The sequence below is a fragment of the Diplodia corticola genome (assembly GCF_001883845.1).
Source record: "Diplodia corticola strain CBS 112549 chromosome Unknown scaffold61, whole genome shotgun sequence".
Classification (NCBI taxonomy): Eukaryota; Fungi; Ascomycota; class Dothideomycetes; order Botryosphaeriales; family Botryosphaeriaceae; genus Diplodia; species Diplodia corticola.
The window spans coordinates 1-213826 of NW_017971540.1; the positions used below are offsets into that span (position 1 = coordinate 1).

The 213826-nt window shown below is 56.8% G+C and overlaps 70 protein-coding genes across 70 annotated transcripts; 35 read left to right on the forward strand and 35 right to left on the reverse strand.

Annotated features, from left to right (window-relative positions):
- Nucleotides 1–4573: 4573 nt before the first annotated feature.
- Nucleotides 4574–5176, forward strand: BKCO1_610001 (multicopper oxidase; the record flags this gene model as incomplete). The annotated part of the gene is made up of 2 exons (XM_020277974.1): nt 4574–4822; nt 4895–5176. The coding sequence occupies 2 exons, from the start codon at nt 4574–4576 to the stop codon at nt 5174–5176; spliced, it is 531 nt and encodes a 176-aa protein (XP_020126672.1).
- A 258-nt stretch (nt 5177–5434) lies between these two features.
- On the reverse strand, nt 5435–7213 carry BKCO1_610002 (het-s domain-containing protein; the record flags this gene model as incomplete). Its single annotated transcript, XM_020277985.1, has 1 exon — nt 5435–7213. The coding sequence occupies one exon, from the start codon at nt 7211–7213 to the stop codon at nt 5435–5437; it is 1779 nt and encodes a 592-aa protein (XP_020126674.1).
- A 3841-nt stretch (nt 7214–11054) lies between these two features.
- On the reverse strand, nt 11055–12360 carry BKCO1_610003 (3-deoxy-d-manno-octulosonic acid transferase; the record flags this gene model as incomplete). Its single annotated transcript, XM_020277996.1, has 3 exons — nt 11055–11133; nt 11222–11747; nt 11799–12360. 3 exons carry the CDS (start codon nt 12358–12360, stop codon nt 11055–11057), a joined length of 1167 nt encoding a protein of 388 aa, XP_020126673.1.
- A 1060-nt stretch (nt 12361–13420) lies between these two features.
- Nucleotides 13421–14709, forward strand: BKCO1_610004 (uncharacterized protein; the record flags this gene model as incomplete). The annotated part of the gene is made up of 4 exons (XM_020278007.1): nt 13421–13809; nt 13848–14058; nt 14196–14239; nt 14295–14709. 4 exons carry the CDS (start codon nt 13421–13423, stop codon nt 14707–14709), a joined length of 1059 nt encoding a protein of 352 aa, XP_020126669.1.
- Nucleotides 14710–14712: 3 nt separating this feature from the next.
- On the reverse strand, nt 14713–15759 carry BKCO1_610005 (uncharacterized protein; the record flags this gene model as incomplete). Its single annotated transcript, XM_020278018.1, has 1 exon — nt 14713–15759. The coding sequence occupies one exon, from the start codon at nt 15757–15759 to the stop codon at nt 14713–14715; it is 1047 nt and encodes a 348-aa protein (XP_020126668.1).
- A 971-nt stretch (nt 15760–16730) lies between these two features.
- On the forward strand, nt 16731–18017 carry BKCO1_610006 (exodeoxyribonuclease iii xth; the record flags this gene model as incomplete). The annotated part of the gene is made up of 1 exon (XM_020278029.1): nt 16731–18017. The coding sequence occupies one exon, from the start codon at nt 16731–16733 to the stop codon at nt 18015–18017; it is 1287 nt and encodes a 428-aa protein (XP_020126671.1).
- Nucleotides 18018–20143: 2126 nt separating this feature from the next.
- BKCO1_610007 (vegetative incompatibility protein 3a) lies at nt 20144–21417 on the forward strand (the record flags this gene model as incomplete). Its single annotated transcript, XM_020278040.1, has 2 exons — nt 20144–21352; nt 21397–21417. The coding sequence occupies 2 exons, from the start codon at nt 20144–20146 to the stop codon at nt 21415–21417; spliced, it is 1230 nt and encodes a 409-aa protein (XP_020126670.1).
- A 1852-nt stretch (nt 21418–23269) lies between these two features.
- Nucleotides 23270–23669, reverse strand: BKCO1_610008 (polyketide synthase; the record flags this gene model as incomplete). The annotated part of the gene is made up of 2 exons (XM_020278042.1): nt 23270–23543; nt 23590–23669. 2 exons carry the CDS (start codon nt 23667–23669, stop codon nt 23270–23272), a joined length of 354 nt encoding a protein of 117 aa, XP_020126667.1.
- A 3544-nt stretch (nt 23670–27213) lies between these two features.
- BKCO1_610009 (uncharacterized protein) lies at nt 27214–27651 on the forward strand (the record flags this gene model as incomplete). The annotated part of the gene is made up of 3 exons (XM_020278043.1): nt 27214–27304; nt 27364–27527; nt 27580–27651. 3 exons carry the CDS (start codon nt 27214–27216, stop codon nt 27649–27651), a joined length of 327 nt encoding a protein of 108 aa, XP_020126666.1.
- A 1621-nt stretch (nt 27652–29272) lies between these two features.
- BKCO1_6100010 (hemolysin) lies at nt 29273–30019 on the forward strand (the record flags this gene model as incomplete). Its single annotated transcript, XM_020277975.1, has 3 exons — nt 29273–29287; nt 29428–29633; nt 29689–30019. The coding sequence occupies 3 exons, from the start codon at nt 29273–29275 to the stop codon at nt 30017–30019; spliced, it is 552 nt and encodes a 183-aa protein (XP_020126635.1).
- A 2036-nt stretch (nt 30020–32055) lies between these two features.
- BKCO1_6100011 (uncharacterized protein) lies at nt 32056–32397 on the forward strand (the record flags this gene model as incomplete). The annotated part of the gene is made up of 1 exon (XM_020277976.1): nt 32056–32397. One exon carries the CDS (start codon nt 32056–32058, stop codon nt 32395–32397), a length of 342 nt encoding a protein of 113 aa, XP_020126634.1.
- An 812-nt stretch (nt 32398–33209) lies between these two features.
- BKCO1_6100012 (transcription factor c6) lies at nt 33210–34735 on the forward strand (the record flags this gene model as incomplete). The annotated part of the gene is made up of 2 exons (XM_020277977.1): nt 33210–33261; nt 33312–34735. The coding sequence occupies 2 exons, from the start codon at nt 33210–33212 to the stop codon at nt 34733–34735; spliced, it is 1476 nt and encodes a 491-aa protein (XP_020126686.1).
- A 124-nt stretch (nt 34736–34859) lies between these two features.
- On the reverse strand, nt 34860–37058 carry BKCO1_6100013 (uncharacterized protein; the record flags this gene model as incomplete). Its single annotated transcript, XM_020277978.1, has 1 exon — nt 34860–37058. The coding sequence occupies one exon, from the start codon at nt 37056–37058 to the stop codon at nt 34860–34862; it is 2199 nt and encodes a 732-aa protein (XP_020126685.1).
- Nucleotides 37059–37789: 731 nt separating this feature from the next.
- Nucleotides 37790–40323, reverse strand: BKCO1_6100014 (ankyrin repeat-containing; the record flags this gene model as incomplete). The annotated part of the gene is made up of 2 exons (XM_020277979.1): nt 37790–39917; nt 40004–40323. 2 exons carry the CDS (start codon nt 40321–40323, stop codon nt 37790–37792), a joined length of 2448 nt encoding a protein of 815 aa, XP_020126688.1.
- A 285-nt stretch (nt 40324–40608) lies between these two features.
- On the reverse strand, nt 40609–41680 carry BKCO1_6100015 (l-xylulose reductase; the record flags this gene model as incomplete). Its single annotated transcript, XM_020277980.1, has 5 exons — nt 40609–41009; nt 41062–41130; nt 41205–41288; nt 41345–41421; nt 41481–41680. The coding sequence occupies 5 exons, from the start codon at nt 41678–41680 to the stop codon at nt 40609–40611; spliced, it is 831 nt and encodes a 276-aa protein (XP_020126687.1).
- A 643-nt stretch (nt 41681–42323) lies between these two features.
- BKCO1_6100016 (beta-lactamase family protein) lies at nt 42324–43636 on the reverse strand (the record flags this gene model as incomplete). The annotated part of the gene is made up of 2 exons (XM_020277981.1): nt 42324–43474; nt 43531–43636. The coding sequence occupies 2 exons, from the start codon at nt 43634–43636 to the stop codon at nt 42324–42326; spliced, it is 1257 nt and encodes a 418-aa protein (XP_020126690.1).
- Nucleotides 43637–44155: 519 nt separating this feature from the next.
- On the reverse strand, nt 44156–46280 carry BKCO1_6100017 (mfs transporter; the record flags this gene model as incomplete). The annotated part of the gene is made up of 10 exons (XM_020277982.1): nt 44156–44235; nt 44288–44393; nt 44479–44821; nt 44904–45034; nt 45087–45477; nt 45527–45627; nt 45678–45798; nt 45850–45932; nt 45981–46117; nt 46172–46280. 10 exons carry the CDS (start codon nt 46278–46280, stop codon nt 44156–44158), a joined length of 1602 nt encoding a protein of 533 aa, XP_020126689.1.
- Nucleotides 46281–47147: 867 nt separating this feature from the next.
- On the forward strand, nt 47148–48089 carry BKCO1_6100018 (2og-fe oxygenase family; the record flags this gene model as incomplete). The annotated part of the gene is made up of 3 exons (XM_020277983.1): nt 47148–47437; nt 47487–47520; nt 47580–48089. The coding sequence occupies 3 exons, from the start codon at nt 47148–47150 to the stop codon at nt 48087–48089; spliced, it is 834 nt and encodes a 277-aa protein (XP_020126633.1).
- A 172-nt stretch (nt 48090–48261) lies between these two features.
- On the reverse strand, nt 48262–49114 carry BKCO1_6100019 (flavin-nucleotide-binding protein; the record flags this gene model as incomplete). The annotated part of the gene is made up of 2 exons (XM_020277984.1): nt 48262–48986; nt 49051–49114. 2 exons carry the CDS (start codon nt 49112–49114, stop codon nt 48262–48264), a joined length of 789 nt encoding a protein of 262 aa, XP_020126632.1.
- A 434-nt stretch (nt 49115–49548) lies between these two features.
- BKCO1_6100020 (tyrosyl-trna synthetase) lies at nt 49549–50923 on the forward strand (the record flags this gene model as incomplete). Its single annotated transcript, XM_020277986.1, has 5 exons — nt 49549–49669; nt 49730–49750; nt 49806–49867; nt 49919–50269; nt 50324–50923. 5 exons carry the CDS (start codon nt 49549–49551, stop codon nt 50921–50923), a joined length of 1155 nt encoding a protein of 384 aa, XP_020126646.1.
- A 568-nt stretch (nt 50924–51491) lies between these two features.
- On the reverse strand, nt 51492–53471 carry BKCO1_6100021 (atpase-like protein; the record flags this gene model as incomplete). The annotated part of the gene is made up of 1 exon (XM_020277987.1): nt 51492–53471. One exon carries the CDS (start codon nt 53469–53471, stop codon nt 51492–51494), a length of 1980 nt encoding a protein of 659 aa, XP_020126647.1.
- A 2102-nt stretch (nt 53472–55573) lies between these two features.
- BKCO1_6100022 (cytochrome p450) lies at nt 55574–57275 on the reverse strand (the record flags this gene model as incomplete). The annotated part of the gene is made up of 5 exons (XM_020277988.1): nt 55574–55727; nt 55778–55953; nt 56017–56912; nt 56968–57187; nt 57243–57275. The coding sequence occupies 5 exons, from the start codon at nt 57273–57275 to the stop codon at nt 55574–55576; spliced, it is 1479 nt and encodes a 492-aa protein (XP_020126648.1).
- Nucleotides 57276–58821: 1546 nt separating this feature from the next.
- BKCO1_6100023 (fad-type 2) lies at nt 58822–59979 on the reverse strand (the record flags this gene model as incomplete). Its single annotated transcript, XM_020277989.1, has 1 exon — nt 58822–59979. The coding sequence occupies one exon, from the start codon at nt 59977–59979 to the stop codon at nt 58822–58824; it is 1158 nt and encodes a 385-aa protein (XP_020126649.1).
- Nucleotides 59980–60380: 401 nt separating this feature from the next.
- BKCO1_6100024 (pngase family) lies at nt 60381–62931 on the forward strand (the record flags this gene model as incomplete). Its single annotated transcript, XM_020277990.1, has 2 exons — nt 60381–62502; nt 62552–62931. 2 exons carry the CDS (start codon nt 60381–60383, stop codon nt 62929–62931), a joined length of 2502 nt encoding a protein of 833 aa, XP_020126650.1.
- Nucleotides 62932–63166: 235 nt separating this feature from the next.
- BKCO1_6100025 (dihydrodipicolinate synthase) lies at nt 63167–64385 on the reverse strand (the record flags this gene model as incomplete). Its single annotated transcript, XM_020277991.1, has 3 exons — nt 63167–63718; nt 63865–64212; nt 64272–64385. The coding sequence occupies 3 exons, from the start codon at nt 64383–64385 to the stop codon at nt 63167–63169; spliced, it is 1014 nt and encodes a 337-aa protein (XP_020126691.1).
- Nucleotides 64386–64858: 473 nt separating this feature from the next.
- Nucleotides 64859–65971, reverse strand: BKCO1_6100026 (alcohol dehydrogenase; the record flags this gene model as incomplete). Its single annotated transcript, XM_020277992.1, has 2 exons — nt 64859–65774; nt 65826–65971. The coding sequence occupies 2 exons, from the start codon at nt 65969–65971 to the stop codon at nt 64859–64861; spliced, it is 1062 nt and encodes a 353-aa protein (XP_020126651.1).
- Nucleotides 65972–67100: 1129 nt separating this feature from the next.
- BKCO1_6100027 (uncharacterized protein) lies at nt 67101–68574 on the forward strand (the record flags this gene model as incomplete). Its single annotated transcript, XM_020277993.1, has 5 exons — nt 67101–67235; nt 67386–67428; nt 67477–67538; nt 67588–67985; nt 68043–68574. The coding sequence occupies 5 exons, from the start codon at nt 67101–67103 to the stop codon at nt 68572–68574; spliced, it is 1170 nt and encodes a 389-aa protein (XP_020126652.1).
- A 116-nt stretch (nt 68575–68690) lies between these two features.
- BKCO1_6100028 (benzaldehyde lyase) lies at nt 68691–70684 on the reverse strand (the record flags this gene model as incomplete). Its single annotated transcript, XM_020277994.1, has 3 exons — nt 68691–70078; nt 70145–70377; nt 70428–70684. The coding sequence occupies 3 exons, from the start codon at nt 70682–70684 to the stop codon at nt 68691–68693; spliced, it is 1878 nt and encodes a 625-aa protein (XP_020126653.1).
- Nucleotides 70685–71049: 365 nt separating this feature from the next.
- BKCO1_6100029 (short-chain dehydrogenase reductase sdr protein) lies at nt 71050–72342 on the reverse strand (the record flags this gene model as incomplete). The annotated part of the gene is made up of 5 exons (XM_020277995.1): nt 71050–71597; nt 71665–71694; nt 71758–71943; nt 71996–72214; nt 72276–72342. The coding sequence occupies 5 exons, from the start codon at nt 72340–72342 to the stop codon at nt 71050–71052; spliced, it is 1050 nt and encodes a 349-aa protein (XP_020126654.1).
- Nucleotides 72343–73681: 1339 nt separating this feature from the next.
- On the forward strand, nt 73682–74577 carry BKCO1_6100030 (glycoside hydrolase family 16 protein; the record flags this gene model as incomplete). The annotated part of the gene is made up of 3 exons (XM_020277997.1): nt 73682–74367; nt 74423–74475; nt 74528–74577. The coding sequence occupies 3 exons, from the start codon at nt 73682–73684 to the stop codon at nt 74575–74577; spliced, it is 789 nt and encodes a 262-aa protein (XP_020126678.1).
- Nucleotides 74578–74819: 242 nt separating this feature from the next.
- Nucleotides 74820–77220, forward strand: BKCO1_6100031 (fungal specific transcription factor domain-containing protein; the record flags this gene model as incomplete). Its single annotated transcript, XM_020277998.1, has 5 exons — nt 74820–74878; nt 74930–75063; nt 75117–75294; nt 75377–76615; nt 76668–77220. The coding sequence occupies 5 exons, from the start codon at nt 74820–74822 to the stop codon at nt 77218–77220; spliced, it is 2163 nt and encodes a 720-aa protein (XP_020126677.1).
- A 206-nt stretch (nt 77221–77426) lies between these two features.
- On the reverse strand, nt 77427–79403 carry BKCO1_6100032 (caib baif family enzyme; the record flags this gene model as incomplete). Its single annotated transcript, XM_020277999.1, has 3 exons — nt 77427–77848; nt 77974–78938; nt 79105–79403. The coding sequence occupies 3 exons, from the start codon at nt 79401–79403 to the stop codon at nt 77427–77429; spliced, it is 1686 nt and encodes a 561-aa protein (XP_020126676.1).
- Nucleotides 79404–80221: 818 nt separating this feature from the next.
- On the forward strand, nt 80222–82544 carry BKCO1_6100033 (uncharacterized protein; the record flags this gene model as incomplete). Its single annotated transcript, XM_020278000.1, has 4 exons — nt 80222–80297; nt 80453–81386; nt 81451–81794; nt 81853–82544. 4 exons carry the CDS (start codon nt 80222–80224, stop codon nt 82542–82544), a joined length of 2046 nt encoding a protein of 681 aa, XP_020126675.1.
- Nucleotides 82545–82746: 202 nt separating this feature from the next.
- On the reverse strand, nt 82747–83865 carry BKCO1_6100034 (glutamine-serine-proline rich protein; the record flags this gene model as incomplete). Its single annotated transcript, XM_020278001.1, has 1 exon — nt 82747–83865. One exon carries the CDS (start codon nt 83863–83865, stop codon nt 82747–82749), a length of 1119 nt encoding a protein of 372 aa, XP_020126682.1.
- A 1257-nt stretch (nt 83866–85122) lies between these two features.
- On the forward strand, nt 85123–86711 carry BKCO1_6100035 (mfs multidrug transporter; the record flags this gene model as incomplete). The annotated part of the gene is made up of 2 exons (XM_020278002.1): nt 85123–85168; nt 85219–86711. 2 exons carry the CDS (start codon nt 85123–85125, stop codon nt 86709–86711), a joined length of 1539 nt encoding a protein of 512 aa, XP_020126681.1.
- A 589-nt stretch (nt 86712–87300) lies between these two features.
- On the forward strand, nt 87301–88130 carry BKCO1_6100036 (uncharacterized protein; the record flags this gene model as incomplete). Its single annotated transcript, XM_020278003.1, has 3 exons — nt 87301–87443; nt 87493–87720; nt 87785–88130. 3 exons carry the CDS (start codon nt 87301–87303, stop codon nt 88128–88130), a joined length of 717 nt encoding a protein of 238 aa, XP_020126680.1.
- A 677-nt stretch (nt 88131–88807) lies between these two features.
- Nucleotides 88808–89734, reverse strand: BKCO1_6100037 (trans-aconitate 2-methyltransferase; the record flags this gene model as incomplete). Its single annotated transcript, XM_020278004.1, has 1 exon — nt 88808–89734. The coding sequence occupies one exon, from the start codon at nt 89732–89734 to the stop codon at nt 88808–88810; it is 927 nt and encodes a 308-aa protein (XP_020126679.1).
- A 584-nt stretch (nt 89735–90318) lies between these two features.
- On the reverse strand, nt 90319–94405 carry BKCO1_6100038 (rna binding effector protein; the record flags this gene model as incomplete). Its single annotated transcript, XM_020278005.1, has 4 exons — nt 90319–91304; nt 91360–92342; nt 92398–93680; nt 93731–94405. 4 exons carry the CDS (start codon nt 94403–94405, stop codon nt 90319–90321), a joined length of 3927 nt encoding a protein of 1308 aa, XP_020126684.1.
- A 1666-nt stretch (nt 94406–96071) lies between these two features.
- Nucleotides 96072–96509, forward strand: BKCO1_6100039 (uncharacterized protein; the record flags this gene model as incomplete). The annotated part of the gene is made up of 1 exon (XM_020278006.1): nt 96072–96509. The coding sequence occupies one exon, from the start codon at nt 96072–96074 to the stop codon at nt 96507–96509; it is 438 nt and encodes a 145-aa protein (XP_020126683.1).
- A 1523-nt stretch (nt 96510–98032) lies between these two features.
- On the reverse strand, nt 98033–99567 carry BKCO1_6100040 (zf-dhhc-domain-containing protein; the record flags this gene model as incomplete). The annotated part of the gene is made up of 3 exons (XM_020278008.1): nt 98033–99211; nt 99260–99413; nt 99473–99567. 3 exons carry the CDS (start codon nt 99565–99567, stop codon nt 98033–98035), a joined length of 1428 nt encoding a protein of 475 aa, XP_020126640.1.
- Nucleotides 99568–99983: 416 nt separating this feature from the next.
- On the forward strand, nt 99984–102560 carry BKCO1_6100041 (brct domain-containing protein; the record flags this gene model as incomplete). The annotated part of the gene is made up of 2 exons (XM_020278009.1): nt 99984–100436; nt 100491–102560. The coding sequence occupies 2 exons, from the start codon at nt 99984–99986 to the stop codon at nt 102558–102560; spliced, it is 2523 nt and encodes an 840-aa protein (XP_020126641.1).
- A 1984-nt stretch (nt 102561–104544) lies between these two features.
- Nucleotides 104545–105962, forward strand: BKCO1_6100042 (chromosomal organization and dna repair protein; the record flags this gene model as incomplete). The annotated part of the gene is made up of 2 exons (XM_020278010.1): nt 104545–105585; nt 105639–105962. The coding sequence occupies 2 exons, from the start codon at nt 104545–104547 to the stop codon at nt 105960–105962; spliced, it is 1365 nt and encodes a 454-aa protein (XP_020126638.1).
- A 359-nt stretch (nt 105963–106321) lies between these two features.
- Nucleotides 106322–106721, reverse strand: BKCO1_6100043 (uncharacterized protein; the record flags this gene model as incomplete). The annotated part of the gene is made up of 3 exons (XM_020278011.1): nt 106322–106498; nt 106565–106615; nt 106713–106721. The coding sequence occupies 3 exons, from the start codon at nt 106719–106721 to the stop codon at nt 106322–106324; spliced, it is 237 nt and encodes a 78-aa protein (XP_020126639.1).
- A 1439-nt stretch (nt 106722–108160) lies between these two features.
- BKCO1_6100044 (uncharacterized protein) lies at nt 108161–109547 on the forward strand (the record flags this gene model as incomplete). The annotated part of the gene is made up of 2 exons (XM_020278012.1): nt 108161–109454; nt 109513–109547. 2 exons carry the CDS (start codon nt 108161–108163, stop codon nt 109545–109547), a joined length of 1329 nt encoding a protein of 442 aa, XP_020126644.1.
- Nucleotides 109548–118137: 8590 nt separating this feature from the next.
- On the reverse strand, nt 118138–118854 carry BKCO1_6100045 (macro domain containing protein 1; the record flags this gene model as incomplete). The annotated part of the gene is made up of 1 exon (XM_020278013.1): nt 118138–118854. The coding sequence occupies one exon, from the start codon at nt 118852–118854 to the stop codon at nt 118138–118140; it is 717 nt and encodes a 238-aa protein (XP_020126645.1).
- Nucleotides 118855–126689: 7835 nt separating this feature from the next.
- Nucleotides 126690–129165, reverse strand: BKCO1_6100046 (glycoside hydrolase family 29 protein; the record flags this gene model as incomplete). The annotated part of the gene is made up of 3 exons (XM_020278014.1): nt 126690–127557; nt 127637–129018; nt 129067–129165. The coding sequence occupies 3 exons, from the start codon at nt 129163–129165 to the stop codon at nt 126690–126692; spliced, it is 2349 nt and encodes a 782-aa protein (XP_020126642.1).
- A 1711-nt stretch (nt 129166–130876) lies between these two features.
- On the forward strand, nt 130877–131870 carry BKCO1_6100047 (pectate lyase; the record flags this gene model as incomplete). Its single annotated transcript, XM_020278015.1, has 3 exons — nt 130877–131335; nt 131395–131668; nt 131722–131870. 3 exons carry the CDS (start codon nt 130877–130879, stop codon nt 131868–131870), a joined length of 882 nt encoding a protein of 293 aa, XP_020126643.1.
- A 3511-nt stretch (nt 131871–135381) lies between these two features.
- On the forward strand, nt 135382–136087 carry BKCO1_6100048 (transcription factor cmr1 protein; the record flags this gene model as incomplete). The annotated part of the gene is made up of 2 exons (XM_020278016.1): nt 135382–135684; nt 135917–136087. 2 exons carry the CDS (start codon nt 135382–135384, stop codon nt 136085–136087), a joined length of 474 nt encoding a protein of 157 aa, XP_020126636.1.
- A 363-nt stretch (nt 136088–136450) lies between these two features.
- Nucleotides 136451–141576, reverse strand: BKCO1_6100049 (heterokaryon incompatibility protein; the record flags this gene model as incomplete). Its single annotated transcript, XM_020278017.1, has 6 exons — nt 136451–138063; nt 138173–139060; nt 139181–139522; nt 139754–140562; nt 140623–141224; nt 141289–141576. 6 exons carry the CDS (start codon nt 141574–141576, stop codon nt 136451–136453), a joined length of 4542 nt encoding a protein of 1513 aa, XP_020126637.1.
- Nucleotides 141577–142162: 586 nt separating this feature from the next.
- On the forward strand, nt 142163–144980 carry BKCO1_6100050 (peptidase s41 family protein; the record flags this gene model as incomplete). The annotated part of the gene is made up of 3 exons (XM_020278019.1): nt 142163–142322; nt 142375–142767; nt 142816–144980. The coding sequence occupies 3 exons, from the start codon at nt 142163–142165 to the stop codon at nt 144978–144980; spliced, it is 2718 nt and encodes a 905-aa protein (XP_020126661.1).
- Nucleotides 144981–147388: 2408 nt separating this feature from the next.
- Nucleotides 147389–148543, reverse strand: BKCO1_6100051 (mitochondrial 2-oxoglutarate malate carrier protein; the record flags this gene model as incomplete). The annotated part of the gene is made up of 2 exons (XM_020278020.1): nt 147389–147437; nt 147558–148543. The coding sequence occupies 2 exons, from the start codon at nt 148541–148543 to the stop codon at nt 147389–147391; spliced, it is 1035 nt and encodes a 344-aa protein (XP_020126660.1).
- A 2040-nt stretch (nt 148544–150583) lies between these two features.
- Nucleotides 150584–152239, reverse strand: BKCO1_6100052 (uncharacterized protein; the record flags this gene model as incomplete). Its single annotated transcript, XM_020278021.1, has 4 exons — nt 150584–150783; nt 150837–151126; nt 151289–151802; nt 151852–152239. 4 exons carry the CDS (start codon nt 152237–152239, stop codon nt 150584–150586), a joined length of 1392 nt encoding a protein of 463 aa, XP_020126663.1.
- Nucleotides 152240–153274: 1035 nt separating this feature from the next.
- BKCO1_6100053 (protein kinase domain-containing protein) lies at nt 153275–155811 on the forward strand (the record flags this gene model as incomplete). The annotated part of the gene is made up of 6 exons (XM_020278022.1): nt 153275–153439; nt 153488–153675; nt 153725–153919; nt 153975–154463; nt 154533–154556; nt 154611–155811. 6 exons carry the CDS (start codon nt 153275–153277, stop codon nt 155809–155811), a joined length of 2262 nt encoding a protein of 753 aa, XP_020126662.1.
- Nucleotides 155812–159977: 4166 nt separating this feature from the next.
- Nucleotides 159978–161387, forward strand: BKCO1_6100054 (uncharacterized protein; the record flags this gene model as incomplete). Its single annotated transcript, XM_020278023.1, has 1 exon — nt 159978–161387. One exon carries the CDS (start codon nt 159978–159980, stop codon nt 161385–161387), a length of 1410 nt encoding a protein of 469 aa, XP_020126657.1.
- Nucleotides 161388–168958: 7571 nt separating this feature from the next.
- BKCO1_6100055 (myosin ii heavy chain) lies at nt 168959–174081 on the reverse strand (the record flags this gene model as incomplete). The annotated part of the gene is made up of 6 exons (XM_020278024.1): nt 168959–171040; nt 171093–171161; nt 171236–171695; nt 171746–173380; nt 173478–173619; nt 173691–174081. The coding sequence occupies 6 exons, from the start codon at nt 174079–174081 to the stop codon at nt 168959–168961; spliced, it is 4779 nt and encodes a 1592-aa protein (XP_020126656.1).
- An 836-nt stretch (nt 174082–174917) lies between these two features.
- On the reverse strand, nt 174918–176006 carry BKCO1_6100056 (alpha beta hydrolase; the record flags this gene model as incomplete). The annotated part of the gene is made up of 1 exon (XM_020278025.1): nt 174918–176006. One exon carries the CDS (start codon nt 176004–176006, stop codon nt 174918–174920), a length of 1089 nt encoding a protein of 362 aa, XP_020126659.1.
- Nucleotides 176007–176982: 976 nt separating this feature from the next.
- Nucleotides 176983–178953, forward strand: BKCO1_6100057 (snorna binding protein; the record flags this gene model as incomplete). The annotated part of the gene is made up of 2 exons (XM_020278026.1): nt 176983–178746; nt 178804–178953. 2 exons carry the CDS (start codon nt 176983–176985, stop codon nt 178951–178953), a joined length of 1914 nt encoding a protein of 637 aa, XP_020126658.1.
- Nucleotides 178954–180746: 1793 nt separating this feature from the next.
- BKCO1_6100058 (ubiquitin binding protein) lies at nt 180747–183059 on the reverse strand (the record flags this gene model as incomplete). The annotated part of the gene is made up of 4 exons (XM_020278027.1): nt 180747–182399; nt 182457–182741; nt 182807–182939; nt 182989–183059. The coding sequence occupies 4 exons, from the start codon at nt 183057–183059 to the stop codon at nt 180747–180749; spliced, it is 2142 nt and encodes a 713-aa protein (XP_020126665.1).
- An 829-nt stretch (nt 183060–183888) lies between these two features.
- Nucleotides 183889–187469, forward strand: BKCO1_6100059 (ubiquitin c-terminal hydrolase; the record flags this gene model as incomplete). Its single annotated transcript, XM_020278028.1, has 4 exons — nt 183889–184047; nt 184095–184295; nt 184364–186484; nt 186549–187469. The coding sequence occupies 4 exons, from the start codon at nt 183889–183891 to the stop codon at nt 187467–187469; spliced, it is 3402 nt and encodes a 1133-aa protein (XP_020126664.1).
- Nucleotides 187470–188792: 1323 nt separating this feature from the next.
- On the forward strand, nt 188793–189191 carry BKCO1_6100060 (uncharacterized protein; the record flags this gene model as incomplete). Its single annotated transcript, XM_020278030.1, has 1 exon — nt 188793–189191. One exon carries the CDS (start codon nt 188793–188795, stop codon nt 189189–189191), a length of 399 nt encoding a protein of 132 aa, XP_020126628.1.
- A 386-nt stretch (nt 189192–189577) lies between these two features.
- Nucleotides 189578–190262, reverse strand: BKCO1_6100061 (uncharacterized protein; the record flags this gene model as incomplete). Its single annotated transcript, XM_020278031.1, has 2 exons — nt 189578–189966; nt 190034–190262. The coding sequence occupies 2 exons, from the start codon at nt 190260–190262 to the stop codon at nt 189578–189580; spliced, it is 618 nt and encodes a 205-aa protein (XP_020126629.1).
- Nucleotides 190263–192664: 2402 nt separating this feature from the next.
- On the forward strand, nt 192665–193111 carry BKCO1_6100062 (4-carboxymuconolactone decarboxylase; the record flags this gene model as incomplete). Its single annotated transcript, XM_020278032.1, has 1 exon — nt 192665–193111. One exon carries the CDS (start codon nt 192665–192667, stop codon nt 193109–193111), a length of 447 nt encoding a protein of 148 aa, XP_020126630.1.
- Nucleotides 193112–193406: 295 nt separating this feature from the next.
- Nucleotides 193407–196049, forward strand: BKCO1_6100063 (regulatory protein; the record flags this gene model as incomplete). The annotated part of the gene is made up of 2 exons (XM_020278033.1): nt 193407–193468; nt 193631–196049. The coding sequence occupies 2 exons, from the start codon at nt 193407–193409 to the stop codon at nt 196047–196049; spliced, it is 2481 nt and encodes an 826-aa protein (XP_020126631.1).
- A 712-nt stretch (nt 196050–196761) lies between these two features.
- Nucleotides 196762–197355, forward strand: BKCO1_6100064 (uncharacterized protein; the record flags this gene model as incomplete). The annotated part of the gene is made up of 1 exon (XM_020278034.1): nt 196762–197355. One exon carries the CDS (start codon nt 196762–196764, stop codon nt 197353–197355), a length of 594 nt encoding a protein of 197 aa, XP_020126624.1.
- A 1577-nt stretch (nt 197356–198932) lies between these two features.
- On the forward strand, nt 198933–200830 carry BKCO1_6100065 (carboxypeptidase s1; the record flags this gene model as incomplete). The annotated part of the gene is made up of 5 exons (XM_020278035.1): nt 198933–199186; nt 199238–199282; nt 199336–199739; nt 199797–200213; nt 200289–200830. 5 exons carry the CDS (start codon nt 198933–198935, stop codon nt 200828–200830), a joined length of 1662 nt encoding a protein of 553 aa, XP_020126625.1.
- A 498-nt stretch (nt 200831–201328) lies between these two features.
- BKCO1_6100066 (cytidine and deoxycytidylate deaminase zinc-binding region) lies at nt 201329–202083 on the forward strand (the record flags this gene model as incomplete). The annotated part of the gene is made up of 2 exons (XM_020278036.1): nt 201329–201633; nt 201681–202083. The coding sequence occupies 2 exons, from the start codon at nt 201329–201331 to the stop codon at nt 202081–202083; spliced, it is 708 nt and encodes a 235-aa protein (XP_020126626.1).
- Nucleotides 202084–202169: 86 nt separating this feature from the next.
- On the reverse strand, nt 202170–203318 carry BKCO1_6100067 (short-chain dehydrogenases protein; the record flags this gene model as incomplete). The annotated part of the gene is made up of 2 exons (XM_020278037.1): nt 202170–202351; nt 202463–203318. The coding sequence occupies 2 exons, from the start codon at nt 203316–203318 to the stop codon at nt 202170–202172; spliced, it is 1038 nt and encodes a 345-aa protein (XP_020126627.1).
- Nucleotides 203319–204627: 1309 nt separating this feature from the next.
- Nucleotides 204628–208937, forward strand: BKCO1_6100068 (assimilatory sulfite reductase; the record flags this gene model as incomplete). Its single annotated transcript, XM_020278038.1, has 2 exons — nt 204628–207827; nt 208484–208937. The coding sequence occupies 2 exons, from the start codon at nt 204628–204630 to the stop codon at nt 208935–208937; spliced, it is 3654 nt and encodes a 1217-aa protein (XP_020126622.1).
- A 603-nt stretch (nt 208938–209540) lies between these two features.
- BKCO1_6100069 (uncharacterized protein) lies at nt 209541–209873 on the reverse strand (the record flags this gene model as incomplete). The annotated part of the gene is made up of 1 exon (XM_020278039.1): nt 209541–209873. One exon carries the CDS (start codon nt 209871–209873, stop codon nt 209541–209543), a length of 333 nt encoding a protein of 110 aa, XP_020126623.1.
- A 234-nt stretch (nt 209874–210107) lies between these two features.
- Nucleotides 210108–211454, reverse strand: BKCO1_6100070 (uncharacterized protein; the record flags this gene model as incomplete). The annotated part of the gene is made up of 2 exons (XM_020278041.1): nt 210108–210318; nt 210664–211454. 2 exons carry the CDS (start codon nt 211452–211454, stop codon nt 210108–210110), a joined length of 1002 nt encoding a protein of 333 aa, XP_020126655.1.
- Nucleotides 211455–213826: the final 2372 nt, after the last annotated feature.

The window sequence follows — 213826 nt, forward strand, 5'->3', positions numbered from 1 at the left end:
ACCCTACCCTAACCCTAACCCTACCCTAACCCTAACCCTACCCTAACCCTACCCTACCTACTAATAGACGCGGGTATAGGTATTACTTTATAATAATCTTTACAGCCGATAATCTTAATATTAAGTAGCTTAAGGGCGAAGTAGCGCTCTTCGGAAATAACGCGGACGTTAATATAGGCGTTTAACCGTCTATATTTACTATAGAAGAATCGGCTATAAATTCTACTACGGTAGTAGTAGTATATATAGGCTATCTACCTAGGCGGATAGTAAGTTTTATTAAATTATATAGTCTCGTAACCCCCTTCTTACTCGGGAACGTAGTAGGCGTAGTTTTCGGGGCGCCTATCCGCTAGTAGGAAGTTACGAACGGGCTTACTATCGAAATCGAGGTCGAGAGATAGGGGGTAACTACTATAGCCGTTAGAGGAAAGAAGGGACTCTACGGGTATAAACGCCCGCCGAGGGTAACGGTCTATTTAAATACGTATATCGTTTCGGCTAACGTATAGGTTATATTAATCTAGATCGGGCCCTTCGTGCGTTTAAAGCGGTAACGACGAGAGTTTATTAGTAGTATTAAATACGTTAGAATTTACGCCGCTTAGGTCGACGTCTATATCGTTAGCGAATAGACTAGTTTCTATAGGCGATAGTAGGCTCTACGTTAATATTTCTAGTACTAGCGACGGCGATTGGCGTTAAGAGTATAGATATATACTAGGCGAAAACCTATACGAAAAGCGAATAAGTCGAACCTCTAGCTCGTAACGATAGTAATAGGCGCGGATAGTACTATTTAAAAGTAGAAAAGAAGAAAGGTTAGGAGGAGCGAGTTTTATTAATCGATAGATATTAGAGGGGGGGTAAGAGAACGGGTAGGTTTAAGAAAGGTAGTAAGAAAGAGAGCCGACGCGACGAAAGGATACTAGAACGTAGATTTTATTAGGAAAGTAGAAAGGGATAGTAGTATAAGAAGGTAGGTTTTATTTATTAATAAGATAACGGCTTTAGAGAGCCTTTATTCTATTATCTTTCTAGTAATACGCCGGCGGCTAGTAGTAGAAAAGGCGCGGCTTAGCCTAGTAGTCGCATAACGTAAGCGTAGTATAGTAAGATATAGATAATAATATACCGATAACTTTAAAGTCTATTTCTTAGGCGAATAGGGCGGGCTGCGGTCGATCGAAGTAGAGTAGGGTATAAGATTAATAGTTTTAAATAGCGATAGAAACCGACTAGGTATAATACCGTATTTAGATAACGGAAGAACTATTATTCCGGTTATACGTAGGTCGGCGCCGGCCGGCCTAAATCGCCGACGTATTAATTAATAAAACTTATACCGGAAAGCTATATATATAATAGAATAGAGAAGAGGGTGGGATGGTAATAGACGCGTTCTCTACGCTAGAGCTAGAGGTAAGAAGAGTTCTCTCGTATCTAGATTTTATCGTCTTCTAATAAAAGAATTTTTTAGTATTATTCTTTTCGGATCTTATTATTTCTTCGGGAGGGCGGGTTAGGGCCGGCGGCGGAGCCGAGGGTAGGAGTAGAATCTATTAATTAATAATATCTATACGTATTAACCCGTAATCTTAAGCCCGTTTCGGTAAGCGTATACGCGTCTACGGTAATATATAACCGAGAGAAATTTAGTGCGCCCTTAATAGTAAGTAGTATTTAGAAATAGGAAAACTACGGGTACCTAAAAAACCGTTAACCCGTACGGTCGACCCTAAGTTTAGCGGGGATTAGAGATCTAAATACCTATTCTATAGTATTAGAATTATAATCTCCGTCTTTCTACGTTAGTAGAGGCTAGTTCTAGTTAGAGGTCTTATATTCTAGATCGATTTAGTAGACGAAATCGTTTAAGGCTAGTTAACTAGTAAACTATACTATAAAGATAAGCTTGATACGATCTTAATAAAGATTACTTTATTTAAGAGTATTTATACTAAAGCGGACGACTAGATCGGCCGCTTTTAGCTAGTCTAGACTAAGAATTAGATTATAACCGTTAAAGAACGCGCTCTAGAATAAACGTAGTTTAATAGTCCGCTTAACGCCTATTCCGTTCTTAGCCTAAAGAATAAGTTTATAGAAGTTTTATATTATTATAGAATAGCTATCTAAGAACTATACGCGGAGTATACGCTTAATATACGAGAAGAGTACGTAATAAATACTTATTAGATCTTATCTAATAAGATTTATATTACTTTCTAAATCTAAGAGAGTTTTTAAGACTACTAGCCCTTCTAGCGACTCTAAGAGAACGTTTATAACGATTCGTCTAGTTAAGTCTTAGTCGACTAGTTCTAGAGATAGACGACTTAAAGCCGCTACTAGAACTATATTTTTTCTAAAATCTTATTATCCTTCGAGCCGTCGGCTCTAGAAGAGATTTAACTACTAGCTAAGTTCTTATTAAATCGATAGAAGACCGAGTTACGCTTCGCGTACGAAGCGCCTACGTCTTATCTACGAGTCGACTTCTAGAAGTTCTTATAGCGAGGCGGCTTATATCGGCTCGAGTTCCTCGAGCGACCCCGCCTACTATTAATAGAGTAGGCCGGACGCGGGCGCTTATTATCCGCGTTCTAGCGCTATTATTCTTTCGTCTACGCTATTTTAACTAGGCCGAGCGTTTACTTAAGGCTAATAATTAAGTTATAGAGTTTCTTAACCCCCTAGATAGTCTTTATTATAGAATATTTAAGAAGTTTTTTACGATAGATCTCCGGAAGATTCGTAAAGAAGAGATTAATAAGAAGATTCTTATCGGCTATCGCGTATAAAAGCTATTTATATAGGCTTTTTATACGGGCGCGATACTTTTAATACGATATACTAGACTTTATTAAAAAGCGGTAGAATATAATAGTATTCTTATACCGCCGTAAGATAGAGTTTCTTACTTAATCTTAAACGATTACTTTAAACTTCTTAAAGAGAAGCTTCTTTTAGGTTACGAATTTATCTAGGCGTTAATAGATATATTAGACGATTACTTTATACTTCGCGAGGCTTTAGAGAGTCTAATAGATTCGCTTCTTAGTATTCTAGTCTTATAGATTAAGTATATTAAACTTATTATTTAACTCGTTAATCTACTTATTAAAGTAGTACTAGATCGCGGTTTATAGTTCGAAAATATTTTTTTCTCGCTAGATCGCCTTCCGCGCTTCGAAGTCGAGATATATACGAGAAGTATACGTTTTAAATACGCTTAGCTAAGAGAGTATATTAATACGTTTTTATAGACCCTTAATTAAAGCGTTTAATTCGATAATTTAAGCCGAGAAGGTCGAAATTACTATAAAGAGCCTATAGATTTTAGTCTTTAGATTTATAATAACGTCTTTAGACGTAATTATTATAAAAAAGAGTTCTTCTATAGCGGTAAATATTAGGGATATTTTATTAGCGTTATTATCTAATTCGCTAGAAGTTAGATAGTTTAATCTAGTTAAAAAGTCTTATACGACTATAGCGTTTTTAGTACGCGACGTATACGCGTCGCGTATAGAAAAAAGAGTCCGCTTAGAAGGTATTTTAAACCGGCTATTTAAAGCGAAGAATTCGAATATAAGATATAAGATATAAATAGAAAGCTTAAGATAGATATAAAAAGAGGGCTTATAATTAATAAACGAATTCTTAAGAGATTCGGCCTTCGCTCGTAGGCCGAAGAACTTTTATATATAGCTAAGCGAGAGTTACGTAACTAGTATATAACTTTTATAAATCTCGTATACGAAGCGTATATAAGACGCGGCTATAAATTCTTATACTTTCTATATTTTAATACTAGAATTATTTTTTTATATTTTAATTCTAGTATCTAGTTTTAGATATCTAGTTTCTAGAATTAGTTTTCTAGTATAAAGTTCTCTTTAGATAGCTATACTAGAGTAGATACGAGTTCTTAATCCTCGCGAATCGAGACTTAATTATTATTATTTATATTTTTTCTTACTCGAGACCCCGTCTATCGTAATTTTACTATAGATAGTATTACCCTTAATAGTAAGTAGTATTTAGAAATAGAAAAAATACGGGTATCTAAAAAATAGTTAACCCGTATAGTCGACTCTAAGTTTAGCGGGGATTAGGAATTTAAATATCTATTCTATAGTGTTTGAAAATATAGATGGTGGCTCTAAAGGTAAAGCAAAGCGGCCCGAGGTAAAAGGCGGTGGACTGGCCGATTAGTTCTATATTTCCCGATAGTAGGACGGTCTAAACCTTAGCGTGGCGGCCATCGAGTACAAGCCACCGCACAAGCTAAGCCAGGAGAACATTGTGGTGGGACTGTGCGGCGAGGTCATGCCAGCCCGGGACGTCCAAGCCGCCTCCGACTACGCCATCCGGTTCCACGCCCTGAGCAAGTAGCAGTCCCTCCAAGGTTACGCCGTGCTGCGCTATCCGGTACGTACCTACTTATCTTCCTCTCCGTCCATCTACCACTGTTTCCCCAGAGAGCTGACACCCGCTTCCTCAGCACCGCCGCACGGGGCAGCGCCTCGGCACGCCCATAGCGCGGCCAGACCAATCCCTCTCCCTCATGCACTACGGCGCAACCCCGCTCCCCGGCGCCGTCGTCCTCTCCGAGTGCGCGTTGCACCCCTACCCACCCATCTCACCTCCCGCAAAGGCAGACATCACGCTCAATGGGGCGCCGTGGCAGCTGTGGCGGGTGCTCCGCGAGCCGCTCGTGCCGGGCCCTTCGACCGAGTTTAAGGGACCCAACCCGGTCGTCAAGAACCTGCCGGTGGGCAGCGTGGTCGACATCGTGGTGCAGAACGAGCTGGACGTGGGCTTAGTGATGTACAAGCACAACGACGCGACGTTCCATCTGGGACACGGCGAGGGTCCATCTCACTAGGGAGATGTGGAAGAAGCGAAGAGGGATGGAGTGGTAAACATGGTGGATCCGCCGATGGGCTTCTTCCACGAGCTGCCGCCCAAGGGCTCGCTGGCGATACGCTGGCGCATCGAGCAGCCGGCGATGACCATGTTCCATGTCTTCAACGCGAAGCAGTTTGTGATGGGCATGCAGGTGCCCATGTTCGAGGGGGACGATCGCTGGCCCGAGGTGCCGGAGAGCGTGCGGGCGAGGCCGCACGTCGAGTTTAAGATGCCGGAGAGGATGGGAATCTTTGACTAGCCTTGTTCTTAGAAGTACTTCTTGTTCGAGACATATATATAGAATTTTTAATTCGATACTCTCGTCCGGACGATAGCTTTAACTACCTATGACATAAGCAAAACCGGATCCACGCTAGCCATCGGCTACGCGAAGGAGCTGTACGCCTCCACGCCTGTCCAATCTCCGCTCATGAAAAGAAAACCCCACATAGGCAACCCTCCACGCCTGTCTGATCTCCGCTCAGGAAAAGGAAAACCCACACAGGCAACCCTCCACCTACTTCATCTCCTTCGGCTCCACGACCTTCTTGCCCGTAACTTCCTCCACGTCCCGCAAGATGATGTCAACTGGCGTGATGTAGGCATACTCCTCATACAAGGGGCCCCCAAACAGCACACCAATCCAGGCCCCAGTCTCCGTATCGAAGACCCACGACCCCGAGTCCCCTCCTTCGGAGAATGTCGTCTGGCCCATCTCCGTCTTGACTTCCGCGTCATTGTGAACCATTAACGCGCTCACCACGCTGCCATAGCTACTCTTCCAAGGCTCTTTCTCCCCAAGCTGGATCCAGGACTTGGTCGTCGAGAGCTTCCCCGTCGTCCATCCTGTCGAGCGACCGCACTTCATTACGTTGCAGTCTGATCCTATCTTCGCGACGGACCAGCCGGGCACATCTTTCAGTTGCCAATGGGAGCCATCGAAGAGCCCAGGGGTGCCGGCATAGGCTGAAGGAAACTCGTTCTCTAGGAGGCGCGGTGCCGCGAGGGTCATAAGAGCCCAGTCGAGAGGGGCGTTGTTGGGACCTGCGATGCGGCAGCAGCCCGAGTGCGCGAAGACGTGGCCGAAGAGGCGGGGCGCAGCGGCAACACGGGCGCGGTCGGCGAGTATGGCGTCGAGCTGGATCTTAGTTTCCTCGAAGTAGGCAATGGTCTTGCCTAATTCGACCTTCAGGGCGCGGCTGGGGTTCCCGCCGTAAAGCCATTCGTTCAAGGCTTCGATTCTAGCGTCGTAAAGTTCAAGCTTGGCGGAGGTGTCGCGGTCGCTGGGAGAGTGGACGGGAAAGGCAGTGGTGGTTTGGTCGAGACAGAGGGGCGGTGGTGCTGAGGCTGCGGCGAGGGCGTTCGTCTCGACGACGTGGTAGCACGTCATGATAGCCGTGGTCTCATCCCCATCGTTGTCCTGTAGGGTTAGTTTTCCTCCCACCGAACCGGTGCCTCGAACCTCGGGCGGAACGGTTACAGGTCCCATGGACTGTCCGATCCTGACTGGCGGAGCCCAGAAGAGACTGCCCATATTTTCTACGGCTCGGCTGCCTCTGCGTCTTCCAGCTCCACACCATGGTTGGGCCTGGCGAACGATGATGGCGAGATTGAAGGACTGGGTGACCTGGGAAATATTGGCCTTGAGAACCGTCCAGTAGGGGGAAGAGGCATCCCAAGCCGTGATCAAAACCGTTTGACGACATTGCGCCATGTCGGGCACCAAGGCCCTTCCCTGCAGGCCCAGGGTTTGCCATTCCATATCCGACATACACTCCATGATAGTTTGTCCCATCCAGTGCTCCCACGCCTTGATGAGCTCATCGTCGCTTGCCGGGATGGGGTAAGTGAATGGATTAACCGCTCTATAGTCGATAATCTCGACGACGATGGTGGGACCGGGGTTGCGTAGTTGAGCCACCTTCTTGGCTACCTGTACTACGGCTTCTTCCCACTCGAACCTGTCGAAGTCCGTTGATTTGATGACGAGCGTGACCTCAGTACCGTCAGTGGGGACCACTCCTGGCGGGACCCGATGGGCAAACTCATATCCCCAAATCTGAATGCCGTGAGCGCGGATGATGTCGTGGAGCTGCTGCATGACCACGTCATAGTCATTCAAGAGGTGACGGAGGTCGATATCAGATGTGCCCGTCTGGAGGGGGAGAGGCCGGAGGATAGGGTGAGCGATTCGGTGCTCAGCCTCATCGATGACGATCTCGTCGCGAATCTCCTCCTCGCTCCTGGTTTCCGGTCCACGATGCCGGTAGTGATGTGCGGGGCCTGGAGAAGCCATGGTGAGGTTGTTCCCGAAGGACGGTGAGGATGCTGGCTGAAGGGCAAGAAGTTGAAGGTGAGGTGCAACAACGGTTGCCGGTGAGGTGCAACAACGCGAAGAGGGTGGATGGCAGTGGCAGCCCACGAAGACAAAAGGCGAGGGTCGAAGACGAGGGTCGTGTAGAAGAAGAGCTGTACCCACGGGGAGGGTGTGGACGGCAGGGCAAGAAGTTGAAGGTGAGGTGCAACAACGGTTGCCGGTGAGGTGCAACAACGCGAAGAGGGTGGATGGCAGTGGCAGCCCACGAAGCCAAAAGGCAAGGGTCGAAGACGAGGGTGGTGTAGAAGAAGAGCTGTACCCACGGAGAGGGTGTGGACGGCAGGGCAAGAAGCCGAAGGGTGATGGTTGGAGGCGAAGAGTGTGTCGAAGAGGTTTATGAAAGAAGTCAGAAATGAAAGACTACGGCTGCTGGCTACGCCAAGCCAAAGATGGCGCTAGCGCGGGCTTTTCTCAACGGGAAAGCTTCGCTGCGGTGGGATATGACGTCAGAATCGCAGAATAGGTCGCAGACATGGAAAGCGCCCGAACGCGCGAAGCAGCTCCCTTCATTGCTCTTCCACGGTCCAGCACGGCCAGCGCCCACGGTCGGCTCCACGAATTCCTTACGAATCCGCACATGACGCCAGCTTGCAATAAGTCAAGAAAGTCCTTCAGCATTGTTTGCGACAAAGGCCCGCTGTCTACCGCCCATGTCGGATATCCCCCGGCTCAGCAACAACATTCTCTGCAACCGCCTCAGCAAGCAGCGTGACCGAATGCCGCAGATTCTCGGCCGGCGGATTCATCGCAGCACGAGGGCTTGGAACAGCCAGCGCGAAGCCAGCACGCGGAGAGCAGAAACACGTGGCAAGCCGCCTCGGAACCAAAGCCCACCCCCCGCCTTGATCCGTGTATATAGATGGCGGAGACCGGGGAAAGATCTGTCGCGCGGCATAACAGGGGCCTGCAACATTCTGCACCGGGTACAGCCATCTTTATCGGCATCATTTTCGATGTGTTGGACGCTCAACACTATTCCCGCCTCGCCCATGGCCAAGACCAAAGCCACAGCCGATGGAAGACGAGCTACGGCGGGCGCAGCGGCCACTTGCGTTGAACCTCCGACGGCCGGAAGAACCAGAACCTTGACATCATCTATCACGGCTCGGGAGGCAAAGGCTTAATTTGACATAAAGGTCGGGCTAGTTAAAAGCTCCGCCCTTACGTTCTCTTGCTCGTTTGGGAATGCATCCCACGGGATGATGCGTTGAGGGTAAAGGCGACCGGCGGGCTTGGTGACGTCGCCTCAAGTGGTCAGGGCGAGGTCCTTCGTGGTTTTCATCGAAAGGGAAATGCTGTGGCAAGCTTCCAGGTATTCGACGAGCGTCCTTGGGGCTACGAGAGCCTCTCATGATCCTGCGACCTGGCGGGCAAAAGACGGGTGTCGTAGATGAGTGGTTCGGTGTAGTCAACTTGAGCCTGCTTGAGCCTGCTTCAGGCGACGCCGTCTTCTGCTCTCGTTCGGCCGCACCCAACCCCTCCACTCTCTCAACACACATGCCCATCAACCACGATTCCCAACCACGACGACGCGACACGATTCCCGACCACGACGCGACACGATTCCCCAGAGACGGGAAGGAAACGCGGCCGCTTCCTCGCCCTCGTTACATCGTCACCATATCTCCTGCGTGCCAGGCCGGTCACAGCACCAAGAAACCGTTCGGTCCCGCTTCCGCGGTCGCAGAGCAGGCCGACTGTCCAGCTTCTACCCAGCGAACGGCTTCATGTGCGCGGTGCCCCCTTCGCTGGAAGAACTGGGGTCTGCAGAGCTCATATCCTACATTCTTGAAGAAGTAGCTGTGTGTTTCGTTCTGCGCTGCCATTGCCCCGTCGCGTTGAGCCTTGGTCACCTGGCCGTGTGGAATCTGATGGACTGGATCGGGAGCGTGTGCAGCGGGGGAGGAATCATATAGATTTCTTTTGTCCCGCAATTCCATCATAACGGCGAGCTAATGCGTCTTTGCGATGGAAGGGATCGCGGGTAGATATCTGATTCATATCTTGCGTTGCAAATGGCGTCGTCATCCACGGAAAAATTGGCTGTGCCTTCAAACACGCCCGTCACCATCAGAAGCGACTCGGTCATGAGCTCTAGCGTTTGTCGAAGATGTTGTTGGAGTCCATGAGTTGTGCGCCTGACGAAGGGTGGAAGAGTTTGCTCTTGAGTTGAGTTAGGCTGCTGGATTAGGAAACGCATACAAAGGGTGGAGAGTGAAGATGGGGGCGGAGCGGGGTGGGAGAGAGATCCTTGTGCCGATCTTTTGAGGCGCACCTAAGCGCATGCGGCCCGACGCCACGCCTACCACCTGGTACACCGGCGCGCCCATCTGCCCGCCTCCATCGCCCGCTGCCACATCGCCACCCTGAATCCAGCCAGATAGCTGGAGGGAGACCGTCGTTTGCTTGTCGCTCTGCGCACGGCCCTTTCAACCTTATTGGGAGATTCCGCCCGCCTATCCAACCACGCCCGTCGGAGCCCTTTGGCTTCTGCACTGCTATCTCCTCCATCGACACCCCCGCACGATTCTTGCACACCGCAGCAAACTGCTGCCGACCAGAAAGATCACCGCCATCCTTCACCCTGCAGTGTTCCGACAACCAACAGGTAAGCTGAGCTTGTCCTACCCCGTCATCAAGACTGGCAAGCTGACAGGGGCAGAACAATGGGAAAGCACAGCCGACCCGCCGAAAGGCGCCCCCTCAGTGCGGCTTCGATGCGTTGAGCGCCGCGCTGCCCAGGCGCGTACCGCCCGACATGCTACTGCTAAAACGGCACAGCGGCTCCCGCCCGACACTTAGCCGCTTGCACCCTCTTAGTAAACTTTCAAGACAGATTCGCAATCCCCCAACCCGAGCCAAATTAGCTCTCAGATCACTCGAGACCCGTTCGGGGCAGAAAGCCGTCCTTCCTTAGAGACGTAGGTCCAAGAGGACACGATGCCCACGCAACCGATAGAGAACGACGACTTCTACACGACTACACTCAGCAGTCACTAGCAGTAAGAAGCGTCTCTGTTGTCGGCCATTCGACATAGATCCTCGAAGACACGACTGTCACGCAAACGAGCGGCGACGAGGACTTCTACACTCCACGGACACAGCGTACAAGGAGTGTCTCCGTATTAGGAAATAATTATTTCCTAATCGGGTAAAATATCTCTACCGATAGAAAAATACAGATCTCGGACGCGGGAACAACTTGCACACCAACCTCCTCCGCCAAACTCTCAGCCGACGTCACTGCAATAGATCAAACACGAGGTTGTGCTGGCCTTCGTGAAGGCGAGAAAGGCGCTTAGTCTCTGCGAAGGCGAGCCCGTGCGGTTGGGCGTCCCCCACGACCGAGCAAGGCGGCTGCGCCGTGTGTGACCGTGAAAGGATCAGTGCACGCATGGAGGCATGTTACCAGCTAAGTATAATCAGTAATCCTGACCCATGCCAATCATCATGTCGAGGTTTTCTTTGACGGCAGAAAAGTGGTACATTACTTGCTACGAATTGCACTTGCGATACATACCGTAGGTTCAACTGGAGTATCCGTCGCACCAGCACGTGTGGCCACAACCATGTCGCGTGCGCATGTGAGAAAGTTGAGCAATTACCGCCATTATATACAGAGACAGCATTTGCTGAAGACGAAAGGCAACCGCCGGAAGAATGATCTGTGGTACAGATCGACACCAGCAAACCCGCATTGAGGTATCAAAAGGTACATGGTCGCCATGATCAGCTAAGGAGAAAACAAGAACTTCGACATTCACGAGCCGACGTGAATGGAGTTATGCCCATACAACACTCCCGCTTCGTAAATCTCCTGCTTGCACTCAAGATCTTGCCTGCTTGCCGCTTTCAGCGTTTAGCTGCATGCACTGAAGGCGTGCGGTTGCTTCTGCGCATGAATGAGCACAGTCACCCCACTTATACCTAGTAAGGTACGATTTCTTTTCCTTCTCGTTCCACTCGCGTGCGATCTGATATCCCATCATGGCTTGACACAAATAGCAGGGCTGGTTACCATGCCAGTTTGGCGTTCGGAACGCGAGACCCATCTCAGATGTACCTCCGAGGAAGTTTTCCTCATCTCTCATCGCAGGGATGGCGCGGCGACGAGCCTCCCATAGAAGCACTGATGGTTTAATGCTGTCGTTGTTCAGGAGAAGCTCACGTTCAATCTCGAGCTCAATCTCCTTGAGCTTCTGGAATGCAGCATCCGCGAGTGGAATATACGCAGACAGTTGAGTGTCACGAGAGGCGCGGGCAACAGACATGATCTCTGGAAAGCCGGACCATTTGGGTTCATTCGCCCCAAATACCAGCCCGCGTTGGCCCGGGTGGGTGCACGCGAACACCATGAACGGTCTTCCGTCAGCCACGTCTTTGACAGCCTCGTACTGGTATGGAACGTTCGGGGGCGCGGGTAGGTTGAATAGTGTCTGCCTTTGCAGATGTACTACGATTGGTTAGCCGGAAGTCAGCGTTTAAAAGTTTGGTCTGGCATTACGCAAAGTCTCCTTGGCGCCTTCTTTGTGTAGACTCAGCTGGATGTTTTCTTGACGGCATAGCAGCCGGTAGAGCAACTCGTAAGGACAGGCAGTAGGGACGGACGAGGTGGGGATCTCTGCCCAATGCTTGGTCTTCGCCCGCAGCGTCTTGATGTATCGTCTCAAAAAAAGAATTGATTCATTAGTTGCCTCGATGATGTATCCGATGTTCCGAGTGTCGTGATGTGCCTGTTTGTCAATCCATACAGCTATGTGGGCGGGTTCCTGCCGATGGCTTCCGAGGACTGCTGTGATTTGAACGAACGATTCCCAGATCAGCGTCATCCAGTGATATGCAGCACGCCTGAAAGCTACAGCTTCCGGGCATTCAACCTTTGGTAGTCCCGTTTCCATGAAGATGCTGACATCATCGATAAGCGATCGGCTAGCCTGCAGGAGAATGGCCAGGGGTGTTGCCCATTTCCGTGACAACTCAGCCGGAGATGCAGTCGTGTCGATATCAATGACAGGCCGTAGTGGGGCCATCTCTTCTACAAGTTGCAGAAGAGAACCCGTCTCCATTGTGACTTAACGCGCGCCGAGAGAAGGGAGCGACACGATCTGTAGGTTGAGTGTGGGAAGGCTCAAATTGAGCCGCCGAGGGGGCCGTGGTGCGCGATGAATGCGAAGTTAAAGGAGTCAGTGGGAACCGCCGAGGGTACCGAGCGAGGAGTACGATGGGGAAGGACTGGAGTTTGAGCCGCGACGGGACGAGAAAAAGAGTCGAAGCGTGAGTCGAGGTCTGGGCGACGCGGCGAGTTCGGTTTGGAGCCGCGGGTGAGCGGGCTGTTGCGAAGGAGGATCAACGGTTGCGGCGGAGTGACGGGCGAACACAGCCGGGGCGGAAGTGAAAGGCGCTGGCACGGATGTATCACGCGGGCGCAGATGGAAGCCGTCTTCGATGGGGCCACTGCGGCCTTGACGTCATGCCAGCACCTACTAAGAATGACAAGCTGGCTGAATGGGAAGGCGGAGCTCCCGCGCCGCGGTTGAGACTTGAGTCTCGCGAGATGAGCGATGCAACCACAAAGTCAGACGACACGCTCATGAATAGGTCGTCATCGCGGAGGACTGGAGGAGAGTCAACCTCAGCAGTTTCAGCAGTTTCAGCGGTCGCAGTTGCAAATCCAAATTCAGGATCAGTAGCCGGCTGCCTGCCGTTTCTGTCGCGGTGGCTCGTGCGCGCGGCCACACACTTTTGCCGCTCCTCTACTCTGCCTCCCACCGTCTTCAGCCCCATCACGCACCGGGAACTGTGTTGCCGTCAACTCCGCCATCGAAACCGACGTCCGCAAAGTGAGTGTGCCGATGTCACTTTCTTGCTCCTGGAAGCCGACTAACCTCAGTAGGCTCGACCTGCTACGTCTGACCATATAGAAATGGCGACGTCAACCGCCAGTGGTATGACCGTCCATTTCTGCATGATGAAAATACCAGAGCTGACCGCCGGCAGGCCAACCCAGGGTTGCTGAAGCAGAACGATGGTTTGAGAACGCCGAGCTCTCCCAGGACAGGCCTCCTGGTATCAAGAACCTCCCAGATTCCGGGCTCCACTTCTACCGAACTTCACATCAATGGCAACATGTTGGCGCCGGATCCAACAAACAACAACATGTGTGTCCCCGCCATTGGCTACAAGTCTGCAGCATCCTCCGCAGACGCGAACGCAAAACGCCCTGCAGTCCAAAACCAGCTTCCGACCGGAGACTTCGTGCTCATCCATGTGGACCTGGTTGACGATAAGGCCCCGGCGATATTCGGAAAGCTGGCAAGTGAGTACAGCTCATATGCCCTTCGCTCAATCATCTCCACTGTCGTCGAAGCCAAGGCCATCGACGTCGTCATGCGCGTTGACAAGAGCATGATGACGAGTTTGGACTGGTGGCAAGGTCTGTTTGCTTTGAGACATAGTCCTAGCATCGCATGGCATAAGACCGACCTCGACAAAGGCCAAGGCTCGGCCTTTTGGTGGTACGCAAAATGGCGACAGTATCGGTATCAGGAGATAGTATCTCCGAGATACAAGTACCGGACGATGAGAAGACGCTGTGGCGCACGGCGGATAGCGTTGCTCATGGCCTTCTAACCGCCGACGTCAAGCTTCCTCTTCCACCCTGGCTTGTCGGGTCAGAAGAGCACGAGAGTTTCTCAAAGACCCAGGTTCAACCATTCGGCGAGCAGGTTATGCCGCGTTTCGTGGACCGTGTCGGGTTCGAAACTGTAAGGTTATTGGATCAAGATAGACAATATGAATCGTATCAGAGTCAGAACAGAGACGAATCGTTATCGATTCATCCTTACGTTCCTCTGGCATTCTTATAGCTAGCTAGTTCTATGTCATGTGCGTGATTGACTAGCCTTGTTTTCCTATGCTTGGCATTGAGCTTCAATGGGTCCCAAGGTCTGTCAGTGAGGCTAGCAGTCCGTCTCTTGACAGAAACGGTCACGATGGTCAGTCTCCTACGTGAGCGAGATGTGCAGAGAACGATGCTTCTCAAGACCATCCCCCCCGTCTCCACCCACACGGCAACCTTCCATCGCATTGGGTCCACTCAAGTCTTCATAATCCAGCTACGACTCAGCAGACTTTCAAATGAGACAACCAAACCGGCAGAAGTATGCCGCCTCCAACTCAAGCGTCCAAACTCGGAGACGAAATACGAAGCTTTCGTTGTGGCAGACATCCCCCAGGCTTGGGGCCTTGCCCTGATGTCAATCACGCCGGACACTCTGGCAGTATCTTCAATTGAACCTGAGAAGGTTCAAGTCACCCTCGAGGATCCGGAATGGCTGGTCGACAATCTCGCTTCGGGTGTGGCCGCAGCCACGCTGCTCATGGATGCTGGATCAAAGCAGACCTCTCGTATTTGACACCTAACGGGCTACTTCATCAACGCTAACGCGCTTCAGCCGGCCGTCGCCCATGCGCACCACGCGTACAAGCTCAACCGGATGCCGGACCCTTTCGGTCCACAAAAGCTCCTTGCCGAAGCGCATTTCGCCCAGGCGATTTCCGATGCGTGCGCAGGTGAATTGCTCGTCCGAAGGCTCCATGTAGCCCCATTCATCCCCGGTAATCTGAGAGCGTATGCCCGTGTACTCGTCTTCCACGGGGAACATGTCAAACAAGACGTAGAGGCCGTCAATGCAGCCAGTCGGTGCAATGCGTGCAACAACGTAGTAGCCAGTAGGCTCCCACAAGCCTTCGGCGGCATCTTCAATTGTGTCTGGAAGGGCCGCGACGTAGTACTGCAGCTCCCCTAGCTGTTGGAACTCGAATCCTGGTGGATTGTCGTCGGACTCGGCGGTGCGGGTGGACTCCTCGGAGAGGTTGGCCTCGCGGCGGTTGGCGGGGCGTGACGGCTCGCGTGGCTGAACGGTAAGATTGACGCCAAGGAAGCAGGGCGGGAGAAGCTCGTAGGGAGTAGACTCTGCGTTGAAGAGTTGATCGTGGGGCAGCAGGCCGTAGGCTTTGGGGAGGAGGCGATAGCCGGTGCCGTCGCTGGTGCGGCCGAGCGGCAGCCAGGGTCGCACGTCGCGGATTTGCCAGTCGATGAGCAAGTCGGCATCCTGCATATTGTGGAAATTCATGCCATCGACGTGGGCAACGAATTCTTGGGGAGAAGCGGGGGTTTCGCATTGCTTCTTCGTCCGCTCGTGGCGGCCGTACATCCACCTGTAGAAATCGTCTTTACCTTGGGTATCGGGAAACCACGCGTGCAGCTGTTCGTCGAAAGTTTCACCCATGTCTAGCTTTATAGAATGGGAGACGAGAGCCTGGCATTTTTCCGCAAGTTCCACGGGCATAGGTGATGTGCGAGCTCTTGCCTCTTGGGGTAGGGGAGGCTCATAGCTCGAAGCTGAGGTAGCAGAAATTTTCTGCGCAGGTGAGGTGGCAGAAACTTTCTGCGGTGAGGACATGTTTGCGACGCGGATATTGTCTGAACGCGAGCTTGAGGTGGGCTGACTGTGAGAAGGTTGGAGGCGGGCTGATGATGGAGAAGGTTGAGGGTGCGGGCGCGGGACATAGAAGTACTTGCAAGTGCCGCTCTCTGCGTCATCATGCGCCGGGTTGGGCAGGCGCCCCCAGCGGCTGCGGCTTTGCACTGTGAACCGTGGCTACGCGCCCGCGACAATTCGGAGCTTATCCGCGGGCGCATCCCCAATCTTCCAGTTTCATCCAAGTACTGTCGCTACCTTGGTCCGCACTTCTGCCTGCCGGGGAGAAAACTCCGACCCACCCTCTCTGTTCTATGAGGAGGATGCACATGCTGTTCGTCGAATCGGAGCCTGGGCGCAGCGTCGCCGGAAGGCTTCCTTTGCCGTGGGTGCTCTGCGGGTGAGCGCGCCGCTACTGGGTGCTTGCGGCGGGTCCATGGTCGTGATTGTTGGGTCGAGCTGTAGGTCTCAGGGTCTCATCTATTCCGGTCGGCTGAATGCGCTACCAGACCCCAGCCTCCAAACCGTCGCATAAGAACGTGACTACGACATTGACTCATTCACGCTCGCTGCTCGCGCCCGTCACCTCCAACAGCGCGGATGCTCAAGGACGCGCTTGATTTCGTCGCCTCGAAAGACCAGGCCGCCCTGCTGCAGCCCACGGCTTCGCCGCCACGGTCCTACAAAGTTACCTGGAATTTCGCGACATGACCCGACCCTTGGATTGGGTGCTGCAACTTTCCGTGGTTGCGGGCCACGAATGTTTGCGAATAGGCGTTAGGTCGATGACGTCTAAGTGCCACTAATGTGGCAGCCGCGCTGGAACAAAGACTGCTACCAAGCTACCAGTCAGAACTCCAACTCAGCCCTGCAAAAACAAACACGTCGCCGCAATTACTCGCAGCTTGCATCACAGTTTCTCTTCCCTTCCGATCAACCGGATCATCAAAACTATGACTTCCCGCCGCCGGGACTTCCTATCCGAAGCCAGTACCGTCGGCGCTACCGCGTCCTCACTCCGAGCTGATATAGCCGACAATCTGCTCCTTGTTGACCTACTGAACAACGAAAATGCCCGCGAATCGGACTTCGAAAACGCCTTCACACTTGAACAACAGCTCGGTCGGCTCCTTTCCGCGCGTTGCATGATCTCCACGTCCTCAAGCTTCGCCGAGCAGCAGCATGCTGCCATGGATGGCCAGGCAACATACCGTCTCATCGGCTGGGGAGCATGTGGGGCCGTCTATGCCCAGCATGGCTCCTCCTGGGTGCTCAAGTTGGCCAAGACAGACGACCACCAGCTGTGGACAGATTACCTGATGAATACTCGGGCTTGGGAGGCCCTCGCGAGGATACCCGAGGTTTCCGAAGAGATCCACATACCGCAACCAAGCTTCTACGTACCGAAAAGCGAACGGGGTTGGTGGGAAAGAAACCAAGACATGTTCCCGACCGCAGATTCTCCAGTCCACCTTCCAACCGCTGTCCTTTGTACCGAAAGGATTCTTCCCCTCCCTTCCGAGATTCGGAATAAACTCATCGAAAAGTTCTGCGCTCCGCGCAACCGAAGCAAAGCGCTTCAGTCTCCCGGAAACAAGGACTGTCTGGTCCGCACATATCTGGGAAGCCGCCAAGGCAAGACTGGCGGACTGTTCTTCTCTCTGCGCAACTTCAAGTTGCACCTCAATCAGATGTTGGAGCTCGAAATGCCGACATTTCAGCTGGCAGAGTACATGGCTGGAGCGTTGGCTACAATGCATTGGGAGGCGCGAATTGACGCCAGGGATGTCGAATTCGTCCTTGGCAGCGCGCCAACCTACCCCCTCATCAAACCTCTTACAACAGCAGAGCTTCAAGAAACGGAACCCGATACGTACACGGAGATGAAGGTTTGTCGTAAGACAGACTTCAGGCAGCGCACTGTGCACCTTTGGATGCTCGATTTCAACCAGTGCAGAACAATCTCCATGGATGAGTCTGGAGTCTACCAGGCGGTCGAAGCATACATCATCAACGACCCATACTATCCTCGACCACCCAAGAACGATGAGAACGATCAAGATCTCGCGCTCTGGAATGTCTTCGCCACCAGATACCTTCGTATCTCCGATCGCATTCTCCGCGAAACCCCGGGGCTCCGTGCTCTGCCGCGCAAATTCCTTCACGGAGTTATCAAAGTGCACGAAGAGAAACTCAAGATGCAGGAGGAAGCGGCGGCGGCCTCGGCTCAAGCTCCTTGAGAGGTTTTTTTTTCGGTTTCTTGTTTTACCCCTACTGTACTATGGCGTTTGGTTGAGTTTGTGACGCTGGTAGTCCTTTCCAGTATCGCTTGTTGCACGTAGTACGTAGGCTCTACTATGGCGTTTGGTTGAGTTTGTGACGCTGGTAGAACCTTTGCCTCCGATATAGAACATTGACTTCGGCTTGTGTCCATGGTGCCGTCTTGCAGCAGTCATGAAGGAGGATGCTCGTGCTGATTGTTGGCTGCAGATCCTTGTGCTCCTCCTCTGGGGCTTGGCCGCGAGTAGAAGCCGACATGTTGACGCCGGCCGAGTCTGCGGGACCGGGCAAGGGTGGCGATGGAATTATCTGTTCCGATATAGTGCTGTTTGCCACATCTAAGAACAGGTCGTGAGGCAGCCCGACTTTAATGAGGTTGGTTTTAGCAATACGCCCGCGCCTCTGCTAGCCGAGACAGCCTATCCTTGACAGGAAAGTTTTTTCGTGCCGGCGCTCGATTACTAATCGTGCCGGAGTGAGTTCCGGGCCTACCTACTATGACACATGAAGTTGATCGATAAGGCTTGCATTATTCATCGCCAACGCAAACGGGCTCAATCTCCTTACGACCCTTATTGACTTTGAGGTACTCGCGGCGCCAAGTACACTAAGAGATGTTTATTTTCAGGCTTCTTATTCTTTCCTACGATCTATAATTATGTCCATCATTTAGCTCAAAACACCATTCCTCTGTGCCAGTTGAAGTCGAAAGTGCTTCAGGGGTGTTCAGAAAATCCACAGTGGCCACTGATCTTTCTGGACGGGACAGGTCAATAGCGAGAGACCTGACGTTGGCTTGCACCAAAAGTGCATCTTGGATCCGAGTACGGGTTTTCTCGACTGACCAACTGGAGGGTATGCCGCAAACTCTGTACGTCGTGTAATTGGCCATCAGGCCATCCAGACCGGCGCATCTGCAGCTCGGCTTGTTTTGGCTGCTTGAGAGAGAGCGGCGAGTGGGTTGGTGACTGATGTGGATTATAGCAGGTGAGGAAAAACGAAAGCGCTGCGAGGCTGGAAGGCTCGGTGGGGCAAGGCAGTATGTAAGAGAAACTCACCACGTTGCGTGAGGCTGTGAACGCATCCAGGCGGGGATGCGCTTCCAGCAGCCTTGGACGTCCACTGATGGCCAATGCAACTGCTACTGCTGGTAATGCTCGACACCACTTGGCTCTCTTAGCAAGTAGCTGAGAGCCTTTACTGCTGCCTTACGAATCAAGTTGCTAAAGTGCATCGTGGCTGAGGTTGTTTGGTTGGATAAGGCTGTAAATTAAGCTGCGCCACCATCAACCTAAGTAAAAAGTGAGGCTCACTTTGCCATAGGGGGCCGCCTCCGGGATGGTGCTGGCGTAGCTGTCTGGTTGGCTATTAGGGTGCTGGGGCCAAGGTGGCCAATCAGCTGCTGATTGTAGGGCGCGTAATTGGGTTGCTGATGTTTTTTTTTTTCAATACTAGCAATGGAAGTCATTCAGGAGCCGGAGAGACCGATATATGCAGGCTAGGTATTGTTCCGGATGTTTTGGGGCAATTGTTGGGCGACATAGGTCATGGGTCACGCATACAGCGTACGAAGCAAGGCAGCATAGTAGTGGCGAAGCAGCTGTCGCAATGATGATGGGAATGCGACAGAGATACGAAAAGGCTCAGCTTTTAACGTAAGTGCAGCACGCCATCAATAGAGTAGATGCAGGTGGCTGACAGAGAGGCTGAAGGGTAGAAGCGGAAACGATGTTAGCCGCTTCCAGGTGGCAAGGTTGATTTTTGTGACCAATTATAAGAACAGCTTCGCCTCACTGTCTCAGCCCCGCACTGGTCATCGACACCTTCAAGGCAGCCAATAGCTGTAGTTGATGGCTTTGATAATTCCCATGTACAGGGTGTCGACATGACTGTGGCTTCAGCATATGGGGCGGTCAGAAATGGTTCATGTCAGCCAGCCTTCTCGTATTTCGCTCAGGATCCCACCCCCTCAAGCCTCGCTCGGGCTTTCAGCCGCTCAAAACGTCGCCTTATTTCCACTCCGTCTTTCTACCGCTCAAGCTTGTCGTCACCTCTGCTTCAAAATTACTTTTCCGATGCAACGATCATGGCAAAGTTCAAGCCCGATTGCACGTTACCACCGCCGAACACGAGATTTGTCTCTTCACCCACAGTCCGTGGCACTTTGGACATTCTCTGGTCTTGCCTCAGCATCTTCGTTCTTTGTACCTGGTCGATATACCACCCAAACTTGCCCGTTCAGGCTTGTCCCAAGAATTGGAAGCAAAGGCTCCGGAAGCAATCACATCTTTTCTATCGCAAAATACGTTTCTTCGTAGTGATGCTTTTCATGCCAGAGGCAATCATTGCGTTCGCGGCTATCGAGCTTCACTCGGCAGTGATCACGCTCAAAAAAGCAAGGACAGAGAACAAAGACTGGACTCTGGCCGACAGTTTCCTTCTCGATATGGGTGGATTTGCAATCTGTTTTCCAGAAGACGACGAAGCCGCAGTGAGAGGGTCCAGTGATGAACCGGAACCTTCTAATCTACCTACATCCCATCTCCATAGCCCCCGCGATCCTGGCGGCTCCATTGGTTCTGCTGGCTCCGTCCTCTCCGAATCAGGTTCAAGTCACAACTCAATGACTGGGACTGAGTTCTCGGAACACGTACAAACCTCGTCCGACTCATTTCGGGAACTTGGATCCCCTCTCCCCTCCGGGGATGCACAAGCGAAGCGTGCTCAGTGGTTTTCGCAATATGTTCCACTTGACCGGCTTGAAAGGAATACTCAAATAGAAAGCCTCAGAATGGGTCAAACAGGCTGGTACCGGAGCGATCGAAATCTGCATACACTTATGGAGGTAGAGTACGACTGGCCAGAAAAGCTTCACTCGAGACACCAAGACGAAGCTCGCAATCTGGCCTCCCTACAGGCAGACACTTGGATCTTGAATGCGGCCCAGATCCAGTATGCAAAAGACCGGGACATTATAGCTCAGCATCCACAGCTCACGACATCCGATCTCGAAGACAGGAACAAAGGGAGCTATCTGGTCAAAGGCTTAGCCGTCCTCCAAGTCAGCTGGTTGATTGCTCAAGTATCCGCAAGAGTCGATTACGGACTTCCATCAACCCAACTGGAAATCGCTACGCTTGCCTACGCCGCATGTGCCTTGGTAATATACGTCCTCTTCTGGGAGAAACCACAGGACATCAAGAACATGTCGAAGGTTAAAGCACAACGCTTTGCCACTGCTAAAGAAATGATGGAAATTGCGAAAATCGGACCAAGGACTGTGGGATATAGGCAAGTATCACCATGGACACCCTGGAATGCTTTGCATCCCGTAACCAGCCGATCCGAGATGCTACATGACTTTACTGTGTGGAGTATATATGCTTCCGTTGGGGCAGCCGCCTTTGGTGCAATACATCTTCTCGCATGGAATTTTGTGTTTCCAACCCCCATCGAGAAACTACTATGGAGAGTAAGCTCTCTACTTACCTGTACTCTTCCTCTATCGCTTTTCCTGATTGGAATTTTCATCAATCGTATACTGGGTGGGACTGCGTGGCATTTCATCTCACGTTCCTCTACTACGTTGTATATATTGGCCCGGTTTTTCATCATGGTAGAGGTTTTTAGATCTTTATTCTTCCTTCCCACAGAGGCATTTCGGTCGACCTGGGATGGAATAGTACTACATATCAGTTAGAACCGGATATACAAGAGGCCTCCTACAAGGCATAAATTGTTTACATATCCTTTAACCCCGCTCTAGCCTCATCGCCCACGCGGCACCGCCTACACTCTTACCTATAAGTTTTTCATATTCCCACAAGTCTCCTGCGTCGAGGATCCTCTCTTATCCTCGAGTCCGTAGCCGGCTGTGTCGGCGAAGACGGATCCGAAGGTACGGAGAAACGATCATCAACAACCTGCGCATACTGAACCTGCGTGCCGCAGCAGCTGCCCTCCTCCACCTGCGTGGAGGCGGCTGATCGGACATTTCCGCTAGTCTGCACGTCCGGCCTTGACGGAGAAGAGTCCCGTTCGGGGCTTCTCGGCCGACGAGCAGTGCTGGGCCCGAATGCCGAAGCCGCAGCGTGCAGTTCTCGGCGATAAGCTTCTACCAGACCGCTGTTGTCGCTGGACTCCTGAGTCGGACTGCAGTCGGGTTCCATTTGCTCGCCCGTGTCACCGTCGCCCTGGCTCGCAGTAACGGACACGCGCTCTACCCTAACGGCACTCTGCAAGCTAATAAAGAAGAGGAAACCAGCCTTACCGCATGACGGCCTGCCACGTCACTTACCCTTCCCGTAAAGGGGGCCTTATGAAGCTACAAGGATGGCAATCCCGTGGCAAAGGCGGTACACACGATAAGGTGGCAGCCAACACCTCGAGTAGAAACTAGCCTTTCCGCATGAGAGCCTGCGACGTAACTTGCCCCTCCGGTCAAGGAGGCCTTGTGAAGCCACAAGGATGGCAGCCCGGGGCATGTAGCACACGTGATGAGACGGTAGTTAACACCCCCGCAAGCTGGTAGAGTAGCAGAATCCCAGCCATGTCGTATACGAGCCGGCATCCTAGCTTACCGCTCCCGAAGAAGGCCTTATGAAACCACAAGAATGGCAAGCCGGAGCTAGGTGGCATACACGATAAGGCTGGTTTTCACTACTCCATCAAGATTTCAAAACCATGTCCACCAGCTGATAAAAGAGCCTGCCTCTTATTAAAGCTTTGTAAAGCGGCAAGAAGAGTAGGCACGGAGCTAGGTGTGTATGGAGCGGTGGAAATCGTTGGTCGTCGGAAGTCAGAGGACGTCGGATCGAACGCGTTCAAGAGGAAACAGAAGGCCTAGAGGCAAAAGTAATACCCCTCCAAAAGCGGTATTCCCACCCACCCGGGCTTTTTTCAATAACGCGGGCAGCCCTGACTCGCAAGTCAGCCTCTCGCTCAACACCATGGCTGGACGGTGGGCATCCCGAGCCGATGAATAGATACACCCTTGTCACCCAAGATCCGGCCGATAGCCGGCACCTCCTACGGATCCCCGATGGCGGTACCTGTGCCATGGAATTCGGCGAATCCCGTGGCGGGAAACTGGGGAATATTGGCAACTCAATGTGCCCTACTGATCAGGACCTCGTGGATCTCGGAGCTTGAGTATGCTGTCGCGGTCGTCCTTCCGTCCACTTGGCCACAGGGGCCTGGATAAAGACATGAATTAGATCGCCATCTTTGCGGGCATACTTAGTCTTTCAACAAGGATCGCGTTCACGGCCTCTCCGCGCACGTAACCGTTAGTTTTGGTGTCAAAGGACTTGCATGATCCAGTGGATGACAGGTCGTCCTGCTCGGCCAAAGCAACGGTCATAGTAGGCGTGAGGATGAGGTTGGTGCCTGAAACCACGGCCGAGTCGCAATCTCCCGAGTAAATGACCTGGCAGGCTTCTTGCAACCAGCCAGCGATGAGGAGCACTCCGGTACGGACCATCATGCTGCGAACAGTCAGCAAGGGACGCGCGGCGGGATCCATCTCGCAACAGATCTCGGTTCTTCCAGTCGAACTCGTACGACACGTGGTTCGCAATGGCGAAGTCGCCGTTGCCGGTGACGCGGTACATTCACAGGAGTTGCGGGTCTTTGGGTGAAGGATCCAGCCAGTGCTCGCCGAATACGCCGACGTAGCAGCCGACGTTTCCACCATGCCAGTTCCGTTGCCCCCCGCTCTCCATGCATTCCCAAACCACTTCCAGCAGCAATCTCTGCTGATGATCCAGCCTTTCCACCTCTGCCTTGCTCATCTAAAGGAAGGATACGTCGAACTGGCCGAGCTTGCCGTCTAAAGAGTAGCCACGCTGCTCCTTTACGGTTCCCGATCTTTCCCAGGCGCTATATGAAGCATCCGTGTTGAATCCCCCTCGGGCACCCGGCACTGGGCTGGTTTCTCGCTAAGTTTCCAGAAGTCGCCGAGGGAGCTAATTTTGCCGGGTATTCTCGGACCAACCAACAATGGCGATAGGCTCGCGAGACCCCGAGCCCGCTACACAGCTGTGGCCATTGAATTCGTATTCAAAACTTGCTTCACAATTCACATGGCTTAGTCGGCTAGCTCTATTCGATTCGCTCGACCTCAGCCCATCTTGAAATTTGCTTTGGCTCTTTAGCGCCTCCCGAATTGCCATTGGAGCCATTTTGATGATCGAAGAACAAGTGGAGGCTAAAGGTGTGTTGTCGGGGGTAACAATAAGATGACCAAATGGTACCAGGTGGCAACACTGTCTGGAGTGGATCCTTAACCAGGCTGCGGTCGCCCAAATTGGCCATAAACGACTCCAGATGCTTCGTCGAGGTCATAAATATCACGTCAGTCATAGAATTGATAGGCTCCTTCCACTCAAACTGGCTGCCGACAATGATAAAAGGTATTTTGGGCGCGGCTTTGCTCCCCCTGACGTCTAGAGTCATCGCGCTGCGTTCCTTGGTCCTTTCCGATGATATGCACGATTCTTCTTTGCCACCACGACCGTATTGAGTGACAGCCTACTAGACCGCTCTGATCATCCTTGCAAGTAAGAGTGGGGCTGTTGGCTGAAAAAAGTCAACAGTGCCACCAGCTGAACCAGCATAGGGCATGCCCAAAGAGCCAATCGTCACCATTCGTTTGGATCAGCAGTCGCTGTTGGTCCTGTTCTCTGTCACAGGCCGTCAAACTCTATACCCTGCAATTCTTTCGTTGTAACACACACAATGGCATAATTCGATACAGTCACAGAAGTGAGCTCTCGTAACGTGTCTTGAAAACTAGATTCTGGGACGAGGAAAGGTGGTTGATAGCAAAAGGCCCAACAGGTTGATGTCGCTCCGCCCCGATACTTGCAGACCCGTGACACCACTTGGTGGCAGCACAGAAGTGGCCAGTGGAGGTAGGGATTGATTGGTCAAATGGGCAGCCGCAGCTGTCGATCAAGCCGCCAAGGTTCGTGTTGAAAAAGATCGTCGCTTGTGCACGTTGTCTCCAGCTTGGCGGGACACCCACTTCCCTGGACACCACTTTTGAGTAGATCCTGGTCCTTCCTTGGATGCACAGGCGGGATCATGATCCGTCGTTGGGGCCTTTTCGAACTAACCTCTCCTAGGCGATTCCAGCTCGAGGGACCCAACATCGGAAACCTGGAGAGTCCCACCGATCGGTGTACCTCTAATCAGTCAACAAACCATCTTGGTGGCCAAGTGTCGAAATGTCGGTATGGTCAACAGTAGAACAAATCCCACGTCCGGATCACTTTGAAGACCCCAATGCCCGGCATGATTACATCATCCTCGACATGGTGGCTGGGAGCTTAAGAGTCACACAGGATGTGTTGAAGGCTGCTGAAAAGTGTTTGAAGCGGGTAACCGGCACATCGCGAACAAAAAGATTTTCATGCAGGAGACAAATCACGTGGTGGTGGCCGCAGTCTTTCTTAAGAAGGCTGCATGATGGTGATTTCTGCAGTTATCCTAGCAATCTTCAGCAGGGATCGGCACTTATTCCCTGGATTAAGAGAATATAAGACATGGATGCGTGCCATGATCGCCCGAGCCGCTCACACATGTTCTCTTCCAATAAACCGCAACGGGAACTGCATGAACCGCAAAAAGAACTGCATCCACAAAATGAAGTTGTGTGCAAGGGATTGGGAGGGGTAGTCTCTCGCAAGCTCAACTTCTGCTGAACCAGGGCTGCTGTTCGCTTATGACTCGCAACGGATCTTCGTGGGGCTGAGAACTATGTGAACCAATAGCAGACGCTCCGCCTCTTCTGCCAAGCAACCCAGTACGGAGGCGGAGTCAAGCTTCGCACAAGACGTCAAGAGTCTTCTGGGTCGACAGTCACACCTGCGATACGGTTGCATATCCTTACTGTATCTGAACTGCTTATCGATCATTCGCCTTGGGCAACCGAGCAACCACAGCTTGAGATTCCTTGATAGAACCTGGTCCTTGCAAGTGCCGTCTTGAATGATGAGCTTCGCAGTATGAGCCCGTTGGAGTGACGGCTTGATAATCAATTGCTTGAACCATAAGCGGCAAAGCTCTTCGTGGGTCTTCTCCAAATCTCATCGCCAGCATCATCCACGTTATTTGAACACCAAGCTGTGGAGCCACAGGGTCACTCATAGCTGTCTTGGTCTTCGTATTGCCCCAACAGTCAGCTACAATCATCCGCAATGGATCAAGAGAGAACTATCGTAACAGCGGGTACTGAGTCCAGACCCATCCGATACTGGGGATCGGCACGCAGTGGGGGCCGAATTCCATTTGAAGTCAGTCTATGGGACTACAGAGGCAGGTGTTCGTGACTGGCTTTTTGGAGTCAGGGCTGGGGCCCGTTGCGAAACACCCCCGCGGCTAACCATGTGTACGGAGCGTCAGGGCTGCTCCATCGTATCTATGGGATGATATTGGAACTAGAGACAGAGTGGTCTGCCTCTTTTTCTTGGGAATGAGACGCAGAGCCCGGCTGGAAGGCACCGACACATAGGACACTACGGGAGTCACTTGCCACGAAGCCTTTGATTGGCACTCTCTGACACAATTAAGCAGTCACCCCCGGTCAAGTCCTTGCGTAGAGCTTAGCCCCGTTCAAGTACGGATGGGCCATACGTGAAGAGACTCATCTTGGCGGAACCGTGTGGCTTCTTCACCTTTATCAAAGGCTGCAAGAGTGAAGCGCGGCGTAGAAAACAATACTACCACGAGTTGTTGTCTCAGATTTGCACCGTGAGCACATAGTAAGTGGCAAAGTGACTGATCAACTTCACCGTCCAAGTTTCTGAATGGTAGATCTTGGTAGTCACCCTCACCTCCTGCCAGTAGACCTAAGGTGATGAGCAACCTTGTCTATACCGAAGCGATGATGCAGTCAGCTTATATCAATAGTGTAACATGCATGTGTGTGGGCGAAAACTCCCTCCTCACACCATCAAACCGGATCCAGAGTCGGCTTCCGACTGCGGACTCTGCACGAGACCAACCGATGAAGGGGAAGGCCGGCCTTCAGCTCATCTATAAAAGGCGGACAGATGCCCACCAAGCTGTTCAGCATCCAGCAGCCGTTCACTCCAGCTTAGGACGCCAAAGCAATCCACGAATCCACCTTTGCAGCCCCTCACTCCAGCAAACATGCACTTGACTGGTATTATTGCCTCCGTCCTCGCCGTCACGGCTGCAGCTGCGCCGAACGGCCTCGTCAAGAAGTCGGCCAATACCACTAGTACGTCGTAGCCACTTACTTGCCCACGTCCCCAAGAATCCTCATACTGACTCGCCAAGTGGTCAATGCCACCCATGAACAGCTTGCCTTCGCCATCCAACAGGCTGAGTGCGACGTATGGGGCTGCCTTGGTGTGGTTGGAGCCGCTGCTTGCATCGCTCCTAAGATCGTCGATGTCGACGTTCAGGGGGTCCTTGACTGCGTCTCTGGAAACAAGGAAAAGGTAAATAGGTTCTCTACCCCAGCTTATACGATGTCATACTAAATTGTAACAGCTTTGCGGCTGCGCTAGTTGCATCGCGCCTCTCGGAGACTTCCTTGTTAAGTACCACATTTGCGACGCTTGAGGGGCAGACATGCAGACCATTCCAGTACCTCTCGTTTTGTTGATCTTGTCGGTACCACTATCGTCACTCGTTTAACTTGATTACGGATGAGGTTCGGAAGGAAAGAACTGGGTTTGGATTCGTTCTACATTGGTCACAAAGCTGGTCTCGCAATCCTATCGTAGCAACGAATGCAGATTCTACAACCCCATGACTCTTTTCAAGTTACGTGAGCACAAACAGAACAGGGGAAAGTCGCTTCTTTCTCGAGACAACCCACTACACCAATAGACAGCCGTGGCGTGCTGGAGGAAATGGACTAGACGAGAGCGTTGACAGTCAAGCTCAAAACACTTCCGAGGACTTTGGACTCGCAGAGCACAGTGCATGCCGGATACACGCTCCATAGAGTCGGAAGCAGCGGGATGAAGTCAACGGTCCAGGGTTGGAAGAGGTGTTCATAGAGAAGCAGGTGTTGCAGAGTTGAAATACGGGGTGGTATTTGAAGGCCGCAGTCTCCAGTCACTATTATACTCATAATCATATCGAAGTCGGCCTGGGTCTTCGTCGCGATCCTGGCCATTAGACCGGCGCGGCGTGGGTGCTCCTGGACCCGTCGCGCCCGAAGAGCAGGCACCGCGCAGTTGTAGCCCCAGTCGGTGCCTGCGCCACCTTGGCGTCGCCGGCCACGCAGACCACGCGGCAAGGCTGCTCCCCAGTGTGGGCGGCTGGTGCAGGAAAGCTTCCGGGCATAGTTGGCGGCCCTGCCCGGCGACGGCGCGGCTCTGGAGGTGTGGGGGACGCGACGATCTGTCCTTGGGACGGGCCTTTTTGCTACTCGCGGCTTCATGTTGACTGCCATGGACCGGCACGCACCAGCCAGGAACATCTCATCCAGGCACTACTGCTGCGCTGAGCAGTGTCAACACCGTCACCAAGCCCGCGGAGCTATGGAATGGGCCTACGGCTGCCATTAGCTATCAAGTGCATTTCTGCCGTGGTGCTGTGCGGCGCGGTGGGACAGGCCTGCATCCTCAATTCGTGCAGCATGTCGCTCCCCTTGCCCGGCTGCTCCGTTCTGAACCGATGGTAGGACCCGCTCGTGCAGGGGCGATGCAGTGTATCCCCCAGGGCATATTCTCAACCGTCGGCATCGGTGGGCACAGGCACACGGCCACACGCTGATCGGCGGCTTCGGGCCCGCCACACGACGATCCAGACTGACGCTAGACGACGTCCTGGGCGAAGTGGAAGTCGTGCTCGCCAACGCCACCGTGACGCGCGCCTTGCCCTCACTCCACTCGGACCTCTTCTGGGCGATGCGCGGCGACGGGTATAGTATGTATCCAGGCTACCCGGATAGTCGTCTTAAGAAGCCGCAGCGGAGGTGCTGGGGGCTAATCCGCCGGGTTTGGAGAGGTTGAAGACGATGTTACTGCACATGGGGTCAAGACGGTGCGGGGGTCGAGCTCTGTTCGACGGGTATGTATGTACATGTTTTCTTGGTGGTTCAGGGATGTCCGAGTTCCTGAGTCGCGTGGTTCGTGACCATGCGTAAAAACGCGAATATGTCAGTAGGTAGTCCTTTGGTTAGTGACGTCAGAGACAGAAAAAACAATTGGTGAAGAAACACAGAGGAGCCATGATTTCGAGGGTGGTACGTTATCACTTCCCTATCTAATCCGCTACAGCACGCGTAGCTGCAGATCTTTGCCTTTGTTGCTTTCAGCTGTGAAAGCTAAGACTTACCTCTACTTGGAAAGGAACGAAGGGAGAGCTGACGTAGCCGCAATTTAGTCCAGCGCGTATATAAACATCCCGTCTGAACCACTTCTCTACGCCATCATCCGCATTCCCTTCAGAAATCTCCAACTTCTCCTTCTCCCGCTTCAACTCGTCTCTACCACAGCTGTCGCCAAGCCTGCCGAAGAGTGGGTTTCGTTTGAAATCATCAACAGCACCCCTGATACCACTATTACCGTGAAGAATGCCATAGTCACGACGTAGGTCTCTGTACTTGTCAGTCTCTGAGACGGATGCTGATACATTAGCTACTAGGGGACAATTCTACAGCAGCGGCAACCAGAGTGAAGAAGTCTCTGCCGACGACATTAGCTCAATGACCATCTCGGCTAATTCCACGGGCCATGTAAATGCTTGTGGTCTGGATGGTCAGATGGATGGCACCGAAGGCCAGTTCGACCTGTACGCAGGCAACACCAAACTCCGTACTGTTTCTTGGAATAACGGTCCTGGGGGCAAGCATAACAACGTCGAGGCCAGCCACGAGACGCAACAAGAGTTTTTCTGTGATGTCATGGAACCTGACGGGCAATGGAGTGCTCTCGGAAACGTCCAGATCGAAATTGAGAAGCGCGGGAGAAAGTAGCTCGAGAAGCGAACCGTTGTACACAGAAAGTCCCTGTTTCATGTATAATAATACAAATGCACCTTTTGCTGTTATTGTTCTTCCTTTTCGATTTTCGAGCCCTGCAATTATGGCTGACATGCAGTTCCGTGTAGCTCGGTATACCGGACCCCCGGATATTTGCGGTCAGTCGAAGGACGCATAGGCTGGCTAAAATCCCATACCTTTCAGCTAGCTCATGCAAATTACCACATCAATACGTCACGACTAATGATAGTGGGCTAGCGTCCGCCATAAGGGGATTCGCTTACCTACGTCACTATGGCTCCACGTGGCGCATCTTGCGCTGCGGTTCGATCCGTCGATCTCAAAGTAAGCGCCACGGAGAGATTTTATAGGGACTTTATGTTTACTACTATTATTCTGTACTTACCATTCACCCAATCATCAAGCTGTCTTCCGATGAAATGCTGAGCGCCATCCGCCAGCTTACGCCCGAGGGTCATCTGTCAGCAGGCGAATTCGTGGCCGGCGAGGCGGCGGCGAAATTGGCGCCGACAACGCCTTCTGGGTGGACCGCGACAGCACGCACGGCTTCGTTAGCAGCGCAGACTTCACTCCTCGGATCTAGACTGTCCAGCCTCTCGATGTCTCGGGCGGCTGGCGCCTCGAGGCCGTCATCGACCACTCCATCATCGAGTCTTCCTCGACGGCGTCACTGCCTCGGCTACCACCGTCGTTTCTCTGACGAGCCCGTTCACGAAGCTAGAGACCTTCACGACGCATTTGCCCGAGGGCGCGGCCGTGTTAATGAAGGTGTGGGGACTGGACAGCGTGCGGGAGAGATAGCGTGAAGGAAATGCAAGCCAGAAAGAGGGGAGTCACGACTGCATTTAAATGTGTGATTGGCCATACCTATAGGAACCGACCGTCCTAGGCAGTCGAAAGGGCGCTGAATACTGGTATATATGCAAAGACGTGCCACCTTCGGCACCGTCGGCTAGCAAGACGGCTCCGATGGCTCGTGCGACAGCTTTGTCGACACCCGCGCCGACCTGCCCGTGCCCGACTTCTGGGACTCGGAGATGGCCGTCGATGCGCTGCTGCCGGCACACGGCCTGGTAAGCTTGCCATGGGAGGATTAGAGCAGGGCGGCGTGGTCCGACGCCGAGGACGGGGGCGAAAGGAATCCCTTGTGGCCGGTGCTACACTTCTTGGGTGGCCGACCTTAACGAGCATCACATACAGGAACCTTAGTACCACTACAACCGACGTGTATCGAACTCAAGATATGGCGGATAGGATTCACTAACGGCATGGGGATGAGCAGCTGACAAGTAGTAGTCATAGCCCGGGCTAGGTAGATCAAAGTCCGAACAGACTAAAAAAAACTAGATAGGAGGCACAATAGATCTACCAAACGCAAGGGACGGGTTGTCACTTACGTACCAGCTTCCGCTCAAGTGCTGTACTACGTTCCGCTTGTTCCTTGGACCAAAACATGGTACCTGTTTCAAGAGACAGCGCAACCTTCACACAGGCATTATTGCCACCTTCGAAAGGTAGCACGGATGGAATGCGAGCTGAAACTGGACCAAATTGTTTCATCTCGCAGCTGAGCTTCAACTTCATCTGAGACACGCGCAACTGTTGGTTCAATGAACTGCAACCTACTTACAAATTTGTGTCAGCGAGCAGTGTGAGATGTATTGCTACCTGTATTGCATACTATGGAGGTTGCTTTTTAGTCTGCATATCCAGCGATCTTAACCTTCTCAGCTGTCAATGGCGCCAGCATGGCGCAATCTTTCAATATACACAAAGATCTTGCACGGCCGTCCTCGCCGTTGTGTTCCCTAATAGACGGTAGGCCGTCGGCAGATGGCGTTAAAGGATGAGACAGCCACACACACAGTCGACGCCACTGCTTCAAGCCTATAGCCTATCGATCAGGGCCTCAGTACGCTCTCTCCAAAGTTCATGAACGAATATAAAAAACAGCCATCCCGCCCTGTTCTTCCCAACAACACCCCATGCCAATCTCTCCACCTTTCACCATGCGCTTTCCAACCCTGCTCGTCGCCTTCCCCTTCCTCGGCCTCGCGGTCGCAGACACGCTCCAAGTCCGTGTCTGGCCCGACGGCCAAAAGACGTGCTCCGGCGCGTCTAGGCAGACCATCACCGTCGGTACCGTCGGCCACTGCTACGACACAGCCGAACAGTTCAACTCGCTGAAGACGCAAAACGTCGCGTCTAGCTTCTTCAACCGCGGCCTGCACGTCTATGTCTACCAGAACAAAGGGTGCTCCGGCAACGTCGGCGGGCCTATCGACCTTACGAATGACGATGTTTGTCGAAGGTGGGAGGGGAGGAGCTTCAAGGTTGATACGAAAGCTTAGGGAGGCGGGTTGGGCTGGGGTAGGAAGTTGGTGTGAGGGATGCGGCTATCTGTGTGGGATGGATAAAGATGGGGTGCGTGGCAAGCTGAGCGCTGCGCCGTTCTGTCGTTTCCTATGACTGTGTGCTGGCCCGGGCCTACTTTTACGCAACCCTTCACACGTGCAGAAAGCAGAACTCAAACTCTTAAAATAATCTTATTCCTATTTAATACGTGCTAAGACATATCTATCGGTAGGCATCTTTTACTAAGCTTTAAAAGTCGTTACTACGTATCCCTTACATCGAGTATAAGCCTTTATGGGGACTATTATAGCGGCAGCAGGCTGACAGTAAAGCACATGCAAAGAATGTTAATTCTTCGAGGTAATAAATTCCAAACTAATAACAGTTTTCCTAAGCCTTGTGCACGCTTGATCATTCAGCTGGCTCATCCCTTACCTGACGTATGAAGTCATTTATAGTACAAACCCCCACTTTGCCTCGCTCTTACATCGCGTGCGACATTTTCTTGCAAGGCAGCAGTGTTACTTTATAATGTTCTTACAAGGCAACAGTCGTCCTTCATTCTATCCTGGCAAGGCAACAGTGTTGCTCCATAGCGGCCCCCATAGCTGACCACTTGGAATGCAAGGTCTAACGTAGTTTGCCATCTCTGGATCAAAGAAGCGCGGTCGAAACGCCTATATAAGATAGTTTCTTTAGGATGGAAAAGGCATCATCCACTCCTCGTCAGGTACCAACATCGCTGAAATTCTCTACAAACTCACGCGTCTTCGCATCCAGGGGCGAGCACAACCCAAAAACTTTGATCATGAAGCTTTTCTCGCAATTTCTTACCCTCGCTGCAGCATTGCTAGTTACTGGTTCGTGTAGCGCTCCACATCCAGCATACAATGTTGACTTTTCGAAACAGGTGACCAATCGCAGAGCACTAGGACGAGTAGCGCAGAGTACCCAATTGCACCGAGCCCTTACCCAGCTGTATGGGATTTGTCCTCGTCGGTTCCCAGGAAAAGCCCATTGCACACCTCGTCTCTAGTGACCCCATCAAGCTTCGGTCACAGGAATCACTTGGCGACTAAGACTCCTACCCTCAAAAAAGTGGCAAGTATAGACCCCGTAGACTCGACTGTCACTATTTCACTGGACGCTCCTTCGATTCCGTGGTTTCCAACCGACGTCTCCACGGAATTATTTCTTTCACTGAGCAGATGCGACCTAGTACGAGACGGTTACAATACGTACACGACTTCTTCAGTTTCCTGGACATCATGGCTGACAAGCACGACTCGAGCTACCAATGACACGCCGGTGATCACGCTCTGCGATGGAATCCCTCGCGGCGGCCTTTTGACCGAACATGGCTGGGAAAGCTCAGAGACCACGTTTGTTGTCACCAAATCATCTTACAATTGCAATGCCACTGTGGCTCCATCATGCTCGCTCAACTCCAAAGACTGTACCAAGCTCTGGTCTCTATGGAGTCGGAAATCGAGCTGGTCTAGGACGCAGACGGCGACAGATGATGTCAACTTCCACGCAGATCCCGACTACTGGCAACCCAGCTGTGCGAGACCCGACACTTGCGCTGAGGCGTGCTTCATCTGGGGGACTGATTATGTGGACCTGTACTATTGGCCTGAGTCGTGGTCAACGGACGTAATCTGCAGCGGCTCCAACGGTACTCGCTCCGATCCCACTGAACGGCGGTCAACGGCAGTCCAAGTAACTACAACGGTCGGCACCTTCACCATGACGTCACCGACTGCGTACCTCTACTTCTCCACCATGTACGCACGCGACTCGAACGCTTCGGATGCGCAGACATGTGGACACGACATGTCCTCGGTCTGGGTACCTGTCCCCCCAGGCGAGCTTTCTAGCCTTCCACACGACCGCTTATCCGGCCAAGCCCAGTCCTTCAACTTTGCACATCTAGCCAAATCAACCGTCTCTGGTTACGAGATCCCGTTGGTTCCTAGCAGCGCGTACTGGTGGCCTAATTCGTGCTCTGGGGATAGTAATGGCTCCTGCGCGCCCGCGACGATCCGCGACGATTACAAGCCAAATCTACTATACCAGACCTCGCTGCAGAATTTGCAACCAAACTGGGGCTCTTGCAAACCAGTATGGCAGATGCGCGGATTCTGTGGCATGCGGGATCCGCCTGTCGTGCTGAAGACTGCCGACCATCTTGTCCGCCGCTCACTTACAACCACAACGAAGGCCGTTAGCTACCCAAGCACATTTCCTAACACAAGCACGATTGCTCAACCACTACAAATCGCGTCGAATCTCTTACCTACAAACAAAGGAAAGAACTGTTGCAATGCGTGATGGAGGCGGAGAGTGTTGTCTGCATTCAATAAGTGGCTTAAGGACTGAGAGGGTGGCTCACCGGCGGCGCATTTATAAGCAGGAGGGTAAGCCACAAATGACGGGCCGCAGGTGTAGCATTACTCTAGACAATCTCTACTTCTTTCTCATCTTTGGAACCCAGAAACATGAAACTGGAAAGCGGATCCCGGTAAGATCGCTCCTCGGTATAGATGCCCACTCTGCGATATTGAGTTCTCTTCGCACCAGTGGGCTGCACAACGAGGCCAACATCCCGAACAGTAACAGGTTGATCGTATGGCTTGTAGCGGATGCGTTGAATCAAGACGCACATGAGGTCGTCTGTCGGCTTGGTAACGGGAAGATCTGGCTGGAAAACACAGTTGAACCTTCCTCGTTGGACGACGTTGTTGAAGTGCTTTGCGAAGCTGTGCGTCTGTAAATTTTCACGCTTGTATGGCGCGTAATGTTTGGGACGCTCGGCTTCGGAGATTGGTCTGTCGGGCTGGAGGTCGAAGCCGCAGAGACCAAATCTGGCCTGGTATGGGGTCGCGCGGCACTTTGAAAGATGACCTCGAATTCGTACTGCCGGCGGCGTGGAATGCTGCGACACAAGCGTGTCAAGCCCAATGAACATTGTTGGCGGGGGAGACGCCGTAACCGTCGCCACATATAGCTTCTCAACATCACCAATCGGTCTTCCAGTTTTGGGCCCTGGCTCATGGATGAACGAGATGTTGGCGTTTGTGCTTGCCCATGACCAGCTGGGGATTCCAGTCAAAGAGACAGCGACCCAGTTGCGGTTCTCAGTCGGCTCTTCTTTCCAGTCCTTCTGCTCTGGTTGCTGTGGTTCGACCTCCCAAAGCAGGTCATCCAGAATAAATGGGAGCCAGAGCCCGAATGACGCTTCAATGGCCAGTTTCTGCTGAGCTATGGACGCGAGTCCGGCGATTGCTGCGAGCTTGTCTTGAGCAAAGCTGAGATTGGTCCGGGAGTAGGCTTCGATCACGCTGACCCACAAGCGTTGAAACTGCTTTATCGCATCCGCCGAGTGCGGTTTCGTCTCCAGTGAGCGAATCCTGATATAGTTATGCTTGACCGGGGTGTAGTTGAGCCAAGGCGGGAAGTGTGGCTTCTGAAAATCGGGTTCATAAGCGCAAATGACGCCTTTTCTGCACTCCCAGTGGATCTCATCCTTGCCAAAAAACAAGGTGCGAGGAGACAGCATGCGCTCCTGATAGACCCAGCCACGGGAATCCAGCGGGCAATAGCCCGGGATGTTGTCAAAAGCCGTGCAGGACACCCGCGCCTTGAGCAATACAGTGTACTTGAGCAATACAGTGTACTTGCTGTCCTGTGAAACGAGGCAGTCGCTCCGCTGTAATGGCGAAACACTGCGGAAACAGCCTCCTTCACTGTTGTTGGAGAACGCGGCTGCCACGGTAAATGCCGAATCAGCGTAGACAGCCTCCATCCGCGGTGCTTCGGTGCTGAAATCACCATCAGCGCCCTGAATGATGCAAAGCGCGTCGATCCAGAGGTACCGCACGGCGAGATTCCGGCATACAGTCACGGCATCCTTCATCGTTTGAGGAAGCGTGCTCCATGGAATGCGAACACGGAAATCGTTGATGTTCGTTGTTCGCAGCGTGACGGGGTTGACTCCACCCCAGCAGTAGCTCAGCGTGACGTACTGGCTGGTACCAGTATCGGTTCCATTGACCAATTTGATGTCCGCTGACTTCCTGAACGCGTCGAGATCTAAGAGGCGAGTTGGTCTTCCGCTCTTGTTACTCTGGGCCATTTTGCAATCGTCATGGCCTGATTGGCACGTCTGCAACCATTTCTTGATTGTTGCGTATGCCGGGCGGGCTCCAGTCATCAGTGCCATTGCAAGCTCGTTCTCCTCCTGGTAGACATCTTTCTTCTCGATGATGCTTGCGCATCTCAGCTTGCTTGATGTCGCAGTCCTCTGGTGGCGGTGCAACGAAATGGGGTATGTGTCCCAAGCGGACTTGCCCAACGTTAAATCGAGTTGCATGCACTCGGGACTCCGCTCTTCCTGACCCTGCCTCACAACTGCGCGCAACGGCTGAGGGTCGTTTTTCCAATCTTCTCGCGTTCGGTCCGATATGTTGTCGACGAACATGGAGCAAAGGTGGCAGCCTTTGCGCGCCGACTCGGAAAGAGCATTGATGTCTGGCCAATGCTTGCACTCGAACCGGGACGAGTCGTCGAAAATCGTCTGAGCTTTTTGAAGAAGCTCATTGCAGCGCTGACAGAACTGATTTGGCTTTGCCGATCGGCCTCCGCGAGTAGCCATTCTGTAATGAAACGGGGCGTGCTTGGGCAAGAAAATAATGTGATGTGTTGAATTGGGACAAAGACTCAAGATATTCAAGATATTGCAGACAGCTTCTCAACGAGGAGAGCTTCTGTCAGAGCTTTGCATTATATCTTCGAAGCCCTAAGCGCCGGCTGGGAAAATGTTTGCCGGTGGCTGCGGCACAGCAGAACACAGCCCCTCGCTCGGCCCACTCAACTCTCAAGCGGCTACGATTCGGACCGTGACGGCCATTCCGAGCCTATTGATTTTCGAGGCTGGCGGTAAGGTAAGCGCCCGGCTATCACAATCAACGAGGAGAGTATCTGATTGATCGCCAATATGCCTGGTCATCAGCAGGAATGCATCCTGAGACCTCCACGGAACCATCTTCAGCCATCTGCATCGATGCCCTGCAAATGACCAAGCTCATTGCGGCAGTTCACTAACATATGGGAGTACGGACCAACAGCCGACTAAAGTTGCTACGACGTGTGCTTGCGTCTTGTTCAAGAGAGGGAAAAGCAGGGTTCTGACGAACCAACATTGCGGCACAGCTGCAAGCCTAAGATCTGCACAAAGCTCCGAATCTGACTTCGATCGGCTCCATCGAGGAAGCCATACTGTGAGACTTTTCGAAGCTCATGACTCGTGAGACTACGGACCACTGGTCAACCAACATGAAAGGCAAATCTCAACATTATCCCATCTTCGCACCTCGTCAAGCGCCTCTAGTCTGATTGTCGACCCAGAAATATTTCACGCGGCATCCGAGCCTCTGCCCCGTAATACTGCTCAAGTGCCGTAGCCGCGGGCATCACCTGTGTGGAGTCTGTGCCAATCCTGGCATCGACCTCATGCTGGACCCTTCCCTGCGTATGATCGAAGACACATCCGACATAACTGCTTTCGATCCATACATCCATGACTGCTCCATATTTCTCGATTGTCCCAACATCTGCTACAAGAACCAAAATGGCAGGGACAGTGAAGGTGTTCTTCAGGTACCGGTGCAGCAATAGGCAGTGGTCCCACCACTGAAATGCATCGCGGATCCGCAGCTCGACCGACGGGTGATGGCTGTGTAGCCGCAGCCACTCCGTGTCCTCCACGGTGAGCGTGCGATACCACCAGGATCCGCAGACCTGGCCACTTGGGGTCAAGCTCAGGAGCTCCTCGTCACGGTCCGCTATCAAGGCCAACTCGCTGTGAAGAAAGTTTGACGGGCACCACGAAAATCCACCGGCTTCGGCCAGCGTCACATGGCCGTGAAGTAGAAAAGACCGGGGAATTTCGACATAGCTCTTGACAACCTTAAGCGTCGTCTCCTTCTGTGAATCACTGTAGTCCATATCCTCAGCGCGGGCGAGTAGTCCGGCTATAGCGAGGCGGTCTCGTGGCCAGGATGTAGCGCGCGTGTTGAGAATTTTGAGTAGATCAGCTAGCGTTGGTTTCTGTCCGCGTAGCCGCCAGAGGAGTGCCGACGCGACGTAGTGCCCGCGGCTGGAGAAGCCGGTTGTGTGGGCGAGCACGTCATGATCGAGGTCTTTGATCACCTGCTTGTTATGATCGTGTGGGTCGCGGAAGAGGACCTTGACCGATGTTGATATGGAGAGCTCGAGCGCAGTCCAGCCGCGGGTAAACCAGGGCGAAAGAACGATTGCCAAGGCGGGGCTGCCATCATCGGACCAGTCCATCTGAAGCAGATACTCGTCGTGGATGACTGTGTGTTGTGCGTTGGCGTAATATGAATTCATTCTGCCAATAGCTCTTCTCCGGGCCTCACGATCGGATGGAATGCAGATAGTGTCCCACCAGATGCCATTGCAGTCCAATTCTTCGGCAAGGTGAATGAAGTAGGAAAGCAAACACCTGTTGACTTTACCGACCTGTTGCACGCCAACTCCAGTGCCATCGGACCACACGTGGGAGATGGCGATGTATTTCTCGGGGGATGGCGAAAGCGAGATCTGTTTCACTTCCTGTTCCGCTGCGGTTGAAGCTGCCTTTGCTGACTTTCCGGTGCGAGATGCCTCGATCCTCCATGCCGTTGACATGTCATTCATGGCTGCATTGTTGAGCTCATGAAGAGGGAACGGCACTAGCTGGCAACGTTCGCTTTCTGTACACTTGTGTAGCTGCTTCTTGAGTGTAGTGTTCTCGTCGGCAAGCTGGCAATAGTCGCTCGTGCACTGACTGTGGCCTTCCTGGGAGAATTGCGCCGGGACTGGGCTCCTCTCAACCACCTCAATGAGGGCTGGGAACTCTTCTTCTCCTCTTTCAGCGCTGGGTGCGAGGCTCCACAGGCGCTTTTGACACACGCTCAGCTGTCTCGCCTTTTGCACCGCTGCCTTTACGGCCGGCACGGTAACTCTCTTTGGGATCCGAGAGTCCACCCAGCCGCCGTAGCCGGAGTTGACGTACGGATCTTCCTTGGAACGGAAATATCTTCTGCCTTCAATGTGAACGCCCCAGAAGTAGATGACTTCGCATGTCTGAAATAGAATGTCCGAGTCGCCCGTAAAACTTCTCCGACACTTTTCCTCAACAAGATGCTGGAAGGACGAAGCTGAAAAGTTGGCGAGCCATTGGAAACCAGCTTTCTCCGCACCAAACGGGCAAGATGCTGCAACGAGAACCCAGTCACGGAAGCTGGGCCACCGGTCGCACTTGGGAATGACGCGGTCGAGGCGTTTCCACTCTTCCGTGCAAAACCTCCACTTGCAAGGTCTGAGACGGGCCAGCTTGCACTTGTGTTGCACAAGCTCCGGAAGGTCTGTGGTTCCGTCACGGAGATGGAAGGATTCGGCAGCGATCCATGCGGCATTTCCGGGATGCTCGGTGATCACGTTCTCCTGACTGTCGGTCGTGTCAGTCTTTTCTGTGGATAGCATGTCGGCTTCTGTAGATTTGAAGAATCCAGATCATACAGTCTCATCACATACAATCTTGGTGTTCTCTTTTGATAAGGCTCGAGGCCAAAGGCGTACATGTGAATGTTTGAGCACAGCTGCGGTCGATCTTCTGAATGTGTGGGCTCAGCTTCGAACAATAACGAATCGTCCGCACGAAATTCTGGGACATCGCCAGGCTGAGCCGGTGGGCTTGGTTTCTGCAGCCGGGCCCGTGCGACGATCCCTGCATTGTAAGTTTCCAGAGCACCCTTTTCCTCCGTCGTGAGGACTTCAGTATTGTTCAAGAGATCTGCATTGATCTCAGGTGCAGCCGTGCAAGGCTTTGAACGCTCCAGCAATCGGTTGTCCATCTCTGTTGCTTCTCCCGGCGAAGAGTTGAGGGTAGGGCTGATGAAAGGAAAGCCCCGCAGCTCGATTCAAGTAATCGAAGGCTGACTCATTCATTTAAGCGAGACCTGTCATGTCGTGGCCGCAGAGCCGGAGAGTATGGTGGGAACACTCGCCCGCTTATATTTGATTATTCCTCGTGCAAGAAAAGCAGAAACCTCCATCGTAGCCTTTAGCTCTCCACTCTGATTCTATTGTGGCTCTGGTGGACGCCAATACTGTTCGTCCAATCCAGGGATTCCAGTTGATCATGGAAGAACATAGCCGCCGTCGATCAAGACATCACTCCCCGTCATATACGAGGAAGCATCACTGGCCAAGTACAGATACAATCCCTTGATCTCCTTGGTGTGTCCCTGTCTTCCAAGCGGCGTCATGCGGTACGCCTCATTGACGACACTCGGAGCTGCACCCATTTTCGTGTCGAAGAATCCCGGGGAAACGATATTGACCCTGGCGAAGTCCTTCCATTCATGGGCCAAGGACTTTCCAAACTGGGTGACGAATGCCTTTGTGCCGTTGTACACGGGTTGGTCTACTGGCACATTGACGATGCGGGCGCTCATGCTGGAGGTGATGATGAGGTTCCCTTTTCCCTGGCGCTTGAAGACCTCGCCAACATATTTGGCGCAATACACCACGCCGTTGACTGGAAGAACATGTCAGTGGATATTGACGGAAGAGGACTGCAATGTACATACCGTTGACGGACATCTGTTTGTCGTACTCATCGAGAGTCTGCTCTAGAATGGGTTTCGAGATGGCCATTCCTAAAATCATTTCGAGTCGGCATGTCGGGTTCTGGTGAAGGGAGAGCTACTGTATTGCTGAGATCGTGACTGACCGGCGTTGGCGACAAAGACATCTATTTGTCCAAAGTCCTTGACAACTTGGGCGATGGCCTGTTGCACTTTCTCCGGGTCGGAAACTGGACACAAGGCGTCAGAAAGGTGAGGCTTGAGAGCAATTGCTCGAACGGCATACCCTCCACCTTGTAAGCTCGTGTCTTCACACCGTGGGTTTGAGCCAGCGCCTCCGCATTTGCAATTGCTGCGTTGTTGCTTGAATACGCCAAAGGATTAGTGAAGACCAAAAACCACCATTACGGCCAAACACGTACGAATTGTACCACAGCGCAACGTTTCCGTGAGCCTCGGCCATGGCCGTTGCTACAGCAAGACCGATGCCATCCGCAGCCCCGTTGACGACAATGACCTTGCCACGCAGCTGAAGCTGCTCCAAGACATTGCTGGGCGTATCTGGGAAAGGGCGAGGGAACCCCTCTCGTACCCTTCCGGCCTCTTCCAAGGACATGGACATTTTGGAGTTTGCCTGTATCAAGCGTTGGGGCGAAGGGGGAGAGATGGACAACAAAAGATACGGAGTGTAGTCTAGCAAAACGAAGGCTAGCTCTCGCGTCGAGTGCAAATTGGATTATTATATGAGTGGCGCAAACAAATGCGGAGTGGGACAGACAGAAGACGATGACAACATCAGTCGGTCCACAAAAGCCCGGTCTCCACTCAAGCCGTCCGAGGCAGGACGCTCATTGGTTGATCGGCCCACAGATGTCCGGCGATAAGAAAAGCGAGCCGCCACTCGGGCTGTTGCAGTCCGACGCCCAGCTTACATAGGTATATACCTTGATGTCTTTGCTCTGTCCAGGAATGAGCTGCGGCTACCCTGTTTTCATAAGTGCAGCCTGCACCACCTGCTGCATCCGATGCTGATCAGGGGCCGCCGTCCTTTACGCGCCTCATCGGGCCGGAACCGAGGCCGGGCATCGTCACCATTGACCCAACTGCATTTGGCCTGATCGCGTAAGGCAAAAATCAATTTTACTGCCATGAGTTCTACGAGGAAAATGGGTGAGTCCCCTGTGAACGGATAAGACGTATATCACACCTCTAAATATTCCATGGACGCAAACTCATCGGAGAAATGACGTCCACTTGGTAGCCTCTCACACCCTGCCCCACACCTCCTTCAAGAAGCCACGCAGGATCTGCTGAACCCTCTCGTCCGCATCCGGCATGACCTGCGTAGCAAACAGAGCCGCGACCCCGTCGCCGCCCTTCGCCTCTCTGTTCAAAAACCACAGCAAATTTCCCGAGCCCGCCCAAGAAATCGTGTTCCTGACCCTCCCCAGCTCGGCATGGTCACTGCACAGTAGCATCCCCGCAAGCCCCATGTTGATCTCCACCCTCTCATCGACAAGCCCGCCGACCATGAGTCCAAAGGACGGCGCCTTCTCTTCGACGGCTCGGAACGCCGCACTCCCCGGCCGGAGCTGGGGAGCGAACAGCATGTCGACGGTATCTTTCCTGAGCACCTTCGGCCGAGGCTGGAGGAGATCGTGCAGGACCGCCGTGTAGTCTCTGACGGTGGAGTACACGCCGCGGCCGCCCATGCAGTCGACGGGGGGGTCGGCGTGCCAGGGCTCGGCGGGGACGAAGTTCTCGCGGGGGAAGTCGGGGCTGCGTTGGGCGGTTTGTACGAGGCGGGCGCGCAGGTCCGGGCGGCGCGCGAGGAGGAAGGTGGAGGATTTCATCTCCAAGGGGGCGAAGATGTTGGCGACGAAGTAGTCTTCGAGGACGCCGTGGGTTGGCGAAGCTTCCTTCTGCTGCTGCTGCTTGAGGGTCAATCGCTCGACCAGCTTGCCGGTCCAGTCGGTGCCTCCGCCGTATGCCCAGCCTTCGCCCGGTTCGAACAGAAGTGGTAGTGAGAAGCTCTTGACGACGTCGGCTGTGTAGTAGAGCGGTTCCTCACCGCGGCTCTTGCGCCACCGGGCGTGGATCGGGAATGCTCTGTCGCTCCCCACGCCCGCTGTGTGGGTGAGCAGCTGGCGTAGGGTTATGGCTACCTTTCTCTCGCGGTAGGAGAACTGGCCCTCCTCTGGTCCTTCGGATATGATGGGCTGAGAGCAGAGCTCCGGCAGATGCTGGTCCAGCGGCTCGTCGAGGGTGATGAGGCCACGCTCGACGCACTGCAAGGCCGCAATCGAGGTGAGTAGCTTTGTGCAGGACGCGATGAGGAAGACGCTGTCGAGAGTGACTGGGTCTGAAGCACCCTCGAACGAGGCCACGCCGGATGCTTTGGCGAAGATGGTGTTCCCTGAGCGAAGCGTGAGTCTCCAGCACCGACGACATGAAGTGGAATGTTGTGCTGACCTTTGCCATCAATGGCCTGCATTGCAGCCCCATGCAAGGCACGTGTATCTTTTCCGCCATTGCCCAGGCTAGTGGCATCTTCAAGAACACGTTCAAAATCTCCCATCTTGTCCGGTAAGTGATGCGAAGCGTTTCGTCAGAAATGTCAGGCCAAAGTTCACGATACTGTCAAGCAATGGATTATGTACACCTGAAAACATTCGATTTATAACCACCACCGTCCGTCCGGACTTATATCTCAATGAAGTAACTGCGGTCACTGAGTCACCGCATGACGTGAGATTTGATTTGCAAGCAGCCAACGGATAAAAGTGGGATAAGCATCCACTCGTCGGTGAAACCTGGGGCCGGTTGGGGGCTCGCCGGGTAGAATATGGGTGGGGCGGTGATGCGTGGTGAAGTCACTTGTCGTCCACGGTCCAACACTTTCAGCTCGCGATAGTCATGCCCAAACAGCTCGTTGATGACTTGGTAAAACAGGCGCCAAAGCTTCAGCTAAGTATGCCAACTTTTTCCGTCCCCAAGAAAAGGCCCTCGTGGCTCCGAAACTCTTCTCAAACTGTAACTTTTAGTCCCAGCTCCAATGATTCAATCTTTTGTTAGCCCTGGTAGTTTTGACCCAATCTCATGTATCATCGGTGTCCCCAGTCTCGGGCACAAGAAACATCAATCCGGTGGCTACAATATTCGCACCGATAGAGAGGACTGCCTTTAGATTAGCAACACATTCCAGACCCATAAAGTCAGAACAACTCACGCGGAATGGACTTGAAGGCGGAGAGGTATTCTCGTCGCACCACAGCTCTCGTGCTCTCTGGAAGCCACTGGTAGAACCTTGAATCCTTAATGATGTCCTCAATCATCTATGCATCGGCGCGATATCGTCTGTCAGCATTCTTTGCCCATCGCGAACCTTCCCCCTCCAGTTCATAGAGTACGTGGACTTACCGCATCCCTATCTAAGTTTTCCTCCTGCGGCAACGCCGCGCGGAGACCGCGTCGAAACAAGTTCCTCAGCAGCTTCGTTGACAAGTTGGTGCCGAGGATACTGCCGAGTTGCTGGGAAAGATAGTACGCCGTGATGCCCTCGGCTGCGTAGCGTTTTGGTGTGAACATGGACATGCCGACAAACTGGGCCGATAGGGTCCAGCCGAAGCAAACGCCGACGATGAAGATGTATGAAAGCTCCAGGGGACTCTGCAGACCGTCACTCCAGCGGATGGCAATGACGGAGTAGCTGGCAATGGCCACGAGAGTGCAGATTAAGCTGGGGAGTCTGTAGCGATAGAACCTGCAGGGGGGCAGTTGGAGCAAAAGTCCAAAGAATTAGAGTGCTGGAGTCTCCAATGGGGCCTTGCTGAGGGTAACGCTACCTTGTGAAAACGATACCAGAGGCCAAACCTCCACTGGCAGCTCCGACACTGGAAGGCACCATGTACAATGCTGCCATTGTGTTGCTGGCGCCTAGTGTGTAGATGTAGAATGGAGTCAGGTTTGTTATAGTCTGTCTCGGCGTCAGTCGGAGTTGGGGAGCGTGTGAACGGTCATCTTTTTACCGCAAGCCTTCCCAGGAATACAAAAATTTGGATGGTGCAGAAGCCACCACCGCTCGTTGGCATCAGCAGCGACAGGGGAGTGAGGGGGTTCGTTGCCCAGAACTTTTCGACGAGTACGAAGGTGATGGAAAAGGAGACGAATATCGCAGCTAAGCCGATCATAGCTGGATGCGTCCAGGCCAACCGATCACCGCCCAGGTCTATGAAGATAACGAAGGCCGACACAGCAACGATGAAGGTGAGGACTCCTGCAAAATCTATCTGGCGAATGGCTTCGAAACCCGATTTACGCTCTTGGCCAGGCCTCTCGGATTGGGCCAAGTCGGACGGTAAGCTGAATGCAATGAGAAGAGCGCAGACAATGCTGACTGGACACTGCGAGAGGAAAGACCTGCGCAAACCGGTCAGCTTCAAGAGATGGAGACGATTGGGCTGCCTACCATCGCCAACCGATGAGGTCGGACAACCAGGCTCCCAGTGCAGGTCCACCACTTCGGCCGACCGTCGTAATGACGGTCACGAAGCTCCGGAAAAGGGCTATCTGGCGTCGATGAGCAACATCTGGCCAGCAAAAGTCAGCTCCAAAGTGACGCCGGGGTGGCTGTCAAACTTGCCGGTAATGATGACGGAGACCAGTCCGATGAGTCCAGCGCCCCCAAGGCCGGTAACAAGTCTACCAGCGATGGCATACCAGAGCGATCCGGCAAGCCCACTTCACTGTGTCGTCAGCAGACTGATCAGTTGGTGATGTGATGAGACGTACACCCATAAGTTGCCAATAATGAAGAGGGCGTAGCAGAATAGTAGCGGACGCTTACGGCCATAAATTTGAGCCAACTTTCCGCACTAGTGTCGTGTGTTAGTCCAGTGACACAGAGAGCTGATTGAGCTTACGATTGGAAGGGCAATCGAGTAGCCCAGATTGTAGCTGATTAGCAGCCATGGTGCCTCCTGTAGCTGACGCAAGTCAGAGCCAACGATGGTATACATGGTGATCATGAGCGACTCGTCGGCAGAAGCGATGAGGGCTCCTGTGATGTTCTGTCAGCGCAGCTTGTCTCGCTGGATTGCGAGTGACACCTTACCCAGAAGTGTTGCAATGACACATAGAATGCCTCTGCTGTTTGAGAATATCGACTGCCTTGTCTCATTGCTCCCCGAATGTAACAAGCTTTCCGTTTCCCTATTAGACATATTCGGATCGCTGCAAGGCAGATGGCCAATGAGTTGCAGTCGTAGTTGTTGTTTCTTCGGGCGAGTCTGCTTCCTTGGATTTGCGTGTAGGTTTTGAATCCGTTGCAAATGGCTCGCAATTAATACCACGACATTACGACATAGAAACGTCTCATTGATTGTTTACAAAATACTAGCGGTCTGTTTTGCAGCCACTACGCTCAAACACCGTCGCATCAGGAAGACACGGCTCGACCGTGATGCTACCAGTGTCACGTATACAGCAGCATGCTAAGCCCGAACAAGCAGTAGCGGATGGGGTGTCACACGATGGCGCCATGGCCGCATTTGCCAGATTTGCTCAGCGCCTGCATCTGACATGGCACACGGGCAACAAGAAAAGACTCTGTGAGAGCCTGGACCCACAGAATGACATGCGAATTCCCACCCGTGTCCAGAGGCCAATGCTTTCATGCAATTCTCAATCGACGAGGTCCGAAGCCATGCTGTTTGGAGTCGAGCTATCCCAGATGACGGCATGGCCTAGAGAATGGAAAGCGAGGGTGGCTGATATTGAACGCCTGAGCTGCCCCGCAGTTACGGAGGCCGCGCAAGGGCCTCCCCGGTAAGCGTTTTCCAAGAAATGTGGCGGCTGCAGCCGCATGCACAGGATCATGCATTGTGATCTGTCGATGGAGGCGGGGTAGCTGCCGGGTGAGGTGCGTCGAAGCGCTTGACGGCTGATCGGGACACGGGCGGCTGGGCCCCACGCGGTACGGTCATTAAAGCCGGGCGTCTACTGGACACCCCTTTGAGATCCATTGCCCTTTTGTGCGTTCACTCGCTGCCATCAACCACCGCCAGCTGTCATCCGTCCAGAAACCCGTCATGTCTTCCATTCTCAAGGCCAAGCAGAACGGAGCCGCCACCATCCACGAGCTTGAGGTCGTGGATTATGGTCGCCTCCGGAGTCGCGACGCTGCAGAGATGGAGAAGCTTCTATCCAACGCCCGCGCCCCGGGTGCCTTCTACCTCGATCTACAAGACCAGGGGCGCGGCTCGTCAATTCTCCAGGAGAAAGACTCGGTGTACCAGCTTGCCGAGCGATACTTTGACCAGCTCCCCGCGTGGAAGGTCCAAGACGCGCGGGAGGACCAAAAGCCTTCGCAGGATCGAGGGTAAGAACGGCTCGAACGTGGGGGCAAGACAAGTCTGACACCACGGCAGGTACAAGCAGTGCGATGGTGATGAGTCCTACGAGGTGATTCGGCGCCACGTTTGTGCAGAGAGTCATGGATGCTGACCCTAACCCTTCTGCAGATATCTCGCGACGAACGGCTCAGCGGCCAGGTGGTCCTGCCCGCCGCGTTCCGTGAAAAAGAAGCCATGCTCGACACCTTCTCGGAAGGCTGCCACGAAGCATGCCTGACGATGCTGTCGTGCCTCTCAGAGTCTCTCGGCAACGGCCAAGGCTTCCAGGAGCATCATCGATCGGGCCAGGCCAGCGACTCGGGCCTGAAGCTCATCTACGAGCCATGGCGGCACCGTGCAGCCGATGTCGTCGACAACACGCATACGGACAGCGGCACGCTGACGTTCTTATTCTACGAGGAGCTGGGGGTGGAGGCGGAGATGAAGGGAGGGGGATCCGACGACGCCTGGGCCTTCATCCCGGCCAAGGAAGGCTGCGCCATCATCAACGTGGCTGATTCTCTGGAGCGCATGTCGGGCGGGGCTCTGCACTCGCTGCTGCACCGAGTGACGCAGCCGGCTGATGGGTTCAAGAAACGGTACTACATCTCGTACTTCCTACGCCCAGAGCAGGCCTAGAAGGACGCCCAGGCCGCTTGAGACGGCTCTCCAATTGCTCACACATGCACCGTGTAAGACGTGGGATGAAGCGGTGAGAGATGGCTATTCATCAGAATACACGATACGTACGGCGCAGACGCTCAAATGAGAAGTGGAGAACCGAAAGGGTGAATGCGTGCGTGATCATGAGTTAGGAGGCCCCGCTCTTCGAGGGCTCGGCGGCAGAGGCAGCCTCGGTGGCAAACTCCATCGCATTGAGATTCTCGTTCTTGACAAAGTCGGCGATGTGGGCCGGGGTCTCCTTGACTCTGTTGTACGGGCTGGGGACGGGCTCGCCAAACGTCTCCCACACGGGGATGATGCCGGTCCAGACGTCGTCGACGACGTCGTCGCGCCTCAGGTCCTTCTTCTCGTCGCTCGGGACGTGGCCCTTGACCTTTGCGCTAGCCCGCTCGATACGAACCTTCATGATGCGAGTCGACTGCATCTCGCCGGCGTCGGGTGGCACCCTCGTGTGGGCCCACCGGTCGGGGACGACGGCGTTGGTGATGAGCTGCATGGCCCAGATCTTCTCGTCGGGGTCCTCGACGACGGCGGCGTCGCCCTGGATCATGGCGGAGCGGTAGTTGTAGCTGTGGTTGAAGGGGGTCAGGGCCATGGTGAAGCCGTCGACCTTGGTGGCCTCGATGCACACGGGCAGCCCGTCGCCGCCCAGCCTCATCAGCCGGCTCGAGACGTAGCCGTGCAGGTAGCAGGCGGGGGCCACGTCGTCGCCGGCGTCGGGGGGATAGACGGCAATCTGGGCGATCATGGGCAGCACGACGGGATACGGATCGTCGGGCGACGGCTGGAAGCCGACATGGCAGACGCTCGATGTGTTGACAATGTTGTGGATCGTCTCGGCGTCGTACGTGCCTGGTGTGCGGGGTTAGGGGTAGACGCGCGCTGCGGTGCGAGGGCGGGTTGGCTGCTCGCTCACCTCGGTGCTTCCGGCGGTTGAAGGTGGTGGCTGGCGTTTGTCGGTAGGAGGCCTCGTGCTGCATCGTGGCTGCACGTCGCTCGGGGAGGGAAAAAGTGGAGGCGCGTCTCGGCGGGCACCACTGCGCGTTTAAATGCAAGCCCGTCATACTCTGTGCAACCCCACGCTTTGCGCCGGCTGAGCCGCCCGCAGTGATGGATTCTCGCAGTGCATATGCACCCTCGGCGCGGGCCGGACTCCCGGTTTTGTCCCGCCGTGCATGCACTTGCATCTCCCCGTATCCATTACGTACATGAGATCTGCACCTGCATGCACTGCACGGCAGCAACCTCGCCAAGAAGATTGCTCTGTGTAGCATTCTCCCAGATGGACCGAGGGACCCCCAGCGCCATCGGGAGGTCCGATGTGGAAAGCCAGATATATACTTAAGATGACTGCTTGACACAGCTAGTTGCCACTGAATGTCAATTGACGAGCCCCGTGCCGTACTCTTGCACCATGCTGCCAACCGAGGAAAAGCTGCGGCTGGTGATGCGCCGGCAGACGTTGTCAGAAGGCGAGACGCCGGCAGACTTTGAGAAGTTGCTCTCAGAAAAGGAAAAACCAAACATCACATGGCGTACGTCAGACCGACACGGCCTCACACCTGCTTCGTCTTGATGCTGACAAGCGCACGCAGTCACCACGCCAACCGGAAAACGTTTGTCGTCCCGCCGGCAATGTGGTGGGCCGGCCAGTGCTAACAACAGCTGCAGCTCATGTGTGCTACATCGTCCCTCTTGCCAAGCTGGTCGATTTCCTCAGGGCGGGACTTGACGTGCGTGCACCTCTCACAATGAAGCTCTGCAGCTGTTGCTGACGGCGCCAGGTAAAAATCCTCATCCTCGACGTGTACGGCTTCCTGGTGAACTACAAGCACCCCATGGAGCTGGTCGCGCATCGGGCGGAGTACTACCGCCGGCTCGTGACCGCCGTCCTCCAGAGTCTTGGAGTGCCGCCGGGCCAAGTCGAGTTCATCGACGAGTCCAGCTACGTGTACAGCAAGAAGTTCATGGTGGACATGCAGAAGCTTGCGGCGTTAATGACGCAGCAGGATGCGCGCGATACGTGCGAGGAGATCTCCGAGACGACGATGCTCAGTCCCATGCTCTGCTGCATCCACCAGTCGCTTTCGGAAGAGTACGTGGGCATGGACATCCAGTTCGGGGGCTTGGATCAAGTACGCAGCCCCCGCTCCTCATGGCTGTTTTGCACGCTAAACGTCTCACTCCAGACCGGCCTTTTCGAGCACGCCAGGAAGTTCATACCGCAGCTCGACTACAGGCAGAGGCTGCACGCCATGAATCCCATCGTGGCGGGCCTCGATGGCCTCAAGATGTCTTCCTCCAAGCCTGCAGACACGAAGATCATGTTCCTCGATGATCCAGACACTGTACGCCGCAAGGTGCAGAATGCCGCCTGCCAGCCTCGTGAGGTGGCCGGAAATGGCGTTATGGAGCTGCTCAAGCACGTTCTCATGCCGATTGGCGAGATGCAGCTCGAGCGGGAACGCGGACAGACGGGCTTCAACGACGTGGAGAGGACACAGGGCAGCGGGCGCCAGTTCGTCTCGGACGGTGCTCCGGACGATGCCGTCTTTTCCGTCGTCGGCCCGGAGGAGAAAGTGATGCACTTTACATCTTATGAGGAAGTCGAAAAGGCCTACGTCGGCGGCACTGTCGATCCTCAGCCACTGAAGCGTGCAGTGGCTGAGGCTTTCAATAGCGTGCTGGCACCGATCCTCAAGATTTATCAGGAGAGCAAGGAGTGGCAAGAGGTCGATCGTCTGGCTTACCCGGATGAGTGGCAGGAGGTCAAGGGTGCGGCTTTATGAGCGACAGCGCTTCCTTCCACTTCCAGAGTTTTGGATCAATGTCAGTGCATAGTTGTATTCCATCAGAACAGCATCTCGTTCCGTGTAGTGCCATGTCTGCCCGTGCATACACGAATCAGAAGAAACTTCTCGCGTGCCGTGCAGGAAGCGACATCTCTACAACCTTTGCATTGGAGATCTTGCAATAATTTGAACCCACACTAATGCAGTGATATGGCAGCGCTACCGTTAGCGTGGGTACAGAAGTGGAAGCATTACATCACATCCCACGCCAAGGACTCAGCTGCATAGTGCACAACAGTCATGGAGGGGTACACGATCACATCGCCGGCAAAATGAATGAGGGGGGTTGTCTCCCGCAGAGACGGCAACGAAGAAGCTTTGACATCTATGTGCATCTACTGCTGGGGATAGAAAAGACGTGTGTCGTAACAGCACAACTGAAAGTGAAACGCAACATGTCGAAGGGAAATAACATTTACCGAGATTAGAAGGAGGGCAAAAAAGACCGCATGCATGTAGCCGCGCTGCTTGGTGTAACGAGAGATGTAACTCAAGAGCTCGCTTCTCACAGCAACTCCCCGTTCTCGATGCAACTGTCAATAAAGAATGTACCGAGACGAAAACCCTCGCAGACGTCTGCGTTGGCGCTGCCCATGGCTCCTGACAGTGCGATGCACTCAGCGAGACTGCTGGCCTCGCGAGACGCGATATCCCTCAACATTGCCTGCCCCCCGGCATCCAACAAAGCCGAGTTTGCCACTGCCTGATGGAGGCCGACAAAAGCCCACGACAGGCCAAGCAAGACGGGAAAGTGACGCTTGGGGCTGCTGGCTAGCTTCAGCAGGACGGCGTAGTCTGCGTCTGCTTCAACCACGTCCGCCAAGCAGCCGGGAGCGGCGCCTCGCACAGCTGTGGCCATCCGCAAGCCCAGCTCCACCAGGCCTGCAGCCTCCAAGCGCTTGACCTCATCCATTCCCGCAACCCCGCTCCCCTCTTTGCCCAGCCCGTTCTGGGCGCGAATCAGCTTCAGCAGACACGCCATGTGGAGGTTGGCCGCCCTCGACGGAACCGCAATCGCCGTCTCCAAAAGGCAGGGATGCATGAACCAGATCCCAAAGAACCGGGAGACGCGCAGGTCCTGCACCGCGCGGATCGCCGGTCGTCTGATGGGCGGCAGCGCCGCGGGCAGGTCCGACGGGACACAAAGTGTGGGGAAGGCGGCGTCTGAGGCGGCTGAGACGCACGAGTGCAGTGCGAGCTGATCAGGCTCACGGTTGACGAAGGCCCAGTACGCCGTCGAGTCCGGCCGGGGGCCACCCAGTCCGTCGATCCAGCGCCTGACCACCTCGACCTCCTGCTCGGTGAAGGAGCCAAACATCTTGCCGCCCCACATCAGCTCCTTCATCAACCGGCTCTGTGCGCTATTGCCTCTCCTGACCCACACGCGCGATCTCCCCAGCGCGCCCAGGAAGGACATGTGCCACTCGCGATTGCTGAACTCTTTCGGATCCAGCCACTCTTCCAGGGTGCGGCCCTCGATCTTGGCTCTGCAGGAGCAATGCATGTTCTGTGAGACGTTGACCTTCTGCAGGAAGACGCTCGCCACTTCGGCCTCGGATGGCGAAGGCGACGCGTCCTCGCCCAGGTATTCCGAGAGCACGTATCCGGCTTGCACTCTGCGCCATGCGGCCTGGACTGCCGCCTCCCCGGCCGAGGCGCCAAGGTGCTGCATGTAGCTATCCACCGCCGCGACGGCCATGGCTGTGTGTCCGGAAGCCGCGTTGTCGATGGTGATGTGGAGTCGGAAATAAGACGGGTCCATCTTCAACTCCTCGAGCTCCTTGGCCAGCACCATTGTCTCCAGCGTAAGCCCTTCGAAATGGAGGTTGAAGCCGAGGATCTCGGGCAAGAAGTCGTCGGGAAACAAGGAGATGAGAAGCTGGGACACGCCCGACTTCCAGGATCGCACATCTGTCATGCCATGGTGGGGCTCGAGAAAGGCGCTGCTATGCGACTCGGGCATGTCGATCCCGCTGCTGCCGAGCAATCGGCGATACAGGTAGACGTGGTTCTTAGCGTTGTCGCCGTCGCCCAGCTCTTCGGAGAAGATTTGCCACGCAATCTTGGTTGTCGGACGCAACGCGTACGGCGTGGTGACCCTGTGAACGTAGCCCAACCAGGCCCCGTCCACCAACTTGGATGGGGCATTCTGCCTCAGCCATCTCGTGGCATCCGAAACAGTGCGCACCAGCTCTCGTGGCCCTGTCTCCCTCCTCGTGACGTATTCTTGCCAGCGCCCCAAGGTTTCGATGTTGCGCCTTTGGGTAAATGCGGACGCTGCCTCTCGTGTGTATTTGTCGACCGACCGTATGTCCAGGCCCGTCGATTGCTGCGTCCGCTCGAGGCTCTCGGACAAGAGCAGGATCAGCGTTTCCTTGGCCTGTGGAAAGACTGCGGGGAAATCCTCAAGGTTGTGAAGTTTGTGGTAGAGCTCCCGAAACCGCTGAAGTTCGGCGTCATCCTCACGATCTCTGCATCGATCCATTATATTTGACTTTGGCGTCGGAAACGTCTCCCCTGATGTGGCCCCCTGATTCCAAAAACGAAAGAGCCTCAGCATCCCGAGAAGACCCAGGAGAACAAAAGACAAAACAATTGAAAGAGTCATGGTCGTATTCGCAGGTTGATGAGAGAGATGCTGTAACTCCCTCTCCGTGCTCTCTCTTTATAAGCCATCGTACATCTCAATAAAGAAAATGATGCTCTCCTGCCCTCTCGGCACGGCCGGGTACATGATAGTGCCTACTGTACTGCTAAGAAAAACAACGGAACTATGACCTGCAAGATTGCACCAGTAAAACGCCAGCGGGACAGGCAACGAGGCAATCTTATCTCCAATCGATGCTTGTAAATCCCGAGCTGGATCAACATGCATCTGAGGTGATGCAAACATGGGACCACCCGGTCACTTTACCCTGGTGTCTGCTTGACCCTAGCATATACGAGTAGTAGGAGCGCTGACTAGTCCAATACTAGAATGTAATCGTGTCGGATATACGACGGTACGTTACGGAAAGAAATATTTCAGAAGTGGCGGGGTAAAGGATTAGATCCGCTTCTACCAGCCTCATCATGTGTCACAGGAGCCTCCGCAGAGGTTTACTGGACGACACATCCCATGGGGATTAATCGAGTCCGTATCGACTGGGTCCTCCCTCTCAATCTGAGCTTGTTTCTTCGGCATCTGCTTAGAGGATATCTCTTCTTTCGAAACAGTTTCACACAGTTTTGGGAATTGACCTTTCAACATCTCCAATGCTCGAAATTATCCCCAAGAAATATCTTTCTTGTCAATACAAAGTACGTAACAGCACTACACATGATCGGCAGTAACGTAATGCGATAGTATACTGTCCCACTTGGCTCTAAAAATGTTTCTGGTCGACCGCAGGTCTGGGCTGCGAAAATTCATCCAATGAAATACTGATTTGAGATGCCGGCTTGAAGCTATATATAGGCTCGATGGTATCTGCCAACTCGAGTATTACTTTATGATCTCCCAACACTATATGTCCTTTTGCGGTCTGGTTTCGGAACCGACTGTGCGTGGGGAAGGAGAGGAGAGCGAAGATATACTTGAGCAGCCCCTCTGCACTTTTATCAAGCGCCGCAGCAGCAACAAACTCCCCGCCGGCCGATACCTCCTACACTTGCACCACTTACGGCCCATCCTCCAGTGCTCCAGAGCCTTCGTCTCAGAATTTAGGAGCTCGAGGAAGAGCAAAATCATGCCAAGCAGCAACTCGACCGGAACATGTATGTCTTTGATCGGTGTTTCCTGTTCCAATCCAAGCCTTGGGGCATTCCATGGGGCCCGGAAGTTTGATGCCGCCGTCAAGTTCGTCGTGTAATCGCTCGTGATGTAACACGGGACGCCTTCAGCCTTCTTCCTCGCACAAATCAATCAGTGGCTTCTGGCCGTCCATCCTTGCCCGAGTTTCGGCGAATCACCAGCATGTGATGACATCTGCACCTGTGACGAGACCACGCAGTGCATTTGTGTCACATGGACCCTTCTGGCCCACTAGTATGCGGGGATTCTTTCCGCGAGACAAGGGAAGCTCATTAACATCACGGCCTTAGCGCGAATATTGACGTCAGTCCCTCGTAAAAGGGTGGAAATGCTTTCATCAGCAAGTTTTCAGCTTACGCCGGCGATGGCAACGGTGATTTTCGTAGACATTAGTCAATGGATTGTGAGGGGATTGGTTTCTGACCAGATAGTTGAGTGACACATGCTGTCTTGGTCATGTATTGTTACTGGGTCTCAGACCTTCGAAACTGAGTCATACCAACATGAAGTACTGGCATAGGTTCTGCAAGCACTTCAAGCCACATGCGGATAATTTGCTGTTTGAGGGACATGTCGGACCAAAATCACCTTGACTCGAGACAACTTATGACGCTTACTGTCTCACAATCTCTCTGATTGAGCGATTTACTAAAACCTCCCATACTGGCTAACTGCATCGGAAGTTTGCAGCAGAGTAGAATGAGCGGAATCTAGGTTCCGCTCGGCTGGCGGCACTATCTCTGGATGCGGTGGTTCATCCGCATGTTCCACACGCTGCGTCCATGTGATCCCATTTAGACAACACTCTTCACTTTCATGATGAGTGGAGGTTTATCCCACACAATGAAACATTTCTGCTGCATCCAGTTGCTGTTTCCCTCGGTGGCGAAGAAATCGAACTGGCGTAGGATGCTGGCCAGTGCCAAACGCATCTCATATAGTGCGAGACTGAGTGGGTCAACAAAAGCCGGTCCGCTGTAGCGCGCATGAAGACTTACTTCTTGCCGATGCAGCTTCTCGAACCGCTAGAGAATGGCTGAACGATCCGCTTATTATCGTGGGCAAACTCACCCTCGGTAGCTCCAGGTAGCCACCGTTCGGGAATGAACTCGTCTGGCCGTGCAAAATTGCGAGCCGAATGGTACGCCGGCCACTGATGGATTCCCACAACAGCCTGTGGGCAGATTAGGCTACGTCAGCTCATGCCTTGCAGCGGATCGCAAAGGCCTTGACTCACCCCGGCCGGCACGTGTTTACCGCCAACCACCGTACCTCCCTCTGGTACAAGCCTGTACAGCATGTCCGGAATCGGAGGATACAGCCTCATGCTCTCGTCGATGACGGCGTTTAGATAAGGCAGCGCTGCCAGCGTCTCCATGTTGAGCTCGTCTGGCGCCAGGTCCCGCACTTCTCTGGTGACTCTATCCATCTTGTCCCTATTCTCCGTGAGATACCACATGGCTCCGCAAAGCGCCGTTGCGGTTGTTTCGGTTCCGGCCGCCATGAAGACGGCGGCGTTGACATGCATTTCCGGACGGCTCAGGATATCTTGTTTCTTCTCCACGAGGGACCAGATGTCCGGTCGTTCCGTGTGGGCTTCTTGGTCCAGGCGCTCGTCGACCAGCCCAGCTGCATAGTCGATATACGCGTTGCGTCTCTCCACCGTGGCCTTCGTCGACAGCAGCCACACCATGAGCTGCGTCAGCTGCGGCAGGTAGAACAGGATGACGACGCGCACGGACAGCAGGCGAAAGACGGCGAAAACGCCGCGCACCCAAGGCGAATACTCGCCGGTATCCAGCAGGCCCAGCGGTCTTCCGAATGCGAGGTCGGCCATGACGTCAAAGGCCATGAAGTTGAAGAGGTCAGCCACGTTGGCTTCTGCTTCCCCGTCGCTGCGGCTGGCGCAGGCACGCTGTAAGTTGGCAATGAGCTTCTGCACGTGGCCCAGGATCAGGGATTCCTGTTTCTTGAGCGACGTGTTGGAGAAGGCTGGAGCGAAGATGCGCCGCTGACGCGCGTGTTGCGGGCCGTCGATCGCTTGTATGAGGCCACGGGGAAGATCGGGGGGCGCGGAGTTGAAGATGGGCTCTTTTGGGAGGGCGGCGTGTCCGCCTTGCCGGGCGTATATGTCTGCTTGATGATCAGAATCTTGTGGAGCCGAGGTTGGAGAGAAGGCGAGGTTTACCGTCCCAAGCATCACCAGAGATGTAGCTGAGCTCCGCGGGGCTGAGGCGTACGACCGGCCCGTAAGTCTCGTGGGCGCGATGAGCGTGCGAGATGTTCGTTCCGACGATACGGTGCCAGATGCGCGGAAGGGAAGAAGCACGACAAAGCCATGGCCCCGGATAAGAACGCAGCGGGTGCAGGTAGAGGTTGTATAAGCATTTTCCCGTGAACCACAGGCACTTGCATCTGCATCAGCACTGCAAGTGTAAGTAGACTTCGAATCATCCAACTTACCACGGCTGATATCAGAATCTCAAGGAGGAACATTTCGAGTGGGAGAACTTGGTCAAGCACTTCACCTGCGACGACGTTGATGATAGTTAGTGTGGCCTTGTTGCGGGTGAAAGATGGGCCGGCGTCAGGCGTTTTTAAGTGAAGGGTGGGATCCTGCAGGCTTGCCCAGGATAAGCTGACAAGGCGGGGCTCTGGGCGGTAGCGTATATACCCTGTCGTGGCGCGGGTTTCTGTTCGGCCATTCACGGAACAGCTGTAAAGGATTTCCAACCTTGGCGTACCCTTGACGGATGGTGGTCAGAAACAAAACCCTGGGTATACCCTCGGAAAGTTATGTTTATGAATGCGACATCAGGTACAACACAAGTTATCGATTACAAGGCGGCAGAGGCAACGACTCTATAGACCCTGGGAATACCGCCGGGTATGCGGAACGCCAACGACTACATGAAGAGCGTCAGGACGCCGATTGTAAACTCAAATTGCCGGTAGGTCCCTCATAGACGCCTTCACAGCAATCCAGAAGATGCACTGAGTTTCCATGTCGATATTTAATGTTTAAAGTCAACATGTGTCTGTTTGAAAATCAAGTACATCGATTCTCTGTTCTCTTGAGCCGTACTCGCTGCAAACGGCGGCGGTAGACGCTGCTCGCCGGGTTCTTTCGGCGTGCGGAGGTTGTGATTGGTCGAAGTCGACACCCAATGCCATACGCATGTATGGAGCGCACTTTCCGACTCTAGAACACTAGATTTAAGACTGGGAGAAGTCTGCAGGAGCTGGGGACCAGCGCATCGTTTGGGTAATTAGCGTAGAGCACAAAACTGGTTTATCCAACCTCGTATCTCGCCACGTCACCTCGCATTCATGGTCCACCACATTTGAGGGACAACGATATTCGCGTACTTTTCACCATCACGTACGACCCCATTTTGGCTTTTGCGGGCGAAGCCTGTCCACCTTTTTGAATCCTTTCCGCCGACCTAGCCGATGGCCGAATGAACTCGGTGATCACACACCCTACGCAGCTTTGACAACGGTATCACGCCACTACAAATTCTGGTTGAGTATAGAAATCGAAGGCAGCGGCGGCCGCAGAGGCACTATACATGGCTTGCCGCGCTTGAGTCTAATTCTATGTGGCTGAGGGTCCCGCACGATCCTTGCGCCATGCACTCTACTATGCGTAATTACTTGAGGCCAATGCTTGTATACCTCTGTAGGGGTTGCAAGCCCAGGGATAGGCCTTCATGTAAGCATATCGTGCCGACCATGTGCTCATGCCGCTTCATTCCCGTTTTTCGCGGCCGCTGGTTTGTAGTGCACCATGATGGGTGGCACTGCGGTCCTTCACCCCAGAAATTTGGTGTGAAGCAGCGCCACGTCGACCCCCTTTGCGGGTCCCAGAGCTCCGACTCTGTGATAGAAAATTTCTGTTTCGCAGATGGGCGTGGAGGGAACAACAGCGATGGTCCCGCTGCCGGACGAACGACGAAGCGTTTGGCGGACGGAAAGTCGCTGGGTCGGAACCAAGTGGATGAATTTGAGTCGAGATGAACTCGGCGCGCAGAAGCGCTGCTCAGTGCTCTTCGGGGCCGCCGGGGTGGTAAGCGCGATAGACCTGCATGGCGCCCTCGACGGACTGGACGATGCCGAAGAACACAGTCAGAGCGAGGACGGCGACGGCGACCCAAAAGGTGTACCACTGCGGGCCTTTTCTCCTGTCGTGCCACCACTGCGACAAGGTGCTCGGCTCTGCTTCGTCAAAGACTTGCTTGAGGATGACCAGGCGCTCCCTCCAGAAATGGAAGTTTTCGATCTGGCGGTCGTCGGTGCGAAGCTGTGGTAACTTGGTCGCTCTGCCGTCGAGGTTTTCCAGCGAGCGTTGCCTCTTGTACCATTTGGCCGTGGCCTTATCGGACGATGGGAGGAGCAGAGAAAGTGTGCGTAACGTCTCCTTGCAGAAGCCCGGGGGGAACATGTCACTGTGCGATACGATGAGCTTTTGGGTCGAATGGTTGGGTAGGTGATGGGTGTGGTACGTGCGGCCATGCTCGAGAAAGGTTGCATGGTGGAAGATGAGAACCTCCTTGTCATCATCCCTCAGCCTGAGATGGTCGGAGAGGTTATTGGTCCAAGCCACTTTGATGCCGGCGAGGAGTTCGAGATTGCGGGCGTTGAATATTTTGGGCAGTCGCACAATGCCCGCGCTCTGCCTTGGGGGCTCGAAGTGACTGGATACGAAGCCACGCAGCGAACCCTTGTCCCAAAGGAGCGGGCGCTGGGCGGAATAAGCGCAGTGTGGCTGGCCAATGTCCATCATGGTCAGCAGCCTCGCCGCCCAGTCGATTGCGTTGTTGATGACGCGGTTGTTGGGGGCCGAATCCTGACGGCCAGTCGATCCTTTCTCGTCCACCCGAGGTGGTCGTAATGCTGGGAGGTTTTGCACCACATCCGGCCTGTCTCGTGACTCTGCTGCAAGGCTTTGTATTACGCATAAGATGTCTCTATGGGCAACGATTTCAAACTCGGGCGATCCATCGGCTGGTAAGCAGTCGCTTTGCTCCAGGCCGAAGATATGACATTGCTGCGCGTAGTATTCCAGGTAAGGGTCGATGTCGAGAGAATTCGCTTTTGGAGACTTCAGGTCCCAGATGATGTTCAACAGGATCGACTTCTCATCCGCCGTGGGGTGGCAGGTGGTGATGGGTAGTTTCAAGCAGTCGGCGTCCAGCATCTTGTGGTTATGGTTGAAGAGAAGAACCACGGCATTGGTTTTTTGGAGGACCCTTGGATTCTTCACTGGCGCTGTCTTGGCCACCTTGTGCTGCGCCCATGGTGTTGCGCGTCGCGGGACGCGCGGACAAGTAAGCGGCGGCGGCGCGAGGCAGACATGCAGCTCTATGCAGCTCAGCCTCGGCGGACTACGTCGACCGTCCTTTCCGCACCACACCAATTGCTTTTACCCTTCTTCTCTTCCTTGTTACTCCAATCTGGTCCCATCTCCGGCTTGTTGGGCACAAACTGTACCTCTTGCTTCCGCAGCTGCTTCGTGACCGTCTATAGGCTTCCGCAAGTCACCTTGTCCGAATAACGCCATTGGTTGTACTGGATGCAGCCACGGTGGTCAAAGAAACGATGACGACGACGCCTACGAACGTTTTTACGCGTTTCCTGCATCGACTGGAGGAGCCAAAAGACAGCAAATCGTCGGTGGAAATCCCAAACTTTGAGGATTCGATTGGAGTCGAGTACCGCAAGATTGGGAAGTTGCATTGCTGGGAGGCCAAAGGCTCGGTTCGAAGGCGATTCCTCGTCTTGAAAGACCACATCAAGCAGTATCTGGAAGACCATGGAGCCGCGGTTTCGGCACCCGTCATCTGGCAGGTCTACCTGATCGGAAAATCCAGAAAGAAGGCACGTCCGGCGGTCTTCTTCTGTAGCAGGGAGGCTCATGCACGGAAGATGATTCGGAAACAGATCGAGGACAGCAACATCCTGGCCAACTTTGCAGACTTCAAGACTGGAGATTGCGCCCAGCCACTTGAGTTTGATCAACTCAAGCCGCTGGGAGCCGATGACGCAAACGTATCTCGTCCTTCGGCCAACAGAAACACCAATTGCGAAAATCCCACCGGTCGGCTGATTTCAACTCAGCAATGGAGGCCACCAGGCTTGATTCAGCGGAAATGCGCCACCGTTGGAGCTGTATTCAGCTGGGATGGCCTTTTGCTTTTCACGACGGCTGCACATGCCTTTTTCGAGCACAGCTGCATGGTTGATTTCGAAACCAATGGCCATCTTGGTCTGGAGTTGAGCTTTGACGAAGAAGGAGGCATGGATTCCGACAGCAGCGAAGACGAAGACGATACCATCGACTTTCAAAGGCCACCGCATGACGCAGCCATCTTCCGTGAATCGAAACCATGCAGAAGAAACACAGAAGATTCAGCTTCTGACGTGCCTGGAGCGTCGCATACTTTTGACGCGAATGATGTTGTGCTCTCGTCAAAAGATGGGCCGCATCCTGGGCTGGACTATTGCTTGGTCATGTTGAGAGGGCAAAAGTCCGGGTATCATGAGAAATTACCGCTCACACACTCTTTCTGCAACTACCATGTCATTCAGCCGCGCATGCGTGCTAGCGACAGCCCTCGAGACGTTTCAGTTGTAGCCTACACCGGGTCTGGAAATGCAAGAGACGGTATGCTGTCGGGGACGCCTTCTTTCATGACACTGCCCGGAGGCCAGAAGACACAGGAGCTGTGGTTAGTGAGGCTAGACGGAAGCGTCGAGGAGGGAGACTGTGGCTCTATCGTGGTCAACAAGAAGACGGGCGACCTCGAGGGCCACATTGTTGCTGGGTCGCCGGGTTCGGGAAATGCGTACATCATCCCCGCCCATGGAATGCTCCAGGACATTCGAAGACGACTGTCCTCGCGGCTCCAAATTTGGAATCAATTCTCCAACTGTGCGCCCAAAGTTCCGACCCCGGCCATCAACTCCGAAGAGGCTGTGGATCTGGCGGGACGATATCGCGAGATCTTGAGCGAGGCGCGAAAGGCGAGACTATCTGCAGCACCTCGACTTCCCATCCACAACATACCTATCAGTCCACAAAGACCTCTGGATAGAAAGTCCCTTCGGTTCAGGAAGTTCATGAGATCTCTCTCAGAAAATCCGTTGCGGTGGAACAACCCAGATCTGCTCGACAAAGCTCTCGCATACGTACCGTTAGACGTGCTGCACAGACAGGCAGAGAGCGAATGTGAAGCCCTCCGCATAGACGCCAAATCCTACTCTCCAGCCAGGCGGCCGATTCTGGGGTTCCAAGATTGCGTCATCCGAGCACTCCTGAGATGGTTCAAGCGATCATTCTTCGCATGGGTAGACAACCCGACCTGCTCATGCTGCGGCAGCAAGACGACCCCGCTCGGCATGGCAGCACCACGCTTGGACGAAATGACGGGCGGTGCGAGACAAGTCGAGGCCTACCGGTGCGAGAACGATTGCTGCGGCAATCACGAACGATTCCCGCGCTACACCGACCCTTTCATCCTCCTGCGCACCAGAAAGGGCCGGTCGGGGGAGTGGGCTCAGTGTTTCTCCATGCTCTGTCACGCCATCGGGGCGAGGGTGAGGTGGGTGTGGAACGCCGAAGACCACGCTTGGACAGAGGTCTACTCGCAACACCTGAAGAGATGGATCCACGTGGATGCTCATGCCGAGTCGTGGGATGAGCCGTTGACCTACTGCGAAGGTAAGTCGAGTCCCCAGATAACTTCGTGCCAGTGCTAACGCCGCGACAGGATGGGGCAAGAAGCTGTCTTACTGCATCGCCTTCTCCAAAGACGGCGCCACAGATGTCACCAGACGCTACGTGCGTAGCCAGCGGTCCGCGCACGAGCGCAGACTAGCCACTGAGCCCGAGCTCTTGCACATTCTGGACGAAATATGCACCGAACGGAGGAAAGACATGCCTGATGAGCAGAAGAAGCGCTTGAGGCGGGAAGACGAGTGCGAGCAAGACGAGCTGCAAAAGTTCGTGTCCAGACAGATTACGCAGGAACTCTGCAAGCTTGACGTGACCAAGGTCAGCTCAGCCTGCGTTAATGAGCCAGACGCGGATGGGGGAAGAAGGGCGTCTACGAAAAGGTGGATGCTGACGGACAACGTGGTGATGGGATGATGGGTTGATATGGGACTCGAGCAGAGGCAGGTCCTGGATGCTATCGTGAGGTCCTTGAAATCCTGTAGAAAAATAAAGAGTGAACCCTGATGACTTTCCTTATGGCTTCAGTAATGCGTGCACCTACAATTCGAGAGCAGGTTTTGATTAAAAGCCATGGGTGTTTGGCAGGCCTACAGTTTCTGCTGATGGTAAATACAACAGCAAAGCCAGAACCACTCCAGCGGAGCCACGTTCACGAAGCACCACCGACTTTCGCAGGGCTTTTGATCCCCTCCGGAATGGCAACCTCATCCCCCTGCAGCACCCCCATCGTCTCCACCGTCCACCCCCGCATCGCCTCACCAATCTCGACATACGGCTTCCGCGGAGCAAACGTCATCCTATCCTCCAACCCCAGCCCCCTCCCAACAAACCACCAAGCGCCATACTTGGTCGCCGCCAAGCTCTTCTTGCACGCCCACTCGGCATTCGCGACGACCTGCTGCAGCCGGCGCGCCTCGTCCTTCCTCCCCTCCATCCACAGGTCGAAGACGCGCGCGGTGGCGCGGGGAAAGACGTTGGCGAGGCCGGTGACGCAGCCGACGCCGCCGGCCTCGAGGGTGGGCACGAGGTAGTCGGAGGAGCCGCCGAAGACGGCGAACTGGCCGGGGGCGAAGGCGCTGGCGAGCCGGACGACCTTGCCGACGTTGCCGCACGTGAGCTTGACCGCGACGATGTTGGGGTGCGCCGCGAGCGCCGCGAGCTGGTCCGAGTCGAGGTCGATGGCGGACGTCACGCCGGGGAACTGTTTTGGTTTTTGATCGGTTTTGCCTCCCGGTCAGTCCGGCTAGCTCCTCTTGCCACACATACACAAGCGTGCACACGCAACTTTGGGTGAAGGAAAGAAGGAGGGAGCAGGGGCTGGGGGCTGGGGAGAGTGGTGGGACAAACGTTATACACCACCACCGGCAGCGGACTGCGATCCGCCACGTCGCGATAGTATCCCAACAGCGCATCGTTCGTCATGGATTTCGCCCAGTAGCTCGGGGGCAGCAGCAGCGCCCAGCCGGCGCCGGCTTCGTGCGCGTCTTGCGCCAGCTGGATCGTTTCTTTCGTCCCTTGGGCGGAGATGCCCGCGACCAGCGGGTAGTCGGGGACGCCGAGGTCGGTGACGGCTCGGACGGCGGTGGCGAGGATCTGCTTGCGCTCGGCGCGGTCGAGAAGGGCGAGTTCGCCGTTGGTGCCGAGGTACACGAGGCCGTGTTGGCCGCCGCGGACGAGGTGTTGGCAGTGTTTGTACTGTTTTGTAGAGGAAAGGGTCAGCCGGGTTTGCAGGTCAATGAAATAGTGCACGCCACCATTGCGTCCAGGTCTATTTCCTGCAGGGGCGTGTTCTTGTAGAGTGTCACTACGGGGCAGTAGACGCCAGCGGGCAGCGGGCGCGCCTTGGCGGGGATGCTTGAGGGCGGCATTTCTGGAGGATTCCGAATGCTTGGTGTTGACTGTCAGGACCCGAAACGTGAGTGGAGCTGGAACTGGCTTGGCCGAACACCAGGTCTAAGTAGACACTTTCAAAGCAGGTCGCTCGGCAATTGAACTGGCTTGCCGCCGATACGGCAAAGCTATACCGATGGCGAGCAAGGTCTTGTTGCATGAATTCACGCTGTAATGGTCAGTAGCACACCATTCTTCCGGACCCCGCATCGAATTGTCCTATGAATGACGCAATTCAAACCCCTGCGCTTTGGCATCGGATTAAAATCCGACATGGTACGTGGGGGGTATCCTGGCTAGAAAATGCCCTTCATAGCTACCTGGCGCACATCCCCGCCATCCCCGCCATGCTTCACCTGTATCAGTGCCACAGCAGCGAACATAACGTACCCAACGTGTCTTCATTACTTCTGAAAAATCGAAAGAATTTCTATATTTGCGAGCTCTGGGCCTACTGTGACGCTGCCTCAAAAGCACGAGTGTTGACCGGCGTCAGAGGCTTTCCAGCAAACTCCCCATCCGGACCTACCACAGTGACAATATTTTTCATAGCCAGCAGCTCGAAGTTGATTCGAGTGTCTAGCGCTCCTCCGCCAATGTGCGTTGTCAACGTGACGTTTTCCATCTCAATGAACTCTTGCGGAATGTTCGGCTCGTTGTAGAAAACATCCAATCCAGCCGCCGAAAGATGGCCCTTCTTCAACGCATCGATCAATGCCTTCTCCTCCACGATGGGCCCTCTGGCAGTGTTGATCAGTCTCCCACCCTTCTTGATGTGGAAGATGTTGCTGGCATTTATCAGGTCCTGGGTATGGGGGTTCAGCGGTGTGTGCAGCGAGACGCAGTCGGAGATGCTCAGAAGCTCGTCCAACGACGAGTGGTAAGTAGCCCCAAGCCTCTCTTCCTCTTCAGGGCTGGCGCGGACGATGTCGTAATAGTGAATGTCCATGCCCAGCGCCAACCGAGCCTTCGCAGCGAGCTTCTTGCTGATGTTGCCCAGCCCGACGATGCCGAGCACGTATCCTCGCGGGTTGGCCGAGATGTCAGCAATGAGTCGGTGCGTGTAAGAGAACCTGTCCGGGTCTCCAGATCGCGCTGCCAGCTGGGCGCGGGTGAAGTTGCGGAAGACCGACAGGATCATGTAGAGAGCCGTGTCCGAAACCGCCTCGTCCGAGGCGCCCGCCCCGTTGGCGTACCAGATCTTACGCTTGCCGAGGACGTCGGTGTCTGCCCAGTTGAACCCAGCGCCCGCAGATGCGAATATGCGCACTGAAGGCGGCAGCAAAGAGATCAACTCTTGGTCCCACTGGCCCATCTCGCCGCCAGTCTGGAAATGTGGGCGGAAGATGGCCGAAAAATCCCCATACCTTGCTGCTTATCAGCGCCAGCAACTGTACGTATGTGCTCAGTGGACTTACTTCCTCTCTTTCAAGGCTTTCTTGAACGACTCTCTGTCCAAGTCCTCATTCCTCACCACATTGAAGCGAGGCAGGAACTCCTTCTCGTAGTATTCGGTGCTGTACTTGACAGCGTTTCCAAGATGCAGAACGGTAGGCTTCGACATTTCTCGCCTAGTGACCAGATGCGCAAAGTGACGATGATTGAAGTGATGCTCCAGCCGCAGCGAACACCCCGCATTATGGTCGTTGATTCCGACACCAGCTGCGGGGCAAACGCCGATAGCTAGCCGAATGCTCCACTATTCCTTCACTTTTCCCCTCTATTGCACAATCATTCCGCCGATCTTGCTCCGCGTAGACCGTCTTTTCCGACGGCAAAGTGGGAGGAGCTCCGAAGTCTTTGGTTGCTGCCGCAGTGGTACCAGTAGCCCAGGTCGGTCTCAAACTGGGATCTGGAACTTTGCACCTTCTACATGAGCTCGTGGTCAGCGTGAATGAAACCCTTTTTTGACATTTCTCTTCCTATGGTTCATCCACTGCAGTCTCCTATGATTTTGTCGTTCTTGCGTCGCGAGAAATCGCCATGGCAGTCCCCCACAACCGACTGATTTAGACCGAGGCTGGCACATCTGTCGGATTGTCATCTGAATCAAAGAAAGAGATGGATTCTGTATGGCCCAACACACAGCCACCCGACCATACTTTATATTTGACCTGGCCTTGCCATCTCGTTCTTGGTTGGTTCCACAAGCTAATAGTACAAGTCCCGAAACCTCGATTCGATGCACGATGCACCATACCATGTTCGACGAGGCCCTCCCAACGGACTGGATTAACAGGATTCTTGCGTCTTCTAGCGTGCCTCCAGCACGAAAGTTGGCCGGAAAACGGCGCCAGAGCCTATGAAGATTATTCTACCGGCCCTTACTTGTTGACCGAAGGGACTCATCCACCATCGCCCGTGTCCGCATGCGGAAGTCTTCGTACCACGCGTCCCCACTAAGGAGGACTTGTCGATGCGCGGCGCCTCTTTGTGCCGAACTTCGTCAGCCCTACCAAACCGAGGCCACTCAAGGGATGGAAGACTAAGCCCGGAACGGACTTTTGATCTCTTTGTTGGCTGTCGAGCCCGTCGATCTCGAGATGAATTCTGGACGCAAGGGATGGTGTTATCAGGGAACAGGGTCGGAGCGGAGCTTGCCACGGACGCGCCAGTGCGTGTCACATTCTTAAAGAAACCTGCCGCCCAAACCACACAAGCACGCATAGTGCGGAACAACACTTGACCCTACCATGTATCCTCTTTTGCACTGGGCAAGAAGTACGCCTCCGCAGGCTCAGAAGGGTCAAAGCAATGAGGACCAAGTAACGGCAATCCCACCAAGCCGCGCCCACGAAGTCATCGCCACAACTGTTGGTGTCACTGCCGTATGTCTGGTCGTTGTTGGCGTACGGCTTTTTACCCGGATGCACTACATGCGAAGTTTCGCTTTGGATGACAGTGTGATCATAATAGCCACAGTACTTTCAAGAAATGCCTCCTTTGACTTGGACATTCAGCGCTGACGATTGACAAAGCTATGTGCAATTTCTCTGATGGGACTTCTCATCCACGCTACCGGTAAGCCTGAGTCCTGCATTATATCAGAACAGATCTGACCCGTAGCAGAGACCGGCCTGGGGATGCACATCTACGGCCTTACGATACTGGAGCTCTCGAGCATGTCGTTGGTTTGTATGCTGCATCCATTACATCGTGCCGGGCGCTAACGTGGTCCAGCACTTGTGGATCGCCTACATCTTCTTCAACTTCAGCGTCGGGATCACCAAGATATCCATCGTTCTCTCCTACCTACGCCTCTTTGCCTCATCGAAAGGGACGAGAACAGCGTGTCTCGTCTTTCTGTGCATCCTCATACTCAACACGGTGGTGTCGGTGACGTGCTGCATCCTGACTTGCCACCCAATCTCATTTTTCTGGCACCCCGAGCTGTTTACCACGCCCGAAGTGGTCAACGAGCACTGCGTCAACGTCAAAGCCATGTGGTTCTTCCAGGGATACACCTACATCTTCTTCGACCTCGTTCTCATTGTTCTTCCGATCCCGGTTGTCAAGTCTCTGAACATCTCTCGACGCGAAAGATGGGCCCTGGGCGGCATCTTTGCGCTTGGCGGATTGTAAGTGTGCCAGACCACTTTCTTCAAACCGGCAAGAGCTCACAACGGTCGATGCAGTGGATGCATCTGCTCCTTTCTCCGGATACACTCACTCACCAGAGCCATTGGCTCCCAGGATCCGGGATGGGACAATGTCGACTCGGCACGCTGGGCCGTCATCGAAGTGGCGGTCGGCATCATCTGCGCTTCGCTGCCGCAATGCAAGACGCTTCTCACCAGGCTTTTCCCACGCTTCCTCAGTCCGAATCGCCGCAGCAGGGACGTGACTTTCGCCGTCTCTGGGTTCGACAAAGGCCACGGGTGGAACTCGCTTCTGGAAAAGGGGATCCGGATGGACGCGGCCCAGAAGAACCAGATGAGTCGGAAGGGAGGGCTGGTTCAGTCCATGGTGGAAAGGGGCGCTCCGGACGACGAGGTCGACAGATTCTGGGGCGAGGCCACAGGGGCTTCTGCCATCCTGGTCACCACCACCATGACGCAGCGGAGGGAGTCGCACTGCCCCAGCGTGGAAAGCATAGAAGAGGTTTCGAGAAGGAACAGCATCACGCCCAGCGAGGTGTCTCTGCCTCCCTTCCTCACCGAGGACTGAGGGCGTGTACCGTTTCATCTTCCGGTCCCCCAAACGTAAATTTTAGTACATATATTGCAGTATGACTTGACGCCCGCCACGACCCAGCCACTCCACCTGTCCCTCCATACCCACGCTCAGAGCTTATAATGCGGCCTCGGCACGTTATCGTAATACGGCACAACAATCACGTTCGGATCATCCGTCATGCTCACCATGGCCTCAGTCCCCGGATGCGTCGGCTTCGCACTCACCCTCAAATCCAAACACCCCGGCAACCCACGGCCACGGCCACCATCCTTACCGCCACCCAGCAGCCTCTCCACCTTCGGCCGCACCTCGTCCAGCGTCTCCGCCCTCTCCCCCAGACACCCCAACCCCCTCGCCACGACCGCAAAGTCCAGCCGCGCGCTCAGCCCGCTCGCCGGCCGCGCCGCCGTCTTCCCGCCAAACACCAGATCCTGCCCGTTCCGACTCATCCCCCAACACGCATTGTTCACCACGACCGTCAGCACCCGCAGCCCGTGCCGCGCGAACGAGTCCAGCTCCATGAAATGGAACCCCGCCGCGCCATCCCCCGTCACCAGCACCACGAGCGGCGCCTCCTCTTCTTTCTCTCTCTCTCCCTCCATCCCAACCGCAACCCCACACCCCAACGCATACCCGAACCCGTTGCCCAGAAACCCCAGATACCCTGTCGATGACATCAGCGCGCGGGGCCGGCACTGTTCGGCGATCGCCCCCGCCCACAGCGCGGCCTCGCCGCCGTCGAGGACCACGACGGGCCGGGACTCGGCGGGCAGCGCGGCGAAGAGGGCGGATAGCGCGTGGTGCGGGTGCAGAGCATTGGTTTGTGGGACGGTTGACGGGGCGGCGGCGAAGGGGGAGGGCGCGGCGTGGAGGGAGCGGAGGGTGGGGAGCCAGGTGGGGTCGGGGGCGGGGGCGTCCTTGGTGGTGGAGTCGCTTTTCAGGGCGGCGGCCAGCGCGGACAGTGCGGCGGCGGCGTCGGACACGATGGCCACGGCGACGGGGGCGGTGCGGCCGAGCTCGGTGGCGTCGGTGTCGATGTGGATGAGCGGGCAGTTATCGTTGGGCACGATGGCGCCGGTGCGGCCGCCGAGGTACATGCCGGTGCGGGCGCCGGCGAGGACGACGCAGTCCGGGCCCGGGCGGCCGGTGTGGCGGAGGGCGGCGAGGGCGGAGGCGGGGCCGGCGAAGGTGGGGAGAGGGTGGAGCGGGGCGAGGTGGGCGAACTTGCCCGTGGTGAGGATGGGGGTCGAGGGGGCGGCCGAGGCGAAGGCGGAGAGGGCGGAGGCGGTCGAGGAGGGGCCGGCGGCGAAGGCGCCCGTGCCGAGGATGAGGGCGGGGCGTTTGGCGGAGCGGAGGATGGCGGCGGCGGAGGCGATGGCGGCGGGGTGCGGGCCCGGGAGGTGCGGGAGGGGGCTGCTGATGGAGCCCCAGGAGATGAGGGGGATGGTGATGGGGGTGAAGAGGACGTCGATGGGGACGTCGAGGAGGACGGGGCCTGTGTGTGTGTCAGTCTTCTTCCTTTTTTTCTTTGTCCGGTAGAAAGCGTGGAAGATGTATGTACCTGGTGCTCCTGACGCGGAGATGTGGACGGCGTGGGCGACGAGGCGGGGCAAGTCTTCGGCGCTCGTCACGCGGTGGGCGAACTTGGTCATGGTCCTGGCTACGACGACTTGGTCGATTTGGCCCTGCAACGAGTTGTTTTCCTGGTCCCGAAGCGGCACGGACGAAGTGATGCACAGGATGGGGCTTCTGTCCGCAAAAGCCGTGGCTAGGCCGGGGAGACCATTCGAAAATCTACAAACACTCAGTCGCCGCGTCGGATGCAGGTGTTGATGGGAGCTCACCCGCTGTTTGCAGTGACGAAACAGATGCCCGTCTTGCCCGTCATTTTGGAGTAGCTCTCGGCCGCCTGCACCGCCACCGTCTCGTGCCGCGTGTCGACGAGGCGGATGCCAATGCTTTCGCACCCGAGAAGGAAGGCATCGAGATGACCGCCGTGCAACCCGAACGCCACCTCAGTTCCAAGCTTCTTCAATGACTGAGCAAGGAGATCCCCGCCCGTCAACTCTCTGTTCTCCGGCATGGTCAACGGGAACGCCATGGTTCAAAACGGAGCGCGCAGCCTTTCAACGCGGTAACTGGACCGAAAACACTTCAGTGAAAAAGCTTTGTAGATATAGGACCAAGTAAAGCATCACCACGTAAGCAGCAGCCCGCCGTCCGCGGGGCAATCGGCTACCGGTAAACGCTTACATGCACGCAACCCCGCAGTCCCCTCCTCAGCCAAGCATGCCCCCCCACACACAAACAGCTCATCATTGCCGAGCCCAACCCACCGGATACGTACCTACCTACCGCGCTCATCTAACTAGTCCCCGCGCACGACCACCTCCCCCCTCCTCCGATCTCCCGCCCGCCCTTCCCCCCTCCCCCCTGCCACACGCCCATCAAGCTCCCCCCCCCCGGTCACAATTTCCTGACACTCGGCGGCACCGCCGCATCCGGCCCTGCAGAGGCAGAGGCAGAGGCACCCCCCTGCTGCTGCTGCGCCTCCGCCTCCGCACTCGCCCTCATCGCCCTCGCCTCCAACATCCTCACCAACACCTCGCCCAAATCCGGGCCCGGCACGCCGCACAGCGCCGCCGCCTCCCTGCACATGCCGTCGTCAATCTCCTTGTACTCGACCACCACGTCGTCATCATCGTCGTCCAGATCCCCAGCAGTACCGCTGCTGCCATCCCTTCGCGGCACCGCCTGCGAAAACACCAACGCCCCGTTTCGCGCGTGGGCGCCATCGCCACTCGCCATCAGATACAGGGCGGAGCGGGCGGGGTCGGCGGGCTGCATGCAGTAGGCGCCGGCGGCGCGGATGGCGGCGCCGGGGACGATGCCGGTGGCGGTCCATTGCGGGGCGATGGCGTTGATGCGGATGGGCAGTGAGGAAGCGGCGGGGGAGAGCCGGAGGGTGGGGGCGAGGGAGCGGAGGAGGCCGAGGACGCCGTGTTTGGCGGTGGCTGTGGGGGGTTGTGAGTGTGGGTTGTAGGTCTTTTTGTTGTTGGTTTTTTTGGGAGGAAGACTTACTGTAGTCGACGGTGGGGAAGCGCTGGAAGCCTAGGGGGGATTGAGTTAGTAAGGGAGGGAGAGAGAGAGAGAGAGAGAGAGAAGGCGACGCACTGGATGCGGATGCGGTGAGGACGATGCTTCCGCCGGCGGGTTGCTGCTTCTTCATGTAGTGTAGGGCTAGGGCGGTGGTGTTGAGCACGCTCTTGAGGTTGATGTCGATGACGGAATAGTCGGGCTCGACGGGCTTGCCGTTGCTGTCGACCTTGTCCTCCAGCAGGTTTGTGCGGGGGCCGACGCCTAGAGACAATGGTGAGCAGGAGGGTTAGTGGGTAGGTATGGGTTGACGTACCAGCGTTGGCAAATACGTGATCGATTCGGCCGTGCAACTCGAATGCCTTCTCGAATATTTCGGATAGCGCGGCCCACGATGTTACGTCGAGCGGAACATAGGTGCAGTTTGCGTGCTCGTTGACATGTGGCGGGGCAGGGTTGAGATCGCCTATGACGACTTTTGCTCCAGCTTCCAAAGCCAACGAGACGGTGGCAAGTCCAATGCCCGAGGAACCGCCTTGTTGTTTGATGTTTTAGCATGACTGGGTTCGTGCATATGGTGCCAGGGGCATGCTCACCCGTGATTATTATGACTTTGCCCCTCAGATTCTGGAAATCCTGGTCGCGAATCTTGATCTCGGCCATGTTGATTAAGCGTGTAACGGATGTCAAGAAGATGTAAACTCGATGCCGCCTGTGGGAAGCGCTCTCCTTATAAACACCCCTGAGATGCGATGACGACGGGCAGACTTCCCCGCATTGAAGATCCCTCGGCCACGGAAGGCGATCTCAACTCCAGCGCGGGGCGCGACCACATTGTTGTCATCCATATAGTCTGTGGATCTAACACGAAAACCCAAGGGAACCCAGGGATGCGACCCGCTAAAGACACAATCGTCCCTGCCATTCCACCCAACCGCGCGGGTCCCCCTTACGAACACCACCATCCGCATGGCGCATACTTCAACTCTAAGAACCGACGACTAAGACGACGACGATGGCGAGAGCGGGGGAGATGGTGGTGTGCTTCATTTCGGCATGAGCTTGCCACGGGTGGATTGAGAGATGGGAACGGACATGAATTTCCTCTGCTTGTTCGACTCTGCCTAGACTTCCTACGGCGGTTGGGATTTAAGCTTCAGAGTTACAAGCTGTCAAAAATAGAATCATCCTTTACCACGTCGTCTGCCAAGCCCGGATGCTCTCCGCCGGGCATTTTGGCAAAAGCTTCTTGGTCTCCGGAAAGACGCAGCTCCGAGAAGTTCGGTTGGCCGTACCCTGACGTTCTTAGATCAAGAGGACTTGGGTAGATGGATTTTTGCAGGGTGAGGGACCAAAGGGAGTGATGGCAGAGATGGTGGGAAAGTGCAAGAGTGTCTTGATGGACAAGTGGAGAGAGGTGAAGGAAGAAAGCGAGTGAAACAAGACGGGCGGGCCGCTGTTGCTCCGGCCCGCCCGGCCCAACGCCCCCGTAACACATGTACGTCACGCTGCAAACAACATGACCTTCTCCACACTCGCATGCTCCGGTGGATGCTGGCTGGGTCGACCGCGTCAGCCGAGAATCACACCTTCTTGTTTCTTTCGTATTCTCAGTTCTATTCCCGGCGGCTATAGACATGGGGTTCTGGCAGAAAGCGGCATGATCTGCAGGGCAGATGGTCCCTAAATACAGATCGACTCTGAGGCGAGGGCCGCGGCCCTGTAGCAAAGTTCCTGAAACTCGGACGGTCTCCGCTTTTCGGGATAGGAGAAACACCAAACCACCAATCCCCCTTCGTTTGGAACCCGCGCTCCGGCGGGCCACCGGGCTTGCAAAACACGGCTTGAAACAGGGTGCCGGACGGGTACGAGCAAGAGCGAGGCGGCGATGCGTGATGCGGGATGGGTGATGGGTGATGCGAGGCCGCCCGCCGTCTGGCTATAAATGGCCAGCGCCGCTGTCCGGCCAACTCAATCAAGCAGTTCATTTTTTACTACAACCATGAAGTCGACCATCTTTTCGGCATTGCTCATCGCCAGCGCGTCGGCGGCGGCGGTGAAGAAGACGGCGGGCAAGCGGCAGTCGTCGGGCACGACGCTGATCCCCAACACGTGCTTCGACGACTACTCGAGCCTGGAGGAGTACTTCGACTACCTGTACCCGTGGGGCAGCGACCACAACGGATCGGCGCGCATGGTGGGCAACAGCACCGACCACGACTACGTGGCCATCTCGCCGGCGGGCCAGCTCACCATCACGGCACAGCCGGTGACGGGCCAGCCGGCGACCAGCGGCGGCACCGCCATCAACTACCTGTCCGGGGCGGTGCACGCCAAGCAGAGCTTCGCGGTCGAGGCGGGCGGCGGGCTCGACTTCTCGGCCTCGTTCCTGGCGTCGACCGACGTGGGCACATGGCCGGCCTTCTGGCTGACGGCGACCGAGGGCTGGCCACCGGAGATCGACATTGCCGAGTGGAAGGGGTCGGGCGACATCTCGTTCAACACGTTCAACACCAGCTCCGAAGTCGAGGCCAAGGACGTCGAGTACCCCAGCCCCACCGAGTTCCACGACATCAAGGCCGAGCTGCGCGACGAGAACGGCAGCGACGTGTCCATCAACTTTTACATGGACGGCGAGCTCATCACCACCCAGGTCGGCGCCGGCTACACGGGCGCTGGCTTCTACCTGTAAGTTGTAGCCTGCCGTCTCTGGAGAAGAGAGCTGACGCGTGTGCCTCGACAGCATCATCAACCTGCAGATGGAGGGTTCTTCGGGAACGCCGGGCCCGACGACCAGTAAGTTGCCCAGCTGTAAGCGTCGAAGACTGCGGATGCTGACGAGATGCAGACACGACGTACGCGGTGAAGAACCTGGAAGTCATCAGCTACAACCCTTAGACGAAGGTGTGGGACGAGTGTATATATCTTGCCGCTTCTGGTATTTAGTTTATCATGACTCTTTTGGAACCGATGCTCTGCTCCGTGGGCTTACCCGACGATGCTGCCGCTGTGATGCCCGACGATCTTGTAACCGTAGTGATGTCATGTCGCGCGCTCTCAGCTGACTTCGTACCGACGGGAGTCCGGCTTCATCCTCGCCGGCAGCTGCACCATGACAGGAATGCAGCAATCACGCCAACATGATCCCGCCTCGTCGTCCTCGCCCCGGCCCCGCGGTTGGAAGCGTCGTATCGCAAAAGTCGGTCCCGCCCCATTGCTACACTAGTAGGCCACCGCTGACCCCGTCAAGGCCTGCGACTCCTGTCGCCAAAGGCGAACAAAGTGCAGCGGCGCGCGTCCCACCTGCTCCCAATGCGTACGGCTCGGAGCCAGCTGCCACTACTCGGACGCCGTCGCCAGACAGACGCGTCCTCGGCCGGAAAGGTAGATCGGAAGCCCTCCGTGAGACGTAGCTGCTGGACTGACGGCAACACCAGACCAAGCAGTACCCGACACCTTGAGGCACGCCTTCACGAGCTCGAAGCAACTCTCCACCGGCATCATCAGCCGAGCTCTGTGCCCGAAGCATCGCAGCAAGGGCCGCGCCAGAGCCCCGGAGATGGCACTGAACCGCCGCCACCGGCCTCCGACGGGAACGGAGGCCGCGGCACAATCGTTCTCGAAAACACAGGCGAGATGAGATACTTTGGTGTGCAATTTGCGACCAGGGACAAGACCGCCGCGCTGACTGGTCAAGAGGCCCCTCATCGAGCATATCCATCCTGTCTCCGGACGGCCTGCAATGGCTGGAATCCCGCACCGCCGACGCCTCTCTGCGCCACCGCCTCGAACAGCCGCTGAGGGGAGGCGCCAGCTGGGCCGGATGGACCCATCCGCTGCTTCAATCGCTGTGGCCTGCTGAAAACTCGACGCCTGTCCCCCCCTGTGACGAGGCTCTGGCCCTGGTCAATGACTACTTCGACAACTACAACACCCTTCTGCCCATCTTCCACCCTCCAACTTTCATGGCCCTGTTCGGCACCCACTATCAGCCTGCTTCTGCCGCACGTGCAAGCAACGACCCCGCCTGGTCAGCAGCCTTCAATGCAGTCCTGGCCCTCTCGCAGCGCTGGAGAGCCGAGCAGAATCCCGCCATCAAACATCTCGCCGACCGAGCCTGGGCTTATGCAAAGAACGCGCTCGAGGTCGTGCTGGCCTTGCTCATGCGCAGCACCAGTCTGCTTTCCGTCCAGGCCCTCCTGGCCCTGGCCTGCTTCTTCCGCGGCACCCCGAATCCCCAGCCCTTCTTCTTCCTCACCGCCGCTGCCCTTCGCCTCTCCCACTCTGCCGGTCTTCACCGAGCAGCCGACCATCTTCCGCTGACACCCGTAGACCGCGAGCAGAGGTTGCGCGTCTTCTGGATCGCCCTCATTCTGGACTCCAGCGCCTCTCTGCGCACCGGCCGGCCCTGCACCCACAGCATCAACGACATCGGTGTTCCCCTGCCCTCGCCGTCTCCCAAGGACAACCTTGGGATACTGGTGAACCGCCGCGGCACCGCCGTCCTGAGCTTTCTTCTGGCGCAAGCCAAGTTCGCCGTCATCGAAGGCAAGGTGTACGACCGCATCTTCACCGCCTCCGCTTCCAACAAGACCACCGACGCTCTCGATGCCGACGTGCGCGACCTGGGCAGGGAACTGGCCGAGTGGAGCCGCATGATTCCCGGAGGGGCCGACTGCAGCGGAGTGGTTGTCGACGACTGGGGCGACCAACACCTTCACGTTGCCAGTCTGCTCCTTGCATATCACAGCTGCGTCATCACCGTCCACAGCGCCACATGGCAGCGGCACTTTAGCACCCTGAGGAGCAGGCGATGCGCTCGCCCGAGCCTCGACGTCTCCTCGGGCTTCCCCGACGCCCACGTGTGCCTCCAGGCAGCGCGTGAAATCGTCCAGCTGCTCTCGCACGTCCCGCAGGCAAAGACGAGCTTTATTTGGTACGTACGTAGACACCCGTTCGTCGCAACGGTGCTGACCCGAAGCCAAAAGGGAGGTGGTGCACCGGCCCGTGCAAGCCATGATGCTCTTCTTCATCTGCATCCTCCAGCAGCCCGACGACGCCGAGGCCGAGGCCCACGTCCAAGCCATCGGCGCCGCCGTCGCCTTCATGTCCAAGGCGATGACCAACCAGGAGGACTGCTTCGTGCAGCCCATGCTGACGGTCGGCCACGAACTCATCCGCATCGCGCGTGCTGCCATTCAGAGAGGCAGGGAACGCGCGTCTGATGAAATCGGCGGCTCGAGGAGCAATAATGGCCAGCCTATCTCGTCATATAATAACCCCAGTCTGGCGGCGCCTGGAGGCGATGCTGGAGTCCCTTCGTTTACGCCCGACCGCGCAGGCAACCTTGGTCCAGGGCCGGGTCCGACTTCAGCTCCGGCAGAGCAGTCGGCCCCCGGCTCTGATTTTCACGAACAGGCCTGGAGCGCCGATTCGGGATTCAGTGGCATGGACCCATTGGCCGAGATAGCCATTCCGTTCTCGTGGAACTGGCAGGACCTGTCGACCGGTCTACTAGAAGAGTTCAACCTCCTGTTTTAGCGTGGTGCAATGAAGAAAGATGAAATTCCATCATTCGTGTTCTCGAGCTCTGCTTTTCCCATTTCCAACCTTTCCGTATCCCCATCTCACGATCGAGAAAAATAATAGTAAAACAGCATCTCGCCCCATATTTTCCCCTCTATATACAATTATACACACCCACCACTCCTGCTTCGACCTCCCCCTCCATATACATTCATACCCACCTACCACTCCGGTTTCGACCTCCCCCTCGACCCGGACGGCACCGCATACCCCAGCTCAGACTTCTCAAACTTGAACGCAGGCGCCAAGATGTTGACGTCCTCGTCGATGCCCCACTCCTTGCCGGACATGGACCAGAAGAAGTCAGGGTGGCGGAAGAGGTCGGGGCGGGCCTTTTTGATGGCGTCGTGGCTCTTGAACAGCAGCGTCTGCATCTCGTCGTAGTGGCGGACGCGGAACCCCTCGTTGCGGGCGAGTAGGGCGGCGCGCTGGGTGGGCCCGTACTGGCCGAGGCGGTAGTACCAGATGTTGTACTGGGTGAGGGAGACGTCGATGTCGGAGGTGGCGGCGGCCTTTGTGCGGGCGAGCAGGGCGTGCAGGATGGCGGCGGCGCCGACGAGGCCGGTTTGGTAGTCGGAGTTTGCTGGGTTTGTGGTTTGCTGTCAGCTCTCTCTTTCTCTCTGTCTCTCTTTCTCTCTCTCTCTCTCTGTCTTTCTCCCTCTCTCTTTCTCCCTTTCTCTCTCTCTCAGGGGTTGTCGGTTGACTTACGCAGCAGCGGGACGACGGGCTCGTCGAGGCCCAGGAACTCGCCCTGCAGCCAGGAGATGCCGACGAGGCAGTCGCTGATCTGCTGCCAGCCGGAGCGGTGGGCGAGCGGGCCCTTGAAGCCGTAGCAGTTCTCGCGCGCGTACACGAGGGCCGGGTTGAGCTCGCGCAGCCTCGCGGCGTCGAAGCCGAGGCGCTCGAGCACGCCCGGGCGGTAGCCGTCGACGAGCACGTCGGCGCCGGCGACCAGCCGCGCGAACTGCTCCCTGCCCGCGGCCGACTTGAGGTCCACGTTGGCGTCGCGCTTGCCGGTGCTGAGGTCCATCCACAGGATCGACAGGTCCGGCAGGTTCTCGTTGGTCACTTTGATGACGTCGGCGCCCAGCACGGCCAGCAGCTTGGAGATGACGGGCGCGGCGATGACGCGCGAGAAGTCGATGACGCGGATGCCGGCCAGCGGCTTGAAGCCGTGGTTCGACGGTGATGGCGCCTCAGGCCACGGGGTGGGCGCGGGCGCGGGCACGTCGCGGCGCGTCCACAGCGGCTCGGCGCCCATGACGCGGCCCTGGTCCGAGGCGAAGAACTCGTCCGGTCGCAGGCACGTCACGCCGGCCTGGCGGTAGTCGGGCCCGTTGGCCAGGGCCTCGAGCTCGGCGGCGTCGCGGCTCCCGACGGCGGCGGCGTAGACGGCGATGGCCTCGTCGCGCGTCACGTCCTGCTCGGCCACGCCGACCATGCGCATCGTGGCGGCCGCGTTCATGGAGCCGTGCAGGTGGTACCACCGCCCGTCGCGCGTGCGGTACACGTTGGTGGCTTCCTGGTGGATGGGCTTGGACGTGGCGTAGTGGTCGCCCTTGGCGAACTCGCGCTGCAGCTGCGGGTGCGCGAGGTACGACTGCGGCGACGGCTGCGACGCCGATTGCGTCGTGGGGAGGAGGACGGACTCGAGGAAGAGGGTGGCGAGGTCGCTGGGTGGGGGGAGTCAGTTTCTTGTTGTGTTTTTGCAATCAATGGTGTTCTTTCTGTGCTTGTTTGTTCGTTCGTGCCCGTATCCCCTTCTCCCTCCTCCTCCCCTTGTGGGTTTGCTCTGCTCCCATCTCTTTCCAGACACACGAGGGAATCCCTTTCACTTACGAGTTGACCTCGACGTCCTGGTAGTCGATGCCGTAGCGATCGGCGGCCACGGCGCTGGCCGCGGCCGCCACCAGGGCCGTCAGCGCCGTCGACGACTCGGTCATCTTGCACGGCGTCGGCACAAACGGCTTCGGGTCGTCGCCGACGATGCGGATCTTGCGCGCCGCCTCGGCAAACGACGGCGGCAGCCCCAGCGACGCGTCGTTCAGCAGCCGCTCGTGCAGGATGCGCGCCGCCTCGGCCTGCACCGAGTAGTTGTCGTCGTCGTCATTGTTGTTGTTGCTGTAGGCGTCGCCCATCTTGGATTGTTTCGTTGCTCTCTTATGTTCCGTTGTGGCAGGCTCGTGTTCGTTGATGCTCTTTGCTGAGGGACGAAGGAGATGATGATAAGAAGAGATCTGACGTGTGTTGAAGGAGCTGCGGATGCCCCATATGTATCGTTTTATACATCATCCCCCGCAATCCTAGTGCCAGTCATCTCTCACAGACGGCGTCGAATGACGACCCGCCTTTCGATTCGGTCCGCATCGGCCGAGACGTGGGCCTAGCCTGACGGCGCCCTTTTGCGTTTTCTCCTCCTGGTGGTCGTCCGGGATCTGGCGCAGATCACTTCCGCTTCCTGCGGCGTGGAGAACCTCGGCCGGAGTTTTGGATTGAAGCCGGGATGCGAAACTCCGACAGCGGAGTTTTGGCGCCATGTCAAAAGCCCCGGCCAATCAGAAGGGCGCAGCAGGTGTATGGTGCCTCGTGGGACGACGCTACGTACCCTGAATGCGTTACCCCTCATCGCCATATTCCCCTCACCGGCTCGTGGCTGCACCCGCGGCTGAGGAGATGAGCGCACGGCGTGCGGCCTGCCGAAGATACCAGCCAGGTAAATGCTGCCCGTCGACGTAGGTAACATGACTCGGCCCGGCTGCTTTCTTGGCGGCTTTTCGAGGGGTTTTTATATCGGCTCCATGTCTCCTCAGTCGTGGTGTCTGGTCTCCAGGGCATTTGATCATTTCGACAAAAGCCACCACGTCTACCAGAGCAGCGCCTCGTTGAATCCAGGACCATATTTCCAGCAAAACCCAGCCACTTCTTCAAACTCCTCCCCCACCAAAGAACCCTAGCCATGCCGACGTCCTCATGGCGTGAAGGCGAATTCGGCAAGCGGCCCGTCCGCATCGCCAACTGCTCGGGATACTGCGGTAAGAAGCCAGCCAGCCCGCCAGCCAGCCTGCCTCCAATTAGACTCCCCCTCAGACACGACGCCCATCCCATCCCATCCCATCCCATCCCACTCCCCCCCCTCATCCCGCAGCAACCCAACCCCTTCCTAACACCCACTCCCCCTCCTCAACAGGCGACCCCGCAACCGAAATGCACAAACAAGCCACGCTCGGCACGCACCACTCCCACGACCATGCCATCGACTTCATAACCGGCGACTACCTCGCCGAAGTCAACCTCGCCAAAAACGCCGACGCCCACGCCGCGGGCCAGCACCCGGGCTACGAGCCCTCGGCGCTCGAGGGCTTGCGCGCCGCGCTCGACGCCATCGCCGACCGCGGCATCAAGGTCGCGCTCAACGGGGGGGCGCTGAACCCGGGCGGGCTGGCGCGCGAGGTCGCGGCGATGGCGGCGCGGAAGAGGGGGGGGAGGTGCGCGGGGTTGAGGGTCGCGTTTGTGGATGGGGATGATTTGATGCGCGGGGGGGAGGTGGGCAAGGTGATGCCGGTTGCGTTGCCGCATCTGGATGGGGAGGAGGGGGGGGGAGTGGGAGGGGGGGAGCAGGGGGGGCTGGGAGCGGCTGCCGGCGCGAGGGTCGTCGCTGCCAATGCGTATCTGGGGGCTCGCGGCATCCTGGCGGCGTTCCGGAACGGTGCGGACATCGTCGTCGCGGGGCGCGTGTCCGACGCCAGTCCGGTGATTGCGGCGGCGTGGTACTGGTGGGGCTGGACGGACGCGCAGTACGACGAGCTGGCGGGGGCGCTCATCGCGGGCCACCTGATCGAGTGCTCGGCGTATGTGACGGGCGGGAACTTTGCGGGCTTCGCCGACGCGGCAAAGTATGGGGAGGGGTGGATGGAGAGGTTCCTCGAGCCGGGGTTTCCGATCGTCGAGGTGGCTGGGGATGGGGGCTGCGTGGTGACCAAGCATGAGGGGACGGGTGGCGTGGTGGATGCGGATACGGTGAGGTCGCAGCTGCTGTATGAGTTGCAGGGGAATGTGTATCTGCACAGTGATGTGAAGGCTGTGTTGGATGGGGTGGTGGTCGAGGAGGTGGGCAAGGACCGGTGGGTTTACTTCTACTTCCCTTTCACTCCCTCTTTATTCAAGCATGCTGATTCGTTCTCGCAGGGTCCGCGTGAGCGGGATCAAGGGGTTGCCTCCGCCCCCGACCACGAAGCTGGCCATATTCTACGAGGGAGGCTACGAGTGTCAGCTGCTGTTCAACGCGGCGGGCTATGGCTGGAGGGAGAAGTGTGACTTGTTCGAAAAGCAGGTCCGGAAGCAGATGGGCGACGAGACCATCCAAAAACTCGACTGCCTCGAATTCCAGCGCATCGGCGTCCCAGCAGAGAACCCGTGGGACCAAAACAGCAGCACCATGTACATCCGCATCGTCGCCCAGGCCAAAACCGAAGCCCCCCTCTTGGAAATCAGCAACGCAGTGGCCAACATCTCCCTCCGACACTTCCACGGTAAGACGACAAGACCAACCGAATGCAAAGCTCCTCCCATCTAACAAAAGCTCCCTAGGCTTCCACAACTCCCTCGACCTGCGCACCGCCACCCCCAGACCCTACCTAGCCTACTACCCAGCCATATGGCCGCAATCCGCCCTCACCGAAACCGCGCACTTTGTCTCCGCCTCCGCCTCGTCCTCGACTGACGAAATCACCACCACCATAACCTCCTCCCACCCCGCCGGCCACCCACCCGCCTACGAGCCGCTCCCCGCGCACCGCGACTCCTACGACACGGCCGATGCATCCCCGACGACATCTCCATCCGGCCAAGCGACGCGGCGCGTCCGCCTCGGCGACGTCGCGCTCGCCCGCTCCGGCGACAAGGGGGGCAACCTCAACGTGGGCATCTACGCGCGCGGTGGCGATGGCGACGGCGAAGGAGGAGGAGGAGACCAACAACAAGTGCTGGCGGGCAAGCGGTGGGACTGCCTGCGGCGGATGCTGTCGCGGGAGAAGATGTGGGAGCTGCTGGGGGGAGACGTCGCCGCCGCGGGTGGTGTGTACAAGGTGGAGCGGGTGGAGTTTCCCGGGATACGGGCGGTGCATTTCGTCGTGTATGGGCTGTTGGGGCGGGGGGTGAGCAGCGCGACGAGGCTGGATGCGTTTGGGAAGGGGTTTGCGGATTATTTGAGGGATAAGGTGGTGGAGGTGCCGGTGGAGCTGCTTGGCGAGGAGGGGGGGAGGGGAGAGGCGAGGTTGTAGTTTTTTTTTTCTTCTTTTCTTTTTTTCGCACGGGTGAGGAGGAGAGATTCAGTGGTGAGTTTTGGTTCGCTCGTAAATCAATGTAATATTTCCCAATCCCAATGTGCTAGGCTACGGAGATGCTATGTCGTTTTGGCCACCACCGACCCGCTCGTCGTGGTGTTTTTAGTATGTGTGAGTTGTACAGGAAACAAGAAAAAGTCTAGTCAATGTACTGGAGATGACCGCCCTGGTTGGTGATCTTCTCGGACAGGACGAAGCGGCGGCGGTGGGTGGAGCCGTCGACCTTGCGCAGATCGGCGACCATGACGTTGCCGGCGTCGACAATCTCCCAGCGCTCGGCGGTGCCGCTGAAGTTGCCCGGCTCGCCGCGGTGCACCCAGGCGAACTCGCCGTTGCGGTTGGTGATGATCTCGTCGAGGTCGATGCGCGACTCCTGGAAGCGGCCGCCGCCCGCGTCGCACTCGGCGATCAGGAAGCAGTGGTTGCCGTCGGACCACAGCCGCGGGCCGCGCGACGACAGGTGGTAGTTGCCGCCGTGCATCTTCTGGTGGTGGCCGGCGTGCGAGTCGCCGCCACCGCCGCCGTGCATGGGCTGCTGCTGCTGGGGCGGGGCGTGGTGCTGCTGCTCCTGCTCACGGCGGCGGCGGTCCTCTTCGTCGCGCCTGCGCTTGTCCTCGTCGTCGTGGCGGTGCTTTTCGTCCTGCTCACGGCGGCGGCGCTGCTCTTCCTCCTCCTCGCGGCGGCGCAGCTCTTCTTTCTCCTTCTTCTCCTTCTCCTCCTTCTCCTCGTGGCGGTGGTGGCCGTAGGCGAGGGCGGCGCCGCCCAGGGCAAGACCCAGGGCACCGGCAGCGCCGTAGGTGACCATCTTCTTGCGGCGGGCGCGCTCGGCGTCGCGGGTGGTCTCGGCGTCGCTGTCATTGTCCGACTCCTCGCTCTCGTCGTCCTCCTTGCCGTCCCAGTCGACCTGGTTGCGGTCCTGCCACTCGATGCGCTTGGCACGCCACGACTCGCCCTCGGCGACGACGACGTCGTAGCAGCGCAGGGTCTTGCAGTTGATCTCGTCGGCGTAGATGGCGTCGGCGCTGACGGTGTGGGCCGTGATGGAGCGGTGAGGCGGCTCGCGGTAGTTGTGGGGCAGCAAGGGCTCCTGGCGGCTGATCTGGGCGCGCTGGCATGTGATTTTGCGGGCGTAGACGACGCGGGCGTTGACGGTCGAGGCCGTGACGGCGCGGGCGTAGAGATCGCCGCGCACCGTGTAGCTCTGGCGGTGTACCGAGCTCTGGCCGTCGTCGGCCACGGCAGACGGGTGGTTGCCCATGGCGGGTGAGGTGAATTGGACTAGAGATGAATTGAGAGGTAGGTGTGTGTTGGGGTTGAAGTTGAGGTGTAAGACGATGGACGGCTGGAGCGGGGGAGGGGCAGCCGGGCGGACTTTATAACTGGCGCAGTGAGGCCAGTGAGGCCGGACGGGGGCCGGCACGGGTCGAGGCGGCAGCTGAATCGACGAATGCTCGAGTGGCACGTATACGGCAGCCGTGAGGCGCCTGTGCGAGGGCCGCTCCCAGCGTCTCCCATGGTTGTCGGCCAGCTCACCTGAAACTAAGTCGAGCCAGATGGGCCGCTAGCTGTGGCTGTGGCGGGGCTGCTGGCGCCATCAACCCGCCCGGATCCACATCACCCCTGCGCGCCCGGAATAGCGGCATCTGTGGCTGTGCCGCCACAAGCCCTCAAACCTAAATTCCTTGCCGCCCATTCCGTCCGACCGTCCGCTGCTCTTACGGGCGTCTTCAGTCTCTTCGTCGGCGTCACCGGAGCAGCATCAACGAGCTTTCGCTCCGTTGCGTCATCGCCATCGTGGCCAGCAGTCCGATGGTGATCACTCACTCCCTGGACGAGGCCAAGCTTTGCGGGGTAGCCAGACTTACAGGCTGCTTTGCTCAGACTTCACTGTCAGCGTCCACCATGTCCACTGCCCACAGCAGGAGATGCAGTCAACCACCTTCACAAGGACCACTCTCCTCGGCTCATCAAGCCTCGGCCTGGCATCCGTCCTGCTTCTGACAGGTCCCGAGACTGTCATGACTCCTTTGCCGCCTTCAACACCATTCCGGTAGGAGACTGGCCATGACCGTCGCATCTTCCGCGTCATGGCACAGACATATGACGAACAAAACAACAGCTGATTCAAGCCGAGGTAGAGAGCAGACGGCTCGTACGTTTCGACGTCGGTAGAGCTGTCCATGGTGTCATCCCATCATGGCTCGTGCGGCAGTCTTGATTGGCCGCCTGTAATTTTCTCCACTGAAACCGCCGCAAAGAGCAAAATAATGCCGCCATTACGGAATATGTATTGGTTGCGCTTAGTCACAGCCTGCGTCCAACACCAGTCAGCGTGCATCCTCAATTGCATGCCTTCGAAAAACTTCACCCTCGACGCAGACGGTCCCCGCTTGGCGCCATGTACTCCTGATGATCGCCTCTGGTAGATTCGGCTGCTGGCCGCTTCTCCGTCTGCCAGATATTTAACCTCGTGCCTACCAATACACTGATTTCCCCAATCAGCAATTCCCTCTCCATGGCACACATCCAGCAACACGAACTGGATGTTGCCGAAACCACGAGTAGGTTTTCCATGAGACACCAGAAAAAGTCTTCTGACAGAAAACCACAGACCATGACGGCCACAGACAGATCCTGGACTGGAGCGGACCCGATGACCCGGAGAACCCGTACAACTGGCCAAAGTCGAAGAAGACGGTCGTCACCGCCGTGGCCCTGTTCGCCACCTTCACCACCATGCTCAACGGCACCATCATGACGGTCGCCCACGACGCCATCAACCACCGCTTCGGCGTGAGCGACGCCGCCTTCCCCCACTCCTACTGGCCCGTCACCTCCTGGGCCGTCGGCGGCGCCCTCTGCTCCTTCGCCGTCCTGCCCCTGATGGAAGACTTCGGCCTCCGCCGCGTCTTCCTCGCCACCTACGCCGCGCTCATCGCGTCGCTCATCCCGCAGGCCTTGGCGCCCACCTTCGCCACCCTCGTCGCCACGCGCTTCCTCAGCGGCGGCGCAGTCGCCGTCCTCGCCAACTCGACGAGCAGCGTCATCGGCAACGTCTGGGACGGCGACGCCGCCCGCTCCGTGCCCATGAGCCTCTGGATCACCTTCTACCTCGCGGGCAGCAGCGCCGGCCCTGTCGTCGGCGCCGCCATCCTCGCCCGCCTGCCGTCCTGGCGCTGGCTCTTCTGGTGCCAGCTCGTCTGGTTCGCCGTCTCCTTCCCGCTGTACTTGCTGTTCCTGCCCGAGAGCCGCGGCGCCGTCCTGCTGGCCCGGCGCCGCGCGCGCGAGCTGCGCCGCGAGGGGGGCAGTACCGTCTACACCCGGCCGGAGCTCGAGCAGAAGAACGACAACACGCCCCTGGCCGAGCTCGTCGCCGTGAGCCTCAAGCGGCCGCTGCACATGCTCTTCACCGAGCCCGTCGTCATGGTCGTCGCCGCCGCCGCCGCCCTCATCATCGGCAACACCTACCTCTTCACGCAGTCGGTCGAGCAGGTCTTCGCCGGGCTCTACGGCTGGGGCCCCGTGCGCGCGGGCTACGTCCAGGCCGCCGTCGTCGCCGGCGAGCTGCTCGTGGGCTGGCCGCTGACGCTCGTGTCCGCGCGGTTGTATCTGGCGTCGGCGGCGCGCAACGCCGAAGTGCGTGGCGTCCCGATCCCCGAGGCCCGGCTGTATGTGAGCGTGCCGGCAGGGTTCGTGCTGATGGCCGGCGGCATGTTCGTGTATGGCTGGACGGCGTACGCGGCGCTGCCGTGGGTCGCGCCCGCGGTGGGGCTGGCCATGATCGGCGCGGGGAACAATGTCGTCATTACGGCTTTTGCGGACTATGCGGTGGATGCGTACGCGAGGTTTGCGGGCAGCGCCATGGCGGCCGTGGCGTTGGGGGAGAATTTGTGCGCTGGGTTCTTGCCGCTGGCGGCGCAGAGTCTGTATACTCGGTTGGGGTTCCATTGGGCGAGCACGCTGCTTGGCTGTCTTTCGTTGGTGTTGTCGTGCGCGCCGGTCGTGTTGATTGTTTGGGGGAGGGAGGTCAGGAGTCGCAGCCCTTTTATGAAGGAGGCGACGCTGGAGAAGAAACTGGAGGTTCAAGTTGATGGTACACCGTGAGTTGGGAAAAGAGGATGCATAGACTGGGCGTTTGATCGTTTATGTAAATAGTGGATAAGCGAGGCCAGAGATGGAAAACTGGCTGATGGGCTGTAGAGAGAAATATCATGAGAACTCCATATACAGCAAGCAAAGGCAATCTTCATCACCCAATCTTGTTCGTTGTTGACGCTAATGGCCACATTCCGAAACGTAAAAGTCAGCACAAGCAAGTCAAGCTCCCAAATGTGATTCTGTCGGATATTACTGTTACCCGGTAGAGCGTGTGTTGTTGTCGCTGAGGGAGCTGGCGGAATACGGGGGGCGAGAAACGGTCTAGACTCTTGCTTGTCGCTGGCTAGACCATGGCCACGCACCAACCCGTCAGCTAAACTCAAAACTGACTTCGCGGGCCGAGCCATTTCAACTCAGCCAGCCACCCAATCTGGTGGCGCTCCCTCCCAAATAGTCAGCTGGTGCTGCTTCTGTCGGCGTCTACAGACTCTTCGAGCCATTCCCCGGTCAGAAATCAGATATAAAACAGTCGCGTCCGACGGCCTATTCTGACCGGAAATACGAAATCATACCGTCCATCTGTACACTCACCAAAATGAACGACGCCCAATCCGTCGCGAAAAAGGAGGCCGAGGGCCTTCCCCAAGAGACTGCAACACTGGAAGAGACGCTCGACATCCTCAACACCCTCGAAGCCATGGCAAACAGCTACCTGGATACTTTCAACGCCAAGATACTGTAGTGCACCCTTCTCCATCTCGCAATCCTCGTCCTTACCCATCTGCAGGAACCCAGGGGGTGACGTGGTGGGAATACCCATCGACAAGGTCGTGGCGAGAACCAGATTCGTCCGCACTTATAGCTCTCATCCGGAGACGATTCCGGAAGAGCTCCAAAACTGCATCAAGTCCCTCGTTTCCGGACCGATGGAGAAGGATATCAAGAACATCGCCGAGAATGCGTGCCGACAGCTCTCGGGAACGTCGCCTGGCCAACGCGCCGTCGTTGAGCAGTCGTAAGTCACTTCCTGGCACATCGTAAATATTCTATAACAGAAACTGATATTTCACCCGTTGTAGTGCAATCTCCCTCGACGACATTCTGGGCCTCTGCCGGCTGGACGTAGGCTTCTTCTCTCACAACATCAAGTCGAGGTCCGTCCCCGGAACGTATGAGACGGTACTCGCGTGCTGCATCGTGGTCTCTTCAGTAGCCGTAGCCGACCTCGAAGAGAGCACACTCCGAGTCATCGTGCGGAACAGCTTCCACAGTTACTCGCCCGCGGTCAAGAAGCTTGTTTATGACGAGTTGTACTGGAAAATCATTCGCAAGCGCGATGAAGCGGGGTTGACCGAGGAAGAGCAAGGAGAGCTCCGGAACCACAAAGCCAATATGGATGACTACTGGAATGCTTCCAAGAAGTGATGGCCAAGACGACGGAAAGAGACGGACAGAAAATGACAGTCCGTCTCCGGGTTTCTTTGTTGTGGTTTTTAGTTTAAACCATATCGAAGAGAACATGAGAAACATGAAGGAAATGGAGGGCTGTGACATGCGTACGTCTTCTTCCTCCAGGGCATTCGCTTTTAGACGAAGCCGAAAATGGCAAAGGCTGCTTGCATGCATCGACATCAGAAGAGGTAAGGGAGAACTCTTTGCCTGTATGAATCCCAGCTGCATGATGTACCAGCCGCCCGGCACCTGACTAAATACCGGTGAATTTGGCCCTTGGGTCTGGGGTAATTAGATGATATCCGAAATGTGGGGAGAAAGTTGCGGGGGGGGAGGACCGATTTCATTGCTGCAGCAGTGACGATCCTCACAGTAGCCGTCATTTTCCTAGTAAATTCTTCTCCGGTACTCAATCTTTTTAAGCTTGAGCCTTATTTTGAGTGCTGACTAAAACTGTTCATCCATATATACGTAGACTATGTGATCCAGAACCACAGTTCCGAGACTGTGGTTTCTTTGAAAGGTCTGCTCTTGTATGTACATACCTTAATCCAGTTATATATAGCAGAGGAGGAGAGCCGTCTTAACCTCCAACACCCCATCAACCCCCGCATCCCCTCCTACACACCCACCAACCCACCCCCCTACAGCTACTTCCTCACCGCCACCAAAAACAGCCTCGGAAACCTCAACAACACGCTCCCATCCGCCAACGCCGGATACGCCTCCCTCAACGACTCCTCATAAACGCCCTCCAACCTCTCCCTCTCCGCCTCCCCCTCCAACCCCTCCAAATACGGCCTCAACCCGCTCTCCCTCAACCACTCCACCACCGCCCGATGCCCGCCCCCCAACCGATGCCAATAAACCGTCTGCCACACCTCGACCCTCTCGCACTTCCCCGTCGCATCCAACGCCTCCACCAAGCTCCTCGGATCCGGAAAAGGCTTCCTTCCCGCGTTCACGACGTGCGGGGCGTCGAAGCCGGCGCGCTTGGCGGCGACGGCCATGAGCGCGTGGCTGGGCTCGCGCACGTTGTCCGGGACCTGCATGGCGAAGACGCCGCCGGGGGAACGAAGCGCGCCGACCCAGCGCGTGATGGACGGGATGATTTCGGCGTCCGGGAGCCAGTGCAGCGCCGCGTTGGAGAAGATGAGGTCGGCGCCGCCGGACGTGCCGCCGCCCTCGTCTTTCCCTTCCTCGGACTCGGTCTCCTGCGCGCCGCCGGGTGGTGGTGGTGGTTGGTACGACCGCAGGTCCGCCTGCACGAAGTGCGCGTCCGGGAGGACGTTGCGGGCCTTGGCGAGCATGTTGGGGGAGGAGTCGACGCCGGTGATGCGGGCGCCGGTGCTGCTTTTACCGCTGCTACAGCCGTAGCGCGCTGCCAGCAGGGCGGTAGAGTTGGCCGGGCCGCAGCCGAGGTCGATGATGCGCGGCGAGGACGGCGACGGCAGGGGCGGGAGGGCGGAGAGGAGGTCGCGGGCGGGGCGGGTGCGCTCGTCGGCGAAGCGGAGGTAGTTGGCTGCGTTCCAGTCGATGCCGCCGGCGGCGGAGGCGGAGGCGGAGGGCGACGACATTGCTCTCGTTGGCTGTTGGAGTCTCGACGACGATCTGGTTGGCAGGATCTGGGACCGGCTGGTGGGACGAGTGATGGAGGGACAGAGCCGTTTTCGAACGAGTCGTGTCATTGGTCGAGGGGTTGGGTGAGTTGCGCTTGAAGATGCAGCTTGGGAACGTGGGAAAGCGGGAAAGTGGGATGGCGGGGTGGGAAAAAGCTTGTGTTCGGTGGTGGAGGCACAATGCGGGGATACCGCGGGGTTTAAGTGCCTACCTAAGCATGAGCTTGGTCCACAAGTCAATTGTTCGAGTCATCATCACCATGGTCAACCAGCAGCTGGTACATGCATGATATTTCATTCCACTAAAAACACGATATCGTAAATTCGAAAAAAGACACAATCTGAACTCCTTATCTCAACCGTTACAATGAATCACCGCTGTGAATCAATCAGTTGCAGAAAGGAGAAACTGTTCCCATCACCATTCGATGCCACCATGGCCCAAGAGCTTTTCCAGGTCCTTTTTAGCAGAATCAAATCAAAAAACAACGACTTTCTTTTTACCGCTCTTGATCATTTCCCGTCACATCAATGCACTCTTCTTAGTTCTTGCCCTTGACAAGCTCCAAGATGATGTCTCTGGCCTGCTCGACTCCTTCACGAGAGCCGACAATCTCAATGGCCTCGTTACCATCACCGCCGCGCGGAACCTGCACCTTGGTGCCAGTCCTCTTGCGGATGCTGTTGATTTGGCTGCCACCGGGGCCGACAACGAACCTGTAACTTCTCGGGTCGGGCAGGATCAGGTAGCCCGTGCATGATGGCTTGCTCTTCTCCTCTATGGCCTTCTCCAGCATAGCCTTCGCCTTGGCAACACTTTCCGCGTTGTTCGAGCGGAGGATCCACGGGATGTTGCCATCCTCGCTGTCATCAGAGCTAGACATGTTGTCCACAATCTCCCAAGCGTGCGCGTCCTGGCTGGCCGAGGGGTCGTCAGTGATCAAAGGAGCATTGCCACCGGCGTTGGCGCGGACGTTACTGGCCCCGGCAGTGGTTGGCTTGGGCGGGGGCTGCTGCCCGCCATGGTCGACCGTGACGCGGAGATCGTTGCGAAGACGGCGGAAGAACTGTCCATTGTCGGCAACCGCATGGTGAAGGCGCCTGGGGACCTGCACCGTCTCGCCCTCCTGCTCCTTGATCATGCCGGCAATGTGTTCCTTGGCCTTCTCGACATCCTGAGGCTGACCGACAATCTTGACCTGGCTGCGGGCAGCACCAGTGGCAGTCTGCTTGGGTACATCCACCGTAACCTTGAATTGCGATTCCAAGTTGCGACGCGTCTCGCCGCCACGACCGATGAGAATACGGTGCTTCTCGGGGGCGACCTCGAGGAACTCGGTGACCTGGCTCTCGCGCGTGCTCACGAGATTCTCGATCGAGGCGACAATCTTGTCGACGACAGCAGCGTTGCCCTCGACGCGAATCGTGTTCTCCTCCGACTCGGCACGAGGGAAGCGAACCATGCGGGCCAGCTCGCGGCGGTCATCGGGGCCACCAGCGTTGATGACAATGTCGCGGATGTTTGCACCTAGCCCATTCAATCAGTCGCGTTCAAATTTGCAATCATCAATGTGAAAACTTACCACCTGCACCAATCAAGGCCTTGTGGAACTTCTTGTCGACTTCGATTGTGCGGACCACGGTCTCGTCGAAAGCCTTGGCCTTTTGCTCGAGGAGCTTCTTGGCATCCTCGACCTGCTTCTTGGTGCCCTTGATCTTGATGTCCGCACGGCCCGAGGCATCGGCAACTTCACGAGCGTTGGGAACATCAATCTGTGCACCAGTAGTAGCGCGCAGAGCATCCATTTCACGGCCACCGGCACCGATGAGGGACGGGATCTGGCTCTGGGCGACCGAGACGGTAGCCGTGTGCGAGTTGTCAATGGTCCACTGGTACAGCTCGAGCAGCTCGTCACGGGCGGCATCAGCACCCCTCTTGGGGCCCCTGATGATGACCTCGTCGGCAGCCTGACGACGGTTGTGGTGCGAGGCCTCGGTACCAGCGTCCGCATCGTCGTTGGCGGCAGCAGAGCGGGGGAAGTTGATGCGAACGTTGTAGCGGTCCTGGAGACGGTTGACCTGGTTGCCCTTGCCACCGATGAGATCACGGTGGAACTGGGGCTTGATCTTCAAGACGAAAGTAGCCTCGTCTTCAAGCTTCTTGCCCAGGGCGATGATGTGGGCCTTGGCCGCGTGAGCCTTGGCCTGGGGACCCTTGATCTCAACCTTGCCATCCTGCACCTGAATGTCCACGTCGAACTCATCGCGAAGCTTCTTGATGTTCTCGCCCCGCTTGCCGATGAGGATGTTGGCGAACTTCTGAGGGTAGTCGAAGCTGATGGTGTAGCCACGCTCGAGCTCATCCTTCTTCTCCTGCTCAATGAACTCCAAGATCTTCTGGGCAAGCTCATCGACGTCCTTGTTGGGTCCACGGATGTACACGTTGTCCTTGTTGGCGCGAGAAGCTTGGGGCCTGGCGTTACCAAAGAGCACTTGCAGGGGAATCTGGTCCTGGGGAAGGCCCTGCTGCTCGCGATCAACGTAACGGCGGATCTTGTCGTGGAACCTGTACGAGCTGAATAAGTCAGTCAATTGACGTGCCTTCGGTTCACATGACTTACTTTTGCGGAGCCTCGACATCACGGCCAATGATCTGCTCGTCAGTGTTGATCTGGGAAAGGAGCTGCTTCTGAGCCTCCTGCAGGGCACGCTGGAAGGCCTGGACGTCCTGCGCCGAGGGCTGGCCACGGGGCAACTGGTACTCGGATGGCGAGCTGGGACCCTCGTACACGAGGACGAGCTGAGGCGACTCTGCGTCATCCTCGGGGAAAAGCAGGTGCACGCCCTGGTCCTTCCTCAGGCTCTGAGCAGCGCGCTGGCGCAGGTGCTGGTGGTAGAAGGGGTCGACATCCACGTTGCTGAACCTGCTCGGCGGATGGCTGCTGATCAGGTTCATGATGTCCATACGGGCCTTCATGCCGTTCTTGGCATCCCGCGAGTAGATCTCCCAGGCGGTGGAACCGTCCTGCGAGGTGGGAAGTACAATGCTGGCGTCGTGCATGCGCTCAAGCTCAGCAACAGCCTGGCGCTGCCTCAGGTAGCGGGTAAGAGCGCGAGCGTGGGCCTGCGAATTGGCGTGCTGCCTGGCAATATCGACGTTGGTGCTCTGCATCGAGGTCGCGAGGTCCATGACCTTGTTGATGCCGCTGTCAAGCTTATCAGCAGGTCCGACAATGGTGAGCATTTCGGTATCGTCATGGCTGGGGGGCAGGATGACGGCGCAGCCCGTCTCGGCAAGGAAGTCGTGCAGAGAACCACCGCGCTCGCCGATGATGAACTGATGCCTGCCACGCTCAATGGGCATCTGGTTGACGGCGAGCTGGCGGCGGAGTTCCTCGACCTGGCGCTCGATTTCAGAGCGAGCTTCCTGGGCAGCGGCGCGGTCACCGGAGATGGAGATGGGGAAAGCAGCCTGGGGAGCGAAAGGCACGGGCTGGCCGGCGGGGGTGGGCTGCGGGGGAGCCCTCTCGGCCCAGGTGAAGTAGTGCGGGATCTGGACGCGGACATCACGGCCGCCCTCGAATGAGTCGATGCGCGAATTGTGCGGACCGGCCAAGAAGGGGTAGTACTCGGCGGGAATATCCTTGAGGCGCAGGTTGACGGTAGAGGTGCGCTCGTCGACGATGCGCTCAATCTCCTGCTTGGCCAGAGCCGCAGCGACGGTATCACCCTCAATGACAACGTCAATGGTGGCGCTGTCGTCCTCCTCGAAGGTGCCAGTCTCCTCCTGCTTGGGAACCTGTATGCGGGCGCCGGTGCGCTTGCTGATACCCTGGATAGTGGCACCCTGGCGGCCAATGACGTGGGCACGGATTGAGGCGGGGATGGTGACATTCGTGGTTTGCTAGCACTTTGTCAGCAGAGCTTCGCTTCTTTGCAGGTGCGGCGGCTTACCTTGGAACCAAGCTCCTTGGCAACTTCCCTCAGAGCGGAGCGCACGGCGTCGACGGGACCAGTGCCCTGGAAGACGATGTTGCCCATGTTACCGGGCTTGATCTCGACCTTGGCCTTGGACCTCCTGTTGATGTCGCGGATGACGTTGGCCATGGGCTTCTTCTGCAGCTGGCGCGGGATCATCTGAGAGGGCGCGAGCGAGATGGACTCGACGTAACGGCCAGGCAAGTTCATGGTCTGCGGACCAGGACCGCGAACCGAAGGCGTAGAGGGAGTGGCAATGCCAGAGGCGGGGGTCGAGGCGCGCGAGGTACCGTTGCTGGCAGCAGCACCGTTGATGCCGTTGGCGCTGACCGAGGCGGGCTTGCGGCCCCAAGCAGAGGACACAGCAGCAGGAGCGTGGGCCTTGGGAGCGCCCAGGCCAGGGAACATCTCCTCAGAGGCAATGTTCAGCGGCGGGTTGGCGGGCGACTTCTTGGGAGTGTCGACATCCTGGGCCTTCTGCTTGCCAGCAGCCTTCTCGGACGGGGCTTGGGCGGGGGCAGGATGAGCGAGGTCGTCCTCGTCGGGGACGTCCTCAACGGTCGGGCGGTGCGACTCCTCCTGGGCCAGACGGGCCTCCAGCTTCTGGGCCGGGGTCTGGGCGTCTCCGTTGGTGGAAGCCTCAGCAGACATAGTGAACCAGATCCGATGCCGGGTGTACGACGACAGTGACTAGGGGCGGGGGAGAGGGACGACGAGCACGGCTTCCAGCAGGCGTGTGGGCTCGGCTACAAAGTGGCGGTCGGAGGTGGAGGCGCTGAGAAGACGTGTTAGCGAGGCAGGAGAAAAAGAGTGGGAGCGTGGCACGCACAATTTGGGATTTGGCTGGAAGGGGTGGGCGAGGGCAGAGGGTCGCGGTGGCGGAGGAGCGGGCGGAAGCAAGGCACGGGCGGGCAGGAGATTGGAGAGGGTAATGCGGGCTATGCGATTGCCATGCTCGGGCGGGGGGTGCAGTCGGGAGAGCGAGGGCGGGCACGAGGCTGCTGGCACGATGGTCGGTGAGGGAGAGCGGGCGAGGTGAGAGCGACTTGGCTGGAAAGTTCGAGCTCAGGTGGCTTCTTGCCCGCCATTGGCTCCGCCATCCCCAGATTCCGCCCCGGCCGCACCCACCGACCACGCCCGAGACAGCCCCAATGGCTGCGCCGCCGCTCCCACGCCCGCCTCGTGCCTGCAATTGACGCCGCGCACGCCTGGCATCTGCCCAATTTGCCGCGCCCTCGTGCTGTGCGACGCGCTGGGAATATCCGCACACGGGCCACAAGAGTCGCTGCGCCCTCGGTTGCTGCAGTCCGCCCGACCCGGCCCCGCCCGCCACCCTGCAACTCTCACCTCACCTCTCACCATCTGTCGAAGCCCTCTCGGAGATGCATTTGCCCCGCACGCCCCGGCAAAGCGAGAACCCCGCCCGAACGAGAACATGCGTGCTCTCATCAATCTAGTGGACGAGCCCCCTCATGCTGGACTCAATGGCTTCCTGTCGCTTCCCCAATTCGTTGCGTGCGGCGACCAACCGTCTGGCAAAGAGCTCCGTGACTGAGCATCTGTACCTACCGCGAGATCCCCAGGTTGAATCAATGGTTGAAGTAGGAGCTGGCCAAGACGTCGCAGCGCTTGGCTGCCTTGGAAGCGCAGCGGAAATCATTGAAAGACATGCGAGTTTTCCTGGCGAAATCCAGCACAAAGTACAACGGCCTTCTCGTTAACGCCCGATGTGGCCATTACAAGGACTACTTCTTTCATAACTCCGCTCGACCCTGTCTCGAAGGCTGTCGGCTTTGCAACTTCAGGTTATTGTTCGGCACACAGTCCCCAGTTTACAAATCTGATGCTGGCATGTGCTCAAAGTACAAGTTTGATGGTATCCCTTCCAAGGTTTTAGATGTCATTGGCGAGGAACATCGACGACGGTCTTGAATACATGCACTTAATCGAGTCATCTTCGGCGTGCGCGATAAGCTGCAGTTGTGCAGTGGCGAGAAAATCCGGTAGTATCAGTGCGACCCTCATGAGAGAGCTCTACTCGGAGCAGACTGCCAAGTGAAAAGTCATCACTCTCTCGAACATCTCCAGACCTTTTTGAACAAACTCATTCAGTATGTGCTGCCACCCAAATTTAAGTTGAATATCTCGCTGAGCTTGGCTTCGCAAAAGGACAATGCCATCGCAGAACTAGCTGAGCGCATCATCAAGAGCAATCTCAGCGCACCGGCGCCGTGCAACCGCTTCCATAGTAATAAGATTCAGAGACTTCGCGGCCAGAAGTTTATGGCTAGGGCCAAGGCCATCTCAGGGTGCTACAATGCACTCTGTCCAGAAGGTCGTCAATCTTGATGTCACCCTTGCAACACTTCACCAGCAACTCGTTGAGATGAACAGGGGATGGTTCATGGAGGAGGCTCTCGATAACTCGATGGTGTTGTACAGGTACAAGCTCAAGGGCTTCATCGCCCGCGTGCAGGCCGAGAATGTCATCGAATGCCACCTCATCACACCTCTGACTGACTCTCCCGTCTCATCCGTCGCTCTCATGAAGCTCTCAGAGGACGGGATTCGCTACTTTGCCGCCGAGTCTGAGCATGTTAGCATCGAGCGCGCCGGGCTGTCGGCGATCCAGAATAGCCTTGAAATGGGCGAGAAGTTATTCGAAATGCTTTGGTCTGATGGGCAGGCACGCATCCAGATTCACATTTCGCCAAGAACAATTGACGAATTGGCCGAGGTTTCAGCTCCTACGTAGGTCGGTGACTCCCACATCTAGATATACTCGTCCAGTTCCAGTTCACCGACCCTGAGTCCGGGCACTTATAGCATGAACGGAACTATCTTTCGTCAAGCAAGCAAAACGAAATACCACGCAGTAATCCACCGTGACCACACGGCTACCTACGCCGCACCACCCCTGCAACTGCCGTCCGCCCACGCCCATGCACCAATCGAAGGCGGTGAGTGTGGCGAACCGACCCCAGCCCACCACCTTCCCCTTTTCTCCCACCATCCGTTCCAGACCACCCCCTATCCCCCCACACCTCGTCCTGAAACGAGTCTTGCACCGCCACAAGAGCCGGAGCCCATATATTGACTCGCTAAGAGATACCCGAGCATACATACCCCTGTCCTAAATATAATCATCACCGTCCCCGTTTCAAACCCTGTCGATCCCACCCGGCAAATCACTATTGCATGCATGATGAACCCGGGCGATACAAATTAGCTGCTGCATGGGTCGGGTTCCCGCCGTGGTCATAGCTCCACCGCCATCATATTGTCACCACCTCCGAGACGAGACGCCGTCCCTATTTACGGCAGTCGTGTGGGTGGGTGGCTGAGAATGGCCATTGGGGGTGATGGTCGTCGTGTGTAGCTTAAGCCGTTTGCGGTCTTGACATAACCGATTGAGAAACAACGACGGCATTCCTGTGCACTGATCATTGCCGTTCAGAGAGAGCAAAGGATAAGGCGCTCCGAGAGCGATCCATATCCGTCTCGAATTGAGATAGTCGCCACAAACAAGTCCGATCACTCATCCAGAAACGCGTTTCATTCCCATTCGCGGCAGAGGATAAGCCCGCTGTTTACGTACGCATATCGAAACAGGGCATTAACCATGCTACTTACAATAATGAGATAGTTGGTCTGTACACGTGCGTGCGGCCCGCCATGATGAGGCCGCGAGCAGTCTAGGTACGTCTTCTCGCAAACGCTTGCAGGGAGGAAACGAGAAAATGGAAATCAAGACACAGCCGTAGTAAACGGTCTATGCAATGCCGCGGTAAAGGAATAGGACACGGAGAGGTGACGATGGTCAAACGCAAACGATGACGCTTGCAAAAGGGAAAAAAGACAACGAACAGAAACAAGAAAAGAAAAGTGCAGGCAATGGATAACACACTGAACGAACAAGACATAACCAGCGATCTAGATCCCGCCAGAACGCCGCGCCAAATGAGAGACGAGCAAGAAACGAAATGAGAACGGTCCGCTGGAAGACCAAGACATAATTCTAAGGAAGCATGTTGCCGCCTGATCCCATGCGCCGTTCTGATGCAAACACGTACAAATGCAATGGAATGATTCTAAGGAGTGACTGACCCGATTGACTGACCTGGATTCTGCTGGCTAGCATATACCTGTGGTCGATTCGTATGTATGTATGAGAAGCTGGTATGTACGATGTATGTATAATCGCCTGGCTCCTTGATGTATGGTGGTCCGGCTCTGGCGCTGGCTCCGTTGATTGCGTGGTTGGTCGGAATTCATCGATTACCCTTGCAGAACGTCCTCGAGGTTGTCCCAGAATCCAAGATCGTAAATGTTTTCAATGTCGGCCAAGCGCCACACGCGCTTCCAGCTACCCTCATCCACAAGTCCCGTCAATTGCTGCGGAACTTCGCGAGGGGGCTCGCCGTCGCCGGTCCGGACAAGCACCTGGCACGGGTTATTGGGCCAGCGCGTCGGGTTGGTGCTGGCATGGATTTTGTTATCGTCCGAACTGTAGCCGCTGTCCGAGCCGGTGCCCTTCTCCTGCGTGTTCTCGCGAGCGATGCGTCTGCCGACTTCGCCCGACGTGAAGCCGAATTCGGCGAAGCTGTTGGAGGTGGCGCGGGCACGAGAATGGGCATAGCGGCCACCGCGAGTGCTCGGGCGGCCGCGCTGGCTGGGAAGGTGCTCGCTGGCGTTCGAGGAGCCCCAGAGCTTGCCGGCGTAGATGTGGCCGTCGCGCATTTGGTCACGCAGGTCGGCCCACTTGCTCGCCTCGTTGGTCGTCATGCCGGCCCAAATCAGGTATGTGTGGTAGGCCAGCAAGCCGAGAGGAAGAGGCCAGGTAAGCGCGGCCAAGAGACCGACGCCCAAAATGCTCAGGCCGCCCACCTTTATGCTCTCGACCATGACGGTGTTCAGGTCCTCGCGGAAGCCCAAGAGGCGAAGTTTCCACGGCGCCCAGCCGCTAAGCAGCCCGGCGGGGAACGCATGGTCGTAGTGGGTGAAGCGGTCGTAGACTTGGGGGTACAGATATACGACCAGAGCCAGGTAAGCGCCGTACAGGAGGAGGAGCGTCGTGCTCAACAGCAGTGCGAGGAACCAGCGGTAGTTCTCGCGGCCGACGCAGTTGTTGACCCAGATGCAGTGGTGATCCATGCGAGCCACGCAGGTCTTGCAAATGGGGCAGTGCTTGCTGCGTGCCGGCTTAGGCAGGTGACATGTGCGGCAGGTCATGTTGGGGTGGTATAGAATGTGGTCGTACGGGTAGGCTTGCATCTGGGCGGCGTGGTTCGAGGCATTGATGACGGTGTTGGGGCGCGTGGTGGCGCACAGGTAGGTGAAGACATAGGGCGCGGGGAGCACGAGCGGGATGACCAGGCGGTGGTAGACGGGGAAGCAGGTGTAGGCGTTGAAGAGGAGGAGGCCAGAGGCGGCGGTGAGCAGGCCGAGGAAGAAGATCTGGAGGCGTCAGCATCAGCGGCGAGGGGCGGGGCGGTGGATACGCACCAGGACCAGGGGATGCTTTTCGTAGAGTAGGTAGTGCCAGGTGCGGGTAGTGTACTTGTAGATCCGGCCGCCGGTGACGAGGCCGTCCAGACGGCGCAACAGGGCGGGGAAGTGCACCCAGATCAAGCGGTGCAGGAATCCGATCGGGGTTTTGCTGCAGACGCGGGTCAGAGAGGCAGGGCAAGGCAGGGCGGGACGGGACGGTCGACGCACCGGAAGACGGGAAGACGGCCAAAGAAAACGGTGAAGACGAGGAAAGAGAGCGTGGCGACGGCGATGACGATATGCTGCAGCGGAGGAGGCTCCATGATGGCGGCATGGGCGGGGGAGCTGCGACACGCTGTACGGTTCAAAGCATGCGCATAACGTGGAGTCGTCCAGGATGGCAGGCTGAGAGTTGACGAGGCTCAGGAGAGGCTGCGCAGCGGAACGCGCGGCTCATTTTCTGGTCGGCTAGTCCGGGAGATGGGCGCGCCTAGGTGGTGGAGCAGAGAGCGCCTGCACCGCCGCAACCAGCGGGCCCGCAGGGAGGAGCACTAAGCTTGGTCGCCGCACGGGCGCGTGTCGCAGCCCTGCCGGCTCCAGCCTCTGTGCCTCGCCCTGTCGCCCTGTGGCCCTCCGTTTCGCGAGTCGCGGTCGCGTCGGTGCCAGTGCTTGGCCTCCGCGACGCGTCCCCCGCACACCACCACCGCCTTCGCCCCGACCCTGCCGCCCGGCGCCCCCCATGCTCGTCGTTTCCGACATCAGCGGCGAGCCGCCCGTCTACGGCGACCTGTTCGCCGGCAAGAAGTTCTGGATCGCCCAGCGCACCCCCGCCCGCGCCGACTTCGTCGCTCGCGTCAAGTACAACGGCGGCGAGGTCGTCCCGCTCGAGAAGCACGCCGACTACCTGATTGTCGACCACCTGCGCTCCGACCTGCCTGTCGGCGGCATCTCCTACCGCTTCATCGAGAAGTCAATCGAGTTCCAACAGATCCAGGACCCCGACGAACCGCAGTTCCGTTGCGGTCCGCCCCCAGATTTTGTTCGCGACGCGGGCTCCGCGCGACCTGCTCGCCGCGTGCGCGTCCCCTTCACCGCCGACGACGAGAACGAGCTCTACGCCTGGGTCAAGCGCTGCGAGGCTGAAGGACGTGGCGTCAATGGCAATGACATATACAAGGAGCTCGAGCGACGGGTGCGCCCATGCCGACACCTCCCGTTGACATGGCTGCACCACTGACACACGCAGAACAACCGCCACTCCTGGCAATCATGGCGCGATCGCTGGGTGAAGCGCAAGAGCGACAAGCCGCCCCGTACCGTCACCGTCAACGTCAACCCCCCACCGTCGCCGCCATCCGATGTCCAGCCTACGAAATCCTCCCGCCAGAGCCCCAAGAAGCCTAAAATAGAATCTGACAACGTCAACTCTACCAACCTTCCAATGGAGCTGGCGTCTGCACCACCCGCTCCCAAAACGACAGTCTTCACCCTTCAACATTTCGAACAGATTATCAGGGTTGTGGATGATGTCATGAACATTCCGTATGGACGTCTTTCAGAGGCCTGGGACGAATGGAGTAAGAAGGGAAATTCAGCACATTCGGGCGCGGATTGGGCGCGATACTTTGACACCTTTGTGAAGCCAATCCACGCAGACCTGATCAAGAATCCCGCCAGGGGTAAGGCTTACGATAAGGCTTGGGATCAGTGGTTCGAGCAGAATCGCGGCACTGCAACCGTCACCGATTGGATCGAGCATTACAGGAAAACCGTCCTTCCCAATTTTCCTCCGCCCATATCAGAGGACCCAGAAATCAAGGAAGAGCCCCGTGAAGACGACTCGAGAAATGAGCTCCAATCAGAAGAATTCAAGGTCAATCAACATGAACTAGATCAAACGGCTATGAACGTCACACCAGCAGAGCCAGGATCAATCATCAAGGGGACTGGGAAGAAATCATCAACCTCCTCGCCTGCAGCCCTTGGAGTGCCCTCTGCCATTGCCTTAGGGAAACGGCGACGGGAAGATGCTGATTCAGATCAAGAAGAGAACGGTGTGCGTAAACCGTCGCCGAAGCGGCATAACGCCAATGTCGAGGGTTCTTTTACTTCTGAGCAGGAGAGCGTTGAGTCGCCACCGAGCAATAACTCACTCTCAAGTCCCGCCCCCGCAGATATGCTAGTCTACATTTCCTCAAACCCAAGCTCATCCCCATCGCCTATAAACTCCCCTACTACAGAAGCACACCAGTCCGAATCTCACCCAGAGTTTACTGTCTATGAAGAAAGCCAACGCGACGATGGAAGTCAACCGTCAACGCTCCAAATTCGGAATGCGTTGGAGGACCTCAATGAAGCAGACATGTTCGACTTGCTGCAGTCCTTCAGAGCGCAGCCTGCCGCACCACAGGAACAGGATGACATGACTCTGTTGGATATTCTTACAATGCACACACTACATTATTTCAACCAGCCTGAGACTGAAAGCCAAGCTGTCTTGGCAGTCGGCGAAAAGCTTGAAGAGCTGGGTGTGTTGGAGAAGATTTTTGGTGAGGGCGAGAGCGAAGATGAAAGTGAAGTTGAGGAAGAGGAGTCGGATGAGGAAGGAGCACATAATGACTTGTGGTTAGAAGAAGAACAGGAGGAACAGGAGGAACAGGAGGAACAAGAGGAACAAGAGGAGCAGGATGTGGGAGAGGAGCAAGAGGAGCAGGGAGTACAGGACGATTTGTGGTTGGCAGTCGCCCAGGGAGATGCAGAAGCCGAGGAGGAACGGCAGCCTACCGTACCAGCCCCCTATCACAACGAATACATGGAAGGACCGCGACGCTCAGTCAGATACTTCCCTCAACAAACCAGCAAGCCCACGCCGAGCCCACAGAAACAGCACACGCGCCCCACAAGCTCCTCCGGCGGCACTGCCATGACCTCGTTCGAAGTTACCACCGAACCCACTTTCGACCTGGCCACCGAAGACCAAACTGATACGTATATCGCCTCGCGTCTCGCCCCTCCCTACAACTTCCCTGAAGAACACATTTTGATCGCCCTGCACGCCACGTGTGTCAACAGTACAGCTATGGCAGATGCGGTGCTCAGGTGGATGCGGGTCAACACGGCGGGCAAGTCGAAGAAAGGGAGAAGAAGCAGTGTGGGTCTAGCCATGCTGCCGGATGAGCCAGGAATTTGGACAGAGGAAGACGACCGGGCGCTGCTAGGTAACGACCCTCCGGAGAAACGGCGAATCGAGAGAAAGCATGGCAGGCTAAGGTGTAGGCGGAGGAAGGAGTTCCTGGATGCAATTCACCGAAGCTGAAATGAGATGTCCATGGTGACAATGTTTACCGTAGCATGCATAGGTGTTGATGGCGTTTAGGATATTCATCTTCCTAGAGGAGCATAGGCCATAGCTCTTCTTATTTGCGTCCTCTCGAAGATGCTAACGTCTAAACGACAATGAGCAGTGTGTAATGAGTTCACTGCACTTTATGCGACGTGAATTACTGCGTACTAAATTTAAGTGTCAGTCCTCCTGATAATTATTGCTATTCTAGTGGCCTTTATATTGCTATTTTACACTTCCTATTCCACCTTTCACCGAAGCTAGCTAGAAGGTATTATTCATAGTACCTACGGCATAACCTACTACCTTTTTTTTTTTGAAAAAGAAATATAATACGGGCTTCTTCAACCATGGCTTGAGTAAAGTAGGTATAAAGTTAAATCAAACCCTCACCCCCAAATTTAGAGTGTAACGCAATGCAAACCGTCACTCACCAGTAGGCAAAAAAATCCAAAGCAGGGGAATTATGCTACGCTTCGCGATACATGCTACTCATAGCACTATTAAAGCTCTCCAGTCATCATCCTATGCATCAATCTCGAGAGTCGCTACATCTAATAGCTCCTGCTACCAAATTCTGTAAAGGTCAAAGAAGGAAAGAAAAACGATAGTCTCAACCACCCCGTATGCCACGAGGGGGGCAAATAACGCATATCATCCCAACATTTCAAGCTCCACAGTATCGTACTCCTCCTCCTTGCTAAGAGACCCCACCGCCCGCCATCCCTTCCCTCCTTTCCCTCTCCCTCGACGGCTGCACCGCCCCCTCGGCGAGCGGAGCGTCCAACATCCAAGCCTCGCGCCACTGCCCCTGCCCCACCAGCTGCACGCGGACGGGGCCATCCCACTCCCCGCGCGGCGCCGTCAACCTCGGAAAACGCCGTGCCTGTCCAAGCAGCGCGCGTCGCATCCACGTGGGGGGCGCAGTCGAACAAGTAAAATGACTCCTACCAGCGGCGCCACTCGTCATCGGCGGTGTTAACGATGCGGAGGAGGCTAGGTGGGAAAGCGTAGCGGCTGCAGCGGTGGCTGGTATTTCGCGTGCTCTTCCTCTACAGTACCATCACCATCTCCATCTCCCATCTCCATCTCCCGTCTCCGCCGCCGCCGCCGCCGCGATACCCGCCTAGCAAACAACAAATCATCCCTCAGAACCCACTCGTCGACCCACAGCCCGCGCAGCCCCGGTCAGCAGCATCTCGAGATCCCTGAGCGCCGGCGCCGGCGCCTGTTCCACCTCCTCGACGGTGAGGATGCGGGCGAGGCGGTGGCAGAGTGTGCGGGTGCGCAGTAGTGGGGCCAGACGAGGATGGAGGAGGGGATGGGGGCAGGAGGGGTGGTGGAGCTTGTGCCAGTAGGGCGGCTCGACGAGGACGCGGGTGTATACTTGATCGCGGGGCTCACGGGGGAGACGGAGGAGGCGAGATGAGAGACGATGCTCTGGTGCTGGTGGTGTGTATTCAATGTCGCGGATTGCGAAGGCGTCTACAGCGTTGATCAAGTTGCAGAGACCGGAGTCTGTCCACTCCGGCGAGGCGGCGGGTTGAGAGAGAATGTGTTTAGTTGATAGAAAATCGAAGATTGGAGTACTGTTTAGTCAGTTGCTTTACTTGTCGGGAGCTACAGATGCTATAGACACAGTCAATGTTGAGTCAGAAGTGGCTGGCGTGACAGAGGATGCGGCTCAGCAATGTTTGTGGCTGTGCCTGGTGTCACGACACAGTGGGTACTCCTGGTAGCAGGCATTCATATGCAAAGTATCGCAGTGTATGTCGGAGCTGTGTGAAGGTGGGGAACAGACGGCGTCAAAGCAGAGGCGGAGGGGCAGCCAGATTGCGCTATCCCGTTCAAGCTAGCGCAACCGCGACGCGTCTTCCCGCGGATCCGCTCACTGCGCGTCTTACGGCTTTCGCTGCTCACCTTCTGCACCTACATCTGCAGTATCCTGCCCTCAGCCATGTCTGCCAGAGCCAGAGCACGACAATCCACCGCTGACCCTGGCGCCTCTGCCATCAAAGATCTGCCGCCCTACGAGCCGCCTGAGAACCCGCTCACCATCCAAAGCCAGCGTGCCTTGGCCAACATCCTGAGAGAACACCAGCACCAGAAGCTGGAGGCACACCTTCGTCAGGCCGCACAGGCTCTGAGCGATAATGCTAACGCCATCAATTACCGTCTATCCGACCGCAAAGCCCGGCACTTCAAGCGCACCCAGAAGCACGCCGACTCCTTGACTGAAGTGGATCAGCAACGCGCTCAGCACCTCGAGCAATTCGATGTTCGCGTCACTTCCATGACCAAGCGGATGGAAGAAACCGTGCGCAAAACCATCGATGGCCAGCACTTTGCCGGTGCCCTTGAGGAACAGCTTTCCCACGTCGAGAACCGGGCCGTCGCCAATGCCTCTGCATCCCAGCGCATGACCCAACCCCAGCGCCGAGACGACGACGACGACGACGACGACGACGACGACGACGACATGACCGACTTTAATCCCACCCTTCCCGGTCAGACACAGCAGCAAGTGCAGGCCATTGTGCCCAAGGACGTTTTCGAGCAGCGATACCAAGCCCAGAAAGACAAGTATCAGGCATTGTCACTGCGGATCCGCTACTCGGAGCACGCCGACTATGTCAGCTTCAAGAAGGCCGTTCACGACGGCACATACCCCAACGGCGAAGGTCCACCGCTGGCACACGCAGACGCGTGGTTCACGAGCGCGGGCGCCCCAGCCCCAGGCGTCACACAAGTCGGGGCCGGGGCCGACGATTCAGACGACGACATCGCCGTCGCGTACGAGCGCATCAGCACCAAGTGCCCTCTCACTCTCCAAGAGCTGCAGGATCCGGTCACCAGTACCAAGTGTCCGCATACGTTCGAGAGAGCAAGCATTGCAGAACTCCTCCGATCCAGCCATACGTACAGCGGAGGTAGTGGTCGGAGAGGTGCTAGGGACGGGATAAAGACGGTGCAATGTCCGCAGACTGGGTGTGACAAGGTAGGTACAGCGAATTCCATGGTTGCATGCAGCCGACTGACCTTCTTACCCAGATGCTTACCGCAGACGATTTACGACCCGATCCCTCCCTCATCCGCAAGATCCGGCGCATACAAAAGGCACGGCAAGAGATGGAAGATTCGGATGACGAGGATGCGGACAACTCTCGGGTGCTCATACCTTCTGACAATAGAGACGGCTACGACGATATTGATGTCGAGGTCGATGATGCAGCGAACCAGCGGGTGGTGCCAAAAATTGAGCGGTTCAGCGGAGTTTCACGAGATGGCGGTGTTGACTCTGGCATGGGATACGATGGCACAATGGAGAGCGAGATCGTGGACTTGGGGAGCGGGAGCGAGAGCGACGAAGAATGAAGACAGGGTGCATGGTCTGAGTCAATTGCAAGCGAAGACTGCGTGCTTCGCAATTCATCTGGTACGCAGCCCCAACAACAATGTGTCAGTCATCAGCGAGGTGTGGGAAAAGAAGGGGCCGCTTCGATGACTAGTGGCGGCTGCGTCCACTAGTCTATCCCCACAGCGAGGGTGATTCCACGGTTCACGAGGTCAAGCTAAAATGGTGGTGCGGAAGATTCTACAGCTTAGTGGATGTTTAAGGGGGCGTGCAGTTCAAAATGTGCGGCTTCACAACACGTGGCGGAAATAGCAGATGTTATATTATTCGAGATACCCAGATACCATGTTTCCACTCTCTCCGAATGAAGGTTCAGCCCTCAGCGCTGAAGTTCGCCCTCTTCTGCCAGCTTAACTTCGTCTTTGTCCTCTCCCTTCAAGGAGTACATCCAAACACGTTCGTCCTTGTTGATGTATGCCTTTGTGATTTCGTACGTTTGTGGCTGAGAGTCGGATGCGATGTGGACACGGTTGCCCACGACAAATTCTTGTGCGGGCTATAGCCATGCTTGTAAGTATGTTGGATATTCCTTGTTCTTCGTTGATTGTTGCGGGGAACGTACAAGTCTGGGGTTGGAGTGCCGCATAAGACGAGCGGTAGAATCATCACCGGGCTACATAAGGGCAAGCGAACGTCAGTAATTGCGTTTTGTCGCTAGTGAATAGGGGTTTGGGATAAGAAGAAAATTATAGGCCAGGATCCGCTCTCACATTTGCCATGTTGAGAGGTGTGGAATTATTCGAAGCGGGTTTTGATTTCTCTTCGGAAATCGAAGTGAAAGCAAGTCGAGCAACAAAACCGATGTTGCAGAGAAAACAAGCTCAAAAGCTAAGAAACTTGAGTCTCGGCGGACTCAATATATTCTTGCATATTCTCTTGTCACGTCATATCTGCATGGGTGAAGTGTTGCCGGCGAGTGGTGTGGCCCATGATAGACGCACCTGCCAATCTGGGCTTAGTTCATTGAACAACCCGCCCATTATCTTGATCTCGTGCTGTCAGAGCAAGCCTCATGACACTTGTCGATGGATCAGATAGCATCTTCTCGCCGAGGTGCGTCCCGATGAAACTCTGGCTGTACTCTACCAGGGCTGCGAGTGGAGCAGACAGGGACTGTCAGGCCCTGACACTTCAACAAAATTTCCGCTGTCAATCAGCACACGTCACAGCCATGGCAGGTTTGACATGGCAGTTGCAACCGTCTCTGCCACCTTTTTGGTTTGCACTATGCTCGCATATATCAACAACGCAGCTAGCATTGATACGGCGCGATGCCACACGCTGTACAGCCACTCGCCGTACATGATCCGTAGGTCTCGGGGTAGCAGCACGTCGCATGATCACTGAGCAGTCACCTGCACGTGTGTACTCTCGACTACACGCTTTGAATGATGTGCTTTGCCAGAAATTCGACACAGTGAACTGTTTCCTTGGAGAGGAGGCTGGAACAGGCACTACTCGCTGAATTCGTTCCGAAGCTGCTTTCACGGACCAACGTTACACTTGGCTGAAATCTAAGTAGGAGACAAGACGGCGCCGCATGCGCTATCAGGGACAACTCGAATTCCTCCACGTGGTTCAACATCCGGCGCGCCGCAAGACGAAAGGCCATTTTCACCTGATTATTATTTGCAAGAGTAAGCTCAGAATGCATTCTCAGCATACCGTATCGAACCTTTAGCTCGCATTCTTGCTGGCAGAGGAATTCAGAGCTCGATGTCGGAACTTCGGAAGTGCGGGGCCCCCTCACGCAACGCGGGCTTAAGTGAAGGCGGGGTTACGCATTTGTTTTAGGCTTTGTCAAGGGAATGGAGGCTCGCCCATCTCCCCACAAACGGCGCTTCCCACTGTTCATTGCGGCTCTAACGCTTCCCAGTTCGGTCGGTTTACAATCATGGTACACTGCTTTCGGGTTCCCTCTCAAACCATCGCTCAACAACGCCGGCGCTATGGCAGGGGCCAGCATCCATGGCTAGTCAGTTGTTGAAGGCCAGTAACCATGGCAGAATCCCGCTGGTCCTATAAATCCAACCTTGAGCCAGCCTCCAGACCAACATCAGCAGCAACCATCTCCTCTCATCTACAGCTTCCATCCCTTCAATCGCTTCGCATCTCTCGCTCTACCTTCGAGTCAAACCTTCCAATCCAATCCTTCAAGATGAAGTACTCCGCCGCCGCCGCTTTCGCCGCCCAGCTGGCCCTCGCCGCCGCTCTCCCGCAGGCCAACCCAACCTCCACCACCATCATCGACAGCTCTCCTACCTTCACCGGCACCGGCCCTCGTTCTCACACCGGCACCGGCTCCTTTTCCCACACCGGCACCGGCACTTTCACTCGCACCGGCAGCCGTAGCCGTAGCTTCACTGGCTCGACCACCTTATCGAACACTTTCTCCAACACCTTTACCGGCTCGCCTACAACCTTCACCAATACTTTCACCGGCCCGCCTACGTCCTTTACCAACACTTTCACGGGCTCGCCTACGACCTTTACCAATACTTTCACCGGCTCACCTACCTTCACCAACACTTTCACCGGCTCTCCTACGTCCTTCACTAACACTTTCACTGCCTCTCCCACCTTCAGCAGCTCTCCCAGCTTCAGCGGCACCAACACTTTCACCAACTCCTTCACGGGCTCCCCCACTGGTTCATTCACTGGGTCGCGGACGGGCTCCCGCTCCGGGTCCCGCTCTCCGTCAGCCTCGGCCAGCGGCAGCCCGTCATCGTTGAGCGGCTCCGTCGCTCCCTCCGGGACGGGGTCGGGCAGCCCTTCGGCATCTCCCACTGGCACTGGTTCCCGCACTCGCTCCGGGACGGGGTCAGGCAGCCCTTCAGCATCTCCTACCGGCACTGGTTCCCGCACTCGCTCGCCTTCGGGTAGCCCCTCGGTCTCGCCCAGCGGCACCGGCACCGGCAGCGCCTCGCCTCTCGCTCCGTCTGGCAGTGGCACCGTGTCTCCCGCGTCGAACTCTTCTTCCCGCCGCTCCCGCACTGCCGGCACCGCTTCTCCCGTCCCGGCCAGCAGCTCTCCTTCTTCCTCTCCCTCGGTCGCTCCCGCTTCCGGCTCGGCTTCCCCCTCCGTGTCTCCGGCCACGTACTCGGCCTCTTTCGTCGTCTCCCCCGTCAGCAGCTCTTCTTCTTCTTCTTCTTCTCGTTCGGTCGCTCCCGCCTCCGGCTCGGCTTCCCCCTCCGCGTCTCCGGCCACGTACTCTGCTTCTGTCGTCGTCTCCCCGGTCACCGGCGCTGCTTCTTCCACCGCCTCCCCCGCCGCCGTGACGTCCACCTCCCGCGTCCCTTGCCGTGCCTGCTCCTCAGTTTCTCCCGGCATCGTGAGCACCGGTAGTTCCACTGCCGTCTCCACCCCCACCCCGAGCGGCAATGGCCCCGCCTCTACTCCCATGCCGTTCACCGGCGGCGCTTTCGCCAACACCATTGACTTTGGCATGGTTGGTGCGGCTATTCTCGCCGTTGCCGGGTTCATGCTCTGAGGGGCGCTTTGAGTGTGTAGAGGAGATGGTCGTTCAGAAGAAAATGGCGAAGTAAGTACTAGCTAGATTGCTCAAAACCACATACTTGGACAGGAAGGGAAAGCAACGGTTCGCGAAAGATTGGATTATTCCCAGTGTGATCGGAAGGGTGTAAAAAGTTTCCATGTTTCTCGGTATTTATCTCGATCAATTCCATCATTTGAAGAAAAAGAGCATCAACGTGACCACAAATGCACAATCAAATGCGCGAAACCCGTCCCCATCCCCCCAAAAGAAACATCACAACCCCGCCCCCACCCTCAAGTCGGTGAACACTCAAACACCGCCGGTGTAGGTGGCCGAGTTCATGACATGGTATTGGAAATGGCTGGGGGATCATGTCGTCAGAAAACTGCCAAACAAGGTCGATGGTAATATTTTGGTGGAGCAAGAAGGATGAGGAGGTACCCGTGATCGAGCACTGTCTTGCCCAGGCTAGCCAAAAAAGGCAATATGCCAGCAGCAAAGCTTCCGCGCCTCATGACATTCTCGTTCCCGATCAAGGCAAGAATCTCGAGAGCAATATCAGAGCTTCAGCCTTCAAAGCTCGACTAAAGGCAACATGGGACTTATCTACCCGATTGCAAAGCCCAGCAGCCCGCAAAACAAAAAACCACTCGTTGGGTGCATGCGGCCGCACAGCAAGCAGCGGCAGATCAAACAACGCCAAGAACCGGTGCGCGGCCCGCCCGTGCCGGGGCACGAGAAACGGCTTTCCTCCGACAGAGGCACGCGATTGGTGGGAATGCTGGGACGGGGTGGGTACCGTTCTGCTCCGCTCATCCTCATTTATCTCGGACAGGGGAGCCGTGTTTTCTTGTAGGGCTGCCCGCTTGCTTCGGTCGACAGAGATCCGATTTCATCCCTCTATCTTCTTTCCCAGCTTTACAACTCACGGGCAAGATTCACTTAATCCTCACGAGCAAGACACAACATGGTGAACTGCAGGAATCATATAAGGAATCTTTCTGCTTTTTCACACAGACAGAGTCCACACGAATCCAGGCCTGTGGCGATTGTCTTCCAAAAACGTACGCATTTGACACATCGAGTTCTCAGCACCTCCGCGGACGGCCACCGGCGCCAAGCGGGAACCTACGATATCGCCTGGCTTTAATTCGGAACCAAAAAGGTATATAAAGCTCAATCCTATACTCTCAGTTTCCAATTTGGGCAAGAATAGGTGCAGTTTGCGGAAAAGCTTTTGCTGGGCGATGCGTTGTCAAGGATGTTGTTTTTGACAACGCAGCGCTGAGCATGTCGATCTCTCGCTTCGGAAGACGGGTGCTTGGGAATGCTTGGCATTGGAGTCGGATGGCTGCTTTGGGGAACTCCCAAACGGGATTGATTGGTGTTGAATGGTGAGTTGCAGTGAAGCTGGACGGGAGTACCGGAAGCAAGACATTTGCGGCTGACTAAGCACGCACACGCGTCAATTCTACACGATACGTACGAACTGGCACTGGCAGTGGGAGATATAGTGGCGAGGCTTGACTTTGACACAAGGCAGGAGATTGTCTCGGCCGCAAACGACGATCAGGTCGAGGGAGATCAGTGCGCGAATTGCGGTGAAAATCGGGAACGTGGTCTGACCAACGGCCCTTGCGGTGGGTCTCTCAGGGATAGCCATGGAGCTGGTATTTGAATGTCGCGGTGCGGATTCCCAAAGAGACGGGTTCGGGGCCGGGCTGAGCCATGATTTGGTGGAGTCCACCTTTCGACAGACGTCAATCACTCAACCCTCCGTTCAACACTTCCGACCCCGCTCCTTGGACTCCGTCAAATACCAATCCAGCCTACGCGGAGCATGGACATTAAGAAGGGAATTTCCCAGGATGAGTCGCGCTCCATGGTCACAAAGGAAGAGTCGGCGGCACGCAGCCCAGCCGGCATTCGCGCCAACGACTACAGCGGCTGCTCCCTCACAACCTGTTCGTGGAGAGACCGCCGCAAGACCCAACTGAGCTGTATGAGGCGCAAGAAGCTGTGGTGCTCGTCTTGCGAAGCATCCCACCCCAAGAGCTTCTTCTCCCACGCCGAACGACACCTGCCCGACCACCTGCGCCAATGCACCGGATCGACATCGCACATCCGACTCTGTTCGCACCGCCGGCTGAACCACTCGGAGATGCAACGAGCATGCGCCTCCGAAGACGAAAAGGGCCTCAGCCCTCACGCAGTCTCGGACGGCGGAAGCAGCCAGCTGCTCTGCACAGAGGGATGTGTGGGGTGGGAGCGGTATCCGATGGAGCGCACGCGGGGGTACCCGTACGCAGGCGGAGGAGGAGGAGAACGAGGAGGGGGAGGGGGAGGGGGCAAGAGGCGGGCGGCGTCGACGCAGCTGTTCCGGCGGCACGTCCGGCTGGACGTCGACGACCGCAGGCGGCTGGGGGTCGACGACCACGACCTGCTGGCGGCCGTGTTCGCGGCCGACGCGCAGCTGTGCCCGCACCTGCGCGTGGCCGACTGCCTGAACGACTTCCGCTTCGCGGGCGCCCCGACCGCGCACTTCCACCCCAAGGGGCAGGACGAGTGCTCCGCCGAGTGCAGCGACTTCTTCTGGTGCCCCCGGTCCTACGAGGGCTGCAACACATCGCTGTATCTGTACAGCCAGCGGGTTCATTATCCATATTATCATTGGCCGCTCAGCGGGGGCGGCGATGATGCTATCCATGAGTGTGATGAGGCCGCTGAACTTGGTGTAGAGAACGCCGGGAGCGAGAGTAGGACGGCCGGTTTCGATCAGATCCATTTGCTTTCCTTCCGCAATCTTGGCTCGATGGATGACCCGAATGATACGGCCTGGTTGATGCAGTTGGAGGATGGATGGAGAGCATGCGCGAAACGGAACAAAGCCAAGTTCTGGTTGAGAGTGCGCAGGAGAGCCCGTAGGCTATTGCGGTGCTAGTGAAGGTGAATCGTCGACGTGGAGCTCTCACTAAAGCGCAGCAAGAGGTATTTCAACATATATACTGAAACCAAATTCAAGAAATCAAGAATCTTCATCTTTCAGAAACACGTCAGGAAGCCACGCACTGGATTGCCATTAATGTAACATGCTATCTACCATCTCTTATCGCTATCGAGTAGTATAATGGGGCTTTCTTGCACTCCATTGATTTACGGACCACTTCTTGGCCGAGGGATTGGGCCATGAATCATGATCGCTGCTTTGACGGTTGGGGTCAAATACCTTCGGCCACACATGATACAAGCAAAAATTACACAAAGAACTGTCACAAGATTGAAGTGACTCTCTAGAAACCTTTTTCTCACGGCTTCCCGACCATGGCCGACCAATGAGGCTTTCCATGGTGTAAACACACACTGTTCAACGGGGAGCGTCTGCGATCCCAGTAATCTGGTGGGAGGGAATTCCATTATAGTGCATCTTCAAGAAGTCCTGAAAAAGCTAGCAGTTAATGCTGCCCAGACTTTGCGGATGTGTTCCCTGGTCTAGGGTGATCAAGCTCGTGGTGGACAAGTTTCTTACATCTCGACGCTCCCCCTTAGTCCACACCTCTACGTCCATTTACTTTTAAACAATTTCTCCCATTCCCTCTCATAGCCTCGAGCATCACGTGCATTTCCTTTACACACCATCCTTCACCAAGGAATCAAAACAGATCATCCTCGTCTTCACTGCCGCCAAATGCGCCTTATCTTCCAACATCATCCCTCCAATCTCGAAAGAACAGCCCGAGCAACACTCCCAAAACCATCAAGCCCTCGCGCAAACTCCCACAAGCCCGCCATCCAAGCCGCCAAAGACGCCAGCACCACACAAACCCACACACGCGTCCGCGCGCCCACAGTCTCCTCACCCCAGTCCTCCCACCACGCGCGCCCTGCAGGCTGCAGCCCTTTTTGACGTCAGTCCCGCGCAGTCCCGCTGCACCTGCACCTCTGCGTGCACGCCACAAACGTCAGATCCGACCGGGTATCCGCTGCACACGAAACTCACTCTCTGTATGCCGTACCCGTTATAGGAGAAGGCAGGCAGCATCTCAACACTTTCCATCTCCCTTGTTGTCCGCATTGTATTCGCGGATCGATCGCGCCAGTACATCTCGCGTCTCTTTCCCCACATTGACGCGCTCGTGCAGCTCAGCGTCCCAAATCCCCATTTCCAGCTTCTCCAGCATACCATAATGCATGGGTGTACGTACGTGCGTGCCGCGTGCGTATGTATGGATGTACGTATGTCTGTATACATGCCTGCAGCATGGGGGGAGGGTTTTGGCAGGGAACAAAAAGACGAGGGACGGGCGGACAGCGGCGAGAGGAACAAGGAAATCAAAGACAAGAAGAGCATGTACATATGTACATATACATATGCGAGCGAAGCGATCCGGGATGATGCGCAATGATCGCGTGCGTTGTGTGTGCAATTGGCTATATATCCCTACCCTGCCCTACCATACCCTACCATACACATATGCGACTGGGGCAAGGGGAAAAAACGAGGCGGGAGCTTCCGCGTATACATATGTATGTACATACATCACCCCGCGTTTCACCGAACCCCACCCCTGTTGATCTCGATGATGAACCGATGGTAGCACCAATCATCACGATCATCGTACAGGATGCATGTGTGTGGATTGGCTCGGCGTGCGTATGTATGTATGTACGTACGTACGTTCGTGGCCATGGGGCCGGGCCGGCTGGGGCTGGAGCTGGGGGAGTGCTTTCAGCTCGGCAATTATTATGCGCAGGCAACGATTCACGCCGGGGTTGTTGTACGTATGTAGAAGAGCCGCGTCTTGACGTATGTACGTGCGTGTCCGCTTTTTCTCTTCTCTTTTTACTTTTTCCCTTTGCTTTTTCGGGCGGGATGTCGGCGGTATGGCCCCGCGGTGGGATGGCGTCACGGTGCCTTTGGGATGAGCGTAAGGCTACAAGGATATGGGTTTTGCATGGGGGGAAGAAATTGGGTTGGCGGAAGGGATTGAATGAGACGTAAGCGGACGAGGTTGTAAGACAAATCACCGCGGCGTAGGTAGGTAGGTGAGAGAGTCTAGGCTCCCTCGTGCAGGCATCAGCCGGAGGAGACGGTGAAGAACGGGTCGACGGCGAAAAAATGTCAAGCCTACGCGATCGCAAGACAAGGCATAATCGACCGGTGAGGTAACAGAGGATAGCACAAAGTTTGTTTGTAATGTCAAAAGTGCCTCGGCACTGGAGGCAAAGAGACATCATCGCAGTGCGCGAACCGCCAAGGCAGGCCGCAGCAAACTATAACGAGTCCTATTCCACTCACCGACAAGCCGTTCAATATAGGGTGGACATTCCGAATGCGGCAATCGGCGCAGGAACACGGGCTTGGTAAGCTGAAAGGAGCCGGCCTTGCCAGTATAGAAAATCATCGTTAGAGACACGTGAGATGGTGGGGCCCTGCCCTGCCCTGCCCCAAAGGAGTGACCGGGGAAAAGAAGGAAGCCCAAAGATTCCGTGGGCGGAAATAATCAGGCACACACCCGCGGCTCTTCTTGTCCCACGACATCACCGCAACGGAAAGCAAAAAGAAGAGAAAAAACTCGCTTCCACCCGCCATCACCGCCCCAGCAGCAGACGCATGCGGCGACGGTAGTCCGAAATCACTCACCCATCATCTGTCGTCCACCATGGCCTTTGCATAACGCCATCCCATCCCGCATCGCATCCTCATCACCCCATGCCACGCTGGCTAGTCCATGGCCTCCGCCGGCAGTCAGCTACTGTGCATACAAAAAAAAAGGAAGGCTTGGCTCGAGATGGTTATCGTTAACGGTGGTACTTCTGTCCGTTTCTGCTTTGTTCGCCGCAAAATAGAGTGTCGATCACCCCAGATGCAGGTCAGAGTGTAACGACGGATAGAGTGCGTGGACGCGGCAACAGCCCCCCACGTCGCCCTGCAGTGCATGTTGTTCTGCCGTCGGCTGTCCGTCATGCAACGCAGCGCCGTGCAGCGCATTCGCCGTGCAGTGTGCAGTGCATAGAAAAGGAGAGAGTGAGAGTGAGAGAGAAGGGAAGGAGGTTCGGTTCCGGCCGTCGTCGTGGCCGCCGTCGCCTCGATCCGCAGGGCTCGCAAGGGGTTGCTGCTGCTGTGATGCTGCGGTGCGTCTGCGATCGGCGGGTATGCGAGGTTGAGTAATGAGGGCTGCACGTAGCCGTCGGCCGGGCAGAGGGAAATGTGTACTTTGCCGCCTGGACCGTAGCTACGTACCGTAAGAAGCAGCGGAATCGGGGATGAGAGAGGCGGCTAGACACAGGCCAGGCCCGCAGGATGCTCACGCGTTGCAGCTACCTACAGCCGGATGCCATCGATCGGGAGTTGTGCGACCATGGCGTTGGTCTGGCCGGCGATGCCGGTGCGGGAGGGTGGAGGCATTTCCGGCGCGAGGCGAACAAGTGGGGAGAGCAGAGGGAGCGTAGTGAGAAGAGCCCGGCCTTGCTCTTCGTGGTGTGGTGAGTTTTGGGTGATCGGCAGACGCTTCCGTTCTCGTCGACGGCCCCCCGGTATCTCGCCTCGTTATTTTCGTCGTCGTGGCCCTGGTACTTCGGTGCCACAGCGTCGGTACGTGGACGTAGAGATACGAGGTGCTTTGTTTTTATCGGCAGTGTCAAAAAAGCAGACAGGCACGCATGAACAAGCAGCCGTATTCGGCGGACCCTTTGACAGGCAGGGTCGCAGCCACCCGGGGTGCATCGTTATCGACAGGGCTGGCGATAGCGCTGGCGATAGCGCTGGCGATACATAGCGCTGGCCGTGGCGCGCTATCTACGCCCGCTGCGTGCGCGTGTGAGCCGACTAGCTGCTGCTGCTCGTCCGGAAGCAAGCAATGGGCCCGGCATCAGCCAGGCAGGGCTCTCTCGACAGCCAAGGCTGATGATTAAAAGGCAAGCAGCGTGGCAGCAGCTTGGGCGGCGGCGGCGATCGGCCCTGGCAGCGAGGGGGACCCTGGATAGCCAGATGCTCGGTTGGCTTGGCCGCTAGCCTGCCAATGTCGACCCGTACCGGGGACTACGCTGTTGCCGCCTTGTTGTTGACGTCGTTTGCCGAAACCGCCCTTTTCCGTTTTATTTTTGGCGCGCGCGCGCGCTGTTTACGGCATCAGACGGCCTGTCAATGCAAGACTGAGGGTGAATAGTTGGAGCACTCGTCTGAACGGGCATGTGGACATGGGTGCCTGACGCATCAGTGAACAAAAACATCCGGATCAGAGCTGCAGCTGCTGGGTAATAAGCGAGTTGCTCCCTTGCTTGCCGCAACGCGGTAGCCTCACTGCGGAGCGGGCGACGAAACGAAACGGCGCTGCCGGATGGCGTGAGGGCTCCTGCGTGGTGCTAGTGATGCGAACCGTGTTGGCATCCGACTTGATTGCTCGAGCCTTTTCGAGCCTTGGCTGCTGCGTTTCGGCCGAGCCGCCGATGCTGCCCGTGGAGAAAGCAGCTTGGAGCGCCCATTTTCCCGTGATGAGGTGCAGAAACTTGGCTGCGCGAGAGGGGGTGGTGGGGGCCGGGGCGAGTGAGGATGACTCGATGGTGGTGGCAGAGTGTGCAAGCTGAGACTGCAGGAAAAAAAGTTCGGAGGCGAGACGCAAGCCCCGACGCCTGCACGGCAGCCTGCAGCAACAACTCACCCGCACACTCACAACAAAATTTCACTTTTGTCTCAGTAGTGCTCCGTGCGAGCGCAGAGAAACCGGCTCCGAGCGCTGCTGCTGATGGCGCAAGGCAGACGGGAGCCCAGCTGCACGCCAGAAAGTCTATCTCCGCAGTCATCTGGGGCCGTGCATGCGAACCAGGCAGCCTGGCGGCACCACACGGCATTTGCGAGCAATCACTGTGCAAGTCGGCCTCGAGGGGGTCACGGCGGCGGCGGCGCAGGCCTGCTTACTGTGCGAACTGGCGCGGGGAAGGGGTGGCCATGCAGTCATGGGGGCAGCGCCCACTGCCGCTTTCGGCTCACGACGCACCACGAGGGTCACCAGTCATTCGAGAAATCGAGTGCTTTCCATGCCTTTCATTTGCTATCTGAACCCAAACCAGACCTGCAGCAAACCACGGCTGAGACCAGTCACACCCCCAATAATCCGCCTCTCCCGCCCGTCCCGGCCGACCAACCCCGGTCCGCGTCATTCCTGACCCCCCCTCGTATGCTCAACACCCCCAATTTGGTGGAGCTCCAAAACAAAGGAAATTTTCTGGCCAAGTGGTCGCTGCTTCGATGAAAACATGCGATGATGATGATGATGATGATGATGATGACGATGCTGCTGCTGCTGCGCACAGAGCCCATCTCCCAATTTCCCGGCGACGGTCGGGCGCGTTGTTGCTGCCCTGTCCCGGCCGGGCACCCTGGTTGCTGGTTGGGCCGCCGTTGCTCGTCGTCGGCTGAGCCCGCAACGCCGGCCGGCCATCGTGCCCCAAGCACAACGGCCCGCCAAAGGGGGCGGTGCCTGGCCCGCAAAAATCTCTTGGGGCTCATCAGTAGTGAAGAACCCGTTCGCTCCGCGCCGCAGCTCGTTCGGTGACGTAGTCGTGGGCATCATGGATCGGAATTAGAGTTGGGGAACAAAAAGACGTCTTGTTGTAGACATGTCCGCGAGTCGTTGGGCCGTTCATCGGTAGTAGCCCGAGTGGCGGTGCTCGCGCCTGTCCTGGTGCGACGGCTCGCGCACCTCGATGTTGTACTTTGCGTGGTTGCGGCGCTGCTCAGCCATGTCGGCTTCGTACAGCGAGCCACGCTTCGCGACGTTGATGACGGCCTGGCGCGGCGACGCCGGCCAGTCGTACTCGTCGCCATGGTGCGGCCGCGGGGGGAGGGGCGGCGTCTGCTCGACCTTGACGGGCTGCACGGGCTTCTGGTGGTGGTGCTTGGAGCGCAGCGGGAGGCGCGGGGCGATGTGGTAGGAGCGGTCCATGCTGACGAACTGCCTGCGGTGGCGGATGCCGCGCTCGATGGCGCGCAGCAGGCCGCGGGCCTCCTCGTAGGTGGGCTGGATCTCGACGCGGACCATCTGGCGCTCCTCCTCTTCGGTGCTGTATGCCTCGCCGTCCCTCTTCATGTAGAGGAACTGGGCGACCTGCTGGGCCAAGCGGTGGCCCTCGTCGCAGAGCTGGCGGCCGGCACGGTGGACGTCGTAGGGGTTGCGGCACTCAGCACAGGCGCGGGCGTGCATCTCGAAGTCGTAGAGGGCCCAGGACTCGGCGATGTTGGCGGGGCGCGAGATGCCAGTGACCTCGCCCTTGACGAAGCCGACGACGCGCTCCTTGCGCGGGCCGGCAGGCTTGGTGACGACGACAGGCATTGCGGACTGACGGTGGATCGAAGGCATGATGGTGGTGATGTGGGTGGACTTCAGGCTGGGCTTAAGTAGCGGAGCCAGGTTGACTCGCATGGGGAGTGACGGAAGAGTCGATGTAGGAAGGCCCGGCCCGTCGAATGGTGTGTCGGACCAGGAAGGATGGCAGTGGGTGTGGCTCGGGTCAGTCTGACTCGAGGAAATGAGGAAGGGCGTTTGGGCTGTTGTGACTGAGGATGTGATAGATCGGAAGCGTTGGGCGCGGTGCAAGAAATATATGTAGTAGGCGTAGGCTGTTTCTGTACATGGGTCTGGATGCCTGCCATGGCGTACGTAGAGATGGACCAGGATGGCCTGGGGGCACTACTGCACGGACGTGCAGCGCCCTGGTCCCCAGCCCTCGGCGCCGATCAGGCCTTGCGCGAGCCGGCCTGCTTGCTGCGCATGATGAAGCAGTGCGCCCCCCACAGCGCGCCACCAGCGCACGCGTTCTGCCAGGCAGCGCCCGGGCCAGCACGCCGGCGATTGGCCTGCCTGCCTGCCTGGTGAGCGCGGCGGCGACTGGCTGGCGCTGCGACGTGACGATGACTGCGACACCGCGCGAGCCCGGCACCGCACGCCGGAGGGAGACCGGAGGCAGACCGGAGGCAGCACGGAGGCGGCACGCGCCACGGGCAGCAGCTGGCCCGCACCGCCATCGACGCAGCCCGTTTGGGAACGTTTGCCTCACGTTTGGCTGTGTCGGCGGCGTGGCGCGGTGGTGTTTGGGGAGCGCAGCACGGCAGACGGTGTACGAGAAGCGCACCGGGTGAGCTCTAGGGCTGGGTGAGCCCGAAGCGGCATGGCCGGGGGTGCTAGCGCGTCGCGGGGACGCTGGGAGGGCGATGACTGGCTCGGAGGCGGTTTTTTCACAGCCAAGCTGACCGTCGGCCTGTGAGCGAGCGAGCTGTGGGCGAGCCGTGAGCGCTCAGCCTCTGCCCGTCACCCTCTGGCCGGCTAGAGCTGCTGCGGCCGAAGCGCGTCCAGGCCTCGCGGTGCATGTCGAGAGCTGCGAGACATCCCGCGGCGCGGCTGCTGTTGGGCTGCTGTTGGCGCGCGCGCGTGTCGACTGCGTCCAATCCCGCGGCGCGCTGGCAGGCACGGCAGCGCAGTCATTCGACAATGCAGCGGCGCTGTTGACCGGCTGCAATGGACAGCGTGTTTCTGTGTGCGCGCGCAGCGACGGCTGCACCCCAGGGCCGGTCCGCCCACTCCACAGGGCCGTTCTGGAATTCGAAATTCGAGCAGGCTGCACACCACAACCTGGGCTGCAGCGTGCATGCTGCATCATCAGCTTGACCGGTTGCCTCAGGGGTCTGCTCGATCGCTCCATCGCTCCATCGGCGCCGGCATGCCGAGCGTGGAATCCAGGGCCGCTGCGAGCCTGTGGATTTGCTCTGCTGCATTGGCTGTGCGACCCGCGGCCGTTGACTCGGCTCGCGCCATTCGCCGCGCCAAACTTAGCCCGCAATGCACGCGAAAACAAAGTCACGCAGAAGCTCAACCGAATCTCACGAGCGTGCGCCTGCCGTGCCCTGCGGTGCCCTGATCATCGATGAGGGCGCTCTGGCCGCTGCACTGCGGGAGCCGAGCGGACCCGTCTGCACGAGCTGCGGGAGCGTTCGAAGACGCCTGCCGGTCCACGTATGTTTCCGCCAGCGTCGGTACTTCTGAGAGGTCACTCTTCTGCTTAGTAGCCCGTCGACTCACCGGTGGCCTGCCGAAGCATCGGCGCCTGCAACTGCCATTCGCCTGCCCTCGACGAACCGGAAGGCCGACTGCGACGACTGCGACGACTGCGACGACTGCGACTCCCAGCATGCGTTCGGGCATCCCCGACGGCCGCGGCGAACACGTCTACGCACCGCCGCCGCCGCCGCCGCCTGCCGCCTTTCCCCAGCCCGCACGGGCCGCGCACAGCCATGGCTCGCTCTGCGCCTGACTGCTGCGCCATCCCTCGGCGCGAGCCTTTGCGGCTCAACTGACGTCAAGCCCGTCATCTAAGCCCTACCCTCCGTGCTCCCGCCCTGGCGCGCCGCCGCCGTTTCGCTTCCACGCGTTGTCCGGCGCTCCTCCCGTCCGCAACACCACCCGAACCCATCGTCACCAGGGCTCCACCCGCCCCGGTCACGCTCCTCCGCGTTGCCCAGACACGGTGTCTTCTGACAAGCACTCTCGCCCACGCACGCCTTGCAGCGCGTCCCCACCGTGCTGCTCGATCCGGCCGTCCAGCCTCCCGTTTCGACCTAGCGACGTCACCCTTGGCCAGGCGGCTCGCCCCATCTGGAAGCGTCATTCCAACACTCACCCCATCTCGCAGCGGCATCCGGAAGCGACAATTCCATCCGTCCCGGCTCCAGTTCTAATTTTCGGGGGTTGTCCGACTCCACTTGGGCTTCGTTCTGGAACGCCCGGGGCGGCGTGGCTCCAATCAATCCGATAAGGTTGCTTCTCCACACTTCTCCACATTGTTCGCGACCGGCTCTCTGCCTGGCCCGCGGCCCGTCGCATCATCGATGAGCGATCGAGCCAGTGTGAAAATCTCCCGCGTTGAAACAAGCTCCTGCAAAACACTGACGCTACCGTCGTCGCGGGTTGCCTCAGGCTGAGAAAGAACGTGGGCAGCACGCCGTGCAACCCCCAGCCCTGAGCCCGTCCGTGTTCCCGCTTCATCCCGCCGTCACAGCATCGCCTGAAGACGGCACCGTGTAACGCGCCCTGGCGAGCGAGCCCGGTTTCAGAGCGCCCGGCTTTCGTGCGACTTTGGGTTTTGTCAGCGCCGCCGTGTTTGCCCAGCTCTGTGTCTCGGCAGCCCGACGTGTCCCGCGAGCGGCGTGTCACCTTCGGCAACACCATGGGGAGGGGTTGCAAACGCCCACGACCGGTCAATAAGGCTCCGGTAGGCGCCGGTCAGGACTTTGCGGAGGCTGAGAAATCCATTTGCCGCAGGAGCAGAGGAGGATTCTCTGCGTGCATGATGAGGGGTAGTTGGGCGCCAGATGCAGAAGCACATGTTTGATGAAGTGGCAGCCCAACCACCCCGCCATGCCCGAGACGACAATATCACAGTGCCTCGGGCCTCGCAATGTTTCACCCAGACGAAAATTGTTCTCCTGTCCGCTCGCTTATTCCACAGCAGGCAGCAACTTGCTTGCGCGGGCGGAGCAGGGCGTGCCGAATGCGACTGTCAAGCCTTGCCTCCTGGCACCTTCAAACTGCAACACTGACATGGCGACAGGAACCAAGGAACCCACGTGTAACAACAGACTTCGAGACCGTTGCTACCCCGCGTCCGAAACAGCCGACTATGGCTGTCGTCAGGGGAAGCTTCGATGATTCCTTCCATGGCAGAAGCGGCGCGCTAAACGCCATAGCCCCATTGGTGAAGGCATGCTACTGGGCACAAGGCTGAAGCAACCCACATGGGTCTGGACAACCCACATGGGCAGGCTGCAAGGTACGGGACGGTCCGTAAAGGCTGTGTCGTCCCCTGTGGTCGACTCATAGGCTCGCAGCCCTCGAAGATGACGCGCCTCTTGGTTGGTTGGTTGGTTGACTGGCACGGTTTCCGGTTGTTCGCGCACACAATCTTGCAGCGTCTGGGGCCGAGACTCGACAAGCGAGGCCACCCTCGCAGGCAACGCAGCACAGATGTCACCGCCTTCCTGAACGGAATTGCCATCGGTCTCGTGACGTGCGCCTGGAACACTGACAATCAACCCCCAATTCGTCATGCTGAGACTGAGCGTTTGCTGGCCGTGGTTGGACGCTAACAGCCCTTCGACGACTGGCCGGCCAACACAGTCCCGTGCTACATTTTCCTATTGTTACCCTAGGTTTCCGTACGGTTGGGATTCTCCATGGTCGCTGACATCATGCTTTGCCCATCTCGCGGATTCAAGCCTGGGAGAGTTGGACGACAACAAAGGTTTGGTTGGGGATCTTCGCGTTGCTGTAACCACGTGCCATCGTGCCACTCACACCGTGGCCCCAGGCTTGTGTCGATAAGCGCCCACGTCGACCACAGCCAAAACCGTCAGGGCCTGATGTCATTCGTCGATTCGTGCCACCAATCCCAGCGCTGCAACGACTTTGGCCAGCGAATCGGAAGCTTTGGCCAACGTTCGAGAACGCGGGTTTCGAAATTTTCGAGCAGGCCAGCGCAGCCTCTCGTCATAGAGGTCACGTTGTTTTCCTTTTCGTCGCTCACTTCTTTTTTCGTGGGTTTTCAGGGTCTCATGCCATCCCCAACGTCCCGCTTGCTAGTTCGGAGACCCCACGACAGATCAGTTCCCACCAGTCGCTGCGCCTCACGGAACCGTCCTGCTGTTGACATCATTACCAGCCACGTCGCTGCTCTTCAGCTCGAAATTTCTGCTCTTCGACAAAGTCGCGGTGTGCACGCGAGTCAGCGGTATCCACACCAGAAGCTTATCTGGTTCCCGAGACTCTGTCGAGCGCGAAGAGCACAGAAGACGTCATGCCCATGTTTTGTTTTTCTCCATGCGTGCGTCATGGCACGGTTTTATTCTGGCGGCTGGCTGGATGGTGGTGGTTGAGGGAGCTGAGCTGGTGATCATACGTATTGATGGACGTCTGCCTGCGTCAGAGCTTCCGCACAGCCTGCTTGGCCGTCACCGACTCTGAGAGGGCACGACACGGGATTTTCCTGAAGGTATGGAGGCCGCTTTCCTTGCTGTTGCGATGTGATCATGAGCGAGTAGAGGAGGAGGTGTTTGGCCCCCCTCCGTATGCTTCTGTGGACTTCCTCGTTTCCTACAATCGTGTTGATGCCAGTTCTTGACCTACCTGTGTTTTTGCAATCAAACAATTCGATAACAGTTGTACTGTTTACTTAAGAAATGCACCTCGAATGTTGGTGATGTCGTATTTAACCTTCGCTAGCGCTCAGGGTCTTTCGTGGCTATCGCTCAGCGTCCGAGCTTGAGATGTCTCCACACGCCTTGTAGGTTCGAGCTCACAGAGATGATCTTCGTCAGTGCTGCTTCGCTTATCGGATGGAGCGATGCTCGTTCTTATATTCCAAAGAGTTTGTTGATGATGGGCGTAGAATTTATGTGGTGCCCGCCGCCGAAGCAAGCTGCAAAAGATATTTGAGCCCACCAAGATATTGTACCGTGAGTACGTGGGCGGTCGAAGCAAATTTATGTTTGGACGTAGATGTGGGCTTCGTCAATGTATATGTGCAAACAGATGTAGGGCTCAAATTCAAAACCCGCACGAAAGAGGGTCTTCGATCTCTGGTTGGATCTGCCGTCGTTGCTGTTTCCCGCAGCTTTCGGCTGGGAGACGAGGGGGGTTATCGCTGTCCGGACGCATCTCTCCCACCGCGCTCGTTTAGTTTGCAATTTCTGAGCAGATAGTCCAGTCTGTAGTGACTTGGACACTGTTTTCTGGTGGGGATGTGGGTGTGGAAGTCCGCAGTACTCGGCTCTGCCTTGCCGGCAAATCGTGCAGAAGAAGGGAATGATTCCTGGTCACACGACGGTATGGGAAACTCATATTCACGCCTGAAAGTCTATCTGGACTGTCCGGTTAAGGGAACCGAAATCTTCTGAGTTCCTTTGTGCCGCAAGGCTGGCTGCTTGTAGAGGGATGCAGGCTTGGCGTCTCAAACACCAAGCGAGACGCATGATTCTTGCTGATATGCAGGTAAGCAAGGCTACGGTTCTGGCAAGTAACAACAGGCAGCAATCTCTGCAAACTGGGTGAGTTATTCCGTCTCGATTCCTCCACGGCTAAACCGTTGTCCCCTCCAAAATCCCATCACACTTCAAGACTATGGCAAACTTTGATATAAAACATCGCGACGCCATTAGCCGTGTCCACTTAGTCACAGAGCACATGTCGATGCCGAAGAAGCACCCAAGGCCGTATGGGGAAGTAGTTTTCTTCTCCGTAACGGCCTGATCTATTACATGGATCTAGAAGACGACCGCCACAGGCTCTGCATTCCGCAAGCCGTGGAACAAGAAATATTCGCAATGGTACATGACAAACAGCATCACGCATACATCTGGCGAGCGTATAATCACATCCGCCAGTCCATCCTGATCCATGGGATGAACGGGAATCTGCGAAAGTACCTGCAACATTGTCCTCGTGAGCTGTTGAAAACCGTAGTCGCCAACGTACATGTAGCCGTTTGAAGTTTCGAAAGCGGTGGAACTGTCATCTCTCTGAAGGAGAGCGGGGCAACCCATTGGTTCAATGCGGTCGTACGGCGCGCCCTTCTGGGCGAAGCTTGCGGGCCAGAACTGGTAAAGCTGGCGTGAGGACAGGCAGCCAGTTTCGAGCGCGCATTTCTTGAGGCAATAGGCTAATTCGTTTGAGAGCACTACGTTCACGAAAGAGTATAAGAGAAGTTAAAACACGCTCTGGTTACTGGCGTGTGAAGAAGAGAAAGAAAGACTCCGGCGGCAAGTGCTCACTCATCCACATCGAAATTGATCAATTTTCTGCAGAAAAGGTTGCAGGATGAAAGAAGTAGTGTTTTAGCAGTCCATGCACACAAGCTCCTCTACTAGATAGACAGTAAGTATAATTTCAAGAAACAACCTTTGCACCTTGTGATACTGCGGAGATACCTCAAATCTATCGAAATCCACCACTTTCCCAGATGCAAACAACCGTTCTCCACCACAAAAGCTGGCTATGGTTATGGATACCTCGTTGTCCATGTACATACAGTCCTTTCAACAACATTTCGACTTCGAAGTTGCTCGACTGACTTACTGCACATCCAATCTTAATCAAACCACAAAGCTTGCTAGAGAAGATCCAAAAAAAAAAAAAAAAGACGGCCGCCTTCCGCTGGAAAGTCACTTGGCCAATGGCCATCGCCACGACTGTCGGAACAGCATTGTTGAAGCGGCACAGAGCACAAAGGTATCACCAAGTGGCATCCAGCCGCAGCATTGCATTCTTTCCGGCGGTAAATCTAGGGAAACTCGATGTCCCCACGCCTTTTCTTTGCGGCTTTTGACTTCTCCCGTCCCATCGGAGACAAGTCCGCAGATCGTACCCCGGAAGATAAGGCATGCAGCATATACCGCCACCCGGAAAGGCAGTTCATGGCCATACTGTTGTGCACTTTCAAGCACGACGTCTATTCCTTCGGCGTGGTTTTGTACGAGTTGGGACTTTGGGAAGACGCTGGACAGAAGTTTGCAAAAGAACCGCCCCAGCACCGGGAAAGGGGCGAGGGATGTATGTACATTCAAAGCTTCCTGGGAAGGGAAATGTGTCCAAGTTTGAAGTTCTACGCCGGAAACGCATGCAGAGATGCTGTCTTGAAGTGTCTTTCCGGAGAAGGCATGGACGGGTACGAGACAGCACTGGATATACTTGGAGAGCAGGCGTTGAAAAAATTGCACAACTGAAGAGGTTTGTTAGATTTCAAGGCAGCCAGGTTCCCTGGATCGCTCATTGGTATGGAACCAATGTGCACCGATTCCACGATCGTTACCCTGCAGTCAGCTATCCGAGCTAAGCCTAATCGAGCACAAAGGACACAATCCACTGTGGCCTTATGAACAAGGCAGGCCGCACCAGGCACAATGATCGGATACTTACAGTGTAAACACCACTCATGTCATGGTAATGCAGAGTGAGAGCATAGTCTACAGTAGTCAACCTCAGTCTGCCCGAGTAATAAGAGACCGGCTCACAAAGTCCAATTTCGATAGACTTACGGCCGACAAGTAAACGAACGACGCGATACTACCGTTGCATACAGTCTCCAAGCGTCGTGTGTAAATTTCAAGCAACTCAGGCGGCGTTGACCAAGATACCGAGCTGCACGCAGCTCACGCGGCATACTCAATCTTCACCACCCAGCAGTACTCCCCCTTGCCTTCCATCTCCGCGGGCCACGCAAAGCTCACGCCACCATCAACCGTCTTCTTCCACTCCACTTCCAGCCCCTCCTCGCCCAACACCGTGACCCTATCGCCCGGCAGCACCGGCAGCGGCGCCTCGACGACGACATCCGCACCAGCCGCCGGCTCCTCCAAAAACAGCACAAAAAACGCGCCCTCGTTCTGCGTGAACCGCACGCTGCTGCCGACCTCGGGCATCACGAACCAATACGTCGTGTTGAACAGCGCCTCGGCATGCGCCTTGATCCACACGCCCGCCTCTCTCAGATTCGCCGCCTCGACCTCGACGATCGACCCGTCCGCCGTGGGACCGACGTCCAGCAACAAGTTCCCGTTCTTGGCCACCATGTCGACCAGCGTCTTGACGAGGGCGGACGCGTTCATGTAGGCGGCGTCGGGGGTGGCGCGGTTGTAGCCGTAGCTGTACGGATCCATGCCCTGGTTGCTCTCCCACTTGCGCGGCGACACGCTGCTGAAGGTCGTGTACTCGGGCGTGTCGAAGTCGGCGCCCTGGGCGAGGCCGCAGCGCGAGTTCATGGCCACGTCGCGGCGGGCGTTGAACCAGCGCGCGGCGAAGCCGGCCGTGCCGTTGGCGGCGCCCGTGTCGCACCACATGATGTCCGTGTCGTAGTCGTAGGCGAGGATCTCTTGCTGCGGGACCATGACGTCGGCTATGAAGTCGTCGACGGGTATGTGCCCCGTGTAGGGTTCCGTGGCGCCCGTGTATTGGTTTGTGGCCGGGATGCCGGGCCAGGAGGTGGAGGTGTTGCCTTCATTCTGCGCGAAGCCGTAGGGTCTATTTGTTGTTGGTTTCTTTTGCGTTAGTTCAAGGCGCTCTTTCGGATGGAGGTGGGAAGGCTTGTGCTCGTACGTACCCGAAGTCGGGGTTGTACCATTCGGGCAAGGAGAAGTAGGTGCCGCGGCGCAGGTGTGGCTGGTATTTTTTGGCTGCGTCGAATAGCTCCCTCAGGAGATCCCGCTTGGGGCCGTAGTTGAGGGAGTTCCTGTTTGAGGTTCCCTTGGTGTCGAAGCCTGCGAAGCCATCGTGATGCTTAGTGGTGAAAACGAAATACTGAGCGCCTGCATCTGCGAACAGATCAACCCAAGCCTTGGGATCGTAGTTCGCGGCGGTGAAGTTGACAAAGAAGTCGTCATAGTTGACGTCGGGGCCGAAGGTGCGCAGGTGATAATCGTACGTGTCGGCCTTGTCGGCGGCCAGATGGTGCGAGTACCACCAGTACCATTCTGCATACACCTCGTAAGGGGTCGAGTTGCCCCAGCCCGGGACGGCGTAAGGCCCCCAGTGGATAAAAATGCCAAATTTGGCGTTATTGAACCACTCAGGGGCTTCATGCAAGGTCAGACTGTCAAGAGACTCGGTGTAGTCCTTGAATCCAAATTCGGTGCCGGGGAAAGTGAAGCTTGTCGTTTCATTCTTGGTGGAAAGCTTGACTACTGCAGTGCCGTTTGTGGACCCCACGACTCCAACGTTGACTTTCTTTTGGTCACCAACTCGAAGACGTTTGACCTGGGCCGGCTTGACCGTTTCAAGACCAGGAGCTTCAATGGACACCTCAACACCGTCGCCATGTATCCACGTCGGGCCAGAGTTGCCAATAGTCACCTCGACGAGCTGTACAAGGGCATCGTCTTCGGCCTGCTTCTGGGTGGGGCGGAGGTGGTGAACCTGAACCCCCGGGGCACTTCGGAGCGACAAAGCAAAGACATGCATGCGGCCAGTGGTGGTATTGGCAGTAGAAGGCAAAGAGATGGAGGTCAGCTGCTTGGTAGGATCCAAAGCACCGGTCCACTCGTAGACGTGGGTGGTGTTGAAGTTGGTATCATTGGAAAGGAAGCGGTAGGGCAAGATGATTTGCCCCTTGTACATGGTCAGGAAAGCCCACCACGGCTCTGCGCGGATCTCAGAGACAGAGGTGGTGTTGTCGGCATAGGTGAAGGTGATGTTGTCAGACACGATGGTGTCTCTCCTGTCGCTGGCGACCAACAACTGAGCACTCAGGTAACTCGCTAGGGGAACAGAGAGGGTCTGTCCGAGGCAAAGCACATTGTCGCTTGAATTCGAGGGCTGGGCAGCTGGGAACAGGTACTCGACTCCCGTAGCGCTCGAAGTGAAGGAGCCAGAGTAGGCCAGCGAGGAAGCCGGGTATGACTGCAGTGAGCCGTCGAAGTCGGCATCTCCCGGGAAGTTGCCGAAGGCCCTGTTGTTGAGGTATTGGGTGAGGGGAAGGGTCACAACCTGGCGGATGTCAGTTTGCTCAGTGCAGCAGAGCGCTTTGGTCCTCACATGGCTGGTGTTCGCGCTGCGGGCGTGGAGTGGTGAGTGAGCAGAGGCGCAGCCAACGGCAGCCAGCAGAAGGCCAGCGGCAGCAGATGTCGGGAGCATCATGGCTCATGCAGTACGGGAAGCGCAACAATGGAGCGGGCAGAGGGCGTGAAAGTAGCATTGGCATATCTACGCCGCCTCCCACTTTACCTAGCTTTGGCGATTGTAACCCTCACCTACCACGGCCATATCTCTGGGCGGGGAAGCTAGTGACGACACATTACTCCGCACTTGGCTTTAGCCGGGTGGCGGGATGGGCTGGGTCGCCATGGTCGCGCGCACACATGCTGGAAAGACGATGGTGTTGCACGTTTGGTGAGACTGGCCGGCATCGTGGCGACCAGCGAGCAGCGGGCAGCAGCGGCTCCCAGGGCGAGGAGTCTGGTGGCGTGGGCGTTGTGCCTGAGGCTAGCCGCTCTCGGGGTTTGGCAGGCACCGACAGCTCAGGCGATAAGGCGCGTCATTCGAGGAGCAGGGGCTCCACCGGCACGGCCTGGATGCAACATTGCGTGGTCGATCGGGCCAGGCCGACGCGTTTCTGGCAGAGTCGAAGGCCCGATGCAGACGGGGAGGCGTGTGCGAGGGCGGAATGGTGGAGGGCCTCGCCGGGGGCGGAGGGGGCTGCAATTCCGAGCGAGTCGTCCGACCCGAGTCACGTGCCTGTCGCCTGTGCCTGCCGTCTGCGCCTGCCGCCTGCGCTCCAGGGCTGTGACGCGGCATCGGGTGGCGCGCTTCTCGTCCGCCGCCCGTTTCACCGCGATGCAGCAGCATCAACACCACTGTGCCGGGCGCGGCAGTTGTCCAGGCCGCTGTCTGCTGCTCTGCCGTGTCTGGTCGGGCACTGGCCCAGACTCCGCTCCGCCCTGCGCACTTCTCTCGCTTGCACCTCCCGCCCCTCCGATCACTAACGCTTTCAGCTGCATCTGCCAGCCATGCCAGGGCCTTGAAACAAGCTGCGAGTTCCGCCCCTGACGCTCCTTATGTCGCTTCGCGCCCACCCCTCGCTGACGGCCTGACGGTGGGATCATGGCACTGATGGCAGCAACAGCTCCCTCCGCCCTCGTCGCCGTCTCGACCTCCGCCCGCAGCCCCAGCGGTGGGTCCGATCTGTGTATATTGATGTCTGACCCTCGATAGATGAAGGCCGCGCGCCCATGGCTGCGTCTAACCGTCCGCCGTGGGACTGGGTCGATCCTTGCCCCGGACCAGCTTCTGTCTGTGCCACCGCAATGCTTCCCGAAACGGCTGCGATCCGCCATGACGACGTTTCGTCCTGATGAACGCCAAGCTCGTCCAAACACCCGTTTAACGGCGGCAAGCCGTGCCAAGACGCGTGCTGATGCTTCACTTCCCTGCACCCTCCATGAACTCGAAGCGCCAAGCCGTCAACCGCAAATCTCCCGGCGTTTCTGCATCCTTTGCCGCCTCTATTCTGGTTCTTCCACCTACCGAAGCGCTCGAGGCCCGGTCCATCGAGCTCTTGGCAGTCCGTCCGCTACGCAATACTGAATCTGTTCTGTTTGATCTCCGCGAGAGCGTTTCGATATTGTTCGTGTTTGCCAAAATGCTTGTCAGTGGCTGGGCACCTGATGCTCTTTAAAGACCCAACACCTCGCTTGTCACCACTTTTGCTCGGCAGGTTCACCTCATCACTTCTCTACTCCATTCGTTACTTGCTGTGCAAGACAACTTCCAGACGGACTTTCCATATTCAATCCTTGAACGCCAATCCAACTTTGCCAACGCCCTTTTCCACACCCAACCAATCAAAATGCAGTACAGCATCCGCTCCATCGCTCTTGGCCTCGCCGCCATGGCCGTCTCCACCGACGCCTTCATGGTCCCCCGTGACCCTCGCCAGGCCTGGGGCTTCCCCAACGCCGCCCAGAACGCTCGCCTTGCCGCTGCCGCCGCCACCCCTGCCACCACTCCCGGCTCTGCTACCACCCCCGCCACCACTCCTGCCGCCACTGCTGCCGCCTCTGGCTTCCCTGCCTCTTCTGGCACCAGCCAGCTCAGCGAGCCCATGACCGTCACCGGCAACTTCGACGGTGGCATGAAGGCCTTCGGCCGTGGTGTCAGCTGCACTGGCCAGGAAGAGGGTGGCGACAGCGACGCTGTCTTCATGCTCGAGGAGGGTGCTACCCTGTCCAACGTCATCATCGCCGCCGACCAGATCGAGGGTGTCCACTGCTTCGGCGGCTGCACTCTCAAGAACGTCTGGTGGACCGTAAGTTTTCCCGCCTGTGTGTGCTTTTCTGCCCAGCCCCCGCTGACCATTGCAACCAGGCTGTCTGCGAGGATGCTTTCACCATCAAGGAGCAGGGTGCTTCTGACACCACCCACATCATTGGCGGTGGTGCCCGCGGCGCTGAGGACAAGGTCCTCCAGCACAACGGCGGTGGTACCCTTGCCGTTTCCGGCTTCCTTGTCGAGGACTTCGGCAAGTTCTACCGCAGCTGTGGCAACTGCGACGACATGCCCGAGCGTCACATCACCGTCGACAGCGTCACCGCCAGCTCTGGCTCCATCCTCGTCGGCATCAACTCCAACATGGGCGACAGTAAGTCTCATTTCACCCCACTGTACCTGCACCAAGCAGCTAACAGCTTCAAGCTGCCACCATCTCCAACACCTGCGCCACCGGCGTCGATACCGTCTGCCAGGAATACACCGGTGTCACCGACGGCTCCGAGCCCGAGGAGGCCGGCAGTGGCCCCAGTGACGCTTGCAAGTACGCCGCGGCTGACGCCCAGGCCTGCTAAGCGCTCTTTATTCACGTTTCAAAAGCCTTTGGGCGCACCCACACGGTGGATTAACGTAGGGATTTGGCAAAAAGTCTCGGACTGGAAAATTTCACACTTCTTTATGTAGATATTGGACCCGGAGTCCGCAATCTATAGATAATCATCACATACATTTCGGTTGTGTTCCATCTTGTCGGTGTTCTTGTATGCTTCTGCCTGGCTGCGGGCGGGTGACTAAGTTTGGCAGATTGCTGAGAGAAATAGCCGTTGCCGAGGGCGGCGCACCAAAGGAAAACGCTCAACGCCCAATAATGCCAACGTCAGATGGACTCGCTGAATAGCGGAATAATCTTCGGTCGTCATTCCACTAATAGTCTAGTACACACCCCAGCCATGGATCGCTCGCTTCTTCGGATGGTTTCCGGATGCAACCGAGCTTTTCCGTATCTGGGTTCCCGCGTCGCCCTCAAAACACCGACGCACCATGACTGCAACTTGAGGATTTCTCAGTGGGCTGCAAAGGTGCATACTGATATTTCTGCGGAACTGTCGACGTGTTTCGGGCCATGCCCATACACGAAACATGTCGTAGCCTCGGTACGATTGACAAGATTCGATCGACAAGGCGACAAAATGCATGAGTGCTTTTTTGACCGCCAGTTTCCAGGCGACGTGGGGTAGGGTAAGGAGCGACCTGTCGACCATATAGCTGCTTGGTCATCGTTTTCCGGTCAAGTCTCGATATGGAGATGTCGATGCTCCGCACTTCCAGAAGTTTTCACATGTTCCATCATCTGACATCGGCCGAAGGGTTCAGCCACAAGCCGCAACGAGTCTTCTCCGCTCCCGCATACCCGCGGGGATTTTTCCCAGACGTCAGAAGTTGCCGAGTATGCGCTCAGGCTTGACCGTGTTCAGAGTCGATCCCCCGAAAGACATCATCCCTCTTGCCGCCGGTTGACCAGTTGGCCTCGGGCAGTTGCAAATGTACCTAGGGCAAAGCCCAGCGGCAACGGCTAGGTACGTCCTGCTCCCTTGGCATGGACTACTGACGACTCCAGATCGCAAGCATTACCAAAAGATGGTCCAATATATCGACGTACTTATCTCTCTTCCCTGTGATAACCCCACTAAAACATCACCTGATGCAGCAGTGTCCGTGTTAGCCGCACGCCCACTTGATCAGCAGCGCCGCGTCCATGGCACATGGCAGAAAAGCACGACAGTGCAGCATCTGCAAGGAACCCCTTGCCGCCCGTGCTCGATTTGCCGACTGCACAGATCCGGCTGCGACGACTCTGAAATCACCACTGTATCTTCAACCACGATTTGTGCAGTCGGTGTTCTTCCAAGTTCCAGAGAAGTGCATGAGAGATGAGGAACGGTCTCCGCCAGCGCTTCAGGACACAAGATAGGCTCGTAGCGGCTGCGGCGCAGCCAAGCATTGTCCCTGACTTTGCACGCTCTGACGACGTCCTTTGCCGGAGCTGCTCCGAATCTTCAGAGAGGTGGAGCTGGCTGACGGGGCCAGTGCCGGAAGTGTGTCTGAGGAGCTCCGGATGTGCTGTCGGTTGGAGTTGTTGTCCTGAGTAAGATCTGCAACCGAATCTCATTGTCTCTTTTTAGTCGTCTGGCATCTGAGCACATGCTTGTGCGCATACGCTCCACCCTTGGCTGGTGTCGGGGAAGATGATTCAGCCAGAGTGGGATTCGGTCCAGACCGGGGGTTGCGTCATATCAGGACACAGATCTGTGTGTACATGCACCAAGTTCTCTGGACTGGACCCGATTAGGAAAGCAACGGTTCTGATCATACTCTAATCAAGAAAGCTTTATTATGCGGGCTCGATTGTCCCACCGGCAGTTGGTTCTCACCGCTACTTGGGCGCGCTCAGTGAGGTGGGCATGTCTCACTGATTGGTGGCTACCTATATGGCGTGCCAAAGCGTACGTATATGCAGCAGGCCCGAAGGGGAGGCGGGCAGGGGAGCGGGATGGGCGAAGAGGCTCGTTTGCGTGTCGGTCGAGCGATAGGTAAGCGCGGTTTCAGGGCGAATTGCGCACGCCAGCAGGCGCGGGATCGACCCGTCTCGACGATGGCAGCGACGGCAGGCGGGATGGAGCGCGTCTGGCGCGGCAGGGACCGCCCCTTTCGGGCTGGGATGGGCGGGTGAGTGGGCGAATGGGCGCGGCTGCCGGGGCTGGCGCGGTCGAAACGGCGGCCGTTCATGGCCGTTCAACCGCCTGAGATCCAACGTCAATCCGCTGCGCCACAGCCCCGACTCGAAAAACATGCCACATTCCCGTCGCAGTGGCTAACATCTCCACCTTCGCGAAGGAGCGAACTCCGCCGGGCCGATATCGCCAGCCGGCCGGCCAGCCACCTGGCGAGTCAGGATTGGACGGCCGGCCGGTCGTCTTCACTGTGCCTCTCTCGCACGCCGCGACGCTCAACCTCGTCGAGAGCGTGGCCGTCTCATTGGCACACGACTGGCCCGCCAATCGCCCGCCAATCGCCCGCGGCTATGCATCGGCGAATTTCCCACGCGATGCGCCATGGGCGGCCACAGTGCGTGAGTGCGTGAGTGCCAACCGCCGGTACGTGGGCATGCGCGCGCCGCCGACGGGCCCGCCCCGCGCCCTCCCTCCCTCCCCCACCCCAACCCATCCCATTTGTTCGTTTGCCTCCCTCGGTGCCTCGCCCGCCAGCCAAGCGACAGGACAGTCTCGCACGCTCCACGCCCGGCCGCCGTTCGCTCTCCAGCAAGACCAACCGTGACCCTGAAACGAAGCCGACGGAACAGCTCCAATTCCCGACCCGACGGAACCTTTTCATCCTTTTTTCTGTCGACAGGTCACGGGTAGAAAAGAGAGGGGATCGCGTCTTCTTTTTTTGCTTTTCGAACTTCACCTTGAGAGGGCTCTTCTTCCGGCCGCCCCCCTCCAGTTTTCTGTTTTCCACCCCTTTGCCTATCCCCAGACCTTATGCACGCAAGCGGGGCCCGCGCCTGCATACAATCTACAGCCCGCCGCGCTACACGAGCCGAACTCCCGCTGCCGCTTGCTGCCGCTGCCGAAGCTTGTTGCTGCTGTCCGTCGACCGAAACCACCTGAACAGCCTCACTTGCCAAAGAGAGAAGAAGAAGAAGAGGAAGAAGAAGAGGAGGAGGAATCAAGCGTTGCCGTGTGCCATACATCACCAGCCATGGACTCGTACGTCAACCAAAATACCTTGCAGTGTTTTTTTCTTTTCCTTTTGCTTCACCACTATCCCCGGCCCTACCTCCGTCCTGAACCCACAACGATACGCATCCATATTATTGCCCTGAATCATCACCCCTGTATTTTCTTCTCATCACTCCCCACATCTTTCCCCCCCTTCCCCCGCACAAGCCTAATAAACGACGCCCGCGCCCCACCAGCCTCGTCTCTTCCCAGCTACAACCAACCATGTCCACCACAAGCTGACCGCCAACCCTTCGGATGTCTTCCATCCGGAGGCACGCGCCCACCCCCCGCCAGTCCCGAAATGCGCATCCTCTCCTTCATCGAAGACGGCGGGACACCATCCGCACACGAGCTCTCGGCGCTCTTTGACGCCCTGGCGCCCATCACCCCACAGGACCTGGAAGGGGATTGGTCCGGCGGTGATTTCCACGACAGCGACACCAACTCCAAGGAGGAGCCGCCGCCCGTGCATCCGTGCCACGCCATGCTGGAGAACTACCGCTGGGCCGGCATGGTGGTGAGGGGGGCCGAGGACGTGTTGCCCGTCATGAGCTGGACCGACGATGGCCAGAGGGTGCACAGCACCTATTGGGGTGGGGGGCAGGTATGTTGTTCTCCTTTTCACTGTCCGTTATGGCCATGATGATGTTGCTGTTGTGGCTGCTTCGGTCGTGCTGCCTCTCTCTTGTACGCCATCTACGCGAGTGGCAGTCCCTACTTCCTTTCTTTTCTTCTTTTTTGCGTCTTTCTTCTCCTGGTGTTTCACCTTCACAGTGATTCCGATTCCTACTGTACCGTGCCGTCATCACCGTAGTGACCAGAGCACACTTCTACAGCTCCGCGAACTCAAGCACCGTGGTGTCGTCTCGGCCAGCCTCATTTTCGATTGCTACCCCATCATCGATCATTTCCGCCGCGTCTCGGACAACACGCTCATGGCCCTGCTCGACGCCAAGGACAAGCACTTGAAGGATGCGGGGCCGTATTTCTTCTGGATCAGGAAGTAGGGAAGGAAAACGGCACGGTGAGCGGGCGGAGGAGGGAAAAGGAGAGCTGTCCTTGGAAGAACAGTTGCAGAGGCCAGTCGGACGCGAGGAAAGAGGGGAAGAAGAGAATGTTTGAAAGGGGTCAAGAGAGCGTCATAATGAGGAGGAGGCGGCGGGGAAGGCTGTTCAGAGTGACGGAGACACCATTCGCTTTTCAACTTCGGACAATGCCATGTCTGTTGCGGACGCAAGTGGAGAAGCCGCCGACATGAATGCAGCGCGTTGTCATCATTTTCCTGGCGCTATAGAGTAATGGATTTGTAAGTTCCCTTGGGTCCAATCAGCTTATCGGTTCCTACTTCTGTTTGCATTTCGAATTCATCGTTAATCCAACCAGATTTTGAACTTCTTTTCTTCGTCACATCCTGTGAGGTCGTCCGAGTCTACTCCGATATAGGTTGACTCCATTATTGCCCGAGTCATTTCGAAACGCAAGGCCCCCAAACGGTAAAAATGGTTGTCTTCCTCCGCTGGCTGCAGTATGATGCCAACACCTTGGCAGGGAGCGTCGAACTCGTCGACGGCACCTTGACTGCCGTCCTCGGCCTCATCCGCGTCCTCGGGTTCGATCACTGACCCGTCGTGCTCGATCTTGTGACCCTCCTCTTCGTTCTCTTCAGTCTCGTCACTTCCGTCATACTCGCCGTCCTCGTCGTCTTCGTCGTACTCGCCTTCCCAGTCACTCTCATTTTTCTCCACGGTGGCAGCGAGGATCATGAAGTAGACGACGGCGCCGTGAGGGATGACGAAATCCGGAAAGACCTCGACCCGACACCGATCCTCGGCCGCTCCGGGAATATCGAGCCGATAATCCTCCCTCAACGCGTCATACACGCACCTCGCGCGGCCGACATGTCCATACAACGCAATCGAGTTCGACGCCAACCGCGGATGCTGGTCCATCAAATTCTCTCCTTCCTCCCCACTCCCCACCACGGACGGCGCGCCGCCTTCCTCCTCCTTTTCCTCCTCCCCAACCGTCCCCAGCCTCGACGGCTGCACGCCAGTCACCTTCTTCTTCTTCTTCTCCTCCTTCTCCCGCCCCTCCTTCCCCCTCGCCGCCGCCACCTCGCGCATCCGCTCATCCCACGCCCCAAACTGCTCCCCCCACGTCCCAAACGCTTCGCCCTCTCCCTCCTCCTCGTCCGCCAGCCCGCGGAACCCGTCGGCCAGCTCGAACGCGACGGGGCTCGCCCCGTCGTGCGCCACCACCGTGTACGACCGCCGCCCGGGCAGCCGGTCCGCGACCTCGACGGCGCTGGCCGCCGCGTCGACGACGGCCATCCACGACCACGACGGGAAGTCGGCCGCCGGCGCCGCTTCGCCGTGGTGCGATGTCGGCGTCGGCGTCGGCGTCGGCGTCGTCGTCACAGCAGCAGCACCATTACCACCATTACCACCAGCACCACCACCAGCACCACCAGCGGCAGCGGTAGCGGCGCCGCATCGTGAAGACGATGACAACATCTCCGGCGTCGGCTTCGGCGTCTCGACCAGCCGCCACGCCAGCTGCTCCTCGAGCCCGCGGCGCCACAGCCCCGCGGCGTAGGCCTCGCGCAGCATGCCGGCGCCGCCGTCGCGCAGCGGCTTGGCGACGCCCCACACGGCGACGGCGCGGTCCGACGCGCGGGTGAGGGCGCAGCGCGTGTAGCTGGCCACGGCGGAGGCCCAGAAGCGCTCGAGGGAGAGGGAGGAGCCGGAGTTCATTGGCGCCGCCGCGAGGGAAGAAGGTTGTTGGGAGTGGGATGATTGGTGGGAGGATGTTGGGCCTGTTTGTTGTTGGAGCAGGAGCGCGCGCCAGTGGCGGTCGGAGACGGCGGGGGCGTCGAGGGGAGGGGGGAGGCCGTGGGGGAAGGTCTCGCAGGCGGAGAGGGTGGCGCAGTCCCAGAAGAGTTGGTGGCGGGTGAAGTGGAGGAGGCGCGGGGAGAGGAGGCGTTCTGTGGGGGTGGTCAGTTGGGTGAGTGGGTGAGTTGTGAGTTGGGTGGATTGGTCAGAGAGAGAGAGAGAGAGAGAGAGAGAGAGAGAGAGAGAGAGAGCACCACATACCTTGAAACACCCACGCCCGCTTATACAACGGCGTCCCCAGCAACTCCCTCTGCCACATATCCCCGCTCACGACCCGCCACGTCCCCCCCTTCCGGCCGCCAAACACCGACGCCGCCCCCTCCCCCTCCACCCTATACGTCCCCGGCACCACCACCGCCTCCCGTCCCCCCTCCTCCTCCCCCACCCCCCCACCGCGAAACAGCCCTCCCCCCGCATCCCCCGCATCCACCGCCGCGATGTTGCACCACGACCCGCGATACACATCATGCATGCACGGCGCCTCGCGGCGCCAATCGGCGTCCTCGAGCGCGCGCTCGCCCGCATCCGCCGGCGCCGCCTCCACCCCTTCCACCCAGTGCTGCACGATGCACAGCGAGTCGATCCACAGGTACCGCGCGCCCAGCCGCCGGCACGTCTCGATGGCGTGGGCGAAGTTGGTGTTGTGCAGGTCTGCGAGGGGGATGCCGTCGCGGAGGAAGCGGGCGATGTTGTGGCCGCGGAGGCGGAGGAAGGTCGGGGTGGGGCCCCAGCAGTGGGAGAGGGTGCAGTAGGGGGGTGGGGGTGGGGGTGGTGGTGCAGACGGGTGGGTGGAGCAGGAGGGGGTGGAGGAGGTGGTGGAAGAGGTGGAAGAAGCGAAGGCCGGGTGGGATGCGGTTTCGATGAGGCCGATGCGGGAGGGGTAGGCGGGGTGTTGGACGTCGAGGAGGCGGGTCGGGACGAAGTGGCGAGAGGAGCTGCTGCTGCTGCTGCTGCCCGAGGCCGACGCGCGTCTGGCGCAGCGCGGGTGCGTCGTCAGGCAGGTGTGCATCCAGCGGGCGACTTGCGCCCAGGATTGCGGCGAGTTGGTGCTCGGCCCGAGGGTGGCGGGAGAGGCGAGGGCTGTGAGGTCTGGATTTTGGTGGGCGGGGGGAAAAGAGGTGTGAGTATGGATGGTACTGTGCCCTTTTCTTCTCCTTCTTCTTCTTTTTTCTTTCTCTCCCCTCCCGGGTTTTCGGGGTCATGGCTCACCGTTGTCTGGGAACATGTAAAACTCCCTCTCCGGTGGGAATTCTTCGCGGACGTGGTCGTCTCGTGTTGCGAATTTGATGGGCCGGCATGGTCGGAAGGTGATGACGACCGGGTCTTGGGTTTCCCGGATGGATGCTGGCCTGGTGATGCTCCACCGATAGAGCGGCTCGTCGAAAGGCTCGGCCGCTGAGCTCACGTCGGCATGAAGAGCCCGGCAAAAGGTGCACGGCTCTTGTGCAAGAGCGCTCGTCTCAAGGTCTCGGAAGGTCTTGTGATGGTAGGCCCATCTTTGCGTCGACTCGAGGACGGACTCTCTACAGTACTTGCAGAACATCTCGCGGGCTACGGGGGCCAAGCTAATGGTGCTAGAAACGCTTCTTGGACGGTTCCTCCGCCATCAATTTAAAAACGTAAGTTAGGTGGAGTAGTCACGCGGAGACTGGCGGCACACGGACCTTTAAAGGCTGACTATATAAGACTCAGCCGCATTGGGGGCCGAAACGGTGGGGGCCGAAGACAGAATTAGGTATGCCCTTCAACACGCAACAGTCACGTCGGGCGCTCAGAAAATACTGGTCCCTTGCCTGGCAAGCTTCATCTTGCCGTGCCCAAGCTGCACGCGTGGAGCCACACGCCCTTTCGGCGGCGCTCTTTTCCCCTCGTCCCTGGCCCCCATCTGCGCCATCGTCTTCGACCTCGGAGGCATCGCATACCTCAAGTCCCCGCGGGTCCAGACAAGCAGCTCGTTGTAGTTTTCCGTGACGTACAAGAAAAACGACTCGTGGTAGGGCAACACGAGCTGGTCTTCCGAGTTGTCCACCGTCAAGAAGCCGGCCGTTGCCTTGAGGACCTCCTGCACCGAGTATGGCTGCGAGCCTCGAGCGCCGTCTCGCGGGACGACCCTATGCAGTTCGCGCTCCAGGTCTCTGAACGGCCTGCCGTTGTAGTGGTTGGCCGCGGCCGAGATGGCCGTCAGCCCCAGCCGGCTCTGTGGCTGGGCTTGACCCGCAATCCGCTTGATGGCGGCATCGAACATGGCGACGCGGTTCCCGGGCAGGCGGTCGCCGACCGTGAGCACCGCGTCGACCGAGTGGGCGGTGCGGATGGCGTCGAGGCGCAGTTTGATGAAGCTGATGTTGTTGAAGGCGTCGTTGGCGATGGAGTTGACCAGGCTCTGGATCACCTTGGGTCCGCCGCGGTTGACGAGCGTGCGCCCGAGCGCGGAGCGAGGTGGCTTGTTCTCGTTGCTTGTGTCCAGGCCGAGGTCGCCGTGCTCGGCTTCGAGGCTCCATGAAGCGAACTCTGCGGCAAGCTCGCCGGTGATGGAGAGGTCGACCTCGAGGTGCGAGTACGGTTCATAGAGCTCGGCCGCTCCTGCTCCGCTGTGTTCATGTCCAAGTCAGTCGGCAATCGAGTTTGATGCAAGGGGCTGTCTGGCTTACCAAATCCCGCAGCCTTCACCCCGCAACCTGCATGCTTCGCAGATGATATAATCTTCCTCGGCGCCACGCAACAAACACTGCTTGCACTTCCAGTAAACGGTGATGCCGTAGCTGGGGCATTGCTCGCCCTCGGAGTTTACGGCATCGCACCAGACCGACAGCTGGGATCGCTGGAAAGCGATGCGTGAAGTGACGAAGATTTTCAGGCCATGGCGTCGAAGTCTCGCGAACTCATCCTCGAAGAACAGCTCGATGGCATCGCCGCATCGGTCAAAGTCGTCGACGATCAGAAAAGCGTGGCTGAGGCTCAGCAAACGAGCGTACAAGGCTTTCCGCAGGAGCTTGATGCGACGAGAGAAGCGGTCCCCGCGCCCGCACGCCGCCACGTATGCGCCGTAGATGCCATCCGACACTCGAGAGGTCTCGCCCGAATTCCTCCGGAACTGGCGGCAGAGACTCGACAGTACGCTCTCCACAAATGCGGCTGCGTCTTCACCGTCGTTGTAGACGTCAGCCACGACGAAAACTGAAGCAACTCCGACATCAGGCACACGCGCGAACCGGTCCCTGATGTTGTTGAAGGCCAGTGCCGCTAGCGTAGTCTGGAGACGGAATTAGCAAAGGATCCTGCCGTCGACGGAGCATTGCGAACTGCACAGTCCCTACCTTACCCGACCCGGGCCCGCCCACACACCGCAGGTGCCATGTTCGATCCTTCTTGACCCAGCAGTCGAATTCCTCGGTGTCGAAATACCAGCTGAGCGCTGGTTCGTAGAGGTCGACGGGCAGGGCGGCCGACTCACTGAATGCGGCGTGCATCTTCGGAGAATGCATATGCGCTGCCGTCGTGCCGTTGCTGGGACGGGATTTGAAGTGCAAATCAATGACCGTGCTCGTGACATGGGCTATAAATAGATCAGGTGCGCCATGGGGTGTCTCTAGGCCCCCCCACATACCCGTTATAGGCAAGTGTTGGTTTTGTTTTTTGCTGCTTCCCCTGCGTCACAGCAATTTCCACACTGCGAGGCCGCAATCCACATCCACATGACTGAACAAAGCGCAAAACGCACGAGCATCGGAGCCTTTCGATGGATCAAGCCTTTGTATCGACGGCCTTGGCGTAAGCAGAGCAGGGGAGAGCTCGGTCCTACCGGCTGGTATCAACCGAGCTTGGGGGCCGTTCCGCCCGCGTCTCCGCCCCCAAGTTCCCGCTTTCGCCCCAGTCATGCAGAGTTGGTGGACGCGCAGTCTGGACTTGAATAGGCTGCAAAGGCCGGTGTGGCGCTGCACACTCGATGCTGTGGGCATGGTGCATCGCCTCCCGCTCTTCTGATAGGCCCGTCTCCAATTAAAGACCATACCGCCTCGCCCCAACACCATGGCTGGTGCCTTGGGTGGTGCAACTGCACAACTCTTAGCTCTCAAGCCACAGGCTGGGGCGCGCTCCAGGGCGCACTTACCGCAAGCCTCAGTGTAAAAGGTTGCTTGCCCCCGACGCATAGCTAGCCTCATCAACTCGCTCATCTCGGACAGGACAGCCATGAAGTCTCTTGCATCCGCCGTGGCCTTGCCGTGCCTCTTCCTCGGTGCTTTGGCGAAACCGACTCCCCGTCCGGCCCCAGCGGAGGTCATTCCCACCAACGATGACGCATCAGACGCGCAGTGGGACATCTGCGGCAGGATCGTCACTGCGGCAAATGGTAAGTGCAGGAGGGTGCAAAGACACAGGCAGCTCAGCTGACGCCACTGCAGAGGGCCAATATGTTTTCTACGCCCGAGACGCCATCCGGTGTTTGACCAGCGTGCCCTTCAACGCGGCCGTGGCCAGTCGGTTCATCGAGTACTACAACACCACGATCCAGTTCCACAGCACATTAGCATACCTGAAGGACCCTCCGGAAGGCTACCAGCAGCCGGCCATAGACGTCGTGGCCGGTCTGCAGCAGATCCAACAGAACATCGACAGCGGCAAGTACAAAAACCAGTATGCCTTCGAAGCCGAGATGCAGGCGCTCGTGTACTCGATGCACGACATGCACGTCGATCTCAACTCTGGAGTCCTCGCCGCCTTCTCGTTTGCAAGCCCTTACTACATCACCGCTGCGTCGGTCGACGGCAAGGCCGACCCGCAGATCTATCTCTGGGGTAAGTTCTCCGCCTGACAAGATGCGGCTCACGCTAACAACTGGCCAGATGACGTTTGGGAGCGCCAACCGGGGGGCACCGAGCCTGGTGCAATCGCCACAATCAACGGACGGGACGTGATCGAAGTGTTGACCGAGTTCGCCGCACTCAACTCGCAAGGAACGCTGGAGCCCAACGCGGACTGGAACCAGCTCTTCTCCAACCCCGCCCAGGACATCCAGGGTACGTTGAACGTCTTCAGCGGCGGTGCAACATTCTATCCTGGCGACGAGCTCGAGTTCGTGTTCAAGAACGGCAGCAACATCACGACGAACTGGCTTGCCATATACAACAGCGTGGATGACACGGGCCCGCTGACTACGGGTGGCGATTTCTACAACTACTTCGTCCTCGGACAATACCCCCAGGCCTACTACGACGAGCTCGAGGCGGCACAGAATGCCACTTCGGCCAACGACACCACCTCGGATTCCAACACGGACGACTCGTCTTCGGACGACACCAGCTCTGATGACACGTCCTCATCCGACTCGCCCGAAAACACGTCCTGGAACTTCGAGAGCTACGGGGCCTATCCCGACAACCCGGACATTGTGCAGCCGGACCTGTCGATCGCGGGCGGCGGCGTTGTCACGGGCTACTTCTTCAACGAGTCGTCGACGGCGGTGCTCAGCATCCCCACGTTCGACCAGTACGGCGACAACATCGGCAACTTCGACACGACCGTGGGCGACTTCGTGGCCAACGCCACGGCCCGCAACCTCACGCGGTGCGTCATCGACCTGCAGCAGAACTCGGGCGGGCTCACGCTGCTGGCCTTCATCACCTTCGCGTGGTTCTTCCCGCAGACGACGCCGTTCCACGGCAGCCGGCGGCGGTCGTTCGGGCTGGCCAACTCGCTCGGCCAGTTCACCACCGACTTCTGGAGCTCGCTGCAGCCGGGCACGACCGACTACGACGACTGGTACGACAGCCTGGCGTCGGACGAGTGGGTGGTGACGGACCGGCTCAACGCCGACACGGGCGAGAACTTCACCTCCTGGGCCGACTTCTACGGCCCGCGCGCCTACCACGGCGACGACTTCTCGCTGACGGAGCAGTACAACCTGTCCAGCCCCGTCTTCGCCGACACGGCCTTCAACGGCTGGTACCTCGACCCGGAGCAGTGGGGCGAAGCCCCCTGGCGGCCCGACCAGATCGTGCTCCTCACCGACGGCACCTGCTCCTCGACCTGCGCCCTCTTCGTCGAGCTCATGACCAGCCAGATCGGCGTGCGCACCATCGCCGTCGGCGGCCGCCCCGGCCAAGGGCCCATGCAAGCCGCCGCCGGCAGCCGCGGCGCCCTGCTCTACACGGCCAGCGACATCGACGTCGACATCGACTGGGTCAACGGCCGCATGGACCTCAACGACAACCCGTCCAACGAGTCCGCCTACGCGAACCTGCGCCCCCTGCGCGAGCGCGACTCGGGCATGTGGGTGTCGTACGCCGGCGTCAACCTGCGCGACCAGATCCGCGAGGCCGACACCACGCCGCTGCAGTTCAAGTACGAAGCCGCCCACTGCCGCCTCTACTACACGCTCGACAACGTGTGGAACCTCACGCGTCTCTGGCACGACGCCACCGCCGCCACCTTTGACGATTCCACCGCCCTCTGCGTCGCCAACTCGACCGGCTACGCCTCCACCAGCTCCGTCTCCACCGCCGCCCCGCCCCCCACCCTCAACCTCACCGTCCCCACCATCAACGACGCCTTCCTCTCCAACACGGCCACCTACGTCCTCGAGCAAGGCTTAAACTCGTCCTCCGACGCCGGCAACCACGACCTCGTCGCCGGCACCGCCCGCGTCTCGTCCTCGTCCATGCAGCTCTGCACCTCGGCCGGCAAGTGCCCGACCGGCCTCACCGGCACGTGCCAGGACGTCAAGATCCAGTGCCCCGGCGCGACCGAAGCCGTCGTCCGCAGCGTGTGCATGACGCGGTGCTCGAGCGTCAACGGCGACGCCGACTGCAGCGCGCAGGGGACGGGGTGCACGGGGCTGGATTCGGGCAGGAAGGAGGACCAGGTGAGCTCGACGAGCGCGAGTGGCGGGAGCGGAGGGGGCAGTTTGGCGAAGCAGTTCAATCGGAATGTCGGGAGGGGGTATTGCAAGCCGAAGATCACGCCGGTGAAGGGGGCGGGCGTCGTCAAGGCGTTGGCGTGTCCGAAGTGAGTGGGCGTTCTTTCCTCTTGTTTTTTTTTTCGATTTCGACTTTCGCCATGTAGATATTTTATGAATGGGATGAATTTGTATGTCATGTAACGCTGTGTGTTGATGGGCATTCGTCCGAGCTGCGTGGTTTCTCTCGTCGCTTCCTGGCTGACTGTGGACTGGCCGGCGTTGACTCGTGAAGCTTCTTCGAATATTCCCACACCTCGTCTGAAAACGACTGTCAGTAAACCCTGAGCGTGCTGTGATATGCCAGGTTGCTTGGGCTTTGATGGAGATCCGATGGCGAAGATTCCGACCCTGTGTTCGGGCGAGCACAGAAGGGTCTCTGGAAGAGTCCGGAGCAGCGTTCGCCATTCTTGCAACCAACGCGTCGTGACGTAAAGCAAAGTTTGGCAGCGTGGGAAATTCGATCGCACTAGAACCCTATGCACGTAGAGTCCTGTCGGATTCGACTCAACAGCTGTGGTGCTGGCCAAACTCGCACTTTTCGGTAGAGAAATATGTCATTCGACACTAGGTAAGCCCGCCAAACTTGAAGATAACAACGTCCTCGAACTCAGACTCGTCTCAAGGGATCCCAGCGATACCGAAAGGAACAGAGAGATCCCTGAGGATTACAGAGAAATAGTTTCAAGATATTTAGAGGTAGCGTCTGCCCCATGCGTTTTCGTTACTCTCCGTTAATTTGAAGAAGGGGCCAAGATACCACGTGGAAAACAAAGCCTGGCTATCTTCAGAGGGCGCAAACGCATTGGACGGACCGTATCTCATCCAGACTGTGATACACCAAACGAGGAAGTATACGTTGTGCGACGAGAATTACTATAACAGCGCAGAACGACGCTGAGATTGAGAAGGCGAGACTGTCACTAGCCGAGGGACAGGAATCTGCTTTCATCGTCTACCGCAACGGTGATGAACGGTCAAGGAATTTGAATTCTGAGCCGATAGCGCGGGTTGTAATTGAAGCAGTCCCCAACTTGGAATTTTTTAGCATCAAGAGAAAGAAAAAGAAATCCCCCGTGATTAAAACCCAGCTGCCCGTTCGCCAGCACTCTCCACACACCCGCATATCGCCGCACCCCGTCGCATCGCATGTCGCCGCATCCCATCGCACCGCACCGCGCCGCCGTTAACCAGGCCGAGACCGCATCGAAAAGGAAGGAAAGGGGCGGTAGCATTATTATTGTCGCATGGACCGTCCCGTCCGTGAGTAGTGTGAGGGCCGGCAGAAAGTTGAAGCGAAAGACGGATCCCCCCCCCAAGGGTACCGACGTACCGTGCCGACATGGATACGAAGTTTGGGGCCGGAGCCGGGTCCCATGGGATCATACCTAGAAGAGCGACAGGGGCAGCAGCGAGGGGGGAGGGGGGGGCGAGGGGAAGCACAAAAGTCCTTGCCGCTTGCCCCCGCCGGTATTTCACATTATTTTCGCACTACTACTACTACTACTACTACTACTACTGCTACTCCCTTGGAATCAAATTCACTCTTGTATCATCCCAGGCAAGCAAGCAAGCAAGCGAATGGCTTTCTTTACCCGCACGACCAACGGGTGTAAATGACAGTTTTCGTGACGTGTGCCATTTTCCCTTTTTTTTTTTTAGTGGATGACGCAGCTGTGACAGCAAGCAAATGCCTGAGCCTACAGAATCCACAAACGTCTCAAAAAAAAAAAAAGGAATGCCACCATCATCAGCATGATGTCAAGCGGAAGGAATGTGAGCACGAGCACGAGAACGTATCAGAAAAAAAAAAGGGAAGTAGCATTAATCTGTAGGAATCGGTTTACTTATGTGCAAGGCCAACAAGAGAACCCAGAAGCCCAAGGCACAAATCAACTTAATACCGACCGGGCTCATTCGCAGTTCTTAACCAACCAACCAGTCTGAATAGCTTTCTCTCGATGAAGATGTACTTTCTTTCCCCACCCGCTGCTGCTAAGGATGGTAAAGAAAAACTAAAAAAACGCGCTCAATGATTCATTCGCAAAGGGGGGGTAGTCGATCATACTGCCTTGTACACGAGGTCAAGCAACACAAAAAACGATAAACAAAGGGAGGAGGCAGCTAGAAATAAGCAGCAGCCCGGAGGTGTGTCGCCATCTCTCAGTCATCAGCATCCCTGCTTCCACTCCGCGACCATTCTCCCCTCGCCCGCCCGAGGTCAGGTCAACTCGGGCCGTTTCGACAACAGTCCATGGTGCAGTCCAACACTCAACAACACTCCGGAGACATACCTTCGCCTGTTCTTCTTGTCCGGACCGGGCCAACACCGAAAGCCGAGACAAGCACAGCACAAGCGGGCGGCGGCTCGGAGTTGGCACAAGCTCACGCCAACGCTATTACCGCGGGGCCGGCAACGCCACACGGCCCATGCCCGTCGCCGCGCCGCCTTCCCGTACCGCTTACTTGGTGACGAACCCGAGGTAGTCGGCCACGATCAGCGTTACCATTCTGTAGGATTTTCCGTCAGCCCGCCAAGTCCCATTTACCGGAATGCCGAAAAAGGAAGTCCGCACACAAGAGCGGAAGACGGTCAAGAAGGGGAGGGGAAAAAAGGAGTTAAAGACTTACGCATGGGGCGCAATGCGCACGTAGTAGGTACCGAAGCCACGGTAGAACCTCAGCAGGCCCTCGTCGCGGGCGACCTTCTTGAAGCAGTCGGCCATGCCGCGGTAGGGAAGCGTGCCGTCGGGGGCCCGCGTCTGCTTCTGCAGGCGCGTCTTGACAAAGTCGAAGGGCAAGCTGAAGAAGGAGGCGAAGAAGCCGGCGATGGCCGAGGCCGTCAGCGTCTGTGTGCGAGACGAGAGGCTGGTGTCCTTGAGCTGGTTCTTGGCCTCGGAGAAGAAGGCGAGCTGGCCGAAGTTGAGTGCCATTGCGCGGGCCACGGTGGGGAAGCAGCCGGCCCACAGCGCCGTGACACCCTCGTTCTTGGAGATGCGCGCGAGGGCGTCAATGACGGATCTGTAGTGTGCTCGCTCCGCTGGCGGCTTGAGGCCGTCGCTCTGCATGCGGATGAGGGCCAGGTCGGCAGGGTTGCCGACCACGGCTGCCAAACCACCGGCAGTCAGACCGGCGCCTGCGCGCTCTGCGAAGCTGACCTTGTTGCCACTGCTTTCCGCTCTTGCGCTCAGCGTCTTCATGAAGGTGTCGAAGAAACCGAGACGCGCGGTCGTGTATACAGCTTGGCGGAGGAGGCCCGCCGAGAGGCCGGTGTAGAGGTCGAGCACCTTGCCTGCCGCTATCACGTCCCTTGTGACGGACAGGGGGGTAGGCTTCGGCCCAGTCTTCACGCCCTCGCCGGCCAGCTGCAGGCGGACCTTGATCATATCGACGGGCTGAATGACCGTGGTGGCGGTCATGCCGGCAAGGCCTCCATTGATGAAGGGTAGAGCTGCGCGCATGGCGGGGGTGTGCAGGAAGTCAGTGGTAGCTTTGGAGGGGTTCTCGGCGGCAGTCTTCATGGCGGCGGAGCCTTCGGAGGCGGCTTCTTTCGCGCTGTTCATGGCGGCTGAGGTTTGGCGCTTTGCGGCTTCGAGCAAAGATGAGCTGGACGACATGGTGGACGAAAGTGTTCTGGAAGAACGGCGGGTAGAAATAGGTGGCAAGCAAGCGAGGTGGTCGGAAGTTTTATGGTTACCGACGACTCGGACGGGAGGAGTAAGCTGGCTCTGCTAGACGATCAGCACGGCAGCTGAAGTAGGTACAGACTGGTCTGAGCAGTAGCGCGGGTTGAGCTTGGGTAAGCAGGCATGTGGACGCAGGGACAGTGTTGGGATTTAAAGAGCTTCGGCCGCGTCAGATAGCGCCGCGGGCAGCTTGGGCTCGGGCTAATCAGGCAGTGCAATGGCGACAGAGAAGTGCAAGACGAGGGCAGTTCCGAATACACCCGTCAAGTGTACAGAGGGTGCATGGCGGCGGATCGGGTCTGGAGAGAGCGTACCAGTGCGGGCTTGCGGCGCCAAGGCTGGGTCAGAAGGCTGTCAAGCGTGCCGGACGTGTTGAGGACGGGTGTGACAGGACTCTGGCAGACTGGGACGACAGGCGCAGAGTCCAGAGGTACTTGAGCGGTCCTTTGAGGAGGGAGCGAGAGGGGCAAGACAGGACGGGCGGAAGCGGGCAGGTTGTGCAGGTTGTGCAGCCCCCTCCTTCTCCGCTGGCCAGCAGCGCTGCTCGCTCCCAAGAATGCGGGGAAGCAGCAGCGCTGAGACGACGTTAGGCAGGAAGCTTGATTGAGCTCGGCAGCAGGCCAATGATGAGAGGGAGGCGTGGCTGGGGCAGCGCGCAGGCGGCACGCTCATCCTCGGTCTGGACAGGCATTGCTCCTGAAATTCCCGCGTCTTTGTTGTCGGCTGGTCGGAGAGGCACGCTCCTGGCGCTTTGTGCGTGGGTGGGTGGACGAGTGAGGGAGGAGGCAGCTGCGGTACGTCATGCCAGAGTGCCAGAGCGCCAGAGCGCCAGAGCTCCCCGCCGTTGCATAAGCCCGGTGCGCCCGCTTCTGATTGGCCGGCGCCGCCCTGTGCGCATCCCGCCGCAGCTTCACGCTCAGCTTCACACGTGAAGCGCATCACCAGAGCATCGCCCAGCACTGCGCCCAGCACTGCGCCGAGCGAGCTGGAGCGCGCCTGAGACGACGGCACTCGACAGAATGCATTGAGCCCGCGCTGCTGCTCTTGGCCGCGACCGACTGCTGGGGGCGCCACGTGCCCGCGCCGAGGCGGCATATCGGGATGTGGAAGGGGCGTCTGGGCTCCTCTCCTCTCGCCAGCGGCTGGAACGCGCGGGCCTCGAATCTGCACTCGCGCCTCGCTCGCGCCTCGCTCCCGCCCGCAACAAGCTCGGTTGACTGCGCCCCGGCAGCACCGCACGGTATTCCATTGTTGCGCGACTTACACAAAGCACGTTGCAGTCCGTCTCCACGGGACGTCAAGCTTATCGGCCTCATGCAAGGGCGGCTCGTGGACCCGTCCACCTCAACAAACCTGAGGTCGCCTCACAGCCGCACCCCCATCGGGCCTGCCTCTATCAAACCCTACAAATATGGGCCTCAGTCTCAACGCCATTGCTCTGCCGCTGTTGAGCCTCGACAACCGCCGTCAGCCGGCTCTCCGACCGCCCCCCGTGACTAGCCGCGCCCATTCATCTCCGACCCCGCCCAGCTACACAGCAGCATCCTATCCTCACCGTCGCCCAGCTGAAGCCGGATACTTAACCCCCCACCATCCGCCCCGTTCCGCTTCCCGACCACCACCTCATCTCCAGCCGCCATGCTTCGGAAATCCACCACCGAATCAGCCTCGATCCCCCGTTCCCCGACGGGTACGACGCTGACGCTAGCCTCTTCCGCCGACTTCTCTTCCAAGTAGACGTGCATGTCGACGCCTCTCAATTGAAGGTGAGCCGGCCGTCCGGGAGAAACTCTTCGCCGCTCATGTCTCAGTCTGTGGCTCTTTGTACTAGACGACGGGCTGAGTAGCCTCTCGACATGCCGCTTATCTTCCGTGGCTGGCTCCACAGATATTTGGACGGCCAAGTCAAGCTCGGCCGTGTCCGCCTCAGCAGCCATCTCAGGAGATTGCCGTCGTGTTTCACTTGCCAACTCACTTGCCGTACCTCGGCAGTCGCCATTCGTCTTTGCAGTTGCCGCTTCTTCCGTAGCTGTTCGCCCAAGATTGGACGGTGTAGGTGTGCCACCCAATGCCGTGTCGTGCCGTGTAGCCGGCTGCCCTGTAGAGGCACTGGGCCAGTATTGCATTGGCCTGATGGTAGACGCGGAGGAGCCTGTTGATGGAGTGGAGCCCTTCAACCATGTTAATCCCTTCTCTTCTGGGCTTGATCGACCGCCGCTGGAACTTACGGTTGAGATGCTCAGCTTCTCTGCCAACTCGAGAATGGATGCAGTATCACTCGACATCGAAGGCGATATCACTGCGATGCTCTTCAAATTGATCGAGCTCTGCATCGGATATGTTCTTCGCTGACGCTGTTTTCTCGCCGCTTCTTCGTAGACCTCGCCGTCTACGGCCACAATCGACCTCCTTATCCTCTCCAGACTCTCGATGCTGTAGTCTTTCCTCTCGGGGACAGTCCATATGTTTTTGACCTGCCGATGAGCTTTCGAGACCGAAAACCAACCGTGTGCTCTGATGAAAGCATCGCACAGGAAACACGCTTCTCTCGAAGCTCCTATTACTCGCGCACATGTCCTTTTCCCAGAGCCCTCGTAGTAGGCAATCAACTGGATCTCGGCATGAACGTATCTTTTTGATGTTCGAGAGTACTCATCGGAAGCAGATGGAGCATACCTGTAGTTCTCGATCGCCTCAAGCCGTGGGTCGTCGAACAAATGACGGTATTCGCGCGTAAGGCGTATTCTGACCAGGTCCCGGCATATTCTCCAATAGTTGGCAAGCTTGTCTATGGCCCGAACCGTACTGTTATCAATCCTGTCACTGAGGACTCCTAGTCTCTTGAGTCGGTGCTGTATGCCGATTTTCTCGTCCGAAATCAGCCACGCTTTCTTCACTATCCTCTTGAGCTCTTCCATCGGTTCCGAATCTTGACCATTTTCCAATTGATCAACAAGCCTATCGAACTCGGCCAGATCACCCTGCAGAGCCATCAGCTCTTGCGGATTATTGCGCGTCTGCGCAGCCTGCTGCCCAACAAAGTTCCTGAAATCAAGACTCAACAACCGATCGCTCTGACCTTTGACACGTTTTTGTTGATGTCTTGATCTGAGTCTCGAGTATATTCTGTTTTGGTTCAAGCGAACGACGATTGACAGGATATTCTCTTCGCTTCGCTCACGGTGCGAGACTGGTGCTGCTCAGCAAAGAATAATCATGGACGAGCACCTGTCACTTACGTTTTCTACCACACCCCTTGAGAATCTGGAGGACCTCCTTGATGGAATTTTGGACGCAATCCTCAACACCCTCATTCGCAGCGAGTCGGACCGTGATGCCGGGAGAATCGAGCGAACACTCAATCGTCGCAGCCGTTATGTCGTTGACTCCGACATCGTATGCAGATATGTAGGCGAAGTCATCCGCCAGCTTGCGCTCGAGATCGAGAGGCAAGGCTGCGATTGCATCTTTTTCGTGCGAAAAGTCCCTACCCGTGTAATCGCGGGGCTCCAGAACCACATGCTTGTCGTCAAGGTCGTCAATGTTCCTCTCGAAATCTCGCCGCATCACGCTCGTCCAGATGGAACCAAGCGGCGACTGGGCTAGTGGATCCATGCGTGCACGCATTCTTGGGCTTCGAGGTTCGAGTTTCGAGTTCTCGTGCCCCGCACCAGGCGACATGTAAGCGCATATATATCGCTTGTTTAACCGCATTTGTCGGCGTGCGTCCTGCCTGCATCTTCTCTCCAATCAGGTAGTCTGGCTCCAGAATGGCTTTGCGGACATTCATAACATTCAGAGGCAAGCTACGCTCGCTGGTCGAGCCGTCTTGACACGAAAGCTTATCTCAATTGCGCAGTAAGTCCCACTCACAACATCAAGCAATTACAATACCCTGATCCTACCTTCTGGCTCTACTGTAAGCCGTGGTGGACTCGTCGACAGTCCTTGCAGTGGTTACCTCTTTTCAGTTACGTTTTCCAGTTCCCACGTAGAAGCCGACTACAGCGTATCGAAGTGCCGGACAGCCGGATCGAATCCGGCGGAGCCCAACACTGGCCGTTTCAATTTTCCTTTCTTCCATGTAGTCTTCGACAGGCCCACTGACTTGAAGTGCACCAATCCTTGATCTCGGACCATCCCGAGGCCAAGGAAGTTGGAGCGACCTGGAGCTCACGAGTCACACCTCTCTCGGCATGGTGTGGTCCAGCACATCTCCGTTCGCTAGACGCCTTATTGCAAGGGTACCGGCTCTCCATCGGTACAAGCATCCAGCCCAGCCACTCGCAGAGCCTTGCGCGTATGTATTGGCTACATCTTCCCTCCGGCCAACCGGCCAACCGGCTAAACACTCCCCACGCTCGTGTGCACGTCCAATCCCAGAGCTACGGTTAAGGTTGAGGCTTAATGACTAAAGGATGTACGTCAGTGGGGTGATGGAGAAGGTGGTGAGGAAGAAGGGTCGGAGAGGGGGCTGTGATTGGTCGGATGTGTTGCACCTGTGTAACCACATCGCATCCGGTTACCGTGTTAGTGCTTATGTTTCGCCGAATGCGCACGTTAGTTCAGCCTCATGGGTGCTATATATGGGCGCTATTTTTCTTTCGAGCTTGCGCCCTACTACCCTTTCTTTCAGCACCGCGACGTCCGATTTGAGTTACGATGCTACAGAGAACGGCTTCTTTCCACGATGAAAAAACGGAAGAGGAAAACGCGCAGATCTGGAATGCCCCCGTACTCCAAAAACGCTCCACCGCAGATGACATCTCATTTGACGACCAGCATCCTCTGCTTGACGTTGAATACTTTGACCATGATGTCGACACGGTAGGCTATATTTCCGAAACTTTTAGTCATTCCGCTCATTTTTCGTAGTGTCTGATTTCATCGACCGACCGGTTCCATTCTCCGTTTCTTTGCGAGTGGGTTGATATAGCCAGTATCGGGTCTGGCCTTGAGGCTACTCGCCTAGGACCGCCAAAATCAGTCATGGAAGATACCGGAGACATGAAACCCTGGTTGGATGGCATATATACTCCCGGCTTCAACAGTGGCTCGACTGCGTGAGTCGAAGGAAACCTGTAACTAGTGGGTGGATACTAATCTTTGCAGCCGGAAAGCATCACTGTTCGATAACTCTGTCATCAAGATAACAGATCTATGCAGAGCGAAGTCAAGTCCGAAGGACGGTTCAAGTGTTGAATTGGCGCCAACACTTTCGACCAGCCGAGAAAACCCAACAAGCACTTTGCGTGATCACTCTGCTTTTCTCCCTACAAACCCTGGGTCACTGAAGCTGGATCCCGAGTAAGTGCAGTCTCCATGTGTGACATCTCCAACAATGTTGACTGATATGGCAAAGGCCGAGACCGTCAAAACAGCTGTTCGTCTCCGACAAGAGTCTATCACAAGCTAAAGAGGCCGATGATGCTGATAACGAGGTGAAAGGGCACGTTTTTGACAAGCTGGTGCAGAGGGCCTACCATCTTCTTGGCTACAGTCCCTCTGATGTATCAGAAACCATCTCAGTATCCAGCAGCAGCAGCCCGAAAGAGTGTGCTGAAGAAAGCAGCGATCGATCCATTGCAAGCCACGGTCATGGCACGAGAGCAGAAGAACTTTACAGCCGTCCCGTGGATGCCGGCTCCTCCTCTCAAGGCAAGTCAAACGCGAAACGCACAGAGACTGGCGCTCGAACTTCCGATAGCACTGTGGGCTCGCCGCTTTCCAACTCGGCTGAAACAAGGAAAAGAGATAGCCCCGGTGACGAACCAAATGGCGACGATGGGAGGAATGGTAACAAGCGGAGAAGAGGCCCGAAGTCCTGCAACGGCAGCCGACGCGGGCCCAGGTTCGCTTGCCCATTCTACAAAAGGTGTCCGGAAATCTACCGGAGAAATTCGTCGTGTCTTTGGCCTAGTTTCGATACGATATCCCGGTTGAAGTATGTAGTCGGACTAAGGTAACTGCACTGGTCATAGCACTGACGAGGTTATAGGGAACACCTCTACCGCGTCCACATGGGCAGTGCTGAGGGGGACAGCATCTGCCCCAGATGCCGCCAAACGTTTGAGAGCGCATTGGATCTCGTAAGGCACTTGGCGAGAGCCGACCGGTGCGTTGAGGCTGTGGTACCGCGGCAGGAATACGGCCTGGGGCAAGATCAGGTTGATCGATTGAGGAGCAGAGATCGTGGCGTTGACCCCGAGGACAAGTGGAGACACATATACCGGATTTGCCACCGTCTCCCCGACGATGCCGAAACGCCTTCGCCTTGTAAGTTCTTCGAAGCGCGTCTTTCTCACTGTGCTGATGTCATTGGTAGACTGCGATCAGGAATCTCTGGCAGACCAGGCAGTCGAGGATATGACTGGTATCAACGCCAGCATCTACCTGGATTGATCCAAGAACAGCTGGAACGAGAACCGGACATCAGGGATTTTGTGGAACGGTTCGGAGAGCGTCTCCCAGCTATCATCCGTGACTGTCAAAACAACCTTCACCGAAGGTTCATCGGTCCTCGAAGAAGTGTGGATGCTACGGACAACGTTCAGTCCACAATACGCCAGCAAAACAGCGACGTGAAGGGATTGGCATCACATCAGCACCCTGCAACCCTGCCCGTGGCTTTCGAAGCAGCACCCAATACCGACGACGGTATGACTTCAAGCAAGGTCCGGCAAGTTCACGCACTCTCGGTCCAGGGGAGTGATCGCGACAGCGATTCTGCATACGGTTCTAGTGTCTTCGGTCCTCTTCAATCAGAGCTCCCGTATGAGCAAGGCCATTCCAATTCGAAACCAACGTCATCACACGACATGTCTCACCCCGAAAGCTTTGCTCGTCAACAACAGCCTTCGCAATCCTGTCACGATCTGCCAGAAATTAGCGTCGATGATTCTGTGCAAGAGTCGAATGTACAAATCAGGCGTCAGGCCAGCGCGGCTGACCATGTGGGCAGTCTTCAGCTGTCGGACTACAGCCAGTCTCCTTTCAGCCTCGGTCAAAGCTTCCTGCCGCAAAACGGTAATCCGGAAAGCAATACTGGCGGAGTAACTTGGCAGGATGACCTCGACTGGAGTTTATTCGAGGATAGCGCTCCTGGTACGAAACCTTCATTCGATTATCCAATGCTCTGCGAGGCAGAAGTCACTGATAGTCTAGATCCAGATTTCGACTTCGAGGGAGATGCCAACTAAACGGCTTGTGTCCTGGCTTCGACTGTTGTCAGGCTGGTGAATCCGCACATTATTTGTTCATTGTTTGTGGTTCGAAGGTAGATTAGCGTTCCAAAAGCAAAGGCAAGACCTACGATTCTGCCCAAACTTTGATAGATTTTGACCTGCGTGCTGTGCTATCTCATGCATTCTGTGTCACAGGAGAGCCCTTACGTTCCATGATGAGGTGGTGGTAGCCACCCACTACCTCTGTTTCTCTCGGCCAGATCACTGACAACTCAGGTAGCCTCTCTGAAGGTGGAATGCTTCATAGCGCCTACCCCAACGTTTGCAGCTTGTTATGTGAGGTAGGCTTGCTGAGGTCACTCAAAGCAGTCATTCCATGGCAGTCTGACATGCAGCATGGTTGGCAATCACGGAGGGTGGTGAATAATTAGAAATGAACGGCTTAGTAGCAAACTGGTCTTCAACGTGGTGATATGCAAGGGCAAGGCTGTGAATCACGCTCAGGGATGGCGGAAATGTGTTCGGAGATCGAGACATCAAAGCCCAAGTCAGCACACGCGCCAAAAAGCTCAGGACGGTCACGATAATCTTGATCCGTTGCTTTGTTATATTGCTTTGATGTATTGTTCATCACCGTTGTGTTATGGATACATTGTTCTTTCAGACCGCCTTGTCTTGACCTGGATGGTCAGTATGGCGTCTTGAACAATCAATGGCATACAGCGAGTACATCGGTCCTACATCAATCCAAATACCCCACCATCAGGTTGCGTTAATGCCACACATTACTGTATCTTCGTCCAGTCGCATCGTAATGACACTAACAGTCCTGTCGCAATGTCATCATCCAGCATCTCAGAAGGAACTGAGGGTCATTAGACCAGATCGCATCACTACCAAGGGTTTGCTGGTCCACTGTGGCTGACGCGAAACAGTTCCACTGCCACCAAGCTGGACGATGGCCAGCACATGTGCAGTATCGACCGCTTGAAGGGCGGTTGCATGCACGCAGTCACAAGGGGGGCTTCAGTATTGGCTACACGTATTTCGGATGACCCGGGCGGCAGTGTCTCGATGCATGATGTGATGCGCGGTGCGGTGGCAATGTCAGGCCATGTATTCCGGGCTCACCGGTGCCGATCGCAACAATGCACTGGGCTAATCCGGTTGGAGCATCTCCGCCACTGCGCTACGCGAAATGGTAATTACTGCGCCCCCACCAGCAAAACAAGATACGAATATGAGGATCAGCGAGTATCGAGAGCGAGGAATCTGTAGCAAGTCGGCTTCGGTGGCTGAATTGGAGGCGCAATTGGGTCTGAGGTCATCTCGAGAATGCGAAACGAGGTTGACCAGCAAAGAGCTGATGGGAGATGGCTCCCGTATATCTTCATGTCAGCTTACATCCTTCCAACTCGACATACGTTACTTTGCACGTGTTTATATGCCGATGCCATGTTGTCTAGTCATGTCAGTTGTTAACAATCCCTATAAGGGCTGTGCCACTGTAGCCGACGCCCGATGGTCTACCTCGCGTGTTCGGTGATCGTTCGAAGCTACAAGTTGAAAGTCGTCAAGCTGACAACATCTTAAGTGACAAACGATCTCTACTTCGGTAGTTGTTATGGTGTATATCTGTACTGTATGCGCGTCAAGTCATTGGTAGCTGCGTAATATGCTTTATTGTTGGCGTGCGACTCTGGTATGGAGGTTACTGGCTGCGACATTGTTGATTTCAAAGTGCTGGTGAGGCCGAGTCAGAGCAGAGATTCGGGCGGCTGGATGAATGGCTTCTCGCTGTCTAACACACTTCGTCTGTGGAATTAGAGGCATATTGTGCATTTCTGTGCCAACGGAAATGCCGAGGGTGCTAACCAGGTCAATGTGTTTAGCCAAGTGAAGAAGACAGTTGCTACTATCGGCTGCCGCTCGCCGAGGAGCACACTTTCGCGGATGCCCTTCCAAAGTGCGACTCTCGGCCGACGCCATCAACCGAATCTTGACTTTTCTTTCTTCACTTCGCGCTGTTTGTGAGCCCGTAAAGTCCACACTCGGCCGGCGCACCGCGGCCATTACAACTCCAAGCGTTCGAAGATACATTTCATCTCTATTACAATAGGTTTAGGAAGAAGAAAGACGCTAGCACCATGCACCGCCCTGCCCCTCGGCGCGACCTTGTCAGTCGCCTCAGCTTCCATTAATACTCCCAAGAGTCTCCAACTCGTTACCATACGCGCCGGTCGTTCCTACGCGATATCTCCTGCAAGACGGCGGACAACAGCGCTGCGAAGTGGGTACACTTGTGGCAACACTTGAAGATTGCTCCTTTGGGAGGTTCGGTTTTTGTTTCCTTTGTGGGTTGGGATTAATATACATGGGGTTCTGCTAATTCGAATTTGATTGCGTTATCGGCGGGTAGCTCATAACGCTGGGCGGAACGAGGCGGATTGCGTAGACACTCGGCGAGACGAGCTCGAAAGGGGGTTTGGATCATGACCTCGCGGCACTTGACAGGCATTTGGATCGTAGCAAGCATCTCCATTACGCTCGTCTGGCTGGATTGATGTTGCGGTGCGGTGCGAGTGGGCCACAGACCAAGAATAGGGTGGGCTCATGTTTCAGAGGCAGATCATAGTGGCTGAAACCGCGGAAGTGCGAAAAGGCAGCAGCCGGTGCCATAGTGGTTCCAGAGGCTTGCCGAATCCCACAGACTATTGGATTCTACTCCATAGCGGATTGCCACGCGTGAAGCGGCGATCGGTGGAGGCCGCGCGGACTTGTCGAGAAGTCATGGACGACGGGGTTTGAAGTGTTTACACAGGAAACGAAGTGAAGGCGAAAACGGCAGAGACTTGTAGAAGTGTTCACCGGGGTGCATGTGCAAAGCGCAGACGGGAGGAGGGCGGGACTGAGTGGCACTGGCGAGGCAGTGAAAGGACGAGGCAGTGTCCGTCCGGTGCAAGCCACATTCTCGAGGGAGCGCTACTTTTGCGCCATTGCTGGCTCCTCGCATCCTATCATGCCTCTAGATAGCGGGCTGGCGGCTCCGCGAGGGCGGCACACGGCTAGCGGCACGGAAGGCCGAAGCACTGGCGAGGTTCCAGGCGGGAGGCGGGTGCAAAAGCAAACTGGTGGCCGGCGCAAGCGCCTCCTGGAGTGCGTCAGCCGGCAACGTCACGCCGACACTGCCGCCTCCCTGCGCACCTGGCGCCTACAGTGCGATCAGCGGCGGGCTTGCGGGATTCAGTGATGTGCTGCTCGTGGGCGGCGCATACGAGGTAGGGATGGATGATCGGCGGGTGAAGATGCGCAGGGACTGAGGAGGCGGCGCCAGGCCTATCAATAAGGCGATTTTGGGCCCGAAGGGGCAATAGACGACCGCTTTTTCGCAAAAGTCGGTGGCGTCCGCCCCACGGGGACTCAATCGGGCGTGATTGAGCGCGGCCGGGCGAGGGCTCCAGACGGGCCAATTCCTGTGCGCGGCGGCCGGCACGGGTGGCGGAGCGTCGTATCGTGTCGCGCAACATTCCGTGCTGGGCTGGGCTGGGCGGAGGGCAGGCGTGCTGGCGCTGAGGGCGCGGCGGCGGACGCGGCGGAGCGGACGCAGCAGGGTGCAGCGGGTGCTGAGATTGCGACGTCACGGCGCGGTTCATGCCTTCGCCTCAGCGTCCGTGATCCCACCCGCAGACAGCCAGACAGCCAGCCGGGCAGCCAGGCCAGCAGCTGCCCCGAAGCCCCTTTACACAGTACGCCTTAGTCAGCCCGGCCGCCGCCCTGAATGGGCCAAGCTTCACCAGCGCCTTCCATCAACCACCACCCTCGCAACCCCAGCCGCCGCACCGCAGCCTCGCGCGCGCAAACAATTGTCGCCGCATCGCAGCACCGCCGCCTGCCATCCCCGAGCGTCGCGCGCTGCTGCCTGCCGCCCGCCGCCGCCTGGTCGTGCCGCCCGCGAGACGCGTCGCGTTGTGTTTTCGGCTTGGCATTCTGGCCCAGTGAAGAGTGAACACAGCCCGCCACCTGACACACGCAACCTCACCTCATGCCCACTCCATCGCTCGTGCCTTCGAGCCATGGTTTCCCATCAGAACACGCTTCATAGCTACTTCGCCGCCCTCCACTCTCCCCTCTCCCCCACACTCCCGCTTCCGCATCACCCGCATTCCACTCTCCACGACAACATGTCGACCACGCCCGCCCTGGACCCCGACCAGAAGCCTCGCGCCAGCTCCGTCTTCTCCGTCAGCACCCAGGGCGGCGACGAGAAGAGCCGCAAGGCCCGCAAGGGCTCGCGCGCAAAGCACAGCTGGGAGTACATCGTCGTCGACCCAGCCGAGGACGAGGCCCCGCCGCCGACCGCGACCAGGCTGGAGAAGGAGCTGTACAGCTCCTTCACCAACAATTTCCTGGCCGGCCAGGGCCGTCGCACAAGACAGGCCGCCATGAATGCGAGCCAGCACTTTCACGACCACTCCGGCAGCGAGCTCTCTCTCTCCGACCACTCTCACCCGGCCTCTGAAAGCGCCTTCTCCACCACCACCTCCAACACCCAGGCCTCGCCTGCCAGCTCACCCGCCCCGCCCTCAGCCCTGAATGCCTCCCGCAAGCGAAAGGATTCCGCCGCTCCCACGTCAGATTCGGCGAGAAAAAGGCCCAAACTCGCAACTCCTGCTCCTCCCGTTACTTCCGACCCAGCCTCCAACGGCGCGACTGCGGCCCAAACCCAAACCGCCATAGAGCCCGCTGCTGCTCCAGCCCCGGCACCACCATCATCGCCCTCGTCTCACCCGGCACCAGCCGTCCAGTCCGCGCACCCCGTCCATCAGGACGACACTTCTGCCTCGACGACATCACGTGCCCCGGACCCCCCGGCCAAGGATTCGGCCAAGCCCAAGTCCACCGTCTTCGACGACGCGACCAACAAGACCAAGGTCAGCAAGAAGACCGACTCCAAGCCCTCGCCCGCACCGGATCCATCCGAGAACCGCAAGCGCAAGTCGCCGCCGCCGCCGCCGCCGCCCGAGAAGATGGCACCCAAGGTGAAGAAGGCGAAGACGGGCACTGCCACGCCCGACCAAGCGGCGAAGTCGGCAAAAGCCGCCGCGGCACAGAAGCGCGACTCACTGCTCCAAGCAGACGGCCACGCCCAACCGCCCGCCCCGTGGACGGGCACTGCCACCCAACACCGCCCGTCGCACGCCAACCACCAGTCCGCTCACAGCAAAGCCGCCGCCGCCGCCAAGCAGCTGCAGCTGCAGGCGCAGCGCTTTGCGTACCCGCCCACGCGCGCGCAGCTGGCGGACCAGCTGGAAGAGATTACGCACCGCGGCATCGCCGGCGGCCCCGCCAACTTCTCGTCGGTGCGCGAGTACCGCGCCGCGTGCGCGGCCGAGGCGGCGTGGCAGGAACGCGACCAGGAAGTCGTGGAACGGATGCTGGACAATCCGCGCGTCATCGAGGTGCTGAAGAGGCTGCGGGAACTCAACGACGAGATCGAGGCCGAGAGGAAGGGATCCAAGGGCGCGGCCAAGGGCCATGGCAAGGGCGGCCGCAAGAGGAAGGTGTCGGACGGCTTGATGGATGGGGACTAAGCTTGGAATGGGGGAGGGAAGAATCTTGGAGGAGGAGAATGCAGAAGATTGGAGCGGGCCCTCGGCCATTTGCGAGCGCGAAGTTGACGACGACGACCTGTTTTGATTTTCTGTCACGACAACGAGATGGCCCTTGGATTGGAGCACGCGCGGGTCGGTCGTCGACCTTTTTTTTCTTTCCTCTTTCCCCCCACCAAGGGAAAGACGCCGACTTTTTCTTCACCGAACTTGTCTAAGTACCTAGCGACGGAGCTTTTGGAGACATGAAAGATTCAGGGAAAACGGAGCCAGGCTGGAGAAGCTTTGGAGGATTGGTACCAGAGACGTCGGGCTCCTCCTCCCGTCAGACTGCCTCCAAGACAGACTTTACTTTCCTTTTGTTCAGATTGTCAGTCTGCAGTCTCTTCCCTTTTGTTCCCTTTTTTCTCTTCTCTACATTCGACAAAAACAGAGATATCCACCACTGGCGAATAAACCAAAGACTACAAAATGGCGCTGCGGAATCCCCTTGCTCGTTTCTTGGCCTCTTTATCTCACTTTCGTTTGTCACGGCCGGCTGGCTTCCGCTTGGAGACTTTTTCATTGGTGCTTACGGGCGACGGTATTCACAGAAAGAAGACTGGTCAAACAGGGATGCCTCAAGGCTAAACAAATTTTTGGGGGGGTTTGATTCATGGTTCAGCTTTGACTCGTTTCCTTTTGAGTATCTTGATTTTTTTGTTTTGGCGAGCGAAACGGGCAGCAGATGTACGGTAGCCGTAGATTTTCTGGAGAAGAATAGGCTCTATTTTCCCTAGCTGAAGAAATGAGGCTGTGGATTTGCTGGCAGCGCGAGGTATCGCGTCAAGCAAAGGTGGCTGCCTGCTGGCTTCGGAGAGTGGTGATACAGGCTGCGAGGCACCGGCGCAGCCTTGCTGCACGATTCTTTGTCTGCTGCCCACCTCGCTTGGCTTGAGAAGGAGCGCATGCAGATGGGGAGAGACGGAGAGGGGAGGGCCTTGTCCGTGCGGCTCTTCAAGATGATCATCGTCATCAAAAACTGGGCACCGGGTATGCGCGCCACGCCAGCATGTGCAGATCGCACCTCGGCAGCTGTCAATCAGCGGCACCCATCAACTATTGCGCAACTTTTGTCAAGGACTTGAATTCTGGAACCATCCGTGAGGTGTGCGGAGCCGGAGACTGGATGGCGCTTCGTAATGATATGCTATTTTTCTCGCGCTGATCTCATCTCAGCCTCAGCTCATCCCACGCATCCAGAACCACTACCACAAGGGGTTGTTGCTGCTCACCGCGCCTCTAGTTGGAGAAGAACATCTTTCACCGCGCGGATGCCATTCCATTCGCCTTTTTGCCCTCGGAGACGATCTGTTTCGGCAAGGCTGGCATGTGTAATCGCGTGGCACAAAGCCTCACGGGCCCAGCTCCCCGATGCCAGCTGTTCTCAACTCCATGCCCAATCCGAGCAGTGCGTGCGACGCTGCACCAAGGCAGACGAGGAGCTCATCACTCAAGGATGATGCCACGTCTGCAGCCCCGACCCCGACCGGGAATAACAATAACGGGACCCGCAAACGTTGACAGTCATCATCATCCATGTGTGCAAATCGGAACAAACAATCCAACGGCGGGACGACCCCCCCTTCCCCAAATAATAGAAGACGAGAGACACTGTTCACGTTCTCATTCGTCCAACCACCCTATTCGCTGCCGGACCGTTACCCAAGCGACGGGACGGGATCACGGGTTTAGCTCAGCGCGCGTGACGAGAGAATCAGAGCAGCGGTTGGAGAATTTAGCTGGACCGCGCGAGCAGCTCGAGACGAGCATGGCAATATTGACAAGCGCTTTCCCTGCTGCTGCTGCTGCTGATGCTGCCGCCGCGCGGGTTTTTTTCATTAGTCGTCACGTCTAAAAGCGCCCCACGTCAGAAGGAATAAGGTGGACGTGGGACGTGGACGTGGACGTGGACGTGGGACGTGGACGTGGACTGCTTGCTGGGGGCGCGGCGGATGACGTCGGTTGGATCGTCGAGCGCGTGCCGCTGACGACTTTATTCCCCACACAACAGGCAGTCAGTCGGTTTTCTTTTCTGTCTGGCACCACTGACTGCCACGGCCTGGCGCGGCGCGGCGGTGCCACCATCATCCGCCGCTTCCTTCCTTCCTTCCTTCCTTTTTTTTTTCTTCTTCTCTTTTTTTTTTTGAGTTGCTGCTGTTTATCTTGAGTTTGGCGTTATCTCTCTCCTCATTACAGTATACGAATAGGGGCAAGGCGAATACGAACGTATGGCGCCCGCCGGACACGCTCGCTGACTCTCTGATTAACGCACATCCTTGCCGGGCCGTCCCGGGTGTGTCTAGGATGGGGACCCTGTTCTTTGTTCCCTTCGCTCGCGGAGACGCAGCATGCGGCATCTACCGTTTTCTCGCTATTTTCTTCCTATTCCTCCTCTTCTTCTTCTCGGAGGCGCCGTCGCCCAGCGCCAGCTGCGAGATCAGTCGACAGCGCGGCTGGTGAGATATGATTGGGCAGCAGATACAGGGTGGTGCACCAGTAACACAGAACCTCACAAACAATCATGTGACAAAAGACGCGTGCTCTCGCTGCCTACTGGTCAGCAGGGTTCCCGTAATAATAACATACAAACTTTGGCTACGCTACTCGACGCAGGGCGAGAGAGAGCTAGGTGGGGGGTTACGGGGTTACCCTTCCCCCCTGTCTCTGGCTGTAGCGCGCGCGACAAGTGTATGAATCGGTTGGACGACAGCCGATGCCTCAGAGATGACCCTTTTTTTCGGACGGGGGTGTTTCACCTACCTACCTAGCCAGCCCACCGGCCGGGGAGATGACGCACACGAACTTTTGCCTGCCTGTGTGGGGTAGCGCCTTTTTCTGCGCAACAACCTCGAAGGAGGACAGGACCGCTTTCCTCCCCCTCCCTCCCTCCCTCCCTCCCTCCCTCCGTCCCGCCCGCCCACGCACGCCTACACCTTGCTGTTTTTGCGCTTTTTCCTCCGCCTTTTCCCCCCGGTTCTTCCGTGGCCATATGCCGGACGACGTACCTTGCTTTGCGCTGGTCGTTTTGTCGATTAAAGAGAAATAATAAAAAAACAAGGCTTGGTACTGATCGGTCCGGCGCAGATGGGATAGATGAAGGGACAGCTAGCTGGTTAACCCCAACACCATGTGGCGCTGTCTGTGCGGTGTTGCGAATCGCACTGCTTTCATGGTCATGTCGCATGCTTTTTGCTTTTTTCCTCCCCTAACGGCGGCAGTGCATGCAGGTGTGCGTGACGAATTGTACATCGTTTCCGTTTTACTCTCGTTTGCGGCTGTGCTGGGGCTTGGGGGGGAGGGGAGGGGTTCACTCTCGCATATGCAGTGGCACCGTTACGTCTTGTCCACATGCACACACAAGTTACTGATTTGTCATAGGAGGGGGGTGGGGGGCATGTGGTAAATGATTTGGCGTTTCATCCTCGTCCCTGAGTGGGGAGACTGGAAATTATATTTTTCTTCTGTACTCTGTCGTATTGGAATCTGAGAACAATTTGGGCGACGACGAAGGTTGTTATTACGGATCGCAGTTGATGTTGGCATGTCAGGTGATCCGTCGGATCCGGTTTCGTTGAGTTGGCGGAACTGGGTTCCTGTTTTTTTTCTTTTCCTTTCTTTTCTTTTGGACTCTGGAGCTAGCTCCGAGGCCGCTGAGGGAGGGAGGTTTGCAAAAGTGATGTTACATAGAGCACCGAGCGACCATTAAGCTTGAGGAGCGCATTCATTGATATTACTCATTGAACAATTTTCTCGACCAGACCCAGACTCGAACAAAACAGACAGAACATAAAGGACATTCCGTGTGATAGATAAGGCACCTCCGCGGTGCTTCAACATGTTGATCTCTAAGCAGCCCTTTATATGTGTACTCCAGGAACGAGCTATGCGCAGAACTCAAGCCACAATCCCGCCATGGTCTTCCAGCCCATTTTGTCGAAAAACAACTCTTGGGTCTCATCTTTGGAATCCTCGTCATTATCATCTACGGCCTCGCTCCCCTCGTCAGTAACCTTCATACCGCAATCGTCTTCATTCTCGCCGTCGATCACATATTCTCCCTTATCGCCGCGCCAGTTGCCACTTTCTTCAATTGCACGTCTTGTGGCAGAACTAGCGCTGAGTCGACGAGAGAGAGAAGTATGGTAGTGCGGGAGAAACGACCAGAGGAGGACGGGTTTCGGAAAGGAAGAGAGAGAAAATTACTGACATACATGCACCTGAGCGTGCTGTCGTGTAGCACCTTGTGCTATCCGAGATCCCGAACTGGGTCCTCCAAGTTGGCTTTGGAAGTCAATGCCCTGGACACGGTGGTTTGTTTGTGTGATAAAGTCCGAAAGTTGAGCTCGATAGTGCACTCGCTGGTACCTTCCTGACTGCATGACTGCCTCATGCGAGTGTTTGAAGTGCAGGATGAGCTGATTTTTGTAGATGAAGATAAAATGTGATTGGATATTACATAGATATTCAGTCTTGGTCCCTTGGAAAACGTCAAATCTAAGGATACATAATACACTGGGTGGCATCAGCCTCGAAGAACCGCAAAGCTGAGTGTAAGTGTTATGAAAGTACTGTATTGGGAGGTTGGCCGTTTACCATTGCACCGAATGGCCGCGCTGCATGCATGGCCATTGAGTTACGAAGAAGTGGTTACAGATGAAGTTGTTTTCATATATCCTGAGAGCTTTTCTGGCACATATATGTGTGATAGCAAGCACATCAGTCCAATGTGCCGGTATGTTCAGAAACTCAGGAATAAAGGCCATAATGACCAAATACTCATATTCAGGTCTATCTTACTATATACTCCGTTTCGAACACTTATGCCCTTGTTTCGTCGCTCACCGTAAATAAAGCAAATGCACAAATATGGCTGCTTGTTGAGTTGGATAGCACTGAGGCTTGACTCAAGGTTCACAAAGTCCATCCACACCCGGACGCGAACCTCCCACGACACACCTTCAAGTACACTTGGCTTACTGCTGAATGTCCTACATAGCGGATGTTGCACACAAGCTGAACCAAGTTCTTTGTGCTCTACTATGAGCGCATACATGTCCGGCCTTTCGTCAGCATATTTGCCGTTTCCGCTTCTCAGAAAGCACTGACGTAGCTGCAGGCCCGCCAGACTCTGATCTCCATGTATCCACCAACCAGACTGCACCTCTTAGTATACCAACACGTTTTGGGCACCATGAGCCCTTTGAGCTCTGGTTCAAATCCGTCGAGATCTGGAAATCCGAGCAGGAACTGCCCAGCATGCTGCACCCAATCTTAGAGGGCGGCTGTGGCCGAGGCAAGGAGGTTGGAGTAAATAGAGAAGAGCCACTAGTGACACAAAAAAGTGATCAGCGGAGCATCGGGCAATGTTTCATGAGTAAAGTGTCAAGTGTTAAGAATCATTCACCTTTTGCCTGATAGATTTGTCTGATTATCACGCAGCATCACGCGTATGACGCGTCTGCTCGCCCGCTCCATTGCCATGACCTAGGAAAATGTACCCGTTAAAAAGTGTCAACTGTAGATTACCTTGGTGAGCGAGATTTCTTCTGAAGCACACAGCAGATAAAGGAAGCATCAAATGGGGAAGGGTGAGAGAATGTAGCGATACAAGAAAATAGCATAAGCATCATTCAGCAAACAAGTTTAGACTAGAAGAAAACGTGAGATGAGCCGTAAATTTAATACGCAGTCAACATCTAGCATAAATTAGTAGTAACTTAGCCACACTCACTTTCGATTGACATGGCACTGTCCTTCTCACCCACCAACCCGGTGCCAGGCACAGCGATCCCCAACAAACACACAGCCAAGCTCACGCCCTCACGCCTGGCCATTCAGCACCCCACTCCCTCCGAAAAACTCGACAACACTCGTCAATCAAAAGTAAGGCAGTCGAGCCCAAGGCAGGTCGTCGGCGCACGAACCGCCGACGCTCCGGCACGGACCATCCCCCGACGTTTTCCCGCCCGACCGACCGACCATCGTCTCAATCGCAGTCGTCGTTCGCCGCAAACCTCCGCGCGCCAGCCAAACCCACACCTCTCTACCTCTCCCACCCGCCCGGGACAATCGCCCCCACGACCACCACCACCACCCGGCCACAATGGCAAAGAAACGTACGTCACCATCCCCCGCGCCTGCCCCCGCGCTCCCTCCCTCCCTCTCCCCAACACACTCCGCAACGGCATTGGCCAGCCACCCGCCTCCGCCTACGCCATCGCAATGGCACACCACACGAAACGGAATCACCCAGAGGAGGGAAGGGAAAGAGTAGCAGCAACAAAAAAAAAAAAAGAACCCCGCATACACAAACGCCGACGCCCCGCCCGCCGTCCACTCGCTTACCTTCCGGCGTCTTTGTGTGAACAGAAAAGTCGCGCACCATCGCCGTCCGGCTCATCTCCATGGCCATGACGGGCTACTTCAAGACGTTTGTGCGCGCGCGCACCCACCGGCCGCTGAGCATGCTCAAGTACGACCCAGTCGGTACGTTTCTCCCACGTCCCACGTTCCCACGTCCCACGTCCCACGTCCGTCGACGCGCGGGGCTGTGTGCTTGCTTGTGATTTTGGTGGTTCTTTTCTTTCTTCTTGTGTTTTTTTTTTCGGATGGATGGATGGATGGATGAATTGAGGGATTGAGGGATGGGTGTGGGTGTGGGGGAAGGGAAGGGAAGGGAAGGGAGGGAAAAGGAAGGGAAGGAAAAAGAAGTGAGGGAGGGAGATTGAGGGATTGGGGAGCTGGTTCGGACACCGGGGAACAGAGCGCTTTGAGGGGAGGGGAGGGAAAAGAAGAGACTGGATGGGATATGAAAGGCAGGGAAGCGGGGGATGGTGACGGACGAACGGACGAGAGGACGGCAGCCAGACGGGACGCCCCATTGATACGGGATGGATGCTGACAACATTGGGTGCTGTTTAGTGCGGAAGAAGGTTCTGTTCCTCGAGCAGAAGCGCGGAAAATGAGCGAGCGAGCTTCGGAGAGGAGTCCGCCTGACGAGGCGCCGAGCTTCGTCACCCCCAATTGCACAATAATATCATCCTTCGGAGGTCATAGAGCACCCGTGTTGGGCATGGACATTATGGACGCGATGTGAGATGGTCCCGGCATCTCCCCCACTGCTGTAGACGTGAGCGAATTGGAAAACTGGAGAAAACATGGTATCACGGCGTTGGTGGACAGTTTAAGAGCAATCATCCATTTGCTTGAGCGGTACCTGTACCATGTTTTCGCGAAAGGATGCTGACTATATAGAAAGCTACTCGGAACAAAAGTCAAAAGAGCAAAGCAATCTGACCATATCACCCCTCCCACACACTTCCACATATCAGTTTGCCGCATGGAGCCATAATGCGAAACATTTCAAACAATCTGCAAAAGCACGCAAAGCAACCCTGGTGATTCCCACATCATTCGTTGTTGAGCGAAAAATATTGCCGGTGCATGTCAAAGAGCCATGTTCGAGTAAGTCGGACTGTGGAGAAAGCGAAGCGGCCCATTGGTCAAGTCACTCAATAAGAGCTCTTGATCTCTTGGTCAAACCGACCACCGATTTCGTCTGCCTTTCGTTTCCGCGCGTTCCTCGGAGGGGAGTTGCGGATGCCGCCCCAAGAAGAGCCTTCTGAAGTCTTCATGCGAGACATGGACGGAACACGCGTGGACCGCTGAGATGGAGGTTGCGGGGGCCTGGATGTTGCCGTCTGGGTTTGGGATTCGGCCTTCGCTGAAACTTGGCTGGACTCTTCAGGGAAACGAACGCGGAGGTCCTGAGACTGAGTTTCTGACACCTGCGAACGAGGGCCCGCTCGGGAGATTGCTCTTGTCATGATCGGACTCGATCTGTACTTACTTGAAGTACCTTTGATTCGCTTGCTGGAATATTCATCGCTCTCTCCTGAGGTCAAGCGCTTGACGGCACCGGACGGACTGCTGTCGACGCTCTGTTCGGCGTTCGTCGATTGAGTCGTGTGGTGGTGACTGTACGTGGCATTGTTCCTTGATTTGGCCTGGTCCATAAACAAAGGGCTGCTACCTTGGTCAGATTCCATCCTCGTGATTCCCCGAGGAGCATGGAAAGGCGTTCGTGGCAAGCTCGCGTCCACGGCTACAGAATCTGATCGGTAAGACTCCTGGCGTAGCTGATAGGCTGAATTCATTCGTCTACTCGTGTTCGCTTGAGACACTGGGCGGTCTTCCTCGAAGAATGGATTCTCCATCGATGCCGTCGTCCGCCTTACTGTACCATCTGCCCCACGGAATCGTGGTGTCGGCGTGGATTCCACAGCATCATCCGGCTGAAGGTGGAGCCCGGCCAATCCCTCTGGTATGTCCATGTCCGAAGATAGAAGGCTACTCAAGCTACTGGTGGACTTGTTCTGGTCATCCACGTGCTCCTTGGCAATTTCTGAAAACAGCTTCGGCTTGCTCAGAAGATCTGAGAGAGTCTCAGGGTCCTCCACCGTGGCCTCGCCCTGTGTCGGCAGAAGGGTGACTCCATGCTCTGTCAATCTCTCGTGTTTTCCAAGCTCTTGTGATACCCAGAAGTCTTCACCGAAGGTGCTTCCATCAGATGAGCGATGATAGACTTGTTTTCGAGAGTCTTCGAGTCCTGGTTGAGTATCGCGTTGAGAAGCCGATGAGTTGTGGGGTATTTGAGATTGTTCTGGCTGTGTTTTGTCAACAGCATGGGATACAGACTTGTTGGAACGATCCAACTTTCGTCGCGGCTTTCTGGTTGATCCTGAATTCGCTGCTGGCATCATAACCTCCAGGACAGGAGATTCTGGAAGCTTTGAAGAGATGGAGGGCGGATGCCTGAACTTGTCCTCAATCGGATGTATTAGCTGCTGGTTCGCCCCACAAAATTGCCCAGGCTCATCGTTCTCTCGCTCATGAAGATAGTATCTGAGCTGTGCTTCGTACTCTTCGCGTTGGATCTGATGGCTGGCCTCAATCTCTTGCATCTGGGTATTTGCTTCTTGCAACTGACCCCTCATTCCATTAGCCTCAACGGCCCACTGCTCCTCTCGCTGGCGTAGCATCTCTTCTGAATAAATCTTTTGTTGTGCAGCTTCTTGCTCGGATTCTTTTAAAGAGACTTGAGTCTCTTCGAGTTGCCGATAAAGTCCAGCAAGCTCATTGTTAGAAAGTCGAAGTTGCTCCTGTACCGTATCGTTGTTTGGCTGTATTTGCTGGTACTTGAGATCAATCTCCTGTTTTTGAGTTTGAAGGTTGTCTAGCTGTTGTTGAATTTCCTCCAGCTTCTCATCGTATTCTGTCTGCATCAGCTTTTGGATCCTTGTATTATCTGCTCTTGCGACCTCCAATTGATTTTTGAGGTCATCTTTGGTAGGATTCTCTACAGAGTCCGACTCGTTCAAGCTCTGGATCTCCGAGTCCTTCCGGTGAATCTGCTCTTTGAGTGCTGCAATCTGGGCGGATTGAGATTCCAGAGTCTCGCCTGCTTGGCGAACCTTCATCCGCTCTGCGTATAGCGCATTTGCATGTTTCGTGTTTGTATCTTGTATGACATCTCTTGAATGCTTTGCATAGTAGACACGGGCTCTCTCGCTTGCGCTCTCAATTGGTGTCGACTGACTAAATGTCAGCCAAATCCGTCAAAGGATTGTACTCAATTCAACTCACATCTGTACGGCCTTTGCCACTGTCTGTTGGTGGGTTGGACATTGTGTCTTTCGCGTTTATCAGCTGTTCCTGAAAAAACCAGTCAGTTTCTGGATTGCCACCTATTGCAAAAGGACCACTGTCCGAAGATGGACACCACTGACCTTCAGCTGCATGACTTCTTGGCGGAGTTCCTGTTCGACGACCGAAAGGGCACGGCACTTCTGCTCTTCTTCATGGATCCTAGCCAGAGCATCGCGCAACTCTTGATCAGCCGTCGCCTTGCTGATCTCAAGCTGTTGTAGCCGAGCAGAGTCAACCGTGAGGCTGGATCTGACGCAAGATAGCTCAGTCTGCATTTCGACAAGGCTTCTTTGTGCAGCTTCTTGAGCGCCTGTCGCTGCATCCAACTTCGTTTGTAGCTGGGATTCGTTGTGTTGGAGAGCGTTACAGCGTTCCTCAAGAGCTGCCTTCTTACTCTTGGTCTCAACCAAATCTTCTTGCCAACATTCGAGTGACTTGAATTCTTCCTGTAAGCGGCTCAAAAGGCGGTTTTCGATGACTTTTTCATCTTGTCGAGAAGACTGGGTGGACTGCATGAGATTGTCGAACTTGGTTTGAAACCTGGAATCATGTCAATTTTAAATGGCAATTGCCACAATTCACAGACTTACGAATTGTCCATAGATTGAAGAGCAGCTTGTAAGCTGCTAAAGTCAGCCCGCTCATCAGAAAGCAAAGAGGTGATGTTCTTGATTCTTCCCATAATCTCATCAGCTGAACGCTTTGTAGCTTGTTGCTCGAGGAGCTCCTTGACTGAATGAGCCAAGTCTCCAAGGGGCTTGTCCAGGGAGTCACCCAAGCTGTTGATCGCTTCTTCAATGTCATTGTACTTGATGAACATGTCCTCATTGTTTTTTAGGAGCTGGGCGACACGGTTCTTCTGCTCTGCCAGGTCATTGCATTTCTGACTGACTTCCGTGTCGAGTCTTTCAATCGACTCTTTGGCGTTTTCAAGATCTTTCTGCGTCTCGGCGAGCTTGAGGATTGTAGTTGAGTGTTCCTGCGACACTTTTCGTTTTTCATCATCATAGGAAGCAACCAAAGATTTTCTGTCAGCTTCGAGCAGCTCAACCTTCTTTTCCGCCTTGGCCAAGACTTTAGCATCATTTTTCTTATCTCTTTGCAGCTCTTTGACTTTGTGGGAAGTATTGGTCAGAGATGTTTCCAGCTCTTGGATTCTCGCATTCAACTCCTCATTGATGCTCCGGAGTTGGTGCATCCTCGTTGATGCAGTCATTTTGGCCATTGTAACAGCTTTCAACGCCGCTTCGTGCTCTTGTTCCGCAGAGCGTAGCCTGTTGACCTCTAATTCGCAGCTTTCGCGCTTCGCCACTTCTTTTGCGGTCAATTCTTCCTGCTCTTTCTCAAACAGCTTCTGCCAGATGCTGAGAACATGGCTGGAATGGATATCGAATCCCGACCCCGGAGTGTTTCTCGGCTCGCCTGAATGACTGGTACCTTTTGTGGCTCTGATATTGCCACGTGCACGTTTCGCGCCTGCTCCGGTCTTGGTAACCTGGGTAGGACCTGCCTGAGTACTGATATTGTGCAGCTGTCCATCTTTACTGGAGTCAGACCTCAGGTTCTTTGGGTCTCTACGATGTGGTACGTTCCTTGAGGACTGTTCCTTGATGCCGGATAACTCTTGGTGCTGGCATGGTTCATGAAAGCTTTGCTTAGTAACAGCGTCAGCTTGGCGCGGGAGGTGGGCATCCACCGTGTGTTCGCTCTGTTCAAGACCATGTTTCCGAGTATTATCGGGCATCATCGCACGGTAGTCCTGCTGAATAAGAGTCTGCACTCTGTGATGACGCGGTCGAGAGCGTACCTGCGAGCTGGCTGTTCCGCTCGTAGTTGAGCGACCATGGTTATTCTCAATCTCTGCCCATGTTGCGGATCCCAAGGAGCTTGTCAAGTACCTTTGCTCGTGGGACGCGCCCTCCGCGCTATTGCCAGCAGTTGTCGGAAGTGGAGGAGCGATAGGCAGAGGGTCGAAAGCGGACGAGAAGTCACTCGGACCAACCTTCTCCGCACTGCCGGCAACGACAAGAGGTGGCTTGCCATGCTCCGTGCGTTGCTCTTCGGTGGATTTTCCAACAAGATATCTGGAGTACGGGGTCCGCTGTGTGGGGATATGGGAGGCCGCTTGACGTGGGCTTGGATTTTCTTTAGTGTTGTCATGATCGGCTTGGGTAACATGAAAAGATGGGTCGGTGGTATGGTCCTCTTGCGAGGGTAATGCATTCCTGTGATGAAGGTTAGTTGGCCATCGTTCACGGTGAGACTTTTTCGGCGCAGAGAGAGGGGGTTCGCGGCATATGGTTGAGCGGAACGAATACGTACAAATCAGCTCTGTGAGATTCTTGAGAAGAGTGTAAGGGCTCCTCAGAAGTCGTATCATTGCGTTGTTCCACCCCAGCGTCTTCGCGGGCCAGTTGGCCCTGTGCATCCATGTTGGCTTTCGCGTCATCGATAAGCGGTGCTCCTATTTCTATGCGTCAGCCACACTAGTAACAAAATGAGAGCTTTGCTCGAAGCAACCATAGGTTGACTTACCGGGCTGGCCTTGATTTGCTACAGTGTGGGGCTTCGGGGCTCTCTTCCTCGTCATGTCCATCCGGACTTCTTTGGCCTTGCCGTATTTAAAGCCCTCGAACAGCGGGTCGCCAGACGAGCGAGGCCTTTTGATTACTCTGCTTGGAGCGTCATCGGCCCTTATCGGAACGGTACGAGAATTCCTATGTACCTCACCCAGAGCGGAAGGCTGAGACGATGGCGGGCTGTGCGTGGGCTGTGAGGCCGTTTGGGTGAGGTGGGCATGCTGCTCGCTGACAACTGCGGCCGCAAGTGCAAAATCGCGCGTAAGAGTGCCAGTGTTCAGCTCGGATTGAGGCGAACCTCCCAAGCTCTCGGTGTGATGATCCCCACCAGCCTCCGGTGAAGGCATGGTGGGTGAACCTAAAGATCAATTGGCTCGAGATGCCTGAGATATCACACAAGCGTGCAGACACGGCTCCAGAGATTTTGTGAGAGATACGTGACGTTCAGGGATGCGTGAGCGTGTAAAGTGAGTGGGGACGAGGAGATGAGTTGAGGAGGCGGCAAAGGTCGTTCGCGGCCGGAAGACTTCCGTCGGTGCCTGAACGGGAGAGGAAGTCGCGGGCGGGCGTTTCTGCCGCTGCGCGCCAACATCTACTAGGTCACAACCAACCCACAAGGCGACGGAAGAAACACCATTGAGTCAATGAATGCATTGTGGTAACGCAAGAAGTACCGACAATGGTGGGAGTCTTGAGCGCGCATGTGCTGCGATGAGCACACTGAAGAGCTTCGCGCTGATGTTACCAGCCCATTCAACGTAGTCATATGTCCCAGGCAGCAAAATGCCCTGTAAAGATACAGATGGCTGTGGTGTATGCGGCTTGAAACAGACTGTGGCTGCGACGAAGAGTGAAGACTGCGATTGTTGTCTATTGGGGCGCGTTGGTTCTTAAGAGTGACTAATAGTGAATTAAATAGCGCTCGTTGGTGGACTTTTAAGATTTGGGCATCTGGTTGTAGCACAGATTTGTCTGGGCACTTTGATATCTTTGCGGTCGAAAGTTAAGAAAGATGAGAGTGAGGCACAGCAGTCATGGCCTTGCCACTTATGATATTACATTTCATGTGGTCAGCTGCCTTTGACCAATTAGAACTTCTTCGGTCGTTTTGCACCAGATCGGTGGACGTCTACGGGAGCTCAGCATCACCAAGATATCCGATGCAAAGTCGATACCAGTCCCTTCACGCCGTCAGGATCCTGCCGAACCAAGCGCCAATGGCCCCTACTTCTTCATGCCAGTCCTGTGCGCGGAACGGACCGCTCCATAGCCCCGCGCCCGGTCTTAGTCTAAGGCCAACCCTTCGCTCGCCCTCGTCTTCGCTCCCCGTGTTCCTGTTCACACTTCGCTTGACCCGCTCCACGAGTTCTTTTCCCTGATCCAACAGTATCGACTCTTCCCCAACGCTGACACTGAGCACCGGCAGTCTCAGTCCGCTCCCTGTCGGCGGATAGATGCGGCGCGACCTGCGTCTTTCCTCTATCACAGGCTCGATGCTGTCCATGATATTGAATTCGCTGGGAGTCTCGGAGGCCCAATCATCTTCAGTCCTGATGGGCACCGAATAGCCGAGTCCTGGGGTTCGGAAGAAGTGGACGGGAGATGCGAAGCGGTCAAAATAGGCGTCATGGTTGGGGAAAAGCATGTTGCGGGCGTGCGCCATTGCCGAAACAGGGAGAGCGGGGCTGTGAGCATAAGCGTCCCAGGACGAAAGCTGAGCGACAGGGGTCTTGGTGAGCTTATTTTTGACGCGTGCGCGGCCCCCGCCCTCTGTGGAAATGGCAGGATCATCAAAAGCGAGTGAGACATTTTCTGCGTCGGCGTCTTGGTGCAGCTCCCGCAGGTCCGAGGGGAAGATCCAGTCGGCGACGGGGTTGTTCACAGCAGCGGCCACGATGCGATCGGAAGCCATCTGGCACTCGGTCAGGGCGAGCATGGTGGCCAGGCTGCCGCCGATGAGCTCGCCGCAGACGCCGATGCGGGCGAGGTGCGGCCTGGTGGGGGTGCGGTGCTGGGGCTGCGAGGCAAGGTGCTCCAGCACCCAGTCGTATGCGGTGAGCACATCGTGGACGGGGGTGGGGTACTGATGCTCGGGGCTCAGCCGATAGTTGACGGCGACCACGGTGGCGCTGGAAGCTTGCTGGAGCCGGTGGAGAATCGGGTCCTGGTCGAGTGGCGCGTCGGGTGATAGCGGCCCTGGGGGCAGGAACAGCAGAATTGGCGAGGGCTGTTGGCGTTGCAAGATGCTGGGTGGGCATAGCCATGTCAGCATCAGCAAAGGAGCGGCTGTGCGCGCAGGCGGCGTTACCTCAGGTGCACGTCTCCGTTGGATCTGCAAGCGACCTGCACGTCGTGCCTGGCTGTGGAGTAGCCATGACGCCCGCAGCGCGGCAGCACAGAAGGCAGCACGCAAGAAGGCAGCACGCAAGAAGGCAGCGCCGTGCCCGCTCCGCCGAGGCTGCGGTGCGGACGGCGCGGGCGACAAGCAGCCCAGACGCAGCGGCGGCGCGCCGAGGGCGGCAGAGGTGAGCGGAGCATGAGTCCAGCGTCAGCGATAGGGTATGGTTTGGTCCAGGCACCCAAAGGGGCATGCCCGTCAATCAAGGCAAATTGCTGCGCCTGGCCCAGGCCGCAGCCCGTGCGCGCCACCCACTCGTGCCCCCAACGCGACCTGCAGCAGCGAGAAGGGAACACCCCGTCCGGGCTACCAACAAGACGCCTGCCCGCCCGCGTCCACTCCTGTCCACCGCTCGTCGCCCGGTGCTGCTCCCTCGAGCTCCGTCCGCACTCCGCCTGCGTCTTCGCCCTCGGCCTGCACTCCGCCGCGCGTCGATGCTCCGTGGCTCCCATCCGCCGCTTAAAATTAATCCGAGGCCCGTGTCAGCCAGGTCCACTCCGCCTTTTCACTGCCCCAGCCCTGCGCGAGCCCGCGAGCACCAATCCGGCGCGACTGTCACTCCTTTGACCGCCCCCTCGCCCCAAGCCGCGCAGCTTTCTTTTCTGCTCGCTGCTCCTGAATTGCTCCAGGGTCTGATCGCCGTCGTCTTGTCTGCGATTCGCGACGCTTCAAAGCACAGCCTCGCTGCCACGCTGCCCTACCTAATCGATACCCTCCATCCGTCCTTCCCCGCGTCACAAGCCCACTGCGCCGCACACGCACCTCGGTCGCTGAGACGCCAGCCTTATACCGCACACGCCCGCACGGCCTGCCCTCCCTCTCCATACCACACCTCAGGAACACCGCGACCATGGCTGAGGGTAGTCGGTTACGGGGCTTTTGCACCCTTCTGCGGAACCTTCTCCTCGCCGCCCTGCTGTACACTTGCATCCTCAGTATAATCAACCTCGCCAAGAACCCCTCCTCGCGCCCGACTGGCAAGCTCGGCATCCCGGCCTTCCTCGGAAAGTCGGGCCCTGTCGACTTCATCAAGCCGACCAAGTCTGGCGTCCAGGTCAAGTTTGCCGGCTCGCCCTCCAGCATCACCATCAACCCGCACGCCAACGTCTTCAATCGCCCCGACAGCGCCGTCGCCCCCAAGGATGACTTCCTTGGGCCCAGACCCCACGTGGATACCGAGGCCGACCTGAAGCTGCTGGTGGAAGAGTGCAGGGGATCATACCTGGGAATTGAGAAGATGCGGAATGTTTTCGACTGCTTGCAGTTCTTCGCCAACGAGGAGCACCGCTACTACCAGCTTCCCGCAGACGGGAAACGCGCGAGTCAGCAGAACCCCCAGAAGGCTGAGTACAACGACGCGGATGGATACGGGAACACTTTGAGCAGCTACACGCCCATTTCTAACGCTACCAAACCATCCAAGGATTCCATTGGAACATGTCCTGGCCCCATTGTGCCCTACCACACTTATTGGACTGGACCCGCCACCTGGAGAGTCGAGGTTTTCATCAAGAGCTACTTGTACACCCAGAACCTGGCCTGCTCGCGCCTCTACATCTGGCTGGACTCGGACAGGAACCCGAATGCCGTTGACGATATGCTCCAGCGCGATCCTCTCTTCGCTCGTTTTCTCCCCCTTGTGGAGCGCGGCGATATCAAGGTTGTTGGCTGGAAATTCCCTTCCCGCATCCCGCTCCCGAGCAACGTCGACCACACCGATGGCATCGGATACTCACGCGGCAAGCCGAATGCGAAGGGCGAGGTCACTATCGCGGAGGGTGTGATTGAGGATAGGACCGGGCAGCAGTGGCTGGCTTTGACCGCAAAGCAGATGACTTTCCTGCCTGTTGCCGTATCCGACGCCGTCCGCTTCGTCATCCTGCACATTTACGGTGGCGCGTATTTCGACATGGACGTTCTCATGCTCAGAGACATGCGCCCCCTGTTTCTGCCGCAGAACCATTCCTTCGCCGAGCGCTGGGCAGCCCACCCGCACCCCGGTGACTACAACACGGCTATCATGTCCCTCACGGCAAACTCGTCGCTTTCGTCTTACCTGCTTCGCGGTGGTGTGCGTATGGGAGTCAATTTCCACCCCCGCGTCATTGGACGCATGGCGTGGAAGGATGGACGTGACCAAGAATTCCTCATGCTCGAGACGGCCGCTTTCGACCCTATCTGGACAGAGTTCAACTGGGACCGCGAGGGAAGGTGCACTGTGCCGTGCTTCACCGACTACAGCCAGGCTTTCAAGGGTAAAGCTGGCGTAGTCAAAGATGAATGGCAAAGTTACGATGGATCGCAGCTTGGGCTCGTTGATCTGTCTCAACAAAAGCCCAGGACCAGGGTTGAAACTCAGAGCGTTGTTGAGGGCCGTACCCCGGGCGCGGATGATGTCAGAGAGGAAACGGAGGTTCCGAGCTCATCCGCCGCTCAGCAAAAACCCGGTTCCACTTCTTCTGATTCTTTCTCCACTACCAGTGCTGAGGAGAAGCAGCTGAGGGAGAAAGGTGTGGTTGCTGAATACATATTCGAGGAGGACAAATTCCCGCCGAACAACCGCACGCTGGAGAACTTTTTCAAGGGCGCTTGGACGTACCATATCCACAACCAGGTTAGTGATATCTACAACGAGATGGGACTAGCGCACAGTACTAATATGATAATATAGTGGCTTAAGCACCCCGAGCCGTCTTCCTGGATCAACATCATGGAGATCGCGCACGACGGCTTCTTTGCCGGTATGCGCACGAACCCCTACGGGGAATCCTGGGATGGACCGGACCTCATGCCTTACAACTACTGGCCAGAGTTTGTGTGATCGGCAGAAGCCGCATATTATTTACTGTTCGGCCCCTCAAAACAAAAAAAAGATACAAACGACAACATACGACCTGTACAAAGACACCACGAACAGACACCTCCATATGAGTCAATTCCGCAACGTTATCATTCTTCGGTGGCATTGTCCGTAACGCCATCAGCATTGTTCTTCAAAGTCCAGCGGATAAGCTACCAGTCGGCGCGATAGAGGAGTTTTACTTGGATCGGAAATTCGCACACATGACCGCTTCTCACTTTCCAGCTTCCACGGCCCCGCCAGCGCCGCTCGAAATCCAACCAATCTCTCCATTGTTACAACACATTCCAACATCAACGCGACGTAGAGAGAAACGGATCCGGTGGGTGGTCGATACAAAAACTCGTCATGAGTGTTATTTTGTCCCTTTTCTATTGTTCTTGGCCTTATTAGGCGGCGTTCATGTCATCCCCAACCGGGATGAGATATCAGGCGGGTGTTTTGAAAATCTAATTCCTTTTTACAACTTCAATACTTGCGCGTCTCTGTCTTTTTCTTCTTGAATATCGACAAAGTTGGCTCGTGTGCGTTTGCAAATTCTGACATTGTTCTATCAACCCTTCTTCTAGCGAGTTGCTGCCGTTCTACGCGCTTCTGCTACTCATTTAACAAACTTTTTTATCGATCCGGCTCTTTTTGCCCTTTCTTCACTCTTCTCTTCTTTGCCGGACTTCGATACCCCCACCTTTTTTTTTTCCCCTTCCAACTAGAACGCGCTACCTCCCGCTTATGGCGAAGTAGCGTTCCGTTTTTCCTCCTCCCCCTTCTCTTCTTCCGCCGCCCTCTTGATGACAACATCGAAGAACACGTAGAGAATCGCAACCTTGTTGGGGTTCTTCCTTTCCCCCGGAAACTTGGTTCCAGACGGCGCTGTAAAAAAGACTTTTATATCCACCTTGTTTCATCTTCTTCGACATCTCTCGCTATCTTCCGCAACTTACTTTTTGAGCATTCTTGTACAGCCGCTGGTCTGTTCATCACATTTGTCTATCATGTTTTAGTGCTCTTCTTTTCTACTCGTTTTTTTTTTTGAAGCTTTTTAAGTTAGCAGAAGCAACGGCAGCAGAATAAGACGAGTGCTTGAAATCTTTTGGTCGTTGGATTTTTCTTAGATTGTTTTTTGGAAAGGGAAATAGATGATACGATAAGAGAAACGAAGCACCTTACCATATGCATATGCGCGTGCTACTCAGGACGTCACCTAATTCGTGCTTTGCGTGAGGGAGGTAGAGACGAATATGTCTATTAGTCCAGAGGGCGTGCGACGCAGCGGGCGAGCCATCCGCCAAGTCAGACTGCCATTTTATTTTATTTTTCCGGGAGACCGTCTCCAGGTGATAAAACTACATTACATGATGCGATTTTACCACTGCCTCTTTTAAAAGAAAAAACGATCGTCTTCAAGAACATGTGAGCGCACGCGCGACGAGGGGAATCATTCCCAGCTGTCCTTCAAAAGGTGAACAATCATACTACATGCTATTACTTTCTCAGTGTTTGTGGTGATAGAGAACACGGCTGACGGTGATGTTAATATTGGTGATGGGGTGGGGTACTCGGGGTAGTGATTCTCATACAAGCCCAGTGTGAGAGGGAAATTCTTGTGAGATGATGCCGGAAGTGCAAGGGGGCGAACTGGAAAACAAAATTCCCGCCATAACTACCACTCATCCTGATCCTGCCTCCTATCCGCTAACTCCTATTGATTCTTCGACAACTTTCTCCTTTCTTCATGCCCGTTCAGGTTGTCTCCATTATAGCTCGATCAGCGCCTCTTCCTTCGGAGCCTGCGGTTGATGTTGAGGCGCACTCGGGAAAGAATCTGCAGCGTAGCCACCCGCGGTCTGCTGTGGTGGATATGCGTACTGCTGCGGCGGCGGCTGTTGCCAATAAGGTACTTGCTGAGGGGGAGCAGCCTGCTGCTGCGGCGGTTGCTGCCAGTATGGTTGCTGTGGGGCCTGCTGTTGCGCCTGCGGGGGCGGTGCCTGGGACTCCTGTGGCGGCTGTTGAGGAGGTTGCTGGTGGTAGAGTTGTGGCGAGGAGGGCTGCGGAGGCTGATGTTGTTGTTGCGGAGGAGCAGTTGGAGGCGCACTTGGCTGTTCGCTGTTGTAATAGTAGGCAGCACTGGGCTCGTCGGGAATCGATGGCTGAGACGGAGCATACTGGCCAGCCGGAGGGGCAGATGGCTGTTGTAGATTCGAAGATCGGCGCTGGAGCTGTGGAGAAGCCGAGCCCTCGGAAGCCGGAGCTTGCGGGTATGGGACGTTAGGTTGTTGTTGTTGTTGTTGTTGTGGGGGTTGTTGTGCACCGTAATACTGCTGCTGTTGGAATTGCGGATCTTGATGTTGAGGGAAACCCTGCGGTGGCATCGAGGTCCGATTCGGCACGTATGGTTGCTGCTGTGGTTGCGCGTACTGGTTGTATGTAGGTTGTGGGGGAGCGTAGGGGTCGTTGTTTCCGCTGTAGAAGCTTTCTGCGCCGGAAGGACCATCCGCCGCGCCGGACGAAATGCTGGGGTAAAGATTCGAAGATGGACGTGGCATGCTTGGCTGGAAACCATAACTAGCGTGGGTATAGGTATTCGACAGACGCTCTTCAAGCATACGATCGTAATAACGAACAACGGTTGAAAGCTTTGCATGAAGATCAAGAAGTGTGTCATGCTTGCTCATGGTCTCGCCATATGTCCTGGCAAGCTTTGGGCGTAGCTTTCCAATGCTCTCGTACAACTCCTGGATTTGTGGTTCCCGGAGAATGGTTCCGGGCGGCTGGTGCTGAAGTCGTTCCACCAAGGTAGCAAAAAGACTGATGTTCTCGGCTTCGGAGGGACTAAGCTCGTAGTCATTCCGCGGTGGTATCGCAACCGCGCTGCCGTTTGAAGACGATGTCTGTTGCTTGAGTTGGGCCGCATGCTTCTTCTTTTGTTCCTCCATGTCAGCAATAGACGCCGCAATGGCAGCCTTGAGGTCCGCATCCTCTTCCTCCTCATTCTGAGCACCATCCGGCGGCTTCGACTGGACTTGTGGCTGAGGAACATAGCCCGATGCGGTGTTTGCCTTGACTTCCTCCAGACTCATTTCCAGCGCTCTCTTGAGATCCGCATCGAAACTGTCCTCCACCCGTGCGCTCCTCGGCTCGAGAGAGCCTTGGTATAGCGTCCTGGCTGGCTTCGAAGCATCGAACCCTTTCGGCACAGGAGTTCCCCGATTCTTATCGGTAAGCTTAATATAGCATCCATCGTCCACGCGCACTGGCTGCATTATTCCAAGATGGGGGAGAGCGAGGTTCTTGCTGGAGCACGAGCCGCAGAAGACGCCTCCACAGTTGCGACAGTGGTGCTTTCGATTGGTAAAGGTGAAGGCGGTCCGGCATCGCAGGCAAACGTCGGAATCAGTCCACTCGGGGGGCTAGCAAAGAGACCATTAGCGAAAGGTCTGGATGTATGAGGGGAAAAAAGGTCTTACCGCGCTGCTGTCAAACATGCTGCTAAGAACCTCCTGGCGCGGCGGGAAATGGAAGCCTTCGCGCTGCAGCGACCTGTAGATCTCAGGAATGTAGACGAGCTGGGGACGGCCTTCGGCGGCGATAGCCCAGGTTTGTATCAGCTCCAGTATCTTCTCCTTGACGTCCTGGTTGACTTCTGCGGGGCCGTATGCCTTGAGCAGCGAAACGAGGTTGTCCATGAACTCGCGCGACGCGATTTCAATGATGAAGTGGTCACCGCCGTTCTTGACGCACGTGTCGGTAAGCTGCAGGGCAGACAGTCAGCAATCGGATCATCACAGTGGGGCGCTCAGGCGGAAGGATTCCATACGTTGAGGGCGGCCAGCTGCACGTTCGGATTCTTGTTGCCTATCCGCTTCTTGATGGACCGCATGGCCTCCTTCGGCTGGACCGTCTTGGACCGAATTATGTCGGAGATCTCGAGGTTGAGCGCGATGTCTTCTCTGCGGGCCAGTCAGCAGGCGGCGTCGGGCAACAGCAAAGCAGTCGTACAAGCTAGAAGAGGTGGCACGCTCGACCTGCTCGTCGAGAGCGGAGTTGGAGGACGCGAACCAGCCCGCCATGACGCCAGTGGGAGCTGCGGGGCGGCGGCAGAGGCAAGGAATGCGTTGAGGGTCGCGGGGAGCCCAGGCGGCGGGCAGTCGAGGGGTGTACGGCGTTGGGGGCTCTGAGGCGCGATGTTGACGAGCTTGAGGTTGGAGAGCGGCAACGTAGGTACTCTACTCACGGTAGGCGGCTGCACCGCCGCCGCCCGACCAGCCGGCGTCATCGCGGCGGCGGCCACGGGCCAGCCCCAGCTCTAGCTGAAGCCCGACCGCCTGCTCCCCGCGCACTCACACCCAGCGGCGCTGACACCCAAGGCTCCAGTAATTCGTGCCTTGCGCCACCCAGAAAGCCGCAGGTCGTCGCCTTTAAGCGGACGGCTGCACGCGCGTCCAAGCGCTGGTGCCGCCGCGTGCACATGGACTTGGGCCTGCGCCTCGTCACCGCTGTGGCGCCGACATCGTCATCTGGAAGCTCAACCACAACCACAGTCCGAAGCCCTCCTCCACGCCTGACACCTAAAACACCGTGAGGCACCCACACTGTCCTCAACGCCTGCCGCCGCACTGCCTTTCCGCATCCGTCCGCTCTGCCGCTCTTTCGCGCGCTCTTGCTGCCGCGCGCTCGCCTGATCGCTGCACTCCCGCCCGAGCTCACCGCGGAATCGTCGTGGCCTGTATTCGTATCCTCGGCGCTTGGAACCGCGCAGATCGCCGCAACGAACACAACACAGCCCTGCGACCCGAACGGGCCTCTCTTCCCGCCGTCCTGATCATGTCAAGCTGTGCTGTGTTATAAACAGCAAAGTTTCGCCCCCCGCCTGCCCATGCGCTGCGTCTCAACCCCACCATGAACGGTTACAGGCCAACCTCCAGCGGCCTGGGTTCCCACGGTCGGCCGGACAATGGCTATCACAATGGCGCTACCAGTCCTACACCGCGGGCCATGCCGCATATCAATGATCTCAAAGCGCGCGCCGAGGAAAGGCTCCGGACCGCCCCTCTGGCCGTAAGTCCGCCGCCCCGCGCTCCGAGCAAGACTGACCGTCGCCGCAGATTGATCGCATGCTCGAAATGGCCGAGCAGTCCAGCAAGCAGATAGACTCTTTTCTTGACTTCCGTCGCCCAGATTTCGCCTATCTCGAGTACATCGTCGCCTCCGAACTCGTCTTCAACCGCATTCCCAATTCTCGCGATGCCCCGATCGTGAAGGAAGATAGAGGCACAAGATATCAGAGACACAAGACCCTTGTTAAGGTACGTTATTGCTTCGGAGTGGCTACACTTCCGTATGGTAAGACTCGAGATAACCTGACCCAGAGCAGTACCTGTCGGACAGAGCAGACCGCTTGGCGAACATCAAGGAGATCATAATAAACGACAACAAACGGAGCGGAGTTCAGATTAGCAGTCAGGCCAATGGCTCCCCCGAAGCGCATGCACGCCATGCCAGCGTCCCTGCCATATCGAGCACCGCCGACCCGAACCCAATCCCGAACCCACGATTCTCCATGCGCGACGAACTTTTCCTTGATACCGGCACAAGCACTTCTGGTCACTCTCCCCGGGGGTCTATTGACAACGGCTCAGAAGGTCTCTCAGGCCGGTCCACGCCCCTCAGTTCTGTTGAGTCCCCGCGGCCTCGTCCGCCAGCGAACCCGAAACCACAGAACATGCATGCACGCGCACTCCAACACAATGGATCTCCCGCCGGCCTGAACAGTCAAGGCGATGCTTTGAGTGAACGCTTTGCCCGTCTGCGGGCGTCAGGGAACAGTCCAACTACTAGCCGGCCTGGTTCGATACAAATGCCTTCGCCGTTAGATTTCAACGGCATGATTCCTGGGGTAACTTCAAAGCCACTGGGCCCACGCGCTATGCCAAGTATCCCCTCGATGCCCGAACGCCCACCGAAACTACCGCTCGATACCCGGTTTGCGGCCTCCATGCCAAAAGAGCCATGCGCCGCGTACAGTCCGGCGCGCAACATGCAGACTCCGGCGAATGTTGACCCGCCACGAACAACTGCTAGGAGCTTAGTCCGCACGAACTCCATTCCCACGTCGAGCTTGTCTGCCCAGGCACCGAACGGAGATTCTGAATCCTACTTTCCAAGGCCTTCGAGTCAGCAGGGCGTGATGAGAAGAAAATCACTCCACGCGCCACGGGAATGGCAGATCAGTGCTGAAAAACTTTTTGATTACTTGAAACCTTATAACGTGTTGGTCATTGACGTTCGGAATAGAGAAGACTACGACGACGGCCATGTTTACGTTAATTCCATAATGTGTATCGAGCCCACCGCGCTGCGACCCAACATGTCTGCCGACCAGCTTCAAGAGGCCCTTGTCCTCTCGCCAGATATCGAGCAGGAAATGTTTGATCGCCGGAACGAATTCGACTTGGTCGTCTATTACGATCAATCAACGCCCGCTGCGGATTTCCTCACAAAGTCCTCCCGAACGCAGCAGGAGTCCGTTCTGAAGTATCTCTACGACGCGCTTTACGAGTTTAATGCAGACAAACCCCTTCAAAGACCACCAATTTTCTTGATGGGCGGTCTCGATGCATGGGCCGATCTGCTTGGTCACGGTGCATTGAAAACCTCGAATACCGCGGCCATCGTCACCGAACAACAAGACAACAAGGTTGGACGGCCGATACGCCGGGTGCCGGTCGCCAGCAACGGATCTCGCTTGTACCTGCAGAAGAAGAGGATGCGCGACTACAACCCGTTGGATCCAGAAGAGGAGCGGAAGTGGCTGGAGAAAGCCAGGGGTGAGAGGCCACCGACTGTACCGCCCCAAGAAGCTGGCGAAGATGGAACTGTGGACGAGGAAATACCCTATTACCACAACACGGAGGAATTCATGCGGCGATTCCCAGATGCTTCTGCGATCGGTCCTCAGTCAATGACTGCGGTTGACCAGAGACGTCCATCACAAACAGCTCTATCACAAGCACCTCCATTGCCACCACCTTCGCGACCAACTTCGCGGCCACCTTCGCGAGCAGCCCCGGCAGCCCCGGCAGCGCCCAGCTACCCCGGAGCATCCATGCCATCGATACCTTCAAGGCCACCTCCTGCAGCGCCTCGGGTCAACTACAGCGGTGCACATGACAGAGCTCATCCCCAGAACCATGTTGCTACGGCACGATCATCCCAGCTTCCGGCGTATTTCCCGCCTAGTCAGCTGCCGCAGAACACTCGCCTGCCGAGAACTGGTCTGATCAACTTCGGGGTTACCTGCTACATGAACGCGACCATCCAGTGCTTGAATGCGACTCTTCCGTTGACGAGAATCTACAAGGATGGCACCTTTGTCAAGTACATCCAAAAACAGAACTGGAGGGGCTCAGGAGGCATCATGTCGGAAAACTACGCCACTTTGATTCAGAACTTGTGGGTTGAGGGAGGCGGGCCGTGCCGGCCCAAGACATTACGGGTGAGTTAACTTTTGCCATGTATGCTAGGATGTTACCTTGTTCCAAGACTTACGGGATTTCCAGGAACTTTGCGCTCGTATGAACCAGGAGTGGGGCTTTGATCGTCAGCAAGATGCCAAAGAATTCTTCGACTTCCTGGTCGACATTCTCCATGAAGACATGAACGTCAACTGGTCACATCCACCAGCACAAACACTGACCGAAAAGGAGGAAGCGCGACGAGAGAGTCTGCCAAAGTCGTATGTGGCAGGCATTGAATGGCAGCGCTGGTCCATGCGCGAGCGGTCGATTATCAGCGAGCTTTTCGGTGGCCAACACATGTCGCGCCTCCGGTGCACAACGTGTGGGTTTACGTCGACCACGTACGAAACCTTCTACAGCATCAGCGTGGAGATACCGCGGGATCGTCCGGCCGACATTCGCGACTGCCTCCGGTCGTACTGCTCGGAAGAACGGCTCGCGGGCGACGAAGTCTGGCGCTGCCCTCGCTGCAAGAAGGAGCGCGAAGCCACCAAAAAGATCACCATCACGCGCGCTCCACACTACCTCGTGATCCACTTCAAACGGTTCTCGGCCTCGCACACGGAGCGGGCCCGCAAGGTGCGCACGCCCATCGAGTTCCCGCTCAACAACCTGGACCTCGGACCCTTCATGCTGCCGCCCATCACGCCGGCAGAGGAGACGCACCTGCTCACGCAGCGGCCGAACGACGGCGCGGAGCACCTGAGGTCCATCAAGTCGGACGAGCGCATGACGGCGCCGTACAACTACAACGCGTACGCGGTGATGCGGCACCTGGGCGCGACGCTGACGAGCGGGCACTACATCGCGCTGCTGAAGGACGCGGCGAGGGGCTGTTGGTGGCAGTTCAACGACCACCGCGTCACGGAGTTCCAGCCGGAATCGCTGAGGCGCGATGAGAGGCTGCAGAACGAGCAGGCGTACATTGTGTTTTATGAGCGGGAGAGGCTGTTTGGGCGATGAGTTTGCGGGGTTTTATCTCACGGCGATGGGGGGATGGGAGCTGGGGGAGGGAGATCCTTTTACCTTTCTCGAAGCTTTCATGGAGCTTTTTTTTTTCTTTTCTTTCTTTGCTCCTCCACCCCTTTTGGCTTCGATGGCGTTGTATGATACCTCTTTGTGGTGTTGGTCCTCGTCGGTTGCTCTCTATCTCTCAGTGTACTACCCACCTTCTGTTGGTGGATGCATCCAATGAAAGCGTGGTGGCGAGTGGTTGGTTGGTCGGCAGTTGGCGACTTTTTTTCTTGTAGCATTTCTGGACCAGCCTCCTTTCTTTCACATTCTCCCCCCGCTACTATCATTCGCATTGGCATTGGGTTGGGACTGGATGGGATATTTGGGGACGCGGAAAAAGAGAGAAGGCAAAAAAAGCATATATGACGACAACGGATTGATTTGATTATGATTGCGACGGGTAATGTGAGTTGTTGCGACTTCTGTACGGTATTTGTGATTGTTGGCGGGCGTTCTTGATTTACGGGGAGCTTGGGGAAAGAAATACCTAGGGAAGAGAGGAGAGGAAACGGCAGCCGGCCGGTACATACAAACCACTTGCCGATGGCGGAGTTAGCTCGGAAGTATCAAGGACGTATCAAAAAGGTCGCTGTTCGTAAGGGGAGTATCTGCCGTACTCGTTGTGTTTGGCCATTTTTCTTGCGCCATTCAGCAGGCACATGAAACGAGGTCGGAAGCGCAGCGGAAGTCCTTCTGACACACGAGCTGCACCCTCTGCTCGAGTGCCCAAGCCAGACGAAACGAGCAGTCGTAAGTAGCCAGCTGGCGGGGGAGGTGAGGTGATGATCGGTTCTCCTACGGAAGAGCGGAGTGGAGCAGGCAAGCGACCAATAACGCATGGCCGGATGACAGGGTCTGGGGCAACGATAAGGCAGCGGGGAAACGCGGAAGATCACGAGTTCGGGGCAAGAACAGGTGTTGGTGTGAGTTAGCCGCGGGGATCGCGCTCCACACAATATCCACTCCATTTGCCCGCAGCCGAGAAGCTCAGCCCAAGCTCCTCCCCGGGTGACGTCACGCTAATAATTAAATACCACTTGCTCCCACACGCCCCCTCCACTGCAACAACTTCCAACTCTCTCCCTCAACAACTCTGCGCCCCTACACATCAAACCCCATCTTGAGACCTCAATCCTCGCACACCACCAACACCACCCACCGAAACAAACAAGAAACCGCCGCCAGCAAACCACCAACCCCCCATCAGCGCCGCCGCGCCTACCGAAACACAACCACCAACCAACCAACCAACCAACCACTCCACAACCCACCATGTCCACCTCCCCCATCCTCCGCCTCTCCACAACCGCCACCCCGCGCGCCCTCCGCGTCTCCACCTCCCGCCTCTCCGTCGTCATCAGCAACAGCGTGCCGCAACCCTCGACCACGACGACAACCCCCCAACGACGCTCCTTCTCCGCATCCGCGGCACAGCAGCAGGGCGGCCTCAAGGAAGACGCGCCGCAGGGCGACGAGCAGGCGCAGGTGCGGAGGCAGCGCGAAGGGAAAGGCAAGGGGAAGGGCGAGTGGCAGGAGGGGTTGGCGTCGAACAGCGAGGTGAACGTGCGGGCGGATAGGGAGGCGGGGGCGGTGCGGGATCATGGGGAGCATATGAGGGAGTTGCAGGGGGTGGGGAAGGAGAAGGGGGAGAAGGAGAATCGGGAGGTGTGATGGAGAGGGTTGCGGATTTTTTCTTTTCTGCTCTTTTTTTTTTTGGGAGGGGAGCGGTGGCGCAAAAGCGGGGTGAGGTTTTGATGTTGGCTTGTTTTTGTTCTCTCTTTTTTTTTGTGGTGTCGACTGTGGGGGGTATATAGAAGTAGAAGACTTAAGATGAGATATGAGATGACAAATGGGGGGATATCTACTTGTAAGAGAGAGAGCAAAAAAAAAATAAAGCAAAAAGAGAACCGAATATACCACAATGCACCCAAGTCCTGCTTCGTATGACATGGCTTCGTAAGAATGAAAAGGCACCCTCCTCTTTCTCCCCTCGTCCTCTGATTCCTCACCACTCACCCCTTCCTCACCAACATGCAGCCAGAACCGCCGCTCCCCGCTCAGCCCTTATACCCAAACACCTTATCCTTCCAACTCCTCGCCACCGGCGTCTCCACCGAAAACGCGCTCATCGTCGGCTTCCCGCCCCTCCCCGCACCACCACCGGTCTGCTTCCTCCCACCGTCCGACGACACCCCCTTCTCCAGATCCCGGTTGCGGTCGGCCTTCAGCCTGGCAGCGGCGTTGTTGGTCGACCGCGGCGGCGACTGCATGCGCACGGCGGTGCGCCTGTTTTCGCGGGCAGCGCCGCCACCACCAGTGCCGCCGTTCTTGGATGTGTTGACGGCGGTGGTGCTGCGGCCGGTCAGGCGGCGCGAGACGCGCTTGAGCGACTTGCGGACCTCCCATTGGCGGCGCTTGGCGAGGAAGAAGAGGACGGTGGAGACGACTGTGTCTGTCAGCAGAGGAAAAGAGAGAGAGAAAGAGAGAGAGAGAGAGAAAAGGTCAAGACTCACTTCCACCGACAGCGACGACGACGACGACGACGATGATGGCAATCATGCCGCCCTTTGACAGCTTGAACGAGCCGGAATCCGGGCCCTCGGCGCCGGCGGCGCTGTCGATGCCGCTGGATGAATCATCGCTGCTGGATGAGGACGATTGGTCTGTGGAGGTGTCGTCGGCGGCGGCGGCGAGGAGGGCGAAGAGCGCGAGGAGCGCGGTGAGGAGGAGGCGGCGCGTCATGGCAGGTGGTAGGTAGTTATTTTTTCTCTTTTTCCAGTCTTCCTCTTTCTACACCTCTTTTTGGCCTCCCTTGTTGATGGATGGAAGCGGCTCTTGCTCAGCACAGAGCGTCCCGAAGCGATGGAAACGAGCGGGGCAGGTAGGAGCGCTTTTGCTGGAGAGGACTGACAGGGCTGGACCGGCAGGTGGATCGAGGCGCGCGCGTGTGGTGGTGGGAATTAAGAATCGGGCAACCCAGCCTTTCCCAGCGGAGAAGGCCAGCGCAAGAAAAGCGGCACAGCTCACACCTTTGTAGTCCCCCCAGAGTACTTCCCACTCGACGCAGCGCACATGGCGCTCGGAGCGAGACCGGGGCGGTGCAGGTGCAGGGAAGAGCAGGGAAGAGAGCCAGCGCGGGCGGCTATCACAGCTGGCGGTCTTGGCACCGGCGCAGATGCAGGAACGCTGGGCGGCTGCGCGGGGTGTTGGCGGCGAGCGATTGGTCGTGGTGTGGGCGGCTAGAGTGAGAGATGCGCGGGCGTCGATTGTGCGGCGACGGGCTTCTGCGCCCTGATTGGCCAGCCGCCGTGTGATGCTTATTTTTCCGCCTGTGCGTGCGCCGACGAGTGACACGCCCGAACACTCTCCCCTCCCCGGCCGCCTGCGACACCACCCACGCCCAGTCGCCGCCCTGCCAATGCTTGGTGAAGCCCCGTTGCTTATAAGTGCGCTGCGCTGCTGCTGCTGCTGCTGCTGCTGCTGCTGCTGCTGCGTGCCCCGGACCAGCCACTCGGCGTGTGCTTGCTGCACATCCTGCATCCTGCCGCGGTTGCCATTTCACATCACCCCTCCCGTGTCTGGGCATATCGAAATCGGCCCTCTACCCTGTACGAGGTGCCCTTGCCTATCGATTATTGCTCCGCCCCGTTCTTCGACCCGCCGAGGTGCGCTACTTGGAGTCAGCAGGCCGACAAACTTATTGGCAAAGAACCGATAGGTGGACTCACTTTCTCAAAAAGGCATATCCAAGGGAACCGATCTGCAGAAATTCTCCTTCGCTTGGAAAAGACGCTGTGATTGCCGAGGCGTGGCTCATACGCACCGCCTTCGAGCACTTGCAAATCGATGCATTCATCCATGCCACTTAGACTTCTAATTTGAGATACACGTCGCTAACACCCCTGACAGCATACAAGTGTTTCTCAACATAACACCAGTTCTTTAGATACTTGCATAGGAGCCATCATCGATTCAGAATAGAAGAGGGTACCGCTCTCGAATAAATGTTTAAACCATCGAACCGTGGTGCCCGATTCGAGCAACAAATTCGTAGCGTGTCGGAAGCTCAATGAGTACAGCATCACAGAACAATGCAACACCGACACTCTGACTCTGTCTTGTCGGTCTTCTTCACCTTCTTCTTAGTCTTCTCTTCTTTCTTCGCAAAATTCTGGCCGTGTCCCCCGCCGTAGTCGCCGAGAGAGTACACAGACGACCCTGATGAACGGCGCCCTCCCCAAGATTCGTACACCACCCCTGATGAATGACTTCTCACATGGCGCCTAGGCGGGAGTTCGCCGAAAGAAGGAGGGAGGTGCCGGGGTCCAGTGTATACAGGTGGAGGTGGAGGGCCCGGAAAGAGAGACAGGGGTCCCAAATCCGTACGAGGCGGGCCGGGCCAGGGTCCGCCCCAAGATCCGGGGGGGAATCCACGTTCGCCGGGAGGGAGGTTTTGGGAGATCTCTCGGGGTCCGTAGCCATCGTAGGGTGAAGGTGGCCGGATTATTTCCATTGAGTTGGAGTGGTTTCTTGGTGCTTTGTTCTCGGTGGTTTCCTAGGCGATGAAACTAGTTTTTTTGAGGAGTGTGGTGGGCGGTAAGATTATGCTACCCGATATGGAACTTTATATAGCAGGGCTTTTGGTAAATCACTTTATGCGCAAAAGTCTCCGTGTTTTCTTCTGACACATGTCTCTTTATCATCCACTTCGTTGTGCTGCGGCACGGGAAGGGAGCCACAGAACAAGTCAAAAGAAATGTGAGTGGCAGCAAACGCTTCATAAAGCTTTCCGTTGCGGAAACCTGCTGGTGACTGAAGCAAGGACGATCTGAGACTACGTGGCCAGGGACTTTGAGGTGCTGTCTTCGATGGGCAAACGACCAGCTTTCCACCTCCGCCTTTTGCAGCTCATGATGCTGCCATCACATGCTCCTGCCAAACGGATATTCGAAGGTGGGGGTTGGGGTAACGCGACCCCGCAGAGCTCCCCAGAACCCCGCGCGTCATCGGCAAGTTCCAATCAGTAGGTACTGAGGAAAAGGTTCAAAAAGCTAACTTCATCTGTATTCCCGATAATCACAGCAATTCATCACCACGAACCGAAGATCATCTACTTCATCTTACATCAAAACACCACGCCCACCATGAGCACCGACCCAAAGCTCGACGCCCTGCACAAGCAGCTCTTCGACGAGGGCTTGAAGATGCGCCGCAGCGTCGTGGGCGACACATACGTCGACCGAGCCCTCGCCAACGGGTCGACCGAGTTTTCGAAGCCCGGCCAAGAGCTCACGACCGAGTGGTGCTGGGGCTACGCGTGGACGCGGCCGGGGCTGGAGAAGAAGCAGCGGAGCCTGCTCAACATCGGCATGCTCATGGCCCTCAACCGCGCCCCCGAGCTGGCCGTGCACATCCGCGGCGCGAGGAACAACGGCCTCACCGAGCTGGAGATCCGCGAGGCCATTCTGCACTGCACCACCTACTGCGGCGTGCCCGCCGGCGTGGATGCGATGAAGACGGCCGAGAGGGTGCTGGACGAGATGGCTGAGAGGGGCGAGATGGCACGGGAGCTAGGGAACAAGGTTGCGTGAACAGACGGGCCGATCTGCGTTGTTGGGCGTAGGAATCGACAACAGTCGAAGATTGTACATACGTGTGCATAAATATCGGTATGGCTGTTACCGAGGCGGGGAAACAATACCCCTCAGCCAGCCTCGTCTATCTATCTACTTATCTGTGCTTCCCCGCATCTCCGCATTCCCCTCCAACAAATTTTGGCCTCAGCGGTTTCGCAGCCTCGATTATGCCCCCGCCGGGCCTGCTTGAAGGAACGGCTGGCCACGACGAAGCCCGGCCGACGCCCTCAAAGAAGCCCAAGCGCTTCCAATGCACCCGGTGCCAGAGGCCTTTTGCCCGGCTGGAACACTTGCAGCGCCACGAGAGAACCCGTAAGCATGGCCCGATCCCAACATCCCTCGAGTCGTCTCTTACCGATCCCCCTAGACACGCAGGAGAAGCCGTTTCTCTGTGAAAAGTGTGATTCCCGTTTCACGAGGAGGTAGAGCGCCAATTGAATCCCTGACATCTCATCGCTGACTTGTCTCGCGCAGTGACCTCCTCATTCGCCACGAGCGGCTTTCACATGACAAAAACGGCTTCAAACGGAAGTATGCCAAAGACAAGGCTGATTCCTCCGACGACTTCAAGCAGCCTCCACGCGTGAGGATTACCTCGATCAGAGATGGTGATAGTCAAGAAACAACAAGTGACGGCCGTTCCAATTCACCAACCGTGACGCCATTCGCTGTAGGCATGCTTGCACGCGCGACAATCCCAATGGACACGAGCTTCCACTCTCCATTGGCAGCCTTGTCGTTTGCCGCTGAACAAAGCGCATTCCGAGATGCCCTCGCTGCCTCCTCGACTCAGGCCTCCAGGGTTACGCCTGGCATGAACTCTGAGCCCGTGGTGCAAGCCAATTCATTGCCAACGTCTGCGGCAGCACCGTTGGCAGACCAAGATATTCCAGCAGCTTTGGACGATGAGCCACTAGAATCATACCGTTTCTCGTCCACCGTTACTGCCGAACAGCCAGTACCCTTGTTTTCTCCCGAGCCAGTCTTGAATCCAACCGAATATGAAACACCACATGCGCATCCGGTCTTCAGCCAAAGCCGCAGCCTTGACGAGTCAACCTCCCCGAGACCACTCTCAAACATCTCGAACATGGACAGACAAGATATCCTGAGCAGGATGGCAGAATTCGTTTCCGTAGTCCCTTCTGGTTTCCGACTGCCCTCACGACTTGCACTGTCTCGATACATTGGCGCATACATCGCCAGCTTTCACCCACACTTGCCCTTTCTTCACATCCCCACAATGACGGTAGAGAATACCTGCGTGGAGCTTCTCTTGGCCCTCGCCGCTGTTGGAGCTCAACACTGCTTCGAAGAAGAGAAAGGGATTGAACTGTTTCACACGGCTCGAGCCATCGCAGCCCAGCGCATCACCCGGAGGGATGTCGGCCTCGCCAACCCCGACAAAGACTCGCTCTGGGCCATGTCGGAATCGACACGAAGCAGTTCGACAGACGGAGCAGACCTCATGCAAACCGCCCAGGCTCTCCTGGTGCTGATGGCAACGGCAACCTGGGCCAGACGCAAGGAAATCCTTCGCGAAGCTCTCGCAATCCAAAGCATCCTAGCAACACTTGTCCGTGACGACGGCCTCCACAGCTCGCCGTATCCCCCAGACATAACGTGGGAGGAGTGGGCCCAGCAGGAGTCGCGCTTGCGGACCAAGTTCATCGTCTTCTGCTTCTTCAACCTACACTGCATCGTGTACAACATCCCGCCACTGATCCTCAACTTGGAGCTCAAGATGCAACTCCCATCCAGCGCCGCCGAGTTCGAGGCCACGTCAGCCGCCTCGTGGGACGCCGTCCGCAAACGCACCGCCGCCACCGCCTCGACTCCTCCAACAACCGACTCCTTCCAATCCGCGCTCCGCCGCCTCTTCTCGCCCAGCAACCGCGACATCTCCACCTCCACCCCCTCCTCCCCCCTCAGCAACCACATCCTCATCCACGCCCTCCACCAACACATCTTCTTCGCCCGCCAAACCGCGCCCCCCTCCTCTCCCTCCTCCCTCCCCACCACCACCACCACCACCCCCACCGAGTCCGACGCCCTCCCCCCCTCCACCGCCTCCACCCTCACCCACGCCCTCCGCACCTGGCAACGCCACGCCTCCCCCTCCTCCAATGCCCCATCCCCCTCCATTTCTTCCCCCCCATCCCCCCCAACCATCCCCTTCGCCAACACCGCCCTCCTCCGCCTCGCCCACACCCGCCTCCACACCGACACCAGCCCCGCCGCCCGCGCCGCCCTCGCCTCGCGCGACCCGCGCGCCGTCGCCCGCGCGCTGCGGGAATGGCGTGGACCACCGTTATCCTCTTCCTCCTCTTCCTCCTCCTCCTCATCGCTATCATCATTATCGAAAATGACGGCGGGGTCAATGTCGACGGTGCCGCCGGTGGTGCGGCACAGCGTGCGGGCGTTGGGGGCGGTGGTGGAGGCGGCGGGGCTGCCGGTGGCGGCGACGGTGGGGAGGGCGCCGGTGGCGGCGTGGGGGGTGGAGTATTGGGTTGTCGAGATGGAGTGTGCGGTTTTGTTGGGGAAGTGGTTGGAGGGGGTGGCGGGGGAGGCGGATCAGGGGGCGGGGGTACCTGGGGGTGGTGGTGGTGGGGGAAAGGAGGAGGGGGTGGCGCAGCAGGAGCGGCGGCGGGTTGTTGGGGTTGTGAGGGGCTTGTTGGAGGAGACGGAGTTTGCGGTGGAGGGGGGTGGTGAGGAGGAGGGGGAGGAGGGGGAGGGGGGGATCGGCGCGGAGGTGGCGAGGCGGTTGGGGGCGGGGGTGTTGAGGGTTTGGGCGGGGGTTTTTGGGGCGGCGCAGACGTGGCCGGTGGTGGGGGTTATGGGGTGTTCGTTGGGTATTTATGCGGACATGATGGAGTTGGGGCAGGTAGACTAGGTAGAGGGCAACTAGAGGAAGAGGAAATATTGCGATTGTGTCTAGCAGACCTGAAAAAAGAATAATGCAAGCACGTCAAAGAAGCTTTGAAGATGAGTGCCAATGTGACCAAGATCGTGGAAGTGATCGAACTGACGACTACGCTGGGCATCTACGGTTGCGTGCCACTGCTTGTTGAGGTCAAAAAGGAGGAGTGAGTCTACTGAGTACAGCGGGCGCCACATTTGACGAACACCCCATGAGCATCGTAGGAGAAAGGGGGTTTTGGAAGCTCTGCATGGGTGTACCTTTTTGAAGCTGCAGGGTTTGACGGGTAATGGCCGCCCTGCAAGAGGCTTGTCAAACTCATGATCATGTAATTGACAACGCTATGAGAAAACAGTATATAAGCTCGGAGTATTGTCCTCAGTCACAAGGTTTCTGTGCACACTCAACCTCGGCATGCTTTCCACTGCTGACTTGAAAAGATCATGTTTGAGCCTCAATTGATCACATTGTCACACAGTGACATAAGCAGAACAAGAAACTCTTCCCGAAAACACATAGTCTGCTCAAAGCATGCTCTGTCACTCCGCTTCGCAGTCTACCTACCCCTCACCCGCCTCCAAGCAGAAACAACTATAAATACCAGCCCTTCCCCCCTTCCACCACCCGCCACAAACCCACATCCACCGATGCGCCCACCGCACAACCCACACAAAAATCCCACACCATGCCCGACAACGACCCCGACAGCCCCACCCTCTCCCCCGGCTCCATCCCCCCCTCCCCCCTGCCCCGGCACCATCCCACCTACTACCCACCCGACGCTTGGGCAACCCACCCCTTCCCAGCATGGCCACATCCCGGCGACCACCCCCCATGGACGTATTTCCCGCCACCACCGCCGCCACCGGCTTGGCCTTACTTCAGAGACGCCGCCCCTCTGCTGGATCACGATGTCGGAAACTACCGAGGACCTTGGTTGATCGATGAGTGGGGCCGCCCCGTTTGGCCGCCGAACGCCGTCCCTGGCGCTGGCGCTGGCGCTGGCGCTGGCTGGCAGTGGGGGTGGCCGGCGGTGCCGGTTGGTGCTCCCCGGTGGGGGGGAGTGCCGGGGAATGGTCCGCGGTGGGGGGGAGCGCCGGTTAATGGTCAGCAGTGGGGAGCGCCGGTTGGTGGCGGAGGTCACGGTGGCGGAGGTCACGGTGACCGTGGCGGTGGGGCTGGTGGTGGTGAAGACAACCGCCCGGTCCTGCCGGACCGTGAAGGCCGCTTCCCGACTGCGGCGTATGGCGGGGGTAGGGAGCAGGCTCGGGATCAGTAGGGTAGGGAGTTTTCTGGGTGTTTGCGCTAAGTACCTGCTTTGGCGGGCGGGATGTTGCCTCTAGTATGAGGCCTGCATGGCTCTTCGTATGTACATGGCCTACGTGGCAGTGGTCGGCTTAGCGGAAGAGTTCTATAGCCGCTGCATGGATTTGATTTTGGGAACTTTGTATTCGCAATTGCGTGCTGTTCAGTTCATGTGGAGATCGTTGTCCAGCACTGTCAGTACGTGGTTTGCCATGGAAGTGTTGGTAGAGGTATGTTCGCAACTGCGTCTTCCTGTCATTGTTTTCCGGTCCATGGAGATCTTCCATGCAGCACATGCCCCTCTACTAGTAGTTTCAAGCCTCTTCGAAACTACTAGTCTCTGTCAGCAAGTATCCTGGATGCTGAGGTGCACTGCTGAAGCTCTCGGAATGCCGTACAGGTTCTCCGCAGTGATCACGACCTTAACTCGAGAAATCGATGGACAGTCAGCCAGTCCAATGCTAAGATCCCCCTTCGTTAGTAGGCGCAACCCCAGGATCCTGTGTTGCGTAACCTCTCTTGCCCGTGTCATATGGCCTCAGGACAATGTGAGACAGCAATCAGCAGACTTTCGGAAGTGGACATCTTATTGATATGGTTTCCACCCCGTGGCTAGCTCCTTGCATGCTATACTAAAGAGAAGCGCTGACAAGTCCTTTTCAGCGCCGACCCCGACCAGAACAATAAATTAGAGACTGTAATTGAACATAGTTATGCAGCAATTATGCTTGAAGAGAGGAGGCATGGAGCTTCACTAAGGCTAGCATAAGACTGACCGGAAGAATTTCTTCGTACTTCGAGGTCTATCGACCTGGCTTTCGGGTGCATTGCATCCTCGATCGACACGAAAGCAGATGTTTCACACCGAGATCCTTTACCTGCCCCTCACCTGAGCATTTTCGATCCCCCGTCATGGACCCGGTCTTTGGATGGGCATCCGGGAAAGGGGCGGCGGCCCATCACTGCGGGTATGCAGCATGTGAACGAAACCTACAAAGGTTCCATTTTGTAGGGATTTCTGATGGCAGACTGTGGGCGGATGATCGGAGGTAAAAAGGTGATCAGTGGACTGACAATCTGATGAAGGGCGAAGCCGATGGTGGGGCACATGGTGGGGTTCCCTCTTCCAGTACAAGAATCCTCCCAGCCATCATACGTGACCAGGAATCCCGGTACCGAACCCGGGATAAAATGAAGGGATGACCATTTTTAAACTTCGTATCCGCTCAATGTCACTCTTCCAATGTAACATGGGCATTTTGAAGAAATACCCAGGAGCAATACGGCGCTCACCTCCCTGCCAGAATCCCAAACGACAGACGTCATGACAGATTCTTTCAGCACTCTTAAGTAGGCAGCTTACAAAATTGAGGCTTACTCCATGGTCGTACAAACAAGGGGACATGAAGCGGATAGGAATGCGCTACCGTGAACAGGAGCACCGCCCTTTGTGCTACCATGACAGAATGCCACGAATGCTTCAAGAAGCCGAGACACCCTCGTGAAGCCGCGCTTCCAAAGCGACACGTCAGCACCGTCGGTTAGCTTACAATGCGCGTCTTCAACATCGTTGCCGTGGCCTTGGCTCTCAACTGCCCTACCATTCATGCCAGAAGCCATTTTTGGCAAGCCGAGAAACGCCAGCTCCCAAGTCAGCCTTCGGGAATAGAGACGTTGATTTCACCATCAGGTGCAAAGGTCACGTACAAGCAGCCCGGAAAGCATGGTATTTGTGAGACAAAAGACAATGTGGAGGATTATGCCGGCTACGTCAGCTTGGATAACAAGACAAACATGTTCTTCTGGTGCACATCAGCACGTCCTTCAGTGAAGGCTTTGGTCTGACACCTGCTTAGGTATTTCTCCGCTCGCGATGACCCGAAAAACAAGCCGATGACACTGTAAGTGCCTGTTTTGGCTTGCGCTATCTTTTCGCCGCTGACGTCAATCAAAGCTGGCTCAACGGGGGGCCGGGTAGCGATTCGCTCATTGGCCTGTTTCTCGAGAATGGACCATGCAATGTCACAGAGGATCTCAAAACGCAGTGGAATCCTTATTCGTGGAACGAGGTCTCCAACGTACTTTACCTCTCTCAGCCTGTTGGAGTAGGCTTTTCGTACGAAAGCACCGTGGATGGTAGCTACGACAACTCTACAGGCACCGTGAGCTCTGCCTCCAACCATGACCCTGAAGGGCGTTGGGCACTGGTTGATCCCGACCGCACAAACACCACCGAAGTGGCGGCAAGTGGCGCTTGGCATATCATTCAAGCTCTTTTGGCCGTATCCACAGAGTCGAAAGACACCAGGCTCTCGAACAGGACGTTCAACCTGTGGACTCAGCAATACGGCGGTCACTGTCTGTAAGCCCGTAGCCCCGCAAAGGGCGCCCGCACTAACACAGACATTCTGCCAGATGGTCCAACATTCTACCGGTACTTCAACGACCAGAACGAAGCCATTCAAAACGGCAGCCTCACTGGCTACCCCATGACCATGGACACGCTCGGCATCATCAGCGGGCTCATCGACGAGCGGGTCCAAACTCAGTACTACCCCGAATTCGCCGTCAACAACACGTACGGCATCAAAGCGGTCAACGACACCATCTACGAGTTCATGAAGCAAGCCTTCGAGACCCCCGGCGGCTGCCGCGGCCAGCTCGACGAATGTGCCGCAGGCCTGGCCGCCGACCCAACCAACCAAGACACCTACCGCTTCTGCTCCACAGCCGCAACCTCCTGCTACAACTTCGTCGAAGAGCCCTACTACGACTACAGCGGGCGCGCCCCGCAGGACATCCGCTCGCTGGCCAGCGACTTCCACCTCCCAGGTCCGTCGTCGTCTCCCATCCCAAACCCCCCAACACACTTTCCAACCAGCTAACCCCCCATCCCGCATGCACCAGACTACTGGGTCCAGTTCCTCAGCCTCGCCAGCACGCAGTCCGCGCTGGGGGTCGCGGTGAACTACACGTACGAGAACCTCAACGTGACGCTCGGGTTCGACCGCACGGGCGACGCCGCGTACCCGTACTTCAAGCACGACCTCGAAGACGTGCTGGCCAAGGGCGTGCGGGTGGTGCTGCAGCACGGCGACGCCGACTACGTCGCCAACTGGCTGGGCGGCGAGGCCGTGTCGCTGGCCCTCGACCACGCGCACGCGGCGCGCTTCGCGGCCGCCGGGTACGCGCCGTTCGTGGTGGATGGCGCCGAGTATGGGGCGGTGAGGGAGTATGGGAATCTGAGCTTCGTGCGCGTGTATGACGCGGGCCATCTGACGCCGAGGGATCAGCCGAGGGCGGCGTTGGAGCTGTTTCGGAGGGCGGTGAATGGGTTGGATATTGCGAGCGGGGAGGTCGTCGTGTCGGACCGGTTTAATGGGACGGATGGGCCGGCGAGGGCGACGCATACCGAGGCTTATGGGGCGGGGGAGACGGGTGGGCAGTAGGGTTGGGGGGCTTTTGTGTAGAGGCTTGGAGGGTGCGATTTGGAGCTTGCATACTCTCGGCATCTTTTGTGGGTTGGGTTTCACGCAGAGCTGGTCCGTCCATATGAGTTTGAACCTCAGACGCTCGATCAATTACTCGGCGCTCAATTACGCAGTGAAGGGAGAAGCATGGGGTTTCGGTCATAGAAGACACACGTCTTGATAAGCTTAAGATCTTCCGAACACATCGCATGCACCAAAGAGCAAGATAAGTAGTTTCTGAACTGGCGTTGAGAAGCTTATACCCCATGTCTGATCGGGACCGCCGGAGACAATGCCGATCGCTATCACGCATCTCTCAAACCGAGACGTTTGCAACAACTTAACCGTCCTCAGCCGCACCAAAGGGATGCCCGGCCCACCACTCCTCCCTACATATCCCCACCCCACCCCACCATCATCACTTCCTTACTTCTCGCCCCCCTCCATTCCGTCCCCCCTCCCCGTTTCGAAACCACCATGCCCCGCTTCGCCCCATTAACATGTCTCCTACTCGCCAACGTCGCGTCCGCCGGGTATGCTGTCGGCGTCCCAAAGCAAGACGTCATCGCCGCGCCGCAGCGCTCCATCAACGGCATACCCTATAGCACGCGCGCTTACTGGATGCGGCGGGCCAACGCCGCCCTCGCGGAGCTGGGGTCGCCGTGTCCGTTCGCGGCGTTCGGGACCGTGATTGTGAACCACACGGCGACGGATGGGCTGGGCGAGCTGGTGTGCATCGGGGCGAATGCGAACAGTAGGACGGGGAATCCGACGCTCCACGGGTACGATCCGGCTGATTGATGCGGTTTCTGTTTCTCACCTCTGGCAGGGAGACGGCGGCCATCACGAATTGCACGGCCGTGCTGACGGATCCCGAGGGCGCGTACAAGATGAATGCGAGTGAGGCGCTCGACGCCTTTTCGCGGCTGAGTCTGTACACGAATGCCGAGAGCTGCTCCATGTGCGCGTCTGCCATCCGGTGGGCGGGGTTCAAGGAGTACATCTACGGCACCGCCATCGACACGCTGCTGGCGCAGGGGTGGGGCCAGATCCGGATCACCTCGCTCGAAGTGTTCCGGCAGTCCATCGACCTGCCCACGCAAACGAGGCTGATCGGAGAGGTGCTGACCAACGAGACCGATCCGTATTTCTCTTGGCAGTACAATCCCGAGTATCCGTGTCCGGCCGGCTGTTCGAGATTGGGAGATTCATGTACCGCAGATGAAAAGTAGTCAATACTCGTCGTTCGAACATGTAGTCTTTGAAAAACAATGGCCTGCCCAAGATGAAGAATCACACTCAACCCGAACCCTCATTCTCACCCGGTCTTCACCTCAAACTTCAGCAAATCCCCCGCGATAATCTCATCCTTCTTCGCGAGCAGCTCGTCCGGGTCCCAGGTCGCGCTGACCAGCCTGCCGTTCAACCACCGGAACCTGCCCGGCTCCCTCGTCAGCCAAACGAGGAAATGCCCGCACAGCTCCGGATCGTCCACGAGATCTGTCAAAAGTAACAGTCAGCCCGCCGCTCCACCTCAAAACCCCCCACTAAGAAAACCGAGAACACGCAGAGTCAGGAAAAAAGAAGGGGAAAAAAAAAAGGAAAACTCACACTTCCTAAACGCCTCAGGCGCCGTCTCCAGCGCCGTGTCCGTCTCCACCGCCCCAGGATGCACCGCCATCGCCAACAACCCCCGGCCCTCCTCGTCCCCGTCCCCGGCCTCGCCGCCAAACTGCTCCGCCAAATGCTCGACAATCCGCGCCTGCGCCATCTTACTGACGCAGTACTTGCTGTTCGCAATGACGCCCCTCCTGATACACCCCGCGACGCTCCCCACCACCAAAAACGCCTTCCTCCCGCCACCACTTCCTCCTCCCGCACGATCTGCAAGCAACAGCGGCACAAAGTAATGCGCAGCGTAATACGTCCCGAGCGCATTCACCGCAAACGCACGCTCCCACTCCCCGTCCAACGCATCCCCATCCGTGACAGCCAGCTCCACCGGCCCCGAGTACCCAGGATTGAACACCACAACGTCGAGCCGGCGCCGCTGCCGCTGCCCGGAATCCCCACCAGACCCCGATCCGAGGACTTCGTCCCGCACCCACGCCGCAACAGCGGCGACGCTCTGCGCCGACGCGACGTCGCAGGCGCGCTCGAGGACGGTGATGGCGCCGCCGTGCGGGGTGGCCGCGGCGGCAGCAGCGCGGGCGGCGGCGGCGACGGAGGAGAGGGCGGGGGAGAGGGTGCGCGCGGCGAGGATGAGGGTGGTGGAGGGGGTGGCGGCGCGGGCGTAGGAGAGGGCGATGCCGGCGCCGATGCCGCGGGAGGCGCCGAGGATGAGGATGGTGGAGAGAGGGGGGCTGTTGGGGGCTGGGGAGAGGGCGGCGAGGAGGGTGGGGCCGGGCGTGGTGTGGGTTGTTGGGGTGAAGGCGTCGACGGCGGTGACGCGGGGGTCGGACGGCATGGTTTCTTTTTTTTCTTTTTACTTTTTTTTTCCCCTTAGGGGTTCGTTGATGGTTGATGTTGGTGGTAGTGGTTCTTTTTTTTTCTTTTGAAGTCCTGGTTTGGGTCGTTGTGGTCTTTTTGGTCGTGTTTGATAGGCCGAAGATGACTAGATGTGAGGAGAGGAGTGCGTGGTTGTGCTGAGACTGTGATGGTGCATGCACGTATCAATATGACTACCACAGAATGCGCGGGCCCTTCTTAAGTAGTACTGGAGTTTCATCTGCTGTAGCTGTGGTTTGGTTGCAAGACGTCGGCGGGGTGAGCGCCATACAAGGGTCACCTGCCTATTCAAGTTTAGCGCTGGAATGGCATCAGGATGAGCCATATCATGGACTGCATGTCATCGGCCTGCAGCAACTCTGCTCCTAACGAAACTTTGGTCCGCACATGGCCAATGGGTCTCAGTCTTCTACATGTATCAATCTATCGGCCTCCCTCTCTGCCCAGCCTGTGCGTCTGTCCTGTGCATAGACCAGCTGATCTCGATTGCAATCAACTTCTTATCAAGTCAGATGTCGTCTAGCGAAAATGACGGGAGCATCACGCCAAAGCTGGTCACAGATGTTGGAACAATCATCAGACAAAGGTGGAAGGCGGAGTGATGGCGACGCTAAGCCCAAAGAGAGAAGCCGGTATCGGCTTGCCGCTCAGGGTCCAGCACGCGAGTAGGCCGCAGGCCGTAAGGCTGACGGCACGAGTCAGTCGACAGCAAACATTGATCTTCGTCATGATGCCGGCTGTGGCGCCCTGCTGTCCCTGCGCCCCTGCGGCTCTTCCTAGTCTCCGCGAAAGCCGATGCTGCCATGTCTCCCACCATGGCGAGCTGCCGTCTGCATCTGCTGGCGGCGCGGCATGGTCGGCATCTGGCATCTGGCGCTGAATAATCACCCCGTCGGACCGAGCGGCGCCGGGCAGTGCGCCAACGCTTTCGGGCTTTGTCGAGCACGCCATCGACACCTATCCGTTTCTGGTATTCTCACCTTCAACCGCCCGACTTTTCCACCAGCCATGGCGCCCCATCAGCTGCTGACCGGGCCCGCACCCTCATCCCGGCCCATTGATTGCTCAGCGATACCGGGCCTCGATTCTACTTTTTCTCCCCGCCACGTCCGTCTCCACTCGCCCTCCAGCGGCATTCCTCTCTTTCTTGACGCGCAGCACCACTCACCACTCCAGCAGCAGGCAGAGTGCGCGTCGTTTGTCTTCGTTTCTTTGTCTCTTGAGATACCACCAAAAAGTTTCTGATTTCGCCGCCCCGCTGCCGAGCCATGCGTCTCCAGCTGCCCGAGTCCGCCGGCCCGCAGGCTGAGCAGACCCAGCAAACCGCCCTCAAGCGCTTTGCCCAGAAGTCCTCGAACCTGCCCTTTGGCCAGCACGTCCCGCTGGCCTCCATCTCCGGCCCTACCTACCTGACCGCCCAGACCCTCGTCCAGCAGGTCGCCTACGCCCTCTCCGACAAGATCTTCGCCTACTCGCCCGAGACATACGACTTGGACGTTGCTCTGAGGGAATGGCATGAGAAGGGCGAGCACAATGCCTTCGGCTACAAGACTGGCTTCTCCGCTCTCGAGACCAGGTCCGGCGCCGGCAACGTTGCTCTGGGCTACATCTTTTCCAAGGACTTTGACCTGTCCAAGAGGCACGTCCCCCAGGCAATCGTTGCCTCGTCCTCCACCCTGCGCCAGCTGAGGCCTGCCCTGGACCAGCTCTCGCTGCTCTACTCTGTCGCCAACCCTCTGGTTGCCCATGTCGCCGCCGTCGACTACGCCGCCGGCTCCTCGGCCGGCCTGGTCACCGACTACTCCACCAGCTTCACTCTTGCCGAGGAGCTTGGTCTTGGTCTGGTGTCCAGCGCCTCCGCCTACGAGATCCAGCACATGTCTCTGTTCGCTACCCTCCTCGCCAGCATCGTGCCTGCCATCCACACCTATGACGGAATCACCGTCGGCCGTGAGACCACCCGCGTCGTCGATGTCATGGACAAGTCTGGCCTGATCAACAACTACAATGCCATTCTGAAGGCTACCTCCAGCGTCGAGGGCAAGCACTCCGACAACGAGGGCAGGACCGTTCGTCTTCTCAAGGCCTTCAACGACGAGTTCGGTTTCGACTACAAGCTGTTCGAGTACCACGGTCACGACGCGCCTGAGACCGTCATCGTTGCTTTCGGCACCGTCGAGGCTTCTCTGGGTGCTCAGGTCGCCCAGTCGCTTGCTTCCAACGGCGTCAAGGTTGGCTTGATCAACGTCCGTGTCTACCGTCCGTTCGTCGAGGAGGTCTTCCTCGAGGCCCTTCCCAAGTCTGTCCAGACCATTGCCGTTCTCGGCCAGGTCCACGATGGTGCTGCCGTCTCCGACGAGAGCGTCCACTCTGCCCTCTACAGCGACGTCCTTGCCGCTGTCAGCTTCTCTTCTTCCACCGCTGCCTCTGTCGTCGATGTCAAGTACGCTCGCGAGGAGGTCTGGACTCCCGCCAAGGTCGGCAACCTGTTTGCCAAGTTCAGCTCCGAGGCTGCCCAGGCCAACCTCTCCATCGCCGATGCTTCTGCCCAGCAGTACACTTTCTGGAACATTGATGAGTCCGTTGCTATCGGTGCTCCCATTGTGCTCGGCCAGCTGTACTCCAAGGATTCTGCCTCGAACGTGACCGTTCGCACTGGTCACGACAACCTGGTCCAGGGCGGTGTCATCCGCACCGACATCCGCAAGTCCAGCAAGTCCCTCGAGGCCGCCTACTCGGTCGATGCTGCCGACGTTGCTTTCGTTGGCGACGAAAAGCTTCTGAACGAGTTTGACATTCTGAACAGCCTCAAGTCCGGCGGCACCCTCATTGCCAAGCTGCCGGGTGCCAAGGACGAGGAGCTCGAGAAGCACATCCCAGTTGGCGCTCGCAAGGGTATCGTCGGCAAGAAGGTCAACCTCTATGTTCTTGACCCTACCGCTTCCGAGAATGTCTCCGAGGACGCCACTCTCGAGTCTTACCTGGTCCAGCTGGCTTTCCTTAAGGTTGCCGAGGCCGGCAGGTTCGACACTCTGTCCCAGAAGCTCTCTACCCTGAGCGGCGGCTCCCTCGACAGCATCGTCAAGGATGTTGAGAAGACGCTTCGCCAGGTCCAGATTCCCGAGTCCTGGGCCACCATCGAGCCCGAGGTTGAGAGCATCTCTCTGCCCACCGACATCAAGGTCAACAGCTTCACCTCCTTCCAGAAGATCGACCCCGAGCCCCCGACTCTTCTCAAGAACTGGGTCGAGGCCGCCAAGGGTCTTGCATTCAAGGAGGCGTACGGTACCAAGTCCGCTCTTCGTCCCGACCTCGGCGTCAAGACTGCCGTTGTCCACATCAAGGAGCGCCGCCGTCTCACTCCCGAGAACTACGACCGTAACATCTTCCACATCGAGTTCGACCTGGGCGACTCGGGCGTCAAGTACGACATCGGCGAGGCTCTCGGCATCCACGCCGAGAACGACCCCAAGATGGTTGAGGACTTCATCAAGTGGTACGGCCTCAACCCGGACGAGATCGTCGAGGTACCGACGCGCGAGGATCCCAACGTGCTCGAGAACCGCACCGTCTACCAGGCGCTGCTGCAGAACATCGACATCTTCGGACGGCCGCCGAAGCGCTTCTACGAGGCGCTCGCCGAGTTCGCGTCAGACGAGAAGGAAAAGACCGCTCTCCTCGCTCTCGTCACGCCCGACGGCGCGACCGAGTTCAAGCGGCGCGCCGAGGTGGACACGGTCACCTTCGCCGACATCCTGCTCGAGTTCCCGTCAGCGCACCCGTCGTTCAACGACGTTGTCCGCATCGTCAGCCCGATGAAGCGCCGCGAGTACTCGATCGCGTCGTCGCAGAAGGTCACGCCCAACGCCGTCTCCCTCCTCATCGTCACCGTCGGCTGGGTCGACGCGCGCGGCCGCGACCGCTTCGGCCAGGCGACGCGCTACCTCAACTCGCTCTCGGTCGGGTCGCCCGTCACGGTGTCGGTCAAGCCGTCGGTCATGAAGCTGCCGGCCAAGTCGACGGCGCCCATCATCATGGCCGGCCTGGGCACGGGCCTCGCGCCCTTCCGCGCCTTCGTCCAGGAGCGCGCGCGCCAAAAGATGGCGGGCGAGGAGATCGGCGCGGTGATGCTGTACATGGGCGCCCGGCACCAGCGCGAGGAGTACCTGTACGGCGAGGAGTGGGAGGCGTACCAGGACGCCGGCGTCATCACCCTGCTCGGCCGCGCCTTCTCGCGCGACCAGCCCGAGAAGATTTACATCCAGGACCGCATGCGCCAGTCGCTGCTCGACATCCGCAAGGCGTACCTCGCCGAGGGCGGCAGCTTCTACCTCTGCGGCCCGACGTGGCCGGTGCCGGACGTCACGGCGGTGCTGCAGGAGGCCATCGAGGAGGAGGCCAGGGCGTCGGGCGCGACGAAGAAGGTGGACTCGAGGAGGGTGATTGAGGAGTTCAAGGAGGAGGGCAGGTATGTGTTGGAGGTTTACTAGAGAGAGAGAGAGAGAGTGTGTGTGTGTGTGTGTGTGTGTGTGGGAGGGGGGTAGATGAGTTTCGATAATTATTCCCCTGTTGTGGCATGACATGACACATGCGATGCGATGCAACGTATTATAGAGTCTTGGTCATGAAAAATGATTTTTTCAGTTGATAGAATGTTTGATATGATCTTATGGCTTGTTGTTCTCTACGCTTGTTAAGTGATCCGTGTAACATGGATGGTAGTATACTCACTACAGGTATGACATGACAGCTACGAAGATATAGTTCTGCTGAAGTCAAAATATGTGTAGGAGTGTGCGGGTATGACGGAGTTTGCGATACTTACCGCTGGGGTGCAATCGAAGGACGGAAAACAAAGAACAGAACATAACTCGAAGCCGTAATGGAGTTCAATATGCGAGATAAAGACTGCAAAGAGAGGGGGGGGGGAGAAACAGAAACTCGTATCCTGCTTGAGGTATAAACTATGGAGAGAGCAACAAGCCAAACCCCCAAATAAAAAGAACCCCAGCAGAGAGCAAAACTCGCCATCCCGCCAAATATCTAAACTCGCAGGGAAGAAAATGAAAGACAAGAAGAACAAAAACAAGTCAGCAAAAGAACCTAAGAGAAAAGAAAATTTAGACCTAAAGAAACCACGGGCAACCCTCACCCACGACAGCCCCGACCAGCCTCCCCCTCCGACACTGACGCCAAGCAGCGAACCCAGTCCAACCATCACACTCACACACACACACAGGCTTACCCATTTCTGAAATACCCTCCAACGCCAACGCCTCCCGTCGAAGAGGTCGTGTACGAGGCAGCACTCGTCGTTGAGCCGTCGTTTTGGGAAGACGAGCCCGATGTCTGGCCGACCGCCGTCGATGATGGCGAGTTGTTGACGAGTGTCGTGCTGGCGTTGCTAGATGATGAGGACGATGACGATGACGATGGTGGTGATGGCGATGATGACGATGATGATGACGATGATGATGACGATGATGACGAGGAGGAGAAGGAGGAGGAGGAGGAGGAGGAGGAGGAGGAGGAGGAGGTTGTGGTGGTGGCGGGGGGGTTTTGGTTGTTGGTTCCTTGATTAATGTGGTGGCGGGTGAAGACCCAGCGGCCGTTGAAGTACTCGCGCTGCATGGGGCCTTTATTGTCCCTGTTCAAGCAGTTGAAGAGGGTCATGGTAGGTGGTAGTGTGTGTGTGTATGCTAGTGACGGACTGTGTCGAGCAGCGTTAAGCAGTGTTGGACGTTGGTCAAACTTGAGTACTGGATATGCTTGAGTTCTTTATTTTCTACTTTTCTATACATTTGACCCTTTAATCGTGTTGTCTTTGAAAAGTGTCCAAAAGGCATCATGTTGCACCATGAGAAACCCGTCTGCTGTGCTTCTTCTACTTGCGGCGGACAAAGACTTTCACACTCACATCGAAGACACAAAAGCTCGCAAAATGTTGTATTAAAGTAGAGAAAGGAAACAGTAAATCACAGGAGAAAAGTCAAACTACCAACAGGGAAGAAGGCAAGGAAGAACAAGAACAGAAGAACAAAAGAGGACAGATCAAGCTTTGTCGACCCCAATTGAACATACAGCACAACCAAGGCATCACCATCAAACCCATCCACCCCCACCTAAGTCATCACAGACACCGACTGATCAGCAACGCCCTCCCCTTCGCTCCGCTGTCCAATCACAACACCCTCTCCTCTCCCTTCCCCTTCTTGAAGGGATTGTTGCTGGCCAAGGGCACCGGCACTGGCGGATCCACCCTCCCCTCACCCTGCTTGTCACATTCCAAGTCCGAGTAATCGGGAAGGTCGCTGCTGCGGGATGTGTGTTCGCTCAGCGTTGATGCCGACGTCGATGGGCTCGAGCTGTTGGTTGGCGACGACGACTTGGGCTTCTTCTTCTTGTTGTTGTGGCGGCGGACAAAGGCTTTCTGGCCGTTCCTCGTCTCGACTGTGACGCCGTTCCTCGGCTCGATCTTGACATTTTTTTTCGTGCCGAAGAGGACGGAGAGCATGGTGGGGGATATGTGTGTGTGTGTTAGTGGCGGTCGGGGGTGATCAGTGTAGAAATGGTGGTTCAACAGTGATGGTTCAACAGTGGTGGCTTGGTATGTTTTCCTGCTTGAGTATTGAAACTATTTGAGGGGGTTTTCTAATTTTGTGTCCATTTAATCCTTTGATCGTGTTGTCTTTTGAAAAGGTTCAAAAGGCATCATGTTGCACCGAGAAACCCGGCTGCTGCGCTTCTTCTACTTGCGGCGGACAAAGGCTTTGCGGCCATTGATGTTCTCAATCCCTGTAGAACTGGTCTTAGCCTTCATGCTGTGATTCGTATCAGCTGGAGCGTTGCGACGGACAAAGGCCATGCGGCCGTTGACGTACTCCACCTCCGTGGGGCCGGTCTTCGCCGACTTCTTGTACTTGCTACTGGAGAGCCCCATGACGATGTAGGTAGGTGCGCTGTTGGATCTTAGTCACCTCAGTATGGGGTGGCTGATGTGTTGTCGAGTTGTTGATCGAGTATTAGTCTGCTGCCGCTCACTTAAATATCAAATGTGTTCTGCGGATCATTCAAACAGATCCTTTGTTCACGCTACTTTCCAAAAGACCTTGACAATGGGATTCATTTGTAACAACACACAGTACAGGCTCTTCAAGCATACCACCCGAGCAGAAAAATCCTTGAAGCCAAGAGCGGCCAGGCCGCTCCACGTACCTCTCTTCTCCGATTGCGCCTCGATCAACGCGATTGCCGACCACATCTCCTTTTCAAGGACACCGAACCGAACCCTCCAAAGGCCTTACTCCCCAATGACCTTCCTACACACCGGACAACCAATCTTGTTATCATTGTTCGTGTCCCAAAACGTCTCCAAGCACTCCCGACAAGCTATCTGCCTGCAACACGGCAACCGCACAATCGCCGTATTCTCGCTGAGCGGGCACGGAGTCGCATAGAACGGAACCTCTTCCATGCAGATGATGCACGAATCGCGCTCCTCTTCTTTTTCTTCTTCTTCCTCCTCCTCCTCCTCCTCCTCCTCCTCCTCAGGCTCATCCTTTAATCCGACTTGCACCCACTGGCGCTGCCGCCACGCCTCCTCACCGCCCGTAGCGACGCCTCCGCCGCCCAGATCGCCAAACAGAAAATCCAGATACGACTCGACCTCATCGTCGGTATCGAGGCACGCGGCCTCGCCCAGCGCGTCCTGCATCGACTCCAGGGCGTCCGCGTAATGCCGCGCGTGCAGGGAGGATGCTTCATGGGCCAGGCGTTGCGCCAGCTCTTGGGCGTTGTGGGTCTGGAGGTGCATGTTGGTCGCCAGGGCTTCGACGACACGTTTCTTGGTGGAGGTTGTTGTTTCGTGCTGCTGGTTAGTTGATTGCGCCGCGGACTGGGCCGCGGATGGCGACAGGTTGTGTTGTTGCTGCTGCTGCTGTGCTTGGCAGAGGTCGGCGTACTGGGTAATCAGGTGGGAGGCTTCGGCGCAGGCGCTGGCGGCGTCGTTGAGGAATTGGGCGAGGTCTGTGTAGTGGATGTGCCAGGCGGTGAATTGGTCTGCGGATGGCACCTTCGAGGCGTTGTTGGGGGCCATAGCGGGAGGGGGCTGGATATTTTAGGTCTTGTGGTGTTGTGCCAGTTGCTCGGCGGTATCGCGTGTTGCGGTTTTCGGAATATTTCGAGGCTTGAAAGCTGTAGCGGTCGTGTATCGAGTTGAGTGATCTGGATGAAGACGTGGGGGTTGCAAAGGAAGGAAAAGGAAAAGCGAGAATTTGATACTTTTAGAGAATAACTACTGGACTTAATAGTTTTGCATGTTCTGTTGTATTTGAATTGATGAATCACATGTCGCTTAGAACAAGATCGGTGAGGTGGCCGACAATCATATGTGCGTTTGGTCACGGCAAACTGTCAATCGAAGACCGTGATTCATTGTATCCAATCAAACACAGAAGAGGACCTATGTACAAATGTCCGGTTGCCCCATTCCTCCTTGAGATTTGTGGTGTTACCTAAACATCTTTTGACTGAGCCGTACTCTCTCCCTCAGCACGAGTCGATCCGCCCACCCTCACCACGCCCTCCGCCTCTAGCTCGCATAGTGCCAGCGCCACTATGTGATCGCGAGGATCTCGATTTCCTTGGCGTTCATTTCCTTCCGCATGTGCTTCTTCCGTATGTGCTTGCTCGCGTCCGGGCCTGGCCGACTTCGCCATGGGAGCCTCCTCAATCTCATCCATCATACCCGGCATTCTTGAGGAGCCTCCATGCTGAGCTGGACCTGAAGTACCTTCAGAGGCTGCGGCCTTGGGTGCCGAATGTGGAACCGGTACTCTTGCCCCTGTTGAGCGTTTCCGGTGCATCAAGCGGCTGTCTTGCTGGCCCACAGCTCGAATTGCTTCCCCAGGCTCAGAGGGACGCTCGGACTTTCTGCAGCCTTTGAACGTAAGTATACGCATGCAAGCGGGGCGGGGGCAGCCGCTAGGGGAATTGTCGCCAGTTTCTACCATGGTGTTGCAATTGTCGTTGCAATTTATGGTGATGAGGAGGATGTGCATATAAGAGAGCGTATGTGTTCAAGGATACAGGGTTTTATAAGTATTGGAAGACTGAGATAGTTTGATTGAGCTTTTTTTTTCACAATGAACCTTCCCCGCCAAACATCGTCAAAGGTTCGCATGTGCAACACCATTCAACATGCCACCCTTTCATATGTTGCATACGTAAGTGATAAATACGATCGTCACTGTGTCTTATCTGCTCAGCACTTGATACCTTCTCAAAGCTTTCGCGTTGTCGGTAGAAGTCTGCGGTCGCCTCGCACCTTTGTCGTGATTGCCAGGAAGAACATGATGTCCGGAGACCTGAGTGGGCCATTATTTGTGTTGATTACATTATCCCGATGTCCTGATCCATCGCCATTGTGTTCCGCACCTCCGATTCACATCTACCTTACAATTTGCGTCACCTGTATCGTTCTTCCTTCAATATCCTGCACACGTTCGGCCACCTTGGACACTGCGCTATTCCCTCGGCTCTGGAACCGCGGCGTCACCCGCACTGCTATGTCTGCGGAACACGTGTGTGGCTGCCTTCCAAATAGAATCTCTCCGCGTGCTGGGTGACGATGACGTCGACCAGACACTGCTCCGACGGCGCCCATGTGTGGGCTCTATTTGCAGGGGACAGAGTCATCAGCAAGGCGGTTCCCAACAAGCAAACGGACATGTCTTTGATGGGAATCATACCGTCGTCTTTGTTTTGCACAAGCACCGTCTCGGCCGTACGGACGTCTGAACGGCGGCCTGCGTCCCAAGAGTTGCGTGAGTAAGAAAAGCCAAGGACTGGCAAAACGACAAGATGGGAGAAAGGCAAGGAGCATACGCAGATTTCCCGCACCGCCGCGACCGTAAGATGTGTACCGCTCGATCTCGACGACCATTGTCTGTCACACGACGATATGTCGTCTCAACGAGGAAGTGAACGGAGTCCTTTCTCAGTGATGAAGAACGTGTTTTCCCCGCAGAAGCGCCGGAGGCAAAGAGTAGTAAAGTCAAGCTTTCTCTCTCTGCCCCAAGGCGAGCGTCACCCCACATGATAAAGCCGCCTCCCCATCTCCCCACACACTACGGGCCATCCCTACATCTTTCCTCATCCGGCCCCGCCAGCCCGCATTCCAGCCAATCACCGCCCCCACAACTATCTATCCACCACGCGGCACAACCGGCAGCATATGACGACATAGGGCTGGGGACGCGGGACGACGGACTGAAGGTCTTGTCGCACTGTGGTCCCCCTGCCAAGTCAGCGCGTGCATCCCGACCACACAAGCTTTCCATCGATCGCCTCCACCCCCGCGCCTCGATCATCGACCCACTCAGAATCGCCATGCTTATCTGGACCTAGAAGGCGCAGGGAAACGCGCTACCGTAGACTTCCACCCTCCAATGACGAACGTCTTGCCCC